The 288358-nt window shown below is 41.5% G+C and overlaps 3 long non-coding RNA genes across 3 annotated transcripts; all 3 read left to right on the top strand.

Moving 5' to 3' along the window:
• The first annotated feature begins 30232 nt into the window (after positions 1-30232).
• On the top strand, positions 30233-38552 carry LOC123375311. The gene is made up of 3 exons (XR_006581396.1): positions 30233-30304; positions 36593-36668; positions 38222-38552. It is a non-coding gene; the product is annotated as an uncharacterized LOC123375311 (long non-coding RNA).
• A 34505-nt stretch (positions 38553-73057) lies between these two features.
• On the top strand, positions 73058-232442 carry LOC123376436. The gene is made up of 4 exons (XR_006581788.1): positions 73058-73367; positions 83165-83299; positions 229894-229962; positions 231949-232442. It is a non-coding gene; the product is annotated as an uncharacterized LOC123376436 (long non-coding RNA).
• LOC123376437 lies at positions 128841-156618 on the top strand. Its single transcript, XR_006581789.1, has 3 exons — positions 128841-128973; positions 130122-130149; positions 156409-156618. It is a non-coding gene; the product is annotated as an uncharacterized LOC123376437 (long non-coding RNA).
• Positions 232443-288358: the final 55916 nt, after the last annotated feature.

Raw genomic sequence — 288358 nt, 5'->3', positions numbered from 1 at the left:
GGGTGTAGGAGGTAAAAGGGTGGTAGTCTTCCTTACTTCCTTGTGTGACCATATATTCCAAGTCACCATCTAGCCCAGGGGTGGGCAAACTACGGCTCGCGGGCCACATCTGGTCCGTGGGACCATCCTGCCCAGCCCCCGAGCTCCTGGCCCAGGAGGCTACTCCCGGCCCCTCCCCCACTGCCTCAGCTCGCTTGCTCCACCGTAAGCATAATGCTCTGGGCGGTGGGGCTGTGAGCTCCTGGGGCAGCGCAGCTGCAGAACCCGGACTGACCCATCGCTCTGTGCTGCATGGTGGTGGCAGTGGTGGTGTGGGCCCGGCTCCAGCTGGGCGGCACAGCTGTAGCGCTGCCAGCCACCAGTGCTCCAGGCAGCCCAGTAAGGGGGCAGGGAGCAGGGATGGTTGGATAGAGGGCAGGGGAGTTCGGGGTGGTGGTCAGGGGGCAGAGATGTGGATAAGGGTCAGGGCAGTCATGGGGGAAACATGGGGTTGAATGGGGGCAGGGGTCCCTGGGGGACAATCAGGTTGGATAGGGCAGCAGGGGGCAGTCGGGGACAGGGGTTCCAGGGGCAGTCAGGGGATAGGGAGAAGGGGTGGTTGGATGGGATCAGGGGTCCCGGGGGGGCCCTCAGGGAACAGGGGGGGTTGGATGGGGCAGGAGTCTGGAGGGGGCAGATAAGAGGTGGAGGGTGGGCCACGACCCCCTCCCCTAATCAGCCCTCCATACAATTTACAAAACCCGATACGGCCCTAAGGCCAAAAAAGTTTGCCCGCCCCTGATCTAGCCCTTCATTCATATATAGTGTTCTCCAACCGAGGAGCATAAAAGTCTTTTACAAGTGCTGCTAGCCCCACAACATCTCTGTTTTATAGCTGAGGAAAAGGAGGCACAGTGAGGCTAGGTGATTTGCCCAAGGTCACACAAGAAGTATGGCAGTGATGAAAATGGAAATCCAGGTCTCCTGAATCACACACTTGCACCGTAACCACAAGAGCAGCCTTTTTGCCATCTCAGTAGCTTTTGCATTGCAATCTAAGTTGTGGAATACTCTGCAAGGTGCTGAACACTGTCGTATTAATCTCAAAGAAATAAATGGGACCAAAGCCGGTGTTAGGCACAAGCACACTAAGCAATTGCTTAGGGCTCCAAGCCGCTCAAGGGGCCTGTTTATTCATTATTAGTATGTGTTGGGGTGCAAAATATTCCCACTTAGGGGCCCCAATGGGCTAGCACTAGCACTGCTGTTGACACAATGACACTCTTGACTCCCGCTGACAATGATAATCGCTGAGGGGCTTGAACACCTTGCACAAGGTTCAGATGCTTATGTGGATTTTCTGGACTTCAAGAAGCTGCAAAACACAGCTGAAACTGCCACAACACCAGGGTTTTTCATGAGTTTTCCAGCACTCCTGCTTTCTGTTTAGGCCAGAAATACCAAAAGAACAACATTTCTTGCAGTGTTTTATGTCTTCTGGTTCTGATCTTAGCTGGAAACTGGGAGTAAAAGGGGTGGGGGGATGTATCTGAACATATCAGAACTTTAAAGGTTGAGTTTGAATTCAGTTGTAGATATGAGCAAAAGAAGGCTCAGTTCTTAGGTTTTTTGGGATAGACCGGATATTGTGAACACCAGCCATTTGATAGCAGTAGTATTCATTTTCATATTGGAGGCAGCATGGCCTGGTGGATAGAGCACTGAATTGGATTTCACGAGGTCTGCATTCCATTCCCAGCTCTGCCATTGGACTGCTAGGTGACCTTGGGTAGATCACTTCACCACTCTGTGCCTCAGTATCCCCATCTGTAAAACAGGGATAATGATATTGATGGTCTCTGTTAAAGTACTTTGAGGTCTACTGATCAAGAGCACTGTGTAAGTGCCAGGTACTGTTGTTGTTTTGCCTCCATGCATAGGCATAGTCAGGTTGACATTAATTTGGGAACGTTAGAAAGTCATTCCAAATGCCACATTCATTCTTACCAGCAGCATGGCTGCTATTTATTAGGAGTTGCCACTGGCCACTTTTATGTCACAGACAGAGCATCTCTCCGAATATTTCAATAAAGATTTACGGGTTGTAAATTTTTTTATTCAAACCTAACTTTATTGATCTATTCCCCAGAGGACGAGCACCCATGCAGGTACTCCAAGTTTAAATGATTTGTACTATCCTTAAGAAAAAAGTCACCAAGACTGGTAACTTCTCTGAGATCTGAATCTATCAATGTATTAAACACCAGCTAGTGCATTACCCTATAATGGAAAGCATTGCACAACTTTATAGCAATATTAGGCAGCACGTTATAATTGGGTGATGCCTCCATTTAATGTGCAATTTATTTTATTCAATATTGATAAGATTTAATGGGTGAAGTATTTGATTTAGGACTCTGATATAAATGTAGTGTCTTAATTAACAAGTGATCTATCTGACTCAGTGAATAATGCATCTGATTTAATAGAGGATGCACTATATCTACAGCTGAAGGTGATTGGTCTTTTTAGTGAGAGATTAATTCATTTCAGAAGGTGATGTATCACTCTCAATATGAACTAAATCAAATGTATAATGCAATGTTTTTTTCAGTCTGTGAAGTAGCACAAAGAACAAGTTTGCCCTCAAGTGGACTTCAAAGGCAGATCATGCCTCCAAGGCAGAAGCCAGGTTGACTCAGTGCAGCATAGGTTATGCAGTCAACGCACAGTAGGGGTGGAGCTAAACAATAATAAGCTACTTCCTTTCTAATGTTTTCTTTACTTCTCAGTAAGCAAAAGAACACTAAAATAATGATTGGATTACAAGTAAAAGAATAAAGTAATAATGTGTATAATAATAGCTCTTAGTAATGGATGAAGGATTCAAGATGTGAGAACAGTACATGAAATGGAGATGTTAAGCTAGGGCGTGGAAGGGGCTCGGGCAACTTCAGAAACTGTATTTTGCTCAGGTCACAAATGAAATTAATTTGGAAGTCTCAATGTAGTTTCCTGGGAAGAGTTTTCCATATTGCTGTTTTGGACAATGTGTGCTTTTAGTTAATCTTCATACCACCACTGTGTTATCTCCAATGTAATGATGGGAAACTGAGATTGGCTTGACGAGACAACAGAAGGTGTCAGTGTCAGAGCTGAAATTAGAACATGGAAGTTCTTGGTTCCCAGTCCTGCACACAGACTGATAGAATGTTTTATCATGTTAAAAATACATGGGACCTACATGGAATTCAAGCACAAGAAGTCCACATTCCATTTCCACCTCCCCTAATGTAAAACTTCTGATTTCACACGCTGTTCTATCAAATCTTTATTTTCCTTTTCACAGCTCCATAGATTCCATACTCATCTGCTTTTAATCCACAGTTATTTGATAAGTAAAAAGGACCTAGGTTCAGGACAGTGCCAGAAGGTCTTTCAAATACATATTAAATCTAAAATATATTAAAGGTTAATTTCTAACACAATGTGAACATGATAGCTAATGCTAATGTAGAATGCCCTGGTTAATTTAATATTATGTCTAAATGTTTGGTATTCAATCAGCAAAAATGGCTGGATATGCACCAAAAATGTGTGTATATAAAGAATAACAAAAACTCTCCATTCAAAATACAACACACAGAAATACAACATGGTCACTAGCAATGAGGCACATATATGAAGTAAACGTGGTGTCTTCACTTGAAAGCATACAAAGACTCTTGTTAATTTTCAATTGCTATATTTTCAAATTGGTAGATAGCAAAAATTATGCCCAGTTTATAAACAGGCACTGTAAAACTAGCAACAAAAAGAAATCTATTTTCCTTAACATTCTTTGCAAGGTTTTTGTACACCTTCACCTCAAGAAGAAACTAACATCAAGAACAGAAGTGGTCAACATGTTGCAAATGTCAAAATTGTTATCAAATTCCAAAATTAAAAAAAACAGAATTTTTTTAAACATTTATTTATTCAGTCGTCTCCCCTACCCACCTCTTACCCCATATTTCAGCTAACTGTAAAGCTGGTAAATGTTTTCAATTTTTGAAATTTTCAGCATTTTAAAATTTGAAATATAAAAGGGGAGAAATCAACTTGTTCAGTTTTCATCCCTAGTTTTTGACCATATCTGTTAAAAAATCAGTTGATAATTCAGCTTTCTACTATATTAACTTACCTTTAGCGCATTAGTGAAGATGTCTTGACATAATAAAGATTAATAGCTACAGAATTAATAAGATATTTTCTCTTATAAAATTTGCTGTACATAATCACAGCTTTTTAATAGTATAAGCTGTGCAGCAATGATCAGCAAGCCTACAAAATTAAAAGTTTTAGAGAGCACCTTATTTTCTTAAATGACACTAAGAAACAAAAGGAATAGAGTAGAAAATCAGGGGTTATTTACAAATCATGGTTCTGGCAGTTTGACACCACATCTAAGAATAGCAAGGAATCAAAGATCTACTTTATGAGACAGAAAGATAGGAAGACAATCCAGAAGCAAATATATAATTCTAACCATCTCACCTCTATTTGCTCTATTGTCCTATCTTTTTCTAACAGATCATTTCAGATCATAAAAAATAGTGTGATTAGAACACTTACTACTTTGTTGCTATGGATTCAGTACATTCTGCTCCCTTGGTCGGTGATGTCAATATTATTGACAAAGGCGATCAGAAGATCAGAATTATGCGTAATGGCAGATATACACATTTCAAGAGTAAATAAGCCAAGCTGATCGAGATACTAGTGTCCGTTCTTACCTTTCCCCACCTCATGCTAGTAAGCACAGTGTCATAGAGTTTAAGGCCAGGAGCAGAATTAGTAAGGAGATGAGGTAGCATACGATGGGATACCTTCTGCTTAAGATGGCATAGGGAAGGAGCAAAGTAAACAGAGTTAGGAATGTGTCCCGATGTAGTAATTTTCTGCTTCAGTCTTACAGAAGGGGCTGTTTCTGATCTTTGACATGAAATATGAAAGCAAGGATCTGCGTCCACGAAGGATAGTATTGATAAGTAACAGTTTTATTTGTACAGTTGTGCCAAGTCCAGGAACTCTAAAATATCAGAATAAAGACTGAACTATTTTATTTTGGCCATATATTGAAAAAAATTGGTTTTTACCCAAGAGAGTAGAATAAAGTAGAGTTTGGGAGAAATTATAATTTGCACCCTCTTCTAATATTGTAGCACCTTTTTGTTGCTTGCAATTGTCCTACCATGGACCAATCAGTCAATAGGAGCAGCAAGTGTTTATCATCTCAGGCTACTGTTTTAGTTGACAAAACATGGATTTACATTCCTAACATTAAGAACCCATGGTTGCAAATGTTAGCCCTAGTGTCTTGATTTTCAAAGATGCCGAATAGCAGCTTCAATTGACTTCAATATGATTTCTATGTGCTCAGCATATTTGTAAACTAGACCAGAAATGTCTATACCAATGTCAGTTACATCAAGATTATGTTGCTGGAATTTTATAAAATAACTTCAAGCAATGAAAAGATGCCTTAAAGTGTAAATGGTGATTTTGCCTTCTCCTCCCCACTTTTATAGTAGCAAATGATAATTTTTTCCAAATTATCACAGGAAAAAATAGATGTGTGGCCATATGTAAAAGCTTATGAAAACTACATTAATCTTACTTTGCAACAGGTTAGATCTAATAATATAGTATTAGAATGTTTACCATTTACTTTCCTGTAAATTACTAATTTTTTTAGAATATAAAAATGAGTTTCTAGCAAGTATCTCTTCTTCCTGTAGTCTGCCTTAATAAAGCTGGTTTTCTAAAGAACTTGCTCATTGAACATTATGTTTGTAGGTACACACAGTACTTGAGTCTCTAGAAGTGTTTTTTTGTGTTGAGATGTTGATTATGGTTGATCAAAACTGGTGATACATTGTGCTGGTAAGCACTGTATAAACACAGTGAGAGACAAATCTAAATGGGTAAGACAGACGTAGAGCAGAATGAGAAATAGTGAGGTGACGTGTTTTATTCAGGATCATGTGGGAAGACAGTTGTAGAGCCAGAAACTGAACCCAGATCTCTTGATCCCTTGGCTAGTGCCCTAGTCACTAGACTACTGATTATTTCTTAAGAGCCTTTCCAAAGCCAAATGGATGTGTAGCTGATGGGTCTGTCTACTAAAGTCCTCTGTGTGGCTTGACATAGACAACAGCTTGAATGGCTACGCAGCTACTCTGCACCCTATTGTTGAAGTTCTCTCCAACCTATGTGTAGGTTTCCAGAGATAAGTCTCATCTATTTGGGCTTTGTATAAGGGATGAAAAATTGATCCCGAATATGACTTTCAGGATTTGGCATGTAGTTTTTATTGCTAATAATGCTGGCATCATAAGTCCTATAGTTTCAAAATAAGTCTAGGAAAAATGGCAATATTGTAATTGCATAATATCTCTAGTAAAAGCTAATTGTTTCTACACATGTGAGGATTTTTATGTCAATAATAGCACATTTTTTGTAAGTAAGACCTGCCTTCTCTGGCGGCATTTCCCCATCATCTTAGCAGAGCTGAATCAAGAATGATGGGCGCGTTCTGATTTTATGCTTTGAACTTGAAAATGTAATGGAAAAAACCCTCCTGGCCATGGAGAAAAGCCACAGTGTGCCATATACATACCAGTGAAAATCAGATAGTACCAGTAAAATAGAGAGCTGGAAAATGAAGTGAAAAGTGTATATAGTGCCAGTTTTATTTGTCTTTGATGTAGCATGATTTTAAAGCAGTGGGGAACAAAAGCTAATAATTGGAGATATACCAATCTCCTAGAACTGGAAGGGACCCTGAAAGGTCATTGAGTCCAGCCCCCTGCCTTCACTAGCAGGACCAATTTTTGCTCCAGATCCCTAAGTGGCCTCCTCAAGGATTGAACTCACACAACCCTGGGTTTAGCAGGCCAATGCTCAAACCACTGAGCTATCCCTCCCCCCACTGTATAATGAGTGGAAATATTTAAGACTGTATACAAAAAAATAAAATAAAATGTATTAAAACAAGGTTACTAAGGAACACAGAAGATTCTAAGCAACTAGAAATTAGGAAAAAAATAATTGATAAACCTATTAAAGAGAAATAATGGTGAGGCGAATTAGAGTAGAAAGGCTGGCAGAGTGACCTGAAATTAAACTGAGAAAAAGGGATAAGTTTCCCTTTAATTAATGTTCCGCTTTCTTTAAGATAAAGGTTGCACTATGGCATTAGAAATGGTAATTTCTAATTGCTGAATAGACATTATGAAAAGTGTTTGTTTTGATGCAGTTCAGTAGTTATATTTAGTTCTGATCTCAGGTATCCATACCTCCCTACAAAGGGAAATTAAAAATCTTGAGCTATTCCCCTGGGCTGACTCCATCTCCCCTAGCTGATTTCTCTCCAGCATTTAAAAAAAAGAAAAGATGTCAAATTTGCTTTTCCTGTTAAGTAGGGCAAGTAACATATCCCTTTCTCCAGTCAAATTACAACAGTGGTAGGGCTCTTGAATTTACTCACTGCAGTCTTTGCAACCTGCCTAGACCTGAGCCATCTCTCTAGCCTGACTTTTTTACACTTGCTGTCTCCTCATTGTTTACACCACCCAACACTTGTCACCAACTAAAGTATTGAGATAACTGAAGCAGGCTTGAGGGCCTAAGAAATCTTGACAGAAGTGAGGTTAGTAGGCACAGCGGTGTGCTATCAGCAGGGCTACTAAGACATGTAGGGTTCACTGCAACTGAAAAAAAAATACCACAGTGATTTTAACAAACTTACCATAAAATGGAAAAAAAAATCCTCACATTAGAAGCAGACAAGAATGATCCTCTCTGGATATGTCTCATTAACCAAAGTCTTAGAAGGCTTGCTCTATATGTCATACATGATGTGTGGCCAGTCTTAACAGAGATAGGATGAATGGGAGTTTTTTCATTTACTTTAACGGGGCCAGGATTTCAGTCCTGGCATTTGGATTCAGATTTGAACTTGAGTCATGAAAGGGCGCTGGAACATTTGTAGAAGTGGCGGGGGTGGGGGCGGAGGGCAAGGCCAAAGTGGTGGAGGAATTAAAATACTACTTAAATATCTCGCATAGAGCACATATGTTTCTTTTGTTAAGAAGTGGGGGGGACATGGCCCCTGGTTCTGGCACCAGTTCATTATATACTACAGTGTTGGGGACCTAAGTCATTTGTGTAATGATAACTTCTCCAAAGGCAGGGTTTGTTGGCAGTAAGGGTTTTTATTCTCCACATTGTAGAGACCTGTGAAGTTTTGATCTTATTCTAACCTTCTGAAAAATACTTTATTATTTTTATTTAGAAAATAAAATGAATAATAATCAATGGTCAGCCTATGGAACTGAAGGAACAGACTGAGGAACTTTTATTAATGTAAATAGTCCCTTTGAATCCAGTGAGTCTACCCAGTGTAAAGTTCCAGAACTGGGCCCATAATTGTGCAAGTTGAACTGTTCAATCAAGGAAATCAGCTCTTGACAACTGTGTCATCTAGGATGCAAGGTTCTACTGCAAAGTTTTTTTCCTCGTAACAAAGTACAGTGATTAACAATATCTGTGTAGTAGCAACTGCCTGTGTAGTCATTAAGTAGCCCTTGCTTATGTTCCACGACAGAACAAGAGTGCTCAGCACTTTACAGCCCTTACTGAAACTAAGAAGATCTTGGGAAAACATAATATAGAATAACTAGAGAAATCTCCTGAGTCGGAAAATATGAAGATAAAGAATGCTGTCACCTTCTTGGGTGACCTGGCAAAATTTGTTACAAGTACAATACATTTATTATTGTCTCATGACAAAAAACTGGCTATTTTCCCATGGGCTCTAAAAAATCCAGTCTAATTCCATTTATCTATCAGAGACTTCAAGGCAGGAATATTTGGAATATTAATCAAAAGTAAAAATGTGGGAATAATTTTTGTTAGGGTTTTTTTCCTGGATACCATCTTGGATATTACAGCCTAGTCAGAAAAGGATCACTGGTTGTATCCTTACATACTGTCATGCTAAACAAAGAAGGTTGATGCACTTGACTGCAAATCCTCTTTATGTTTTGGTTTCCTGCACGATATGAAAATATTCTGTGTTAAAAATAAGAAAAATAAAATATGCCAATTTAATCCTGCGAAATAAAATCCTTCATCCTTTTTATATTGTAGGATTTTTTGCTCTGTTTCATATAACTGCATATTTCAGTTCATTATTGAAGTTTATTACATGAAAAGTGGTACAATGAGTGATGTTTTATCACTGTTTAATTATCCTATGGTAGCCCTAAAATGCCTCATTCTCTTATATACTAAGTCTGAGATATGATGTGCACAACAGTAAAAGTTAATCACACGAGCATTCATTTAACTATATATATTATTTAGCAGTCTTGGCCTTATTTAAAATTCTAATGTTTATAACTCTTCTGTCTATACTTATTTTTAATAAAAACAGGAAATTAAATTTTGCATCTTAAACCATGCTAACATTTTCCTTAGGAAAGAAATGAGAGATTTTATAAGGAAGGACACTTCATTGTTAATGATTTCATAGGCAGAAAGGATAAAGCTATACTCTTCTTCTATTAGCTTTTCTTATTCAATTTCCCCAAACCTCATGTCTATACCAGTGACCTGAACTATGAGAGGTTATTTACAATAGAATTACCAATACTCTTGAAAATTCAAAAATTCAAAACTGAGCAAATGGCAAAAGCTTATGTTCTCAGGATATATTTTATACAGTGTTCTTAATGGATGGTGTAGAATTCCCAGACACAAAACTTGCTAAGCTGAAGATAAGGCTGTGATTAATATCAGTCACTAATGGGGGGGAGTGGAGAGAGATTTTGAAGAAGATTGTAGTTTAAAGACAGAATGATTGGCTTTTGGTAAAGTATTAGCCTGGGAGTCAATGATTCTATTCCCATCTCTTTCACAGGTGTCCTGTGCGTCCTTCAGTAAGTCACATCTTTTCTTTGTGATTTAGTTTTCCTCTCTGTAAAATGGGGTGATGTGAGACTAAGACACTTGAATTATTATAGGAGCTGTAGCTGTAAATTTTGGGCAAAAAACAGCTGTGAATGGTGATTGGGATCTGTGATTTCTCCTAAGAAAATGTTAGAGGAAAAATAATTGTGACATACAATCTGTACTGTCAGTTTTCATCTTGAAGGCTATTTTCACAAATAAAAGGGCTAGAGATTTTTTTGTTTTTCAGAGGTGCTTGGCATAAGCCCCCCATTGTACTGCATGTGCTCAGCATATCTGAAAATGAGGCTATTCATGCTTCCTTTTAAAGTCTAGTTCTACCAGATCTTTGGCAAAGTTTAAAACTCTACAGGGACTGAAGAAACATTTGAGCTTTTGAAAATTGATACTGCAGCAACGTTTGCACCTAACCGTATCCAAATTTAGTCATGTACACTAATCTTATTAAAAGTCCTTAAATAAAACAAATTTCAAATGTGGAGAAAGTAGTTTGAGATGTGACTTGAACAAAAATGCTAGAAGAAATTTCAAAGAGTGAAAAATTACAGCTATGTTTTCCAAATGAAATTTAACTTTGAAGTTAATGGAGAAAGGAGACAACATCAAGGAAAAAATGCCTTCCTTTTGGCTCTATTTAAAATATACAAAAATGCCAAATTTATTTTAATATAATAAACTACCTTTCAATCCATGCTAAATCTTGACATCTCTGGATGGATTGCTGAAAGGGAAGAACGCCTATAAATTTCAACTGTACTCCCCTACAAAGGAAACACAACATATTCCATCTTTTACCAAGAAATAGAAATATTGCATTGACTTATATAGCCCAGAGCTTCTTAGCTAACTTCAGTAGCATAAGAGAAAAGAGAAGGAAGAATTTCTGTGGAAATCAGGTGAAAAGCTTTTTTCTGAGTGAGGAGAAATGTAAAGTATAAATATAAAGGCCTCAATGTCATAAAAATGAAGGAACTACTAGTGATATCTATTAAGACAGAAACCCAAATTAGTCCTTGTATCCCTTGTATCACCCAGTGAATTCAACTGGGATTACTGGAGACAAGTGTGCATCTGAAGAGAGAATCTGCCCCCTTAATAAATTATTTTGGGCCTGAGTGTCAGATGACATACACTCAAAACTCAAGCTGAAGCCAAAGCTGCTGAAACCCAGCACCTCTTTAAATTAGGCTCAAGGTCATGAGATACTGCATCAAATTTATGATGATGATATTGTGATAATTTTGCAGATAATGGTAATATCTGTTTTCTAGAAAGGAGGTTATTAGTGCCACATGCCAAAGAAAGTTATCCAGTCTCACTTCTTTTTCTCTTTTACAATCAGTTTTCATAAACAAATCATGTGTTTCTCTCCTCTTCGAGAGACCTTCCATTGATTGACCGGCACACAGACAAGGAGATGGCAGAAGACTCCATTGTTAATTTGAATAAGAGAATTTTGTTTCCAAGTGATCCACAGACAGCTCCTGTGGTGGTTTCATGTTACCAGTATGGAGACCAATATACCTTTCTTCATTTTAGTTATTCTGTATTCTGCAGAGAAATAGGAGAGAGAGGGAGAAATATCCATTCAAAGAGCTCATACCATTTTATGAAGATGGCAGTAGACTTAATATGTTTTATGGCCTAGTTTATCATCTATGACTGGAACTATTACCTTGTCTGAATTCTAGGTGAACAGTGTGAGCCTGTTCAGTTGTAATGAATTATTCACTTCAAGCATGCGTGGATGAGTGCAAAAGCTGAATATCCATTACTGAAAAAAATCCAGCTAGGGATGAGTGAATTATCCTTTCATCCACTTCTGGTTCAGGGGCTCAGTATTTGTTTCCAGTTTGGCAGCTGGATTTTCTGAAATGATCTCTCATTTTCAAATACAACTTTATTACAAATACCTGGAAGAGATGGTGACTGAACGCCAAGGTCAGGATGTCTCACTCTTCCCCTCCTGCCGCCACCACCACTGTGTGACAGGTGTATGCAACTGCTGTGCTGGACCATAAAAGGGTAATCCTAGCATACAGTCCCCTCCCAAGATCTGTCAGGTTGTCATAAATCATATTTCTTCTGTAACTCACCCAAGGTTGGTAGTGTTCTAGTAGGTTTTACTGACTTGAGATAAAACTATTTTCATGCTGATTACACAAAACATTTAACATAGTGAAATATTGATATAGCAATGATTGTCTTTTGTCTGTATGTATATGCATGCCCATGTACACTGTCACACCCATCATACAGCATAAACCCAAACTTGCTTTCTCGATAAATGTTACTAAACTTTTGCTTTGCTCCACTCTAGACTTTAAGGATGACGATTTCCCTCTCTTGGCCATTCAACTGTAGCTGCATCTAGCCATTCCATTCCACAATGTACAGAATACTCCTAAATAAATTATTGTAGAGATCCCTTATACTTTAAGACCCAGAAGCTTGCTGCTCTGCAGAGAGGAGGATTCCGACTTGACTGGCAGCACCGGGTATTATTTCCCACTCCCTGAATTTTAACGTCGAACTGTGTCCATGTGGAATGAGAAATTTGGGGCATTGCAAAGTATGATAATTTACAATTGTGGATAGCATTTGCTTGATCTGATAAATGAAAAGATAAGTTTGTTTATTTTTTTTAAGAAAAACAAATAGGTTTAAGTATAACCATAATCAGGACTTAATTATACCTTTCCCTTGGAAGTACCCAATACATATTCCATTTATATAGGATTATACAGGAAAATATTTAAAATATATTTGACTGTAACTTTAGAGGAAAATAGATTTCAAAACAATTCATGTGTGTTCTTCTCTGGCAATGCTACTGACTTTGAAGGATTTACAATATATTTTTAATGTACATAGCTGATAAAATAATAATTACTGATATAAAACTCACCTGTCTGTAGTAATGTAAATGTTTTTAACATCTGTAGTTGTTCTTTATTGGTGATAATGTTAACTCAAACTGATAATGGATTGGGTTGCCATAAAAGGTAAGACAGTCTGTGAAATAACAAATCACACCTTCACGCCTGCATCTGGAATGGAGGTGAAACATTTAGGTTTTTATTTCACTGGGACTTGTCTTGCAACTCTAGATTATGTGAATTACATGAATTACATTCTGTGCATTTAAGAATGCTGAGGTCAGGTGAAGGGTTCAGCTGAATGACAAGAGGGAAAACTTTATTCCAAACTTCAAAGCAGAGTTGTACAAAGTTGTCTAGTGATCAAGCTAGCTATACATATACATATAGTACTGTCATACCAGTACCTCAGAGAAATGAAAACAGAGTTGGGAATCAGGAACTTCTGCATTTTAATGAATGCTCTGATGGAGAACTACTGAGTGGCCTTGCTCAAGTAAGTTTACTGCCTCAGTTTTCCCACCTGTAAAATGGAGACAATATGGGTTTTATGCTGAGACCTTACACATGTGAGCAGCCCAGTTACCCATGTGTGCAAGTGCTTCCAGGACCAGGTCCTATATGATTAGTTTTCTCACTAAAAGCTTGAATACCTAACTCCCTTTGAAAATTCCAGCATTAAGCATTTTGGGTACAATTCCCAAAAATAACCTAAATCCCATTTTCACAAGTAACATAGGCTATTAAGCCACTTAGCTGCTTTTGAATATTTTTCACTGAGTTTTTGGCCAAAAGTTTTCCAGTGTATTAGGTTCTGTTCCCTTGCAATATCAGTGTATTTTTTCTTGAATATGGATTGGGGAAGAAAAAAATACAGTAGAACCTCAGAGTTATGAGCACCTAAGGAATGGCGATTGTTCATTACTTTGAAATGTTCATACCTCTGAACAAAACATTATGGTTGTTCTTTCAAAAGTTTACAACTGAACATTAAAAGCTGTATTAAGCCAATCTTTACTAAGCAAAAGAAAAATGCTGCTTTTAGCCATCTTAATTTAAATGAAACAAGCACAAAAATAATAATACTGTACCATATTACAGTAGACTATGACTGCTTGCATCCGAAGAAGTGGGTATTCACCCACGAAAGCTCATGCTGCAAAACTTCTGTTAGTCTATAAGGTGCCACAGGATTCTTTGCTGCAAGCAGAAAAACAGATTCCTTACCTTGTCAAAACTTTTTTTTAAAAAACTTTCCCTTTATTTTTTAGTAGTTTACATTTAACACAATACTGTACTGTATTTGTTTTGTGTCAGTGTCTGTGTCTGTCTGTGTCTGACTGATTGCGTAATTCCAGTTCCAAATGAGATGTGCGGTAGACCGGTCAGTTTGTAACTCTGGAGTTTATAACTCTACTGTACTTTCTTCTGGTGCTTTAGTTCCCATAAAATCTCTCACACTATTTTATTTTATTTTATTTTTATGACTTTCCTTAGCAGCTTATCTCTGCAATAGAATTCAGGAAATCACCATTTCAACAAATGAACTGTCAGAATAATTGGATATCAACTTGTACCATGCTATGAATGCTAGGCCCAGTGGCCATATTACAGTAGACTATGAACTGAATTATGACCTGAAATACATCACACTATGCCTAGATTGGCATTTGGGAACAGGTGACCTCAAGGCTTCTCTGGTCTGGTGCAGTTGGGTCCTTTGACTTATACTGGACCACAACCTACAAAATTGTGATCACTTGGATGAGTTAACTAGGGACAGAGAGTCAGGTAAAGAGGATTCTCACTCAGATTACTTAATATCTCCTGTAACAGCAGCCACTCGGCCATTATGGATTAGTCAATAGATCAGCATTTTCATTGCACACCCAGTGAGGACTCAGTTGATACCAAGGAAACTGATCCAATCAGTGGGTTTCATTCGAAGCTGAATCTCGGTCACTTTCCAGCTGACATTCCTGATGCAATTCTACCTCCCAACATTCGAGCCATTGAGCTAGTCCAGAGAATTCCGCAGCTCGACACTGAGGGACTGTCAGCAGACAAACAGCATTATCAGTGATTTACGTGGTCATCATGGATTGATATCATCTGCCTGCAAGAGATGCACATCACTATCGCAGAAGCAAACTACTTCAAGGTAGCCAGTTTCAACTACTGTGCTACATCCAACAAGCCAAACAAGGCTGTGCTACCTACATCTAGTCAAACATTTTCAATGTAACTGTGCTTACATTGACTAGTGTCTAATATGATTCATGTGGGAGCTTTCCAGATGGCAAACAAATGTTAGCTGGGACCAGCAAGTTCTGCCAACACTAGCTCCCCCAACTGTCTACACAGGTGACTTCAACAGCCATCATCCTGAGACAAACTGGTGTGGTGGGTATCTAACCATGATCTTGCCCACATCCATGATGCAAAGCAGAGAGGCACCTTTCACTCAGACAGATGTTCTTGTGGATGTCATCCATGGATAGTCACTTGCAACCAGGGGCAGCTCTAAATATTTTGCCGCCCCAAGCGTGGCAGGCAGGCTGCCTTTGGTGGCTTGCCTGCGGGAGGTCCCCGGGAGGTGGCTTGACTGCGGGAGGTCCCCGGGAGGTTCGGCGGCACACCTGCGGGAGGTCCGCCGAAGCCACGGGACCAGCAGACCCTCCGCAGGCATGCCGCAACCTGCCTGCCGCCCTCGCGGTGACCGGCAGAGCACCCCCCATGGCTTGCTGCCCCAAGTATGCGCTTGGCGTGCTGGTGCCTGGAGCCGCCCCTGCTTGCAACATGCATCATGCCCGGTCTTGGAAGACTTCCCACATAGCCAACACAGACCTTCTATTATCCTACAACTCCCAGTCTTTAGAACCTTTAATAAGCCAAGATGGGACTTCAGGAAGGCATCGCACAGGTGATCTAGAAAAAAGTATTGTCTGCATACCATTACACATAATGGCAGTCAATAACGTTTCAGTTGATTCTGAGGAGCCATCTTCCAAACTCCCAGTGCATCCATACCGCATGGCCACCTTCCATTCTACACACTGTGCCTTGATGCTGAATGTACTAAACTACTCAATCAGTATGAATCCTTTGGTGTTCCAGATATTGCCGATAACTTAATTGAGTCTCTGGATGCTGCTAGATGGGCATGACAGGAAGATATATCTTAGAATCTAGACGTCACTCAAGCTGGAAATACTGGAATTTTATTCATCATCTGGGTACAGCTCAGCAACCTTCAGCATAAGCCAACCACCTGTCACACCACACCAAGCTGCCAGCTGTCTGCTGAATGTGTCAAAGGCCCCAATAAGAAGCATGTCAGATGACAAGTTTATGACAAATGGTGTCAATTCCATCAGAGAAACGTGACTTAGCAATACATGGCCACCAAGTTAGACAAAAGTCTGAGTGATATTAGGAGCTGCACTGTTGCTGGCTATGACAACACATTGTCAAAGTTCTTGAAGCTCCTCAGGACTTCTACTCACCAATAGCTGGAGCAGTTCTTCGCATGAGTGGTCAACAAAGGGTGACTTCCAAAGACATGGTGAATATCAAAATTATTGCTCTCCTGAAATAGGAAAAGACCCACATAATGTTGCAGCCTATTGACCAATATCTCTGTTGCCTGTGCCATTCAAGGTGCTGGAGCATCTCATTCTTCAGCACATCTCCACAGAAGTGGAGTCAATAGTCAGCATCAAGCAAGCAGGCGTTCAGAGAGGTTTGAGCACCTGCGATCAAATGCTAGCTTTGACAACATTCATCAAAAATGGTTTTCAGAAAAACCTGAAGACAGCATATGACACAGTCTGGCACAATGCTTTCAGAGTTCTCTTTGAGCTACTACTCTCTGAGCGCAGAGATTTTGCACAGAAAGTAATTTCCCTTGGGGAAAGTGACTTCATTTCTTATGAAAAGTGAGCCCTACCCTATCTAAACCCACTTTTGTTTGCTACAACAAGGCAATGCTTTAAGGGACATAGAATCCATCTTAAATAAGCCTCTCGTGTTGTTTGCATTGTCCTATTCCACTATACTGTCCTGGGGAGACTACATTTCATATCCTTACATGAAAGCACTATTCACATTTCTTTTATCTAGGGTGGACTGGAGTCTACACAACTGCTCTATTTTATCTGATATGAAAATTGATTCTATTGCTATATAAAGAAACTATGTTTTTCATAGCTACCAGATTGCATTTCCTCATGCCCTTAGCTGGTGTATAGTTAGACAATCTGGTTAATGCTCATACTATGCAGCCATTTTTGGTCATCACTGTCAGCCTTGTTAAAATCCAATGCACTTGTAAGAGTGTATGTGTTCCACTCTGCATTACAAGGCATAATAGCTGGAGTTGAGCTTCTAGAAAGAGTCCATTATTGGATTCTCAATATAGTAATAATTGTTGCTTATTCAAGAGGACACAAGCTCTCCAACCACCTGCAGTTTAATATCTTTTAGATTCTGTTTGACCTGAGTGGCATAGTGTTGAGAGCTGTATATTTTAAAAGAGCACATTTCTGTGAAGTGGGTTCAGTTTCTATTTGTGTTTCTGCCTACACTACTACTTCTCTCTCTTATTGAGGCATCTATCAAGTTACTTACTCTTCACTGGAGTGTAGGGAGGAGTATGTTTCTAGATTTGCAATAGACTGGTCTACAAAAAGAGTTTGCCTACTCTTGACTCATATCTGCAATGCCACTGATTAGTTTGAATGCCAATTGATGGTAGTATCTAAGATACCACAGCAGTAACTCTTGCAAAATGCTGACATTTACTGACAACCGCTATAGGAAAGGTGAGTTTATTTGGGCTTTGTACCAAGGTAACAGAATTTGGCCTTCAATCCAAGACTGGGTCCAGCAGGGGATGAATCGAGAGGAGTTGCTGGGAAAGGAAGGCTTCTATGGAGAGCATAGAGCAACGAAACAGATTGCAGGTGGTACTTAATTTTTCAGCTGTTCCCTGTGTTTCCTATTTTAATTTATTTTAGTTATTGAATTTGTAAGTTAGTTTGAGTCTTAGTCAGGGGTGGCTCTAGGAATTTTGCCACCCCAAGCACAGCAGGCAGGCTGCCTTCGGCAGCTTGCCTGCGGAGGGACCAGCGGACCCTCCACAGGCATGCTGCCGAAGGCAACCTGCCTGCCACCCTGGTGGCAACCGGCAGAGCGCCCCCAGTGGCTTGCTGCCCCAACCACGTGCTTGGCGTGCTGGGGCCGGAGCCGCCCCTGGTCTTAGTCGTGCCTTGAGTAAAGGGCAGAATGTAACTGTGGGACTCCAGGCACAGTCCAGGCTTCCCTGTCTTCTCTCTTGCTCTAGAGGGGAAATAGTCAGAGCTGGCCCTTTATTAGGCATTGATTACTGCTCCCCAGTGCTGTGTTTGCTGGGCTTTCCTGTGTTCTGTTGGTTGGGGAACCAAGTCTCTGCCTATTCTTCATCTAGCAGACTGGAGGGCTGCAATCCAGATAAGCCAGCTAACAATAGCAGTAAAGACATAGCAGAACAGGCTTCAGCACAGGCTAATCACCTGAGTGGATGCCCTCCGGGCACCCTGATTAGGTACTCGGGTCTTTGCCCTCATGTCTTCACTGCTTTTGTTACCTGTGCTGGCTAGATTAAAGCTAGTGCAGGTATGCCTACTTGTGCTACAGTCACATGTTACACTTCAGTCTAGTTGTACCCTATGAGCCATTTTTTCCAATTCATTAATCATTCTTGTGGGTCTTCTCTGAATCCTCTTCAGTTTATCAACATCATTCTTGAACTGTGGACACCAGAACGGGGCACAATATACCAGTAGTGGTCATCATAGTGCCAAATAGAGAGTTAAAATAACCTCTGTTCTGCTCCTTGAGATTCCCCTATTTATGCATCTAAGGATAACATTAGCCCTTTTGGCTACAGCATCAACCCTGGAAGCTCATATTCAGCTGCTTATATGCTATAACCCCCAAATCTTTTTCAGTCACTGATTTCCAGCATAGAGTCCCACATCTGTATGCATAGCCTACTTTCTTTGTTCCTAGATGTATAACTACATTTGAAAAGCATATTGTTTGCTTGCACCCGGCTTACCAAGAGATCCAGATTGCTCTGTACCAGTGACCTGGCATCTTTATTGCTCCCCCCAATGTGCAATGAAATCATTTGTGTCATTTGAAAATGTTAAGAGTAATGATTTTTTATTTTCTTCTAGATCATTGATAAAATGTTAAATAGCTGAGGGCCAAGAACCAATCCCTACAGGACCCCGCTAAGTACACATTGTCTTCATGACGATTACCCATTTACAGTTACATTTTGAGCCTCACATTTAGCTAGTTTTTAATCCATGTAAGCATGCATGCTGATTTTGTATTGTTCTATTTTCTTAATCAAAAAGTCCTGTAATACCAAGTCAAATGCCTTACAGAAGTTTGAGAATATTACTTCACCACTTTTACCAAATTTGTAATGTTAGTTTGACAGGGTCTATTGCCCATAAACCCATATTGATTGTCATCAATTATATTACTCTCCTTTAACTCTTCATTTGTAGAGTCCTGATTTATTATCCTGACTTTTATTATAGAGTTTCATATTTATCCCCCATGAGATCCAACTAGTAGAACTTGCTTCGGGAAAGAGCAGCCGAGGATACAGTTTCTGCTGAAATTATTATGAAGCAAACTTGCCATCTACTGTGAAGACAGCTGCTTATCAGACTTCTGAGTCAGAAGCAGGGTGTCCTCTGTGTGGAATACAAGCTGTAGTCACACATGATGTGGCAAAAGTCATGCTAGTTTCACATCCCAGCTGTGGCTCCCAGGCTAGCCAACATTAAGACTCAATGTGCAATGAAATCATTCCAGAACTGAAGTTGATATACATTACAGTAAACAGTAACACTTTAAAATAATTGCCTAATCAATATTAATTCCTTTGGTATCTTTTAAATAGCATTAATCACCATGAACTCATTTGGTATTAATGTGAATGTCGCAAGTACCGGTACTTCAATTGGATTTCCAGTGTAACTCAGGATTAATTACTTCAGTTAGACCATTGTGCTAAAGTGTTACCCAGTAAATATGCATGAAGAAACCATAAAAATAATGAAGTAAGGAATGGAGCAATACTTTACTTGTATATGTAAAAGTGAATTCTTGCCTTAGCAGTTGACACTTATTAGTAAAGATATATGTATTTTCCCCGTGAGCCTATAGGGGCTTGTTCATCCCAGTGTGAATCAATGGCAAACACTAACCTCATCTCTCATTGCTATGGTGCATTTTACTCCTTGCCAAGATATTTGTTCTTTATATGCTACAGAGAATGAATTGCCAGAAAATTATATATTTTGGTTCTATGTGCTCATTTACCTTTCATGTGCCTCGATGTTGAAAATAAAATGTTTCTTTAAAACATTATTTCCTGAGGTCAGACAAAGCAACTAAGCTAATTTGAAGCTAGCCCATGTAAGACGAACTCCAAAGGTCCAATATTTACCAATATTCTCAAAAATGGAACAGTACAGCATTTGGATAATTCTAGTAAGCTCACTGAGGATCAGCTGTATAATTTTGTACTTCTTTGAGACTGTCACTCCATAATAGACTCCTAATCAGCCAGTTACAAAATAAGGATTCATATACATCGAGAGATGCTGGGCAAACTAGACACACATGACTACCCAAAATTCAGACCAAATGTGCTTCACCTCCCAAATACTTAAGGACTTCTCTGTATAGATGTTAATCATTCTAGCAATTGCTACATGCATCCTTAGCATCTGTGATTTCAAAGAATGTCCTTCTAACCTGGTTGCTAACTGCATTTCCAATTACCACCCAACTTCAAACTCTAGCTTATTGTTTATGATAATGGAAAGGTCACCATCACCCCGCTACAAGAAAAAATGTAACTTGTATGAAAAATGTCAGTTGGGCTTTAAATCCCATTGTATTACAGAAATTACACTTAGTTTCAGGTTTCCAAAAAATCTGCTCCAGCTCAATACTACTTCTGGTGCAACTGGATCTTTCAGAGACAATTGACACTATCAGTCACATAATCCTCCTTGATCATCTGTGGACAATTCTGATCCTTTGTCACACAACCTTAAGCTTGGTTTGATGCTTACCTATCATCTCTCCCAGATGGTTTCTACATGCACATTAATATCTTCCCATGTAGTCGATTTTTCACTATGCCACTTGACTTTTTTCTGCGTCACTTGCTTTTCACTGTCTATATGTTACTTCCTAGTGCTCACTTTCCAGTGCATTTCACTTCTGGTCATTTGCTCCATACCATTTGTAGAGGATGTTTTACAATTTTTTTCTCTATTTTTCTATTTTAAATGAATTTACAGTCAGATTTTCAAAAGTACCTAAGTGAGTTAGGAGCATAAGCCCTCTTGTCTTTTAGTGGGACTTGTGCTTCTAAACCAAGTAGGTGCTTTTGAAAATTTAAACTTAAGAGCTGTAGAAAGATTCCAAATTGAGGCTGTCCCAGGCAATAAAAGAGAAAGTGAGGTGGGGGATTGCATGGGGATATGGAGAAAGATCTGGGAAGGACACAAATTTGCAGAGGTTGGGGCTTCTGTGTGGAGATGGCAATAGATAAACCAAGAAGAAAAAATTTGAAGGAATGGTGGGAAAACTAGAATTTAAGTAAGAAAGAAGGAGTAGATAGTATTAGGGGTGGGATTTTCAAAAATGCCTAAGAGATTTAAACCCCGTTGATTTTTTAATATGACTCGTGTTCCTCAATCACGTAGAAAAATCACTTGGAAAATTCCCCTGCTATAACTTGGTGGTATCTTTGCATATGGCATTGCAAATGTATTAGAACTAGATGAATACTGAAACAGGATTTGTGTGGCTCTATTCATGTGCCTTTTGTGTTTTCTTCTTGTTAATATTCTCATGAACAAATTTACTGGCAGGAATAGTCTTGAAAACTGCCAATTTTAAAAGAATACTAAAGAATATTAATGGAAAGTTAATTCTGTACATGTAAATGTATGTATTTTCACTGCAAACCTGATTTTAAAAGTTACACTTATCCAACCAGGGAGCAAACATTCCATGTAATTTGTGTCCAGTCAAAACTGGCCAACACAGCTTGAATCTCAAATATCAAATGCTTGCAATAGTGAATATCTACAAACCAAGAGTTATATATACATTCAAGGAAATTATTAGTGGCTCTCACACAATTAAATTACATTATTTTAGCTGCTTGGTTTTTTTTAGTCAATATGGGTTGTTGCAGAGTCATGGCAAATGGCCTCAAATATCTCCTCAGCTGATCAACAATATGTAATCAGCTTTTCTTAAAGGAAAGTGGCCTAATGAAAACACAAAGTACCAGAAATCATGTCAGAAAGTCTGTTCTTGTAAGATTTCCAGACTACTAGATTTGGATCATTTACTGATCCAAACTTCCAAACCTTTTGTGGTTTGTTCTTAAACAGGTTGGAAGGGGATTTTGATATCGAATGGCCCAGAAATATTGATTTCTTTGCTCTGTCTTAATTGTTATATTTTGTCTGCCTGGCTCCCACAGTGCTTTCTGTCCATTGGCTCTTGCTAATTTAGAGTACAGTCTAATCCATAATCTATTATGTCTCCTTAAATCTCTTGTTAAAATACCCCATTGATTTAAAGATCTTGTTACTTACTGTAGTAAGTTCTGATTTTCTGACCTCTTCACACTACCGGCGGTGACCTGAATTAACTGCATGATTATCGGAAGGTAATGCAGTCACATTAAAATGAATTAGCATGCAATTATCAAGGGAGTTACAGTGCTTATAATTAAATGTTATTTCATGGAAAGTATGAAGAAATATGTTTTCAACTGTACATTCAGATCAGTAGCAGCTGCTGCTGCTTTATATAAGATGTCTATGGTACCAACTCCTGGAAGAGATTTGGAAATGCTGAATCAACATCTGTTTTTAAATCCTAAGTGATTAAAAAGATTAACATTGCTTCTAAACATCTTTATTTTTTTCAAAGCTTTCTGACCAAAGTTGAGTGAATAGTACTGCTGAAAATCTTTCCCAAATATTCATTTAACCTTTTTAATGAATTCACTTGGGTCATCATCAAACCAAGCCCCTTTTGCATTTATTTTCTGTAAACATTTGCATGATTAAATTTCACTGGCACGATGCTCATCGAAAGTGAATTTCAAAGTTGCATGTACATTGTTTATGCAAATCAATTTTTAAATTATCTCATGTGAGTATTCATGCCATGTTCTTGCAAATTCATTCAATCAAAAAACACCAATAAAAACCATGTGATTTTTAGCTGACCAAGCAAAACTAACCAAAAGAATTCACATAACAAACAGCAGATATCAAAAGTTCACAGAGAACTGCTTGAGTTAAGTACATTTACAGAAGAATTAATCAAATTTTGAATAAAGGTAAAGAATTTGTGAGCAGAAAAAGGCTAAGTTTGTGGGATAAATGGTGAATTGCATGTCATCTTTAGTATGTCCTGTGTAGCCCACCCACTAAGGAAATATGAGGGTGCTCCACTGGGGTTTTGATATGTCACAGTTCAGGGCAACTGCACCTGTATTCCCCCTCCATGGTCCAGCAAGGGCACCCATTCTCAGGCTTCCACCTCCCAGCCACCACCATTCTTGAACAGGGGCACACATCTCTCTCCATCCTGACCAAAGTCTTTCCAGTGAATTCCCCAGCAAAGTCAGACTGCCTAAGCAGCCCTACTTTGCCTTTCAGAGATTGTCAACAGTTTTCTAAACAAGCATATTTATTCTTAAGTTAAAAGCATTACAGAGAAAACATATTAAAACACCAAAAAAACCTAGATGCATTCTAATAACCTTACCAGAGATCACCCCAACTCCTACCATGGCTCTGGCCAGTGAGCAGTCTTTCAAATGCCTTTAAATGGTTTTTCTGTGGTCACAAGTTCATAACAGTTGGTAGCTCAGAACAAGCACACAGATTGGTCTAAGTCCTTCCAACCCTTCCCAGGAAGGGTTTGCCTCCCCTCCAACCCAACCCAACCCCTTGGACAGAACAGCCTGTCTGTTTGATCAGAAAGAAGACTCTGAGTCCCTTTTAACTCAGGCTATTTAACCATAAGTCCTTTATTTGTCTGTTGGTCCCAGGACAATCCAGTTTGAATCAGTATATGCAAGCCTCTTTCCAGTGGTGGTAGCTCTCTGGAGGTGTTACAAAAGGGCAATATTAAGGTTCCTCAGGTAACATTAACTATGCCATTTCCTGTGTTTTGAGTGCTTGAATTTGACCTTAATATTCATTTAATGTTTGGGTTTTTGCATGGAGAATTATTAAACTCTAGCTTTTGCTCGTGGCAACATTCAACTTTAAGATTGCAAAAAATGTTGTTATAAATAACCATGTTCATTTTGCTCATTATTTTATCAGAAGTTCTCCTGGTATGTGGTTGATGGAAGGGAATGGGTATATAGAATATAAATTATGAGGAAGTTCCACTGTTCATTGAAGTTTTCCATACTCTAATAACAGTCTCCTACTGCTATTGAAAATGTAATCCATAAGATTGCAGTGTGGTTTTGGTCCTAAAACTATAACCAAAAACCTCAAAATAAATCTGAGTTTTAATATTAGAGTTTTACTGCACACTTTCTTATGTGATACCTGATTCAGGAAAGCGCATGCTCAATTTTAAGCATATGCGTGAGTCCCATTGACTTCAATTAGATATAAGCACATGTTAAGTGCTTTCCTCATGCAGGGCCTAATTCAGCCCATTTTAAAGCCCAGGCCTGCAGGTATCACCTATGAGATACTGACTGCTCCCCCGCAGTGTTGACTGAAGGGGTGGGTTCTCAATAACCCATACAAAATGCTCAGCATCCCGAAGAATCAAGTTCTTAGTACAAATCACTTTGTGTATAAGTATTCTAGGGAAATGTGATCCACCAACCTTAAATTATAAACGTGCAGTAGTGTGTGCTGTTACAAGTGGTGTCAACAAAATGCAGAGAGCTAAATTGTTAGTGATAATGGAACCATCTTCAGTTTGATTTTTTTCTGCCTCAGTTACAAGTACAGTAGTTTCATGATGTCAAAGCATTTTTAAAATCTGTGCTAAAGTGCCCAAATGGAAGTATTTATTTCTCTGGTGTATATACTTAAACCAACATGGCTGAGGAGATGGAATAATAAAAATAGCAGAATGCATTCAACCATTTCATGAAACAAAATCCACTGGAAATGCTTACATGCTTGAAAGAGAAACTAAACGTAATCAGAAGTTCACTTCTGATGAAAGAAAATCATATCTTTGTTTACAAGAGAAAGAGATGAAAAACTGACTCATTTTACTCTATGCACACTGCTCATCTCTGTAACTAAATTGGATACCATTGGCCAGATTGTTAGCTGGGGAAAGTTGGCGTAGCTCCATTATCTTCAATGGTGTGATGCCAATTCACCCCAGTTCACAATGTGGCCCCATTGTTCCACACCTTACTTGAAAAATACACAAATAATGTCTTAGAAAAATTAAATAGTTTGCTGATATTCTCTTTAATCCTCAGTTTTACACATTTTGTTTTCAGACAAATGTGATACGATCAGAAGACTTTTGGAAATTGGACAATACTCCTGTTGTCTAGCCAGCTTCCATTATGATGGTTGAATTCTTCTTGGCAATAAGAGGTATGAGTAGTGGGTGTTTAAATAACTGTCTTTAGCTAAATTCTGGCTACATTTCTGTATCTTTGAGGTTTTTCTCCTAGATCTATTTCCATGTACCCAAAAACTTTTTTCAGAGACCCTTTTAATGTTTTTATTTTACAGTTGAAGCTCATTAACCTTTCTTTATATTACAACTTCTTATTACCTTTCCTTTAAGGAGCTATACATATTCGAGCTGCTTCAATCTGTTTCCTGTTTCTCACACTATTATATGTCATTACATACACTACTGTGAAGTGTTATAGATTTTTCTTTCCTCTGACTATATTACTGTTGACTATCTTAATTCTCCCCAACATAATGGTATGAAGCTTTACTCTAATAACAAAAAGCAGACAAATCACACAGTTTTACTGCTAAAATTTATAGGAAATGTGAGAGGAATGTCCATGTTTGTTATACAATTGAAGACAGGCTAACACTTTGTATGAAAAGATCCCCTTAAATATGGAAAGTTCTCCATTTGGGAGGAATTGGAACTATTAAGCCTGTTCAGTTTAGAGATGGAGGTGAATAAGACTGAACATAGAGAGAAATAACATAATGATTGGTATAGAGGAGATAAATTGGGCACTACAATTTACCCTCTCTCAGAACAAGGGGACATTCAATGAAACTGCTAAGCAACAAATTCAAAACTCATTAAAGGACATTCTTTTTTATATAACACATAATTAACCGGAGGATCTTATGGCTACAGGATATTTATATGGATAAAAACATTCACTGTTACTTTAGACAAGATAAAATGTATACAAGGCGAATTAAACTCTCATGCTTCAACTAATAAATTGACACTAATAAATTGACTCCATCTCACTGATGGAGATTATGAAAAAAACTTCCTCTATCAGTAGATAATTGTCCATTAGGTGGATTCAGACACTTCCTCTGAAGCATCTGATATTGATAGTTGGAGACAGGGTCCTGAACTAGATGGACTATGGATTTGATCCAGTATCGCAATTCTTATGTAACGTTCAATTTCTGGAAGTGAAACTGAGCTGCTCAGCTGTCCCCAAATGAAAATGCTGCTTCTTAAACCTCCTGAACTTTAGAAAAGTTTGGCTTCACGTTAGAATTTCACAGCTCCAGCCCTTCTCTAGAAAATACCTCTCCTGAGTCAGTTGAATTTTGTTATCTTAATGTAAGTTTGCACTAAGTAAATTCTCAAAGCAATGTTTTCCTCACGGGATTCTCACAAAGGTCTCAGATAGCAGATTTTAGGTGCTTCTGGGAAAGCATTCTTGCATGTCATATAGTTTGAATTTTGGAAACTAAGAAAAAGATACAAAAGGAAAAAAATGGCATAAGAAGTTTGTGCTGGCAAATATATCAGAGACTGCCTACCAGCAGATAAGATGGTAAATAAAATTGCTAGCACACTGACTTCCAGTTCTTAAGCCAGCTTCTCAGTGTTGATTAGGTGGAGCTATGCCAGTTTATACTAGCTAAGGAGCTGGCCCCACATGAGCAGTTCAAGTCTGAATTTGCTATAAAACAAAACAAAAGCACCCTACTGAAATGAAGGCAGCTTTCACGGGAGAGAATGAATCTTGCCTATTTTAAAAGACTCTCAGTGTGAAGTTAAGCTGCATAAAATATAAATAGGTGGGATTCTTTTACCAAAGGGATCCACGGATGGAATTGTAATATTTGCTGTAACGAAAGTCTGTTTACATTCTCTTATAAAACTACCCAAAGAAATTAACAGAACAGATAGTGGATGCATTGTAAGTAATCAATCACTGTCAGGTAATCATTGATGATTGTGAATATTCCCCAAAGGTGCCTTTTCTTGTACAAACTTATGTTACCAACAGACACAAAGAAGTACCTCTGTTCCTCTCAAGGCAGTCCATGCAGCGTGGCTTGGCAGCAGCTAGGTAAAAAACATAAAGGCTCTGGTTTTTACCACTGGTTTGGACCTCAGATGGTCTTCCAGGGTCCAATCTAACTCCCATTAAAGTCAATGGGAGCTGTGCTATTGATTTTAATGGGAGCTGGATCAGGCTCCTAGTGCATTGTTCTTTCTCTCTCTCTCTCTCGCTCAGTCATGATTCACCTCCCTTTCAGCTGATCAGTTCACAGCAGTCTGATAGATAGATATGCTGCCTTTGAGCCTACCAGAACACTTAAGCTATTTGGAGAAGGCTACCAGAGAATTGCTAGTCCCATAGGTCCTGAAAATGAGGTTTACAGTGGATAGGAAAATTGGGGATTAAAGTGTGATACAGAATACATAAGGAAAGGGTGTAACATGAACAGCCAATTAGACAGTTGAAATAATTATTTCAGTCCAAAACACTGTACTTTGGAAGGTTGAGAGTCCAAACTGTAATTTCAGAGGATGTACATGTATATTCCAAAACACCTAATTTCAGCCAGAACAGGTTCTATAATGCTTCCAAACCTTCAGCCACCTGAGATCTTTGTGTCATGGGCTTCAAACACAGTAAGGGTGGAATGAAGCGCTGATATTCCAACCCTGATATTCTATGATTCTATGTTTACTGCTCATGTGTTGGTGGGTGTAAAGTTCTGCTCTGTGCTGACTGGAAGTTCTGACACCATATTAATGTTAGCTCCTTGGAAAATCAGGTTATTTCCCTCCTGATCATGGCCCTGTGCAGTTCACATCAAGTTCCTACCTTCTGCTGGTTGGCAGAACTTCCATCCAGTATTTCTTTAACTCCCTCTACAAACACAAACCCCATTTCTGGACATGCTCCCTTTTCTCCCCTGAATCTCATGACACTGCACTCTCCTACTCCAGCTGGCACCACATAAGTGGAGGTAGGATTTAGTGTACAGAATCTTGGGCAAGGGAGGCTAATCTAATCAGTGAACATGCCTCATTGTCCTTATACGGTTATCCCTCGAGGTCCACATTTGGAGGGTCATGGGGAAATCTTTTCTTCATCCTAATTCTGCCTCTCTTCCTCACCCTTCCATTTTAATTGGCTATTCTGTTTGTTTATTTTGCATATGAGAGCTCTTGCTAACTGGTTCAAGACATAGGTTTGTATTTTTTAAATAACAAGCATTCAAAAAGTTTTTTTTTAAATTAAAAAGGTATAGCACAACTCTTATGAGCCTTTGGCCTGCTTTTTGCCCCATACTACTATGCATCTCTATACACTATAAATTCTTGGCAGTATGTTTCTCTGCAGGTTTCAGAAGCCCAGTTCATAGGAAGTGTGTGTCAGGCAATTTTCATAATTATTAGACTTCTACAACTTGGAAAAGTTTTATGACAAGTATAAGTGCAAACTCTTTTGATTTTTATCACACAATGAGCAGATGCTGGTATGTTGTATGCATACTTAAGTGATGTATTATTTTATCTGCCTACGCATAAGGAAGAAGGTTGAGAGATATTTTGGGAGCAGTGCAGATGGCAATTAGCAAACAAGTGTTTAGAGAGCTGTCATAATATTCTGCAGATATAGGTTCCTCTATCCTGTCTGTGTCATTGGTCCAGTTTTGTGACTTGGTAGCACAGTGATCATATCAGTCAAGGAGGCACCAAAAGAGCTTTTAAAGTAGAAAGGAACAGGATGGTATGTTCAAAAGTACTGCTTTTCTAGCCTCCAGATCTGTCACTGAACTCACCTGGGATGAACTGGATATAAAACAGTGAAAGCTTTGCTAACTACACAGAGCTCAATAGTTGTGCCAATACCTTAAGGAAGCTTGGAATCAACTATCAAAGGCCCACCTTGAGCAGTGAATCAATAGAATGCCTCCTGTCTGTCAAGTGTTTATTCTTGGCAAACAGGATTGCTTTGATGAGGGGGGTGTTTATGTTCTCACTCATTAAATAACTATATATGTCATTTTGCTTTTATATCTGAATTGAACATTTCTATGTTAAAATCTGGGGACTAAAATATCTCACCAGCATTCTGAAAACATTTGGGTCTAGCAGTAAGTAACTTTACTAGTTTATCCTATACAACCACTAATGAAGGCAGTGAGGAAAAATGATAGATATTAATACCAAATATCTATATTGTCCTACCCTAGTGGCCTCTAGTCTTTTGTTACCATTTCCTCCATGCATTGTCATTAAGGGGAACCCTTCACACCTCACAGTGTAACGTGAGCCTCATTTTTCAAAAATAGTTATGCAAGCAATTGTGTGTATATAATTTACATATACAATTATCACAGCCCTTGTGTAAAAGTCCTATAGAATTTATAGAAAATGATAATTTTCTGTAGGTTTTCAGACCATCATATAGAATTTAACAAAATGTTATCATTATAGAATATTGCTATAGAATAATTTTAAAATCTAGCAAAACACTTAGGTATGTGAGTAGGCTCATGAACTTCATTGGGACTACTCATGTGGCCAAGTATTTTGCTGAACTGATGCCTAAATTCTACAGAACTTTTCCATTTGAGAATTAAGTGCATATATTGAGTTAATAGGCACAGAGAAGGTCAATCAAGTGCCTAGCTGGACAATTGCACATGCTGTTACCTAGTTTGCGTGCACAATTTCAGTGACTGGGTGCACAAATTGGCGATCACTTTGTATATGCAGTTATGGTTTTTTTGTTTGTTTGTTTGTTTAAATCAGGTTGCATATCTCTACAAGTAAATCACAGCTGTACAACTGGGGTGACAATATGATAGATTCATTATGTTCTGCAATAAAAGGCCTATGAAGACAATGTAAGGTGTTCTTCCTTCATTGAAGGAATGTTTTAAATGCATTCTGGTATAGTTCAAAATGCCAAGTATTATACATGCAAATCAGATTGCAGCGCGGTGTGTGGCAAAGGGAAAAAATGGTGACAATGACAACCATATCAAGATGAAAATTCAATGCTGATCAAAGATACACAAAAAAAAATCAACCAAATACCCAGTAGATGTAACAATAACATGGAGTTCAAAAATCTGAGGTTAATACACCTCCAGGCAATAGCCCACTTAAGGATTTTGAAGACTGTCAGGCCCAAAACATTGCAGATCATCACAGTAACTACCAGAGATAAAGCCAGAGTTCTGTAATGGGCATTGGATGGAAAAAGTAGGACAGGCAGAAGAAATTGTAGATTGCTTCACAATTTGAAAAGTTACATTCAACTGTGCAGAGATGAAATAATTTCTTATACAGCTACCAGTAATGTGCTGCTGCAGGAGAAAATTTCAGTATTGACAGCATGGTTAGAAGAAGATATCAATACAGGGCAGAGTAATGTACCGGTTCTTCCATTACATTCATTCTCTTAACTTTTTCAATACTTTCTTTTTTTTCCCCAATCATTATCAGAGTCTGTATTCAGCTTAAGCTACAGAGTGTAGCCCAAATTGGTATAATTGGTACACCGCTATCATGATATAACGCGACCCGATATAACACGGATTTGAATATAACACGGTAAAGCAGTGCTCCGGGGAGGGGGGAGGTAGGTAGGGCTGCACACTCCGACGGATCAAAGCAAGTTCGATATAATGCGGTAAGATTTTTTGGTTCCCGAGGACAGCGTTATATAGGGGTAGAGGTGTATTTGGTAATTGGTTAGACCACGGTGGTCTCAGAGGGTTCTGCCTCTAAATCAACTACAGTATCCTGATTATCGTTAGAATGAAGTAATCAAGTTTGCCTGTATTAATACCTTTATTATCCAAAAATCACTGTCAAAAACACTATAACATAACAGACAATAGAGAGATGTACAAAATATCCAGCATTAGTACTTTGATCACTTATATTTTTTGGTGGAGAATCCCAGAACATGTAGGGTGATCATCAGGTGTTCGTCAGTCTGGCTTGTCCTGTTGTGTCCCACAGCTCATAAGCCGAATAACGCCTTTTATAACAGGTTACACTGATGCCCACTGGAGAGTATGCATATGTATGCAGAGATCATCCTCTTTTCCTTATCTGAGTTTCCATATCCTACTAATATTAGGGTTCTCATTAACTAGTTGCATTTTACTCATCAGCATTTACATCAGTTAGTTGCTATGGCATTTCTGCAGTTGAACATCTGCAAATTCTGCTTATACTTATTTCTTAAGAATCGCTCAAAATATCGAAAACTCATGCTTTGCAGTTGCTGACTGAGCACATATCAGCATTTTAGCTTATTTGTTTACTGCAGCATTTTATCTTGTGACATGGAGTCACTATTGGTTAATCCCTTATTTCAAGCTAAATTCAGGTCTTGACATTGATCAGTTTGGCTAAGCTAAATATTGTATAGGCCTGAAGCCTGAATGTCTTTGCATTCTTGCTTTAATCAACATGAACATTTCTTATCTTTTACTTTTATAATATGGCTAACTAATATGGCTGGCTACACAAGAACAGAAAACAAGCTTTCAGAGAAAGAGCATCCCCAAAATGATCTTGTGCTCAACTTTATTCAGTTGTCTGGTTAGGGAATCCCATGGCACCATCTCTTAACAGCAACCTCACTGTTGGCAGTATTTCTGATTTTCTGTTCAAAGCAAGCCTGACAAGGATCTTGTTAGTTCTTTGGCTTCTAGAGGATGACCAAGAAGCAGAAGGAGCCAAGCGTACATTGTTAATTTGTGCTTGGCCAGAACAGAGCACTCCTTTCTTTTGGATGGACACATAATAGCAGTTATAGTTTTTTCACCTTAATATATTACTCTATAGTAATGCATTCTACCTACACTTTAAGATCACTTGGAAGCTTAAGCTAGTGGAGGATTTGATTGCTTCTCCATTTAAAGGTATTTCATAGGTAACCCACACCTGCTCAGTGTGGTACTCTGTCCCCCTGTAGTGGTGGCTGGGCAACATACACAGATAGATACGTTTGTTACAGCTTTGGTTAACAGACCCGGCTTGTTTAGCTCAGACAGTAGTGTCTTATGGTTTTTGAACCAGATGTGCAAGGTCTGATCCCTGCTGACAATTATCTTTCCAGGGGCATGGCATTCCATGTACAGTTAGCACATTTGTCAATACTCTGTAATCAGCTCTAACTTCAAATGAGCTTTTGGAGGGTGTTTAAATTGCTGTGTGTTTTAGACCAATAAACTCTGAATGGGTTGGGACAATGAGAGTCTTAATGGACTACAATAGGTGGTAGATCAGGCTGTTAGGACCTACCTAACTCAAAGACCATCCCTCTTCCCATGTGATACTGCCCCAGTTGAGATTAGTGAAGGAGCTCAAGATAACAGCCCTCTGGTTTCAAAGGGAGGAGACTCAGAGCAGGGCATTTTTCAGAAGGTTCCTTGACTCAAACTCATTCCCCCTCTTGGTGTATCAAAGCCCAGGCTTGTTTAACTTTAAGGCATGGCTCATCTATTGTCTCACCTTTCTGGATACGGGTTGGGTTGTGGAATGTGGATGTTATTATTTTGTACAAGTCTTTATTTCATTACAGAATGGTTTTCTATGGTCAACTTGTTGTAGCCTTCAAAGCATTTTTAGTATTTTAAGTGTTGTAAAAGTGCCTAGAGCCATTTGTGATAAGTAATTTGACCTTCAAAGACAGAAAAAAACAGATTATACTATCTTCTTTTCTCATCACCTGCTTGCTACTCTTTCTTTCATGTTTATGGAAGTGCAAAAGTACAATTTGTTAAGGTCCACATGAAATGCTGTATCTTACACAGGAACTTGTAACCAATAGAAAAAAGTGGAAAGAACAAAAAATTCGTTTAAACTGCTAAGATCCATATAAGGTGTTTTCATTTTTTTAGTACATCAGATCTTGTGTGGAAATCATAAACTCCCCACACTGATATGAAAATAGTGCCAACAATCCCATTGTCTGTATGCTAAAGGAGGAGTAGCTCATAATTCCTGAAGCCCTTGAAGCAAAGTCAGGAGTGAGAAAATATAGCTCATATTCCAATTCCCAGCTTAAGTTTCCTCCATTCTCTTTTTTAATCTCAGGGCCAGATTCATCCTTCTAGGGCCACAAAATGGAATTTGAATTCACCAAACTCATGGAGATAAATATGCTGGCTGAAGTATTCACCTCCAGGGAAATGCAGGCAATATTAGCACTGCAACCCTCCTTCTCAGTTTTTTCCTTGAGACGGCAGCTTTATTTTATGGCTGGAAGTAAAAGAGAGTCTTTTACTGAGGCTTCGTAGGACGTGTGTTAATTATGAATTTCTCAGCCAGCCTAGACCCGCCTGGTTCTAAGTTAGTCATGCTCAGTTCTGGCTACACAAGTGAGCTCCAGGTTCCGTGAGGGAGTAAAAATCTTGTGCCTTTATTGGTAGGCTTACTACTACTGAACATCAGGGTTGCACCAGCAAGAATTGGACTTCGGAGCATGAATCAGGCCATTGGTCTTTCAATTTCTTAATTGTGCTGGTCCTCTGAGCACCTAAACCTGCTTACCAACTAATGGGGTATTTTGTTGATAATCTGTCTAGCTGCTAAACTGTCCTCTTTTCATGCTGCTTCTTTCACCCTCAAATTGCACAAAATATATGTAGTTCAGCTTCGCTTAAATTACATGAACTTTTAAAAGGCGAGAGAAAAGTCTACAGTGCATTCACTTTTTTACTGACATTTACCACAGTAACCTATAATGCCCCACACATTGTTGTGGGGATTTTTATCAGACCTACAGTAAAAATCATTTTGGGTTAACAACCATGTAAAACTGGTGTCAGCAATGTACCTCTGCAGAAGGTTACTTTTTCACAAACCCAAAGCAGAACTATTTCCTATTTCATGATATTGACAGGTGCACTTTAGAACCAAGCTACCAGACCTTTCATGGTAACTTTCCGATTAAAATCATATAGCGAAACACCATTGTTTTAGCAATAAGGACTTTTATTTTTCTGCCAGAATTATAATCTCTGACAAAGAGCTCTGAAAAGAGGTAAATGCTGTTACAAAACTACAAGCTGCCTCCTCTAAAATAATCGTGTTTGTGTAAACATCATCAAACAGGCTTCTACTTGTTCTGCAGTTTTCTTTCTCTTATCAGTGAGTCCTGAGACCTGGAAAATAGAGTGCAAGTCGGAAATACAGGAGAAGGACTGTGATTTTTATTGGTAAAAGTTGATGCTGAATAAAAATAAGTTAAGCAAACAGTTCTCTCTAAACGTTTAATCTAGTTAATTGAAATCCTGGCAGATAAAAATTCTAGCAGCACTGGAAATGTTACCCGTTTTTTCTTTTGTTCTTTAGGTTGCAGAGAAATAGTTGAATGAGTAGGCTACTGGCGAATTTGTTATCCTAAACTGTTTTGTCAGTGTGTCCTTCTCTTGAATCCTGGTACATGTTTCCTCTTATTAAGCCGCAATGGAAATTTCCAGAAGATCCTAATGGTGCTGCGTGCATAGCACCTGTCAGTAGGAATTCTGTAATGTAAACCTTAAAGGCTTTGATGGAAATCTAAAAGGAATACAAATTTGCCAATGCAGCAGTCCTGTTTGTAATATCTAGGGGTCTGTAAGATTTCTATGATGCTGGAATTTTCTTTCCCCCAGACTTTGTGGGTCAGGGGAAATTAGCTTTAAGAAGTTAAGAGCAACTGTTAGTTGAGACATTTCTTTGGCACACAGTTATCAATTAAAAAATACATTTTGCATTCAGCTATGAAACATTCTTGATTCCCCATCATTCCTTATTCTGAGATACTGTAAAACCCCAGCTCTGTTTTCATTTGGTCAGTGTGAGTCAAATTTAATTTAGTCTGACTGTTCCACAAAACCAAAATAATTGATTGTGTTCCCTAAAAGATGAACACAGAAATACTTGCCATTTAATGAACTCTGTGCTTGTGTAATGCACTGCAATTCATTGAATATGTGTTAGTTTAGAACACTTAGTCAAACCCATTCTAATTGAATTTACCACTTGAAACCTTGACTTGCTGCTAATGGTTCAAAAATAGCAAGTCTTTTTTGGAGTATTTTTGCCTACAGAATGCCATCTATTAATGTTTTCTTGAAGCAAATGCTTGTCTTTGTCTATCAGTAGACTTTAGATGTCAGTAAGAAACCGTCCATTTAGAAAAATATATGATTGACCCCTGTAAATTAACTGTCAACATCTAAATTCTAAAATTGTGCACAATCAGCCTTAATAGGATATATGCAAATGCTCAGAACGCTGGTATGAAACTGTCAGGTTGGTGATGTTATTTTAAGCCATGCATGATCTTCCCTCTTCCCCTTCCCCCATTTATTATTTTTTTATTTATTTATACTCCAAATAAACATCTTTTTTGCCAAGGCTTCCTGTCTTGAGGGGAAAGTGGGGTATACTGCTGGCATTTGCAGGGCGCCAGTGTGAGGCGTCTTTTCTTGCTCCAGTGTATTACATAATCATCTTCTTGAGAACTAACATAGAAGAGAGAAAGTGATATTAAAAGAGGGAAAGGAAACGTGTCTCCTGTAGGCTTATGAAATCAAGGCAGTATTGTGGAAATTAGAAACAAAAAGAGAATAGCAACTGATTATGCTCTAATTTTTTAACCAAATAGGAGACCAATTTAGCAAAGCATTGTAATGCAGCAAGAACTCACTATAATTCATAAGGTAAAATACATGTGTAGCACTGAAGCTCTGCATGATGATAATGCATTTGGAAGGCTTTTATTGCACATGAGCTTTCCCATCATTCAGGCTGATGGAGAAAAATTTTGATCACTTGTTCTTGGGCAGCTGGGATTTTACAGTTGGCGGTCTGGAAATAAAGAGCCAGATCCTCAATTGGTATAAATCAGCAGAGCTCAATAACTTCAAAGGAGCCATGACAGTTTCTACCAGCTGAGAGTCTGGCTCCAAATGTGGTTGTCCCAATTCTAAGGATGTTGTCTCATTCTCTGAAGTAAATTAAAATGAAATATTGTTGCTTCTGAGATTGTCTAACAGCATTTTGCTGCAATCGGCTTTTGTATGATTGTACTTTTTAGGGTCTTATTTTTTTCTCTTTTGTGTTTTTGGATATTTGAGTATCACTTGATCTTATGCTTAGCTTTCTCTTTGTTTTAATAGAAACTGCAGAGCCACCAACAGTCTGAGATGGTCTGTGAGTCAAGACTGAAACTGCAATCACTTGTTTTAAATGCAAGTAAGAATTTGACTAGCAAAATAATATTCTGGATAATATCCGTCTGGTATGGAATTTAGATCTGAACATGCAGAATGTCACTCGTCCACTGGTTTCTACTGTTGCAGTTGTGCCCATGAATTTGTTTTGTTCCTGATCCTCCTTCAAGCCAGTGGAGAGTGACCCAAGAATGCTGGAGAACCTCTGCCCCTTGGCCAGTTCATTCAAATTTGCATCAAGTCCTGCAGAATGCCACGGCCATGAAGACTTCTCCTTATCCTCTTCACCCAATATTTGCATAAAGTGGCCTAACGCATTATCAGTTTCTACATTGCCATAATAGGTCAATTGCTTTCTTTTAATCATTAGGGCACTCTATGAAGTTAAAACACTGTAACCGCAAAAATAGTTGCTGCTCTTGTTTCATGACTCTGGCTCTATGTTCAATAGCAGCTTCAAATGCATTATGCATAAATCTATTTTTTTGCACATATTTGTCCTCTGAAGTCACAATAATAGAATATTAAGAGACATCTTTATTACAGTCTATAAGTATCAACGTGGGAAACAAATATTTAATAATGGGCTCATCAGTCTACTAGAGAAAGCTGCAACCTGATCCAATGGCTGGAAGTTAAAGCATATATTTTTAATGGTGAAAGCAATTAACCATTGGAGCAATTTTCCAAGGGTTGTAGTGACAATTTTTAAAACAAGATTGGATATGTTTATGAAAGATTTGCTCTAGGAATTATTTTGAAGAAGTTCTATGACCTGAGTTATACAGGAGGTCTGACTGGGTGATCACAACGGTCCCTTATGGCTTTGGAATATGAATATTTATCTATGAATCTATGAATATTTACTCCTTCTCAGCTGACATTTCTAAGGACAATTTTTTGTACACGGGGGCCTAGATTTCGCTGCTACGATTTCTAGCATAGCAATTAAACCTTAGACAACAAGAGATGCTCTTTCCTTGAAAGATAAAAGACATTTCAGCCACTGGTGGTTATGTCTATCATAAAATACCCACAAACGTCTCCATTTCTAGTAATCTAAACTTGGATGCCACTTGGATTGTGACACCATCTATATTCAAGCCAGGCAGTTTTGATTTGAGCTCTTGTGCCTCAGTCCCCACAACTATCAATGGTGGAACTCATGCTGGTTTCAGTAGGTCTGCATTTATTTGCATGAGCTTGCAGGTTTGCCAGAACAGGAAATGGGACAAGTGGACGGCAACAGGTGACATGGCATTTTAAGGGCCAAGGGCCAGCCAGCCTAGTTTACTAATCAGATTTAGCTGGGAAAGAAGCAGGTGCTGTTTATAAAGAGCCAAAGGAAGCTTCAGGAATGGGGTGTCTACAGAGAGAAGGTGCAGGAAGGGACATTTTCTTGCAGTAGTCCCTGGATCAGGGAAAAGACTCCAGGAAGGAAGGCCTAGGGCTGCAGCCATATGGCCCTGTCCCATACAAGTGGCAGGAAGCTGAGAAAGAACCCAGGAGGGATATAAGATTGTTATTAAATCCAGGGTGGTCAGACACTGTTTATATTATTGCTTTGTTTTGAAGGAAGACCGGGAACTGATGAAGAGTCTGGACTCACGGAATGTGGCAGAGCCCAAACCTTTTAATTTACAGTACTAAACTCTATTTTGTGATTTGAGGGGCCTCTATTAATAAATGACCGTGTGATATGGATGTTGTTATCCTAAGAGAGTGTTGGAGAAGTATTCCTGAGGACCCTAGAAGAGAAGGTAAAAACAGAGTGTGGGATGCATGTAGGCCCACCCCAGGCCAGGAGGGGGTACTCGAAGATGGCAACTGTACGTCATGGACCTATTAGAAAATATGTGACTTGCCCCGTACAACATATACCAGCTCATCTGGTTTGAACATAAAATGCACCACTATCAACTTCTCAAACAATCTGTGGCTATCCAAACAGAGAAGAAAAAAATACACACACTAAAGGTCTATTTCTGGTTTGAAATACAAGTCAGGTTCAAACCAGTAGTGTTTTGAAGTGTGTTTGAAGTTGAGTCAAATCTTGTGACTAGCTCTAGTTAAAAGGGAGTTTGGAGGCAAAGAGTGGTGGTTAATATTACATAGCAATCCATAAAAAAACCAAAAAACCTTTTGAATGTTAGCAATTTCCTTTATCATTTTAGAAGCTATTGTTTGTTTGAATCAGTGTTCAATAGACTGCTTACCAAGCATGTAATTGTATATACAAATATCTCTTTTTCCATGGATGCTTAAATTGCCTGTAGGTAAATATTTCCATGTATTTTGTGTGTAGTTGCACCTTACTGAGTCCTCTTGAAAATATGTTATAAGAGTGCCCATTAGAGGGTGATTTCATTTTTATAAGTTACAAGACTTTGCTCTTCTGAGAGCTTAATTAAAAAAATACTGCACTTAAAAATCTTGCTGATATTTCCTTTTAATAATATTATAGTATCTCTTTGTAGATTACTCCCTTGAAAACCAGTGGGAGTTAGACACCTAGGGACTTTTAAAAATCCCACTAAGCACCTATCTGCGTCTTTAGGGGACTAAATACATTTTAAAATCTTACCGGTAAAGACTAGTGACTGTATTGACAAAAACTGATTGGGATTTTTCATGCATAGTAGCAAGAAAAAAAGAATACTGGGATCTGGTTATCTTGAAACTTGTGTCAAGTGGGAAAGTTGGAACATTTCAATATGAAACATGAATTTAAAAATCTTTAGAAGCAGCAAAGAATCCTGTGGCACCTTATAGACTAACAGACGTTTTGCAGCATGAGCTTTCGTGGGTGAATACCCACTTCTTCGGATTTCCACTGCTTGCATCCGAAGAAGTGGGTATTCACCCACGAAAGCTCATGCTGCAAAACGTCTGTTAGTCTATAAGGTGCCACAGGATTCTTTGCTGCTTCTACAGAACCAGACTAACACGGCTACCCCTCTGATACTTAAAAATCTTTAAATCTCTAGTTCAAAAGGTTTCTCTTCACCTGACCTCTGGATGAAATTACCTGCTTAATTAACAAATTTTAAATCAGTAATAAAGTAGGACTTTTAGACATCAAATAGCTATCAGTATGCAGTGGTTGAACATTCCTGTTGTAGGACATTCTGAATTAGGAATGATATAACAAAACTGGGTCTTGGTCTTCATTATTATCTTGGGTATAAAGAGTTATATAGAATTTGTAATTATTTTTGCCTGATTTCAAATCTGAGGAGAAATTTGGTTCGCAGTCATTGTAGGCTCTGTTTGGAGTCATGCAGTAGACCTGACTCCCCAGTTACAATTAGAGATGAATAAACTTTTCCTTTCAGTTCCCAACCTATCACCTTCAAAATTTGTCCTCAAAGCATGTTTGCACATGTCCATGTTCTTGCTGGTTCTTTCGAAAGCTTTTGCATGTTTGTACCAAAGTGAGGGAAGGAAACTTTAGTTTGAAGCTATCCTTCCTCCTGGGCTTGACTGCAGCAATCCTTGCCAGGTCATAGCACTAAGGAAAGCAACCAGAGTGTTAATTAGACTTGTAGTGAAATCCTGGTTCTGTTGAAGTCAATGGAAGTTTTCTCACCACGATTACTGCTACTGTCTAGCACATGCTGGGATAGGGAGTAGGCAGAGCTCTTATCTCCATGTCCCAAAGTATTAGTAAGCCTCTAAGACTATAGGTGAATTTACTAGTAAACCTCTGCAATCCATGCAACTATTATCCTTCAAGTATAAGAAAATCCCTCCCACCCCTATTGTCACCTTTGATTAATTCTTCTCCAGTATCACATATGGTACTTGACACATGATAAAACTTCTCCTTTACATCAAAGTTAAATTATAAATAGTCACTCTCTCTGTCTTCTGCATACCAGAATACGGTCCCCAGCTGAATACATAGGATGTCATACAATCTCCATGTCCTGCTGTTGTCACAAAGTACTGTGCTCTTGGGGCTCACGCTGTCAGCATGAAACTTCAGTTGAATTACATTATTGAATTCAATTAGGAACTATATTTTCTTTTCCCAGAAACTGACACATGTTGAATAGGGGCAGTTTACATGCATAGAAACACTAGTAATGTATATTTCTTACTGTTGCTGCCAATGTAAATTTAGACACCTGAAAGAAATGTCTACAAAGAAAACGGGTTAATACAGAAAAAGTTTCACACAGTGCCTACTTGTACAAATTTATGTTAGAGATATGTTTTCTTTCAAATTCAAACTTTTAGTGTTACAAGACTTCCCAATACTTAGCATTAATGCAAAATATAGTATCTACTTGCTATCTATATTTGATCTTGGGTACTTGTTTCTGGGAAAGTGCCCAATCTGACACCAATATGAGACCATAAAAACAAAAGAAACACTTCCACAATGTGCAGGTAGTTCAGCTATTTGATTACTTCACCTTCGTAACTTGCCAAATAATTATTAGCAGAGGCAGGAGTAAAACCTAGAATTCCTGATTCCAGATTCCCTACTCCAGGCACTAAACAGCACAGCCTCTCTTAAAATTAGTATGAAATGAAATCAGTTTGAAAGGTGGTTTCTTTTGAATGTTTATAAAATAGATTGTTCTGCCACTAGTGAAAACATTTGTCAGGTGTTTGCTTTGCATCTTTTCACAGATAATTAACATGCTGATTGGGAAAATCCTGTTTTCATTTCTTCTCATCTCTCCCCTGCTCCAGCTCTCCATCTTGGTTGCATTTCAGTGTCTGGTTAACTTCTTGGGACATCTCTAGAGAGATCATGCAGAATGTTGCCTTTTTCATGTTCCTGGAAAATTAATGAAAACATTCTTCAGACTATGAAATGGTGGATGTATTCTGTACTGTTTTTATATCATGCTTTTCTTTTGAATACTCACAGCTTTGATTTTGGCACTGATGGGAAGAAATACACTTTATAGGTCTCCAGATCCCATGTCTCTAAATTGAACTTTCTGAAAACTGGCAATTTTTGTGCAGAACATAGAGATTGAATGCAAGGCTATAATTCAGTTTTGGTTTTCTGCTGATGACATAAACCACAAGAGCCTGTTGGTTTATGAACACCAGCAGCAACTGTACATACAGACTGAATTATTGCCTCTGTATTTGATCGGAGATAACGTGGTGTTGTCCACAATCCAAAGATATTTAATTCCATTTTCCCATTTAACTGTAAACAACTAAATAAAGGCTATTAAGATCAATTATCTTTAACAAAATCATAATTGCTATTTGTTTTTTTTTAAGTGAAGTTGGTGAAATACCTAAATCCAAATTGCAGCTATTTCAGACTTAGAGATATTAAGAAGGTTAATTTTTGTTCTGTGGTCCATGACTAGGCTAATACAAATAAAAAGAAATAATAACAACTTAAAATACCTGATTTGGGTGAGTGCCACAGTGTCACATATAGTATTATCCCACTAAATGAACTCTCCCCCTTTTGAAAGTGACTTTTCTAAAACTAAGTGACTCACCACTGACTAACACTGCTTGGTTAGTGCTGTGATATCCCTCCTCTAAATATCATTAAGCTGGATGATGGCGTCACTGCATAGCTGGCTGAAATTGTACCCATTCTCTAACTGCCTTAAGTTACATAATATAACAGCTCCCAGGAAACAAGAGTCCTAGAATGTATGTTCTTTACCAGCTCTCCTGGGGTTTAGTTCATTGGTGGGTCTCGCTAAACCAACTACTCCGGAGAGAAGTGCCACCTACAAATCACACCCAACCTCTTCACCCCTAAAGGTCCTGGATACTTACGTACAGAGATAGTGTTTTTTTATTATTTCCTGTGACTTTCAGCTCAAATGGGTTCTCTCTCTCAATACACAAAGACGTAGGCAGTAGTCCTAGCAGAGAGGGATTTTTGGCAGAATTTAAGTGGGAAGATCAAACTGATATGATAAACGCAATGTATCCCATACTTTCTCAGTTTATCACACGACTATAGTCATCATGTGTGATAAGCAATTGCGTATTTGTATAATATGTCTGAATATAAAATTTCATAGAATATTGTTCATATCTTGTTACTTGTTTAGAGTTTAATAGGTTCTTTTCCATGACAGAACAAGCCTAAAAACTAATAAATAGTACAATAGATTGCTGAAACAGTAATTATCAGCACAACTCAATGCAGTCTCAAATTCCAAATCCTAACTAGACTTGGAGATAATTTCTACAGAAAATGCTATTCATTTCATTTCACCTCTTAGCTTTTTTATTTTTATTTTTTTTAATCTCTCAATGTTCATGAAGTGTAAAGAAGAAAATACAGAGAGGTGAACAAAAATCATTTAAAATCATTTTGGGCTGTGTAGCTAATAAGTTACTGGTGTTCTCCAAGGGTTACCACCAGATGTGTAAACACGCGTTAAGCCTGGTCCTGCAAAAATCCAACAAATTCACAAATGTGATAAACAGATCATAAATTTCAGGTTGTAGTGACTGCAGTAGATGGAGTTCAGACTAATATAATTGAAGAGGAAAGCTGTGATTTCAGACAGCTGACAATCAAAAAGTCAAAATGAATTCCATTTTGGGGACAATCTGTTACTTTTTGAATGACAAAATGTTTAAACAGTAGAAAGTTGACATGGAAGCCAAATTCAAACAGCCAGACTTTCCTTTCTTATATAAGAACTGTGAATTCTCCAGTATTATTTTAGATCAATGTTAATGAAGGAGTATGTCTCTGGACTGAGTTTGAGGCTGCTAGACTGTACAGTATAACCCAAGCAAGCAAACTTAATCCCACAAGTTTGTTGGTGTCCTCAATTCCACTGAAGTCAGGGAAAGGTAAGGATGCTCAGCATTTTGTCTTGATATTGAAGATAAAAAGATCAGAATTAGAAATATGGTGGTTTGTAGGAAAGATGCTTCTCTAAGGAAGAAAAGTATAGAAGATGGTTCATTATTTGTGTGAACAGCCTGGACCTCCCCTTGGATTTTTTTTCCTTGGGACTCCTTCTCATTGTTCCCAACAACTCCTCTCCTATTAGTATTTATTTGTATTACCACAGGGCCTAGGAGCCACAGTCATGGAAAGGTCCCCATTGTACTAGGTACTGTAAAACACAGAACAAAAAGCCAGTCCCTGCCTCAAAGAGCTTACTATCAAAGTGACTTTATGGATGTTTACAAGGAGTTCCTCCAAAGCATGAGGGGCAGCATGGGAGAAAACATGAAAGTGCTTGTTTGAAAATTTTACCAGTGGTCAATGGAGCATGGCATCATGGGATGACTGGAGGTGGGAGTTAATCTCTTGATACCCAATGACAGCTGATAGGTAAGGCTATGATTTAGTCATGGGTATTTTTAGTAAAAGTCACGGACAGGTCCTGGACAATAACCAAAAAGTCACGGCAAGACACCTGTCCATGACTTTTACTAAAAATACCCCTAATTAAATCTTAGGTGCTGATGGGGAGTGTGCTCCAGCGGATGCTGCTGCTCCTGGTGGGGGAGGGGTGGCCCAGAGCCCTGCTGCCCGAGGCCCCACCACCACTGCTGCTCCTCCGGGCGGGAACAGGCTGTGGTGCTGCTGCTCCCAGACCACAGCTTCGGGGCAGCACCTGGGACCAATTGCCTGGGGCTGACTCCAGGGCTGCCCCAGCTGCTCGGGCAGCCCTGGTGTCAGCCGCTGCAGCTGCGGAAAACATGGAGGTCCCAGAAAGTCACAGAATCTGTGACCTCTGTGACCTTCGTGAAAGATTCGTAGCCTTAATGCTAGGTAGTGTGGGGGTAGGCCACAAAGAGCCTTGAAAGTGAAGACAAGTAGTTGGTAAAAAGGTAAACGGCTTCACATTATCCTGCCAATGTGTCTCAGTCAAGACCTGCTACACTTCTCATATTCTATTCCTCTGTCTCAATGACTTAGTCATGGTGGCTCTTGGCCGATAGTATGATGTGGAGAAAGAACCAAGCAGAGTCCTGATTCAAAGCCCATTGATGTCAGTGGGAGTGGATGACCAATTGTACTCATTTTCAGTGTGGAAGTTAGAAACTTTGAACTCGTATGAAATAACTTCCTTCATTCTATTTCCAAAAACATTTGATTTGAACACTCATTTCTCACTTCTTATTAGAGAAAAATTGATTCATAAGGGCTGACAATAAATCATTCTGAAAATGCCACAACACATTTGAAAAAGGTAGGTCCTCTGGTTTATGATAAAATTGATGAGGAAAGCACTCAGATTTAACTTTTCATTGAGAAAATTGTTCAAACCATTTACATTTCCAAGGTAGTGTCCACAAATCTTAAAAAATCTAAAGTGAATCATAGATTTGTAAGGTTTGCAAATTCTCAGCTTGCCTAAACGGCTTTGTAAAGGCATGACTGTTAAATTGCTGAAAATCATTCAAGAGGGAATGGCTCAACCTGTTCTTCCATCAAGTGCCAGTCACAGAACATTGTTTCGACAGAAATACAGATAATGGAAAGAATTAGGATATTAGGAAACTATAATTCCTTCCAGGGTGCCTGTAATGTCAAAAATTGTCCGAGCAGTGTAGCCATAGGAATCCTGGGATGAAATTATGAAATTACAGTCTTTAAAATGCCCTGGAAAGATATACTTTTTGTATAATAAGAACTCTAATATTTTAGCCATTCTCTTGCTGCTGCCCGCTCCCCTCCCCCGAAAAGTACAATGCTCATTAGGAAACTGAAAAACATTAGGCAGGTGTTTGGAAAATGACTCAAAGTGATGGCAGTGAAAAATATAACATTATATTGGATCCATTACACCATCAGCTAAGTAAATTGCCTTTATAATCTCAACCACAAGATAGCTTTTGACAGGTGTGAATATAAAACTATTAAAATATAGATTAGCAGAACCTAGTCATCATCACCTTAAGTATGTTGTAGACCTTTCTAACTAGATGTAAAAGACATACTCCTTGTATTAAATGTCAAAGTAGCTAAACAAGCTAATGCACTGAATAACAAAGAATAAAAGTAAATGTCAAGGATACTGTAAAGCTGCCATTCCCCTCCACCCCCCAGGGCTTTCATAGAGTCATAATTGTGGAAGTAAACTCAAGAAAGTTAGTTGATAGGAACCCTAAGGACAAGTAAGAGTTCTTACAATATTCTTAGTTGACAAGAATTATATAGAATAGTCTATTTTCCTTTAGCCTCCTTTCCCCATCCCAAAATGAACTAGTGGCCATTAGGAAATTGAGAACCACTACAATTTTTTTCCTCGCACTTTGATAGTAATAGGAATGCTGATATTGATGATATGATGATGACACTGCTTTGAGGGGCAGACTGGAGCCAACCTCAGTTAGGAAACCTCTTGGGTAGACTTTTCTAATGATATGTAAACAAAATATTCATTAAGGTAGCCAAATAGGCCACTAAAACACCTGTAATTCTAAAGGTTGCAGTAATTAGCATTTGAAATAGTGACTTTCATCTTCCAACCACTTTATAAACATTAACTTATTAATATTTGTCAAGGACACAGATTTATAATGAGTGATGTTAAGGTGAGTTGACTGTGCACATTGCTTCATTATACTACATAATTTTCTTATCACTAAATAGCATATTGTATGTTACTGGCTGCCTGAAGAAGGATATGCATGTTTCTCTAGAGATGATGCTTTGGAATCTCAAGATGCATGATATAAGTCTGGGGAGAACAAGATCTTCAGAAATTTTGTACGAAGACAAACTATCTGGGCCTAATAGCATATTTATACTGCTGTACTTGACTGTTTGAGGGTTTAGTCTCTCTTATCAACCAACCGTTAATAAGAACTGTAAACTTCACCCACCTTACATTTTGATTAAATCCAACATTATGTTCAGAGTTGCCTCTAATTAACTAACTGTTGACCTAATGCCCACTAGAGTGATATCTAAAAACCATCAGCCTCAATTCTTTTCAGCTTGCCCTGTCACCATGACAGTAACAAATAATGTTCATTTCCCCTTGGCTGACATACAGTAATTTTAAACAATCCTGTCCCATTATGTTATGCTACTTGAAAATGATAATTTCATTTACGAAATGAACAGTCTTCATTTCTAGCACTTTGAAATTCCAGTAATTATGTTTAAATTATTTCTGCCTTAAACTGTGAGTTTAGGGTTGGCTGCAGTGTCACTATATCACTAATGCTATATGAAGTACTTTTTTGCTGTATAAAGATGGAAAGATATTTTTTCTGTTAAAGATTTTAACATAGAGAAAGTAGTAATTAACTGACATAATGATAGACGCTAATGCAATGCCATTTTAGTTGCCCTTTCTGATATAAATCTATTGTAAAGTTCATATTGAACTGATGAACCTATTAGACTTCATGGACACTGCTCATTGTATTGGCATTAGCAAATATGTTGCAAATCTGTCACTCACTGTCTGCTTCCATATGAGAATAGTGAGAAATTACTATTGCTCTGCAGGTCACCTATGAGTTAATTTTTACCCATAAAGTGTCAGGTAGAAAATTCCCTCCTATTCAGAAAATACCAGTGACATAGAAAAAGTAAAAAGAGGATCTATTCCAACCCAAGTTTAACATACTGGTTGCTCTGAGATGGAAAATATAGGCTAAGGATATGAGATATGCCAAGCTTTAGTGGTCACTTGAATTATTATCATCACTGTTGTGGGATAGTGTTTGAATTGACAGTGAGATGTGTTAACCAGGAATCAGTGTTTCCATTGCAGTTTTAAAACGGATTAAGCAAATTGCCCAGTTGGTTTGCTCACTTGTCACACCAGTGCAATGATTCCATTAGCACAGATCCAAGCTGGTTAGACCAGAAACATAATATATCACTTTGCCAATTTCAAAATCACTTGGGAGGTATGAACTGTTCACTAGAGGAATAGAATAAGAGGAGGTGTGAGTAACTTTTTTTACATGCTTTATTGATCTGAACTTTAAAGTTAGGCCTGTAACAGGGTGGTTTGCTTTTGGGGCTAGAGTGCCAACCTGCTTACAGAATAATCCCCAGCTGAGGGGAATCAGGCACTTCCCCATGAAGAGCAGAAGGTGGCTGCAGTAAAGAAGAGAGCTGGGCAGGAAGCTCGGAGCTGGAAGGGAAGCTATGGGGAAAGCTCTCCAGGCAGGGAGGCTTCTGAGAGACCCTGAATAAGCAGAGACGTGACTGGGTTCCCCTACTGGCTCTGCAGAAGGGGGCATACAAGCCAATTCTAAGAGTTGTTGAGCCGAGCAAGGGGGGCCGGGGGCTGCAAGCTGAGCTGAATTCAGGCAAAGGAAGAGCCTTAGAGAAGGCGGAAGGATTTTTGTTTCTGTTAAAGACATTTTTGACTTTTAGTTTGGGACAACTGGAAACCCAGAATGGGCGAATAAAAACAGTGTCCCAGCTGAAGGGCTGAATTACCAGGCAGAGAAACCAGAAAAACCTTCAACAGGAAATCATGCCCCAGTATGAAAGATGTGAAACCACATCTAACCCAAGGGGCTCTTAACAATGATTGAACTCCATTACAAGGCTCCAGTCCCTCAAGTCACTTGAGCATGTGAGTAACTTTAAGCATGTATGTGGTCCCATTGGCTTGACATGCTGAAATGCTTTGTGGGTTTGAGGCCTTCGTTACCTAGAAAGATTTTAGAATCAAAATTTCAAAGGGAGCGGACATAATTGGTGTACCTGCAAAAATATGTGCTTCCCAGTTGCACCCACAGAAATCCACATTTGTTAGTGTCTGGTAGATCAGTGAACTGCACACTTAACTGATGGTTTGTATATTTGTGCATTGGTTGTGTGTGAATGCATTTTTTATATTGTTTCACCCGTCTCTCCCAGTTTAGTGCCCCACTATCTGTTTAGGAAGGTTTCATGATTAGGAGAAGGAATAGTTGTTTGTATGGGAAAAGAGGAAAAGTAGGTGGGAAAATGTGGGTCACACATTATATTAAGATTTCATTTAATAATAGCTTATAAAGGGTCAATAAATGTATAGATGTGATGAGCAAGTATAGAAGCAAGTGGTATGTGCTATAAATTGTTATAAACACATCAGATTATAAACAATGGTTATAAGACACTAACTAACCCATTGGCCTCCTGTAACAATCTAGAACAGTTAATAGATTCCAAGGCCAGAGAGATTGTTGTGATCATGTAGTCTGACCTCCTGTATAGCACAGGACATAGAATTCCCCCAAATCATTCCTAGAGCAGATCTTTTGGAAAAACATCCAGTCTTGAATTAAAAATTGTCAGTGACAGAGAATCCACAATGACACTTGGTAAATTGTTCCACTAGTTAATTACTCTCACATTAAACATTTACACCTTATTTCTAGTCTGAATTTGTCTAGCCTCAACTTTCAGCCATTGGATCATGTTATACCTTTCTCTGCTAGATTGCCCATTGTTAAATATTTGTTACAGGAGGTATTTATAGACTGTAATCAAGTCACACCTTAACTTTCTATTTGTTAAACTAAATAGAGTGAGCTCCTCAAGGCATGTTTTCTAATCCTTTAATCATTTTTGTGACTCTTCTCTGAACCCTCTCCAATATATCAATATCCTTCTTGAATTGTGGGCACCAGAACTGGACATAGAATTCCAGTAGCAGTTGCACCAGTGCCAAGTACAGAGGTAAAATAACCTCTCTACTCCTACTCAAGATTTCCCTATTTATGCATCTTTGGATCACATTAGTCTTTTTCACCACCACATTACACTGGGAGCTCATGTTCAGCTGATGATCCACAACAGCCCCCAAATCTTTTTCAGAGTCACTGCTTCCCAGGATAGTTTCCCCCATTACTGTAAATATGACCTATGTTCTTTGTTGTCAGATGTATATAGACATTGTCATATTAAAATGCATATTGCGCTTGCGCTCAATTTTCCAAATGATCTAGATCCCTCTGAATCAGTGACCTGTCCTCTTCATTATTTACCACTCCCCCAATTTTTGTGTCATCTGCAAACTTTCTCAGTGAGGATTTTATGTTTTCTTTCAGGTCATTGATAAGCCAGTGTTAAGCTGGTTATTAAAACATGTACCAATAATTTATTAACCCTTTATAAATCATTTATAAATGGGACCTTAATATAATCTATGCCCAAAATGGGCTAATCTTATTTTTTCATCATATTTAAACAATATTTAATCTTTTGTGATTTCTGTTTGGGAGTCCTCTAAGTGTAAAGTATTTAGTCCATTCCATGCCTGCTTAGTGCCAGACTATGGTTTAGAATTAACCCTGCATGTGAATCGGCCTAGGAGAACTGCAGGGTCTCAAGACCTCTATACACAGCGATTTAATGTGTGGCAAGCCAGGGTGTGAATCTACAGTTCACTAGTTTGCTGCACACTAAGTCTCTGTGCCATCCCTGCTATCGCACACTAGAAGTTCCATAGTGTGCTTTGATGTACTGCTGTTTGAAATGGAAGTATGTCAAAGCACACTACAGAACTTTTAGTGTATAGTAACAGGGTCCACATAGCAAATTAGTGTGCAGGAAGCTAGCATACTGCAGATTCTCACCCATGCTTGTCATGTACTAACTCGCCCTGTAGACAAGCTCTTGGTCTGTGTCCAGCAGCCTTAAGAAAATCACTTTTGCATTCATTATGCTGGAGCCCCATCTCTTGACCATGACAATACTTTATTGGCCATACAATAAAGATGGACTTCATAGGGAGCAGCTTCTAACTTCCCCAACTGCTAGTAGGGTAAGTATGAGATGGGGAATTTGAGGGTTGAAGAGATAAAAGGAAGCAAATCTCAGGATCCAACATACATGTGCACACACAGAAGTGGCATGTTTTTCATTAGAGAGTGCTCATCATAACATATGAAAAATGACATCACTGGGGAATCAATAGATGACTCGAATTGCCACAAATATCTATGCATAGTTTTGCAGAGAATGTTTTTGATTCAAGTATCTAACATGCTTTAAATTGCCTGCCAAAAAAGTTACAGAAAGAATTAATGTGAAACTCTTCTTGCTCCTGTTTTACACTAGTGTCCCTCCCTTGACTTCAGTGGAGTTAGTCCAGATTAACATTGATTAAATCAAGGCTCATATCAATTTCTGAATTAAAGTGAAGGAAGGGACATTGTGCTTATCAGAAAGGTTTTTGCTATTGCATATAATCAGTTGAAATGATAAATGAGTACATTGTCTAAATTAATACAATAGTTGCGTGCAACCAATGTTCTCTCTCTTCAAGGTAACCTTAATTTATTAATCCATTTTAAAGGGAAAATCTATTTTTTCCCCTGCTGAATAAGTCTGTTTTAGGTGCATTCAGACTGGGAACACCACTTTCTTCATTCCATGTATGCATTTTGTCCTTGTGTACCCTTCAGGTGCCAGATATATTATTGCTCACATCAGAACAGGAATTTGATTAATCACTAGATCATATGTTTTATTCAAAAACAGTGCCCTCCATACTTCACCCAGAGTAAATTAATGAAAAATTCACATAAATTGTGGAGCATATTTTATTAACCTGATTTTGAGTTTTGTTTGTAGCTTCAGAATACTCACTACAAATCAGGAAACAGGAGACTACATTTAGAGTCTTGATTTCAGATAAGTAGGTCAAATGAATACAAATGTCACTAAAGTCTCATAGCAAATTAAAGGGCCACATGAATCAGCCTCAACACATAAAACATGAATTTGGCTGAAATTCTTGTACTAATCATGATTTTCAGATTTGCTTCACAGCTTGGAGTTTGTCATCTGCAGAGCAGTCTGCCCTCTGGGTACAAGGCTTAGACAGGTACATTCTATGCTAGGAGCATGACATTAATGGCAAAGCAAAATTATGAAAACTCCATATTTTATAAGCCTAAAAGGCATGAGTCTGGAGCCTTCAGCAGAGTTTATCCTGTATAAAATGAGTTTATCCAGAATAAAAGCAAAAACTGCCAAACACATTCATGTGTTAACACCCAGTTTATATAATCTTCTCTCCCTTTGGTATGTTGATTTTAGTGGAAGTTCCATGCCATATAGGGAAAACAGAATGTTGAGACTGAGTATTAGCATCTGGATCTGAGAAGAAATTTTCACCATTATATAGTAGGAATGTCTTTCTATTAGGGTTTTCAAGCAATTCAAAAAATTAATTGCAATTAATCGTGCTGTTAAACAATAATAGAATACCATTTATTTAAATATTTTTGGATGTTATCTACATTTTCTACAATGTGAAATTTACAGCCTACAAGTCCAATCAGTCCTACTTCTTGTTCAGCCAATCGCTCAGAGAAACATGATTGTTTACATTTGCAGAAGATAATGCTGCCTGCTTCTTGTTTACAATGAGGGATCTGCTCGATAACGATCCAAAGCAGTGCAGACCAACACATGTTCATTTTCATAATCTGAATCAGATTCCACCTACAGAAGGTTGATTTTCTTTTTTGGTGGTTCAGGTTCTATAGTTTCCGCATCAGAGTGTTGCTCTTTTATGACTTCTGAAAGCATGGTCCACACCTCAACCCTCTCAGATTTTGGAAGGCACTTCAGATTCTTAAATCTTGGATCGAGTGCTGTAGCTATCTTTAGAAATTTCACATTGGTATCTTCTATGCATTTTGTCAAATTTGTAGTGAACATGTTCTTAAAACGAACATATGCTCAGTCATCATCTATAACATGAAATATATGGCAGAATGTGGGTAAAACAGCAGGAGACATGCAGTTCTTCCCCAAGGAGTTCAGTCATAAATTTAATTAATGCATTATTTTTTTAACAAGTGTCACCAGCATGGAAGCATGTCCTCTGGAACAATGGCCAAAGCATGAAGAGGCAGATGAATCTTTAGTGCATCTGGCACGTAAATATCTTGCAACACCAGCTACAACAGTGTCATGTGAATGCCTGTTCTTGCTTTCAGGTGACATTCTAAATAAGAAGCGGGCAGCATTACCTCCCGTAAATGTAAACAAATTGTTTCTCTTAGCGATTGGCTGAACAAGAAGTAGGACTGAGTGGTCTTGTAGGCTCTAAAGTTTTATATTGTTTTCTTTTTGACTGTAGTTATGTAACAAAAAATCTACATTTGTAAGTTGCACTTTCATGATAAAGAGATTGTACGACAGTACTTGTATGAGGTGAATTGAAAAATACAATTTTTTGTTTATCATTTTTACAGTTCAAATATCTGTAATAAAAATAATAAAAAGTGAGCACTGTACCGTTTCTATTCTGTGATGTAACTGAACTCGATATAATTGAAAATGTAGAAAAACATCCATATTCAATAAATTTCAATTGGTAATCTATTGTTTAACAGTGTGAATAACCAGGGTATGGAAATTGTTTGGCAGGCCATGAATGCTTGTTACCAAGCTTGGGGGGAGAGGGACTCATGGGGTGTATCATGGGGGCCGGGGGGTTCTACAGGGGCAGTACTAGGGACTCCTAGGGACCCTGCCGGCAGTGACACCAAAGCACCTGTACTAGGCACCACGACGGGCAGAGGCACCCTAGTTGGGACGGGTGCAGCCCCTGGGAGGTTTTGAGAGTCTCGAGGATGGGGCTATAGGAGACCAGGAGGGTCCAGGCTACTGTGATTGGTAGATGAGGAATGAGGTGTCTCTTGCAGTGGTCGATGAAGGAGCTTGCGGTTCCTAATTGGACTTGATTAGGGGTGGTATCCTGCGATGAAGCTGGCCTTGATCATTGGCTAGTTTGGGCGGAGGTTGGCGCGAGGAGGATGGCGCTTCAGGGATTGGGTGTGCTGCCACGTAGGGGCGGGGTTCTGATTCCAGAAACAATGTGGTGAAGTCTGGATAAGTGGTGCTGGTCACGCCTGTGCAGTTGGATCTGCGTCTGGAAATATGGTGCTCATCAAGGATTTGTGAGTCAGAGGCTGGGGAGTGCTGGGCAGGTGGAGTGGGGCAAGCCCCTGACCCTGCTCCCCAGCGGGAGTTTGAGGGCCGGATTAAAAGGTCTGACAGGCCATAGTTTGCACTCCCCTGGACTAGAGAAAACATTCCCCAACTATAGAAGTCCATATCCCCCTAAAACAAAAAAACCTAAAACTAAAACCACCTTCTTCCATATGACACAGAGTTAAATCAAGAAATGCATATATAGAGCCTGATGTCCCTCGATGTAATGCATGCCAGGATCCTTGAAGTTAGTGCCACAATGTGGCCTAGTGTTGTAGGCCCAGAAGTTGCAGCTAGGAAATGCCTGTGCACTTGGTCTAATGAGCCAATAACTCAGTGTTTCCATTGGCCAAGTCACATAGGTCCAAATTGTCAAAAGTTTACATAAATGCTATGTGCCTAACTTGAGACACCTTGGCTCTAATTTTCAGAAGTTCTGAAAAAGCAGCAAAGAGTCCTGTGGCACCTTATAGACTAACAGAAGTTCTGAGCATCCAAAACTCAATGGGACATGTGTGCTCAGCATTGTGAAAATCAGGCCCATAAGTTGAGGCACCCTATATTTGTGGATATTTTTAAATTGTATTGCTAAAATCCAGATGTGTTTGGATTTGAGTGACACAACTTATTACTACCGAACCACTTGGATGACCTTGCTGCTATATGAACCGTATGATTGTAAATTAATATTGCTTGAAGTGTAGAGAGATTGTTTATTGCTCATCATGAAGCAAAGTCTTGCTCTATTGTTATTCAGCATATAGAGAAGTTTATGGAAGTCAGACCTGCCAAAGGAATGTCAGCATTCATTTATGCAACAGATTATTTTAGGCATTTACATAGGCTTCTTTCCATTCACCACTAGACTTTAGACCACCAAATTCATCCACATCTGGCATCCTTAGGTGTCCTACATATGATCTAAAGCTCACTCTCCAGTTACCAATTCATTTTAGGCAACCTAGGTCAGTAGACAGAATACTATACTAGGAATCAAGCGGAGTGCCCCAGGGGTCGGTGCTGGAGCCGGTTTTGTTCAACATCTTTATTAATGATCTGGACGATGGGATAGATTGCACCCTCAGGAAATTCGCAGATGACACTAAGCTTGGGGGAGAGGTAGATACGCTGGAGTGAAGGGATAGGGTCCAGAATGACCTAGACAAATTGGAGGATTGGGCCAAAAGAAATCTGATGAGGTTCAACAAGGACAAGTGCAGAGTCCTGCATTTAGGATGGAAGAATCCCATGCACTGCTACAGGCTGGGGACCGACTGGCTAAGCAGCAGTTCTGCAGAAAAGAATCTGGGGATTACAGTGGATGAGAAGCTGGATATGAGTCAGCAGTATGCCCTTGTTGCCAAGAAGGCTAATGGTATATTGAGCTGTATTAGTAAGAGCATTACCAGCAGATCGAGGGAATTACTCCCCTCTATTCAGCACTGGTCAGGCCACATCTGGAGTATTACGTCCAGTTTTGGTCCCCCCACTACAGAAGGGATGTGGACAAATTGGGCAGAGTCCAGCAGAGGGCAACAAAAATAATCAAGGGGCACATGACTTACGAGGAGAGGCTGAGGGAACTGAGCTTGTTTAGACTGCAGAAGAGAAGAGTGAGGGGGATGTGATAGCAGCCTTCAGCTATCTGAAGTGGGGGTTCCAAAGAGGATGGAGCTTGACTGTTCTCAATAGTGGCAGATGACAGAACAAGGAGCAATGGTCTCAAGTTGCAGGGCGGGAGGTCTAGGCTGGATATTAGGAAACACTATTTCACTAGGAGGGTGGTGAAGCACTGGAATGGGTTACCTAGGGAGGTGGTGGAATCTCCATCCTTAGAGGTTTTTAAGGCCTTGCTTGACAAAGCCCTGGCTGGGATGATTTAGTTGGTGTTGGTCCTGCTTTGAGCAGGGGGTTGGAGTAGATGACCTCCTGAGGTCTCTTCCAACTCTAATCTTCTATGATTCTTCTACGAATCTATGAATCAGGAGACTTGTGTTCTATTCCTTGTTCTGCTGTGTGACTTTGGACAAATCCCTTAAACTCTCTGTGCCCCAGTCTTCCCATCTGTACCTGGGATAGTTAGGATGAACACAGCCTTAACTTCAGACTATTGACTATTAGCATTATTGTATTTAGCATAATTCTAGCTGTATGCCTAAGTCAGCCCTTGAAAGCAAAAAACTGCAAATCCTAAAATGGCACAAATGATGAGCCCATAGAATATTTTAAGTCTTCTGTATCAATAAGTATGTATTTGTGTGTTCATGGCTCACAGAAGGGTCCCTGTGAAATCTGAAATCACTAGGGGTGATTAATGCAATATCCCAAGCTAGTTATGCAGATACCCTGCCTTTAGAGACTTGCCCTCTTGGGAAAGGTGCAATGACTTTTGGTATAGAGCCTGCATTTATCCTGACAGAGAGGCCTTCCTTTTGGAGGGTGCCAATTCTGCTGAAAGGTTGGAAGGACTTCAGTGTGCCAGGGTCCATAGGACTGATGGGTGACTTCTGTTACAGTTAGTGCACATTTAGACCCTTGTATTGTTTTATATGTTTTTTTTCTGTATGCTCTTTTCCTTAAATAAATGTACTCTGCTTTGGTTGGTCACTGATAAACCATTGTCATTGTCGCTGGAGCTAAAAAGGTCAAAATGAAGGGCTGAGTTAGTCAGACTTGCTGAGTTAATCACAGTGAATTGCAAGGATGTTGCAAGCCTAAACCCCTGGTCTGGAGAGAAAGATGAATTCCTGCCTAGAGTTGATGGATAGAGGCCTGAGACATGAAAGGGCATTCCTAGATCACACCATGGACAGGGTCAAAAGTGCAGTTACCCAAAACCTGTGACAACACCTACCTTCCTTTGTAAAGCACTTTGAAATCAGTGATGAAAAAGGACTGTGTGAAAGCTAGGTACTGTTTTTCTAATTTCCAAAGACGTGTCTAAGAAATCGATACTCTCATTGACTTTATTAATAATAATAAATAATAATAGCTAGTTCTTGTGTAGTGCCTTTCATTGCCAGATCTCAACGCTCTTTACAAAGGAGGTCAGTATCATTTAAAAGGAACGCGTCATCTGTCTTGGAACTTATCAGGCCTCCTTCAGTGTAACATATGAGCACCTCAAAGACAAAGTAATTTATGCACATAATTATCTGTGTGGTAGGACAGTGTTAGTATCCCTATTTTACTGATGGGAAACTAAGGGGGTGAGAGTAAGTGGCTTGCCCAAGGTCACACAGGAAGTCTGTAGCTGAGGCATGAATTGTCCTCACATCTACTGAGTATCAATTCAGTGCCTTAAGCAAAAGACCAAGGTTTGGCCCTGTGCCTAAATTCCATACAACTATGTTTTGAAAGTGTAGTGGTGACTGCAAACCTACTGAATTTGACAGAGAAGCTAGTTTCAGTCAATGGTGACATCTACACCGCTACCTTGATATAATGCCAATATAACACAAATTTGGATATAATGCGGTAAAGCAGTGCTCCGAGCGGGAGAGGCTGCGCACTCCGGTGGATCAAAGCAAGTTCAGTATAACACGGTTTCACCTATAACACGGTAAGATTTTTTGGCTCCCAAGGACAGGGTTATATCGAGGTAGAGGTGTAATATGGAGTAAAGTTATATATGATGTATGGAAGACTATACGTTACTTTTCTTCACTGTGACAGGTTCTCTATCTCGCCCCTGTTCCAGAGCCCACTGGCTGTCCCAATAAAGTGCAGAGAGGCTTTCAGTTATGCAGCACTCGTGGCTTTATTTATACATTCACAGTTCTCCCACCACCAGTGTTGAGCTGTATACAAGGCTTACAGGGTTAGTTCTCTCTTTTCCTGCAGTCAGCCCATAGGAGTCTGACCTTTCCCTGGCTGGCTTTTCTTCTGGCTCCCAGCCCTTAGAACTGCTGGCTTGTCAGACCCAGAGGTAGAGCCAATCCCCAGGCCAGGCATCAGGTTTGTTTCACCAGCCCCAATCTATTTCCCTTGATTGGAGCTGGCTGAGCAGGGGTAATTAGGTGCTTTTGCACCAGCACCCTGCTACATTCACCCAGACAAAAAGACATATAATGGAGGTCAGCGAGCAGACAAGACGCTACCTGCTGGATCAAGATGCTAAACATTGTAAGGGGGTTAATTAGCATCCTTAACAACCTTTTTCCACAGACAGCTTGGGAGGATGAATATTGCCACTGACACCAAATGAAGGTCCCCCTCCCACCAAGGACTATAGAAGAGGGGATTGTTTGATATAATAAACCAGAACAACTGGAAGGATACATTTGTAGGGGAGTCTGGTAAGCCAGGCATATCAAAAGAATTGACTCCTGGACCAGGATTTGAAAGACTTAAAGGAAGGAGAGAGAGATTGCAGAGAGACAGAAGGGAGAAACTATTTCAGGCTGTGCTGACAAAAGGGGGTCAGGAAATTGACAGATTTCAAGAGACATACGTTTTTCTTTTCATTTTACTGTAACTCGGCTGAGAAAAGAAACTTTTTCTAGTGTAGCTTATGAGAAGTTTAACTTTAGATCTCTTACGCAGCTTCTTTTGTTTTACTTCTATTTTTAATAACTCTTGTTTTTTAAGAAAACTACTCAGAATGGCTCTTTCATGCGGTCTGCCCCCAAAAAGGGGCCAGGCTTAGGGGTGGGACAACCAGGCAACTGCCCAGGGGCGCCATGGTCAAGGGAGCACTGTGCAGCAGCGCAGAGGCGTGCAGTCTCAGCATAGAGTCAGAAACTGCTCCCGGCTGGCAGGGGAGCGCTGCATGCGGGGGTGCCCAGATTTCTCTGCACTTCCTTCCAGCGGAGGAACACTGGGGTGGGGGGAGGTGAGCAGTGATGCACAGATACTGCTCCCCCCAAACATTCCTTTGTGCCCCCCTAGGTGGCTATTGGGGGGGGGGGTGAGCAGCAACATTAAGTGCTTTGTGCTTCCAGGTCACCTTTCCCACCTGGGCTGCTGCTTTCCTATCGCCCCATTATGCAGCCCAGGTGGGGAAAGAGTCTGGATGCTAGGAGCCCTGACGTTGCCCCTTGCTCCCTCTCACACAACCCCCTAGGGGTGCACAGAGGAGCAGTGTTTGAGGCGGCAGTGAGCAGCAATGCCAACTGCTCTGTGCATCCAGGTCACGTTTCCCACCTGGGTGCTGGTGGGGGGGTGCAGGGGCTAGGGGAACAGCAGGGAGGTGCAGGGGTTATGGGCAAAAGGGGCACAGTGCAGGGGTTAAGGGTGCAGGAGAGGGACAGGGGTTGGGGCACAGGAGAAAGGTGCAGGGCTTATGGGTGCAGGAGAGAGGTGTAGGAATTAGAGGTGGAGGGGTCGGGGTGCAGGAGGGTGGTGCAGGGGGCACAGTGCAGGTGGAAGGAGCCTTGGGAGCTCATGGGTGCCTGGGGCAATGGGGGGTATCCCTGGGGGCCAGGGGCAATAGGGGGGATGCCAAAATACAAGTTTGCCCAAGGTGGCATTTTCCCTAAGGCCGACCCTAACTCTAAGGGGAGATAGAACAGATTTGGAACCATTAATCCATTCAACATCTCAGTCAGAGGGGTGTCCTCTCCCCAAAGACAAGAAAAGACTAAGAACCAAGGAGGAGACCCAAGTTGGTGAAGATTTCAGGGGACAGTAGTGTCTAAATCCCAAACAACTAGTTTTTGAACGTATCTGGGTAAATGCAAACTTATTGGACTAAAGTTTAATTCAGGTACCTAGTATACCTTGTTTAAGATGCATTTAAAAATATAACTAACACTGTAATGTAAAACTGCTATGTTCACTAGCAGAGCCATGAACTGACAAAAGATTTCAAGATTTCAAAATTTTGACTTCAATCCAAATTGGAAGGAATACCAAACATTTGAAAATTTTCTGTGAAGGAAAAATCTGGAAAAAAAATGTTTCAGGTTGATCAAAATGTTTCATTAGATTTTAACTTTTAATTATGCATTATGTATCATACAACAATTTAAAAATTTCAAAACAAAGTCATCTCAAAACAAAAAAATATATAATTGATTTGTTCAAAAACATCAGAATGGGTTTTTCAACTGTGTTGGAATTCCTCCGCCTCTTCCCTGTTTCTTCTGAAATGAAATTCTACTGAAATCGATCCCATTTTGCAAAGCATTTTTACTCCAACAGATCTGTGTATTCTGCCAAAATATGGCTCCATTGAAGTTTCCCTGACCAGCTCTGTTCATAGTGCTGTTTTGCCTCAAGTTTTCTTAGAATTACAGTAAAATAGACCAAAAGGAATATCCATGACAGTTTTGCCCTATGTATGCAGCAAAAAGAACTGCAGGCATCAGTGAACTGCCACCAGAAGATAAGATGGAGATTTATAGCTAAATTGGCTGTAGTTATGCAAGGCAGTGTCTGTGAGCATAGAAGCAAATCCTTCAATATTCCTATACAAATAGCTTGCTAATGTCAGCAGCAGTCATGGTCTCCACTCCAGTACTGGCCTTTCGACCCCTGGGGGGAAATTCGTCTTCTCTTCTGTCAGCACATATTAGTAAGTCAGAGACAAAAGGCAGTAATAGAAATGAGCATAGCACTGACCAATTAATAACTCAAGGGTAAAAACTGTAATGTGACGTAAATTCACTCCATCAGCTCTGCCAAATCATTTCTGTTCTGATTGCTACAAATAATATGACTGTAAGCTTCATTATTACTAAGAGGGAGAAATATGAGCAGCCAGAGGCATAATCTGTCTGTACTACATACCAGAAAAAATATCTCTCGCTGTTTAAAACTTTTTATAATTAGTACCCCAATGACCAAGGCCATTGAAATCAGTTAATACAGATTTCCTGCAGAATCTACAAAATATACTTTTATCCAAGGATTGTACCACATTCCCTTGAAAATAAACCAAAAAAAAATCCCTTTAAAATGAAATATTTAATATTTCTGTTCATAAATGATATGACAAAGTAACCTCTTATTTTTTTCATTCCTGCAGTATTATTCAGATACTGAAATAGGGGTGAAATCCTGCCTTCTGAGACATACACCCTCCTTTTTTCCCTATACTTCAAATCTGTAGTATGCATCACAAACTTTCGTTAATGTTTTCTTTTTAGGGTAGAGTCTTTACAGTACCCAAAATAATAATTTATTTTGTGCTTGGATAAAAAATATTTTTAAATGAATAGATAATAAATTATCCTTGAACACTATTTGCTTTTCAGTAGATTTACCCATCTTTGTCCTCCATACTGAAAGGTCATTTGTCTACCAACAAGCACCATTTCAGCAATTGAGGCTTGATCTTGCTCTGATTGAAGTCACTGGCAGTATCAGGCCAATGGTTACTTGATCAGACATCAACATAATAGCACATACATGGGTATTGAGAGGCCAGGTGGAAAACGACCACTACCCCCCCCCCTCACTCCTTGGTAAAACGCAGAATGGCTTTGCAATAGCAGACCCTCCCACTATCTATATATGCTCTTGTGAGATCCCAATCCCATGTGTGTCCTCTCCACTTGTAGTATTTCTGTCTAACTGCCCCCCCTACAAATGCCTAAATGCATCTTGTCCTTTCACTTTGAGTTGACTCTTCCCTCCTCAAGGAGAGAAAGGGGGTGGTTTGATGTCCACATCCTCCCTACCAATAAGGAGGAAGAAAATGGGCTTCCTACAGTCCAATCCTTACACTTCTTTTAATGACAAGAAATTGGAAGGTCATGTCTGATATCCATTGCCCAAAAGAAGAGAGAAAACAAGTGGAGGGGGGCTTTTCATGGCTTACTGTTTGTCCTCCAATGAAGAAGAAATTACGTCAGCACTTTTCAGGCCATGTTTCCTCCACTGCAAGACATGGGCCTTTTCTCACTAGCAGTGTGAGTCTCATTCTGAACTGAGCCTAAGCAAACATAGGGGGGGAATTATCTGAATCAGAATGAGATCAGGAAAACATAGGTGCAGAAATATTCTAATTTAATTCTAATCTTTGATTTTAGACAAATACTGTTTAAATGGGTGAAAGAAGCACCAATACAGTAAGGAGCGCTTACTGCCATAGTTCAAAAACAGCACTGAAGGCCTCACCGTTCTTCTCCTACCATTATCCCAGAGTCAAAGTCTATCAGTCACAGACTTTAAAAAGAATGTATCATGCTTTAAGCATCCCACCAGAATGTCAACGTCTCATGGAGTTTGAACTTAAGGAAAAAAATATAAAATCTACATGCTGTATATTTATTTACATTTGTGAAATACTAGGCTAAATCCCCTTGAAGCAGAACCAGTTTAAAAGACAGGGCTCTGGTGCAATTTATCTATTTTATACAGGAAGGGCAAAAGCAAGCCTCTAACAACTGTGCATTATTTTGGTACAAAATGCTTTTGAAGAATACTGTCTATCAATGTACAATCAGAATGGATTTCAAATAAGCCAGCTTGTTATTCTGTTTCTGTAGAGCACATCAGGCTCGTTATTCTGTGTCCGAGAGAATCATTTGGAGGCAGGCATTTCCCTGGCTGATATTTTGATTTACAGACTGTTGCACAAAAGTTCAAGGGGGACAAAAAAGATGATGTGGTGAAGATGAAGCCCATGTATATGCTCTGTGTTTTCTGTATGGGGGTTTGAATTATGACGGCATCATAGCATGGACATGCATGGATTGTGTCAATGCTGAATACTTAATTCTGTACCCTTGCCAGCTGTGAATCATCATGGCTGTGATTGCTTTAAGGAGCTGCCTGATGCTGAGGAAGTAGAAACATAAACTTCCCCACCCAACTCTGCACTGGTGAGCAATAACAAATCCAGTCTGAACCACTGCCTAGCAACCACTCTATGCATGGAAGACTGGCCTCTCTTTAGGCAGCCCTGCTGGATATGCTTCTTCTGCTGTAGCATAGAGGCGCTGAGCAATGTGAAGATGCACGTGCATGCACACACAGACTATGGTGAATAGCAGTGAGGCAGGGCTGTCTAAGCACTGTTAGGAATCCTGAGAACAGAAGATTATGTCCTCTGATTTAGACCACCGTGCCACTGCTGGTAGATACTGCATGGACCTAGAGATGTCTGGAAAGAGAATACTGAGAGGAGATATGATAACTGTTTCCAAGTTCATAGAAGATTGTTACAAGGAGGAAGGAGAAAAATTGTTCTCAGCCTCTGAGGATAGAACAAGAAGCAATGGTCTTAAATTGCAGCAAGGGAGGTATAGGTTGACATTAGGAAAAAATTCCCATTAGGGTAGTTAAGCACCGGAAAAAATGTCCTAGGGAGGTTGTGAAATCTCCATCATTGGAGATTTTTAAGAGCAGCTTACACAAATACCTGTCAGGCATGGTCTAGACCAGGGATCGGCAACCTTTGGCACATGGTCCACCAGGATAATCCAGGCCACGAGACATTTTGTTTACATTGACTGTCGGCAGGCACGGTCCCCCGCAGCTCCCAGTGGCTGCAGTTCGCCATTCCTGGCCAATGGGAGCTGCAGGAAGCGGTGGCCAGCCTGCAGATGGTCAATGTAAACAAAATGTCTTGTGGCCCGCCAGCAGATTACCCTGATGGGCCATGTGCCAGAGGTTGCCAGCCCCTGGTCTAGATAATACTTAGTCCTGCCATGATTGCATGGGACTGGACTAGGTGATCTCTTGAGTTCCCTTCTAGTCCTATGAGTCTATGATAATAAGGATAGTTATTCATAATCACTTCTGCTTACCTTGTTACACTGCCATAAGACCATAATGTAACCATCAAACATTGCTATACTATATATCAGTCAATGATGGTTTACCTACATGCACCTAAAGTTTGGGTAGTAGTTGGATTAATTGTCTATTTTTGAAAATTATTTGAAATACAGGGGATGGAAACTCTGGCAATTTACCCCTATGTGGCAACTCTGATATTATAAGGACCCTACTTGTAATCATAAGGCACAGAGGATCCCTGATCCAAAACCCTGCTGAGCCCATGTAAACTACACAATCTCAGAGTCTGAGACAACCATCTGTGGGATGCTTGTTGCATTATGGAGTATAGACTTCAAACTTTCCACACCATCTTCGTTGGGGATTTGTCCTATGTAGGAGCAGCAAAGAGTCCTGTGGCACCTTATAGACTAACAGACGTATTGGAGCATGAGCTTTCATGGGTGAATACTCACTTCGTCGGATGCATATCCTATATAGGGTTATTAGTTTTCATACCCAGTTAAGTATTTGGAACTTGGGGGGGATGGTCGAGAGAGTAGGGATAGGCTGCCTATGCATATCCGCCTGGGAGAATAAGACAGTTTTACCTATGTTTAGTTAAAAGTGTTCTTTCAAGCCTGATAGCGGATGACATTGGTCCCAGACATTGCCAACTACACATATGTTCATATGTTGCTATAACTTGTATTGTTTTTTCTTTTTGTTATTGGGGCTTCTGTGGACCTCAGGCTACACTTGACACGACAAAAGATTTTATTCCAAATATTTTTGACACTACAGAGGTTGTACAAGAAAAAGGCCTGATGCTTGTTGGTGCTGTAAAAAGCAAAAAGGAACCCTGATGCACATACTATGGGACTATACAACAGTCAAGCTATGGAAAGCAGTGAACACCAGAATTAATATAGCAGCCAAATCTCAGCAAAAATGTATGTCTTAGGCTATTTACCTGCTAAGCTGGGTTTAACTCTGCTACAAAGACTTTAATTCTTGACAGGTTTCAGAGTAGTAGCCATGTTAGTTTGTATCCGCAAAAAGAACAGGAGTACTTGTGGCACCTTAGAGACTAACAAATTTATTTGAGCATAAGCTTTCATGGGCTACAGCCCACTTCATCAGATGCATAAACTGGAACATACAGCAAGAAGATATTTATACATACAGAGAACATGAAAAGGTGGAAGTAGCCATACCAACTGTAAGAGGCCAATCAATTGAGATGAGCTATCATCAGTAGGAGAAAAAAAACTTTTGAAGTGATAATCGAGATGACCCATAGAAGGTGTGAGGATATTTAACATGGGGAAATAGATTCAATTAGTGTAATGGCCCAACCATTCCCAGTCTCTGTTCAAACCTAAGTTAATTGTATCTAATTTGCATATTAATTCAAGTTCAGCAGTCTCTCTTCGAAGTCTGGTTTTGAAGTGTTTTTGTTGTAAAATTGCCACCTTCAAATCTGTCACTGAGTGGTTAGAGAGGTTGAAGTGAAGTGTTCTCCCACTTGTTTTTGAATGTTATGATTCCTGATGTCAGATTTGTGTCCATTTATTCTTTTGGATGGAGACTGTCCGGTTTGGCCAATATATATGGTAGAGGGGCATTGCTGGCACATGATGGCATATATCACGTTAGTATATGTGCAGGTGAACAAGCCCCTGATGGTGTGGCTGATGTGATTAGGTCCTATGATGGTGTCACTTGAATAGATATGTGAACAGAGTTGGCATTGGGCTTTGTTGCAAGGATAGGTTCCTGGGTCAGTGTTTATGTTGTATGATGTGCGGTTGCTGGTGAGTATTTGCTTCAGGTTGGTGGGCTGTCTGTAAGCGAGGACTGGTCTGTCTCCCAAGATCTGTGAGAGTGAGGGATCATCTTTCAGGATAGGTTGTAGATCTTTGATGATGCACTGGAGAGGTTTTAGCTGGGGGCTGAAGGTGACGGCTAGTGTCATTCTGTTATTTTCTTTGTTGGGCCTGTCCTGTAGTAGGTGGCTTCTGGGTACTCTTCTCGCTCTGTCAATCTGTTTTTTTCACTTCAGAAGGCGGGTACTGTAGTTTTAAGAATGCTTGATAGAGATCTTGTAGGTGTTTGTCTCCGTCTGAGGGATTGGAGCAAATGCGGTTGTATCTTAGAGCTTGGCTGTAGACAATGGATCGTGTGATGTGGTCTGGATGAAAGCTGGAGGCATGTAGATAAATATAGCGGTCAGTAGGTTTCTGATATAGGGTGGAGTTTATGTGACCATCACTTATTAGCACAGTAGTGTCTAGGAAATGGACCCCTTGTGTGGATTGGTCTAGGCTGAGGTTGATGGTGGGATGGAAATTGTTAAAATCATGGTGAAATTCTTCGAGAGCTTCTTTTCCATGGGTCCAGATGATGAAGATGTCATCAATGTAGTGCAAGTAGAGTAGGAGTATTAGGGGACGAGAGCTAAGGAAACGTTGTTCTAAGTCAGCCATAAAAATGTTGGCATACTGTGGGGCCATGAGGGTACCCATAGCAGTGCCGTTGACTGGAAGGTATATATTGTCCCCAAATGTGAAATAGTTGTGGGTGAGGACAAAGTCACAAAGTTCAGCCACCACGTTTGCCATGATATTATCAGGGATACTATTCCTGACGGCTTGTAGTCCATCTTTGTATGGAATGTTGGTGTACAGGGCTTCTACATCCATAGTGGCCATGGGGATGTTTTATGGAAGATCACCGAAGGATTATAGTTTCTTCAGGAAGTCCGTGGTGTCTCGAAGATAGTTGGGAGTGCTGGTAGCGTAGGGCCTGAGGAGGGAGTCCACATAGCTAGACAATCCTGCTGTTAGGGGGCCAATGTTTGAGATGATGAGGCGTCCAGGATTTCCAGGTTTATGGATCTTGGATAGCAAATAGAATACCCCTGGTCATGCTTCTAGGCGTGTGTCTGTACAGATATGTTCCTGTGCTTTTTCAGGGAGTTTCTGAGGAAGTTTGTGTGGAAGGTTGGTTTTTCATGAGAGTATCCAGTTTTGAGAGCTCAATCTTAATCTTTCCCTGTTTGCTGTATAGGATGTTGATCAGGTGGTTTTGCAGTTTCTTTGAGAGTATGTGGCACAATCTCTCAGCATAGTCTGTGTGATATGTAGATTGTAATGGATAGACTTTACAAAAACTAGACAAGCCATTTACAACACAAATTTTGCTTCTCTACAAAAGAAAAAAGACACTAAACTGCTACATGTCACAAGGAGCCACAACAGTAGCTCCCTTAATCCACCCAACAATCCCCACCTTAAATGTGGTACATCTATGTTGTATTTTCTGGGTTTTACATTGTCTGGTCTTGCAGCTTTGACAAGTTGTAAAATTGCATCATTGCATAATTCTATTGGAGATCCCGTGAAGCATGCAGTATTTGACCAAAAAAAAACCCCAAACCCGTAAGTCATTCACCTTTTTGTGCTGTTCATTGTCTCTTTATGAAAATCATTACAAAATTAATCCCTCTCTCCCCTCCCCCAGAGAAAAAATCCCCCTTTTTTTCCTTTGAGTTCCCACATGAGCTATATATTCTTTTAGCTGCTGTTTTTTTCTGGCCTACTTAGGTCTAACTGATTTTTGTGTTTTCTGAAATCTCTAACCATTTAACTTCCCCCAGCTCTTGTTTCCCTGGTGTATTCTTGTTTTACTCCTATTTTTCTCTGAAGTCTCCTGCTGCTTAGCTTCCTCTAGCTGTTGCTTTTCTGGCTTATTTTTGTCTCACTGCTATTTGCAGTATCTGTGAAAAGTCCCATACTGTTTAACTTTCTAATAGTGGTCGTTCCTTGACTTATTATTTCCACTTCTTGAATTTGCTGTAAAAAGTCTCCTGCTGTTTAGTTTCCTCTAACTGTTGCTTCTATAGACCACTTTCATCTCCGTTGTGGTAGATACTAAGTCTCTGGACCAAATTCTGAGGTGAGAAGTCTAAGATGATGCAATTTACATCTTGTTCCAGCCTCTTAATATATGTATGACACCAGTTTTAGACTCTTTTAGATTCCTGTCTTTCTGACTTAGATTCATGCCCATTAGTTATACACCCCAGTATGTGTCATGTCTGAATCTGGCCCACAGAGTTTAAATTGGTGTAACTAGACACCAAAAGAGGGACCAAAAGAGAAATGTAGAAAGAAAAAAAATCTAAAAGAGAGTAAGACGGTGTGACTTAAATTAGTTTCCATGCATTGTTTCACCCACTACTTTCATTTATACCTTTGAACACCTTGTCCTGGTGTGTAAACTATACCTAGCACTTGGCAGGTTGGATGCAAGAAGGTCTAAATGAATCTGGCTGTAAGAGAGAATAGATTACAATATGCTATGAATAGCAAATGCAGTTCATGGGGTTTTTTTCTGTCCACACAGGCAAGAAAGAAACATTGTCATGACATAGTTTAGCTTAAGGCGTGACTTGATTACAGTCTATAAATATCCACAGGGGGGATAAATATTTTAAAATGGGCTCTTCAGTCTAGCAGAGAAAGATATAACATGATCAAATGGCTGGAAGTTGAAGCAAGACAAATTCAGACTGGAAATAAGGTGTAAATTTTTGTCAGTAAGAGTAATTAACCATTGGAACTATTTACCAAGACTCATGGTGGATTCTCCATCACTGACAATTTGTAAATCAAGATCTGATGTTTTTCTAGAATATCTGCTCTAGGACTTTGGAGAAGTCCTATGGCCTGTGCTGTACAGGAGGTCAGCCTGCATGATCACAATGGGCCTTTTTGGCCTTGGAATCTATGAATAGTTGCACTATACCTGTGATTCACAATTGTGTTTGAACATGATTCTTTGCATAGCAGAGAGAGGGGTGTATGTGTGAGTAAGAACCGATCTTGTTGGCTTCATTTAGAACTAGCTGAAGAATAGTAAGAAGGCTCATAAAAAATTACGATTTAGATTTGTTTTCAAAAATTTCCACAGTGTGCTTTTTAAGGTGTTTATTTTCACGTTTCTGTGCAAACATTACAATACAAATGATGAAAAATTATAAATTTTACATTACCATCTGCATCATATAGTATAGCATTAACATACATATGCAAAATCATTTTTAAAAATCAATATCACACTATAAAATCAAATAAATTAATACTTTGCAGTTAACGGGGGTACAACATGGGCAAGGCAGGGAAGGGAAGTGTGAAAGAACGGGTAAGAGTCAAGGGGGAAGAGGTCTAGACCGTCACTGGGCCCTGGGGTGTTCCTTAGTCAAATGTTTCCAAAAATGGAGCCCAGATTTCTTTAAACTCATATAGTCGTGGGAGAAGGTGTTTCCTCTTTTAGCTGCTAAGTCAGGGAGGTCAGAATACCCTTTTTCGGTGCATGGATTTACTTTTCCACATCTAAAATCATTCACTGTGTGATCATGGCTTCTCTCAGAAACTATGAATGCTGTACTGATGCGAAGCTGAAATTTGTGGGTAAATATCCTAATATGTAGCTCTCAACCAACGTTTGGTGCTAAAGCCCAAAATCATTTTAATTCTAGTGTCAACTTGTTTCCACAGATGTACAGAAGGGTGCCATTATCTTTACACAGTGCCTCTGGGACTGTGTACTTGAAGGAAGAGCTTCAATCTTACATAGGCTTTGCAGTATCCAATACATTCTAAATACTTTGTTAAATTAAACAGAAATGTCAATCTATGGAACCATGTCTTGAATTGTGTAATTCAACTGACCACTGAAGATGCTCCAGCTCTTTTTCCAAGGCTTTAGTAATAATCTTCAAGAATCAAAGTCCTTTTGCATGAAAAATGATGTATGACATGGGTCTAGGGTATTTGTGGAGCGTGTCTACTACACCCTGTACTTCAGTGGCATAAGGCAGTCCCAGGGTGTCCAGCCCAAAGTGATAGGTCAATAAATATTTCAGCAGTATGTGTTGCCATTTTGCTGCGGCTGTGAGGTTATACTAATGTTGTAGGACTGGGAATGGAACTATCCTCCCATTGTCAACCAACTGAGACTCTAATAAAGTCTACACATGTATTTGCCAACACCTAGGACCAATGCTGCCCCATTATTAGGCATTGAATAGAACACTTTTAACTAAACACAGCTAAACCTGTCTTACATTCTGGTGGGACAGGCCTAGGCTGCTCTGGGTCCCCCCAGAATCCAAAACCTGAAATGGGTATGAAAAATGTTCCAGATAACAACTCCATGTGCGATACATCCCCAACGTGCATTGTTCAGATGGGTATGTCAGTCTATGAAATCGTGTAGCATGCATGGGCTCAGCTAGGTTCTGGTCAGGGTAATCTCTGCCTTGTGATTACAAATAGGTCCTTGTAATCTCAGAGTTCCCATCCCCATTTTTAAATCATTTTCAAACAATAATTAATCCAAAAATTATTACCCCGACGTTAAGTACATGCTGGAATACCATCATCCCCAGTCACACAGGGTGCATACTAATCATGTTTGACGGATGCATTATGGTCTTGCAGCAAGATAAGTAAAAGCTATTGTGAGTAGCTGTCTCTAGGTCCATGCCACAAGTTCCCACCAATGTGGCATGGTTTAAGCCAGAGGGCATCCTCTTCTGGATTGAAAATCATGGGTGGGGGGGAAAGGGGGTTGCCCTAATGAAGCTCTCGTTTTCCCTTGCCTGGGATAGAATGGTTTCTTTGGTTCTGAACCTGAGGAACTGGATTACCAGGGATTTGGGTTTATCCCCAGGGTAGGCCTTGGAGCCAGGGAGAGTGCCTGCAGCCATGTTTTTGAGCAGAGTCAGCCCACTCTCATTGTCCTCGGTGGTGGACATCTTGGCTGGGGGAGGTCTCTCCTTTTCTGAATTTGCATGTCCAAGAGGAGCTTGCTAATGCTATTGAGCCTCCTCCTGGCATCAACATAGTTTAGGTGATCACTGTGCCATGTTCTGAGGCCTCCTCTCCACAAAACATACTCTCCATTTTAAAGTGTTCTGTTTTTTCAGTGAAAAAAAGGTTAAACCAGTTATTCCACTTTCTGTGCCACCTGCCCCCCACTCTTTCAATGGCAATATGAAAATTAGGGAGAAAAGGTGCTGAAAGGGGAGGAGTGGGGGGAAAGTGGAAATCCAAAAACAAAACAAAATGTTTTGGTTGAGAAATCAGAAAAAGTTTCCAAAAAATGTTTTAAAAGGACTGAATAAAAAAAGAACAATGAAAAATTCCAACCAGTTTGACTGGTGATAGACTGGGTTACTGTGCCTGTTGTCAGCAGTGCAGAAAAATACCAAAGATATCTTGGAGAAGTGAATGAAAGTATAGGTTGGAAACAAGGCTTCAGCTGTTAATGATGATGTTGGCTCCTGGGAGCTTGTAGGAAGAGGTACAGGGAGCTGATTTTTTTCATTGCCTATAATTTACTAATGTAAGAACAATTCATTGGCTCCACAATTCGGGCCTACCTTTTGTGATGCTAAAATTGGAAGGTAAGTAATGTATGCCTGAAGCAATCACAAAGATTATTTGCATAATCAATGTGGCACTGAATCCAGCCTATGAAAGAGAGGCCTTTACTCCTTGCAACTAACAGCAGAAATGAATCTACACTTCCAAAGATGAATTATTTAGCTGTCAAGATTTTTGACAGCATCACAAGTAAAATGTGTATATATTTTCTTGATAAAGGGACAACCACATGTACAGATGCAGTTACGGCTTGAAAGCATATTCTTAACTATTGAAAAGGTCTTTGAGTGAGAAAATTGTGTGGCTTTCAGTTTTAATAATGCCCCAGCAAAGCATGAAGCAAGAAACTCAAATCACTCAGAAAACCTCAAATTTCTTATAGCCTTAAGTGTCAAGGGCATTTACCGTGCCCTTGATAAACACAAGCAACTCTCATTGACATCAATGCGTATTCCATGCACAGATCAACAAAAGTATTTTTCCTTGCCCTGCCAATTCCTCTGTTTGTGAGCAAAAGCAGTGGGAAAAGGTCACATAAAGTAAGCCGCAGCAGATGTTGAATATTTTTGCTGGTTTCAAGAACCTTATTTTTTTCTGACGCAGTTTTGGTGTTTTTCCATCAAGAAAATACTTCTTAGCTAAAAGCAAATTTGAGCAGCCCAAAGGAAGTGAAACTGAAGGCTGGGTATGAGGGAAGAGTTCAGAGCACTAATGAGGTAAGTGCCCAACTCCCATGGACCCTTGTGCCTTTGAAAATCTACCCCTGCAAAGTTATTTCACTTGCTCTGATGTTTCAGCCAGGTGATCAGCAGAGTTAAAGGAAGAAGGGGGAGTACTGTAAGCATCAGAAATAGGAATAGGTGAACGTGGTACGGTAGCCATGTAAGAGACAAAGGAAATGAAAGAGCAGCTGGGTCCAGGACTCTTGGTTGGGCCTATTTAGGGTGGAAATTGTAGAAGGGCTTAGATCACCTGCAGGTTATTTGTGCTCTACTTGCAATTATAAAAGCCTCACAGGGGCAGTCAGGGAGAAAGTGCCAGCAGAGGCTCTAACTAGAGAGGCAGGCCTCAGGAGCATTCTATCAAAAACATTTCCCTAGGCATTTCACTTAGCAAGGGCTTTAGCTACAGACGAATTCCCCAGAAGCATTTTGGCTTGCAGGAATTTTACTAGGGAGGTGCTCCTCCAAGGGTTTTTTGTTATTATTTCCCCCAGTAGAAGGACTTATTCATGGCATAACATATTTTTGGTGAACATTAAAGGTTATTTTGTGTTTTCAATAAAACCCTCAGAGAATGATCTTAATCTTGGGACTAACCATCTGTGACAGTGGAACAGTTCAGGCAAAATAAAGGCCATCTTTTAAAAAGATGAACATCTATATCACCTAAGCCTCTGCACAGCTGTAAACCCATATTTGAAGTGCATCTTTCTGAAGGGTTTGAAATGCCTGGTAATTTTGAGTGCCTTCTTTTATGTCGACCTTGGTGCTAGAAATAGCAGTTCCAAGGTTAAATCAGAGAGAGTTATCCAAGTCAAATTATTACACAATTGTTCTAGGTGGCTACAAGCATCTCTGTTATGTTGCACTTAGCTGAATCAAACCAAACAGTGCAGAATCACAACATTAGAAAAAAGTTGGCTTAAAGAGGAGTTGCACCCACTGATGCTAGGACTGAATTTGGCCCCCTGTTCAAACCATGCATCCTCTATGTAACACAACAACACATAACTACATAAAATGCTTGACATTTGTCTCTGCTCAGAAAATTGACTAAGTAACCCATCACTTTATTTGACAAATGTCTTCCTTATGTGTATTCCAAGCCAGATTCACTGATTTTAATGACAAAAAATAGTTTATGCTGCTTTTAACTCCTCCTATCCTTCCAGAGCCAACACAGCTGGATTCTACTTTTTTTTTTTTAGGCATCATCAACAAAGTTGTTTACTAAATCCCAATTACTTACACCTGTGTAAAATCAATGGATTTGATTTCGAAGCCACTGAACGTTGTGAAGCCTGGTATGCTTGCAGTGTCCTCCTTACAGTCAATTTTCAAAGTGGAATCACACTTTTTTAAAAAAGCAGAGGATACAAAAAAAAAGAGACAAAAGAAAAGAAAATGTAAAAGCCACATCAGTTGCTTAAAAGACAAATGAACTCCTGTAATTAATAGCTATGGAATAATACTATTTCCTTTATCTTTACATTTACAGAGATTATGTCACTATACAGCATTACAACAAAGGTGGCTACAGCTGGAAACAAATTGCTGTCACTTGTAAGTGTTTGGTCAAATAATAAAATGTCTATGATGTGAGGTATGTGCTCTGCTATAGCAGCATAGCCCTGTCTATACTGCAGCTTGGAGCAAGCCTTCCAGCCTGGGTAATAGACTTGCACTAGTGGGGCCCAATCTATCATGATAAAAATAGTTGTGTGGATATTGTGGCTCAGGCTGTCAAGTCTAGGGGTTTGAGTGGGCTTGAGTACCCAAGCCACAACGTCTACAGTACTACTTGTAGTGCATTCGCTTGAGCCCTGCTGGCACCAGTCTGTGGCACAGCTGTGGCACTTTAGGCATTTGAAAGGCAAAGCTGACAGCTGTGTTTAGTGAAAAGGGAAGCCATAAACAATTAAGGCCTGCTGTGGTTTGAAGCTGTGTTTTTGAGGAGAAGGAGATCTTCCTAAATAGAAAAGGTAAGGGCTGTGTATGGGTTTGGCTTTGGTAGTATGGTGCTCCTTTAGCAGGAGGATTTAGTTGGTCTGATTAAGTCATACTGCTAAAAAGCCAGATATGTGCTAATAAGTATCTCCTAGAAGGAAAACTATTTGAGGGGTGGCCTTGTTTTTCCGCCTTGGGTTTTGCTTGGCTTTTCCACCCTGGCTTAAAAGGATTGATGAGTCTGTCCTTTATATTGTCCTGTTTGAAAGATTGCCCTTGTGATATTGGCATTTGCATATGCTAAAGAAGGTCAATGATGGGTGAACCTGAAAAGTGTTTGTGTTCAGGTCTTCTATTCTTACTTGGGCAAATAACCCACTGAGTTAATGGGAGCTTTCCTTACTCACAAAGGGGATCTAGGTCCATGGGCAAGTGTCAAATCTGGCCTGACAGCTTTGGCACATTAAAAACAAACCTTGAAAGTCTCCACTTTAACAGTAGGCCTGTTTCTGAATTCTGCCTGTTTAATAATGTCAGATATTGACCAATGGTGTTCCCTGTTGCAACATAATCATTTTGTCTTCTGCAAAACAAGCATTAGATAAAGCAGTAAAGAAAGTAATGTGGGAAGGGGAAACTGTTTGTTTAAAAATTATTAAAACCAGTCTCCTAATGAACAGGATAGGTTTTTCCTTAGGGAACCCTTATGTTAAATGTTAAATTTTTTGAGTTACCCCCTCCCAGGTAATCACTAGGAAAGAGAACTGTTCTTAAAGGCTTTTTAGAAGATTTTTGTCAATAACTGCAGTATTTAACATCCACTTAAAAACAACTCCCTTTGCACATGCTACTTACAATCACGGTGGGGAGCCTGTATTACAAAATCTGTTTTAGTAATGCATGGTATTGGTGAACACAGACTTTAAGGTTCAGTTTATCTAGGTTTGTGTGAGCCTGTAAGCTAACAAAAGCCTGAAAATGCCAGGCAAATCATGAATGAACACCAGTAAAATGTACTGGGTGCGTTCCAGGGGTAGGCAGAAAGGGCAAGTACACTGCAACTCTCTCTCTCTGCTCACTGGAAGTCCTTGGGGGAGGTGGGTGGCCAGATGACACCTTCCCCTTTATTTCTCATTGTAAGAATGGAACTCAAAATAATTGCTCTCTGAAGTGTTTGGATATTTTATTTCTTTATCTTGGTAAAGATGTGGTATCATGAGATTTCTATTCTCATTTTGCAGACAAAGGGTCTGGATTGTTCAGATAAAGCCTGCATAACCATTTGAAAGTTTGGATTATTATCTGAACCAAACCTAATCTACAAATCTCTTGAGGTTTACCCATCACCAATACTCAGGGGGTTAGTTAGCAGAATAGGTGTTGATGTTGTCCGAGCAAGCAAAAGATGAGTCCCCTTTCCTCTTCTGAGTTGCTCTTAAGATTTTAATCACCACTTTTTTCAGTGGAAAATTACTGTTCATAACAGTCCTTTCCAGCAATCTTTTAACCCAACCAATCATAACTCTTCAAACAAGGCAACCATGAACAGTCTTCTATCTTACCAATAAGGGTCTAACTCTCTCAAATATATTTCTAGCATACACCAGATTCTCCTTCGCATGATGCTGGTCAAGTGGTGTGGGAGTTCTTTTTTGTTTGGCTTTTTGTGTGTTTTAAAGCCTTGTCCAGAATAGTGGTTCATTAATCCATAGACCATTAACCCATTACAGCCTCTCTTTTATGTAAGGCAGATCCACTGGTTGCATTGCCACCCTCACAACAGTGGTTACCCTGACTCTGTACAAATCTTTTGCATTATCTACCATGATGAGACAACTGAAAACTAGTGCTGGGTGAAATGCAAAATGTTTAGTCTTTGTGTTTAGTTGAATTCATGCCTCTTGGAATGTGCTAAATTTGGCTGGAATTCTCACTACAAGTTTCCTTCTGAATATTGTCTCATACTTCTCATCTTGGCTGAAATACCCTGGGAACAACTTTTGTCATAGTGTAATTTTTAAGAATATCTGGTCACAATCTTTGCTTAAATCTGGACATAGAAAAGCATGTGTTTGTATAATATGTAAAATATATAATATATCACTGCAGGACCAAAAAATTAATTTGTTTGGTTCTAAATATGGGTATAATTTCAGCATAACTCTAACCTGATCTCATGCTGACTGAAAATTCAGGCAAGATCACCACATCCAATCTCTATTGCTTCCTTTAACTCTTCTATTTAGAAAACTATTGATTTGTGTGTGTGCAGAGGTGCCTAATCTGATTAATGAACATCTTATCTAAATTACTGTAGATTGATTAGCCATGAAAAATGGGTTGTGTAATATCCATGAATGCAAATAGCTAGTATCTATTTTACAATACATCTCAAGTTGGTGTATTTTGCTGTAGCACAAAATATAGCGAAAACAAGTATATTGATTCACATTAAAGTTGATTAATCTACTTTAGTGTAATTTAATTGTCTGTAAAATTGGTTGCTAAATAGAAAGGAAAAAAAAGTCATTTATTATAATTTGTCTCTGAGTATAGGAATGATTTTAGTGAGTGTTAAACAAATCCCAATTTTCCAAATACATATTAGAACAAAAATAATGTCCTTTACAATAAAAAGAAATACTATAAAATTGTAACAAATGGCTGTTCATGTTATCAGTTTAGTTAATTATCAGCCTTCACTTACTGTACTCAGCTGGCCAGATTATAGCGCAGTTTAAAATGAAAGAATTCATTATCAATAGGAGAAAAGAGTGCCTAATTGAGAATTGTCAACCTGCATCTTCATCCTCAATAGAAGAAAAAAGGACCTGATCAGAAAATGCCAACTGTGGCTATCTTTCCTAACTTTCATTTTGATGCAGTAAGCAGTAGACCTACTTAGAAAGCAACTGCCAAAGCTATTATCTGCCTTTCACTTGCAATAAAAATGCATTGTATCCAAATGAAAAATGCTAGGTTTCATCTCTCTCTTCGCAGGGAAAATACTTTGGTCCAATTAAAAAAGCTGGCCTACAGATCCATTCAGTCATGCACTTTCTATGGAGGGACAATATAACACTAGGAAATAAGCACCAACAAAGAGAGAGTGAAAGAAGGCTCATGTGAGCTGCAAATAGGCAGTAGGGGGCAAAATTAGCAAAAAGGCCATTAGAAAAGCTCTGATTTATACACACTGACTTGGTTTGCTGTTCAATGTGCGTGTAAGGTATAGGGTGACCATATGTCCTGATTTTATAGGGACAGTCCCGATTTTTGGGTCTTTTTCTTATATAGGCTCCTATTACTCCCCACCCCCTGTCCTGATTTTTCACATTTGCTATCTGGTCACCCTAAGGTACTACTTTTTCTTCTCGAACACCATGCTGTGGACCTGGTTTCCTCCCTTCCCTCCTCATTTGCTTTCAAACAGAGGAGCAGGGAAGGACTTAAAAAAACAAAACAATTGTCTCACCCCCGGCCCACTTTGACTTACAAAGGAAAAGCCACCACATGGCACAAGAATGACTTGGCCTAGGAACTGCACATTGGTGACACTTATGAGGTCTCAGGGAGAGTGAGCACACAGGATTATTTTCGTTGTTTGTTCTAGTTTGCGGAAAACCTTTACAAAGTACGTCCAGGGCTCCAGCAGATTTGCCAAATGAAGTAACATCCCACCAGAGAAACTCTCTTGATCAGCTCTCAGTGCCTCCTTCCTTCCCCACAAGGTTGGGGAAAGAGGCACATCTTGCACCATGGCCTGAAGGTGAGGAGATTGGGCTATGTGGGGCCTGGTTTTGAAAAAAAGGAAGGCTGGGAGGAAACCTCGCATTTCTTTGCCTATAAAGGAAAATCCCATCAGTTCTCTTTAATCTTAAACTGACAGTACTTCAACTTGAGCTCTTCCATGGCAATTTGGTACAGGGAAAGTGAAGCAATGCCTGACACAGGCAGGTTCCAAGCCATTTTTATGGCCATAGGGCCAATCCAACAGCCAGAAATCCAGAGTGGGCATCCTGTTTGCTGCTGGGAGCACTTTGCTTAACCAGGTGCATGCTGCACAAGTTTCCCTCTCTGGTTTTACTTAGATCTGTATTGCACATGATGCATTGCAGTAGCCTGATCTTGAGGTGACAAGTTGTGGATCATAGTAGCTGAGTTTATTTCTGAGAGACAAGGTACAATCTGTTGACCAGATAGAGACAAATAAAAGCCATCCTGGTCACTGCTGCTAGAGCAGCAGGGAAATTACAGGCTCCTCAGGTTGAAAAGGTGATGGCATGAGTAGCTAAAAAGCTATTCAGCTGAGGCTATGTTTAAAAATCCTTTATTCATACAGATAACAGGTGAAATGACTGCAGCAGTCTGCCAGTCCTTCTTTGAAAGAAAACAAAATCTAGCCCAAATATGCCAGCCATTCTGCAAGAGAACAGTGACATGGAAGGGATGACAGAATCACTTCACATAATGACCTGGATCTCAAAGCTCTTGATGGTAAACACACAGCAGCAGGAGAGTACTCCTACAGTAAGGTGCAGCAACCACCAGGCACATGGTGTGTGGCATGCAGCTGTCACTTGAACGGGAATGGCAACAAAAACATGGGTGCTAACGTATCATATCTACTCAATAGATGCCCTTCTTTTTTTTAAAGTCTCAGTATAGCAAGCCTCCGAGTTTAAAAATACCATGTCCATTTATGTCACATGTAATTGCAGTATATTTGTGGCCTTGGCTTCAGCATATCAAATAGCAATGCAACCTCTCGTTAATGGTGCATGGCCAGTGGCTCTCACTAGCATCAGACATGCACTAACTTCAGCAGTCTCTTTGTGAACACTAGTGGTTCTGCGAAATCTTAAAATTAAACAAAACCCACCTTCTTGGCAGTAATTAAACAGTAACATTCAGTTTGTTTTCTGTGCAGCTGTGATAATGTGTTTGTGATAGAAGGATTCTTTTGTTTGTGCTAATTGTTTAGTTGGTGTTGTTTGTATGTACATCAACTAATGCAAATCCCCTTCAGTCTGTTGCTAAGCAATTATCATCACTGTGGATATTGTAAAATGGTAGCTATATTAAGTCAAAAAGCAGGGGAGAGATACCTTTCCTGCAATGCATATAAATATTTCTTGTATCTAGCAGTTTCTCTTCTTAACAAGCTTTCCTTTAAAAACAGAAAATAATGTTTGCATCCTAGATAGAAAAACTGCAAAATGTAAAGGACTAATATCTACCAAGTAATCATCTCATTGGTTTCAGTGGGTGGGTATTTGTGGGTGAGAGAGAGCTCGTGTTGGTTTATTCAAAATAATACTTGTTCCCAGATCTTTCTTCTTCAATCCATCTATACAATAAATACAGCAGAAAGAAAATTTTTTAAATTGATTTCTCTAGGCCCTGACAGTTTAATAAGAAATCCCAGGTCTCAGGTAACTCCCTATTATAAATTATACAATACAAGTCTCTGAAAAGCACAGACAGGCTTCATACTAAGAGGTTATCATCCTCACATAATCAATACTGCAAAGTAAAAAGATTACAAAAATTACATCCTGGAAATGGCCCAATTAAATTATTCAATATAGTGTCAGAATAAGACAACTTATGTCAGTTTTATGAATGGTGAGTATTTCACTGCCTAATCAGAAAACTGATAAGAGAAGGGAGGGAAATCTCTCCCTTTCACAACACCCACTTTTGTCCATGATTTTGCCTACCTACAAGTTGATTGACCATGTACTAGACTTCTCTCCTGCACTTGACTTTCCAGCAAATTAAATAACTCTCTCTTCCTAAGTAGTAGTTCAGTCTACTTCTGACTTACCATAGTCCAAGGTGAGTTAAAGTAGTAGCATTTTTATAAGGCTTGACAATAAGAATCATAAATAGCTGATAGTTTAGTCTTATTACAATATTTAATCTCTGATTAAATATATTTTTCATAGTTAAATATGGTTTTAATAGTTGGTATCTATTACATAGATTTTAATCTTCAATAAATAAGTTTATAAAAAGCCACTGGTGCATATATATTTAGCATTCAATAGCTTTGTTTTTTTCCTGAACCAAAAGTATTAGAATAAATTTCTCTGACAGTCTTAGTGCCGTGTAGGTTAAAGACCAATTGAATATTCAAAACATATTAAGTGGGATTTAGAAACCATAATTTTGATATGTATCTATTACACAGCCACTCATCTTCAATAAACAGGTTATTTAAATAGATTACTAATAAGCAGTTGGTATTTATTCAACATACAGGGACTGTCTCAATGAATAAATTGCATATTTGGTAACTTTTTATACTGTGCTCCATTTTCTTGCAATGTTAGAAATGCTTATGTTAGCAACATTGGCACCTCTGCAGCGTTAACACCCAATTATCTTTGTAAATTATTTCACATTATCACATTAAGCAATAAAGCATGACCAACATAACACTGTTAGGAGTTACAGCAAAAGGGATCAATCCAGGAATTTTTGAAAGGATGTGGTTCACCCAAAACATGCCAGTTTTTAAAAATGGCCTTTCAAACAGCTGCTTACTGAAATCAATTTGTAAAGGGCTTAATTTCTTTCAGATTGTGTGTGCTGTTAAGCAGCAAAAATGCTGATAAACACTTCATTCACAGACATTGTCGATAAGAAGCAGGATGAATGTTCTCCTACCCATGTTAAATGTGTGTAAAGAGCTTTACAGGCACCATAGATGGATTTGTGTAGTCTGGTAGACTGTGGAGTAGTTATGATGGGCCTGACCTAAGCCCAGTGGAGTCAATGGGAGTTTCCATTGACTTAAATGTGTGTTTGACCAAGCCCTAAGCAACATTCTTATTTAGCCCAGTTTCAACTCAAAACCAGGCAAACCCCATCAATTTTAGATGAGTTTGGTGTTTTTTTTTCCCCAGAACTTAAAGTAAATATAAGGTTTATATGAACCTTTGCAGATCACAAGTGCTGCATTTCATGTTAGATTAAAAACATAGAATTCTCCTTCTGAAAGGTTGAAAGGTAACAGAACTTTATTCCTTAGAATCCAGAATCTTAACATACACGAACCAAAAAAAACAGACATAGCAAGCTTCTCTAGGCAGAGAGACACAACTCAACCCACTTTACACTAGGCTCACTCTTTGCAGACTGACTGAAGATCCAGACTGTATGCTTTCCTACACAGTCCATTAGTCTGAAAAAGAACCAAGAAACCCCTTTAGGTTTAAAGTGATGGCTTGTAATACTAACATAGTTTTCAAAGCACCAGAATACATCTGATACCCACTGTGCTTGTATATATTGGGCACTACTCACAATCTTGGAAAGTAAATTAATGTCTCATGGATCATTCAGTATGTCTTTTGACATGTTGATTTTTAAAATTTGCTTTTAAAATGGGAAAATGCCTTGTCCTTCATATATTATTCCATCTTTCAAATGTACGTGCCAGAGCCACTGAAACTCAGTGACTGGGCAGAGTCTAAAGGACTACACCAGATGTATTCCTTGTTGCCCTTTTAATATACTGAAAAAACACTGAGCATGTTTCCTCCCTAACCACACTATGTAAGTTCCCTTGGCAAAAGGGGTAGAGCTCCCTGTTGCCAGGAAAAATTGCCCCAAACACTAGAACAGCTGATAAAGTTGTCTTGAGTACTGTCATTCCAGACTGAATGAGACTGTAGAAAGATACTGGAGGGAAGCAGAGAGCATGGAGTCTTTTATTAACCCAAAGCCAAGAAGCAGAAGAAGAAATAGACAGTTATATTAGAGCTGAGAACTCCAGCATCTACATGTAACTTTGGAGACACTAAAGATTCCCTAATTTATAGACCGGCTCAACTTGTGGGACACATGATTCCAGCTTATAGGAGAGATTGAGAGAAACAGATCCAACAGGAGAGAAATTACTCCAAATACCAAGTGCAGCTGAACTGTCCAGGGCAAGGATCGAAATAATGATGGCCACTGTTGCAGAATAATTACATAAGGCCAAGATAAAGGAATCCAGGAAGCAGGACAGAGAGAGACCAACTGAGAATGGTCCAGTGCATATACTATGGAAAGTAATGCAGAAAGAAAAATGCCCAGCCTATGGGCAATATATGGGACAAAGGAAGCAGAACCACTTTGTCTGAATGCCACAGCCACTCTGGAAAGAAAAAAGCAGCAGGGTTTGAGACAGAGATTTCCAGTGACGAGGATATCTGCAGGCTGAATTTAACAGAATCAGACTCGGAATTGGAACAGTCACCTTGGGGCCCTGTCCAAAATTCAACCAAAATTTAAGGACCTGTTTTAAGGAGATGGACGCCTATAGGGCAAGCTGAAAAAATAGGTCCTCATGTGTAGTGTGTGACCTGCACATAATTTGGGGATAAAAGCCTAGGTTACAGGAGGGAAGAGTTGGGAAGTCAGTCTGTGTACCTAGGGCTTGGATTATAGCGGCAGGCAGGGGCGGCTCCAGGCACCAGCACGCCAAGCATGTGCCTGGGGCGGCAAGCCACTGGGGGTGCTCTGCCGGTCGCCGTGAGGGTGTCAGGCAGGTTGCCTTGGCGGCATGCCTGCGGAGGGTCCGCTGGTCCCGTGGCTTTGGTGGACCTTCCGGCAGGCGTGCCGCCGAATCTGCGGGACCAGGGACCTCCCGCAGGCAAGCCGCAGAAGTAAATCTCAGTAAATTATTCTCTTAGTAAAGAGATGGTTCAGTTCTACAAGCATGGAGTCCTCATGTTATCACCCAGTGTTCAATATACAAAACAGCCATTTGAGAGCTGAAAAACTGGTGAGGGAGGAAAAGAGAGAGCCCCATTCTCTTTCCTGATACCTCTGTTTTATAGTTGCTCTCTCCTCCACCTAGTTTAGACTAGCTCCTCACTCCTCTGTTTCTACACCTTTAGAGGTGCTCTAGAGGTTCCATTCTAGGCAGCCATAAATTTTAGTTTAGAAACCTCAAGAAATCAAGCTCTCACAAATAAACTACTATCTATGGTATTAATTGACATCCTAGCTGAATTAAGGATGGGATGTGTAGATAGAATTAGGGTACCTTCTAACTCCTTGAAAGAGGTATTCCCTCAAGGTTAGAACTTGGGACTTATTTGTGGGGAAGCTTGCACTAGTAGGCCCAACGCTATATCTGTACTGTTAATACATGGAGGAGTTCATCTTCCAGGGCTATCATTTTGGAATCTCTTTAAAGCACTGAATTCACTTAATCCTATTTATTTATTAAGACAAAACTGTATGTTCTGCTCAAGTCCTAAGTGAATCTTGTGGTCATTTCTTATCCCAGACAGCTGAGCCAAATCTAGTTATCTCTCAAAACACAAAACCTTTCTATTATTTTGGAAAAGTCCTGCAGAATTCAGACTAGACTGCATAGGTGTTACTTAAAAAAGAGCCTGTAGAACTTAATGGAGAATATCCTTGCTGTATTATTTAATAGCCAATTACATCTTGATACAGAATTCTGTAAGTTAATTTAAAAAGACATATGAAGGTTCCCATTCTCTATTAAATTCTGTAGAACTTTTCAATAAGGTTTAAGTTTCAGGCTAGGAAAGAACCTGCTGACAATGCTGTTTTTCCAACATCATTTATAGCAGTTCTGAGGATGAAAGTGGGCGGAGAGAGACCATAGTTGGCTTGTGTAGCACCAGAGACATTGTTAGCAGGCAAGCTAATGAATCAAAATAACTGGGAAATGAACAAAGAAGTTTAAGGTGCTAAATTTCACCTATTCTTACAGACTTGGTCAATGTATACCTTGATAGAATTGAATGGATGTGTGTAGTGAAATTACCGGTAATATTCCCTTTTCATCACAAATAAGGTAACAAACAGCTGAAATAGATCATAACATGAAGGACTCAGGAAAAGAAGGAAATTTGTACTCGGAATGGAATATTCCCTAAACACAAACAACTCTTGTCAACAAAAGCTCCTTTGGAACAGAAGACACCACCTGGTAAAGGCTGTTTCTCGTTAGCTCCTTTCATAATTACTCAGTCTTTCATTTGCTATTTCTTTTGATTTCATTGCATCAGGTGGCTGTTACAATGTGTTAATGGGCATCAAGCAGAGCTGTTCTTTATGATTAAGGGTTTGGCTTCTTTTGGGACGGGGGTGGCTTTTTTAATTGTTATGGTAAAGTTTTGTATAACTCCATGCAAAGTCTGTGTCAGTCACAGGCCTGTACCCCAAATTTGGTTGACTCAGTGACATCAGCAAGATTTAGTTTGGTGAAAAGAGTAGAATAAAAATAATCCCTCCTACTCAAACTGCTTCTGACTTCTCCCAGAGTATTGCCCCTAAACCTTAACTACTGATTACCTGAAACTAGAAGGCCCAGATCTTCTTTACCCTGGAACCTCCCTGTCCTTCTTCAAATCCTGTGATTTTCCCCTCCTCACCCGTCCCCATTTTTATTTAGTCCAGTTGAGACCCATATTCTATCCCCCATCTTTCTAGCCAAGAAGAACTCAGCACGGTTCTTTTCTAGTTCTTTTAGCATTGCTCCACAGATTGTTACAGAGTAACTAATGACTTTCTTCCTGAACAAGCACACCCCCTTGTGAAGAGGAGGATATGAGCATGTTCAGGGCTGGCTCCAGGCTTGGGGTGGCAAAAATGGTAGAGCCGGCCCTGAGCATGTTTATGCTGCCACTCCCAGTCGGTGATGGTTCAGGGCTGAGGAAACAAGATTGGGAATAAAACCTAGGTCTTGCATGGTAGCACACAGCCCTAGCAATTAGTTCCCTGATTCTTCAAGAGACTTGCACTTTGCAGAACTGGAGGCTAGGAAATTAATCTGTCTTGAATGAGGCCTATCTTACAATTTAAACCAACATTTTAAAGGGATACTTCATATCACACAGTCATCGTGCTATACCAGTTTCAATTATGTGCCCCGCTTCCTCTACCCAAGTGTGCTAGTGGCCTCAGAATGACAGCACCACCTCTGACTACCTAATCTATCCATGACTCTGGCCTCTACTATAATACAAGGAGAACAGCATAGGGTAATATGACTTTACAAATGCCTAAATATGGGTTTAAGTCTCAAAGCATTATCTAAAGTACTTTCTCCAGTAACTAATATGCATTCTGTAATGAAGAGCTGAGAAAACAAACATCATCCCTCCTCTGCCAGGCAAACTGTACTAGTGATAATTGCAGCAACACTAACCAGAGTGACACTTATAGACATGATAGATACACAGTTGGTTCATTGAACTTTAGTTTTGCATTCCTTAGAGGCTTTTCTGTTCTGATAATAGTTAATGTTACTCATGGGTCTTTCCCTCCCTCCCGCCCCCCCAGAACACACACACACACACACGACTTGCAGTTCAGCTAGCTTTTCTAACTGCTTAACCCTTTGCTGATGATTGTCACGTGTTGGCTAACCTTAATGTTTATTTTTAGTATTTTATTTTCCTAGCATATTCACCACCACAGGTGGTATTTTATAAGGCTTGGCTATTTTTTGTGTATGTGTGGGTGTTTAACATTGCTGCAGGCTTGCGGAGGATGTCATAAGGGCTTTGTCCTCTAATGTAAGCTGTTTTGTTGCCACTTTAATGTTAATTGCATGTTTCATTGTCCCTGTCTAAATGGATGTTAGGAATGTGTCTGCAGTACTCCTTTCTATTTCTCTGTAATGGTTAGGGTCAGAATGAATTTCTAAAGATTCAACGTAGAATCTGTTTTGAAATCTTTGTGCAAGGGAAATGTACAGACAAGCTGCTGAGACTGAGTTGAAACACCCTGGAAGAAATTCTAAATAAGACTGAAATGAAGCCAAGCCTGAAACATTTCCAAAACGTATTCATATGCATATACAAGGCCCCATGTATACTCTGCACAAAGGTGGACATAAAGTCTGCTGCGTTTGTCTTCCTCCTTTTGAATGCCATGTGTTTACTTGGAGCCATGCCTCCTGGCACAGAGAGCTCATTTGATCTAATAAGTTAAGCAATATCTGTTTGAGTCTGCACTTGGATGGGAGGTATCCAAGGAAAATTTAAGTGCCTGTTGGAAATGGTATTGAATGATGATTCAGTAGGTGGCACTGTACTCCAAATTGGACCTGGCCTTGGTCAGTTCATAAAACTGGTCTAAGTTTTGAGTTAGGCCCATATTTTGTTGCCAAGTGAGTTTCAGGGACTGGCTAACTTGGTGGTTCTTTGAGAGATGTCCCTGTGGGTGATCCACTCCAGGTGCTGGTGCATCCTGTGTCTTGGCTCAGAGATTTGTACAGCAGTATCCGCACAGGCCACATGCGCATGGTGCCTGCCTCATGAGCCGTTGGTGCCTTAACAGCACATGCATGGCCCTGACTCCTCAGTTTCTTCTCTACCGTCCTCGACCTCAGACAGATATCAGTGGTCCCGCTCAAAAATGTTTCGCTTTTGGATAGTTAGTTTTGTTAGGATAGTATTTTAGTCAGATGAGTTTTATTTCCTTCTACCCTTCCTTACTTTTTTTCTTCCCATTTTTCCCTCATGGTTAGTTAGGGACTTTACATTGTGCCTGGCTCCCCAGGCTTTAAGAGATTCATTAGGTGCAGAGAGGCCATCCCCATCTCTGATGGCCATTCTCAGTGCATCAGCCATTTGGGGGAATCCCATGGCCCCAAAAATGTGCCTATTGTAGCAAGCTCAAAGCCATGGCATGAAGGACAGAGACCTGAGGCTCAAGTTAATTCTGATGGGGAAAAGTCCCTCAGGCCTGTCTTTGATCCAGATCAGGAGGGCTCCGTCCCAAGGAGGGCTCATAAGTCCACCAAGGACAAAAAATCAGCCAAAAAACAGGCAGCTTCATCACCTCACAGGGACCAGACTGCCTCCAAATGGTCCCTGAGTAGGTCTGTCTTGTCCTTGCCAACCACACCACGACTTAGCACATACAATGCTCCGAGCACCTCAGGCGCTGTCCGTACTCCAGCTGCTGCTGCTGCTATGCACCACTCCGGTGCTGAGGCTAATGGCTTGAAGTTGCCTGCCTCTTTTGCCACGGCACCACCTGGCACTGCAAAGGACTCTGCACCACCTCAGGCACACTTGTCTGTGCCGCACACAACCGCTATTACAGCCTCAGCACCGACTCCTCAACCACCTCTGATGACGCACACACAGTGCCATGCCAATTGGGTAGCAACTGACCCTGCTGTCCCGCCGCTGGAATCAGCACAGTACCCATTGGCACTGTCTATATTCGCACCATATTTTCTTCTCCAAAGGGATTTGCTTGTTTCACCAATCCTTGAATCTCCTTTACTGGGTACCAACATCTCACTGGGACTCTACTAAAAATTATCCCCTCTCACTTTTCTAGTGATGTGGATGGCGAAGTGGAAGGAGGGCTTGGGTGCTCCACACCTACTAATGTTGGAGCAATAAAATCAAGGTCCTCATATGCCAGAGACTTACTACCCTTACCACCCATGCCCTTCCCCAGACAATGGCATTATTGGAGCCCATGGGGGTCGTACAGGAGACATCACACCAGTCAACATAGCCCACATAGAGGTGACACTAAATCTCCTCCTCAACCCTCGCACACCTCTGTGATGGATGTACAGGAGGAACCTGCAGTGGTGCACACAGAAGAGGTGGCCCCCGATACCTCTCCAAATAACACTAACTCATCTTCCTCACCTGATGAGGCTATTATGCTGCTGCCAACAACAATAGCAGATGATTTCACCCCACATTCAGGTCCTATTTAAAAGGGTGGCTAGCAAGCTCAAGATCACTATAGAAAAGGTGTCAGAGACTCAACGTGAGCTGACAGACATCTTGGAACCTGTGGCCTCCTCCAAGATTGCGCTCTTGATCAATGAAGCGATCATGGACCTGACCAAGAATATCTGGAAAACCCCAGCCACTATACCCCTGACCTGCAAGAGGGCAGGTCAAAAATACTATGTTCCCTCCAAGGGCTCAGAGTTTTTTTTCACACATCCAACACCAAACTCGCTGGTAGTGGAAATGGTGAACCAAAGACACAAGCAGCAACATTTCTGGCCTGCTCCCTTGGACAGGGACAGTTTAAAAAAAATTGACTTATTTAGCCACAAGGTTCATGCATCCTCCACACTGCAATTCAGGGTGACAAACTATGTGGCCCTCTTAGCCAAATAACCATAGAAACTACAGGAAATTCATGGAATTTATTAATGGCACTCCAGAAGAAAAGAGACTGCAATTTAAGACAGTGGTATCTGAAGGGCAAATAATTTCCCACATGGCACTTCAGGCTGCCCTTGATGCTGTGGACACCGCAGCCAGGTCCAATGCGATGGCTGTTGTGTGTCAGGCTTCATGGTTCAACTCTTCCTCTTTCCCATGTGAGATATAGAAGAGTGTGGAGGATCTCCCCTTTGATGGTGAGAAATTATTTGCAGCAAAGGCCAATGAGGTTCTGCACACCATGAAGGATTCCAGGATTACTCTGAGATCTCTAGGCATCCATACACCAGCCTCTAGAAGGAGCCAACATAGGGATTGGCTTTACCAACACCTGCGATACCCGGCGTACACACAACAAAAGCCATATGATCAGCATCACCGCCAGAGACCTAGGCCTCAGCGACGATGCCCCTTACCATTAGCAGTGTCCCAACCTCCTCCACCTAACAAGCAGATTTTTAAGCCTTGGTCGAGGGCATAGAAAACCTCCCACACACTCCAGTGCTCACACTAATTACTCAACCCTTTGCTCTTATTTTATGAGCACTGATGAAACATCACTACAGACAGATGGGCCCTAGAGGATATCCAATTGGGCTATACCATCCCCTTCTTGTCCATACTCTGCCCCCTCCCGCACCGCCCTCCCTGCTCTGTTCCTCTTCAGGGACTCCTCTCAGGACCACTTGCTCCACCAAGAAGTACAAAATCTTCTGTGACTAGGAGCAGTGGAGAGGGTACCCGATCAGCACAAGGGAAAAGGGTTTTTACTCCCAGTATTTTTTTGACAGAAAAGAAAAGTGAGGGATGGAGACCCATTCTTGACCTCAGGTGACTCAACAAGTTTGTCAAAAAGCAAAAATTCAAAATGGTTACCCTAATGACCCCATTCTTCTGGCGCTGGAGCAGGGAGATTGGTTTTCAGCCCTCGACCTGCAGGATGCTTATTTTCACGTAACTGACATTTTCTCAGATTTGTTCTGGGAACAAGCCACTACCAATACAGGGTTCTACCCTTTGGTGTCTCAAGAGCACCCCACGTCTTCTCCAAGATCCTTGCAGTGGTTACTGTACACATTCAGAAAAAAGGAATAATAATCTTCCTTTACCTAGATGATTGACTCCTCAAATTTCAAACTCGTGAGGAAGCCATTCAATCCACACAGATGACCATAGACTGCTTCCAGGGCCTTGGCCTGCAAATAAACACAAACAAATCCACATTAATCGCTACTCAATGTCTGGAGTTCATAGGTGCACACCTCGACTCCACAACTGGCATCACGTCTCTTCCAACCAATAGATTCATCAACATAAAAAATCTGTTCGCTAAACTGCAGAACAGCCCACAGGTCATGGCTCATGATTGCCTACAACTTCTAGGCCACATGGCTGCATGCACTTTTGTGGTCAAGAACGCATGCCTGTACTTGCGATGCCTACAAGGTTGGCTAGCCACTGTCTACGAACCAAATGTGCACAGACTAAACAAACTTCTTACTGTACCTACCAAGGACTCACTCATATGGTGGTCTCAGCCACACAGCCTCCCAAGTCCCGTATTTACAGGAAACCGCTTTGATTATAATTACTACAGATGCATTCCTCGCTGACTGGGGGGCACACATGGGACACGATACCACTCAAAGCCAATGGACCCCTACAGAGACCTCACTACATATAAATCTTCTTCTAGAGCACTGAGAAGTACACAACACTTGTCTTTACTTTCTCCCACTCATCAAGAACCAAAAGATCAGGATCATGACCAACAATGTTGCTTGTACGTTTTATATAAACAGGCAAGGAGGAGCTCGATCCCATTTACTCTGCACCGAGGCTATGAAACTTTGGAATTGGTGCCTCCAACACAATATCGATATCTCTGCTTTGTACCTGCCCAGTGCACAAAACACCACAGCAAACGAGCTCAGCCGATCCTTCCTGCTCCACCATGAATGGGAAATAAACAACATATTCAAAATCTGGTGTTATCCACAACTGGACCTGTTTGTGACCATGACCAACAAGAAATGCCCCAGATTCTGCTCCAGAGAGGGTTTGGGAAAACAGTCCATGGGAGATGCATTTGCAATCAGATGGAGCAACAACCTACTATACGCATTCCCACCGATACCACTCCTACACAAAGTAGTATTAAAGATATGGAAAGAGAGGGCCAGGATCATACTGATAGTCCCTACATGGCTCAGATAGCCATGGTACCCACTTCTAACACGATGTCCACTTGTCCATCAATCTCCCTCCCCACCACTCCCAAACCTATTGTCCCAATGCAGAAGCCATCTATACCACCCAAACATAGAAATGCTCCACCTCAAGACATGGCTCCTCAATGGTTCTCCAGTGAAGAACTAGGCTTCTCTGAGCAGGTGCAAACTGTACTATTGCACATCAGGACACAATCTAAACGTACCACCTATCTCCATAAATGGTCTGGGTTCATGGCGTGGTATTGTGCTAGGCAAACTGCTCCTACTTCCACACCTCTTCTAATCACAGTGGACTACCTTCTGGAGCTTAAACAATCTGGGCTTTCCGTCAGCTCCATAAAGGTACATCTGGCAGCAATCACAGCATTTCACTGGAAGATCAGTGATACCACTGTCTTCACCAACCCTATCGCAAAAAGATTCCTCAAAGGCATGCATACCCTGTACCCAGACATCAGACCACCCACTCAACCATGGGACCTCCACTTGGTCCTCACATGTTTGACGCAAAAGCCATTCGAACTGCTAGCATCCTGCTCTCTATTACACCTATCTATAAAAGCTGCATTCTTAGTGGCAATTTCACTCACCAGACACATAGGAGAACTTGAACCCACTGTACACTGTTTTTTAAGGATAAAGTCATGCTCCGAAGGCATCCCAAATTTCTCCTGAAGGTGTATTCATCCTTCCACCTCAATGAACCTATCTATCTACCAACCTTCTTTACTAAACCTCATGCAAATACTTTCGAAGCAGCGATGTGCACAGAGCATTGTATCCTTATTTGGAAAGGACTAGGCCGTTCAGGCACCAATGATGCGTGAGGGAGGAACCACGCGTGTGCAGCCCATGTGGGTACTGCTGTACAAATCTCTGAGCGACAGCGCAGGGACACACCAGCACCTGGAGTAGAACACCCACAGGGACACTCATCTCGAAGAACGTCAGTTACTGCACGGGTGAGTAACCTCCTCTTATTTTGAGTATCTCTGCATGCTACAAGGGCATAGACTGCACTGGCCATGCGGGCTGAGTGTTCTGTCTTTGCATCGCCCCGGCCACAGCAGGCTCAGGGAGCAACAGGCAAAGTCAGATCACACTCTGATCACTGCTGACATTAGATAAAAGCTGGAATAGAAGACAAACCCCCTTTCTCTATCCCTCACAGCGGACTTGAAAGGAAGTACAGGGCATTTGAAGTGGTGTTAGAGGGTCATCACAGCGACTGTAGGGTAGTATTATTATAATATGGATCCCAGACAACACAACATTGGGTCCTTATGGAATGGCTCCACCATTCCTTGAGGTGGCAGTGGTAGAGGCTGCTTGGATGAGCAGTCTGGTGAGGGACCATTACCACTCTTCTTTGAACAGGCTGAACCACAGTTCCCTCTCTTCATGAGGGCCGGGACTCTTCCTGGAGAAGGGAGGACTGAGCCCCATCTATCTGATCAGATGACCCTTTTTGTAGTGGTTTCTACCAATAGCAGCCCTGCAAAACTGTTTTGGTCTGACTGCAAAAATCTCTGTTTAGGTCGTGCCCAGAGCAGTGGCTTTCAGAGTTAATCCATTAGGACAAAAAGGGGGTAGTTTATACTTTTTAATGCTATTGTTTCGAGCTGTATGCAGACTTCAGCAGATATCACTGACCCTGTTACATGTGACTGAAGTGTATGAGCTTTTCTTTATGCTAGTTAGAATGTTTTTTGGTTTGGGTTTTTTTTTTTCAAAATGAAAGCTGAGATTATGTTGTTGTCATGTGTTTCCAAGAGTTGGAGCTCTCTGTGCATAGTATCCAGCCTTAAGGGCTGTTGGGTCCAGGGCACTGCAAATAGAACTAGTTTTCAAATGACAACAAAAAAGAGAGGTGGTTTTGGTATAAGTCTGGGAGATGAGAATGCCTGAGTGCTTTGCAGCTTTGGACAAGTCTGTTTTTCCCCACCTGTAAAATGGGGGAGATACTTACCTCACATGGGTGTTAGTAGAACAAGTCAGAATATTTGTAGATGAAATGATATTTCAGTAAAATATGCTGTTTTGTTTCATGGAGAGGGTTCCCTCCCCTCACAAGAGAGTGAGATGGTAACTGGTGCTCTAGCCTGGTGGTTAGAACCCTAATCCAAGAGGCAGGAGACGTAAGCACAAATCCCTGCATTACCTCTCGCCAAACAGAATAATTCCAGATCACACTGAGGTAGGCAGAACAGGCCATATTCTAAGCACTAAACACCAGGTTAGATAGACCAGAGAGAGTGTTTGTCCTGTGCGTAAAAAGCCTCCCTGAACTGGAAAGCTAGGGCTTCAATTCAAAAACAGATGTCAACACAACTATTTGGCAAAACAATCTAAAGGTTTGTTTTTGTTCCTTATAGAAACATGCCTCAATACCAGAGCTAACTATTTAAAGTGTTACAACCTCATGGAAGATTAAAGGTGCTATTAGAAGGAGTTCCATCTGAATAATGGTGGCACAAAGCATACCTAGCATAGGCACGCATTTCAGGGTATCATGATTGTTCAGCATTATGGTAGGTGTCTAGGTATTAGGGAGAGAGAAGAAAGAAATAATCTTTTGGGCTTGGTGGTTGAAAGCAAGAATGAAAAAGACATTTTTAGCATTTATGACTTGTAAATCATGTACACAGTTTGTAGGTGGCCAATTTGTATGCCAACCTCAGACCTCACACTTCGAAAAATTGGTGACTGGCAGATGGTTCAGCTCAAATTGTACCCTTCTGCCTCTCCAATGGCTTAAGCCAAGTTTGTGCGTTCTTGGTTCCAGATTTGTGTCTTGGGAAGAAAGAATCCCTTATGTGGCTTGGCTCTGTACCCAACTCCTAGCATGGAATTTGAACTCCACAATCTTCTGGCACACGGAAGGGGGTGCTACCAACTGGGTTTAACTACCAATGACTGAACTAGGCTTGTGTAAGGCAAATACATAATGCTTCCTAGCGGTACCCAGAGTTGTGAGGCACGTATCTACCACCTGCTCTTAGTGTGAGAGGGCTTGTTGCCCATACCTGTCATGGGTCAGCTCCCTGACAACCCCGGCCACAGGCAGCGCAAGTATTCCTATCTGAGCCCCATTGGGATCTGCTGTCCATCCGCAGGCAAGTGATAGGCACACACCAACCCCTGAGCCTTCCAAGTGTCCCTCTGAAATGCCCAGCCCCTGTTCCACCGAACACTCACAGAACTCAGACTCTTCACTCCCAAAGGAAAAGTACACCCCAACTTATTAGTTTTACCTGCAGATCATCTCTGCGCTTAACACACAGCACTGACATATTTATAATAAACACAAGAATGTTTATTATCAAAGAACAGAGATTCAAATGATAGTAAGTAAATATTAGAAAGAAATGGTTACATATCAAGCACAAGCATAATATGCTTGCTAGAGCCTAAACTTTTACTCCCATGACTGTCTACTGCAGGATCGCATACTCCAAGTCCTTTTTGCTGAGTATTTTCCAACCAGGATGGCTGAGACATTCCCCTCCCCGCCTTCATAAAATTAAGCCTGCTGTTAGCTTATCTTCACAGATGTACCTCCATACCCCCAGCTATGCCTCCAAAAGTTCATTGCCTTTAACCATAACTATGATAATCCCTGCTGCTCTTTGGTGGGTTATTTTTTTTTCCTGCAGCCCTTGCCATCTATTGATTAGCAGTTGACTAAATATGCAAATAGACTTCCATTGTAAGATACACAATGATCAATTAGGGAGATAAGTCTCTCACCATCTGTCTCCATTCATACTACCTCTGAGTGACTTGCCTTTAAAGCCAAGGCCTTAAAATCATAATGTTTGGTGTATATATCCATAAATCCTTACACATGATCTGCACATACACTGGTCATCATAATCATTGCAAAAATGTAACATGTTTTCATGACCACTTTTGTTGAACCCAGGTGATCCCTATAACCTTACATACCCTGTGCCCTCTGCCTGTGGACATCAAGAAGTCCTTGGCTCACACTCAAATACTGCCTCTCACCTTGTTTTTTAATCAGCAAAGTACAGAATGTCCATTTCTAAGTGGCCACAAGAATTAATTTTTCTAGCTTTGTGGTTCTATCTCTAAAATGTAGATATGTTTCCAAAACACACTTGGCCCATTGAAATAAGAGCACCATGAGACTTTTTAAAAATGTATAAGAGCACCTTCTTCACACAGTCTCTACATAATATTGGGTTTAATGCAAGTAATGGTGAGGTCTTTATTCCAATGTTAATTAATAAACTCATTGGTATTCCATCTTCAAAACCTCTATTCCCTTCATTACCTAACCATGATGGGAATATACAGCAATGACTTGCATTGTACAAACCCGATTCCCATCTTAAGGATTACAACATGGAAATGAGCTATCCATAAATATTAAAAATTATCTACTTCTCACAGATGTTCACTCTGCTTATTATCTGCAAAAATTCTGGATCAAATGTTCAATATGAATATGTTAGTATCCACTAAAGATTGCTTTTGGCAGACTGTGTGTTGATATCAGCAGGAAATAAATAAGAAAACCATTAAAAGGTATAAAACTTTAAAACAATAGCTTAAAGGTGTTTTATAAACTACAGATGGCTTATACTGTTCAAGTGGATGTCTGCTGTAGAATGTTGAAGCAGTGAAAACTTGGGGGCGGGGGAGAAATGACTTGGAAATAATGGTCCGGTAAAATATGTTGTATTTAAAGTACAAATAAGCAAAATGGAAATTGCCACTCTCTCCTGGTACAAATACTGAGACTATACTAGCATTTGTTGTTAGAATAATATGAAAAGTGTCTATAGTGTATGTTACATGAAACCTTTGATTCTTTACATTTGCAAAAAAGGTTAACCCATGTACACCACACACACACACCGCATTTGCCAGTAGCTGCTCATGAGCTTTCATCACTGACTTTGCATGGATATAATTTGTAGGTCAAAATGGAGAGGGAAGTTGAAGGTCAAAATAAAAAAGGACTGGGTGCAGCAAATTTTCACAAACGGAATTATTACTATCAGTTGCGCAAACCTTCCTGTATCTGAGCAAACCATGTAGATAAAACCACACTGCAGCAATACCAGCTTCAATGATTTCATTAGATCTCTCATGCTAAATAAGGTTGGACATGAACACTATTGAGAGATACTGTACCTCTACACATTTCTCACCACTATTAATTCATCTGTACAGTAGTAATGGCAGGAGTGGTGGTGTTGAGCAGGACAGAGCCACACTGAGTAAGTTACACAGAAAAGGCAACAGTACCCATTGTTTTAACCACTATACCATCTAGTCCTGCTTTGAGCAGAAACAGTGGCTAAAATGTTGGTAGATGACAAATCCTTTGAGTACACTTGTGCTCCTACTCACAGTCCTGCATTGGTAGTAGCAACAGTAGACAATTTTAAGGAAAAGAAGCTATTGTAGATACAGCATGTGCCTCCCCCCAAATGCTACCAGGTGTTAGAATATAGATAGGAACTTAGGTGTATTTTTATTACTTAGCTAGTTACAGGGATATAAAAACCAAGAATCAAAATCACAGTCCGCCTGTGTATGTGCCTCTTCTCACTATGATAGTCTGAGGCTTTGTTCTTTGACTAAGGCCTTTGGCTAAGCAGCAAGGGCAGCCATAACCTGGGAAGCGCATGGTCACATCCTGACCTCCCAAACTAGTCACATTGAAATAAGGTGGTATTGGGCTGTTAGGAAGACGATCCTGTCTTGATAGTGCCCATCACCACCAGATAAAGAATCAGCTCTTAAGATGGATAAAGAAAACTTGGTTTGATAGCATCCTGTCTGGCAAGAAATCACTTAACCGTGGTTGTGAAACCTTCATTTCTGTATTTTTATCTTTATGGCCCCCCACTCTTCTATTGTTAATCTGTCTGGTTCTCTAATTGTTTCTGTCTGCTGTATAATAATTTTTTCTAGGAGTAAGTTAATGAGAGTAGTGGGATATAATTGGTTAGAGAATTATGTTACAATATGTTAGGATTGGTTAGTTAAATTTCAGTAAAATGATTGGTTAAGGTATACCCGACAGTATTACTATATAAACTGGGATCAAGCAGGAGGTGGAAGGGAAACTGAAATTATGCTTTCTAAGGGGTGGAACGGGAATAGGGAATGGACACAGGCAAGGCTCTGCAGCATCAGAGCAGGGAAGGGAGACACGGGGTAAACGGTGTGCGGCATCAGAGCTGGAAACGGAACACTGATGAACCAACTCTATCGGCCTACAGTGATAACCCTGACTGGTGTGAAGGGCTTCAGAATATTCCTGCTTGGAAACCAGCCCAATAAACATCGCATTGTCTGCACTTCAGACTTCTGGTCTTTTGCTGCTTGCTGTCTGCGTGACAAGAACCAGGGAAGTGGGAGGGTGAAGAGAAAGTCCTCAACACCAGGTGTTGAGGAAAGTACTATTGATATTCAATAGGTGACACGTTTCCCTCTAAAGAAGAACTTAACCAATGCCACAATATAAAATTAGGGTACTAGGCCTTTTCTTGGATGATGTGTAAAACCATTTTGACTACTTTTGTAGTCCAATGCCACACTTCTCAGGAGTATGGTGAATCTGCCACTTTTCCTAATCAAATTCCAATATTGGTAATTAGTCACCCTTACCATTATTTTTTTTGCTTCATTTCCTTTAAACTGTTTTTGTCTTCATCTGTTGGTGAGTGAGATGAACTCTGTTATATAGAGTTTACAATTCTGTAGACGTGAGGCTTCCAAAAAGCGTACGGCATATCTGGTAAATCTATCAATAATAACTTGATATTAACTTGAACCAGAAGACAAGATCTGAGCATCTCTGAATTTTGGGGAAGTTTGGATTGGGATTCAGATGTGAACTCAGCTGCTAAATCCTATCTTTCTTTATTTTAGAAGGACAAACACTAGTCCCTATGGAAAGCCGGAGTAAATCATCCTTGTACAGAGTATCTGCGCAGTAGGTCATAAGGTCCTTCTACAGCTCTTTAATAGCTACTGAAGTTTGTGCTGTAGTACCATGGTAGAGGTGGGGGAGAAGCAACATTCTGGGGAGAGACACAGGGAAGGGGAAGTGTAGAAAAGCAGTCTTAATTTTTATCCTCCTTCCCAGAAATTACTTTACCTCTAACATGTAAGTTTCTATTTAATCACTGGACATATCAGCCTTTGTAAACAAAGAGTTTACCAAAGGCTGCTATTATTAAAATTCTACATGCAAACTTAATTTGCCCCCACATCTCTCTGCCTTTGACCTGCTGTCTGTATAATGAGGCCAACACTTCCATACCTCATGGGATGTAGTAATTCAGCGTGAATCACTCAAATACTATGGAGATGGAGACCACACAAGGAGGTAGGCAGAATTCCTAATATCATGGTCTCAGCAGTACTGGTCAGTGTAGAATTTTGCGACATGGAGAGCTTCTGTAGTATTGTAACAGAGTGGCACAAGCAAGCCCTACAAAGGTATTTATACTTTCTGTACATAAGCAACCTCTAATCTTCTATAAACTGTAAAATTCACTTAATATCTGCTTAATAATGATGTGCAATAGGCTTATTAGGTCATAGAGCTATACTAAGAAGAGAGAATTTTCCATAGGTAATTGAGCTGTAAGTTTGCACACATAATATATCGCAAATGTTCTATTCCCTATCAAAAGCATGTTATACAGCAGTCATGTTAACAATACTAACCTGTCATTTTTGTAGTAATTTTTTAGCTTTTAACATTTTCAAAATGCTGTACAAAATAGCCAGTAATCCAAAATCACCCCTAAAGTCACCTAGCATTACTTGAATCTTCTAGTAGTTCCATGTTTACAGCTAATTCATGGCACCATGCTACAGTCCCTGAAATGCTTTCTCCTGCAATATGATATAAACTTACATCTAGGTTGTTTTAAGGGCAGTTAATGTTTCATTATACAGGGATTTCTCCTTCCATCAGCTGGGTTCCAATTTTGTAACTGTGGCTTATATAAACACAACTGGGACTCTCTTTAAACTTTGCAAATCATAAAAATGTACAAGGGTTTTGTTAAAAGGAGTGAAAAGTTATAAGGGTCTATTTCTGAAGCGAAAACAAGTGGAAGCAGGGATATAGACAAAGTAGCATGATTTGGCTTTCCCTAAATCTCTACTGGAGCAAAGAAATGCCAGATAGATGCAAGACCGCTAGTGTCTTGTGGTTGTACATCTTATTAATCCAGACATTTAGATTCTCAGACCTAGGTGCCTAATTTTAGACACCTAAAGAAATACTTGGACACCTAAATAAAGTGCCATCATTCTGCGGTGTTGAGAATCTGCAGCCAGCGCTGACTTCAATATCTTAAAGTGAAGGAAAGTACTATCCTTTTAAGAACAGGCTGGAGTTTACAACCAGGGCAGCATGGATATAATCTAGGATAGGCTATTGGAGCAGGAAGCTGAGCAGAAGAGAGGTGATTTAAACCATGCAGACTGTGTGTGCGCGTGCATCTCTCTCTCAGGCTCCAGGAGACTAGCCTGACCAGACTCGGAGACTTTGCAATCTCTAAGTGTGGGAGTTCTGAAGTAGGGTCCTGAGGTAAGAGCCTTACGAACTGTGTCACAACTGCTCTTTCCCTGAGACCTTATTAAAGGGGCCATACTTACTTTGTTAGTTTGGGGGGTTTGCCCTCCCCCTACCCTTGTTTGGATCCTTTATGCTTACCTGACACAAGTGTCTTTCTTTCAATCTAGCTTTTCTCTCTCTCTCATCAGGGCACAAAACAATCCTCTTATTAATAGATATTGAGATGCCGGGCCAGATTCTCAGCCCCAACTCTGCTTGCAACAGTACCTTGGCAGCACATGGAAAGCTACTGAGGGTAGAATATATGTCAGGGGCATGGGAGGGGGTGGAAACATCTTTTATTGTTATGATAATTTTTAAGACTATTTTCCTTTTTCAGGAATTCTCAATAACTGATAAAATATGCTAAATCAAAACATCCTATAGTTGCAAAATGAATTTCTGTGGAGCTACTACATAAATGTTGACTTTCATTTATTCTACCATTGTATTTATTTTTGTCTTACAATTTATGTTGAAATTTCTTCAATACATTCACTTTTTTTTAAATAAATCTGGACAGTTTTTTAAAAGTATGTGTACAGTGTATTGTGACAGAATTCAGAATTGATTAGGTCTTCCAAAATGAGTGAACAAGACTAGGATATTTCACTGTGTAACCAGAAGAAATGGAAGAATGAGGCATACCACTTTAAATTAAAAAATAACAAACAAACAAAAAAAACCTCAGGGAAACACCACTGATCAGATTTGACATTTCAGCAGTGATTAAGACCCATTGGCTTCAATGAAATTCAAGCAGGTGCTTGTATCTTAAGTATGTGCATAAGTGTTTGGGGTTTTTTTTTTTTTCTGAATAGGAATGGGCCTGACGCGTGGTGGTGGTGGGGCGGGGGTTGTTTGTTTTGTTTTTTAACATCTTTCAGAGCAGGGGCAAAGAACCAAAAGGTTAACATAATTGCATCAATTGATTCAGCAGATTGTATGTGGAGTTGGTACTAAACTAGTATCCAGGATGGTGTTTCAGGCCCTGTGCTGCACTGCTGGAGGTATAATCTTCCCCCATAAAAATCTAAAACTGAGGCCATTGTGATTTGAGGTTGTTAAAGATCCCAATATTCATAATCTGATGTCTCTGCCAAATTCCAACATATTAAGTGAAAATCATGCTGGGTGTAATTCCACTGGAGTCTCACTAAAGTTGAATTTGTGTGCAGTGTAGTTGTAGCTGTGTCAGTCCCAGAATATTAGAGGGATAAGATGGGTGAGGTAATGTCTTTATTGGACCAACTTCGGTTGGTGAGAGAGACAAGCTTTCCAGCCACTCAGACCTTAGTCCAGTAAAAGACACCACTTTACCCACCTTGTCTCTCGAAAGATGAATTTGGCTTTGGCTCTTGTTTTAGAGCTGGATGAGAAACAGTTTTCCTGTTCTGTGAGAATTTGAACATTCAAAAAAAAAATTCCCATCCCAAATTGGGGATAAAAAGGCAATCTCAAAAATTGTCACTAAACAAAACTCAGAAAAATCCAATCAGGTTAAATCAAAACCTCTTGCTTTAATTCAACCTTTATTTTAACTACAAATCAACTTAAATTTCAAAATGACTTCATTTCAACCTCAAAAGTGGAACTTGTTCATTTTGACAATTTCAAAACTGATTTTTCAAAAAAAAAATTGAAATAGAAAATTAATTGAAACCAATCTTGTCCCATGAAGTTTTAATTTCTACAAATCAGCATTTTAATGAAAAAACATTTTGTCAAAATTTCCAACCAGTTCTAATAATTAATTGTCTAGTACTGTAGTAAAGGAAGTGTTTTATTGCATTGCAATAAAAAAGTGATATTAGAGATGGCTGCGTTTCACTGTAATGACAGAAATGCTGATTCCTTTATGTAAAATATGAAGAATAGTTAATAAACTTTTACACACTTTGGAAGGAAACCTCCCCCTCTACTCCATGGATGGATTTAATGCAATGTGCTTAATTTGTGCCTCTAAAAATATAAGCTTTACATATCATGAGGCAAAAAGTTTTGGAGGTAATAGAATCAGTAAAAATCTATTGCCTCTTCTTGCTGCCTTTTGTCATCAATATCCAAAACGAGGCAGTATCAAATATAGCTGCTGTCTCAACTTCATCCTCTTAATGGATCTCTATTGACTTAGGCCTAATGTTCCATGAAGCAGTACACTCTGTGTGTGTGTGTGTGTGTGTGTGTGTGTGTGTGTGTGTGTGGATGACATTTGTATGTATACTAGACAATGGAAATATCTGCATTATTAGTGCCTGATATATAGTAACCTAAATCAATTTGCCATTATGCAGACTGAGACTAGCTGATGAATGATGCAAGATTGCTTATTGAAGGATTGCACCCCTCTGAGAGCCCCGAAACAGGGCAGCTCAACACCAAAATATGGCACTTGGTTCTGTTACTTCAGACTGAAACTTGGCATCACCTCTCGTTGTGATGAGATAATGTTTTCTAAAATAGCATAAATAGATTCTTGGCCTAAATATGCTTCTCCCTGAATTAATGAGTTTTGTCATTGAAGTCAACAAAAGACAAATTAGACCCATTGACTTTAATTGTAAAATTCAGCATGGGAGAATATCCTGGAGGACCACAGAAACTTGTAAGTCTTCAGTAGAGCAAAAATATTTGTGTACATTTCTTAAAAGAAGCTTTTTGGGATCTTAGCCCATGATTTGAACATCTGGATTTCGCACGTGTGTGGAGAGAATGTCCTGAACATAGTTGGGCATGATAGCCATGTGAGCAATTGCAAAGTTGTGTTATAAATAAAATGCTGCATGTGATTCTGCAATTTGTCATACTATTTTGACCACCTGCCCTGCTCTCCCCCCATTAATTCTATTTCCTTGGGGCTAAATCTAACATTCTAAACTTCTTAACTTTAAACATCTGCTATGTTTTAAAGCAACTTAGCAGATAAATGTTTCCTCCTTTTCTACAAATGTGGAACTTCCTCCTAAAATGCACATATATGTGCAAGGTCCAGAATAAGCAAGATAGATCCTATACTGGTGTTGGGTTCAAAGTCTCATCTCTCTCAAACCTCCAGGGCTGGAAATGGGAGCTTTGCATCATTGGGAAAGTGACAGTCACAGCTTTTCATTGGAGTAATGCACTGTATCCTAATAGCCCTGGAAAATTCTGCAATATTGGATCTTAAGGCTGCTGGGATTTTTTATATATAATATTATATAAAAGGCTATTTTAGGTCACTTGTAGAGTGAGCCATAAAAACCCTCTGGCCCTTGTACAAAGTTGAGGTAACTACTGCTTTTATAGGCTGAGATAAAAAACAAAATAGCTTTACTCAAATTTAAAATAACTCTGTATATGCCATTTCAGAAACCTCCTACAGACTAAATGACAACATAGTATAGATGTTGTTGCACTCATGATGGATGACTTGAAATATTAACCTGTATGATTGCTGCAGTCACTCAGAATTTCCTCTGATAAAACAGATCATTGTCAGGAATAATTAGAACATAGACATTATGTCTTGGTGTTGTCCATGTGATCAATTGTAGGGCCAGAGCCATGTGATAAATTCAACTTATCCTGCACTTTTGTTACCTTACTGGTACTCTGCCCACTGTTGTCTGATCTGCAGCTCAGGCAGGTATGGGGGAAGTTTTTTCAGTTCCTAAATTCAGTTATTTGACTAGATAATTCCCCAGCCATTCAATGTGGTGGGGAAGAAAGGTTGGGGGAGGGAGCATGAAACTGGAAAAAGATATTAGGCAAGCAATGTAAGACCACATGGAGATAGATATCTTTTTCTAACCTCCCCCCCCCTTTTTTTTTTTAATTGGGGAGTGAGACTGTTGCACCATGACTTGAGTCTGAGAGGTACGAGTCTTGTCATTAGCTATGACAATGTCTAGCCATTTGAGGGAGTTGATTATTGCTTAGAATAATAAGATGTGATATTTAGAAATCTAAGGACCACAGAGATCAAATACCACACCAGCATCCCTACATGAATCCATACTTGTTTATACCCTCATTCTGCAGTGTGATTCAAGATATGTACCCTGAACATTGCATTTGGGCATTTTTATATATAAAAATACATGCTGAATTATATATATATATATATTTTTAACATGAGTAGCTCAATGGTGCAAAGACAAAAACAAAAATCTTTCATTGGGATCTTTCCATGTGATGCCATCAACTCACTGGGAAAGGCTGGAAGGGAAAGTATAGTAAAAGAAAGCTGCACACTTCTCCACAAGCCTAATGAGGAGAAAGAAAGGCAAACGTAGAAAATTAACCCAGTGAATTCCCTCTCTACCTGGATATGAGAGGGGTCTGGCCTTGTCCTTCTGTATTTCCGAAGAGTTCAAACGTTCAATCTGGTTTGGTTAACCAAAAAGCCTAAGTGGAGTAGTTACTAAGGCCTGGTCTACACTAGGACTTTAAGTCAAATTTAGCAGCGTTAATTCGAACTATCCGCTCAACCGTCCACACCAGGAAGCCATTTAATTCGAACTACAGGGCTCTTTAGTTCGAATTTGGTACTCCACCCCGACAGGTGGAGTAGCGCTAAATTCGACATGGCTAGCTCGAATTAGGCTAGGTGTGGATGCTAATCGAACTTAGTAGCTCCGGGAGCTATCCCACACTGCACCACTCTGTTGACGCTCTGGACAGCAGTCCGAGCTTGGATGCTCTGACCAGCCACACAGGAAACGACCCGGGAAAATTTGAATTCCTTTTCCTGTCTGGGCACTTTGAATCTGACGTCCTGGTTGGACATCGGGGCGAGCTCCGCAGCACCTGCAACGATGCAGAGCTCTCCAGCAGAGGAGTCCGTCCAATCCAAGAATAGAAAGAGGTCCCCAGCATGGACTGACCGGGAAGTCATGGATCTGATTGCTGTGTGGGGCGAGGAGTCTGTGCTCTCGGAGCTGCGCTCCAACAAGCGGAATGCAAAGACCTTCGAGAAGGTCTCCAAAGCCATGATAGACAAAGGATACAGCCGGGATGCGATGCAGTGCCGCGTGAAAGTCAAGGACCTGAGACAAGGTTACCAAAAAGTCAGAGTGGCAAACGGACGCTCCGGAGCACAGCCCCAGACATGCCGCTTCTACGAGGCACTGCATGCCATTCTCGGTGGGTCTGCCACCACTGCCCCACCAGTGACCGTGGACTCTGAGGATGGCATAGTGTACCTGGACAGTTCCTCGGCGATGTTCGCCGATGGGGAAGATGAGGAAGGGTTTGTGGAGGACGGCGCAGGCGACAGCGAACACAATACCGCTTGCCCTGACAGCCAGGATCTCTTCATCACCCTCACAGAGATCCCCTACCAACCGTCCCCGCCCGTTAACCCGGACTCAGAATCAGGGGAAGGATCAGGCGGTAAGTGCTATAAACATGGAAACATTTATTTTTTAAAAAACAGGTATAGAAAAAATAGAAATACTATATACAAAATTTTAAATGTCAAACTATATAAATAGTAGGTCCACACATATAGGGATTGAACAATAATCCTCTTGGGACAGTTCAACAAAGCTCTCAGAGAGCTGCTCGAAAAGCCTCCGCAGGAGGTTCCTGGGGAGAGGTGCCTTATTGGGTGCTCCGTGGAAGCACACTCTTCTGCGCCAGGACAGCCTAATGTAGAGAGGAATCATCGCCTCCACCAGCATTGCTGCATATGGTCCTGGTCTGTGCAGGGCTTACCTTAGCATCCGCTCTCTCTGACTCCGAGTGACCCGCCTCAGGGTGATGTCATGCTGGACAGGCTGCATCTAAGTAGGGCAATTAGTGTATTGTTACTATTGTTAATGGTTTAAAATTAGGTTGCATAACAATGACCCTCGCTTAACAGCCACGTGCTGGAGGCCACAGAGAACAAGCATACATTGATCTTTCCCGTGCACTGGCGGGAGGGGCTGGAAAAGGCTCAGCCTTTCTGCTTTCCAGATTGCCTTTAGCAGGAGAGCACAGCTATCCACTAACTGATAAGCATTATCTACTTTAAGGCTTACCAGGACTGTCTGCAAGACGGATTCAGCTGTCTCTCCCTGCTTGTCCGCTCTCCTGTGCAATGGCGCCGCCAATGAGAGCGTATTCCGAAATCTCGAACTTGTCCTGAGATCTCGTGGAACTTGGTGCCCTGTATGGTCTTGTTCAGAGAAACTGACTAGACTGTGTTCACTGTTCGCAAACATGTATCTGTTCAAGGAAATCACTTACTGTTTCCCATCACACAGCTTCTGCTCTTTCCCGGACTGCCCCGGCATCCCCCTCGCAGAGGCTGGCTCAGATTAGGCGGCGAAAGAAAAAGACTCGGGACGAGATGTTCGCGGAACTGATGGCCTGCTCCAGAGCCGAGGCGGCCCAGCAGAGCCAGTGGAGGGAGACCCTCTCTCAGCAGCAGCGCTCACACAGCGAACGGGAGGACAGGTGGCGGCAGGAAGACCAGCAGGCGACTCAAACGCTGCTTGGGCTAATGAGGGAGCAAACGGACATGCTCCGGCGCCTTGTTGATCTCCTGCCTGCGGTCCTGCAGAATGAGAGAGCCCCCCTGCACTGTATCTGCAACCACCCTCCAACGCCAAGAAGTCCTGTCCCCCCCTCACCGAAAATTACAAGACGGAGGGGCGGTAGGGGCCGTGAGAACTGTCACTGCACCACAGCTGAGCGCTAATGTACCACACACCTCTGACGCTATAACTGTGTAGAAGCGCTTCCCTTACAGGATCACCCAGTCCCAAATCCAAGTTTCATCACCCCACTATGTAGTAGATTAATAAAAGCTGTTTGCTGTTGTTCACTCTTTCCATCACGTCTTTCGTGTCAGAAGACTGTGTATGTGGGGGGGGGGCAGGGAATTTATAATTGCACGGGATAGCCTACATTAGCAGGGTACAGACTATCGGGGGCAGGATCAACTGCAGGGCACACACAGACTGCAGTCAGTAGTCACCAGGGTCACTCTGTGTGGTATATGCTGCCCCAGGTCATTCTGTGATGTGTACGCTTGTCCACGGTCCTAGCGCCTGCCACCCCCTAATGTTAAGGCATGCTGCCCTTACCATGCACTTCCACCGTAGGCACGATCTTCTCCGCTGCCCTGAGCCCCAACAAGAGCCCTCATCCACGGACAGATACTCACCCTTCCCCCACACCCCTCACCCCTTCCTACGCCCAAACCCACAGCCCAGAGCCTGCATCCAAATCCCTATCCAAAGACGGCACCACTTGCCCCTTCCTGCAAACCCACCCCTACATGCACAACCACTTGAAACCGTCCCCCACTCCAGAGACCTATGTAGGAGCAGGAGGCTGTCCGTCCTGTATTGTACAAGCGGTCTGTACATCAGTGCACACCGTACCCAGCACAGTATGCGTCCATGTTTCAAACCCTGAACAGAAATGCAAAGTAAAAGAAAGATTTATTAACAATAATTGTTCCATTTAATTTGTTTTAAAACGTGTTTTGGAAGTGGGGGAAACTTGGAGAACGGGGTATGTAACCGCAGATCTCACTCAACACATAGAGACACGGGCCCAGGATCAGCTTCTCTTAAAATCAAGTGGAGAGTCATAGGTTACCCTGCTCTCCGAGGAAACTTGCTTTCAAAGCCTCCCGGATACACAGCGCTTCCCGCTGGGATATTCTTTCGGCACGGGTGTCTGGCTGAGCGTAAACAGCAGCCAGGCGATTTGCCTCAACCTCCCATCCGGCCAAAAAGGTCTCGCCCTTGCTCTCACAGACATTGTGGAGCACACAGCAAGCAGCAATAACTATGGGGATATTCTTTTTGCTGATGTCCGAGCGAGTCAGTAAGCTCCGCCACCTCCCCTTAAGACGTCCGAAAGCACACTCCACCACCATTCTGCACTTGCTCAGACGGTAGTTGAAGAGTTCCTTCTCACTGTCCAAGGCGCCTGTATAGGGCTTCATGAGCCAGGGCATTAGCGGGTAGGCTGGGTCCCCGAGGATCACTGTAGGCATCTGCACATCCCCAACCGTTATTTTGTGTTCCGGGAAGAAAGTTCCTGCCTGGAGGCGTCTAAACAGACCAGAGTTCCTGAACATACGCGCGTCATGAACCTTGCCTGCCCACCCGATGAAGATGTTGGTAAAACGTCCCCTATGGTCCACCAGTGCTTGCAGCACCATTGAAAAGTAGCCCTTTCGGTTAATGTACTCGCTGGCCTGGTGGGCTGGTGCCAGGATAGGGATGTGAGTCCCATCTATAGCCCCACCGCAGTTTGGGAATCCCATCGCGGCGAAGCCATCTATGACGACCTGGACGTTTCCCAGAGTCACTACCTTTGAGAGCAGTTGCTCAATGATTGCGTGGGCTACTTGAATCACAGCAACCCCCACGGTAGATTTGCCCATGCCAAAGTGGTTCGCTACTGACCGGTAGCTGTCTGGCGTTGCAAGTTTCCAGAGGGCTATGGCCACTCGCTTCTGCACACTCAGGGCTGCTCGCATCCGTGTGTCCTGGCGCTTCAGGGCAGGGGCCAGCAAGTCACAGAGTTCAAGGAAAGTGCCCTTACGCATCCTGAAGTTTCGCAGCCACTTTGATTCATCCCAAACCTGCAGCACTATGCGGTCCCACCAGTCCGTGCTTGTTTCCTGGGCCCAGAATCGCCGTTCCACACCATGAACTTGACCCATTGCCACCATGATCTCCACTGCGCGGCGTACCCTGCTTTCTGAGAGGTCTGCGCCACTCTCCTCACCACGCTGCCGGAGCCTCCTCGCCCGATTTCTCAGCAGCTGACTGTGGAAGAGGTGGACGATAAGGTGCGAGGAGTTGACAACGGCCATAAGTGCAGCGATGATCGCAGCGGGCTCCATGCTCGCAGTGCTGTGGCGTCCGCGCTGTAACCGACCAGAAAAGTGCGTGAACAGATTTCCCGCCGGCGCTTTCATGGAGGGAGGGCGTGATTGACGGTTCGATGACGACAGTTACCCAAAACCACCCTCGACACATTTTTTCCCCCAGCAGGCATTGGGAGCTCTACCCAGCATTCCAATGGGCAGCGGGGACTGCAGGAACTGTGGGATAGCTTCCCACAGTGCACCGCTTCGAAAGTCGATGCCGGCCCTGTTAATGTGGACTCGGAAATTCGAATTAGTGTATTTACTGTGGATACACAAATTCGACTTCATAAGGTCGAATCCACAAATTCGACTTAAGTAGATTCGAAATAGTCTTGTAGTGTAGACAAGGCCTAAGTGGCCTGAAAGTCACTATTCACCCAGAATTTTTTTTTCTTAATTTTCAAACATTCCTAAAATGTGCTCTTAATATGAATAACTGTTAACAGTTGCAATTTAGCACTTTCCAATGGCTTTACATAAAATAAGAACATAACTAGAATCTAAACCTAAAATCCATACTAAATCATTTTAATAATTACTTCAATGTATGAGGTTCAAAATAACTCAGAGGTACAGGCTGTCTTCTGTTTTCATGCTCCTCTTCATTTCCTGACTTTTGGCCAGGATAAAAAGTGCAAGTAACAATCATGGAATCAAAGCTATTTGGGGTTGGAGAGTGACTTAGGCACCCAACTCCTATTGATTTTTCCTTCTCGCTTGACCAGAAAGAAGACTCTGCAAAAATAATTCAAGACGTCTGTTTAATTTCTACAACTAACACATTTTGATCCAAACTGTTGAATTGTCATCAGTCTTCGGAATTTCTTGAGGTTTCTCCCACCTTAATGTGAATTATTGTTAATTTGTGTAACACTGATTATGAAAATCTTTCCTCTAAAGTTCTTTTTGAATTGTGCTGAGACACCACTGGATTTAGCCAGTTGAGTATCTCTGGATTTTAGTGTACTTGGAGTTGGGGCACTAAACTTTCTTTACTAAGCCATCTTGCTTGGCTATATCCCCACTTGTATTATGCTGAAAGATACCAGCATCAGGCATCATCAGATATTGATGCGCTGGACAAATTTCTGGAAGTGCAGTCTTCTGGAGTGCTAATAAAAGATGGGCATCTCAACCTCAACAAGATCAGATCTGTGGCTACTACCAGATGCCACTGAGGAAGGTGAGAGTAAACTCATAATGGACTACTATAAAATAACCTACCCTAAAAGGAAGTTCCTTCCCAATCTTAAAACGTTATTTTGGGGAGACTGTGAATACTGGAAAAGGTGAGTGTTTAATGATCATACTGATGGCTGTTTGTAATCTTAAACTCTCTATTTATAGATGGTTTGCTGTTTGTGGCAATTCATATACATGATATCTCTTAGGATGTGCATCTTAAGTTATAACAATCCAGTGTGCCATGTTAGCCACAAAGATGACTCCCATATCTAAATCAGCAAATCTTCTAAAACTCCACCAGTCCTGGAAAAAAAACAGGAACTCCGTGTTGTTCAATAGCATTCATCCTGCAAGGCCAGAGGAATTTAATATATTGTTCCATGATTATGGTATGGAATTTTGAGACTCAAGAGAAGACAGATACTGTGTCAGTCTGCTTGCCGGGAATATGGAATATTTGTCATCTTTTTCAAAACAGCCAGAAAGAGATGGAGGACAGTCTGAGAAAGATCCTACAGTATCGATTTATTGTTTCAGCCCTCTCCCACTATTACCAAGTGTGCCAAGCAATTTTGGGGATCATTCCTTCACCACCACTCTCGTTAAATTGTCTGAGACTTGGGCTCCACAAGTGGTGGAAGTGGTGCATGCAGTGATCCAAATTGTCTCATTGGCTTTAGAATCCCAGTTGTTTGAAGGTTAACCTACTGCATTTATTTTAGCCAAAGTATTATTCCTCTGAGCCTTTTACATCTTTCATTTATTAGTGTTGGGAACAGCCTGATTCTAACTGCTACTACTCCCTTTCCAGAACTTGTCTATTTTCTATACTTGCCTGTTTGGGATTCTTACCTTCATTTACTCCAATAGATAGATATCTGTATCGTGGCCACCCATGATGATACCCTTAGTCTCGACCCCTGGATTGAATTAGGCCAATTTTTTCACTCTGGTCTATTGACTTCATGGGGATTTGTCTTTACTTCTCTTAGGGTAAAACTAAGAGCATTTGATATTGAACAGTAATGCATAATTCTCTTAACTCCTTTGCTTTCATCTCTTCAACCTCTCAAGTTTTGTCACTGGAAAAATAGAATTTTCAACCAATTCTGAAAACAGTAGGCTCCTCCTATCGCCGCAGCCATTGCTATCATTCAGCTAACCAATATTTGTGTGTGTTGGGGGGAGAGAGGTGGAATGTCAGTATTACATTTTATGGGTTTCAATTGCTTATTTCTTCAACACTGGGAAAGATGGGGTTTGGTGTGACTGCATATATTACTCAAAAGATTCATCCTTCCATGTCCAGTCAGTCTAATGTTGAAGCTCCCAGTTTAGAATATATAACTGTTTTGTACTTTAAATTATGATAACCCACTGAGCATCAGGGATAGGTAGTGCCAGCATAGATTTCTATGACTACCTTTATAGACTTCTCCAACTTGAAACACTGTATAGACCAAGGATATTTTCACCCAAATCTTTACTGTTCCTAAGTAAGAAGTCTTAAAAAAATAATCAGTACAGCTATTCACAGTATTTAAAATGGTTTAAAGACCTTTTTTCTTAAGTGTGTGTTTTATTTTATTTTTTTGGTCTGGGGTGTCTAGTCATGACATGCATAATTGATCTGATCTCATTAATGACAATGGGATTGAGCTTAACTACAGGCAGATGATTTAAACTATTGTTCTTCTCTTTTTTTGGCGGGGGGCGGGGTTAGTATTTGAGGCTTTCTAGTCCTGTAGTGACTGAAGATTATTGTAGCTAACTATATAGTAATGGAAGAACACTTTTAATCGATGTTGCTCTTTGTACTCAGGATAATGGAAATGTGAACTCCTTTCGAGCATATTGGGACATTGACTTGAAACTCTGGCTGATGGCCATTGTTTGCAGACACTGTGAATTTAGAATACCAATAGGATGGGATTTTTTTAATTTTATTTTAATGATGACAACTCCTTAGTGTTTGAATCCCCATGGTTATTTTTCAGGTATGTACTTGCCTACCCCAAAAAAACCAGGGGTAGTGGATACACTTGAGACCATCTCTAAAGAAAACAACGTGTGAGATCCATTAGATGTTATGTGACAATTATCTTTCAAGAATTAAAAACTGAACAGCTAACCTAAATGGACAGCCATTGTGGTCAAGTCCAATGGCATTTTAGTCTCCTGGGAATATCATTCCTGAAACTGAGCCATGTAACTTGTAAAGTTGTGCAAAATGTTTGAAAAATAATCTAAAACCAGATGCAAAGTGCTTGGTTTAGGGTTGTACTAGAAAGCCCATACTTAGAGCATGTACCTGAATGGCACTACTGAGCTTTAGAGTTTGTTTCTTTTGGACTGGCAGGCTGAGATTTTCAAAGCTATCTAACAGATTTGGATGCCAATTCCCATGAAAATTAATAGGAATTGCATATCTAAATCCCCCCAGGAAGCTTTAAAAATGTAAGTCTTAGTGTGCATTTCTACAAATGTACAATTACCTCTACAAAATATGACTAATATTTCAAATTGCAATAGCACTTAGGGGCTATCTAAAACACAACAGGGTCCTTTAATGCTAAGAGCAGTACATTCATATGGGGATAAAAATCCCATTTTAGAGCATTTGAGAAAAGAAACTGACTTTAATTTTGATGCTGTCCCGAATTGGGGCAAGTATCCAGACAGGTTGCTCTGCATTACCATTTTGCTCCTTACTTCAGCCTAAATTATTACTTGAGAAGTGGATAAAAAAGGATCCAGCCAAAGCTATTCCAATGATATTGAAGAAATATAGACTGTTTTCAAACTTCTGATTTCCGCCTCTCACTTCTTTCTCATTCGATTTCTCTCAAATCAGTGTGTCACCTGCCACATGCTGTAAGCTTTTGAAGTAGGTTTTATAGACTGGAAATCCAGTCAGATGTATGTCTTGGGCTTGAATTTGGTCTCCTGTTATTGCATCTTTGTATTAGTGGCTAACAAAAGTGCAGTGATGCATTTTCATTCAGTGGGAAGATTCCACTGACTTCTGTAGCATGTATACTAGACAGCTGGTGTCTTCTCTCTTCCTGCAATGTTACCTACAGCCAGGGCTGGCTCTGGCTTTTTTGCTGCTCCAAGCGCAAAAAAAAAAAAGGGAGGGGGGGGCAGACTGGCAAAGCAGAGGGGAAACAGCACAGCCGGAGTGGCAAAGCAGGGAAGCGGGGGAAAGGCAAGACCAGAGCAGCAAAGCAGGAGGGGGGAAAAAAACAAAAAAACCTGCAGGGCGGCAGGAGCCAGGGTGCAGGGGGACTCTCTGCACTGCAGATGTGCAGCGGAGTGTGTGCCCGGTCTAGCGGGGGAAGGGGAGGAAGCGGGGGGGAGGGGCAGAAGGGGGCAGCCAGGGCTTCAGCGGGGCGTTCGCCACACAGCCCTGACCGCCACCCTGCCTGCTGGGAGGGCTCTGCGCCACTCCGGTCAGCTGGGAGGGAAGGACGTGGGCTGCCCTGACGAGTTTGCTGCTGGTCGCTCTCCTCCTCCATGCCACCGCCCCCTACAGGGTGGCTGGATCGGCGAACCATAAGAAAAAGAGAGGCCGTGCTGCCCTAGGATTGGGTGGAATGCCGCCCCATAGAATCTGCCGCCCCAAGCAGGAGCTTGCTCGGCTGGTGCCTGTAGTGGCCCTGCCTACAGCCTCCAGCTGCTAGGAAGCAATGAACATTTCCTTCTCTTTGCCTTTGTTTTCTTCAGCCTTATGGCACCAGAGGAAGAAGAGAGGTAAGGGAATGATTTCTTCCTTCCACAGGAGAATGTACAGCTCTTGCCTCTCTAAGTGTTAATTCATCCTGGAGTATGAACCAAAGCAAAGAGAAGTGGAGGAGAAGATGACCTAGAGTGAAAGAGAGGAAAGGGTGTGAGATGGGAAATTGAAGAAAAGTGTATTTGGAGAGATGAAGGCAAAGATTGAAGGCTGGAGTGGAACATGAAGGGAAGATAGGGAGAAAATGGAGGTCAGGGAATGTATGGTGAGAGTGAAAGGGGACAAGGAGGAAAAACAGAACATGGAGTACGGAGAAAGAGACTTTAGAACAAAACTCCTGTATAGACCCCTTGCACTCCTTGTTTGGAAAAAAGTGGTGATTATGGACAGTCCATCCATGTGCATTCACACCTCCTGGCTCTTCTCTAGTGGGGATTCTAACTTTGGAAATGCAGATGAGGGCTTAAAAGCGAGGAGGGTATGGCCAATCCTTGAATAAGGAAGGGCCCTATTTCAGCTCACAGACTTTTCTGATGCTCCAGAATTTAGGGGCAGCAGACAGTGGGGAAAGTATCCCAGCCACACTATCTGCTGCAGAATTCCTCTGGGCAGAGTTTGATTTGAGCTTTCCACAGGGGAGAAGATTGGGTCACAGCGGAAGAATATGATGCAGATTATTAAAATAAAGAGGTGGCAAAATAGCTTGAAGAGAGAAGAGTCAAAATAACATCATCTTCAGAAGGCCATGAAAGAATAGACTGAGAAAAATGTGGAAATTTTAAAAACAATTATTCAACATTACTGGAAACTTAGAAAAACCATTGAAAAGCAATGACCCTCTCATTAACGAACTAGGGAAATATAAGGTGGGTGCATAACTGGTTGAAAAACCATTCCCAGAGAGTAATCATTAGGGGCTCACAGTCAAGCTGGAAGGGCTTATCGAATGGGATCCTGTTCTGGGTCCAGTTCTGTTCAATAACTTCAATTATTTAGATAATGGAATAGAGAATACACTTATAAAGTTTGCAGATGATACCAAGAGGGGAGGGATTGCAAGTGCTTTGGAGGATAGAATTAAAATTCAAAATGATCTGGAGAAATGATCTGAAGTAAATAGGATGAAATTCAATAAGGACAAATGCAAAGTACTCCATTTAGGAGGAAGGAAGGAACAATCAGTTGCACACATACAACACTGGAAATGATTGCCTAAAAAAGGAGTACTGCAGAAAGGGATTTGGGGGTCATAGTGGATCACAACCTAAATATGAGTCAACAGTGTAACACTGTTTGGGAATGGCGGGAGAGGAAGCAAACATTATACTGGGATGCATTAGCAGAAGTGTTATAAGCAAGACATGAGAAATAATTCTTCCACTCTACTCCATGCTGATTAGGCCTCAACTGGAATATTTTGTCCAGTTCTGGGCACTACATTTCAGGAAAGATGTTGACAAATTGGAGAAAATCCAGAGAAGAGCAACAAAAATGAGCTAAAGATCTAGAAAACATGACTGATGAGAAAAGATTGAAAAAAATTAGGTTTGTTTCATCTGGAAAAGAGAAGACTGAGAGGGGAACACACAAAATGTCAAGTACATTAAAAAGTTGTTATAAGGAGGAGGGAGAAATTTTTTGTCCTTAACCTCTGAGAATAGGACAAGAAGTAATGGGCTTAAATTACAGCAAGGGCCGTTTAGGTTGGACATTAGGAAAAACTTCTAAATTGCCTAGGGAGGTTGTAGAATCTCCATCATTGGAGATTTTTAAGAGCAAGTTAGACACACCTGTCAGGGATGGTCTAGATAATACTTAGTCCTGCCATGAGTGCAGAGGACTGGACTAGATGACCTCTGAAGGTCCCTTCTAGTCCTACGATTCTCAGAGCTATGCTAAAGCTACCAGTAGAAGGAAGAGAAAAACAAGATCAGAAATGAGGAAACGGAGTAAGCTGACTTTCATTGTGTTGAATATAAGGTTTGACACCAAATAGTTCCAATAAAAATCCAGAATCCAGTATATAAACTCGAAAGGAACTGGGTATGTGAGGATATATTTGGCCATCTTTTTTTGGTGTATAATACTGAGAAAATATTTGGCCATCCTTTTTATCAGTGCTGTGGTCTTGGCAGAACTCATGCAGTGACTTCTAAAAGTAACTTTTGTTGTACACACTATTGAATTTAATTTCTGAAGTGAAATCAGTTGCACTTATACTTGCTGATTTAAAAACACAAAGACTACTTGTACTATTATATTCAGTGGTGGTGTGGCTGTATTAGTCCAAGGATATTAGTGAGACAAGGTGTGTGAGGTAATAAAGCATGAAAGCCACCAACAGAAGTTTGTCCAATAAAAGATTATCTCACCCACCTTGTCTCTGTAGTTATACTATTAGAAATTTGTTTTAAAGAAATCTTTGCCAACTCATACCCATGTTGTCATCCCACTTAGTGATCTATTTCCCTGTCTTCATGAATGTGCATTTTGTGTTTAGATGGAAGTGCCTCAACCAATGAGTCACCTGATAGCTCCCTTAAACCTAAACTGGGGCTTGGTTGCGAGCCCTGTCTACTGGGCTGTCCAGGAAACTGCTTGTGGCACAGTGCTATATTTCTCTGTCCCCCTGCCTTGCTTCTGCACCCTGCACATGTCTTATACCTGGCATTGGGAGGGTCAGGTGGAAGTCAAGGTTCCATCTTTCCCAATACCACCCAGTGTGGAAGGGGGACTCATGGTTCTGTGGAAGCAGCTTCCCTCCACATTCCTACCAGTTATGCAGGTAGCTGGCATGGAGGTGCACAGGGGGTCCCAATACACCACAATTACGCCTTTGTGTGAGTGCACAGAATGGTCTATGCTGTAGCTTTAATTTGAAGGGGAGAGGAAACAATCTTGGAATTGAAACTGGGTGAAAGTCATTTATCTGTGTCTTTAAACAAAATGGGTAAGGCATAATGTAAAATTCACTCATGAGCTGTTTGGGATTTTTAAAAGTGCTAATCTATGTCTGTGTTTGCAGAGCTGTCTATTCAGTTTGGAAACTTAGTGACACTCAGATAAGACAAATCGGCTACAGCTCAGCAACAAACATTCTCTTATTGTCGTTGCTCAGCAGAAAACATAGTATTAAAATTCCTGCAGCCATCTCTTAATTTTTAAGGTAGGCTGATTAAAGTGGACTCTCCACGTTCCAAAGCCAAATGGAAACCAACACATAATGCATGGAGCTTGATTCTGTAACCAACATCAGTAAAAATACTAAAGGCAATGGAAGGTTGTGGATCTGGACTGGGGGGTAGGCTGAGGGGAGAGAGAGAGAGAGAGAGAGAGAGAGACGGGAAGAGGACTGAACTATTCAGTAAGAAAGGTTACCTGCTTTGAATGTCCATTACAAGGTAAAAGCTACCAGCAAGTGCAGTGCTGATGCAAAAGTGAACAGTATATACCATACTAACTAGCTCTCCTCCTCCACAGCCTCATATAACATCCAGTTACAGTGGGAAGAGTCACCAGCGTATGAAATTCTATAAGCGGGGAACAGAGTAGCTTTGCCAGGAAGGGGTTGTCATGGAGTGAGAGAGGGAGGCATTATCTCCCCCTGTCAGCCTATAATGAACCAAAATGACTATCGCCATTTATATCTACTTTTATACATATTAAAATAGAAACAGAGCCAGATCCTCAGCTGGTTTAAATGGGTGTAGGTCTATTGACTTCAATAGTGCTATGATTATTTAGGATTTGGCCCTCGATTTTTATATGAGTAAATGTTTAGAGTATGTCTACATGACAGCTGGGAGCGAGCGTCCCAGCTCAGGTAGCCAGACTTACTCTAGTGGGGCTCAAGGTAGCTTGCTAAAAGTAGTAGTGTAGATGTTGTGGCTTGGGTAGCTGCGTGGGCTCTCAAGCCCCGCAACCCCAACTCCCTTGGTCTGAGCTCAGCTGGCTGGAATGAGTCTCCACCAGAGCTGTAACATCGACACTGCTATTTTTAGCATGCTCGCTTGAGCCAAGCTAGCACAAGTCTGACTTCCTGGACTTGAATGCTTACTCCCAGCTGCAGTGGAGCTATACCTTTCATGCTTTGTCTTTCACACACATTCTGAGATTTGCACATGGCATCATGGAAGCTCCATCTTGAATGAGCCCTAAAGGATGTTGTTCGGGCTCCAGAGGAGGGTAGGAGGTAGGGAGACTGGAGAGGACTGGGGATTCAGGATTTCAAAGCTTTCACCATGAACTACTATAGTAACTTTTGCTGCCTGCTGGCTTTAGCTGCTCTGGCCAATTATCTTATTGTGTTGTTTGTTTGTCTGGGCTCTGGCTCCCTTGGCTCAAGAGCTGCTCTGGATTTCGTCCCTGGCTCCTATGCCTAGACATCTTCTCCTGGACACCTGCTTCTTGGCTCAGCAGCTACCCCAGCCCCTTCCCTGGATCCCCTATCACATGTTTCTCATGCTCCCATTTGGATGAATTTTCCCCTCCATTCACTGTGTAATCCTCCTATACATACAAATCATTGTTCATAATCATTGCATATCAAAACACTTTGAAATGAAATGACCCTCACGGAGCCCCTCTACTGGACAAAGCAGATACCAGCTGCTGGCACCTCCTACTACTACCACCTGCCCAGCTACACTGGCCTGGTACCTGTCCCCTTCCTAAACTCCTGCCAGGTCAGAAGAGGATGTTCACTGCCTAATAGTGTGGAGATTCCCTGCCCAAAATTGCAAGCCCCATGACTGCAGACAAGTCAGACCATGTGAGCAAGATCAGAGTTTACCCTGTTATGTCACTTTCCAAAACTGCCGTAATTGGTTCAAAAGAAGGTTACCTTCAAGCTGATGTAGTGTAAAATAAACGCACATAAATACAATGAATTAAAGTAAAATAGCCCAACACAATTTCATAAAAACTAGGAAGTTTTCAGGTAAGGTTTGAACCCCTATCAACCAGCTACAGAGCTACCTTAACTCTATTCTCCTGGTCCTCATTGCAACAGGGTATTAAAGGTTTAATCCTCAGCTGCGACTTCCATTACTTTGAGGGTTTGTCTCAGGCTATTAACATCATTTTAGCCAAGTGCTTCTTATGTAAATTATAGGAAAAAGTGGAACATGCAATTACTATATAATTATTCATCCATACTCATACCAAATGCACAATTGAACATATGGCAGACATGTTAAGCTGTACGTTATGCTAATCTCTGCATTCTGTTTAGCTCACCTAATTCACTATACGGTGTTTACTATACACCACTTTCCTGCAGAAATCCAGGAAGGAATTATCTGTATAAAGCTTCAAATGACTAACAGAAGGGGAAAACCAATAGACATGTTTTTTTACTGTTACTTTTTCCTCCATCTCTTCTCCAGCCCTCAGTCTGTTTGTTTGTTTAATCCACCAGTTGTTGTTTCTGCAATGACCTAGCCTAGAATGTAAGATCTTTGGGGCAGGGACTGACCTTTCAGTACTGCCAACTTGCCTGATTTATTTTTTAATGCTAATGTTACAGAATATTTAGGGAAAACAAATTTTGAGCTCTTAAACATTATTCTTGCCAGAAATTGATTCTCATATAGTTGTGGAATCCAAGCCAGCTCCAAGTGACCTAAAAGTCTAATCAAAACAGCATGAAATTCGAATATTCATAAAGAACTGTTGTAAACAAGCAAGCCTGTACAGAGCCAATTATTAATATAAAATAATTTAATTTAAAATGTATTCATTTGTGAAATGTAAGTTGCTCATAGGTAATTTTCAACTGGAAAAAGCTATCTACATTGTTTGTTATTTGCCTAGCTCTAGTAGACATTAATAAGTCAACATTTGCCAACCAGTACCACATAGCATTTAATATAAATCCCAATAAATAAGTAAGCTAAGATACCTGTCTGTGTGTTCTAGATCATTTTGATGTACTCAAAAATACAACAGAATTAATACCCAAACACAGCCAACCTACTGCCACACAATGCGTTATAAGCACCACAGCAAATCAAATCGCTCAGAAGCTTAAACACTCCTCCAGCATTTCCACACCCTTACAATCTCCATTTTTAAATGTCTTTGGGGAAAAGATAAGCTTTACAATATGAAGGTCCAGTTATAACAGACCAAAATGGGAAGCAAATTGCAAAAACTGGCTCTGACAGAGCATGCCCAGCTAGCAGCCCTTTCTCGTGTTAAACCAATACGGTTTCAGTTCAAGCAGCTCTTCTGATCTCAACTCTGACAGTACAGCATGGGGAAAGAAGTGTTCTCTCAGGTCATTTAGGATTTTATAGGTCAAAACTAAGACCTTAAATGTCCCTTGGAAGCCCACAGCAGCCAGTGGTGATTGTAGAGTACAGGTTGAATGTGCTTGGGGTGAGAGACTCTGCTTACCAAGCGGGCTGTTGTATTCTGTGTTAGCTTCAGTTTCTGGATGCCTTTAAATTGCAGCTTCAGAGATCATTGCTGGCTCAACAGTAGATTACAGCAAAGACATGGCTCACTGTTACAAGGTTGTCAACCGAAAGGAACAGCCACAGCCTCCGGGCCATACAAAAAAAAATATTTTAACGCTGGCTGTTGCTGCTATGTAACCTTCTTCTAGTACATCAGTTGGGCCCCTACGTTGCAAACCAGACCAACAAATGGTGCAGACACATGCTCAATTAGAGAGACCAGTGTTTGTCACCATTTCCTCTGGCTTTCCCAAGCCAACCACAATCAATTTAGTCCTGTCTGGATTACAACTGGCCTATCTAGCTTAATGCCCTGATCTCAGCCAGGCAGTGGTTACCAAAGTTATTTCCTGTAGCAGGCGTAGGGAAAATCAGAGGTATCTTACACACCTTTATTTTATTTTTTTAATGACAATCCCTATAGGTCAGGCAAACTTGATTTCTGTCAGTCATCTACCTTGTCATAGGATTCCAGAACAATCTCTGTTCAAAACACAAGGGGACAAGGACTTATTCAAAATATATACCTCTTGTGGCCTTGTTTATGTAACAGAAATAACCCCAGAGCAATACCCTAGAACTGAGCCATACAGTTATTTTGATTTAACAAACAACTTCTTTGCTTGCAATGTTTGAGTTCTGGATACATTTGCTTCTTCATGTACTCGATGCTGTTACTGTCTAGGGTATGGCTTATTTAAATACATCTTTCTTAAGGTTTTTATTTCAGAGCCACAAAAAAGGCTGTCAACTGTTAGTTTCTGATCCTTTTTTATTCCTCTCATTTATAGTCTGAGAAAGAATGAACATACTGGGATACCTCCTAGTGTGTGGCTGACAACTAAAGATGAGCAAAAAGTAATACTTTGTTATTAGCTGGCCTAGAGAGAAGTTTGGGGGTAACCAGTTATTGACCTATTGAAGTAAACATATTTAAGAATTCAGTGGTTGTGGGGAGCTCAGACAAGCCACAGCATGAACCCTTCAGAAAGTTTCAAAATGCTTGTACTTGAAGATTAAATGCATCACCAAAACCAATTTTTTTCCAATTTGTCTCTTATTTCACACACAGTCTGGTTGAGGCTCTGCTCTACTGTGTGTGGGTAAAAGCCAGGTATATAGTTTAAGTAGTTCTCAGATGTCACAAGTGCACAGCCAAATTAGTACCCTGTGCTCCCTCAAACTCAGGATGAAGATGCTGCTGTGTTATCTTAAAGACCTATAGCAGTGAGTAAATTAAGGCTTGTTTTAAAATGTAATAGCAGCAGACCTCATCCTACCTTACCTTTTTCTCTCTCTCTCTCGCTCCTACAAAAAACACACAAGCACAAAAGAAAAAAAGAGAGAGTGCTTCAGATTAACTAATTTTAATTAGGATTTAGTTAAAGTATGGACAGGATTAAAGCAAAGGATCTTTGCAAAAAGAAAAAATATTGTCAATTGCGGACTATTCGTCATGGGCACTTCTATTCTGCATGTTGATAGAGAGAAGAGGATTGTTTTCCAACATGACTAATGGGAACAGATGTGCTTTTCAAGGTTGCTGCTCCCCTAAACTCTTGGAAGAAAAAAGTTGAAAAATTATTTGAATCTCATTAACTGTAAACATGCATGCTTGAAATAAGCTTTCACTGTTAGGTTTAGTAAAACTGAAAGATTTCTATTCAGCATCTTAATATAGACCTAATTTGGAGGTGCTAACATTTTTCTTTATAATATTTTTTCTCTCATTTGCATTGCTGTGTTATCTTCCTTAGGAAATCAACATGTCATCGGATGTGTTAAGTCTGATTTTATTGTTTTCTGAGGGTCTTCCTCCCCTCCCCCTCCCACAATGTTTTAATCACCTGTTTATTCTAGCTACACGGTGATGTATCATTCTTATTAATGTTTGCAAGCTGAATCACATGTCACAAATCCTGACAGTAAATAATTAAAGTATTTAAATAAACGTGTATATGTATGGTAGTTCTATGGTTGTACAAATTTGTAGAGCAAGATTTTATACTGATCTATAATTATAACTGCCACTGACTAGCATGATCCTTACTGAGTCAGATTAATTTACACATTAAGCAGCCATCTGTAGAAATTTTCATAGTACCTTGTTTGCAGTGCCAGAGCTCACATGGGGATTGGGGGGAAGGGGGAACTATATTGGCCTCTGGGGATTTTTTTTTAACGCTGCAGTCAGATCCATTTGCTGTGAACAAATTATTTCAGACACTGACATTTTCCCCACCTCCTTCACTCCATCATAGTTTTGGCTAATGATCTGCAGAGGCATTACAATATTTTGCATATATAATGATATAGCAATTGATAAACCTAAGAATACATTTTTTTAAAGTCCTTGGCTCTGTGTTAAATAACTTAGCAATGCTTATGAACCAGAACAGATTTGGTATCATCTGTATTCATAAAAGATAAAAGTTCTACACAGTCTGGCTATAGTAAGAAACATATTGTAAGACTGTTGATGCAAATTCTCTCCAAAAGAGAGTTACAATTTCAGTATACTATATGAGGCTCTTCTTATTTACCAGTGACTTGTGGGTGAGAACCACTTGTCTACTAATAGGGGAAGCTAATAAAGACTTCACCTGATTTGCAGGTGATTCATAAGAATTATGTTTAAATATAGATTGCACTCATACTACATTAAATTAGCAATATATTAACCCTGCATTAGGTCCTCTTAAATAGAATGGAGGGGTGTGTGGAGTGGCGGGGGGGAGAGAACAGAAAGCCATGGGGAGTCAAGTCACCAGCCTTCTATTCCTGGCTCTGACCTGTCATGTGATCTTGTCCAAGTCACACCATCTTTGTGCCTTTCTTTTCCCTGCAACCCTTTATTGTCAATTGACTGTCGTTTCTTCAGGAGAAGGACTCTTGTCATCTGTTCATATAATGTCTTGCACAATAAGGTCTTCATCCTTATTGGGAAGCTCTTGGAGGTAATGTCATGCAAGTAATAAAAATGACCTGTTTAATGCAACAGCAAAAGCATGGTTGCCTGCCAAACTAACACTCAAAAGTAGGTTCTCTTTTTGGTGGATGGTGTCTGAGTATACAACAGAATATTCATGAGGTTGTTGGTCAAGGAGAAAATCTTGAATGTTCATAGATTGGATGTAAGAACAATATAGATTCTAAGGCCAGAAGGGACCATTGTGATTGCTTAGTCTGACCTCCTATATAGCACAGCCATAGAACTTCCCCCAAAATAATTCCTAAAACATATCTTCTAGAAAAACATCCAACCTCAATTTAAAAATTGCCAGTAATGGAGAATCCACCACAGCTCTTGGTGAATTGTTTGAATGGTTAATTACATTCAGTCTGAATATATTAATCCACTTTCCATTTTTAAAATCCTTTTAAAACAGTGCTATGTTGACTTAGAACCTCTTAAACACAATTGGTTTGTTGGCGAAATCTAGAATTGCAGCCAATTTGCTCACCTTCTGGCATATAGTTATTTAAAAAATTATGGCATGTGTCTATTCAGACTATTTGAAGGAGAGACAATCTGGCAGCAGAGCAAAAGAGAACAGCAGCTGATAGGAAGAGAACCTAATAAATGAAAGCACAACCAGGAGGCCTGAAGGAGGAAAAAAAATAGACACTATGAAATAGAAATGGCAATGCCTATATTAAATGAAAGCATCTGAGATAAAATAGGTGAGGAACAGAAGAGGCCTCTTCAATGTGATATTAACTGAAAAATTCATCTGAAGTCTTCATAGTATATTCAGTGGAGGAATCTATAAAACTACTTGATACTGTGTGGTGCTATGCAGGACTTTCCTTGATGTTTGGAAGTAGACACCACTCCTTAGATTCAGCATGGTTTGGGAGTCTCCCAATCAGACCGAAGGTGATATTTTATGAGATTGTCCTTTTCTGTGAACACAGGATTTCATATCTATCCCTTATAGGGACTTCCTATCTTGTTTGGTGTTTGGGAAATCTGGCCATCTGATACTTTTCCTTAGGTATATCCTGCATGTTCCAAGGGGCTTCTGATCTCGATTGCTTGCAGTCCATTATCTCCTGTTTCAGTACTTAACAAGTATATTCACAAAAGAGAAGTGTGCATATTAAATGATGCTGTGACCATGGTCACTAGGAGGTCTATACTGAGACTGCTCAATCAGGGCAAACTGCAAAGTGGTGGTTTATTCTATAATTAGATTTACCAAGCCAGTAACAAAACAGCTCTGTAACACTGGTTACCAAGAAGTTCCCTTTAAGCAATCCAGCCTGTGGTTCCCACCCAGGCAGCCAAGTCTATATAGTGAGGGTTATTTAAAACACTATTCACCATATTTAAAGTTCTACCAATCCCAAGAGATCAGACACATTATCCACCAGGTCAATAAATACTTCAGATCTTATCCAAATACACACTTACAGCCAATTCTTATTAACTAAATCTAAGATTTATTAAAAAAAAAGAAAGTTGCTGTGGTTAAAAAATCATTATACACATAGATATGAATAAAGCTCTTAGGTCAGTTTCATGGCAAAGATGGTGAGGTTGTAAAAGTTCTTCTAGAATCTGTGTAATAGGTTATAGTCCAATAGGCAATCCATGTACAGAGTTTGGTCAAATTCTTCCATGAGAATTTTCAGGGTGGATTCAGAATAACCTGGAGGTCTCAGTCCTGTGGGCTTAGACTTTCCCCTTCAAAGTTTAAGCAGATCTGAGATTAAAACAGGATCAAGCCTGACTTCCTTTATAGCTGAAGCAAGCTGTGGCCACAGCAGGGCTTCTTTGGCAGAAGAACAGGTAATGTATATTGTTGCTTTCAAGTTAATCCCTATTTCCCAGGCATCCACTGGTAACTAGTTGCATTCATTAACATAAGGCAATTAACCATTCAAACAACAGTACATAGGTAGTTTACTACAAACTTCAAAGAGAAATAAAGACAACAATATCATTACACCACAAGTTCCATCTGTTAATATCCCCTTTTGACCTCTGAATCAATAGACTATAGTAACGAAATATTATAAACAAGAACAGAAGATTAGCATGTGCAAGCTTATTAGATCACATTGTTAAACATCTAACAAGATATAGGTAAACACAGACAAATACAATTAGTATCTACTTCTGATTCTCTAGCAATACAAGCCCGCATTTTAAGAACTCTAGTCCATTTTAACATGGCTTTGCTAACTATCTACAAGGAATGGCCCTGTTTACCATATTTCAATATTTTTTCTAATATGTCCTTAGAGGTTGGGGGTTTTTGGATCACTCAGCCTACTAGTTGCTTAATCCTTGCTGGCTCAGTGTCACAGATGCTAACTTGGGGGGTGGAGGGGAGGGAGAAGACTAAACACAGCAACTAAAGGTCACACAATTCCTGAGAAGCAGGATATCATGGCAGATATCAGCTGAACACTAGCCCCCTGTGCAATGCTGTGGCCAAAATGGCTGTGAGATCCTTGGATGCATATATAGGGGAATCTCAAATAGGACTAGAAAAGTTATTTTTGACTCTGAATTTGGCACCGGTGTGACCACTGCTGGAATGCTATATCCACTTCTTGAATTGTTGACACCAGAAGGACATTGATTAAATTGGAGAGGGTTTGGAGAAGAGCCACAAGGATGACTAAAAGATTAGAAAACATGTCTTATAGTGATAGATTCAAGGAGCTCAATATAATTCAACAAAGAGAAGGTGAAGGGAAGACTTGACCACAGTTTGAATACCTACATGGCGAACAAATAATTGATAATGGGCTGTTCAATCTAGCCGAGAAAGGTATAACATGATCCAAGGGTTGGAAGTTGAAGCTAGACAAATTCAGGCTGGAAATAAAGCATACATTTTACCAGTGAGAGTAATGAACAATTTACCAAGCGTCATGATGGATTCTCCACCACTGACTTTTTTTTTTCATGAATCAACATTGGATTTTTATTTGAAAGGATATGCTCTGGTTCAAAGGGAATTATTTTGGAGAAGTTCTATGGCCTATGTTTTCATATGGGTGGTCAGACTAGAAGATCAGTGGTCCTTTCTGGCCTTGGAATCTATTAATTGACATATATGGTTTAGCAAGGAAAAAACAGAGTAGATGTACTATGTACATCTAATGATATCTTTGAAGACTTCTTTGAAGATTCTCAGTGAATGTCTCCCTGTGAAATGATTTTTCAGAAGGATTTTTGATTAAATATCACATGACCATCTCTCTTTTTTTCTAAAAAGATTAAGGGGAGAACATAGGAACTGGTATGTTTAAGTAGAAAATTCTGCCACAGTTATGGGAGCACTTGTCTCACAAGTCATGGCTATGATCCTGCATCACTGAGGCTGGATCAGTGAATGCAGGCTCCTATTTAAATATTAGTCTTCAATCCCCGAGGTGCTGAGTACTGTAACTTTCAGCAATTTCCATTGAAATCAGCTGGAGCAGTGAGTGCTCAACCTCTTTCATCAGGCCCACTGTAAGTTCGCAGAGAATTACTGTAAGAATGGATTTTAAGAAGGTCTTAAACCATTGATAGAATAGCATCAACTGTGTGAGCATTTTTCTACTTTTCTCATCTCATAAGATTAGGATATATAGCTATATGAGTGGAAAAGAGATCCCTTAATGCTATGTGGGTCAAACTAACTAGGGACCTCAATTCACCCTCTTCTTCTGGTGTGGCGTGCAATTCTGTACACCCTATCATTTACACTTTTGCTGAATGAATTTGTACACAAAAGCAGCATTGGCAAATAACTTGCATGTGCAAATTCTATTATCTGCATGCACAAAATTAGGGACTATTTGAAAAGTTGGTCCTTAGACTCAGGCAGAGCAGAAGTCCATGAGTTTAGAGATCACCTTTTAAAGAGAGATTACATAGCTCTTCATTTTAATCCACATGTTTTATGAAAAAGTGGAGAGGTGGAAGGAAGGACTAAAAATGGCTCTTTTAACCTTGCATGGGGATCATAACAAGCTTACCCCTTAGAGGCTGAAGAGAGATTTTTTGTTAAGAGTAAGCTTAGTGCCTGGGGTTTATTCAATTCTAAATAATATGTGTGTGGGAGGCTAAGCATTGTTTTGTGATGGCTGTGGATTATGTGTTACACGGAGCTACTTTGGTTGCCATTATACACTTGACAATTACCATTATATTTGTAGCACTGTTACCAAGATGGTAATCCACATTCTAAGTATAGGAAAAAATGTAAATAGTGAATGCTCTTCTTAATTGCAGTGGGTGTCAGTTACTTGGTGGTAACCTCTGTAAAGATCTTGCACTGGCATATATATAGTGCCTTCAAAATATGCATGTGCATGCTCAAATCACACTCTTTTTATGTATAAGGAGCAGGGAAATGAAAGTAAAATGGACAGTTACGAAGGAGGAACTAAAAAATGAACAATTGCTTTTCCTATTTAAGGGATAGAGCGTACCTTTCTGAGACAAACCCCCAAATAGGGTGGTGTATAGGCTCACCCCGACAATGCCTCATGGCTGTATTGGGTGGAGGGAATAGTAATCTATGCACACTCAATAACGGGATTTTTGCTTTCCAGCCAGTGCTAGTGGGTGGAGCTGAACTATTACCTCATCTACTCTCTGCCTACATGCCTCTGAGATGAAGCATGTTTGGTTGTAGCCCCTGCGCTCTTAAGTGCCAGGACCCACAATCCAGAAAGCTCAAAGTCAGGCTGTGTGAGGTGGGAAGACCATTTTTATTCCATCCTTATTTCCCTCCCACCCACCCCCCCACAAAACACACACACACACACACCTTGAGCAAAGTTTCACCAGAGTTCAAGGAATTTCCTATTGTGAGTGTAAGAAAGTACAATGAACTGCAGATATTGAGGTTATCTTATCTATCTCGGGAGAAACTAGCAAGATTTTGAAGACTACTTATGTGGTTCTTTGCCTGTGCACATATCTTGCATACACTGATATTTGAAAATATAACCCTGAGATTATTAACCAGCTCTCACAGAAGTAATCATTACTGTTGCTGGAGGTTAAAAATATAGGTAAGTCTAAAAAAGAGAATTTAAAAAAAAAACTGGTCCTAGTCTGGGTAAATTAGAAGGACAAGCTGAAAATTTAAACCTGTATAACCTATAAATCAGATGGCTCAGAGGGGGATTTAATTGCTAGTCATAAAATGTAACATGCTACAGATAGGTAGACAATAGCCACACCAGGTCCCTAACACAGAATGTTTACAGTATGCCCTCTTGCTGCAATGTCTAAGATGCCGGGAAGCATTTTTTCCCTTACCTAAAAATACTTGCAAAACAAATGGCAGGCGGTCACTGCAGTCTTCCAGAACCAATAAAATAGCATCCTACAAGAAAGCAGAATTAGAAAAATGCACATTAATTTGTCAAATGTGTGTGTCTCTTTTATTAAATCTAAACTTTCTCAGCTCTTATTTTGTTTCATACTCTACTTACGTATACACAGAGAAATTCATTTGGGTGACAGTTTAGAGACTTGCTAAAGAATTGCAATAAAACTAGAAAATGTAAAAGTCAGATTGTGTGGAAGAGATTTATTAATCTAACTTTTTTAATTTAGTTTTCTTGGAAAAAATTAAGTGAAATACTAAAACTTGACTCTTTTTGAACACTCCCTGAGGTGACTTCCGACATCCAGTATCATAAGGCACTTTGGCAAGGTAGCACTAAGTAGTTTTTCTAAGAGTTGAGCTGATTGCCCTAGGTTCATTCTACTCTCCTAAGGCTCCAGTTCAGGAAAGAATTTAAGCATGTGTTTAAATTTAAAGCTCATGCTTAAGAACTCTCCCAAACAGGGATGTTTTTTCTCAATCAGGCCCCTGATTTGTAGTGTCCAGTGTTTGGTATAGCAGTGAAAGACCTAACTGGATTGCAAGCATGGTTGTCAGAGTGTAAACACAGTGGCAGCCCTATTTCCTTTCCACCTGCAAGTGAATTTAGTGATCATGAACATATATCAAATAGCACTGAGGTGAGGCAGGCACAGGACAGGCAAAAGACCTGCTGGCTTTCCCATACAGCTGTTGCCAATATGCATTTTTTTTTAACCTGTGGTAGCCTGTTACTCCATTCCTGCACTTCACTTGAGAAGGGACTCAATTCTACTGAATTTATATATAATTGTGTGGTGATATTTTACAGACTTCTTTATTGTAGGTGAAGCAACTAGCTTCATCTACAATGTATGGTTACCCAACACTTCCCATCATAAGACACTTTTATAATTTATATACTTATAATTTTGCCAAACTCTAACCATTCGGGCTGAAATTTCCCATGCCAGGTATCTGCCTTGGGCTGATTTTTTGTTTTTGTTCTTTTTTCAAGTTTCAGCAAAATGTGGTTCAGTCGTTTCCAAGAATGAGATTAAGAGAAAATGTTTTGTCCATGTAAAATAAATAAAATTCATACAACCATTTTGTTGAGTAGCTCTGGCTCCACTGTTTGGCATACTTCCCTACATTTCAAGTGGCTGACGTGGGACACAGCGCCACATATAGATGGAGGTGTAGACATGCCAAACGATTGGCATTGTAACCTGATGTGCAGGGTCACAACCCCACTCAAATTTTGGGTTAGGGTTCTCACCTGGCCGGTATTTGACCAGCCTGACTGGTGGGTTTGTTTGGGGTTGTTTGTTATTTTTATGGGTTTGCCAGTTGCCAGAAAAATAATTTAATCTGCTAACTGGTTTTGTTTCACGTGGGTCTAAAGATTTGCATTATCGTCATAATACATTGGGATATCTAATGTTAAAAGTTTCTGTGTCCAGCTAAAGTGGCTGCAGTGTTCCCACTACAATTTAAGCAATAACAGACCAAAACTGTTGAAAATGCAGCAGTTGTCAGCCCACCAACATGTAAGTGCACGTGTGAGAAAGTGGTTTGAGTCATGCAAGAGTCAGGCGATGTGTGATGTTCTCAATCTTATCTATATGTGTTATCTCTATATACTATAAGTGGCTGTTGGGCAGGGGGCTTGTGTAGTTGCCTTGTAGTTGGAGCTGGGGTTGTAGTGGACTTGCCTTGTGGTGGGTAGAGAGGTGTCATGTTTTTTTGCATTTCAAAGTGATAACTCTGTTTGGGGCATCCAGGCTAAACTTGAATGACACTTCAACCTTGTGAGCCAGGTCACAATGCCATTTGTTTTACGTGCCCTCTCAAACTAAATGCCTGGAGCAAACTGCTCTTCAACCAGGACAGGTGGCTTTGAGGGATCAAAGCAGGGCAGCCTCATTAAATCCAGGACTGTGGGGAGGTCTTGTTTGGAGCAAGGACTTGAAATTTGGCAGGAGGGTCACCGTGGTATCTGCTGTTCTGTGACAAAAAGGTACACATTTTGAGTTCTGGCCCAAGTATAAGTCTTTGAAAAATCTCAGTTTGCACATTCTCAGTAGAGACATTTTAGAATTTGGCAGCTAAATTCTCCAGGAGCACTGGAGTCCCATTCTGGGACTGTAGAGGCTGAGGACTTCTGCCACAGTGGCCTCTGGCTGCTGGGAATAGCATCAGGCACAGGAAATGAAAATAGGGGGACTCTTTTTGTTCTGTGTTCTCAATGCTTCCCCTGCTTGTGCCTGAATAGAACAGAGAAGGAAGTGACCTGGCTTGGAAGCAGAGGGGGTAAAATTTGGACCAGAGGGAGTAGATTGGGACAAGGTTCCTGAGGGGGCTGGGCAGCAAAGAGACTGAAACTGAGAGAGGCAGGTTACTGGGGTCAGGCTCAGGGAGAACAGGGGCATAAGAGGCTGTGACCACTAGAGTATGCCTATCTCACTCACACTCACACACACACCTGGAATGGAACCCAAGTTTCCTGAGTCTCACTGTTCTTCAGCTGCCAAAAAATATCTGTGAAACCCAGTGACAAACTGTGCATGTGTCTTTTCCCCTTCCCTCTAGTGCTTATCCACATAGCAGCAGAAGATTGTCTTACTCTAGGGTTGGAACCTTTAGACCCACTGCATAGACGTCCACCACTTCAGCTAACTGAATAGCAGAAGTCTGTGCAGTGGGTTTAAAGGTTCCAGCCCTGTTGGTGACTCGGTGTGCAGGGCCAGCTCCAGGCACCAGAGCAGCAAGCAGGTGCTTGGGATGGCCAATGGAAAGGGGTGGCACGTCCGGCTCTTCAGCAGCAATTCAGCAGCGGGTCCCTCAGTCCCTCTCGATCGCAGCTTTTTTTTGGTTTGTTTTTTTCCGCCACTTGGAGCGGCAAAAACGCTGGCGCCGGCCCTGTCAGTGTGATTCTACATGATGGAATTTCAGTTCTTTTTAGTTTGCTGTCATAAAACCTTAAGAAATTGCACATATGAACAGGGGTCCCATGGGGAAAAAATAGTATGTGATCATGTAATTAAAGACTGTACCATAATGTACATGCACATGGAGCTGAAATAAGATTATACAGACAATCTTAATGCTGGCTTGACTGTAACATTAACATTATTTTAACATTGCTTTTTGTGTGTAATTATTTAGATGCAGTGCCACAGGTGTGCATGACAAAGTAAGGACAACGATAAAACCACTATACTCACTTTCATTTATAACCTGATCTAAAATTTTGAAATCCAGTCCCCAAAAATATTTTTTAAATGGAGCAAATTTACTTTAATGGGGAGGATAGGAGTGGTCTTAGCAAAATTCTGGAAGCTTGAAAACAGTTCTGATTATGCCCATGATCACAGAAAGGATTCAGAGAGAAGTCTCTTATCCCTCATTTAAGAGGTATCAAGTACCCACAGCCCTCTGAATTAATGTGAGTCATGGCTCCTAGGCACTTTAGAAAATCAGGTGAATAACCTTTATGCCTTAGTTTGTTAGTCTGTGTAACGGAGATGATAATACTTAACTACCCTATAGTCCTGATGTGATGATTCATTGTTATGTATTTGTATTACCATAGCACCTAGGAGCCCCTGTCATGAACCAGGACCCCATTGGCTCGCACTGTACGAACACCTAACAAATAGACAGTCCTTGCCCCAGAGAGCTTACAATCATTAGTGTGTGTTAAGCAACATGATAATGTAAAAGGTGCTATCAATCTGTTACATATTATAAAGCAGTGACTCCATTGAAGTCTACTGAATTGGTTCATATTTACAGAGGAGTAGCTGAGATAAGAATATGGTCTGCTGCAAAATTGCACCCAACAAGGAAACAGCGTTCTTTGTATCATTGGTTTCATCAGATTGTTCCTGATTATTCACTTTTTTTTCCTTAAAGGGAAGTACTGAGAGGGATGATACTGACTGCACTATATTTAAGTATTTCTTACTGTTTTAGAGCTCAAGGAATGGCTCAGAGTAATGAGATCCTTTCTACTGTACCTTACTAGACCCCTCAAACTCTCTTTATTTGTTATTGAGCTGAGAAAAAAAGAGCAAGAGGCTGAGATGAAGAACAGTAGCTTCCATTCCCAGATTCCCCACCCACCTGCTGCAATTATCCTAATTCTCCATTTACTGCTTCAGGAGGCATAGGTATTTGATATATGCTTTCATCTTCACAGTCAGCCTACTTGACTGCATCATAGAAGTGGCATCTATGGTAACTTCCCATTTACCACACCTCTTCATAATCAGTTTGTTTAATGATTTTAAGGGACTTTTCACCACAAATAGAAATTGATCAATTAAAAATAGATAAGTACAAGTAATATAAACCCATTAGTTATTCCCACTCCTGTTGTCATGATGAGTAACACTTCTGCACTATATTTAGTGGCAGAAGTAGATGCAGAAAAGAACGTACAACAAATGGAATGTTATGTCATTAACTGTAGTGAAGTAAATAACAAAATACTCATGGATGTGTGGATAACCCCATGCAGGTTCTTATTCATGGCTTCTCTGAGTTATATACCCATACACTGGGTGTTTTGAAATTCAAACAATCCTGTTGCACTTTTCAAGAAGGTGAATCCTTTTTTTTTTCCCCTGTCCTTCTCTGAATACTAATGATTCCTTAACCATCTAGGAATTTCACATTTGTCTTTGTGTTGCATGTCATGGCAATTCAGAATATCCTGGTAGAAGTGGGGATAGAACCTGGATCCTCATGATCCAAAAGTACACTTTAAAGGAGAATTGCTATTGTCTGGTAGCAGGTAAAGGTCTATGACACACAGCTGAGCAGTTCTGATTCTACACAGTAGAAGGCTTTGAGAACACATACATGCTCACATAAATACCTGGCTGTATTTTCCTAGAAGTGCTGTCTGGAGAATTAATTTCTTTATTTTTCTTTATAATTTTTGTTGCTCTGGTTCACTCCGAAAATAGAAGTTTGCTAAAAAAAAAATATATTTAAAATGGTGGTGTAAGGTAAGCTGCAATGGGGTAAGCTGCAGTGATGTAGTGCATTTCAAAATGTCTGCTAAGTTTAAAAAAAAACACACACTTGTATCAAGTGCTATGAAGTTGCTGTGGTGAATATGATTACAAGTGTTTCTATAGCCAATGTAAACATGCCTTTTCCTGCAAGGCTGCTCAAAGTAGTTAGTAGTGAACTGGAAGCAGATATTAAATATGTTGAAAAGGAAGAAGAGGTGAATGGGTAGTGCTGTTATGCTAAAAGATATTTTTCCAGTGCCAGCCAGCAATATTTTAACAATGGGAAGTTTTTTGCTAGTGATTATTCTTAAGATAAGGATGCAAGGAATGAAAGGCAAAGCAGAAATAATAGTGAGCATCAGCTACAAACCATCTGAACAAGGACAACAGGAATGGAAAATTCTTGGCTACATTCTTCCTGGGGGATTTTAGCTGCCCATAAATCTGTTGGGTTACAGATATTCACAAGAATGCATTGTCAGGGAGAAATTCATGCTTTTTTTTTTTTAAAAAAAGGAGAAACCACTATGGATCTATTTCATACTGAGGGGTTGGAACTTACTGTGAATGTGAGTATAATAGAGAAGTCTAGAACCAGGGACCTTGACTTCGGTATAGTATGGGATAGACCTATTTCACAGCATGGAGCTGTCCAATAATATTAGATTTAAGGGGAGCAAACTTTCATGACATAAGACATGTAGGGAGGAATCCTAGCCCCATTGAAATCAATGGCAGAATTGCTTCCTTACTGAGTTAGTTGCCTGGAAGAAGACTAGGGTGGCACAATTAAAGTCCTGGTGTCTTTTTTAGCTTTCTCTGAAGAAAAAAATATGTAACAAGGGAAGATGAAATGGGCAATGTGGCTTCACAAGGGAATGGCTCAAACTTCAAGAAAATAATAATAATTAATAATAATAATAAAAAATACTGTATTGGAAAAGAAGTGAGACAACCAAACAAGAATACAGCCAAGTATTGTAGGAATGAGAGCAGCAAAAAGAGAAGAATGAGATGATGCTAAGTGTAGAGGTTAAGGAGACTACAAAAGGTTTTAACAGAAATTAAAGTCCTAATGGGTGGGGGAGGAGTTTTCATAAATAAAAAGGAAGATTAAATGAATGACTCAAAATTGCAAAGATGAACTTTTTTTAAAAAGTTCGCCGTTAACCCAAAAATGGAAAGAAAGTAAAAAATAAGCTTGAGCGTTTAGCAAGGAAAAGTTTGTAAAATTAGACTGTTTCTAAAAAGCAAGTAAGGGAATACTCTGAATGTATGAACACATCTGGATCGCCAGCCTTGATGTGTTTCCTTTGATACTAAGAGAATCCACAAGTAAATGCATTGAACCACTGACAAATATTTTCTAAAAGCCATGGAGAACCGAGAACTGCTGGAAGAATGCAGAAAAAAACAGATGAAGCCCTGATTTGTATACAAGAAAATCAGAGCGAACCTAGCAGTTACCATCCATGAAATTTACTTTATAAGACTCCAATCCTGCAAGTCATTGGAATTACTAATGTGCTTAACATTAAACACGTGTGTAAGTCTTTGTGGGAACTGAGACTTAGCCCAGTGAAATAATGGAACAAATAATGAGAGAAATCACTAACTGAGCTGGTTTTTAAAGAAAAATTGTCAGATTAAACTTGGGTTGTTGGGTTTTTTTGTTTGTTTTGTTTTCCCCCACTTTTGGTTGAAGAGAATGCAATAGATATTCGGGATTGATATGGTCATGAAATCCTACTTGAAAAATTAATTCAACGTGGCTTGGAGAAAAACATTGACTGTGGACTGAACTTTCTGAAGGACCATAAACGAAGAGCAAAGATAAACTATATCATTCCTAATTTTTCCAGATTATTTCTTTGCACCCAGAGCCTGAATGATGAACTTTTCTCTTTTTCTTTCTGGCTTGTCCCTAGGTGTATGTGAATTCAATTACTGTATTTTAACAAGAGGAATTGCTGTTTCCATCCTTCCCCACAGTGTCTCTCTTCCCACCAACTTAGGCCCTACTTATGCTTAGGAATCTGTTAGATCTGTAGAGCATGACCCCATTTGATTAACATTAACAGTGTATCTCTTCTTTTCTGCTGGTTCGCTTGTTGAGTGGGGAATTTAATGACCTGTTCAATTTGCATTGCTACCTGTTCCTTCTCTCTTTGGGCCTGAAATGTAATGTAAAAGTTTTGCAGAATGTTGCACTGCCTTCATGAATCCTTGCTATAGTTCATTGCAAATAGAGAAATGGGAAAGGAAAACTTCTTGATTCAGGTCTGACCTGCATTCACAAACCCAGGAGTGGTTGATTAGATTCTCCCCACACGGTTTTGTGTGTGTGTGTGTGTGTGCTCGTGCATGCGCACACACTGACAGACAGTGATATATGCTATTTTTCCTCTGTTTGAATCTCTGAGAACATTTTAGACACCTGTTTGCTCTTCGTTTTGGATTTAATACAGGTTTCTGGCCTATGTCATGTGATGTTTTCTAAAATGACTCATTCTGAGCCACTGATGGCATGTCCAGTTCTAAAAATGCTGTATGTGCACTAACATGAGCTAGGACATAGTTAAAGGTTCACGGTGAGAATCTGCCTTGAGAAAAACTATGGACCAGCTTCTCAGCTAGCATAAACTGACATAGTTTCATTGACATTAGTATCTTCAATCCTGAAACTTTTTGAACATCAAGGTCCGCAAACACTTGGCGGCAGGACCTGATGCAAAAACAAAATTGTGGCCCTGTTCAGGCAGAGTTTATGCGACTCAGATTATAATTACAAGTAGCCTTGTAATTCGCACTGTACCAGCATTAACTTTCAGTAACTTGTACTTGGCATCTAATACAGTTCTTCCCAGCAATGCAAATGCTCAGAGTGTTTGGTTTATATTCAGATGTGCAGAGGCATTGTTGATAAATAACACTGAGCCTCAAGTAAACCTTCTCCAAAATAATCTACAATATGACAAAATGAAGGCTACAAAGTCATTGAGATATTAAATATGAAAGACCTTTCCCATTTACTTACAGCATTCCATATAACAGATTTATTAGCAGTTCCTATCTGTGTGGTAAATGATGCATAAATGATGGTAAAGGTGTGTAAGAGAACCATATGAAGACTCTCGCATAGTGAATAAATTAGTTGAGAGCCAGCTTTTCTAAGGGTGAATGGTTCCGCTGACTTGTTTAGGGCATACCATGCAATGATGGATGCAAAATTGCAGCATTTTAGAATACCAGCAGTTCAAGGGAAGAGTCCAAATTTATGAAGAAATATATTCTTATGCTAATCAGCCAAACACGTGGCTTCACCCTCGCCCTGCAGGAGAGAGTAATTTTTTTCTATTGCAAAGCCAGAAGAGATGGAACAAGGCACCTTGTGTGCACAACAGGAGTGTGCTTTTTCTCTGTGATGCTGTCCAGACAGATTTTTTTTTTTGCAGTCTGTGTGTGTGGGAGAGGGGCAGGCTTCAATTTCCACGTGAAATAATGACATTGTAACCAAGCCAACATTCCACTGAGCCTTCTGCAGAATTCCCAGCTTACTCTGCACTTCAGCCCACTGCAGTTTCCATAGAGCTTTTATAATGTACATAGGGAAAATGTCAATTCAGATTTGCAGGCAGCAAACACTTTTTTGATGAAGCATCCTGTGTACTATGTACTAGCTGGAGGTATTCTCTTCTCCTGCTTGACAGGGAACAATGACATGACAAGCAGGGAAAGAAGGAGCTTTTAACTAGCTTAACGTGCACAGCATTGGCACTCACTGAAAAGTCATTTGCCTGTTTCCGTATTTTTTTTAATGTCTCTTTCCTTTGACCTGTCATTACTCCTGTAATATACAATTTTGTCTTCTGTTAGTAATTTTCGGCTGCACTGGTTTCAAAGGTTCCATATGATCTCTTCCTATCTTACCAGGAAGAAGATAAGGGGACTTATATCTAAATAGCTTACTTATTCTAAAACTTAAATGAGGTACCATTTAATATACCACCAAAGTTTCTGCTCTTGTTGCTAGGTAAGAATCCATTATGTGTGTCTTACACAGCGTGCCCTCCTCCATTTCATACCCTTCCTTGGAGTGAGTTGGGCTTAGAGGCATTTTTCATAAGAGAAAATTATCAAGAATTGCTTTAAATTGCATTCTGTCAGGCATTGTGCAGGATGTGGGGGTGGGGGGAATAAACAAGTCATTGTCCTTGTCATTTGGGGGAGAGAATTGTTTTTAGTTTATTAAATGCGTGGCAACATGGAGTTCCACTTTCAACCAAATAACACAACCTGCGCTAGTATCAAACACATTCTGTGACAGTAAAGATAAGACTTAAGCATCTGTAGAATTTCTACCATTCTTGCATGCAGTTTATTTTTCAAGTTAAGCTTTCAAATATTGAAAGTTCACATTCAATGCTTTGATCAAAAATGATAAATGAACTATTGAATTAGAAGAAGATGCTGCTATTATTTTAACCAGTAAACTAACTCAGGGTTAATCTGGGTGTTATTTAGCCTATTGAAAGTGTTTTGAGTGAACATATGGTTTCTATTGTGAAATCAAGGCACAGTTTTAACTATGAATATAGATAATTACCCTTTGGACTTTAAACATTTATATGTGTCAGGTTATGTTGGAGCATTTTTCATGGTCAATAGGTTGAAAGGTTATAAAGTTGAAAACATACTTTGTGTTTGCGTAAAACTATCTCCTGAAAAGATAACACAATTCACTACTGCTCTCTCTTGGAAAGAACTGGTAATAACAGTCAGAGAGCATTCACTATAACAATATAACAGACTATTTATTTAAACAAGACGTCTTATGGTAAAAGGTTTTAATATGAGAATTACAGGAATTCAACCATAGTGTTTGTATATAGCTTTTATAGCTGGTTACTGCAGTTTAATTAGATTTATACCCACAGTATGTTTTTTTAAGTCTAATAATACTAACAATAAAATGCATTTGATACAAGTACTTTTTAAATATATTTTTGTTTAATGCTGTTATCATTGTGGGTATTGCTATATCCTCACCAATATAGCCTAGTCTTGATTTAGGCTTGAATTATGGCTATTACTCCTAGAATGTAGCCCTTGGCAACAGCCTTTTCCATCGAGCCAGACATTACATCTGCACTGATGATGTCTGTGGGACTCAACTGAATATGCTCCGAGAGAGTGCTGATGTTCACATCTAGTGGAAACTGACTCACAGCACATAGTGCAGCAGATCAACCTGAAAGTAAACCTTCAGGGGTCTAGATTGTCCCCTAATGGGGGCTGCTAACAGACTCCTAGTAATGATCATCACATTTTCTTCTGTCCAGGGGCTTACTTTCATTAGGAAAGAAGTGAACTTCTACCCACTACTTTACTTCTCTTATATTTCACTATATACTGTGGCTATTTCTCTGGCAGAACAAATACTATGGAGTATACAATCTTGCTCTTTTTTTTTTTGTCCATCATAAAGGCCAGTTCTCTCTCTCTCTCTCAATTCTGTTGTAAACAAACAGGTATTCATGCCCTTTTTGACAGGTTTTCCATTTTGAGGTCAAGGGGACATAGGTGTAGTTTGTGAATATTCAGTATAGAAAATGAAGTGAATCAAAAATGTCCCTTCTGATGTTATGCTCCTATGCTGAGAGAAGGGTGAAGTTAATAACGTATCTCTAGTTCATGGCCGCAGGAAGCACATTTTTAAAGGGAGAAGAGAGGTGGGGAGCAGTTCTCTGGAATCCCCTATTTTTCTTTAATTCCCATCACAGAAAAGACTTCTAGGCTTTCATAGAAAATAATGTTTCTGTAGGTTTTGTAACACAGTCTATAGAATCTGAGATATCCTCTCTCTGCTATACAATTCTATAGGCAAGGTCAAAAACCTATAGAAATAATCACCTCTCTGTTGAATTATATGGGGGTTTAGAGAAATTTGTATATCCCTCTTCTGTTTTCATCCCTATTCTATAGGGCTTTGAGTGTCCTCTCTCAAAAGTCTTGTTAGAATTACCCGTCCTGCCTGGTATGGTATCTGGAGCTTAGATGCTAGTCACTGATGTGAACTACACCTTTTCAGTTGGTGACTGAGTGTGCTACCTCTTCAGAACTCCCAGACATTGCCAGCCTTGCAAGTGATTGATCCAAAACAGTTTTTGGTTTTTTTTTTAAATCAACATTCCTTTTTAGGCATTTCATGTGCATTAACAATCAGAGTAAGATAGACTGTGAAATATATTCCACAAGAACACTCAACACCTGAACAAACAAATAAAATGTTCGTTTCTGTGATTTAATGCTCATTTTCTTTCTGCCATATAATATAAATTTCTATGCATTGCCTCATACTTTGCATTAGGAGCCCACTCCCTCCCACACACCAGAGAAGAACAATAAAATGCCCCCCATCCACCACCACCACTATGTAATAGCAGCCATTTTAACTATGGTACTACTCGCCTCCCATCACCTCCTATGCCCAAAGACTTAATACAGATTTTTAGCAGTTTTATAGAACTGCACTTGTTCAAAAGACCCTCTGCTGGCTCTTTGCACTTAACTCCTTTCTTGGCCCCAGAAACTGCTTCCCTCATCTGCTTCCTTCTACTACAGCCTGATTTCCTCCCCATCCCCCGCAGTTTGCTTCCTTACCCAGCCCTTTCCGCTGTAGTCTCTCACCCTCCTGGGATCTGAGAATATACATAGAATACATTGATAAAAGCCAATACCTAATACCCAATCAAAGGGTTGAGCAAAAATTGGAATTTCCATCCCATAGGAAATTCTGATATTTCAACATTAATTTTTGTCCTGGGTCGGAATAAAAAGGTGAAATATCGAAACTATTAATGGAACAAAAAGTTCTGAAAAATTTCTACTTGGAAATAGTGAAACATTTCATTTTTTGAGTCAGTTCAGTGCTAAACTGCATTGCCTCATGGCGGTTATAGTTCATTGACCAATGTCTTCATGAGCTACCCAGCTGGACTATATCTCCCATGAAGCACTGCAGTCATGTGACCACACCATTTCAGTCACCAGGGATACTGTGTTACATCATGGAAGATTTCAGAGTAGCAGCCGTGTTAGCCTGTATCCACAAAAAGAACAGGAGTACTTGTGGCACCTTAGAGACTAACAAATTTATTTCAGCATAAGCTTTTGTGGGCTACAGCCCACTTCATGCAGTGCATGCATCCAATGAAGTGGACTGTAGGCCACAAAAGCTTATGCTCAAATAAATTTGTTAGTCTCTAGGGTGCCACAAGTACTCCTGTTCTTCTCAGAGAAGATGTAGTCCAGCTAGGGAAACCAGCCCATAGGAAAGAAGAGGGGTATCAGGAATCCAAACTACAACTCTATAAGCAGTGCACTCAATAAGAATATTCAGTTTACAAAACTTTTTGAAACCATTCAGTGAACCAATGTTTCCTGGAACAAAATAAATATTTAATTTTGATTTTTCGGGTGGAAAATTTTAATTTTTTTATGATTATGAAATTTTCCTATGGAAAAATTTGGTTTTGCGGAAACTTCATTTTCAGTTTTTTAAATTTATTGAGATGGAAAATTCCTGACCAGCTGTCCCCAAAATCTATTTGAGTTAGCTGGGGCATCTTGGTGCTTCTGTGAGAGCCGAGCCCGATACTGCTAGGCACTATACAAATGCATAATATGAGACTGTCCCTTTCCTGAAAAGCTTACAATACATAGACAAGACAAACAAAAGGTGGGAGAGGGAAACTGAGGCACAGAGCGGTGAAGAGCACAGAGCAGGTTGTTGGAGAGCCAGGAATAGACCTCAGGTTTTAAAAATATGTATTTTACTGCTCTTTACAAATTTCTGTTCACTTTTTCCCAAAGATCAGTCTTTTCTCCTCTTTCCTCATTCAAGACGCCCATCTTCAGGAGTACAAATTTATTTTCACTTTTTACATTTTCTCTACATTCTAGCCTCTTTCTTTTTTTGCCCCCATCAGAGTCCATATACCACCCCCTTTTTCTCAGAACATCTCACTCAATCCCTAAATCTCATCTCTATTCTGTGTAGAGTTTTATACCATGCCTATCACCATAGTCTGTGAACATGTCTCTTCCCTAATGAAACTGGAAGTCTGTCTGTGCTACCCGAGTCCCCAAATTGCCCCTTTTTAAAAAAAAATATTAAAGTTACTCTTTGTATTGTGGTAGTGCCTACAAGCACTAATCAGGGACCAGGCCCCTATGATGCTAAGTATTGTATAATCATATAACAAAAAGATGGTCCCTAAAGCTCTTAGAATCTATGTAGTGCAGTGTACAAACCAGGGATGTGGGGGAGAGAAAGTAACCCAGCATTCCTCTGCCCTAGTTTGTTCCCACCGGTTAGTGTTGGAGGTGAATCTGGAAAGAGGTAATAGTGATGATACTGCAGTGTCTGCATGTATTCTGTGACCCAGCTGATCACAGGGGTGTCATTCACACGATATTTCAATGGATGGGTTTATCCCAGCAGTGTCCATTTCCTCTCCAAGACCCCCATTTTACAGATGGGGGAACTGAAGCATGGAGAGGCTGAGTGATTTGCCCAAGGAAGTCTGTGGCGGAGCAGCAAATTGAACCTGGATTTCTCATATCCCAGGCCAGTGCCCCCAACCATTGGACCATCTTTGTCTATAGAAGACAGTGTTGAAAATCAAAATCATGAGAGTACCCTCCATATGATCCAGGGAGCTTCCCCCATACACCAGAGCTATGCTTATGCTTTCTGGTAAATACCCCATTTACAAGGTGACTATCTCTCCACTGAAATATACCTTCAACTCTAATTTTTTAAGAAAGATTTTTGTTATTGAATTTCCCAGTCTTTTAAAAAAGTACCAGAAATTTAAATCAGATTGGCGTATAGAGCCCACTGGAGGGGAGCTTCTGTGCACACTTCGGTGCCCACTCACTATAACTTGTAAAGTAGGTACTCCTTAATCCCATTCCTTGCTCTTGACAAGGAGGTATACATTGTTAAACTACTGAAAGAGAGTACTGCAAATTTATATTCATTCCCATTTCTCTGCTAATAAGCTCATATTTCTGATAGTTTGACTGAGCTCGCATTGTATTCCAAATCCAAAGCTTCCTAATTAAAGTCCAATTCCAATATTCTTCATCAGTCACTTCTTGAGATGTACTTCTGCACACTGCAACAAAAGATATTTTTAGAAAATATGGGCCACTTAATTCCCGTTAAGTTTGCTATAACAGATGGTATAGTTATTTGATTTATGCATTCACCTTCACGTGGCCCTGCTGACTGCCAGATTTTTTTTTTTAAACTCAAACTCTTTTTTTTTTGTTATGCATTGAAACTTCACCCTTTCCATTGCATGAAATATTGGTTTTAGTTAGAAAATCAAACTGCGTGCAATTTTTGTGTTATTGAAATTGTGCATGGGCTGGTGATTAATTGTATTGATCACATTCTCAGCCTGATGTTCAGGGCTCATTACAGTAGCAGGAATTCAGTGAAACACGAATCTTAACCAGGTGTGGGTCTTTAAAGTGGCAGTGTCCAATTTAAAGACTTTAAAGGGTTTGTATAAAAATTGAAGCTTTTATCTACTTTCCCTTCCCAGGATTGCAGAGATGTGATACAAACAGGACATTGTAGCTTGCTCATGACAATCACTCACATCCATCATGTGAAAAAGCAGTTCAGAATTGTTCCTCCCTGGAATGGTATTAGCTACAAAATTTCCAAGTACCTGTGCCCATAGTACAGTACTTCCATATCCAGCATCTTCAAAACTTTCTGTGGACTAACACCAGAATGCAGTTCATAAAGCACAATTTACATTACTTACTGAGGAGTATGCTGTGTTGGTCACATGATAGTAGACACACTAGGTGGGTGAGGTAATATCTTTTAGACCAGTGGTTCTCAAACCTGAGCCGCTGCTTGTTCAGGGAAAGCCTCTGGGGGGCCAGGCCGGTTTGTTTACCAGCCGCGTCCGCAGGTTCGGCCGATCACGGCTCCCACTGGCCGCGGTTCACTGCTCCAGGCCAATGGGGGCTGCAGGAAGCGGCGCAGGCCGAGGGACATGCTGGACGCCCTTCCTGCAGCTCCAATTGGCCTGGAGTGGCGAACCGCAGCCAGTGGGAGCTGCGATTGGCCAAACCTGTAGATGCAGCAGGTAAACAAACCAGCCCAGCCCGCCAGGGGCTTTCCCTGAACAAGCGGCGGCCCAAGTTTGAGAACCACTGTTTTAGACCAATTTCAACTGAAGAGAGAGATGAGCTTGAACAGAACTCCTCTTCAGATCTAGGAAATGTACTTAGCGTTTCACAGCTAAATGCAAGATGGAACAGATTATTTAGCATAAGGAGATAAATACTTATTTCAAGGGACCATTTAAGGTGAAGTGGTCCATTTAGCATCTCTCCAGTCATAGAAGAAAAGAACCTGAGGAATGGGAGGAAGGGAAGGAGGTTAAGTGGGTTTTAGATTGTTGCAACAAAGTCATAAATCCAGTGTGTCTGTTGAGTTCATGATTTTTAGTATCTAGAAAAGTTATGAATTTAAGCTCCCAGGTTCATCTTTTGAAGGTGTTGTGCAAGTTTCCTTTGAGGATGAGGACTGAGCGGTCATATATAGAGTGATCGCTTTGTGGAGAGTGTTCACCCACAGGCGATATAGTGATAATGAACTCGCACAGAAAAATGATAAAAGACAAAAAATACCATATCACCTGTGGGTGAACACTTTCCACAAAGCGATCACCCTATATCTGACCTCTCAGTCCTCATCCTCAAAGGAAACTTACACAACACCTTCAAAAGATGAGCCTGTCTGGAATTTAATTTGATATACCAGACATTCTTGCAACTGTATTTCATATTATACCTCAACATTTGACATACTGAAATTTACAAATACGAGAAAGAAGATGACATATGGCACAAATTATATAGCATATAGGTGTATAGACCTTAAAAGGTAGATAAATGAAGGCATTCCATCATCAGGTGAATAAGAAGGGGAGAGAAATTAAGAAACCTAAGCAAGGTAAGAGATGATTTTCTTGAAAATATGGCTCTAATCTGAAAAGCAACTGTGTAAAAGGGTACCACCTTGAAGTGATCTGCTACCATGTATATTCAGTTATATCTGCTTATTTTACTGACAAATTAGTTTTTACTGATGTGAACACTGCAGAGTCAACAAAACAGCTATAAGAGAGGGAGGATTCTATTCTGGCTCAGGAATAATCAGAAAAATAGTTTAACTGAATTCCAGTTACAGGACCAAATTCTGCTTTCATTGGAAATGTAAGAACATAAGAACGGCCATATTGGGTCAGACCAATGGTCCATCTAGCTCAGTATCCCATCTTCTGACACTGGCCAGTGCTGGATGTTTCAGAGGGATTTAACAGAAGAGTGCAATTTCAAGTGATCCTCCCCTCTTGTCCAGTCCTAGTTTCTGCCAACTGTGTTTGACTACAATGAGATTGCACAGGTTGTAATACATATATATATACAGTATATATTTATTTTATCATAAGGCCTAGAAGCCCTAGTCATGGCGGATCCCATTATGCTGAACAAACAGAACAAAAAAGACAATTTCTGCCCCAAAGAGCCTACAATGTAAGCGTAAATTGAGAAACAATAGATAGATACACACAGGAGAGTATAAGAAAACAATGAGACACAACATTGGTGAGCTGCTAGGCAATGGGATCAGTGCACCAGTAGCCTAAACATGCCTATTAATAGCCTTGAAAGTGGAAGGTTTCAAAATTCGACTGTCAGATCAATTGCTTGTCTCTCTTGGAGCCTGCAAGGTGCAGGTCCCAAGTGTCAAAGTTCCCAGCTCTGATGGTTTCAGGCTCCCAGCACCTTGACAGCCTGCCAGGCAGTCTGATGGGAAACCAGGAGTCTGAAAGCTGAAATGCCAAATCCTCCATTGCTGGTGGGACTCACAGGATGCCAGCTCCTCCACCACTCACCAGCTGGGATCCTGTAGCCTGCCAGGCAGGATTAAGGGGGAACCAGGAACCTGGGAGTGTGGTTTCTCTGCAACCCAATCTCCCAAGGTGTGCAGGGACTCTGGCTCCAGGTAGTCTGCCATGCATCAAACATAATTTGCTTGTCTTCACTAGAGACAGAGAACTGTAATGCTGTGTCTTGGAGAATTTCATTTTTTTTCCAAATCAGAATTAAACCAATTTTTGAAATATTAACATCTTGTGCAAAATGGGGTTAACTTCCCCCCACAGCTCTAGTTAAGACAAGCTGCTTATGTTGCATCAATGGAGGAGAGGGAACCTGTGGATGGATGCAAAGAAGAGTGTGGCATGGTCAAAGCAATGGGCAAGGGAAATATTCTTTGCAGCAGCATTTGTGAATGGACATGAGCTGGGCAAGACTGCATTTGTCAAGATGAGAGAAAAGGATGCGGTAATCAAGAGTCTGAAGAAAGTGTTATCTGTGTGTATCAATTGGAAAGGCTATATTTTAGAGATGTTGTGCAGAAAGAACAGACAAAATATAAACATGACCTGGGTGTGAAGACCTAGAGAAAGGTCCAAGTCAAAGAGGATGTCCAGGTTACAGGACTGAGTGACAGGCACGATGGTGGTGTTGTCAACAGTGGTCAAGAGGAGGTAGAAGGGAGAATTTTTGGGTGGTTGTGGAAAAAGTTCTGTTTAGGCTATCACGATCTTAAGCTGATGTCTAGACACCCACTACAAAACGCTAGAGGGGCAAGTTAACATTTTAGTTTGTGACAGAAGGAGACAGAAGTAGAGATCAGTGAGTCCTCAGCATTGAGATGGTAGCTGAATTTGAGTTTGTGGAAGAGATTGTTCAGATATAAGGTATTGAGGGAGAAGAGAATGGACCAAGGAAACCTGGAACATCCTGCAGAAGTTGGAGGGGGATGAGGTGCATCCTCCAAAGGACACACTGAAAGAGTGATTAGAGGGGTGGAGAATAACCAGGAGAAGACAGTCGCTGAAGCTAAGGTTGAGGAGGGGGACCAGGTTTCAAGGAGAAGAGCTGTCAAAGGATAGAGTACCGGTTCTGTGCTTTAGCTACGAAAAAGTCATTACAGACTTAGATGAGAATAGTTTCAGTGGAGTACAAAGGCCAGAAGCCAGTATGGAGAGGATATAGAATCATAGAATGTAAGGGTTGGAAGGGACCTCAGGAGGTCATCTAGTCCAACCCCCTGCTCAAAGCAGGACCAATTCCCAACTAAATCATCCAGGGCCAGGACTTTGTAAAGCCTGACCTTAAAAACCTCTAAGGAAGGAGATTCCACCACATCCCTAGGTAACCCATTCCAGTGCTTCACCACCCTCCTAGTGAAAAAGTTTTTCCTTATATCCAACCTTAACCTCTCTCACTGCAACTTGGGACCATTACTCCTTCTGTCATCTGGTACCACTGAGAACAGTCTAGATCCATCCTCTTTGGAACCCCCTTTCAGGTAGTTGAAAGCAGCATCAAATTTCCCCTCATTCTTCTTTTCTGCAGACTAAACAATCCCAGTTCCCTCAGCCTCTCCACGTAAGTCATGTGTTCCAGCCCCCTAATCATTTTTGTTGTCCTCCGCTGGACTCTTTCCAATTTTTCCACATCCTTCTTGTAGTGTGGGCCCCAAAACTGGACACAGCATTCCAGATGAGGCCTCACCAATGTCGAATGGAGGGGAATGATCATGTCTCTCGATCTGCTGGCAATGCCCCAACTTATACAGCCCAAAATGCCGTTAGCCTTCATGGCAACAAGGACACACTGTTGACTCATATCCAGCTTCTTGTCCACTGTAACCCCATGGTCCTTTTCTGCAGAACTGCTGCCTAGCCATTCGGTCCCTAGTCTGTAGCAGTGCATGGGATTCTTCTGTCTTAAGTGCAGGACTCTGCACTTGTCCTCGTTGAACCTCATCAGATTTCTTTTGGCCCAATCCTCTAATTTGTCTAGGTCCCTCTGTATCCTATCCCTACCCTCCAGTGTATCTACCAGTCCCTGCTCCATGATTTTTCTAGGGACTGATATGAGGCTGACTGGCCTGTAGTTCCCCGGATCCTCCTTCTTTCCTTTTTTAAAGATGGGCACTACATTAGCCTTTTTCCAGTCATCGGGGACCTCCCCCAATCACCATGAGTTTCCAAAGATAATGGCTAATGGGTCTGCAATCACATCCACCAACTCCTTTATCAACCTCGGATGAAGCACATCCAGCCCCGTGGACTTATGCTCATCCAGCTTTTCTAAATAGTCCTGAACCACTTCTTTCTCCACAGAGAGCTGGTCACCTCTTCCCCATGCTGTGCTGCCCAGCGCAGTAGTCTGGGAATTGCTTGTTCGTGAAGACAGAGGCAAAAAAAGCATTGAGTACTTTAGCTTTTTCCACATCCTCTGTCACTAGGTTGCCTCCCTCATTCCGAATGGAATTCATATAGAATGGAATTCATATATAATGGAATTGGAGGAGAGGAACTCCAGGCAGTGATTGTAGACAGCACCATTTAATGAGCTCTAAAATGGAAGGAAGAAGGGGGAGAGGGAATGGTAGCTGGAGAAGCAAGTGGGGTCAAGGGTGGAAGGTTTCAAATGCGAGAGACTTGAACTTGCTTGTATTGTGAGGGAAAAGAGCCAGAAGAGAGTGAGTTGTTAAGATGAAGTGAAAGGAAGGGTGTTGTGTATTTGGTTGCCATGGGTTTTGTTACTATGGCAACTGAGTTAGACTATTAAGGGATAGCTCAGCCGGTTTCAACCGGCTGAGTGAGCTCTGTTTCTGTAAATAAAATGGAGGTTTTGGTTAGCTGTCTGCTCTCTGGCCTCAAGTGATTGCTTCCTACACCGGCTGCCCCTAGGACATAACACTGGCGACAAGGGTGGGATCCTGGTGCTGCTCCAGTAACAGAAGGAAGTAGAAGTCAAGGTAAAGACCAAACAAAGAAAAAAAGCTGCTTGTTTGCACTGACTGTGAAAGTGAAACTAAAAATCATGGCTACTCTGACCAGGCCCCTGGAGCCTTTTGATGAGAATACAGAGCAGTGGCATGTGTATACTGAGCGTTTTGAGCTTTTTGGTATTGCAAATGACATTACAGAAGCGAAGAAGGTGCCAATATTCTTAACTGTTGTAGGGGCTAAAACCTACTCTCTGCTACGCAGCTTACTACACCCTGTTAAGCCTGAGACTAAATCTTACAGTGACATTGTGGAAATCCTGGGGTCTCATTTCTCCCCAAAACCACTGGTAATTGTTGAAAGATATTGGTTCCACAAAAGAGACCAAAAGGAAGATGAAACAGTTGTACAATTTGTAGCCATTTTAAAAAAGCTAGCAGAACACTGTGAATTTAAAGAGATGTTAAATGATGCCCTGCGTGACAGGTTAGTGTGTGGCCTCTGCAGTGAAGCTATATGGAAGCGCCTACTGACAGAGGCTCAGCTTACATTACAGAAGGCTGTTGATATTGCTGTCTCCATGGAACTGGCTACAAGGGAGGCACAATACATCGGTGCATCCCCTAGGGTGCAAAAAGTGTCACAAGAACTGACCCACAAAACGGTGCAGAGTCAAGAATGTTACCGCTGTGGTAAGCCGGGTCACCAGGCATCAGAATGCTGGTGTAAGGACCTGGTGTGTCGACACTGTGGCAAAAAGGGACACATTGAGTGTGCCTGTAAACAAAAGAAAAAGAGGCCTGTGGTCTGGCCGACAAAAAGAGGAACCTTGCATACCCTAGAGCAGACCCAGGATGATCAAGGTGACACCTCCTCCCAAGAGGAAGTGCCACTGCATGTTTTGTCTTTGGCAGCGGGCTCACATGAATACTGGGTAACCCCCTTATTGGAGGGCAAACCTATATGCATGGAACTAGACACCGGTGCAGCTGTCTCGCTGGTTCCTGAGACTGTGTATAAGGAAAAGCTACAGCATCTTCCGCTTAAGGCAACAAAAACTGTTCTGAAGACGTATACAGGTGAAGCTGTGCCCATGTTGGGCACTATTGATGTTAAGGTGGAGCTCAATGGACAGGCGGCTAAATTGCCACTGTTTGTGGTGAGAGGTGACTACCCAGCCTTAATGGGTAGGTCTTGGCTTGGGAAGATTCAGCTGAACTGGGCAGAAGTGCACCGGATGACTAAAGAAGAAACCAGTCTAACCCCTATACTAAGGAAACATGCTGCTGTTTTTGGAGATGATTTGGGAAGTATGAAGGGAATCACTGTGACATTGAACATTAAACCTGGCAGTCCACCAAAATATCTGAAAGCCCGAACTGTGCCATATGCCATCAGGCCAAAAGTTGAAGCAGACCTGGAGCGCCTGGTCACCAATGGAGTCCTAATACCAGTTACCCATAGCTCATGGGCCACTCCTATCGTTCCAATAGTGAAGAAAGATGGCTCTCTCCGGATTTGCGGTGATTTTAAAGTCACTGTCAACCCAGTGTTGTGTGCAGAGCAATACCCACTTCCCCGCATCGATGACCTCTTCGCAGGCCTGGCTGGGGGACAAAAGTTCAGTAAGATTGATCTGAGTCAAGCATATTTACAGATGCACGTCGATGAAAAGTCCCAAGAGCTGTTGACTATTGTGACTCATAAGGGGCTTTATCGATACTGTCGCCTACCCTTCGGAATCACATCGGCTCCCGCCCTGTTCCAGAGGGCTATGGACCAGATCTTGTGTGGCTTGTCAGGAGTTCAGTGCTATCTGGATGATATCCTGGTCACTGGAAGAAATGAAGAGGATCACTTAAAGAATTTAGAAGCTACCCTACAAAGACTGGAAGAGTATGGCCTACGAGTTCGCAAAGACAAGTGTGAATTCTTCAAGCCCTCTGTTGAATATTTGGGACACATCATCGATTCTGCAGGTCTTCATAAGGCCCCTGCAAAAGTTAAAGCTATTGTGGAGGCTCCCCCACCTCGAAATGTAAGCCAGCTACGCTCATTTCTAGGACTACTGAACTATTATGGAAAGTTCATCTCACAGTTAGCCACACTGCTAAAACCACTTCATGAGCTCCTTGGGCAGAACTAGGCCTGGAAGTGGACTGAAGCCTGTGATGTTGCATTTAACAAAGCTAAGGATGCATTGTTAAATTCTGAAGTTCTAACGCACTTTGATCCATCCTTACCCCTGCAATTGGCCTGCGATGCTTCCCCTTATGGAGTGGGAGCGGTCGTGTCACACATTATGCCTTCGGGAGAAGAAAGACCTATTGCTTTTGCTTCACGCACTCTAAGCAAAGCAGAAACTAACTACGCCCAAATCGAACGTGAGGCATTAGGAATTGTTTTTTGAATTAGGAAGTTTCATCAGTACCTGTTTGGGCGAAAGTTTACTCTTCTTACAGACCATCGACCTCTGACATCAATTTTTGGACCCTACACAGGCATTCCCCCATTAGCTGCTAGTCGTATGCAACGTTGGGCATTGATACTTTCTGCACACACATATGAAATCAAATATCGGAAATCCACTCTGCACGGCAATGCAGATGGCCTCTCAAGGTTGCCTTTACCGGTCAAACATCAAGATAGTGCCCAAAAGGAAATCTTCTACTTTGAACAGGTAGAGAATACACCCATTACTGCTACTCAGATAAAGAAGGCAACCCGCGTTGACCCAGTATTATCCCAAGTTATGGACCTGGTGATGCATGGAAAATCTCGACAAACCTCTCCGGTCTCACCCGACCTTGTTCCCTACATGTCCAGGCGGATGGAGTTATCGGTCCAATCTGGTTGTTTGTTGTGGGGGAGGCGTGTCATTATTCCACCACCCCTGAGATCACAGATGTTAGAACAGCTACATTCCGGTCACTGTGGAATAGTGCGCATGAAGGAAATTGCACGAAGCTATTTTTGGTGGCCTGGACTGGACAGCGCTATTGAAGAGAAGGCAAAAGCTTGTATGTCATGTCAGAGTGTAAGAAATGCACCCCAGTGGGCACCCCTACACCCATGGGACTGGCCTGAAAACCTGTGGCAACGTATTCATGTTGACTTTGCTGGCCCCCTTGAAGGAAGCATGTTCTTGGTGGCAGTAGATGCCCATTCTAAATGGCCAGAAGTCTCTATAATGCAGTCCACTTCTGCAGAGAGTACTATCCAAAAACTACGAGGACTCTTTAGTCGTTTTGGTCTGCCAGAACAACTTGTGAGTGACAACGGACCGCAGTTCGTCTCTCAGGAGTTTCAAAATTTTATGAAGGCAAATGGGATACACCACATCACGTCAGCACCATATCATCCGTCCACCAACGGATTAGCTGAAAGATTTGTGCAGACAATGAAAAACGCTTTGAAATCAGCAAAGGGACAACACTCCATTCAAAAGCGTCTGGATACCTTCTTACTTTCCTATAGAAACACACCTCATGCTACGACCCAGGCTTCTCCAGCCTTTCTAATGATGGGACGACAGCTGCGCACTTGCTTTGATCTGCTGAAACCTTCTGAACCCAGACAAACTGTGCAACATCAGCAGCAATATCAAGTAATCAGACGGGCACCCAGAGCAAAAGACCGAACCTTTAGCCCAGGGCAGCCAGTTTTGGCTCGGAATTATACTTCCAGAGCTAAATGGGTCCCGGCCACAGTCATCACTCAAACAGGACCTGTTTCCTATACAGTCCGGACTGCAGAGAATCTTACCTGGCGGCGACATGTAGATCAGTTGTTGCCAGGTCATGCCAGTCTTCAGGACCCATCTGCAGTTGAGGGGTCTGACTTCACCCCTCCTGGTGAGACACCGAATCATGAGTCACCTGTTCCTGACTGTTCTCCTCCATTACTGCCGGCAGCTGAGATACCCCTTTGCCCAGCACGAGCTGATACCACCTCCTCACCTATTCGTGCTGCGGACCCTGAGCCCCTAGTACTTTCGGGTGCAACAACACCAGAAGTTCGCCGTAATCCACCTAGAGACAGAAGGCCTCCTCATCGGCTGGATCTTTAGTTAGGGCGAACCCACGGTTATGGGGCAAAATAATCCCCAGGGTTTAGCCGGGAATGGAGGCAGTCTACCCTCCTTCTCTAGTTTAGTGTGTGTTTTATTTAGGGGATGTTCTTATTAGGGGGGGAGGAATATGTTGTGTATTTGGTTGTCATGGGTTTTGTTGCTATGGCAACTGAGTTAGACTATTAAGGGATAGCTCAGCCGGTTTCAACCGGCTGAGTGAGCTCTCTGTTTCTGTAAATAAAATGGAGGTTTTGGTTAGCTGTCTGCTCTCTGGCCTCAAGTGATTGCTTCCTACACCGGCTGCCCCTAGGACATAACAAAGGGGATGAGATTGAGGGTGAGGAAGGCCTGGAGAGGAGATCAAATGAGCTTGTAGGGGCAAGTGGAGAGCTTGGAGGAGGAGAGCTCTGTGACGTGAGAACAAGAGGTAAATGAGCTTAGAATTTGGCCCTAAAATGTGCTACAGGCTTCATGAGGCAGGAAACTCAAAGCACACCTTGCAGATCACAAGCTGATATCCCCAGCAAGCCAGTCTGCCTAAAGGCCCGCATCTGTGCTTTGCTTTCTCTCTGTGAATGATAAGTGACTGCCCAGCTCTTTCTGAGCAGAATATATTTACTCGGAAATAAAAAACATTCAGAGAAACAATATCAAAACAAATAAACGGACCTACACGTATCAAAAATTGGTCAAAAATCTGTCCTATGGGGCTCTAGCAGGCCAAAATCCTTTGAACCCTTCAGCAAGGATTGAGTCATCCCTCACCTTCCACCCATACACACCCCTTTGGACCAGATATTTGTCTTTTTGCTGGGATCAGAAAGAAGACGACTCTATCAGGTTGAACTCAGCCTTTTATACCCAAAGTTCTGCTTTGTCTCCCAGCCTCTTGCAAACCAGTAAAACCAGTCCATCTCGCTATCCCCTGGGTTGGTTGGGCTTCAAAGGCTGGCTATCTGCACAGCCAGCCTTGGGTTTTTTGTATTAATCACTCCCTACTGATTCCAGGAACACATACATACTAGTCTGTACTGCTAGAGAGGGCTTATGAATATTCTGTGGGCTCATATGTCTGTGCCATTTCAATATAATGGTCTTTGAAGATAAGCCTCTGTTTGTCATGTGTGTCTCAAGTAGTTTCAGAGGAAATAGTGTATTAGCAAATTGACCTAGATCACTTATAGTGTGACATCTCTATAAGAATAAATACTAGGGCATAATTTCTAAGTGAGACGTCCTTTAACATGGCAGCTGCCATGATTTGGAAGTAGGTTAACTAGTCAAAATACAAAATCTTTCTAACCTACCATGCCACACTGAATTCCTCTGGCTTTGGAAGTACCTACAAGTTTGGTTTATTTTTCATAGTAACTGTTCTACACAACTAAGGCCTGGCACTGCACTCATTGGGTATGTCTACACAGCAATTAAACACCCATAGCTGGCCCGTGTCAGCTAACTTGGACTTATGGGGCTCAGGTTGTGTAAATCTTACTCATTTTCTAAAGAAAAACAAGAAAGGACGTCCAATAGATTTGAAACAGAGGGGGGAATTATTTAACATTGCTATCTTGAATCCATTCATATATGACTCTTTTAAAAAGTAGACATTTTTCTTTTACAAGACTCTACAGTGGCTTAGTGTAATGTATATGATTTATCCTGGTATGTTCCTGTGTGGAAGTAGGTCTGTATTTCAGAATTAGAATTATACTATAAAAAGAATTAATTATAAAACAGGGCACTTCATCTGTGTGCTTTACTACCTTTCCTTTTAGTGACTGTTAACACCTAGAGATCATGGCTGGTGGTGTTTGCATATGTTTTAAGAGGGTGCTTTTATAGAAATATCTCAGAATTAGCATGTGTATCATGAGACGCAGGAGTTGCCATGGTAAGTGCACATTTTTTAATTGAATAGCAGACTAATAGGCACATAAAATCCACATAACTTGTTGGCACAAAAATTGCCTCTCCTGAGGCTGCAGTCAATTAAATATACTCCTTTTCTGAAATATTTTCTGAGGGTTTTTTTCCTCTGGTTTTGTTTAGATTAGCGATCTTTTTCTTTTTCTTTTCTTTTCTTTTCTTCTTTTTAAATAATACATCTTGGAGGTTTTCATCTCTTTCCTATTCTTTGCAAAGTCACATATTTCACAGAACAGCATAACCAAGAAGTGCCCATTACAAAAGAGTATTTTCTTTAATTGCAAAAAAAGACCAGATAATTTTGGCTTAGTTATGTGAGTTTGTGTTCAAGTGAAAAATAGCATGAAACTCATATAACACTGCTTCCTGTTCAGACAAATAAATAGAAATTGCCATTTAATTCCAAAAATTGCATTGTAAATCAAATACACTAATTTAATCCCAGTAATTACCTGAAACCAACTAGCCCAAAACATTTTCAGCTGTACAAAGCTTATGCTTTTTACTTTATTTTATATTTTTCTTTAGCTGCCTGAATCATGGACTTAGCTGGGGTGAATTGGCATAGCTTCTTTATTTCCAGTGGAGCTATGCTGATTTACACTAGCACCAGATCAAGTCTTATGTTTTTATTCTTTTTTCTTTACAATATCTCCAAATCATTGGGGTTTTTGTTTTTGGTTTAGCATGTTCCTTTTGTTGCTCCATTGATGTTGCAAACACATCAGTGTCTATACACATTACACTTCAAAAGTGGATGTTCTCTGTGATTACAATCTGAGGATCTTGCTTCTCATTCCAGATTTTGAAGATTTTCTTCTGGTTACATGTTTTTCAAACAGAAGCATGTAGATAGGTGGTTATTTGCTATTTTTTAGAGCCCAAACCGACAGATTTTCATGTAAACGTATTTTGTGAAGAATGCTGACCTGAGAGCACTGTGCTTGGACCAATAACAAAATTCAAGACCACAGGAGGCGAGCACAACAGGATATCTATCCATAAGTAACCAGACCTACTTATCAACAAGGGGAGAGCTTGCAGGTTGTTTTTTCCTGGCAGTGACAAAGAGTGAGTAGAATTTTAGAGATCCTGAGAGCAGAAAATAAACACAAAAGATAACTCTGAAGAAAGATTAAGGTGCTGTGCACTGGGTCTGTTCCCCTGCACAAATCAAGAGCAATTTAAAACCATAATGACTGGCAGTTTTCCACAGCCATCCAGACTCTTATCCTGTTGTAGTGCAGAGTCCACCCACCTTTGGTATTTTGCTTTGATTTCTGTGTTCATTTTTTATGATGAAAGTGGCTCTGTCTTGACGGAACACGAATAGTTCCTTCTGAGTAGTTCAAAGACACCTTTAACAGCTTGGAACAAAAGGAAATTACTGTACAGATCAAGGGATTACAAGGAAATGTTTTTACAGATTTAAAATAAAATAAACAACTATTGATAGATGCATGGTACAGTAACAGTTGTTGCCAGTCCATATATAATCTCAGCACAAATCCACCCCTGTTTATTATATTTAAGCCACATTTGTTAAGAGGAACAATAAACAATACACTTTTAAAAGTGTAAGATATGGAATGTATAGCAAATGGGACTGAAGCATGGAGGATAGAAATGGTAGACAAAGTATTTACTTATGAAATCAATATTTTCTAAAAGTGTAATGAGAGGTGCTAATATTGCTAAGTTGTTTGTTATTGCCCCTTCGGCCTGAGCAGATAACCAATGTTTGGGGCACTGCAGTTTTTTCCATTAGGAAAGGGCATTGATATTATGAGTCAAGTATGTGAAATCCTGTTCATTTACAAAAAACATATGGAGAGTCCTGTTTCCTGAACACTGTAGAAACAAACAGCAGGCAGTTACCTTACTTAGAAATTCCCAAGCCCAGAAAGCTCTGTGTCTGTTCCCTCTCAGGGACACATTCACTTCACACCCTGCAGTTTACAAATAATCTCTCATCCCTGTATTTGTAATCAAGGAACGCTTTCAGCCAATGCAATTTTGGTTCGGAATAGTGACCATTCCCTTGGGTGGTGGCTTCTATTGTTTCCAGCTATCTCACTACATAAAGGCACTTAACTGTTCCTTCCATTAGCCTGAAAGAACCAGGCTTTAACCAGGTCTGTGATTATCTATAAAGAGGTGCTTGATGGCAGCCATTAACACCTTCCATCATAATATTTTTATGATGTAGCCCACCCAGCACAGTGGAAATTCCTTTGTGTAATTTCAGGGTAACTATGGAGGGTGCTAATAAATAGGCCCTTTGAGCACACATGCAGAGAGGGTAAAAGAGACAAATGATGGAGTTGCTTTCTACTTCCCTATAAAGGAAAGCGAAAGTTATACACATTCACAGCTAAAGAGCTATCCCAGAGAGTTCTGGAGGTGGCCCCAACATTTTGGGGTGAAAGGGTAGCCTATATTAGGCCCTAATCCTTCAACTGATAGCATGTATGTACAGGCTATTCATTGCAGTTGGCTTTGTGTGGGCATCGCCTGCGGGGTATAAATTACAGAATTTGAAGCCTTAGATTGTAAATTCTTCAGGGCAAGTATCATGTCTGTCTATCTGTACTGTAAGGTGTCTGGCAGAAATAATAATTGCCTACATTCTGGGAATGACAGATACAGCAGAAAATAAACCACTTTGCAAAGAGTCTTCTCTCTATCCTTGGGAAAAACCTCTATAAAATTGAATAGCAAATGACAGCCTTTCTATAGAACTTTTGTGAAACCCACCTATAGAATTTAATAGAGAATTGTATCCCCTGCTTTAGGGGTGTGATTTCTTTTCCAAAAGCATTCAATATTGACCTAAGTCTTCTCTGATTGAAGTCAATGGGAGTAGGTTAGGTGGATACTGGTCACCCTGGATTTCTATGTGATGATTTTAAAAATTCTCTAGAAAGGTTACCATTTTCCATTCAGATCTCCAGGTTATTAGAGCAATTTCTATATGGTCTTTTTTGTTTCATCCCCATTACATTCTTACGTGTCTTCTATAAGAATATGGATGGGACTTCAAAAGCACCTAAGTCACTCAGGAGCATAAATCCTATCGACTTTTCATGAAACTTCTGTTCCTAAATCACTCAGGCACTTTCAAGAATTCCACCCTATACTTCCAGGGCTTGTAGAATATACAATTTTACTTTTTACTGAGCATAATTCAGTGCAAAAGATACAATATGGATCTATTCTCCACTTACACTTGTCTGATAGAGACTGGAAGAGAAAGTTTTTATAATAATAGTGTGCTGTGTGTAAGCCCTAGAACTATATCCTCATATATCTTATTTCCTATTGATTTACTGTTCTGTACCTAAGTTGTTACCAAACTTTAATTGTTGGGTCCAGGTATGGCTGCTATAAGGGGTATATGCACTAGATGGAAGCAAGGAGGAGGTACCGGGTGTACCCACAAAAGAAGCAACAATGACTTGGCACCATATACCCTCAGAATACAAGGAATTCTCTCTTCTTTTTTGTTTCCTTAGGAAGAAGGTACTGAAAGTCCCACATCTGGACAGGAGAGTGCAGTGTTCCCAACTTCTGGAATTTTAATGGGAGTCTCACATTATTGGTCTTTTTCTTAAAGCCCCAGATGCCAGAGTCTCTGCTTTGTTTCTTTTAAACATGGTTATGGGCGAAACCCTGGCCTCAATGGCAAACTTCCATTAGAAGCAGAGAAATACTTGAAAACAACCATAAAGTCACAAAAATCAGAATACAAATAAACAGCCTCAAATGTACAATCTTGTGATGTTTGGGGACCTGCCTCATGATTTTGAATGCTTGGGGTTGACAATACTCAGTGTGTGGTCATATCTTCCCCAGTACCAGCTAGCACAAGGAGACAGCATAAACCACTCTGTTACACAGGTGTGGAAACTGCTGAAGATTAAAAGCTCTCCCCAAGACACCACTGAGGCATTATGCTGGCTTCTGCACCGCACCAGCTTAGTGGCTTCAGCTACCACCACCACTTGCATGGTGTCCCTTATTCCTTCCTCTCAGTCCTCCAGCATGGCTAAGGCTCCTTAACACATCAAACCCTTATTGTAGTTATGCAGGATGCAGTGCAGCTGCAGAATCTGCCACGCTTTGGAAGAGTTGTTAAACTAAACTTCTGCATCTACTTGTGTTTGTTAGCTTGCATATGGGAGATAACATTTTAGTAGCACAAAAAGATATTGTATCCTAGCCAAAATATCCAATTGACTCATTCTCTCTCTCTCTCTCTCACTTTCAAATTAACACTCTTTTTATGCTGGAATATATTGAGTTAAACTTATTTATGTGCTTAGAACTGGCAAAACTGGCAAAAACTGCAGGGGGCAAGGCGTAAGGAATTATCTTCCATATCTGACAGATTACCAGCAGGAAAGCACTGGTGCCAGTGCTAAACTTCCCAAATGTTTATAAGAATGAACATTCACTGTATAAACACGTGAACAACAATCTCTCTGTACAAAGCAATTAGGCCTTGCCTATGCTACCGGAGTAAATTGACCTAAATTACGTTACTCCAGCTACCTGAATAACATAACCGGAGTCGACGTAGTTTAGGTTGACTTACCATGATGTCTTCACTGCTCTGTGTCAATGGGAGTCGCTCTCACGTTGACTTACCTTACTCTTCTCGGCGAGCTAGAGTACCAGAGTGGACCAGAGAGCGCTCTATTGTCGATTTAGGGGGTCTTCACTAGACCCCCTAAATTGACACCGCTGCATCAATTGCAGCAGCGTTGATCTCTCCAGTAGTGAAGACAAGCCCTTAATAGACATATGCATCCTGACTCTCCAGACAACGAAAGAAAAAGTTTTCAGATCAGAATGAGATCAAAGAGACATGAAACGTGGAAAGAGAGTGTTAATACATATCAGGCTAGATATGATTTCTATGTATACAATCGTTTAGCATATCTTCAGCATTAATAATGAAAGCTTACTCAGAAAACCCTCTTAGCCCCCCTGCTGGAGGCTTCCTGGCCCTGCCACACTCCACCCTACAAAAGGGCAGTGCAGAGTGTCCTCCAAACTGCCTAGAGAGGCTGTCAAGTATCAGAGGGGTAGCCGTGTTAGTCTGGATCTGTAAAAGCAACAAAGAATCCTGTGGCACCTTATAGACTAACAGACGTTTTGCAGCATGAGCTTTCGTGGGTGAATACCCACTTCTTCAGATGCAAGTGGTGGAAATTTCCAGGGGCAGGTTTATATATGCAAGCAAGAAGCAAGCTAGAGATAACGAGGTTAGATCAATCAGGGAGGATGGGGCCCTGTTCTAGCAGTTGAGGTGTGAAAACCAAGGGAGGAGAAACTGGTTCTGTAATTGGCAAGCCATTCACAGTCTTTGTTTAATCCTGAGCTGATGGTGTCAAATTTGCAGATGAACTGGAGCTCAGCAGTTTCTCTTTGAAGTCTGGTCCTGAAGTTTTTTTGCTGCAGGATGGCCACCTTAAGATCTGCTATTGTGTGGCCAGGGAGGTTGAAGTGTTCTCCTACAGGTTTTTGTATATTGCCATTCCTAATATCTGATTTGTGTCCATTTATCCTTTTCCTTAGAGACTGTCCAGTTTGGCCGATGTACATAGCAGAGGGGCACTGCTGGCATATGATGGCATATATTACATTGGTGGACGTGCAGGTGAATGAACCAGTGATGGTGTGGCTGATCTGGTTAGGTCCTGTGATGGTGTTGCTGGTGTAGATATGTGGGCAGAGTTGGCATCGAGGTTTGTTGCATGGGTTGGTTCCTGAGCTAGAGTTACTATGGTGCGGTGTGCAGTTACTGGTGAGAATATGCTTCAGGTTGGCAGGTTGTCTGTGGGCGAGGACTGGCCTGCCACCCAAGGCCTGTGAAAGTGTGGGATCATTCTCCAGGATGGGTTGTAGATCCCTGATGATGCGCTGGAGGGGTTTGAGCTGGGGACTGTATGTGATGGCCAGTGGAGTCCTGTTGGTTTCTTTCTTGGGTTTGTCTTGCAGTAGGAGGCTTCTGGGTACACGTCTGGCTCTGTTGATCTGTCTCCTTATTTCCTCGTGCGGGTACTGTAGTTTTGAGAATGCTTGGTGGAGATTTTGTAGGTGTTGGTCTCTGTCTGTGGGGTTAGAGCAGATGCGGTTGTACCTCAGTGCTTGTACCCCATGCAACAAACCTCGATGCCAACTCTGCCCACATATCTACACCAGCAACACCATCACAGGACCTAACCAGATCAGCCACACCATCACTGGTTCATTCACCTGCACGTCCACCAATGTAATATATGCCATCATATGCCAGCAGTGCCCCTCTGCTATGTACATCGGCCAAACTGGACAGTCTCTAAGGAAAAGGATAAATGGACACAAATCAGATATTAGGAATGGCAATATACAAAAACCTGTAGGAGAACACTTCAACCTCCCTGGCCACACAATAGCAGATCTTAAGGTGACCATCCTGCAGCAAAAAAACTTCAGGACCAGACTTCAAAGAGAAACTGCTGAGCTCCAGTTCATCTGCAAATTTGACACCATCAGCTCAGGATTAAACAAAGACTGTGAATGGCTTGCCAATTACAGAACCAGTTTCTCCTCCCTTGGTTTTCACACCTCAACTGCTAGAACAGGGCCCCATCCTCCCTGATTGATCTAACCTCGTTATCTCTAGCTTGCTTCTTGCTTGCATATATAAACCTGCCCCTGGAAATTTCCACCACTTGCATCTGAAGAAGTGGGTATTCACCCACGAAAGCTCATGCTGCAAAACGTCTGTTAGTCTATAAGGTGCCACAGGATTCTTTGTTGCTTTTAGAGAGGCTGTGTCCACACAGCTAGTCAAGGCCCAGCAGCCTAGTATAGGAAGAGATGCAGGGCCAGAGAGAGTTCAGTTCCTTGCTGAAGCTGTAGGAATGTGAATGGTGTGTGGCTGGCTGACGTAGCTACAGAACCCAGGACAAGGCAGCACTGCCAGAAGCAGTGAGAAGGAGCCCTGATTTGGTTGCTGGGACTCCGTTAGGACAAGGTCCTGAGGTAAGGGGGAAGATGACGTGGAGGCATGGGGAAGTGGCCCAGGGAATTAGAGAAGCTGTGCAACATAGTGAGAGGGACACAGCAGACAGCCGCAATCTACAGGGTCCCTGGGCTGAGACCCAGAGTAGTGGGTGAGCCTGGGTTTTCCCCCACCCTCCATTAGCCACTGGGGGGAAGTGGCCTGGACATTGAGGCATGCCAGAGAGAGAACTGAACTATAGTAGCCCAGCTGGAGAGTTGTAGCCAGGAAGCCCCAAGAGGGCAAAGACATAGTCCCTACTCTGGGACAGAGCAGTGACCCAGGGCTCCCTGCTGGGAGACAGAGTGAGTGTGCAGGTGCATATACTCAGCCAAGGGGATGTTCACAAGAGATGAGTGCATGCCATTACAGTGCCGTTCACAGTTAATGCATGACTCTGGGGTGAAATCCTGGCTCAGTTGAAGTCCATAGCAAAATTTCATTGACTTCAATAGCACTAAAATTTCAGCCTGGTTTCTTGGATGCCTAAACCCAAATCCAGTTGTTAGATAAATTGATACATACTAACAAGTTATTCCAAATGTGTTCTAGCACATGTGCACCTGGTAATGATGACCCACATTTGCAAAAGTGATAAGTTAGTTTGGATCTTCCAGTTTTGGGGTGCACATCTGATTTTCAGAAAGTGCTGAGTATCCATCTTCTGAAAATTAACCCCTTTCAGGTGTTTCAAGTTGGATTCCCAAAAACAGACTCACACAACACCAGATGCTACTCCTGAAAATTAGTGCTGGCAAGTTTACCAAGACAGTCTTACCGCAAGGAGTCCTATAGCAAAAAGCTTTTGATCAGGTAGCCTTTTGGCTGTGCTAAGAGTGAATGTTGGTACCACACTTCTTCCCTCACCTGATGACAAAAACAACAGACAATTCTTACAATGAGTACCAGAAATGTAAGCAATGAATAGAGGAAAAAATGTCTAGAGGCATTTCTTGCTATTTATCATCAGCATAGGATGCCCCAATGAATGGATGGCCATTCATTTTAAGTCACCAGGCCAATAGTTTGTATAGAGTAAAATGTAGCTCTATCTCAGCCTATCCTCATAAGTCATGTGTTCCAGCCCCCTAATCATTTTTGTTGCCCTCTGCTGGACTCTTTCCAATTTTTCCACATCCTTCTTGTAGTGTGGGGCCCAAAACTGTACACAGCACTCCAGATGAGGCCTCACCAATGTCGAATAGAGGGGAATAATCACGTCCCTCGATCTGCTGGCAATGCCCCTACTTATACAGCCCAAAATGCCGTTAGCCTTCTTGGCAACAAGGGCACACTGTTGACTCATATCCAGCTTCTCATCCACTGTAACCCCTAGGTCCTGTTCTGCAGAACTGCTGCCTAGCCATTCAGTCTCTAGTATGTAGCAGTGCATGAAATTCTTCCGTCTTAAGTGCAGGACTCTGCACTTGTCCTTGCTGAACCTCATCAGGTTTCTTTTGGCCCAATCCTCTAATTTGTCTAGGTCTCTCCATATCCTATCCCAACCCTCCAGCGTATTTACCACTCCTTCCAGTTTAGTGTCATCTGCAAACTTGCTGAAAGTGCAGCCCATGCCATCTTTCAGGTCATTAATGAAGATATTGAACAAAACCGGCCCCAGGACATACCCTTGGGGCACTCCACTTGATACCAGCTGCCAACTAGACATGGAACCATTGATCACTACCCGCTGAGCCCGATGATCTAGCCAGCTTTCTATCCACCCTATAGTCCGTTCATCCAGCCCATATTTTAACTTGCCAGCAAGAATACTGTGGGAGACCATATCAAAAGCTTTGCTAAAGTCAAGGAATAACACATCCACTGCTTTCCCCTCATCCACAGACCCAGTTATCTCCTCACAGAAGGCAATTAGGTTAGTCAGGCATGACTTGCCCTTGGTGAATCCACACTGACTGTTCCTGATCACTTTCCTCTCCACAAAGTGCTTCATAATTGATTCCTTGAGGACCTGCTCCATGATTTTTCCAGGGACTGAGGTGAGGCTGACTGGCCTGTAGTTCCCCGGATCCTCCTCCTTCCTTTCGTTCATTGTGAAGTGTCTGAGTGAGAGAGTAACTTGCTGCTCATAAAATAAGGGATTTAATACTGGGTTAAGCCAGGCTTAGTGCAAGCATATGGTGATAATGTTTCCACATACAATCCTAGCATACTATGTGACTCCTCTATAGTCCTACATAGACATCCTATTGTGCCAAAGGGTCTGCAACACAAATCAAATAAATTTCTGGTAAAAAGGGACCAGTTTGTGCTCTATCACAGGAAGGTGTCACAGTACAGAGGAATCCTTGAGTAGCTTAGAACCTTATATCTTGCTGATCCTCAAAAACTAGAACAGCAGGGCCTTCTGCATCCAGAATACACTTGAATGGATATCAGGCAGCTCTAAACTATGCCAGAATCCAGACCAGTACCTGAGGTGTCCTAGAATCAGGGGGAGCACCAGATGGCTTACAGTAGAGCTAGCTGGGAACCTGAATTTCCATTCAGTGGGAGACTGACTTTTTTTTCAAACAAAAAGCCAAAATTTTATGCAAAATGAAAAATATATTGAACTAATTGTTTCATTTTATTCATTTTGTTTTGTTATAAAATATTAATTGTAATAGATTATAAATGTCAAAACAAAATCAAAACTATTGAAACAAAACATCATGACTTCTTCCTGCTGAAAAACTTTATCAGAACTGACACATTCCTGAGAAATATTTTGATTTTGACAAAACTGATTTTTTTGGACAAACTGTTCCAACTATATATTTTTTTTGACTGGCTCTAACTTAAAGCCATCCTTACATCCCACCTCCTGAGCTGTGGTCATAGTTCCGAATCCAGGCCCATACGGCCATTAGATATTAAAAAGATGGTTCCACAAAACTCATTTGTACTAGTGAATCAACTAGAATTTCAATGGGAATCTGTGGAGATAAAAGGACCATTGTCCCCTTACACACTGTCTCATCACTTCAACCAGGGTTTTTTGGGCGTTTTATATTCAACTTATATACTTACCAATGAATGGCCCATGGTGGATGAAGAAAGTCTCTGCTTCTTCTTAAGCATCTGGAGCATCTAAAATCTTCCCCACTTTTCCTCTTGAGCACAATATTGTACTATAATTACAGCAAATGGTGTCTTTATGTAATATGACACCTTGCCTGTCAATTTGTCATGAAGTGACAAATGACAAATATTTGCACTAAATATTTTTAACATAAGTAACTTAAGCATGGTAAGATAAATGAGATTTGTTACAAAATCACATTATTGGATACTGAACAAAATTTTATATCACTTGATGTAAAATGACCAAGCTTGTCAGATAGCCAATGAGGAATATTTGTCAACAGCCTGATGATGTTCAAAATGTTCACCACTCAAACAGAATGCATGATTTTTCAACATTGATAGTTTGGCCATTTTAAAGTCCCTTTTCTTCCAGTATATCAAGCAAATTATTTGCCCAATTTTATACTTTGATAGAATTCGGCCCTGATCCCACAATGAGTTATATGCAGCAGGGCCGCCCAGAGGTGGGGGGGCAAGTGGGACAATTTGCCCCAGGCCCGGGGCCCTGCGAGCTGCTCTGGGTTTTCGGCGGTGGACCCTTCACTCACTCCGGGTCTTCGGTGGAGGGTCCTTCAGTGCAGCGGAAGACTCGGAGCGAGTGAAGGACCCTTCGCTGAAGTGCTGCTGAAGCCTCGAAGCGCCAAGCGAGAAAAAAGAAAAAGAAAAAAGCCGCAATCGGCGGCAGCTCTACCGCCGCCGCTTCATTCTTCAACAGCAATTTGGTGGCAGTCCTTCCCTCCGAGAAGGACCCGCTGCTGAATTGCCACCGAAGGCCCAGCCCTGCCCCAGGCCCCCTGAATCCTCTGGGTGGCCCTGCTATGCAGACACATCCTCGAGCTATGCAGAGCCCAAGTGACATGAGTGGGTTAGCTGCAGGGATCTGCCTGCATCAGGGGCAGTGAGTTGTATGGGCCCGTGGTGCCCATGCTCCAGAAATTCAGGGCCCTGGGAGTCTGGCTCTGCTAATGTTCGAGCCGGGGCTCTCCCCCACATACCTTCCCTGGAGCATCTCCCACCCCCGCCTGTCACCCCCCTGTGCCTCCCCTGAGCATCCCTGCCTCACCTGTGCCCTGGGCAGCGCATGGCTGCCCCCTGCAGCTCCACAGCTGCACTCCCCCGCTGGCTGCTGCTGACTAAGGGAGCAGGCTGACTACTGCGCCTGCGGAGGGAGGAGGGGTGGAGGCGCAGCGGCATGGCAGCCCTGCTCCCCCAGCAGGTGACTCGGAGCAGCAGCCTGGGGCTTGAGTGAGTGTCATGCTGTGGGGGAAGGGGAGGAGAGGGGGGCTTCTCCCCCGGAGCTCACTGCTGCTGCCACAAATGGGAAGAGGGCTGGAGGGAGTCCTCCTCTCTGGTCCCAGCCCAGCCTGCCTGCTGCACCCCAAAGTTAGAACTCTTCATCCTGGCCTTGCCTGACCCCAGAATCTGCACTCCTAGCCAGAGCCCTCATCCTCCACACTCCAACCCTCTGACCCAGCCCTGAGCCTCCTCCCACACTCCAAACCCCTCGGCCCCACCCCATTAATTTTGTGTAATAATAATCAACAATGGATAAATTCTTAATAAAGTTACCCAGAGAAAAAGAACAAAAGGGTAATTCATCAAGTGATGGCCTTGCAAACTGAAGTGATACAAAAGAAAGATGCAGCAACTCTTTTTCTTATCTTTTAGATTTTTCATCTATGGTGATTAAGATTTACATGGTTAGAGTAAAATAGTGAATTAGACAGAGCTTTTTGCTTTTGAGGGGTTCCAAGAGTGTTTGGTGGTTTCCGTATTCAAAAGAGTATTAATGAAGTTGATATTCTTAGTTAAATACTTTTTTTAAGATAGTGATATTGTGCAATATAGGGAAACTGTTAAACGCTTACTGTTTCCAGTCCATTTTTACATTCTTTAAATATATATATATATATCAGCTTACAAGGCAGGTGGAGAGGGAGGCGGGATTTGGACCCGTTCTGGGCACCACCAAAAATTATACAAACCTGCCGCCACTGGCCTGCATAGAGATGATTGCAGAATTGGACTTTAGATTGCTAGCATCCCAGGGCAGACACTCTGCTTTTTGCTGTGTGTGCACAGTGCCTAGCACAATTGTAAACACAACCAGAATGCAAATAATAACTGGATTGCAAAAACTTAATCTAATCAATGAGCCCCCAGGCATTAGTGTCTAGAGAGACACGTGGGTGGCAGGCAGCTGGTATTGTGATGATCCCTGTGGTAATGTAGGCTGCAGGTCATCAGAATTCAATTGAATCGCCTACCAAAAAAAGTACAGAAACCCCACCTGCGTCCTCCTTCGGGAGCATGGAACTCGAGTAATACATTGCAGCAGAATGTAGCTAAGTCCCAATACCTCTGAGTGCTACTTTCTTGAAAATGTTTTACAAGCCTGAGCACTTTTGACTTTATATCATCTAAATGATGTCAAGAGCCACTATGTAACCCAGGCATATACCATGTCCAGTACTATGCTCCTAAGAATAAAAGGCTGGTTATGTTTTATGACTTGTATAAGGCAAACAACTTAAAACATCTGAAATTAGTCAACAGCTGCTTTTAAGGAATGTTGACTTTACATCTGAATATTTTCACTTAACTATAAGGATAATGCTGAATGTAAGAATCACATCCTGAGATCACTGAACTTTAGTGGTGCATTTCCACACATCATCTTTAGCTTTAACACACACACATTCTTGTTCTGTCTCTCTCCATCAATCTCCAATCTATCTCAAATACTGAAGAATCCTGCTTCCTTATGACAGGTTTCTCACTTTAGGTATTTGCAGCATAATGACCTAGAATTTCTCCCTTGCCATCTTTAGAATCAATAACCTTAAAATAATATTGCTGCTCCCTTCTGAATGCAGGTCTGAACATGCAATCCAACGAGAGGTGAATATCCAGGAAAAAAAGGTGAAAGAATACTTCTATCCACAATCAAACTGTCTCACTGGAATTGCAACCCAGGTTTTCTTTTTATAATTTACAGGTGTCAGAATGCAGGCAAACACAGGGTTCTACATTTTCCCATTATTAGAAGTATCTTAAATTTGCACAGACATTTTCTGTTAGACTTACAACAGAATGTATTTCCTTTACTTGCTGCCCAGCCTTTCCCTCCAAGTTTAACCCTCATTTTGGAGCACTTTGTGCTAACACATTTTAAAAAACTTCAACTTCACCACCTTAACCTACCCTTCTGGCTGGAGATGCTGTGCTCTTAAAATGACAAATGACTGTCACCACACTTAGAAGCAGTTTCAGGGGTGAGGATCTCCTTCCAAAGGTCACCTGCTATTGTGTGAGATGGGTTAGCGCAGTATTTTTGTGAGATTGGAGCTGCAGAGTGCACCAACAAAGATCTTTGGAACAAATCAAGGTACATTAACTTCTCAGCAAAGCAAGTGGGAAAATTGGGCTCCCCACTCCCAGTATTGCCAGTAAGAGTAACTGTACATCAATAACTCTTTGTACAAAGAATAGAACGCTTACCCCCACCTAAATCATACAGCTTACAATGGGAAAGCACTTCAGCAATGGCACAACATTCTATTAGAGATGCTATCATTGTGCTGGCCAGACAGGACAAACATGGGGGTATCAGTCCCTAACCCTGGTATATTTCCAAAGCAGTACCCAGGGATTTAGCCCTGTAGTCCCCATTGATGTTACTGGGAATTGGGTAGCTAATCTCCCAAGACATTTTCTTTAAATATTGGTATAAAGTTGTAAGCGTATGATGCTGTATCTCATTCCCTGGTGTCTGATTATGGAGTCTTCTATTGTCTGTACCTTTCCAATTGTTCTCTGTACCTTATCATCTTGCCATTTATGGTGAGGTATAAGATGTATTAGGGAGATGAGGATATGTAATATGAAAGGTTGAGAAGAAATATCAATGAGCCTTTTATCAAGAGCCAGTTGCTCCCACATCCTCTGATTTAAGATTATGGAAGATGCTATATGGTGAAAATACTTGATCCTGAAAGATACAAAACTAAATTCTCCACTTTTTAAAATTATTTTTCTCTGTGGTTAATCTCTGTCTATACTCTGAAAAGGGGCTGGGTTCCCTGTTTGTTTCTCAGTGATTTCATATCAGATTTCTTCCAGTGTGTTTATCTGCCACTCATACAAACTGTACCTGGCATGCAAAAGTCAAACTGGGTTCTTTCATTCTCCCATATCATTACCAGTTAACTCTGACCCCTCTGAGGTGAACTATATGTGTAATTGAGGTACAAATGAGACCATTTCAAAAGAGATGAAGTTAGTTTTGATGATGCATGAAAAGAAAAGATTTTTTTGTATCCAAATTTGATTTTGCTGTTCTGGGAATTAGAGTGGGGAAAAAAACATGTAAATTGAGAACATTTCTACCTAAGACAATAAAATAGAATATCATGATTCTATCTGTAGTCATTCTTCAGAGTACAACTACACTAACCCAGTCTTGGTGCCAGGGAAAACTGTAAAAGAAAATGAAATTACATGGTCTGAATGGCTGCTGTGCCAAGTTTAATCTTCTTAAGGGCCAACTCTGCAAAAGAGAAGTTTAATATATTTTTGCCTTGCATTTGTGCATGGAAGTTCAGTAATTGCACATGCAGGTGAACAATTAGGCAGGAATGTAACTTCTGCCTATGAGTGCCCACATCAGACGGAAAGTTTTTAAAACATAAACCTGGTCTAGATCTTCTGTTCATTACATCTGTATGGTTCCAGTGAAGATACTGAGCCAGATTCTCAGCAGGTGTAAATCTGTGAAGCTCCACTGGGATTAGCAGAGCTATGCTCATTTAAAACAGCTGAGCAACTCGCCGTCATTCTGCAATATGAAGATTAGCATATGATATTTTTAGGAGTGTTGTCTCTCTTTTATAGACACTGTGGTAAAAATCACTTCATTGTATGGGCTGTCTTTATTGGGATACTTATGAGAGCGCTGTCCAATGATGAAGGATGGAGTAACCACCACAATGAATCAGAATGCTCTGAATCATCATGTCTAGCCTTTATTTCTGCAGTATCTGTTCTGCACTGTCCTGTCTGACAGCTCCATACTCAGATTGTTAGGATTTCAGGTAAAGTCACAGCTCCAGAATCTGAGTAGTGCTGTAGGTGACAAGAAATCAGCCTGAAGTTCAATGAGCTTGACTGTCAGTCCAACCTGTTTATTGTAGAAAACGTGCCCAGATCTGGATATGATACAAAAAATGAATTATAGACATTTTAACGCAGATGTCTCATCCCTTGTGAAAGAGTTTTATGCTTGTATACTACTATAGGTATGGTGGGGGCAGCTCTTGGGTCTGGCTGATTTATACTCTGACCCAGAGGGCAAGGAGGGGCTGTAAACTACCACCTTTGGGTGGGGGGTGGGAAGGAAATTCAACTACTAGTGCAAAGTAGAGTGGCTGTAAATTGCACCCACTGGTAACAATCCTCTGGGGTCCATTTCCCAAGCAAATGATTGCCAAAGAATAGCAGCACTGTACCCACATCCTCTACCCAGTAGAGTCCCTTGATGCCCACTGCCCAAGAGCCTTTATCAGGGAAGGGTGACATAGAACTAGCTAAATCAGTATCACATCTCCATGGATTCCTCCATACCTGGATAATCCCCTTCTGCTCAGTTAGGACAGCTTTATAGCTCCTTTGCACCACTGCACTGGCACAAAAGGGCTTATCAAAATGTACCTTCAAAGCCTTAGAAAATGCAAATGAGTTACTGCATGAAGATCTTGCTTTAATTAAAAGAATCTGATCGTTCTCTCCTGAACTATAGCATTCATTTTAGCTTATTTCAGACTAAGTGGTTTAGTTTTATATTTTACAGGCCATTAGAGGACAGCAGCAATTTACAGCAATAGAGTGTAACCAAAGATCATTCTCGGAATTGTCGTCTTATTACACACAGTTGGGCTACAAACTAGTGGAGAGATAGATGAGTTCACAATTGGCAAAATATATGGAAATCATAGAGCCCCTTGTGTGTATCTCCCCTCCACTCCCCCCCCCAACAAAAGAAAGAAAGAAAATAAAATGTGCAGCACATGGTTTTAATTAGAAATCTTCAGATAGTAAATTACAATAAGCTGTGACATGTAGGAAAAAAGAGCTCACTGCTACTATAGCCGAAATACAGGCCATTCCACTGCAACTGCATCATGTTACGGTTATATTGAATTATGTCCCGTGTATCCCAGAGTCCTGTAATTGATTATATTTGGTTATGTTAGTTGGGTTTTTTTAAGGAAAGGGCCAAGATTAGTGATCGGTGAGCCTCCAATGGTTTAGAGGTTTGGATCAGCTCGGATTAATCCTAAAATGTCTGGCCGCCTACCCAAACTTTGATATATTTCTCCTCCATCCTCGGTTCTTCCCATGCTCTCTGTTCCTCTGCTGACCACTGCACTCTGATGCATCCACCCACTCTTCAGCACACCCCATAAATTTTTGCCCCGCCTTTTTGTTCTCCCAGCCAAGTCCTTCTCTCTCCCACTGATTTCATATTTCCATCTCCCCAACATTAGAAATCACTTCCTCACTCTGCTTCCCAAACATGCTTGCTTCCCCAACAGTGACTCCCATTCACTGTTCCCTCCTAGGCTGCTTTTCTTTCTCTTTACCCTCTTCCATCAAAACCTGGGTCAGATCCTCAGTTCACTAAATCTGTATAGTTCCACTAAAGATACTGGGCCAGCTCCTCAGCTAGTATAAATCCGTGAAGCTCCACTAGCATTAGCAGAGCTATGCTCATTTAAGTCAGCTGAGCAATTCGCCCTCATTCTGTAATGTGATGCTGTATTTTCAGGGCTGTATTCAACAATTCTTTCAGACCATCTTTGTCTTCAGATTGATCACTCTTGGAAGCTTCCCCTGATGCAGAAACATAAGGTGGTCAGTGGAGGAACAGGAAGCATGGGAAAGAATGAGGAGTGTCAAAGACTCTAGCTGTGGGAAGATGCCAGAACAATACATCTAGGATAGTCAGGGCATTTGAGGGAAAGAGGCTAGAGGAGGAAGGTTCTAGCTAGGGTCAAGCGAATGATGGAGAGGATGGAGACACTTAAGGGAAAGAAGGAAGTTCACTATTGGTCTGATACAATGTTCGTAGAAGTCAATGGGAGTCCTTACACTGACTTCAGTAGACATTGGATCAGGCCCCATATTTGCTGAAAGCGGATTAACGATTTGTGATGTTCTGCTGTACGACATGCTTTCTGCAGAGGACAGGTACATCTTGTCTTTTCGATTTGGAAATTATTTTGAGTTATATTAATAGATCAGAAACATTCAGTAACATCCCAGGTACGGAGAATGACTTTCTTTGGAACCAGCCTAGCTCAAGTCCTAACAATTCATGTGGGGGGAGGCTATCTTGTCACTTGCTTGATAGACCCCAGTTTGCATGTTGGCTAAGGTAATCAAGATGCACATAAGGTGCAGTTCTGCCCCTCCTACTTATGTTGAGTTGAGGTTTTCATAGTCAGTGTGTGCTGACTAAAGAAGATTAAGTTGAAGCACTGACATCCTAGCAGTAGGGTGACTACAGCTATCATGTAGTTCAGGAAGAATCTCTTCCTTGGCTTGTTCTTTTGCCAGAGAAGCTGAAAATCATATCTGTGCTATATTAACTTTCTGAACATTCTTTTACCCATCACACTTCCCCTAAATATCTAGACATTTGGGCACCTTTCCATTAGAGGGTACACTGCAACCATGTTGCTATACTGGATATGTGAAGAGAAACTTCCCTTTCTAACTGGATTCCAGTCAGAAATATTGCCATCCCATTATGTGGCTACTAGCCCCACACAAGCTTCTCTACTGTACCATTTAATAACTGGTGGTTTGGACCATTGTTATTAAAACCAAAACCAACCGCAAGTGCCACTTTATCAAATCTAAGAGTTTTGAGATGCAGGTTCCTCTGTTTTCCTTCCATTCTTGTTTGTCTCCTTCACAAATGATTGCTGCAAGACAGATAGTCTCTCTATGAGAAACACAATAAGAAATATCAAACAAAAGTTTGAGTGTCTGTCAGTGTGTCCCCTTAGGACAAGCTGCCACATAATAGCTGACGTTGGCCCTGGCTCCACGCACTCCTATGCTATTTGATTTCATATGAGGCTCAGTCAGTTACAACTGGCAGATGATATTGCAATATTGGAGCCCTGTTCAAAGTAATGGTAGATACTGACAGTATGAAATAGTCCTGCAGTATTTGGTTTTTGTGTACTTTCAGTTCAGCAGTACAATAAACTATATACATTGACGCGTTCCCTGCATTTAATTGACAAAACATCTGGAAAGTGGTACAGCACAACCACTCTCAGGGTAAATTCACACACACAACTCCAATAAAAAGTCACAAGTACAAATTAGGGATGGGCCACTTCAAAACCCTTAGTGGTCTGGGTACAGATCTAAAAGCATGGAACCTGGGTGTGAAATTTCACGTGAATATGCATCTTGCAAAATATTCTGAGCACAGGTAATTTCATGGTATTTTTCAACATCCAGTCTTGGTAGAAAATTGTGCCATTATGAAAATGAACAATGAAGTTTAACAAAGCTTTTAGTAATTCAAACTAAAGTTCTTGTTAAATCTTAACCAGGTTGGTTCCTACTATAAATGTATAATTTCTTGTAGATGCACCTAAACATTTTTGTCAGCCCTGTAGTTAAGTGTATTCCAAACACTGATTGGTACTAAGATTCCCCATGGTGATGACCAAAAACTGTAAATCTCTGTCCTTATTTAAAATGGTTTGTGGTACAAAGTTTGGTTTAAAATTATGAGCCAGATCCTCAGCTGCTAGCTTCATTGATTTCAACCTCCAATATGGGTCCAGATTCTGAAACCCTTTGAAGTAAATGGGATTACTTGATCAGTATGTTACTACATGACATAACTAAGCATGGCATAACTGAGTTAAGACAGTGTTTTCCATTTTTAATTTAATTAGATTAAATTATTGAATTATATGATCATTTTCCCTTGGAAAAATCAACAAAATTGATTCATACTCGCAAAATGTTTCTATTTCATTGAACTGGAATTGTCTGTTCTTCAAAAAATTTTCAAACCAGCTGTAGGGGACAAAAGTTCCTTGGCAATTCTCGCTAAGCTATTGGAGTTCATGAGATACATGCTTTATCCTGGGATTGCATATTCTTTTTGTGAAAGCTGCAACCTCCCATGGCTTTCATGATTTATTCTCCCACTTTTGGATAGTGCTTTAGATCCATGGATGAAATGTACTCTACATAGCCAAGAGAATATGCTAAAGAACAAATGTGTGGACATTTATTTGAATTTTGTATGAATTCTCTTTGTTTGTCCCTACACATCATTTCTGTTATCACATTCAAGTGAAAGCAGCAAAGAGTCTTGTGGCACCTTATAGACTAACAGACGTTTTAGAGCATGAGCTTTCGTGGGTGAATACCCACTTCGTCGGATGCAGCCACGAAAGCTCATGCTCCAAAACGTCTGTTAGTCTATAAGGTGCCACAAGACTCTTTGCTGCTTTTACAGATCCAGAGTAACACGGCTACCCCTCTGATACTTGACATTCAAGTGAGTTTTAAAAGCACAAAGTTTCAAAGTCATGTAAGGAAGTGTTTGCTGGAACCTGAAACTAGCTGTGATGGAGATGTTTGTTCACATACCCAACCATAGGACAGAACAGCCATATGACCAATCATAGCTAAATAACGCAGGTTGAAGGTCAAGTATAAAGTATCAGTCTCAGAGTGAACTGTTTCCTATCAGTCCATAGGATGAAAAAAAATTTGAATAAATGAAGGGAAATTTTGATTTGCTGTCATACTGTCTGTAAGCAGAAAAGAGAATCTAAGTTTGTCTGGCAAATTATTCACTATGAATAATTTGTTCATCTCTGGAGTTTCTGTATAGGTGCAAAGCATTATTATTTATTGTTAAGGGTGCTCTTGCCTCCTCTAGAGAGTCTCATTAGTGCTGATCCCACGTGTAAGTAAATGGGTTTAATCCAGCTATTTTATTTATGTATAGGCATTTCTATGTTTGTTTGCCAGGTGCCCTTAAATGCATTATGCCACCTTCTTCAGAAAAGTAATGTTTTCATTGCAGATGGAAGGATTCCACATCCACTTTCTCAGGAAACAGAGTTCAGCTAATGTTGTTCAGTGATTCAATGACTGTCTCTGTGTGCACAGCAAGGGAGTAACCTAAAGCCGTTCTTTCAGCATTAGCATTGTTAGCTGAATATTTCATCTTCAAATAGTTTAATGAAAACATATCAATTAATCTGATTATTCAACTCAATTGAATTTTCAATTGAATATGAAAATAGAAAGTTCCCTGAACCTTAGGTGATGCTATGTTATTTCAGATCTTCTCAAGGGGAATCTAATCAACATTTTAGATGTTTGTACACAAATGCAAGGAGTATGGGAATAAACAGGAAGAACTGGAAGTATTAGTACGTAAGCTAAATTATTATTCAGTTGGCAGCACAGTCTTGATGGGGCAAGTATAATGACTGGAATATTGGTATAGAAGGGTATAGCTTATTTAGAAAGGATAGGCAGGGAAAAAGGGAGGAGGGGTTATATTATACATAAAGGATATATACTCTTGTACTGAGGTCCAAAAGGAGATGAGAGACAGACCAGCTGAGAGTCTCTGGGTAAAGATAAAAGGATTAAAAAATAGGAATGATGTCTTGATTGGGGTCTTCTATGGACCACCAGATGAGGAAGAGGAGATGGATTTCTAAAACAAATAACTGAAATATCCAAAACACAGGACCTGATTGCAGTGGAGTTCTTTAATTACCCAGACATCTGTTGGGAAAGCAAGATGGCAAAACACAAAATTTCCAATAAGTCCTTGGAATGTATTGGGAACAGCTTTTTGTTCCAGACAATGGAGTAAGTAACCAGGGAGACAACCATTTTAGACTTGATTCTAACCAACTGGGAGGAATTGGTAGCAATTCTGAAAATGAAAGGCAAGCTGTGTGACAGTGATCATGAAATGATAGGAAGGAGTGAGAGCAGCAGAAGAAGGATAATGCATTTCAAAAAAGCAGACTTTAACAAACTCAGAGAACTAGTAGGTAAGGTCCCATGGGAAGAAAATCTAAGGAAAGGGAGTTCCGGAGAGCTGGCAGTTCCTCAAGAAGACAATATTAAAGGTACCACTGTAAACTATTCCAATGCAATGGAGATTAGGAAGAATAGTCAGATACCAGTATGGCTCCATCAGGTGCTCTTTAATGACCTGAAAATCAAAGAAGAATCCTACAAAAAGTGGAGAGCTAGTCAAATTGATATGGACAAGTACAAAAGAACACCACAAGTATGACAAAATGAGAAAGGCTACAACACAAAATGAGTTACACTAGGCATGGGTCATAATAGGCAATAAGAAGAGGTTCTTTAAATACATTAGGAGCAAGAGAAAGACAAAGACAAGTGTAGATCCTCTGCTTAGTGGGGATTGAGAACTAATATACCTATCTCATAGAGCTGGAAGGGACCCTGAAAGGTCATTGAGTTCAGCCTCCTGCCTTCACTAGCAGGACCAAGTACTGATTTTGCCCTAGATGGCCCCTCAAGGAGTGAGCTCACAACTTTGGGTTTAGCAGGCCAATGCTCAAACCACTGAGCTATCCCTCCCCACATCAAGAATGCTGAAGTCCTTAATGCCAAATTTGCCTCAGTCTTCTCTACAAAGGGTTAATGATGACCACATACTCAACATAATTAATATTAACCAGGGGGAAGGAATGCAAGTCAAAATAGGAAAAAAAACAAGTTAAATAATAGTTGTATTTAGGTTGTCGGGCCTGATGAAATTCATCCTAGAGTACTTCAGAAACTAGCTGAAGCAATCTTAGAACCGTTAGCAGTTATCTTTCAGAACTCCTGGAAGACAGGAGAGGTGTTAAAAGGCTGGAGAAGGGCAAACATAATACCTATCTTTAAAAAGGGGAACAAGGAAGACCTGAATAATTATTGACCAGTTAGCCAAATTTCAATATCTGGAAACATAATGGAGCAAATTATTAAACAATCAGTTTATAAGCATATGTAGGATAATAGGGCTATAAGGAATAGTCAGCATGAATTTGTCAAGAATAAATGTCACACCAACTTAATTTCCTTTTTTGTTGGGGTTACCTAGTAGGTAGGGAGGAAGCAGTAGACGTGATATACTGTGATTTTTGTAAGGCTTTTGACATTGTTCTGCATAACATTCTCCTAAGCAAACTAGGGGAATGTGGTCTAGATGAAATTACTATAAAGTGGATGCAAACCTAGTTGAATAGTTATCAATGGTTTGCTGTCAAATTGGAGGGTGTATCTAGTGGCGTCTCACGGGGTCCCAGTACTGTTCAGTATTTTCATTAATTACTTAGATAATGGAATAGAGAGCATGCTTATAAAATTTGCATATGACATCATGCTGTGAGGGGTTGCAAGTACTTTGGAGGACAGGTTTAATATTCAAAATGACCTTGACAAATTGGAGAGTTGGTCTGAATCGAACAAGACAAAATTGAATAATGGCAAGAGCAAAGTACTTCACTTAGAAAGGAAATGTAAAAGGCACAACTACAAAATGGGGAATAACTGGCTAGGTGGTAGTACTGCTGAAAAGGATCTGAAGATTCTAGTAGACCACAAACTGAAGATGAGTTATCAATGTGATGCAGCTACAAAAAAGGCTGGGGTGATTCTGGGGTGTATTAATAGGGGTGTTGTATGTAAAATACAGGAGGCAATTATATCTTTGTACTGGCCTTGTTGAGGTCCCAGCTAAAGTACTATATCCAATTCTGGGCACCCCAATTTGGGAAAGATGTGGACTAATTGGAAAGAGTCCAGATGAGGGCAACACAAAGGATGAAAGATTTAGAAAACCTGACCTTGAGGAAAGGTTAAAAAAACCTGGGCATGTGTAGTCTTGAAAAAAGAAGACTGAGGGGAGACCTGATAAGTCTTCCAATATGGTAAGAACTGCTATAGAGAGGATGGTGATCAATTGTTCTCTATGTCCACTGAAGGTGACACAAGAAGTAATGGTCTTAATCTGCAGCAAGGGAGATTTAGGTTAGCTAATAGGAAAAACTTTCTAACTATAAGGGTAGTTAAACTCTGGGATAGGCTTCCAGGGGAGGTCATGGAGTCCCCATTACTAGAAGCAGGGATGATCTAGGTTTATTTGGTCCTGCTATAGAGTACGGGGTGGGACTTGATGAATTCTTGAGGTCCCTTCCATCCCTACATTTCTATTCTTATATGATAATTCTAAGATTTCACTATGTTCACTAATTCACCGTTTAAACCTCTTGGCTTTATATTATTCAGACATAGGGCTTTTTCTGCCCTGACAGGAACAAAAGAAACTAGTATGGTCAAGAGGTTCACAGTGACTTGACCTGGTTTATTCAGACAATTATGAATGCAACAATTATTACTCTCATTTATATTGCAGTAGTACCTAGAAGCCAGCCAAGTCATGACCCCATTGTGATAGGCATTGTGCAAACATATATGAAATGACAATATCTGATCGAAAGAGCATACAGACTAAAACAGGGCTAGAACAAACAAGCCAGTTAGTGTGGAGGATGGGGAAGAGACAAATACAGAACGTGTATAAAAGTTTCTTTCTCTCTCCGTGGCTTGTTTGATACCCTTAGTGATAAAGTTCATAAGATATGTCTACACTGCAATTAGAAGTGTGATCTGCAGCTCTTGTAGGCACACCCACTCTAGCTTTAATCTACCTAGTATAGCTATGCCTACACAAGCTGTGATTCACACCCCCAATTGCAGTGTAAACATACCCTAATATGCAAAGTTTCAGCACTGTAGCCAAATTCCCAAGATGTTTCCTGAGTCTACCTTCTTGGCTAACTAGACAACACTGTTCCAAAATATAATATAAGATTTAGTAATAATACTTAAACTTTCAATATGCATCAATTTAAATTTTCAAAGATGTAAACATTTCACTATTAGCCAACTGATAGTTATAGCCTCATGCCAACTCATAGACAAAATAAGTATTCCTAAATAAGAAAGTTATCAGACATACTGTCTGGATGTTTACTGCCATCCTATTTTCTAATCACATTTCAACTTGAACTTAAAATGTATTTGCTTTGCTGGTATTCATACCCCTTTTGTGTTCATTTTCTGTAGACATTAAAGTGATCAATACAAATGCTCACAGTAAGCAAATTTAAAGCCTGCGTGCATGAGCACTAGCAGATACCAAAGTGCCAAGTTGTGATGATAACGTTATTCTGGGGATATTAGGACTTGGCTATTTGGAAAATAATTTTCTCTGTCCTCTACTGCTGTCATTGTGTGCTTGTGATGGCTGTACTCATTGGCTGAGAGTCACCTTGTTATCACTCTGCCACAGGGCCACCCAGAGGAGAGGGCAAGTGGGGCAATTTGCCCCAGGCTCCACAGGGGCCCCCAAGAGAACGGCTGAGGCTCCCGCCCCAGCTCCGCTCCTCGCCTGGAGCCTTAGCACATCCAGGAGCATCCCTGAACAGCGCTGCAGTGTGGCTCTGGCGGGGCCCCTGAGCTCCACCCCGCTCAGAGCCGCATGGTCAGGGGGCGGGGCTGCGAGCTCCAGGCTGAGCTCAGCTCCCTCCCTCGGTCCGGAGCTCACAGCCCCGCCCCCTCACCACGCGGCTCTGAGCGGGGCGGAGCTCAGGGGCCCCGCCAGAGCCACGCTGCAGCTGTCGAGGGAAGCTGCTGGATGCGCTGAGGCTCCGGGTGAGGTGGGAGCTGGGGCTGGGGCTGGGGCTGGGGCCGGGGGGGGGGGATTGACTAAGGGGCAGGGAGTCCCAGGGATGGTCAGGGCAGAGGTTGAGGGGGGCGGTCAGGGGACAGGGAATGGGGGGTTGGAGTGTGGGCATTCTGGGGGTCTGTCAGGACTCAGCAGGGGGGGGTCGGGGCAGTCAGGGGACAGGGAGCAGGAGTGGGGTGGTGGTTGGGGGTGGGGTCTCTGAGGGATGATGAGGGGGCAAGGAGCAGGCTGGGTCGGGGATTCTGAGGGGGGCGGGTAGTTGGGGGGCAGGAAGTGGGTGGGGGTCAGATAGGGGGCAGGGCCAGGCTGTTTGGGAGGCATAGCCTTCCCTACCCTAAAGCTCATTCAGTAGTTTGAGGCTTGCAGGAGAGCCAAGCTGTGAGCTTTTCCATTAGGGCTACCATCCCTTTCACTTCTCAAATGCCAAATTATAGTCTATATGTAATTTCAGTGCCATAGGGAGATTCATGTCAGGGGAGGGTAGCTTCATTTAAAATTAGCCACTGGGGGCGGGATCACATGAGAAGAGCAATAGCCTTCCCAACCCTACCAACGGAGACCCCCCTCCCCTGCATTCCCTGAGGCTCCAGAGGGGTTAATTCAGTGGTTCTCAACCTTTTATACTGGTGACTCTTTTCACATAGCAAACCTCTGAGTGCGACCTCTCCCCCTCTTATAAATTGAAAACACTTTTTTATATATTTAACACTATTATAAATGCTGGAGGCAAAGCGGGGTTTGAGGTGGAGGCTGACAGCTCGCGACCCCCAGTAATAACCTCGTGACCCCCTGAGGGGTCTCGACCCCCAAAGTTTGAGAACCCCTGGGTTTATTTAATTTTAGCACCCTGTGTCCATTCACATGCATGTGTTATTTTGAGCATTTCAGTTTTCACAATATAGGCTCATCCCAGATTCTGGAACAAGCTCAAATGCTCAGTTCGTGGAGTATGTACATAGTCTATACTAAAGACAAACCCACAGTAACCGTCTCCAGTTTGTGAGGGACCCCATGGAACCAGTCTCTAGGAAACAGATAATTGCATGGAGGTTAAGTCCATTAATGGCTGTTAGCCAGGATGGGTAAGGAATGGTGTCCCTAGCCTGTTTGTCAGAGGGTGGAGATGGATGGCAGGAGAGAGATCACTTGATCATTACATGTTAGGTTCACTCCCTCTGGGGCACTTGGCTTGGCCATTCTCGGTAGACAGGATACTGGGCTAGATGGACCTTTGGTTTGACTCAGTATGGCTGTTCTTATGTTCTAACCTAAATAAACACAAAGTTATGGAGACAGACACGACTCAAGGAAGCCAGCAGAGTATCAGAAACCTGGAAAAATCTCTGACTGGATGGGCTCAGGCATTTGGTCACAAGCTGAGGTGGTTCAAAAGTTTTGGATTTTTTTTAAGCAGAATTTTTTTATTGTTTCTTTAAACAATCAAACACAGCAAGCAGAAAATATTTGGCCACACACTTCTGAATCTCCAAACCATACTCAGATTTTGACAGACTAATTTCAGCTTTTTAATTAAAAAAACCACAACAAATTTTGAAGGAAAGCAGACATTGTCCATGATTTTTTTCTGCTTTTTAAAACCCCCTAGTTTTCGATCCAAAAAAAGTTTTGACGGAAAATATTTGTCCAACCCTTTTAATGAGCTTTAGTGCCTTTTAGCACTAGCTGATGCTGAGACCTTGTAAAGAAGTTCTCTCAAAACTGGGTATGTGCCGAGATGCGGAAGGTTTATTTTTCCCAGGGCCACCTGTGGGGGAGAGGGAGGGAAAGTGGGGTAATTTGCGCCGGGCCCCACAGGGGCCCCCACGATAATATAGTATTGCAATTTTTTTTATAGAAGGGGCCCCTGAAATTGCTTTGCCCCAGGACCCCTGAATCCTCTGGGCGGCCCTGCTCTGCCATCCAGCAACAGAGAGAGACTTGCTGGTGTTTAACTGGGAATCAGCTCCCTGACACCTCCAGTCTGTTAGCACCTAAACAATCTCCTCTTGGCTATGCCATCCCTCACTTTGGCTTGCAGGTTAACAATAGATTCACCGCAGTCCCTGTTACAGAACAGTGAACCCTTTGCCAACTGATACCAATAGGCCTCTGTGTCTCAGTGCTGGTGACCAGCAAAGGTAATTAGTATATTTTATATAGGGCAATGTGTAACATAGCAGTTGACAGGTTCCCTAAATCCCTCAGCAGAAGCTCTTACATGGGCAGTTAAATGAGCCGGACAAGAATCTCCCAAAGCCTTTGCGCGTGCACATGCACACACATGCACACACACGCACACACCCACACACACACACTTGCTTTGGGGTAATGATACAATGTTGCAGCGTAGTACATACAACACATTTGCTGGAGGAAATAAGACATTGCCTAAGACAGCCAAGACCCAGCAGAGAAGTCCAGCCAGTACCAAGACTGCAGCAGCAGATGCCAACAGAAGCAGAGGCTTGAACTCGGGAACCCAAGCTTCCATCACACAGAGATTGGGGCTGGGATGGTTTGGACTCTGAGTTGGTTGGTCTGCTGATCAAGGTGACTGTTGTTGATAAAACTGAGTGTTTGTACTGATCATAGCAGTGGAGTGATTGCTGGGTGAATTCCTGCTTTTGCAAAGGCTATTGGAGGGGTCTCCATTGCCAGGCAAGGGGAGGGAGTCTGGTACCCACTACTAGCAATGGAAGCTCCCATGTGACCACTATTTCTGTGCATATGTGATGAAAGATTGAAATTTTAATTTATCTAGTTTAAATGATCTGTACTCATCTAGTAAATGTTATAGCAGCCTAATGTTTATAGGAATCATACATTTTTGCAAGAGCTGTGAGGCCTAGAAAAGAAAAAATGTTAATATTTTCCCTAATCCTGTTTATCTGGTACCTCTTCCTAAACCATTGCCTCTTGTTGAGACATTCAAAGCCCCCCTTGAATTCTTTATGCCTTCCTCCTCCTTATCTGGGTCATACTCATCCAATTAGGGGTCAGAACTACACCAGGTGACTTTTTTTAAAACCGACCAACAAAGCATCTTTTTGCATCTTGCCTGTCAAATACCTTGTCACACAACAGAGTTCTTAAAAAGAGTCTGTGTAAATTCGAGCAATGAATGGATACATTTTGAGGAAATTGTACTTTACCTGGAGATACCATCATCAAATGGAGACAAAATGTTCTCAAATGAATTATTCACTCTGAAATATTGATTTGGCTGTAATTTTTAGAAGTCCTTTGACTGAAAGTATAGGTAACATCTGTCTCTTTTTAAAGCTTTGTGTGAAAATGATATCATCTTTGCCTGATGAGCTTCCTGAGATTTAGATCTTCTACTCATAATGGCAAGTAAAACCTTGAATACATGTGGAGGAAACTTAAACTTTTGCTTGCGTCTGCACACAAGCATGTAAGTTCCCTTCCTCAGCTCCCACATATATAAAACATTGTGTTACACACACATCCCATGATTTGTTGTTTGGTCTGACCATATGCACAGTGTACATTTTTCTACAGATGCTGATGTACTGCTAACAATCATAAAATTATGGGGAATATATCAGCTCATATTTTTCACTTGAATAGAAAAAGTATAATCATAATACAGTATGTACTAGTATAGCTATTCAGTACAGAATGAGTATAACAGAGTTTGCCCTTTCATAGTCTGAGCCAAGACAATTACAGGCACATGCATTGCTGCTGCCATAAATACCGGCCTGGCTTGCACTTTAGTGCTATGAACTGTAAAACAGACACCACTTTAAACTTTCATTGACAATGATCAGGACTGAGTACAAGACATTTTTTGGAGAATGAGTTAAAGGCCATTTGGCCCATCACAGCTCATTCCCATGCACTCACTTCATTTCCATCTCTCCCTGCCCGGACACCACCTAATTGTTTTTTGAATTACAGTGTTTTACCTCAACAACCTGCCATTGTTATTTCCACAAGTTCACCATTCCACTCAGGTCAGCTGTAGAGCTTATGGCAGGAAAGAAAAAACACTTCTTGACATCTAAGTCATACAAATTTGTCTCTCATTTCTATGCATGCTCCTTGATGTGTCATGGGAGGAAGAAATAATAACTGGTATCCTTCTCTACCTCTCTCTGCTTGTCTGCTTTAGTCTCTTATCATAGCTACTCCCTTATCTTCTCCTCTGTCAGTTATGCGGGTCTCATCCATGCATTTGTCAGCTTCTTCCAAACCATGTCCTTTACGCATGGAATGCAATCCCTGAACTAATCTACAGGGTAACTGCTCTCTCCTCCTTCAACTCACTCCTCAGGACTACCCTGTCATGCCTATGAGAAATCAGTCCTTCAATAACTGTATTGTTGTGTGACGCTCAGGGTTATCTACTCTTATTTCTTTAAAATGGAAACCACTAGAACCTTCATCTTGTACAATAGCTAAATGATGAAGCCACATGATCTTATGTTTGTTATTCATTTCTTCCCTTCCTCTCTTTGTTTCTTCTTGTCTCAGATTAGACTGTAAAAGCTGTTTCTTACTATGGGCTTGGCCTAGCACAGTGGGACCTCAGTTCTGATTAGAACCTCTAATCGCTACTGCGGTGCAAATAAATAGTCATCATAAGCTTGAATCTCCAATCTGCCAAAGTTATTTTGCACCAGGAAGTTAATCTAAAACACTGGAGAATTCCTCCTCTGTCGGGGAATCTCCACCAGGATAATGATGGGATGGCGGAGGCACTGCAGCCTCCTGTGCTTTTCTCCCCCTAGTGAAAGAAGGGAGGGGCTCTGTTGAGGGCAGGAAGAGGCATGGCAGGAGATTGGGCATGACACGGTGAGGGTCTTTCTGCAGAGTCTCCACAGGGGTAAAGTCCCTAAGGGAACTCATGTCAGTGGCATGTTAAAGCCTCCAGCCTGGAGCTGTGCTGAAAATCAGAGAGCTGTGAGGGGTTCCATCTCTCCTCTACACCAATGTAGAGCTCCGACATAGCGGAGAATCAGATTCCATATTTATCACTTTTATTACTGACAAATTCCCTAGACATGATTTGGGCCCCCTTTTTTACTAGGCACTTTACAAACACACCAGAAGAGACAGTCTTTACCCTATGGCAAGCTATTAAATAAAAGGAATTTGGGGCCATCTTAACAGGTCTTATTTTTCAAAAGTTCAGATGGAAGAATAATAGATGTAAAGCAAACAGAATGCTTTCGGGAGAGAGAATGCTGGGACTCAGCACTAATGAGTCTCTCGTTCAACATGTCACCTGCAGTCTTATGCCGGTGACTCTTCCCGATAAGGCAGTATTTCCATTTAAGTACAGTAGTTGGAGCTGAATTTGAAGCCCTGGCAATGTTCCTGTTCAGTACGCTGTTCTGCATGTTAGTTGTGTTGCTGGAACTCCCAAAATGATCTGTGAGGCAAGCAATTCTGTCAGTTTACCTCACACATCCAGTGCAAATGAACCTAGAAGAGGAAAGTTAAAGTAACACTGACTCCTGATTTCTTCATTTTCACACCAGATTGTGGCCAAAGTCTGTTCCTGTACTCTCCTTACTGTCTCTGTGCTAGTCTATCACATGTACTGGGAGGAGGGGGAACTGCTATTTTAGATACAGAGAAGGAGACATGAATATGTTTAATAGGATATTATGCTTAGCAAAAATTAACAATAAATCTGCAATCCTACCAGCTTTCTCCTCTCTGTGGGAAACTCTGCCCCCTACAAATGTCACCATACTAATGCTTACCATGTCCTCCCCATGCCTCCTAGGACCATTATCCCATTCAAGCATGCCCTTATGCCCACATAGAGCCCCCACTCACACTCACAGAGCACTTTAGGGCCTGTGTCTGTGCTCATTTTACTAACTCTTTGGCCTAACTTCAGCATGAAAGCCCCTTGGTTTAGGGACCTTGTGTCTATTTTCCCCAGTAAAGCACAGTCTATTTGCAGAGCTGAACTGTAACCACTAGGGGCAGATATGTCTCAGACCATTCATAGCATTGCCAATGAAACACTTGACCTGGATGTTTTTTGACGTTATTTGTGGCTCATAATGTAGACACAGCTGATAGATTTACAGTCCCTGCAGACAATATTCCAAACTCTGCTCTGGCTCCTCAGACTTATCTACTCTGGTTTCTCTTCCAGCTATTTCCTTTTCAAATGTTTTGCTTTCAGAGGCCCCGTGGTGTTGCACTGTCAAAAAGAGAGGAGGAAAAAGCAAGTTGGAGAAAGGAGGAGGGGAAGTATGTGAAGGAAAACGAAGAGGAATGATTTTGGTGCAAAAAGGGGGAGAAGGGATTGGGAACAGATAGAGACCAAAAAGCTTCAGAGCAGAGAAGCATCAATTTGGAAGCAAATAAAAATGAGGTTTATAGGTCCCTGGATGCTGAAAGAAGAAAGAGCCTGGAAGAGGAAAGAGAAACTGGACTCTGAGATTAGTGGAAGAAATGAAACCCTTAGAGCAAAGGGAGAAGCACTGATAGCAATAATTTAATATCTTTCTCCTGTATTTACAATGCCTGTGTGGGGCTGCAAAATACAATTTCTTTCTTACCCATTTGTCCTTCATTCAGCAAATATTTTGTTTGGCTGCCTTGTGTTTGCTGATGCTGGCTCAGAAAGAGAAGCAATGCTGTCAGACCTGGAAACAATATTAAACAGATTAACTGATGCATTGGGGTGAACTCAGATTTTGCTTTTGGGGTAATCACACTCAACAGACGGTTATTGTCATTGTGAGATGGCAGATTTTCATAAGAAATGCTTAGAAAATGGGACAAGTGTAATCAGCATGTCTAGTTTTCATGTTAAGATGTATACGCTTGTATTCACTGTAAGAATGGTGCTAATCATTGCACAAAAGCTGTCCAGTGGACATGTGACTAATCAGGTTGAAATTTCCATTTGCTTGTTTATTAAGCGCTGCATTGGGAGGTGTTACAGGGACTCCTTGAACAATATACAGAGAAAAAATAATTATGCAAGGTATTGTGATTACTGGTAGTGGATGCACATATCCTAACTAATCATGTCACTGCCCAAATCAAGGTCAAAATCCCATTTGAAAATATATCTATCAGTGTGAAATAGGAAGCAAATTATCAAAAAGAATGTGTTCTAATAAGTCAATATGTGCCATAAACCAGAACTCATTCTTTTGGATGCCAGTGCAGATCCTTGGTGGTTAAAGAGTTGAGAGATTTCTCCCACAGTGAATAAGAGGAAGTCTGTCTTTGGGTTAGAGATACAGTCATTTCTGTAAGCACCATGTGGGAACTCTAAGAGCAAAGGAGCAAAGAATCCTGTGGCACCTTATAGACTAACAGACGTTTTGCACCATGAGCTTTCGTGGGTGAATACCCACTTCTTCGGATGCAAGCAGTCCTGCTTGCATCCGAAGAAGTGGGTATTCACCCACGAAAGCTCATGCTGCAAAACGTCTGTTAGTCTATAAGGTGCCACAGGATTCTTTGCTGCTTCTACAGAACCAGACTAACACGGCTACGCCTCTGATACTAAGAGCAAAGTTAACTTAAAGTGCTAGGCCACATCATCAAATCCAAAAGCTTTATTTATAACCTTAAAATGAACTGCAAAGGTTTGGTTGCAAGTTAAAAAATATGGCTGGGGAATTCAAGTGAAAGATAAAAACTAGATGTTTGGTGTTTACAAATAGAATTAGTACAGTTAGTATTTTAACAAACTTGCTTCTGTAGTATGCTCAGAAATGTGGGCTGCAGACTTCAGTTTCCATGTCAGAGTAATGTCACAAGTATCTAAAACAAAGGAGAAAAAACAGGGATCGTATCACACTGGCTAAGTGTGTCATGATTAAGGTTGGTCAAGAATTTTCTGTTGAAATTATATTAGATGGAAAATGCAGTGCCTGCAGAATCAAAATTTTCTGTGACAAAATTTGGATTTTGCTGATTTTTTTTGATATTCTGTTAAAAAAAATAATATACAATATTCCATTTTGGGAGCAAATTGATCACAATCAAGATGTTTTGGTTTGTTGAACTGAAGCCAAGCATTTTGTTTTGAGTCAGTCTGACATTAATCTGTGTCTGCTTAAGCTGCCACAGTGCACCAGGTGAGTTGTAGTTCAAGTGCCTCCTCCCCCATCTCCTCCATTGGGCAAGTTCCCAGCTGGACTACATCTTGCGTAATGCATTGTGGTCTGCTGCTGGTTGAATTGATGTAGTGCATCATGAGAGATGTAGTCAATATTGGGGGCTGACCCATACAGGAAAATGGAAGAGTGAAGTGCCATGGCAGTTAGGGGACATAGATTGATGTTTAACTGATCCAAAACCAAATGTTGTTATTCAATTCTATTAACAGAATCAGAACATTTCAATTCAGGCATTTCAAAACATTTTGTTTCAATACCAAAGGTAGCAATTAAATTAATTTTTTCTGAAGGTTCCAGTCTGTGGGAAAAAAATTGATATTTCAACTTTTTGTTCTGATTCAGGATGAAAACAACTTTCAAAAGTGTGCCATGGGACAGAAATTTTGATTGTTTGACCAGCTCTAGTCATGATCCACTCCCCTCCAGACCACCAGATCCTACTATTGTTATTAGCTAGTGGATTTACACCAAAAAATATAAGTGGTAAAAGTCTTTGCTTTGATGTTCTATTTCTAAAAAGTCTCTTGTACTACACTCATCACCCTAGTCTCTAGGGTACATTGCCTACTGGTGAACTATGGGATGGAATTGTTTCCGAATGATTTCTTCAAATCTCTGTCATGACTATCACTCTTACAGGCAGAAAAAACAGGAAGTCTATAGCTCAGGAGCTGTAATCCTCTTCTCAGATCTTGTTAAAATACAGCACTCAATAATAATATTTTAAACAACAACCATATATATTAGGGGGTATGAACAATCAAACCCATCATCTTAAAGTTCTGTAAGTCACATTAATTCTCAGCAGGACTGGTAATGTCACTTCAAGGATAAGAAACCATCTGAAAGCTTCCTCAATACTTCTCTTATTCTTCATTAAAGGAGCTGCTGTGTTTTTGTTTTTGAGAAACAGAACTAAATACATGTCATGTAGAAAACTAACTTCAAGAGTACCTGGTTTCTCACCATCAATTATTAGAAGCCTCCAGGTGTTTAATCCACCACCTTCTTATAGGAGAAAATTTGCTCAGGTTGTTTTACAGATTCAGGAAGACATATAGCCAGTAAATCCAGTTTCAACCTCAAAAGACTTATTTGCTAGCAGTAGGGTGATGATCTTTTCCCTCCTACAGGCCTCTAATCGCCGCTAATAATTGGGGGTTTATATCAGACACCATTTAAAACCTCTACAATTTTGCCTGGGCCACTAATAAACATTACTGAGTTATTTCCTGAAACAATGGAGCAATGCAAAGTTCTTGTAAACAGCAAGTGGAAAGAATGTAATGGAGATCACTGTACAAATATGCAAATAGAAGGAGGGCAGAAACATGCAACATTCTCTTTATGACCACCTGATCAAAATTATGTTGCTACCCAACCATCCCCATAAACACGCCATTCACCCACAACTGGGCTGGAAAAATATTAGGGGACAAATTTGGTTGGATTCTCTGTGGTACTGAGTCTCATATCTCCCAATGAAGACAAGAGAAGCTGCAAATACTTGGCCCCTCTGAAAATCAATTCAGAATTATACGCCTTCTCCATTTTCTTTTTTCTCCAAGTTTTATTTAAGTTGAATGAATGCCAGTGCACTCTTTACTACTGTAGCTTAGAGCCTACAACCACTTTTAGCCTACCAGCCCTGTCTAGCTCTGCCTTCAGTATTTCTGAAGTAGTTTTGGCTCAAGGAGGAACTAGTGATTACAGAAAAAGCTTCTTTCTTTCCATGTCAGAGCAAAGCTTTAACAAATGTTTCTTAGATTCCCTGCCCCTACCCTGTGAAGATCAGATTATTCCTGAGATACAGCAACTGCTCAACATGAGCCAGCAGAGTCTGCAAAGCCCTGGCAGAAGCATGCTAATGTCTTGAGGGTAGTTCCTCTGTATTCATTTATAATGCAATTAAATAGAACAAATACTAAGGGGGAAAATGTTAAATGTTAAGTAAAATGGACAATATGTTACATATGCATACAAAAATAAGGGGGGATATTTCCTCATACAAAATGTTTTATATAAAAAGTAAGTGGAATAATATATGGTTAAAATATAAAATATTATGAATTTACTGGAATTGAGGTTAGAGTTCAAAACTATTTGCCCAATAGGTGAAAAATGTCATCATTTTGGGGTTTTATTTATCATCTAAAGAATTACTTAGCCCTTTTGGGTTAGCCACCACAAATCACTGTATTTGGAACCCTATAAATCTCAGATCTAATCTCTAGCGAGACTAGTGCTTTTCATGTAAAGATGTGTAAAAAGAATAGTAAATATAGCAGGCTACCAGCTTGGCTTAACAGTGAAATCCTTGCTGATATTAAACACAAAAAAGAAGCTTACAAGAAGTGGAAGATTGGACAAATGACCAGGGAGGAGAATAAAAATATTGCTCAGGCATGCAGGAATGAAATCAGGAAGGCCAAATCTCACTTGGAGTTGCAGCTAGCAAGGGATGTTAAGAGTAAAAAGAAGGGTTTCTACAGGTACGTTAGCAACAAGAAGGTGGTCAAGGAAAGTGTGGGCCCCTTACCAAATGGGGGAGGCAACCTAGTGACAGAGGATGTGGAAAAAGCTAATGTACTCAATGATTTTTTTGCCTCTGTCTTCACGAACAAGATCAGCTCCCAGACTACTGCACTGGGCAGCACAGTATGGGGAGGAGGTGACCAGCCCTCTATGGAGAAAGAAGTGGTTCAGGACTATTTAGAAAAGCTAGACGACCACAAGTCCATGAGGCTGGATGCACGGCATCTGAGGGTGCTAAAGGAGTTGGCAGATGTCATTGCAGAGCCATTGGCCATTATCTTTGAAAACTCATGGCGATCGGGGGAGGTCCACGATGACTGAAAAAAGGCTAATGTAGTGCCCATCTTTAAAAAAGGGAAGGAGGAGGATCCAGGGAACTACAGGCCAGTCAGCCTCACCTCAGTCTCTGGAAAAATCATGGAGCAGGTCCTCAAGGAATCAATTTTGAAGCACTTTGAAGAGAAGAAAGTGATCAGGAACAGTCAGCATGGATTCACCAAGATCAAGTCATGCCTGACTAACCTAATTGCTTTCTATGAGGAGATAACTGGCTCTGTGGATGAGGGGAAAGCAGTGGACGTGTTATTCCTTGCCTTAAGCAAAGCTTTTGATAAGGTCTTTCACAGTATTCTTGCCAGCAAGTTAAAGAAGTATGGGCTGGATGAATGGACTATATGGTGGAGAAAAAGCTGTCTAGATCATCAGGCTCAACCGGTAGTGATCAATGGCTCCATGTCTAGTTGGCAGCCGGTATCAAAGTGTCGTGGGGCCGGTTTTGTTCAATATCTTCAATGATCTGGAGGATGGCGTGGATTGCACCCTCAGCAAATTTGCAGATGACACTAAACTGGGGGAGTGCCAGAGGGGGAGGTATAGCTCAGTGGTTTGAGCATTGGCCTGCTAACCCAGGGTGGTGAGCTCAGTCCTTGAGGGGGCCACTTCGGGATATGGGACAAAAATCTGTCTGGGGATTGGTCCTGCTTTGAGGAGGGGGTTGGACTATATGACCTCCAGAGGTCCTTTCCAACCCTATTATTCTGTGATACACTGGCAGGTAGGGATACAGAGGGACCTAGACAAATTAGAGAATTGAGCCAAAAGAAATCTGATGAGGTTCAACAAGAACAAGTGCAGAGTCCTGCACTTAAGACAGAAGAATCCCATGCACTGCTACCGACTAGGGACCAAGTAGCTATGCTGCAGTTCTGCAGAAAAGGACCATGGGGTTACAGTGGACAAGAAGCTGGATATGAGTCAACAGTGTGCCCTTGTTTCCAAGACGGCTAACAGTATTTTGGGCTACATAAGCAGGAGCATTACCAGCAGATCGAGGGATGTGATCATTCCCCTCTATTCGATATTGGTGAGGCCTCATCTGGAGTACTGTGTCCGTTTTTGGCCCCACACTACAAGAAAGATGTGGGAAAATTGGAAGGAATCCAGCAGAGGGGAACAAAAATGATTAGGGAGCTGGAGCACATGACTTATGAGGAGAGGCTGAGGGAACTGGGATTATTTAATCTGCAGAAGAGAAGAATGAGGGGGAATTTGATGCTGCTTTCAACTACCTGAAAGGGGGAGTCCAAAGAGGATGGATCTAGACTGTTCTCAGTGGTACCAGATGACAGAACAAGGAGTAGTGGTCTCAAGTTGCAGTGGGAGAGGCTTAGGTTGGATATAAGGAAAAACTTTTTCACTAGGAGGGTGGTGAAGCACTGGAATGGGTTACTTCGGGAGATGATGGAATCTTCTTCCTTAGAGGTTTTTAAGGTCAGGCTTGACAAAGTCCTGGCTGGGATGATTTAGTTGGGGATTGATCCTGCTTTGAACAGGGGTTTGGACTAGATGACCTTCTGAGGTTCCTTCCAACCCAGATATTCTATGATACCTTTGAAAACCTATCATAGGGCTAAACATTTGATATGGTGATTCTCTTTCAGGGATGGTTCCTTCTACTTTCCCCCAGAGTTCCCCTTTTAGTGCCATGAAATCCGTGGACATAGTTACCTAATTCTGATGGCAGAGCCCAGACCAATTAACAGCTCTGTTTTGGGGGGCAGGAGGAGCAGGATTTACTGCCAGGGTGCTGTAACAATTTGTGTAGTGGGGGAGCTGAGAACCATTGAACCAAACTGTAAACCCTGGATGTGATGGAAACCACTTCAAGCCAGGGGTGCTGCCACATCCCCAGCACCTATGTCTACAGCTCAGGTTGTTTCCAATGACCTGGGGGCTGCAGATTCCTTTGCTGCAACATCCCTCTCTGAAGCTGAGGTGGCTCCAGGGCTGAGCGGCCAGAGTGTCCTGTAGCAAACAGAGGCCTCATTTGCATGAGATACAAGTCAATGCACTAGACCATTCTGTAAGAGATGGGCCCCATCTGTACATTACAGTCCATGTGCAGGACAAGGGAAATATGGTAGTCTCCACTGTGGTGGTGGGTACTGGTATGAGGAGCAAAATGACCTATTGTATTCCCAGACCTCTTTATGTTTAAGGATACCTGAACAATTCTTAGTATGTTTTAACTGTATAATGCTATGTACCTGGCTAGCAGGCTCTCTGTCTGTCACACATCTCTCTGTAAAGCTCTCGCACTTTGAAACTGATGCCCTCTCTGGGTCTAATCCAGAGACCATTGGAGTCATTGGAAATGTTCCCATTGGGGAAGCTTTGAATCGGGCTCTCTGGGCATAATGGCACATGAGCCAAAAGAATGTTGCTCCCTTCTGTTACTCAATAGTATTTCCTAGGAGCATCTTCCAAGCCAGGATTCTTTATATTGCTCTTTAAGTAAGCCAAGAGTTTAATTCTAATCCAGAGTATAGAGATGAATTCCCACTTCAATGAACTGTACTGGGATGAATGTGAATGCAAAGGCTTAGCATTTGGCAGGCTATCTCCCACATTTTTTAGCCTAACACTAATGAGTTTGATATTAGCATAATGTAACCACTACATTTCATTTCTAACCTGAATAATTAAACAAAAAAACAAAAAAACAAAAAACAATGTGAAATAGCTTGAAATGCAATCTGCTTGGACTTGAGCTGCTAGGAACTAATCTTTCTTGGCAAATTGAATTAAATACTGCAGTGCTAAATACTTTGGACCTGACTGTGCTGTCAGATGTGCAGGGTGCAGTAGTAGGGAAGTGAGGAAAAAGCAGAGACTCCAAACTCAAGGGCACTTGAACTGCAAACAAAACAGGCTGCCCCTAGATCTATCTCTCTCTCTCGCACATGCACATGCTGGACTGTGTTGCTGTGCACTGCAGCTGCACACAGAAGGGGCACTAGTAAAAACGGGCCAGGTGTCCAGAAGAAAAATGAGTGGGAAAAGGGCATGGCCACAACATCCAACCCATCATGGCATGCTCCCTCTACTAAGGTGCACATATCATTGGTTCAACGAGGGGATAAGGTAAAGAAATGCTAAACTGCTTAATCCTCCATATTGACTGTGTACGGTTTTGCCTGGACCCATTGGAAGGCCATTTGCTGGTATATCACACACCGGAGATGTACAACTGAGAGAGAGAGAGAGTAATTCATAGTAGGTCAATGATGTGCTCGTGAGACTAGTGAGTGTGTCTGTGTCTGGTACAACAAGACCATTATTCCTGAGGCCCTTAGGCAACACCATCATAGTAATAAATAAAAATAATACCACAGTGTGCTATTAGAATTCTGTTCCTGCCCAGCAGGCAGTGTCTGAGGTACAGTTATGGGGTCATTATAACAAAATCAATCCATTATATTGGGTGGTGTAACAGTGCAAAGGCCTGTCTGCACATTGACGGTTTTAATCGTCAAGGTCAGTGTCACTGTTTCGTAACATTAGAGCTGCTCTAAAGTTTCCCGTTTGCTGAAAGTGCACATCATGGTGTCACAGACCTTCACACTTCCATGAATTCTCTTAGGAAGTGATATTTTTCTGTGCAATTTGAATTAACATGATTTAGCCTGTTGTTGTTTATGGTATTTGGGAGAAGTACATATGGATGCATTGTTGCAAGTTGTAGACTCACATTCTGTTTTCATGTAGAAAAATACAAATGAGAGATTTTCCTAATCTGCTCCTGTGCCCCGCAAATAGCTTGCTGAAAAGTTATTTAGAATAAAAAGTTGTGAAACCATTTGGATGAAATAATGTAAAAACTGACCTGCACCCCTTGTAGAAACTGATCGATGCCATACACACATACCTCTCTCAGTGAGGCCTTTTGCCTCTCTCAGCCACAAACACCAACACTTAAAGATTACACAAGGAGTTCTCAATCCATTTTCCTGACCTCAGCCAATACTGCATCTCTCAGACTCCAACAGCCCTAGCCTCTTCCTCCTCCTTCCTGAATCACCAGTAATCTGCACAATAGGTGATCCTGATCCTCAAAAGATGACTTGTGCTCCATTCTTCTCTATGAATCCTAACTGATGCCTCCACGCCCTGCCTCTCTGAAATGCTCTCCCGAGCTCCTTCGACTCTTTCCTTCTGCACAAACTCCTAGTCAGACTTCTTAAAAACCTTGATGATCTCTGCAGCGTCAAGCAGATGCACCTCCAGACTGCTGCCACTTTCAACCCCAGTGTGCCATGGCTTTTTGCCATGGCTCTCGTGTTTGAATTTCATGTCTGTTCTTTAGTGTAGACTTCACCAGATTACAGAGGGGATTTTCCAAGGCATAAATAGAAATCCAACTTCCAGTGATTTTCAATGGGAGTTGGATGCCAACCTGCTCTTTGTGCTCTTGAAAATCTTCCCCTATTTCTAAAACAAAGCAGGCACAAGTGGACGGTTCTTTCATTTTAAAAGTATTTCTAGAGATCATAAATTAAGCCTTATATAGACAGTTGAAATCTGATGCATTCTGTAGTAGAAATATTCCCTAGAGTGCCTTATGCACTAAGACCCAGTACTTGCTTAATGCAACAGCAGTCAAGGGCCTTTGCTGATTTACTGCCAGATGCATTGGACCCCTGAGGATTTTCAAATGCAGGGATGTCTAAAAGGAGAGATTTCCGAGGAAGAGTAGAGAAGACTGATGAGGAACCCAGACATGGCATTGTCTAGTAAGCCTGTAGGGAAACAAAGAAGTGGAATTCTTATTGAGGATTCCAGAAAAAAAGACTCCCTCAAGATACTGGAATTCCTCTACATTTCTGAATGACAGTAAATTCTGCAAAATTACAGTGACTAATCTGTGATGAAATTGTGCACAATATTAAATGCCAGCATTCTTTAAAAACATAAAATCTTATTTTCGAATCTGTTTTCTATAGCTTCCATCACCATAGGATCTAAATTCTTAATTGCACACTATTCTTTCAGCAAAATTCAGTTGTTCAAAACAGTTCAGCAGGTAAAGAGATTTATTTACATTAATCCAGTTAATTTGTGTTGGCTGCACAGCACAAAGAAATGGTGACTAAACTCTGGCTAATAGGCATTTAAAAATCCATTTGAGTTACATCTCTTTGCTGCTTACTGCGTTCTGGGAAGTATGAGTCCTGGGCAACAGTGTCACATCTTGCAAAGTAACATGACTGATGCAGTTCAGTTTGCTACATGGGGATTAGGACATTTGAAAGTATAAAATGTATCTGTTGCAAAGTGTTCGACAATTTAAAATGTTTCCATGAATTTCTCAGTCTGGCTGGAGGAGTATTTGTAAGGATTCTCCCCATTCCTATCTCTTAACCTCAAACAGAAAAATCTCAAGAGTCCCTTCTGAATTCCTTGACATTGCTGAGCTTGGTATGGTTGAATCGTCCACTGAAATCGATGTGAAAGTGGCACATTTTGACCTGCAAGAAGATAAAAATGTGGCTATTTTAAGAAAGAAAACCCACTTAGCCCCTTTGGTAAACTGAAGGAGCTGAGGCTGTCAATGCCTGGCAGTCTCTAAATTCTGCTGAACCCTTTGGCACTGCCTTATAGAAAAGAGGTGGTGGTTTTCTCATTTGATAATCAAAGAGAAGGTGGTTGTTTTGTCTTGCATGGCCAGAAAGCACTGCACAGAAGTAAGAAAATGTTTGAATGTATGTGACAGACTGTAAGGGTCCGGTGTAGGGGGCTCAGCCCTCTCAGGAGCGGCCGGGAGCCAAGCCGCGTCACTACACGGCCTAAATCCGCAAGTCAGTCTCCGAAGGTCCACGGGCTCAGACCCTCAGGCAGGGGCTGAGCAAAAAAAACCAAACAGAGTCAGTAGTTTAAGCCCCAAGCCCTCAGTCAGGGCGGGGCAACCAATAGCAGTTCTAGGCTCAGACCCTCAGGCAGGGGCTGAACAACCAGAGTCAGTAACTTAAGCCCCCAGCCCTCAGTCAGGGCGGGGCAACAAGCAGCAGTTCTAGCTCATACCCTCAGGCAGGGGCTGAGCAACCAGAGTCAGTAATTTAAGCCCCAGCCCTCAGTCAGGGCGGGGCAACAAGCAGCAGTTCTAGCTCATACCCTCAGGCAGGGGCTGAGCAAACAGCAATAGTCAGGGCTCAGGTCCTGGGAGCGGGAGCTGAGCAAACAGCAATAGTCAGGGCTCAGGTCCTGGGAGCAGGAGCTGAGCAAACGGCAATAGTCAGGGCTCAGGTCCTGGGAGCAGGAGCTGAGCAAACAATAGGTGAGTCCAGACTTCTGGGTCCGAGCTCTGGTATGAGGGGGAGACTGCCACCTGTGCGGGGGGGTGGCAGGGGGGGACACAGGCCCACCCACTCCACTGTGTCCCAGCCCGGGGCCCTAACAGCAGCAGTTAGTCTGCTGCTGTGTCGGTGGGGTCCTGACCGCAACACACCGACATCGGCTCGCAATCTGCAGTAGCCAGACTGGGGTCAGCTATCCCCGGGCTATTTCCCATCTCCCCCTCCATGGGTACCTGCTCATCGCTGGTGTCCGCAGCGGGGTCCCACACCATGGGCTCCTCGTCATGCTGAGAGTCGGCTAGCTCGGGCTGCTCCTCAGGACGCGGGTCGGGGTTATGCTCGGGTAGCTCCTCGGGGTACCGGGCCCGGGGAAGGCTCGGCCAGTCCTCTTCGGGGTACCGAGCTCGGGGAAGGCTCGGCCAGTCTTCCTCTGGGTACCGAGCTTGGGGAAGGCTCGGCCAGTCCACCTCAGGGTACCGGGCTCGCTGAAGGCTCGGTCCAGCAGGAGCTCGGTCAGGAGCGTCTGTCCTCTCCAGCCACCGGGCTGCAACTGAGCGCTGGGGCTGGGCCTTTATACTTCCTGTCCCGCCCCTTGACTTCCGGGGGGCGGGGACAGGCGGCGGTGGCTCCGCCCACTGGGGCGGCTGTTCTGGCTCCTCCCTCTCAGGAGTGGCCGGGAGCCAAGCCGCCTCACTACACAGACACTTTCCAGTTTTACTGCCCAGGTAATCACAGCAGTTGCTTTGGTGTTTTGGCTAACAAGAGATGCATAGTAAGATAAAGAGACATTGTACAGACCCTGATCATGGTGGCAGGGGGTGGGGGAGGGAAATCTTGCATGACATTTTCTGGAACAATAGAAAGGCTGCTGATTTCCTTGCCTTCTTTTTTCCTACAGTAGATACTGCTGTATGGGTGGGGTCCCCGAGATTGCCGTAATTACTACTGGCTGGCAAGTAGCAACGTATTGTATAAATAACCAGCTAGAACAGACTGTACGTTCCAAGGAGAGATGTTTAATTGTTTGGAGTCTACCAGGAAGTCAACTCTGCCCTAATTTCCGATGTGATTCAATAGGCCATTTTCCAGAGATGTTTGGAGCCAGAATACAACCATTCTGATATGACCGTTGAAAAAATATTCCCATGATTATAAAACCACAGAGAGACAATTTGTTTGGGGAGGTGCACTGACAACTCACAACAAAACAGTGAATATTATCAAGCTGATATTGTGTTCCTGAAAAAAGAAATGATAACTTCTTGTGCGCATTGAGCTGCATTTGGCTCTCAGCTACATGGGGGCTACTCCCATTCACTTCGATGCTCTTGTGTAACTGAGAGCAGAATCTGGCCAACTTTCTCTGAAGTGTGCAGTGTTTATTAATGTGCCTCTATTTTAAAATCTCTGTACTGTCCAATTTAACTTCTTTGAGCAGGAATGTAACCTTACCACCCTGTCTGAGGAAAGAGCATGGCATAGAGTCACAACCTTGTGCTTTCCCCTGCTCTGGGGGAAGTAAAGCCCTTTTGCTAGTACAAAGTACTCACCCCTCCCCATCCACTCACACCTACTCTCCTGTAACAGGGGAGAGAAGAAATCCCCCAGTGACTGCTGTCTCTACCCTGTAGGCTCCAGTGACATAGGTAGCCTGGGCAGGAGTGCAAGGAGGTTCCTTTTGCACACTTACACTGGCACAGGATGTGCATGAGGGCTCTCAGCTGATTCCTTGATGTTCCTTTGTAATCTTATAATTCCCAACACTTAGCATGGACAGAGCATTTTAGACAAAGGACTTGACATCATCAGTACTTAGCTTGGATTTGACCTGTAACTGCAGTAATCATAACTCAATTTGGATTTGTATCGGTCAGTCAGACATCTGTAAAACACAATGTGCTGTGCCCTTTCTTATATTGGTGAGCATCTGTTCATGTAAGTAGCCCTACTGAAGCCCATGGAACCACTTGTGCAGTAAGGTTCTCCTCCCTGTGAGTGATATCAGAATGTGGCCCAATATGTGCTATAGTTGCCATATACAGACACAATATAGAATGAAGTCCCATTCTTTCCCTCTGTGAGCACAGAAGGACTTAAATGTTCCCAACTACTATGATTCCACTGCACAGCATGCTATAAAGAGGCCATGAACCCCCCCGCCCAGAACCCTGCGCCATGGTGGCTGTCTCTGCAACAATGCAGAAGAGAACTGGAGAAAGGACTGGAATGTAGGATTGGACCTAAGAGTATGTTAAAGAAAACCGTTTGCAGAGAGGGGTTGCACAGGGTTTCCTGGGTCTGAAATAATAGCCACACATTGGCCCTACTAGTGCTATGACGCTGTGAGCAAATTATTGTGTCCATGGCCCCAGACCTCATCAGGGACCCCGTTGCAACCCTCAGTTATTCAGAGCTTGAGCTGCAGTTGAAGGATTAATCCACTGCTCTTATCCATTGCTCCTGTTCCTGCACACTGGGAGAAATGTTGCCCCTATTAAAGTCAGTGGCAAAACTCCCATTGTCTTCTAGGGGTCAGGATTTCACCCACTGTTTAACCTTTATTCTCGCCTCCCCTCACCTGCCAGCAAATGACTGCAATGACATGTTAGAGTAGTCCCCACTGTTACATTTTAATCTGGAGAATTTGATCAGCATTAGCTCCAAGGATGCTTGGTAGGAGTTTAAAAATTTGTATTTGCCAAGTGTTTTACTGAGGAGAGGGGAGGGAGAGAACCTGATTTTGCTCTCTCTTAAATCAGTGTAAATCAGAAGTAACTCCCCTACCACTAACTTATAGCACTAGGCTGATATAAGTGAGATCGGAATCGGACCCAGAGAGACTCTGGAAAAGACTGCTGCACCTAGGCAACAAAAGGAAAATGGCATATTGTAACACTCCTACGTGAAAAAGGGGAGAAAAAATCTAGTGGCTGAGAGCCAGACCTACTAGGTAGGAAACACAAGCAAACAACGTATGTTTTCATGTTATTTTGTCATTCTTGGAGGGAGGAGGAAAGATTCCACATGTCTGAAGGAAAGAGATGCTGAGATAATTAAGCATTTTATCCAACTTCAATTATGTTCTATGGAAGCTTTACTTAAAAAAACAAAAAAAAAACACCCACCTTTGCGGATGTGTGTGTGGTTTAGCAAAGGCATTTCAAATGTAGATCCCCTGTCAGCATAATCACTGCACTGCAGCTTGACTGACTTCATATCCTGTGTATATTTGGGGGTGAGGAGGGAAGGAAGAGGAAGAGTTTCTTACGGTTGTAAATACTAATAAGTATGGTGTAAACCTCCCAGCTAAACTAAGCAAGTGTCAAGTCTTGGTGCTAACATTATGACTGTTATGATCCTCCATGCATTCTTATGACATTACAGATGAAAAAAATGGAAACAATTAGGTCAGAACAGAGATTATCAGTGGAATTTAATAACGTTTTCAGTTCGCTCACTAAGTAACTGTTTCAACACTCCACCAAAACAGTCCTTCACTGTGTACATTAGTCAGAACGTGTAATCTTATTTCTAAGTACATTCAGAAAATTTCTGAAGTGTAATGTTCTAATGAACAGTAATATACACACTGTAATATGTCAATATTGCTATCTTTTTTTGAAGCAGTTGCAGAGTAATCAATACATTCTAACATCTCATCAAAGCTTATTGTTTGTCCACCAGTCTGAAGTGAGAGAGAGAGAGAGAGAGCTGTCATGTCTTCTAAAATTAAATTGCTTCACTTTTAAATTACTGGATGTCACTTCAGCAAAGTCTTCCAGCGTCTCTCCATTTTCCTTCAGAAGACTAGTAACACTTCAGAAGCATCAAAAGCAAACAAGTTGGCATTTATGATTTTCTATTTAACATAAGGAAACTATTTGTTAAAGTTGCAACATTTCATCTTTTTACATGAAAAATACAAAGTTTGTAAAAGGAAAGAATTCTTTTAAAGGTTCCCTTAAGCCATCCCTCAGTGTGTAACAACATCTCTTAGGAAACCTGTATTTAAGAGGTTGTTTTTTTAATGAAACAAAGAACAAAGGCAACATTAAATCAGAGTAAAGCACAGTAAAAGTAGTGCTAGAAAGACAGCTCAAAATACTAAAACAAAATGTGTGAAGGATTTGTCAAGACACCACAGAGACACATATAAAGGGGATGCTATCAAGCAGTTTAAATTCAATTTAACCTACCTTAAATGTTAAATTTAAGGGTTCAAAACTTGCTCCCACTTGAATCAGTGAAGATACTTCTCCAGACTTCTATGAGGGCACAACTAGGCCCATAAACTACTGTGCAACACCAATTATTTGAACACCTCAGATTCATGTTCCAATCTGGTGTTTAGACCTGAACTGCTCTCTGAGATCTTGGATTCAACCCTGATCACAACCTTGAATGACAGTGGCAATTTTCAGATCTGACTGGGGCTATGGAAGAAATGCTAACAAAGAGGCAGGAGCCTATGGGTATGTCTACACCACAGCCCAAGGTGTGACTGCATTTTGGGTACACATACTCATGCTAGCTTTACCTGTGCTAACCTGGCTAAAAATAATAGAGGTGGTCACATAGGCTTCAGTGCGGGCTGTATAAGTGTACTGGAGACCCCGTGTACGTATTCATGTTGCTAGCTCATGTTGAAGCATGTGCTGCCCTGTCTCCTCTGCTATTTTTAGGTGTGCTAGTGCCAATAAAGCTAGCACAGGTCTGGCTACCCATGCTGAAATCATAGCTCTGTAGCACAGACATGCCTAAAGTGGGTCTGAGAGTCCACAAAAAGGCAACAGTGTTGAGGGATATCTGAAAGAAATTCAAGTTCTAAAGACGGTCTCATGAGGAAGGTTGGGCCTCACAGGAAGGGTCAAGGAACTGGAGATGACTGTGGAAGATGAGATGAACTGAACCCGAGGAAGATGAGAGCTAAAATCTTAAAATATCTTCAGAGTTTTACAGAACTTAAAATTATTTGTTCATGTGGAGCTCTCCTAACAGATTAGTATTCATGTGATGAATGTACAAATCAATTATGTTTTGACAAGCACACATGATTGTAATGCAAATATGCTCGTCAGAGACATGATTAGGCCAACTCCTCCAGAGGTGTAAAATGGTGAAGCTCCACTGAGCTCAGTGGAACTATGTCAATATACACCTGCTGACAATCTGGCCTTTTATCTTTTAACATACCTTTGTGATAGCTTACTGAATGTGAATATCACTGTGTTTAAGACCCAGAGCCATATGAAAGGGGCAGAGAAAAAAGTATGCGATGGTTCCAATACCCAGACCATGTTGAAACTATATGTCAATGAATGCTGTCAAAATTCCCACTGATTTTCATGGGAATCAGAATAGTGCCCCATATTAGTTTAGGTTGCTTACGCCCATTTAGCTAGTAATTCTGTCTGGCTGAAGAATGCTTTCACTAAGGATTATATTACACACCCACACACCACCACCACCCATACAAAACACATGAACATTACATTATATTAAAGTTTAGTTTGTGTTCTTACACAGCAGATGATGAGGGGTATAATCCTTCCATGTCCACTATCTGTTAATTGGGATCCATAACTGCTTAGCCCAGGATGTTGGTTGACCACGTCATGGCACCTGTGATTTGATTGGCCCAAAGGGGTGGTCTTGCCATAAAGGAGCAATATTTCCATTGGAGAGTACTTTTTCCCAATTGCCCCAGCTGTGATGGCATGATGGCAGTGCCTCCAAAGATGGTGTTAGGAAGAACAGCAGGACTTACTCTGCAAGGGTTAGCTATATGTTAGCAGGTATCTCTGTCCCTCATTGCTGCATATCCTTAGCAAGGAGACTTTATGTAACCCATACTGTTTTAAACATCTAGGGACAAGCCCCTCAGCTAGTATCAATCAGGGTAGCACCACTGAAGTCAATTGACATCAGCTGAGGATCTGGCCGCTAGATGTTTTGCTATCCGAAATTAGAAATCCAATTCTTCTGCAATTATTCAGCAATCTTAAAACATTACAGTAATGCTTCACGTCTCTGCAAAGGTACAGAGACATGCTAAACTGGCTACCACTTTAGACAGTTACCCTCTGGACTGTGCTGTAAATGAAGAGGGTTTATTAAAACTTGCTCCGCTTTATCGCAGAGCTACTAGAGCTGCCGGAGTAGCATTTCTTGCTTATGGGACACCCATGAGGAGAAAATGAACTGGGAACAACTGTATGGTGTAGCCCAATTCTTCCTATGCTTGCAAAAATCAGAAAGAAAGGAAAAAGTGATCAGGGGAAGAAATATTACAAAGTGTGGCTGTGGCTTCAAGTTGCTCTGTGAGTTTCTATACTGTTACTTTGCTTTCAGGCACAATAAAACGCCAGTTATTAATACTGCAATTACCAAGCCTTATCGCTGCTATCCACACATACTGACTATGACTAGAGTTCTAGATGATATTGTTTTCATTAGTGTGACCAAAGGGAAATTTAATTAGAGATGCATCTCTCAAATGGACAAGGGAAAATACAAGGATTAAGGAATTAATCCTAATGCTTAATTACATTAAGATATTTTGTAGTTCTAGATGGGGTATTATTGACACTCTCGGTAACCCTATTCTATTGATTCTTTTGTGACTGCACAAAATGTTGTTATATAGAAAATATGTTATTCATTACATTACATTAAAAAGTAGCATAGCCCTCCTATCAGCTTTGTGTATGAAGCAGGAAGATTTAATCACCAGGGTTTGTTCTGGATCATAGCCGTTCCTGACTGCATACCATAAATTCAGATTATTGGAACAAAACAAAATGATCTACAGGTAATAGAAACAGAAAAATGCACTGATAGAGAGATCAGGGAACTGTGACTAAATGGAACCAGGTAAGCTAAAAAGCACTATTTTTAAATACAGGAAGAGTTTTGTTAGGTTTTTTTTTTTCCAGCAACAACTCGTGTGTATATGAACATTTTATCCAAGAGACCTACTAAATCTTAATAAAATTAATGCACTTTATTACCTAATGTATATACTTTCACTGTGGATTTTTCAACTGTATAAAAATAAGAACCATCTGTGGAAAAACAAACCTCAACTTGTTTGTGCAATTGCTTCTCTGTTGTTGTTTAGATTTCTAGAAAACAGATGCGTGTGTTTCATTTGGGGAAAGTATACATCTGTTCTGCAGAATTAGCTCCAGAAATCCTACATTTTCCAATAGGGCTTTATTAAATTACATGCAAAGCTAACCAACTTTCACCACACCATCTACACATGTGTGCATGCATACATGCACACACAAACACAACAACAACCAATGGTAATGCTTACAAGTTGAGGAGTCCATTTACTCTGGAAATCCATAAGTTTTAAAAATAGTCTATAATAATTTAGTTTAGAGAAAGGAAGGAGAAAGTAGGGACATATTTACTTCTGTGTGTGTGAGGGAATATCTGTGCAGTTGGAAATGTTACAGTCCCATATGATATACACTTTAAAAGGGATGAAACCAATACGGTTCTAAAGAAATTCCTGTATAGGGTTTAATAAAGAATGAGGTCCTTGCTATAGCTTGCTTAAACCATACAATAGAATTTTATAATAGGGGTATTATTCTCTGTTATAGTCTATGGGATGGTTTAAATATTTTATAGAGAGGTTATTATTCTCTATTAAATTTTACAAAAATTTTCCATCTGGGGAAAAGGGGAACTCATTCTATATGTGTTTAGAATGTTAACAGAGCTCGGGATGTACTTTAAACCATGATACGGTACATTTTCCCCTGGTTCTTATTAGAAAACACAAGAGCTATAATGTTTAATTGTGATGAAATGTGTGTGGTTTGCATGTTTATGTGCATTTCAGGAATCAAATTAACATATTTCCTCTGGGCTGGGGGACTTTATCATAAGGTCAGAAACACAAATCATAAAATTGGATTGACACTGCAGAATCTCAGTGCAGAAGGGATCTAAGAGTCCATTAAGAATTTGTAAACATATTCACTTGCTTCTTTCCAGGAGCAAAACAGTGCAGTTGAGATGAATTTTGGAAGTAAATTCTAAACAGGTGGACAGAGCAGCAGGCATCCGGCAGGAGGACATTGCTATCCAGTCAGAGAAAAAGAACTGCAGGGGAAAGGGGATGATGTAAATCACAGTTGCCAGGCTGAATATGTTCATTGCACATTCCAAATAGAGCAGACATGCATGGGATCTAGAAATATGAGCTGGTAACTAATAGCGATTCTGGCTCCCTGCATGGCACTAATGGCAGTGGAAATGAAAGCTGCCCATATGTGTTTCATTGCATGGCTCTGAAAGTTCTCATGGGGTGAAATTTATCTTTGTGCAAACTATGCCTCTCTCAAGTCCCACTTAAGCCCGTAGGAACAGCGCAAGGCTTATGCACCACTGACACCCCACCTAAGTAGTGCAATGGCCTTGTGCTGGGCTTCTGTGTGGGAGTGAATTTTACTACTAGGGCTCTAAAATAGAACCTGAGTGATGCTTAGGCCTTGTGCTCTCTGGCCTCTGCACAGCAGTGAACTCCAACCGTGGCGAACCGAAGTCCCTCCCATGTAGGAACATGTTCTCTTGAATGTCATTTTTTTTAATTAAAATTGGCATTTTGGAGTCTCCTGCTGGTGAAGTCTGCAGGTAACAAGGGCAGGTTGGAAGGTCCAGGTTGACAGCTCATTTACCTGTTTCTACGCAGCTTTAAATACCTACGGAACCATCAGAGAAAGGGGAATGTTACTGGTGAAAATGGCGACTAGGTGAAGGTTCTTCCTTTTGCTGTTTATCCTGCTATCAAAGAAGATGAATCTTCCAGCAGTAAAAGGGCTAAAACAGCCCTATTTAATTAAAGATGAGAGTTGGGCTGGTAAAATCTACAGGACTGGGCTCATTGGTAGTGTTAGTGCCATGCCCAAACATGACTCCTGAGGTCTTCAACAGCCCATAGAGGAAGCAGGCAGGTGTGTGCAGGTTCTTCTCTAGATGAAGGCTGTTACAACTGATGCAACGTGGCTTTGATGTCCACACAGATCAATACATTCGCTGAACAAAGCATCTGGGCTAGGACATAATTTAATTTTAAATTAAACTTGGGGCATTTAAGGAAATGTGTGTGAACTGAATTCTGTTAATCCGCACTACCTGTTTGTATACACACAATGGACCTGAGCATACTCCCCCTGACTTCAGTGGGGAGAAAGAACAGGCCACTTATTTCCACTGCATTGTCTTACCATCCCAATATGCAGCAAAACCATAGCTCCTGACTCCTCAGCATTTTCACACTACCAGTGCCCACTGTGCTGTCACCTGCAGTTCTAATGCACAGTTGTTCACTTCCTGATGCTTTCACTGCTCCACTGTTTGGATGTCTGGGAGTTTGGTTAATGTCCTTGGCTAGCCAGCCGCTGACAATAACTCTGCCTGAATGCTGCTCACCTGCTTGTCTGTCTACAACTCTCGGATACCCTGCCTGTTGTCACCTTGGCTTTGTCTTTTCTCTCTCCTGTGCCAGCTGGCCTGGCTGGGGGCTGATTAATTGCCTGTGGTGCTTTTCCTCCTCTGACTCTATGCCTGAGGCTACTTCTTACATCCAGCAAAGTCCAATGTGCAAAGCCCATTGAAGTCAGCAGAAATTGTCCCATTGCTTTCAGTGGGACTGGATCATGCCCAAAATCCCCATGGCTTTCTTTGATGCTACAAGGATCATTATAGTGTTTAGTTCCATGTTCAAAATATTGTGCTTCTGTCCATAGTTCCATCTTCCAAGAGAGGTCTTAGTTCCTGGGAGAGCATCAATGTTGGCCATATCATCCTTGAGGAATCATCCCTCTAGCTGAATCCTTCCACCTACACAATATCCCACCAATTGATCTTTTTATTTACTTTTGCAGTGCCACTCCTGAGAAGGTGTCCATAAAGGCCATTTCTTCTTTAAGATCAGTTTTCCTTGCAAGGTTTCTATGCTTGCTGAACCTACTTCTGTTGGGTGCTTTCCCCTTGCCAAACATTTCTGTCTGATGCAGAATACTTCCCTTAAAGAAAACCATCTCCCGCTTAGGCACCTGGAAAAAAAATCGGCTACATTTTCAAAAGAGCAAAATGCACATTTACGTATCTCAGTGAAGGTGCAAGATTCTCCACCAAGTTCTCCACACCCAGCAGCTCCCATTGAGCAAGATGTGTAAATGGGAACCTGAGGTGTTTTGAAAACTGACCACAAATTGAGGCTGGTGAGCTCTTTTTGGAAAAACTGGCCACTTATTTATGTATTGTATCTCCAGAGTACAATAGGATCTTATTAAGAAATCCTTTTTGCCTAGCCAAATATTTACTATGTTCCTTTTTGAGGGGAATCATGATGTAATTTTTCCTACTTTAGTTAAGAGGCTGTCAGAGTTTCCATTATGACCCTCCCTTTTAGAGGGGTTTGTAACTGAGCTGTAAGACATGCAACATACTCTGAAAATTGATGGGCATTTTAGTCCAGAAGAGTGTTTCTAAAGCATTAATTTAATCAGTTGGGCTGTAATTAAGTTAGAGGAGGGCAAGGATACAAATGTTTTGTAGGTTTAGATGTTTGCCTTCTATTTAAATGTTGTTTTTTTTAAATGACAGGCAGTTAATCCATTGCAACACCTGCTCTGGAGCTGTTAGGATGTATCCTGGCATAGATCTTTGTGTTAACCGCTTCATAGAATGCATTACTACAATTCAGCATACAATGAAACTTGAACGAACGTAAGGAAGCAATTTTTCCACTCAGTTACATTGGTGTATTTCACTCTGTGCCCCGGCTTACGGAAGCAGAGTGGTAGCATTCTTCCTGGCCACGTGGAAGTAGGCTGTACTGTCTCAGAAACACTTTTCTCTTCCCCCGAGTTTCCTTGTGGGTGCTCCTCTGGATCTTCTTGGGGGGGGAGGGGCAGGGGAGGGTTGTGATTTCCTTCTGTAGCACTGTCCCCTGCTCAAACCCCTGACTTCTGTGTGGAGATCCAGGCAGAAATAAATGCTGTTTGAAACAGAATTAGTACTTGCTGAATCTCCATACAGTGGATACTGAGCAGGCACAGGGAGATGCCACCAATTCTGCCAAAGGTCTGCAGAGGCCATCCTGCCAAAGAGTAGAGGCAGGACAACTCCTGCTTCAGCAGATCCCCAGACCCCACAGCACTAGCAGGCCAATCCTCCTGCCCGCTCCGCAGCCCCTCCCGCCCCCCCCCAGCACCTTCTACTAGAAGTGACGCCTTTTAAAATCCAAGTTATTACGTTAAAGTTGTGAATGTTCAGAAGTGGTTTCTTATTCCCAGACCAACTAAGCAATAAACAATTTGCCTAAATGGAGAGAGGCAAATCCAACTAGTAAATAATCACAATGAAGTTTGCATCTTTTGAGTAGTTATTGGAAAGAAAATACATCGCAGTGCTTTTTACCAAATAGCATCTAAGCTAAGTCAGGTTTGTTTGATTGAAAACTATCTATGGACATGAGGCATTTTAAGGTGACATACAGTGATAACCTCCTGTCTCTCTTCCAGTCTGGCTAGCTTCTTTTGTTGGCACTCCATTCTCTGAGCCATCTCTTCGTAGAATACAAAGCCAAACTCAAGCTCTTGGTCTTCTTGGGATTGGAGCTAGCTCCCTAACACTCTTTTTCACTAGGCATGTTGGCAAAAAGATTTCCAACCTTGTTATCGTGTATGCAGTAGTGTTGGTGCTAGTGTAGACAAGGCTGCTGCAGGTGCTATTACTATCATGTTGTCTAATCTGGGGAAGAGCAGGTCTAGAAACACAATGGCAGACAGTAGTGCCTAGCATTACGTCCCATGGAGCTGAGACAATGTTGTTATCTACACCGGAACACTTTTAAAGTTATGAAGGGCTTAAAAAATCAAGAGGGGGTATCAGGGTTCCTTCCCGACTCTGAACTCTGGGGTACAGATGTGGGGACCTGCATGAAAGACCCCCGAAGCTTATTTTTACCAGCTTAGGTTAAAACTTTCCCAAGGCACAAGTTCCACCTTGTTTTTGAACAGTATGCTGCCACCACCAACTGATTTAGACAAAGAATCAGGGAAAGGACCACTTGGAGTCCTATCCCCCAAAATATTCCCCCAAGCCCTGCACCGCCTTTCCTGGGGAAGGCTTGAGGATAATATCCTCACCAATTGGTACAGGTGAACACAGACCCAAACCCCTGGATCTTAAGAACAATGAAAATTCAATTGGGTTCTTAGAAGAAGAATTTTAATTAAAGAAAAGGTAAAAGAATCACCTCTGTAAAATCAGGATGGTAAGTACTTTAGAGAATAACAAAAGATTTAAAAACACAGAGGATTTCCCCTCTAGGCAAAACTTTAAAGTTACAAAAGCAGGGATAAACCTCCCCCTTAGCATAGGAAAAATTCACAAGCTAAAACAAAAAGTAATCAATAATTTCTTTGCTATTACTTACTATTTCTGCAATACTAGAAGCTTGGTCCAGATATGCTTAAGGAGATGTATTTTTCCTGCCCTGGTTCCTTACTGACTGGAAGAGAACAGAACAAAAACACAAACAAAAACCTTCTCCCACAGATTTGAAAGTATCTTCTCCCCTTATTGGTCCTTTTGGTCAGGTGCCCACCAGGTTTTCTGAACTTCTTAACCCTTTACAGGTAAAAGAGGAATTAACCCTTTACAGAGTAAAGAGGGATTTTATGCTACCCTTAGCTGTATGTTTATGACATGCCCCACAAATCACAGACTGTGCTGGACAGTCTGCTCCACACTGGCTGTGATTTCTTTCTGGAGCTGGAGAAGAAAACAGAATTAATAAGACACAGCATAAAATCCCAGATGGGGTCTGCATTTTGTACCAGATGGAGGTTTTCAGAGCATTTGGCTTCATTGCTATATCTCAGGGATCGGCAACCTTTGGCGGGCCGGGACGGTTTGTTTACCTGCCACGTCCGCAGGTTCGGATGATCACGGCTCCCACTGGCCGCGGTTCACCGCTCCAGGCCAATGGGGGCTGTGGGAAGCTGCATGGGCCGAGGGATGTGCTGGCCGCCACTTCCCGCAGCTCTCATTGGCCTGGAGCAGCGAACCGTGGCCAGTGGGAGCCGTGATCAGCCGAACCTGTGGACACGGCAGGTAAACAAACCAGCCCAGCCCACCAGTGTGCTTACCCTGGAGTGCTGCATGCCAAAGGTTGCCAATCCCTGCTATATCTAATGGGCTACAGTAGCCACTAATATTGTTCTTGCAAAACTAAGGCCTGGTCTACACTAAAAGGTTAGGTCGATCCAGTTTCATCGCTCAAGGGTGTGACAAATCCACACCCCTGATTGAAATAGTTAAGCTGACCTAACCCCCAGTGCAGACAGCTCTAGGTTGATGGAAAAATTCTTCTGCCAATTTAGCTACCACCTCCTGGGGAAGGTGCATTACCTGCACTGATGGGACACTCCCTCCTCTCATCATAGGCAGTGTCTACATATGAAACACCATACGGTGCAGCATTTTGGCGTAGCAAGCCCTAAGATACATCATCTTGAGTAAATTCTGTTACATCAGAATATTAATGGAGGTCTGTGAGGATCTGCCAACTCAATTAGTATACACGTTCATGTATAGTACCAAAGGGATGGGTGTGGCATGAGTTTTCCCAGCCTTCAAAAAAAAAAGAAAAAAAAAAACTGCTGTGCACCAGGAGACCAAAGGTCATTTAGTCTAGTTTCTGTCACAAGAAATAGTTGGTAGATGCTCACAAAGGCTAAATTGAGGAAGATAAAAGGGAGTTTTAAAAAATACCAAAAAACCAAACTAAAGGAATGCATATGAACTCATATTATCATACATTGGAACAAATTTAAAAAAAATAATGCTTCACTCTCCAGCTGACCATCTTGAGTATGGAACACAATACACCTGGGAGGAGTCCGTTCCAAAAAATACAAAATTCTGCCCCCAAAATGCAAAATTCTGCATATTTTATTTGTCAAAATAATGCAATATAATCTCAACAGTTTCACTTATTTTGGTAATTTATTTAAACTACCATACAGAAAAAAAATCACAATATCTGTTCAACATTTCCTAAACACATGAAATTTTAAGTTACAGATATTTGACAACCAATACCTTGCATTCCAGTTTTAATCCTGGATTTTCATTTAAATTATGTTACTTTTATTTTGGTGCTTGGTGTTCTGTAAAGTAGAATGTTGCTTTAAATTGCTCAGACTTTCACACATGAAAGTCATACAGTTTTGCTAATCATTGTCCTGCATCTTTTTTTAAATGGCTAAGTAAAATAGATCCTCAGCTGTAATCTCACCCCCTTGTGCTTCTCTGGCACTGGAAAAAAAGTGAGAAAGCACACAGACTTTCCTAACTGAGGATTCCATTACTGTCATTCACAATAAGGCTCCTTTACACCACTCTGGCAAGGTAAAGGCGTCTTCATTGACTAAGAATGGGAACAATTAACTAACAATGGAAACATTAGCAGCCTGCCTGCTTAGTTGTTACATTTCTGCTTTGCCTCTGGAACAGAGGCTGCTTCACACAGCCCTATGCCTCCCAGCCCGGGATGCAGCAACAGAGAGGGACAGAGTATGAGTATCTCTCACTCATTCATAAGCATGAACGCTAGCCTCCCTCCTTCCCCCTACCTCTGTGATCTTCTCCCTGCTTATGCACCCATATGTTCCCCACAGATTTCTTTGCTCCCCCATTTTCCTGTGGGGAGAAATCTGCAGAAGATATCAATTCTGCGCCCCCACGGGGGTGCAGAATTCCCCCAGGAGTAAACACAAATATATTCAGTGTAAATCTACTAGTAAATTTATTAAATGGGTATAAGCAAAAGATAAACGACAGTGGGTCAAGATAAAGAATGGAACCTATAACATATCTCAGGAGGCAGTACTTCGATACTAACCAAGATTTTGGAGTGTCTTGTCATAACCAGGTGAAAATATAGCTTTATTTTTCATGTTGTTCTCTTCAGAATCTCTAAGAACCCTTGGTATTATATTTTGCCTCTCTTAGGAGAGATTCTACTGTCTTCTGTCTCCAAATCATCCAGTTTGTGTTATCCAGCAATGACAACGTAACCCCAAAGGTATGTGGGGTAAAACATCTGACATTTTTATAATGGTTTATGGTTTCTTTTTTTTGGTTCCCAGAAAAAATAGTTATAATAATGTGCTGCACTTTTCTGTAGCAGTTTTCACCAGAGGATGTCACAGCCCTTTACAAACATGTGTACCCCAGCAAGGCAAGTTAGTGTTATCACAGCGATCTTTACAGACAGGGGAACTGAGGCCCTGAGATGACAATTGACAGGCCAATGGTGGCAAAGCAAATTCAGTAGACCAACTGGGATCAGAACCCAGAAGTCCATTTCCTTAACCAATCCACTCCACACATTTTCTGATTCTCCTACTGTTATCATTACAAACCTATTATGAAAAGTTAGAAACAATTAGGGCTAGACTAGAAAGGAATCTACAAAAAGAATTATTTGAATCCATCTGTTTGAATAAAGGTGAGTGTAGTCATTCAGTACTCTTAAAAAACCCGGGCAGCGATTGACCCAGCAGGGGTTGATTTATCACGTCTAGTCTAGATGCTATAAATGGATCCCCGAGTGCTCTCCCATCGACTCTTGTACTCCACCACCACGAGAGGTGCAGGCGGAGTCGATGGGAGAGCGGCAGTAGTTGACTCTCAGCAGTGAAGACACCACAGTAAGTTGATCTAAGTACGTCGACTTTAGCTACAATATTCATGTAGCTGAAGTTGCATAACTTAGATAGATTCCTGCCTCCCCCCCCCCCCCCCCAGTCTAGAACAGGCCCAAGGAATAAAAACTGGAAGGACTATTTATAAACAGCAAGGTTAGAGTTTGTTTTCTTGATATCTCAAAAATGATATAAAAGAAATATCAAGGCTCAGTTAGGTTGCTGATGAATGAAAAAGAAAATCAAAAGTAGGGCAACAAGACTTATACAAAATTGATGAAAACTTTACCTGCTTCACCTGGCACTTTTCTATTGACTTTATATAATGTGGAAAACAATCATAACAGAAATAGTAATGTACTGTATCAATAACTGAAAGCAGCACAAATTGAGTGCAAACAACATGAAAAGAGAAAGTCACCAGTCCACTTAGTCAATAAAGATCACAGTTTTCAGGAACATGCTTGAATCGCTGTTATTAATCAGACTCCCAATTTACAACAGATGATATTGTGCAGTTGATGATTGATAATCCTTTCGGGCGTAATGTCAGTTCTTCCTTGAACCATGAAGACATGGTTTGTGTGTGTCTGAGAACTCGTAGATTGGTGAACTCCACAGTTCACCAGCTGCCCAAATTACTTTTCTATTGAGAAAAAGTGCATTTATTGGGAAAAAAATATGAAAACCAATTCATAAGATTTCTCTGTTCATTTTTTGTGTGTATGGAGGTGGATTTACAACATATTGAACATAAACATAAAAGCTATTAGAAGCAATTGTTCTATAATAAAAATTGAATGCACATAATGTTGCTAGAGCACAAACATCTGTCACTCATGCAGACATCATCCTGTAAACCCATCTAACTAACTCCATTTTCTTTTCTGATTGTATCAGGGTAGCTTGAGGCATGACAGTGATTTGAGTGACAGACGTCCAACCCGGAGCACTGCTATGCATACTTATGCTTTGTTTATGGGGCATCATCCCTCTTGAAAGACGTAAATTTTTAAATTTGCTTTTATTAAGAAAAGGAAATATAAAGAGAGGTCATTACCTTGGAATGCAAAGTCAGAGTTATTGTGAGTCTCTGACTTTCATAAAAATTTTACTAAGTTTTTAAATTGACTTTTTGGTTTTTTAATGAAAAAGACCATGAATAATTTAAAAGTGGAAAGTGTTGGGTTTTTTTTTTATTAGAATGCATTGTACCAATACAGCAGAGGAGACAACACTAAAGACGGAGCTTAACTTAATCCTTCTCCCTCAGACTTTGATTACAATAATGAAAATAGTAATAGAACCTCTATATTAAAGGCAGATTTTTTCCCTATCAAATTAATGTTAGATTTCTGGAATGTAACCTTAATAAATTTAATCAATTAGATTTAATATCTGGATGTGTATTTTGAACTATAATGAAAATTGGCTAATTACTTAACTCCCCTAAAGACAGAGCACATGAGGTTTTTGCACTTAATATTAAAATCCTTTTTAAAAAATTGTGCAAAACATTTTGCGTTACTCCTGTTACACGTCTGTTATAACAAATCAATTCCAAACTCTGACATGCCTATGAAGAAATCAGCCACTGTTGCTTGTGGTATATGTATGAGATTCTAAATACTTACACTTCCATTTTGGTCCCATTTGACCATATCTTAGCTTTTTTGCAGTATAGCAGATGGATTGGGTCATGTATCCTCTATAAACAAAGTTTCTATCACACAATCTGAAATGTAGGCGAAATATGGTCCCTTGCCAGTATAACCATGCTCTCTCTTTAATGATACCAATCTGTAAGTTGGCATTCTGCATTATGTACTTATTTGTCAAGCAGCAAATTGATTTGTTCAAGTGAAAAAGAGAGAATAATGCACACTCTAATCAGCTTGAACTACTGTAGTGTAGTGCAAAAAGGGTTAGGTGCTTATTTTCTAAAGGGCACACTCTCATTTCAAATCCCTACCCCTTTGACAAATAAGGTAATTTCTACCTGATCATTGTTTTCCATGTTCTGGTTCCACTAACCTAACATCTCCGCTTATTCCATCACACAGACTGGGCCAGCCAAATGACTTTTTTCAAAACAGCATCCATTTTGTGTTTCCCAGTCATGAACTTCATTAACAATATCCTCAAAAGGAAAGAGAATCCTGCAATGATTCCCTAGTGAAAAACCAGGGAATTGTCTCAACCTAAAATAAAAAAACAGGGGAAGCTGTCTTAAACTAACCAGAAGAGAACTCCATATAATAACAACAGGATCAACAAAGCAAAAAACTGGGCAGGTTAAAATTAGAATTGCAGTTTACTGGTGTCTGTTAATCCTGAATATTTGTTTTATTTTAAAGCTCTTTAAAGTACTTTAGGTACAGTAGTGATGGGCTGTAGAGAAGAGAGATAAATAACATCAATGAAAAAAGAGGACCGTGAATGCTACTAGAAAGTCCTCTAAGATGATGATTACAGCATAACAAAACCTGTTTAAATGTGGACTTTATAAACCCTCTAATATTGGCATGCTCAGTTGGATTCCTTTGAAATTTGGCCTGCCTCAGGAGGGTGCTGGGTAGGGATCATTTGAGCTTGGGGTTGCTAGACATATAACCTCTAAAAAGAATAGCCATTTTCTAAAAAAGAATTCTAGGCAAGCTATTTTTGTGCAGAGCTAGAGACCAACCTACTGATGTGATGCAGGTCAAAATAGTCTCCATCTGTCAAGCTTTACCCAAGTTAATGCATGGCATCCACTAAATCTTTGGAGGACCCCAACTGAGAACAGTAGTTGAGAAAATGTTTTTTTTTGTTGTTTTTTTACAGTAAACATGCAACCATACTGAAAAACTGACATTTTATATGTTTTAAAGCTTGTCTCTTTGTAAGTGCTCTGAAATCCACAGATTACTTAGTAATTTGGAGTGCCTCATGGAGGCATGGGGTAGTGTTAGTGAGCTAAATTTGGGCTCACGTGATCAACAGACTTCTGAGTTACAGCCTGCCCTGCATAAATGGTTTCTTTCTATGGTCTTGTACTGTTAAATTGAGAGGTTGAGATTGATGGCTGTGAACTCACCCTTCAATTAACCTAAGTAATGATAAGTTAATCACAAGCCTAAAACAAAAAGACTTTTGGACTGAGTGGCTGGAGATTGCTACAATTTGTGAGTCCTGGGTGGCAATTTTATTGGCCGGAGGGGTCAAAGTATTTGGGGGAGGGGGCAGGAATTACGAATGCTTCCTGGAAGGGGAGGGGTATTAAATGGTAGAGGAGTGGAGGAATAGGAGGGGTGAGGTCTGGAGTTTCAGCGAGGGAGGTTCTGGGCATGGGGATAAATGAGGATGGCAGGGGAAAGAGAGATTGGGGGGTCAGTTGAGAGAGGTATGGGAGTTAGGTGGAGTGGAAGGGCAGGACACTGGGTAGGGAGATGTGGGAATGAGTGGCAGGGGAGCTAGAGAATAATAGGAACAGGGGAACTGTCAGTTCCACGTATGTGTGCTTGTCCTGTGTGTGTGCACAGATCTGGGGCATTCTTGTTCCTCTAGGAGGTCTGAATCCACCTCCCTGTCCATATGAGCCCCTCTTGCTGTCACTGTGTGCTTGCCAGGATCGGGGGGGGGGGCGTGTCTTTCCCTTCTGCAGGTGTTGGATCCCTCCTCTGTCCCCCCTCATGTAAGGCAGGTTCTGAGGCAACTTTCCCTTTTAGGAGGGTCTGATGTCCCTTTCATGACCCCGCCCCCCCCCGCCATATGAGCCAGTATGAGAACAGACATACAGCATACATATCCCAGGCTTTAAAGCACTTAGGAGGGGGATGGGAGCATCCATGGAGAGGAATGGAGAAGTTTGTGTGTCTCAGAGCTATTGTTTCGGGTTCTATTCATCTCCCTGGAGTGTTTTCATTCAACTGGGAACATCATATTGAGATGGATGGGACGTTTCATGCCTTTCAGAGCCTCCTATGCTGCAGATGGATGTGTAGAGGAGCCCGTTCCCTCTCGCCTTCCTGTTTTGAAGGACAATATTCTAAGTGCTCTAAAATCTGCTTGCTTGCACGGATTGTCTTGAAATCTGCCATGCCTTGTGGAAGGCTTAGGAACTTAAATTCAGGGTAATTTTAGCCAAGGATTCTGGAGATATAAGCCCTGAGGAAAACCTGCCATTTTTCAAGTTTCTAGCTATATGGGTGTTGTGTGTGTTGTTTGTTTGCTTGCTTGCTTGCTTTTAGGCGCTTTTTTTATGCAAGGCTAGAGATCAAGCTGTTGCTGTGATGTGGGTCGAAATAGTCTGTCGGTCAATTTTTACCCAAGGTAGTGAATGACAGCCACTAGTCTTTGTGAGACCCAAATTGTGAATGGTATGTAAGGACACGTTCACTTGTTTGTGTAGATGTGCAGTCTGGAAGGATTACAGTGCACATGCACCAGTAAAGAAAAAAATAGGAGAGGGTTTCTATTCAACCACTTGATTCTTGTCTGGGTAGTTGGAGGGAATATGCTGATACTGTTTTCCCTGGGGCACCCCGCCTGTGATGTGTCTATTTCAAACCTTTATACACCTTTGCAAGAAAGATTTAATAACTCATGTTGCTTGCTACAAATTGTCTCTGTTATAATATAGCCTATGTTTATTTTAGGGGGATGTCTACTGTGAACACAGAGGAATAATCAGTAGTCTGTGTAACCAAAATATTGTGTTATATTGGATGAGGAGGAGGTGGAGACAGAGGACTTTCTACGTGTGTGTGGTGGAGGGTTATGGATGGGCGACAGAGACAGGAGAAGTTGTTAAGGCTGGGATCAGAGAAGAATGAGGACTGATGGTAGGCAAGCCTGGGGTTGATTTTGTTTGAGAAAATCTGTATTTCACTATGCCTTGGGTAGAGATGGGGGAGAGTGACTACTTCCAGATCCCAGGGCAGATTAATGTGATGTTTTGAAAGACACCTACCACAGAAGTCTGTAACTCACAGCGCAGGTGCCTTGACCAATGGGGGAAAGAAATATGTGTGCTGCAAGGGCTAGCAACATGTGGATTATTGGGTGATTCTTGGATCACAAGATCACAGAAGTTGCGGGAGAGCAAGGAGTACACTATGACTTGGGGATTTCTAATTTGGATGAAGAGATGTGGCCTGCAATGGCATCATGTTTTGTCCACTCTGTAGCATCTCACTGGTGACTTAAGAGGTTATGATCTACTGGCCACTGTGGCAATTCACTCATGTAAAACTGATCCAGGCCTTATTGCTGGTGTACACCTCATAAAATGTATGAGAGCAGATTTGAACGGCATCAGAGATTTGTGTCCAGGAGCTGTGATTATTTTCTCTAATTTGCCTGAGCATCTGAATAATTGCTACAGCAACAGTATGAAAGCTAGTAATAAGTGTAGGAAGAACATTAATCAGGAAATTGAAGGGGTCATCATGGCTGACCAGAAAGTGTGTACTGTTTGGCATAGAAACATTGCAAGCTTTGATGCCTCACTGTTACACTGAGATGGAGTACATCTATTCAACAGGGATTCAAGGATCTTTTTTCTCAGACATAAAACTGTCAGTATTGAGGAACAGAAACCTTTTCTGTGATTCTTCTTACCAGCCCTGCCACAAATTCCACTCTCCAACCATCCTGAACCCTGAGCAGTAACACCATTTCACTGACTCATACTTTGCTCCAGGCACTGCATATGAGTCAGTTATAGGAATCATAGAATCATAAAAGATTAGGGTTGGAAAAGACTTCAGGAGGTCATCTAGTCCAACCCCCTGCTCAAAGCAGGACCAACACCAACTAAATCATCCCAGAGAGGGCTTTGTCAAGCCAAGCCTTAAAAACCTCTAAGGATGGAGATTCCACCACCTCCCTAGGTAACCCATTCCAGTGCTTCACCACCCTCCTAGTGAAATAGTGTTTCCTAATATCCAACCTAGACCTCCCCCACTGCAACTTGAGACCATTGCTCCTTGTTCTGTCATCTGCCACCACTGAGAACAGCCTAGCTCCATCCTCTTTGGAACCCCCCTGCAGGCAGTTGAAGGCTGCTATCAAATCCCCTCTCACTCTTCTCTTCTGCAGACTAAATAAGCCCAGTTTCTTCAGCATCTCCTCATAAGTCATGTGCCCCAGCCCCCAATCATTTTTGTTGCCCTCCGCTAGACTCTGTCCAATTTGTCCACATCCTTTCTGTAGTGGGGGCTGCAAAACTAGACACAATACTCCAGATGTGGCCTCACCAGTGCCGAATAGAGGGGAATAATCATTTCCCTCAATCTGCTGGCAATGCTCCTACTAATGCAGCCTAATATGCCGTTAGCCTTCTTGGCAACAAGGGCACACTGTTAACTCATATCCAGCTTCTCGTCCACTGTAATCCCCAGGTCCTTTTCTGCAGAACTGCTGCTTAGCCAGTCGGTCCTCAGCCTGTAGCGGTGCATGGATTCTTCCATCCAAAGGGCAGGACTCTGCACTTGTCTAATCCTCCAATTTGTCTAGGTCACTCTGGACCCTATCCCTACCCTCCAGCATATCTACTTCTCCCTTGAGTTTAGTGCCATCTGTGAATTTGCTGAGAGTGCAATCCATCCCATTATCCAGATCATTAATTAAGATGCTGAACAAAATCAGCCCCAGGACCGACCCATGGGGCACTCTGCTTGATACTGGCTGCCAACTAGACATCGAGCCGTTGATCACTACCCATTGAGCCCAATGATCTAGACAGCTTTCTATCCACTTTATAGTCCATTCATCCAATCCAAACTTCTTTAACTTGCTGGCAAGAATACTGTGGAAGACCGTATCATAAGCTTTGCTAAAGTCAAGGTATATCACGTCCATCACTTTCCCCATAGCCACAAAGCCAATTATCTCATCATAGAAGGCAATCAGGTGGTCAGGCATGATTTGCTCTTGGGGAGGGATGAAGGGAGGAAGTTTACAGAACTAGAAGTGTTTGTAGACCAGGGAGTGAGGACTTCTGCTTGCAATGGGGGATGGAGGAAGGGGCCTGGGCACAGTATTGGGGAGAGGACCCGTTTGGAGGGGGGAATGCCATGAGTGGGTCAAGGGCCTGGCTGGGGAGGTGTGCTAAAGCAGGGCTGGTGCAGTCTAGCTGATTGCGGGGGCTGGCTCAGTATGCAAATTGTGGGACATGATATGTACAACTGCCAAAAAGTCTGCTAACTCCTATCAACAGCAGATCTTTCCCAGATTAAAATAAACCCTAGAAAATTCAATAGAAGAAACCCACATTAATGCAGAGTTAAGGATGCTTGGTGGTATGTCCTCCGCTTGCAGAATTTTGAATTGAGCAAGACTCACATTTCTGAAAACTGGGCAATGCATAATTAAGGTTGCCAATGCCTGGAATCCTGTGGGTGAGAGTGAATGAGTTGTAAAAGGAGGTAAAGAGCCTGTACATTTCAGCAACTGTGGAGTTGGCAGAGTAAAGGTGTATATGTTAACAGGCATACTATGGCATTGCTAAAAGAAGGCAGAGTTGAGGTTGCTTGGGCAACCTTAACCATTTATTTCCTGGTTTTCAGATGCCTGAGCTTTGCTCAACTCAGCATTCTGCAAGGGGATGACATACCACCAATCAACCTTAACTTTGAGTTAACAGGTTTTTTTTTCTTTTGAACAAGACAAGCATTCTGGGACCATTTCTCCATTATACTCTGGTCCCCTTGCAATATTAAGATGGTACAAAGGACCTGGATTCTTGCTGTAACTCACCTGAACTACAGTTCTCCTCAGTTCAGACGTGGTGAGCCTGCTCAGGGAGGGAAGGGGTAAGATAGACCATAAGCCAGAGGTGCAAGTTAAACTCTAGGCTGCTCCAATTCACACCGGGGAAGATTGGTACAGAATCAGGGGTCATAACAGACTTTTTCATCCTGCTCTCCTTCCACCCACTCCATAACAGTGCTGTTCAGAGGGGAGAATCAAGCCTTCTAAATAGTTTCCCCATGAAAGGAATCACCTTACCTGCTGTAGGTTGGTATTTATTTTAGAGGACTTGACATCCTGTATTGGAGTCATTACACTCTTCTTTGCATTGGCCTCTGGACCAAAGTGGGTTTCCTTTTCTGAGATGCTTGAAGAAATAATCATGGCTTCTGTCTTGAAATATTTCTTCATTTTGAAGACCTGATCACTTTAAATTCAGTACTGAAAGGGCTTGTGCCCAAGTGTCTCAGCACAACAAAGTGGCAGAACCTCCCTAAAACCTGAAGTTGAGTTGACTCTCTTGAAATGCATTGATTTTCAGATGATGCATAAGTGTAGACTGTTACTTCCTTCTTGTCTTGGATCAACCATTATTGCCATTATTTATTGTTTTTACTGTGATATTGCAGACAGTGTCCAGCTGTTGTGGGACCATACACACATAGTAAAAAGACAAACTTAGCACAGGATGATAGAAAGCAGGTAAGGAAAATGAAGCAAATTCAGTAAAACAGCTAGTCCAAAATTGTGAATCTGTCCTCAATTTTTTTTGTTTGGGGTCATGTTTTGAAAAATCACAATCATATCTAAAGGTGTCACATAAACTCACCGATTCAGCAAAAGGCCAATGGAATGTAGAAAGGTAAATCTCACTCCTTTTGAATCTCTTATTTCTGATTTGAAGGCAGACTGAAGGCAGCGTGTCTACAGAGCAAATTAAAACCTGCAACTGGCCCGTGCCAGCTGACTCGAGTTCACAGGGCATGGGCTGCGGGGCTGTTTCATTGCTGGATAGACTTTTGGGCTCATGCTCACCCTGCAAAGTGGGAAGGTCCCAGAGCTCAGTGTAGTGAGTCGGTGTGGCTCCCCTCTTGCCCAGCAGAGGGAGCACTGGTGCAGACACCCAGGTGGGCGGAGCTGCCGCCACCTGTTCCCGCCCCGTGGAAGTCAAGGGGCGGGACAGGAAGTATAAAAGCCGGCCGCCAAAGCTCAGTCAGAGCCCAGCCACCGCCGGGAGCAGACGTGCCGGCGGGAGCTCCTGACTGGGAACCCTCCAGGGCCCAAGGCAGCTGTCCTGACTGGCCGGAGCTTTCTCGCGCCCAGTACGATGAGGAGCCACCGGAGCTTCCCCGTGACCGGTACCCGGAGGAACCGCTGGAACTCCCCCGTGCCCACGACGAAGAGGAGCCTCTGGGGCTTCCCCCTCCCTGCTGTTACCCGGAGGAGCCGCCTGAGCACGCCTGGCCGGACTTCCCAGCAGAGCTACCGGACCTGCCACCAAGCCCTGGTCCCGAGGAGCCTATGCAGCTTGACTGGCCTGGATCCGGTGCAACCGACGAGGTAGGCCCTGAGGGGGAAATGGACGTAGCCCGGGGGTAGCCGACCCCTGTCAGGCTACAGATGCAGAGGTCCCGATGTCAGTGTGTTGCGGTCAGGACCCCACTGACCAGCGGCAGTGAAAGCCGCTGTTAGGGCTCCGGGCTGGGACACAGTGGAGTGGGCGGGCCTATGTCCCCCCTGCCACCCCACTCACGGGTGGCAGTTTTCCCCCTCACCCAGGTAAGGACCTGGGCCTATACGCCTACTGTTTACTGCTCAGCCCCTGCAACCAAGGGCCTGAGCCCATTGTACTGTTTGCTGCTCAGCCCCTGCAACCAAGGGCCTGAGCCACCTTGTACTGCTTGCTGCTCAGCCCCTGACCCAAAGGGCCTGAGCCGCCTTGTACTGTTTACTGCTCAGCCCCTGCAGCAAAAGGGCCTGAGCCCATTGTACTGCTTGCTGCTCAGCCCCTGCAACCAAGGGCCTGAGCCCATTGTACTGCTTGCTGCTCAGCCCCTGCAACCAAGGGCCTGAGCCCATTGTACTGCTTGCTGCTCAGCCCCTGCAACCAAGGGCCTGAGCCGCCTTGTACTGCTTGCTGCTTAGCCCCTGCAACCAAGGGCCTGAGCCACGTTGTACTGCTTGCTGCTCAGCCCCTGACCCAAAGGGCCTGAGCTGCCTTGTACTGTTTGCTGCTCAGTCCCACCCCAGAGGGCCTGAGTTCCTGGTACTGACTGTTGCTCAGCCCCTGCAGCAGGGGACTGAGCCTTCTGACTGTGTCTTTGTCGCCAGGAACCCAGAAGGGGATCAGCCCCTGCGAGACAGAGGACCTGTAGTGGGTCGGTGTGGCTCCCTTCCGCCCTTGGGAGGGTTGAGCCCCGACCCGCCTGGTCACACTCAGGCTCCAGCATGAAATCTATACAGCAATGAACCCACCCCGCAGTCTGAGCCTTGTGAGCCCAAGTCAGCTGGCACAGGCCAGCTGCGGGTTTTTCGTTGCTGTGTAGACATATCCTATGAGAGTACAATTATGAGATTGTAATGAAGTTAGGAAATGGCACCGTTTAAATCAATCTTTGTCAGATGAATGACTAAATGTCTGCTTAATTGTCCTCCTCTCAATCTTCATCTCTCAGGAGGCTTTTATCATAATGAGAGTGTTAATTCTATTACATTAAATGTTTAAGAAGTTGTTATTTTCATCTTTTGTGAGGTGTAAGTTTTTGATTGACTGGTCAATGACCAGTCTTTCCTTATTCTCCACTATAATAGCACTGTGAAAAGGAAAAGAAGTGGAATAGCCAGCCAATTAAATTACACAGTAATGACAAGTTTAGGCCAAAGAAGAGTACATTTTGGAAGTTTACAAATTTCTTAAACATATGGATTTTCCATGTTTGTGACAGATTGGATTGAAAACAAAAAATGGCACATGAATCCATTAACATGATAGCCCAATAAAAAGGCAGAGAGAAAAAAATTAAGCATATAAGAATACATCAAAGTAATTTGAAGTGATCAGAGCCAAATCCACAAAGGAATTCTTCCCCTCACAAATAAGATAAAATACCCTAAAAAAAATATTGCACATTTATTTCTATTTTCAACTCTCTGCTGGTTACATCTTCTAGTATTTCACAAAGATTTTCACTGCTGTATCTTCTAAATGTCAGCTGTCTCCAAGGTAGAGGTGTGGGTCATACAAACAAGATTCAATTCATGACAATGGGTTGCAGTTAACATAACTGATCTCGTGACCTTGTTCCTCCTCCTGCTGTAATGCTCCAGTCTTGCTTTGCTAATGAAAGAGCAGCTTTTACCATCTAAAATGTGCCAGTGAAAAGTGATATGTTTATCAATAAGGAACAATATAGTCATACGTAACCTTTCTTGTTAAGGGTCCTGCATTAGATCACACTTCCAATTGCATTGCTTGATCCAGTAACCCACAGGAGGGCTAATTTGTTGAGAATATAATGAAAAGGGGACAGGAGGGCTCTCTTTTCAGGGTAGAGTAGAATACCAAAGGTTTGAGGAGCTGTTTTTTGTCATTCGCTGTTTATAATGTCTCTTGTGGACAATGTGCTATCCATATGCTATACTTAACTAAGACTCTAAAGGGATCATTATTTTTTACCTGTTGTAAGTAAAATAAAATGTCACCTCATCTGAAAGCGTCTTAAAAGCTTGGATATATTTATATGATGTCTGCAGATACTATGTAAACTACAGTACCAAGAAACTTAGAATTGCCTTGTTAGCTAATTTATTCAGCAATTTATATAGAAAAAAATATTGGTCCTGTGGAAGCAGGGAAATAATTAACAAAGATTTGAAGGGATCTTAATGCATGTCAGTTAGTTAGCAAGAGTTAGGCTAGCTGTGACCCTAATGACGTGAGATTTGTAGAAGCGAAGATAGTGTGAGGCAGAGAATAAACTGTGTGAAAAGTTATTATGACCTTGCAATAGATAACCAAATATGCAGGCTTGCTTTTTCTAGTAGTGAGACAAATAAGATAGCAGAAAGGCTTATGTATAAACAAATGCAATTGTTTCTCTTTACTGTCTGTATTATTGCTAGCTATTGTCTGTAACAAAGGTATAAATGCTTGCTGTAATTGTTTACCAATTGAGAGAGACCTGTCCAGGACTGGGGCGACCCTGTTTCCTAGGACACTCCCTCCCTCTATTGTAATTACTAGAGAAAGAATAAAGTATTTGATTTTGCTGCACCCAAACAGAAAGCGAGAACTGAGTTTTTCTCCGACAGTCCAGTCCCTAGATCTCACCAAACTGTGCCAAGTGAGATGAAGACAAAGGGGCTATAAACTGAGTTTTCTGCTCTCTGATTGTTGGTCCAAATGGGAGTTGAAATGGCCCCGACCTACTAGAGCAGGCTAAGGGCAGCTCTAAGTTATGATGCCCAGAGAGATCCTTAGGAGCTGCTGGCTGGTGATCATACTGGCTCTTCCCCACCCCCCCAGCTATTCCTGTGGCTCACCCTGGAATGTCCCCAGTGCCAGCCACCTCTATGCCACCCACCCTTCTGCTATCTCAAGGCATTCACCAGCTGCCTGTTAGAACAGCTCTCCACCCCTTTAGCACTGCCAGAACAACATAAAGGAGACAGAGCTGGGGCCAAAAGATGATGCATCGTATTGCAGAATATTTTCAAACTAATAAATGCTTTGAACAAATAGAGCACCTTTTATTGGAGGATCTGAGAGGACTTTGCAAAGATAAGCAAAGTATTTTTCTTCCAAGGTAGGAAATACCTAAGCTCATGGTTCTAAGCCACGGAGTCCATCAAGGGGTCGCTCACATCAGCCCCTGCGGGGGAATATATGTGATTGTCCACCCAGCACCACCTCTGCTCCAACAGCAGGTTCCTTTCTGACTGTAGTCCACGAAGAAGCACTCTTGGACGGTGCAACCAGTTCCCCAGCTGTGCAGCAATTTGTCTCTTTTGATGACTAATTTGCTTCTCTCACCACGGATTAATTCTCCTTCACCATAGCATTACTTTCATTGTAATTATTTGAAATAACAGGTAAAACTTTTTGTGAGCTAGCTTTGTTAGCAACAGCATAGCCTGCAGCAGGTGACACTGTAGGGCCTCAAGCCTCACAGTTCCTATTGCATCTGCGAGAGTCCGTTGACTCTTGTTCTTAGTGTTTGTGAATTTTGTGTGTTTTTGTCATATTATCTATTTATCTCACTGTTACTGTCCACTTTGGTCTGAGAGGAATGAAGAAGAAACCCTGTATCCTGTGTCTTGGAACAGATCACAAAGGGCCCCCTTGTAAGTTCTGCTAACAAAGACCCCAAGTCCTCCTAGCGTCTTGGAAAGATTCTGCCAAAGGACATGCAAATTCAAATTTGAAATATTTTGTGAGATAGTACAAAAGGGCCAAATGAGGATCCTTTTATGTATTCCCCCCAAAAAACTGCTTGGATACCCTCTTCACCTGGGCTATAAACATCTCACAGAGCTCATTTGGCATCTATAAGTATTTATTCAAAACACTCTGCTTAGAAGATTCTGTAGTCTCCAATAGAAGCATGTCAATCTGCTGTCTGATGGCATCTCTCATTATTAGTCTGGTGGCTCATGACTCCAGCGACATATCAAGGACATTCAGCATAAGGAAAGTTTGCAACGGCAACAGACTCAGTCTTTTCATGTAGGAGGTTTGCATGGAGTCCTCTGCATATATTCCCTAAGGGTATGTCTGCATTAGGACTGTAGCTGCATAGCTATGTCACCATAGCTAGGATTATATAACGTTAATGGACCTTCCTCCGTTGACCTACCGGTGACTACACTGGGCCTGGGGATTAGGTCAGCATAGCTACATCAACTGAGGTGTGGATTTTTCACACCCCTGACCAACGTAGCTATGTCAACCTAAATGTTAAGTGTAGACCAGGTCTAAGTAATATAGACTATATTTGACCTGAAGACAACAATCAAAATATAGTCTGTCAGTATTACCAGGCTAGGGAAGATTAAAATCCTCTACCCACAGGAAAATTTCATTGGTTGGTTGGTTCAGTTTAATTTTTTTTGGAGAGTGGGGTGTTTCACTTTTTCCTGCCTCTCTCACTTTCTTGCCATTGTATTATAGAGAGATTCCTGAGTCTCCTAGTTTTCAATAGTGTGTAATCTCCTAAATATTAATCTTTGGAGAAGAAAAAATGATTTACTGATAATTGCTGTTCTCAGGGGTGGCTCCAGGCCCCAGCACGCCAAGCACGTGCTTGGGGCGGCAAGCCGCAGGGGGCGCTCTACCGGCGCCTCGAGGATGGCAGGCAGGCTGCCTTCGGCAGCCAGCCTGCGGAGGGTCCGCTGGTTCCATGGCTTCCATGGTTCCGAAACCGCGGGACCAGCAGACCCTCCGCAAGCAAGCCGCCAAAGGCAGCCTGCCTGCCATGCTTGGGGCAGCAAAATGCCTAGAGCTGCCCCTGGCTGTTCTTGAAAACCATGGTCTATGCCAGTGGTTCTCAAACTAGGGCTGCCGCTTGTTCAGGGAAAGCCCCTGGCGGGCCGGGCCGGTTTGTTTACCTGATGCATCTGCAGGTTCGGCCGATCACAGCTGCCAGTGGCTGCAGTTAGCCGTTCCAGGCCAATGGGAACTGCAGGAAGTGGTGTGGGCTGAGGGACATACTGGCCGCCGCTTCCCGCCGCCCCCAGTGGCATGGAGCAGCAAACCGTGGCCAGTGGGAGCCGCGATCGGCTGAATCTGTGGATGCAGCAGGTAAACAAACCGGTCTGGACCACCAGGGGTTTTCCCTGAACAAGCGGCGGCCCTAGTTTGAGAACCACTGGTCTATGCTACAGTAGATGAACACCCACCCATCTTTCTCCCCAAAGAAAGGAGAGCTCTGTAATCTTTTTTACCAATACATTATTACATTTCATTTTTGGAGTTAAGAGGAAGGATTTCCATTTCCTATCTGAAAAGAATGGGTAGCTGAAGCACCAGTAAATTGCCTTTGTTATGCTGTAGTGGCTAGTTGTTTGGCCAAATAGCTCACAGGAGGTGTCCCATCTTAGTTGCGGGCAGAAGCATATAATAATGATGACCTGTTACAACATACATCTTCAGATCACTTTCTGCCTATGCCCATCTAAAAAACCAGGAACCTGACACAGAGGGAAAATAAGTGATTTGCCCAGAACAGTCAGTGGCAGAGTCACTTATACAATCTGAGCTTTCTAACCCCCAGTCCCTTTTCTGAACACTGCACCACACTATCCTCATGTAGATATTCCTTGAATTCTTTATTCATAAATAATGTTAGTTAGATGCTTACTGAATAGTCAATTGTGTTTTTCATGGACTAAAGTGAGGAATATTCTTTCTCCAAGGCAAAACTGATAAAGAATGCAAAAAGGCAGTGCATCTCAATTCTCTGTCACTGCTGGCTTCTTGAACATGAGCTGACATGCACCATGGACTTTGAAGATGCAATGATTGAATCTGTATATAGTTTACAGGGGAAAAAACCCTTGGAATTCTATCATCAAACATTGTCCGCAGTAGTGATTAATACAGGACATTAGAACTCACCCTGGGTAACATCTCATGGTTAAATGTGTTAAAATAGTTATTGCTGTAAAATGCATTTTACAGGGATTTTGTTTATAAATATTACTAGAACATAGAAAACAATGTCAAAGGACAGTGTAATTGTACAGTGTATAATATAATGGATGCAGAGTGACTGGGAAGGCAAAAGTTTGCCTTAGGATAAAATTTTCCCACTAAACTGAATAAATAATAGAAGATCCAAAAACAGAAATGAAAATTGGAACATTGCTTACGATACATATTTTATTTATATTCAAATACTCTCAATAAGGCTAATACACACAATATTTTCAGAAACATCTGTTTCTCCCACCCATTCTCCATTGCTATTTTGTTATCCATATAATCAGTAATTGTAATTATTTCCATTATCGTGTGCTCAGCTAAGAGTTTAGTTTCAGTAGATTAGATTGAATCCAGTTTGCTTTCATTATTTTCTATTTGTTCCACTTATTGCAAATTGTTCTTTTTCTTGTAATTATTTTCCATTAAGCCCTTTGAATTCCATGAATCCATTCTGAAAATACTCAGCAATGCACATTTAGAAACTAAATCCACTTTCATCAATATCCACATTCTTGTATTTTCACTATTAGATACATAGTCTTACACAGGTTTGACTCCTTTGTCTTGTAAGCTGGTAACTGAAAACAGCTTTCCTCTGCCAGCATTCTGTGGCTATGGGCTCATCTGCCCTTGAGATGCAGCTGCTCCAGTGAATGAAAAGAGGCTCTTTGTAATCATACCTTGTGGTCTGCTGTTTTCTGATCCACTGTGGTTGGGCTGCCACTGATCTCTGAGATGACACCTCGTTTCTTAACCTCAGTGTAAGAAAGGACAAGGTCAGACTGCTCAAGAGAGACATTTGAAATAGTTTGTCTGCCCTGGCATTGGTAATTCAATTTGACCTGCCATCATGGGTGATGTTATTGCAAACTCAGCAAAAGACAATAGTCTTCCTCAAGATGGGAGGGTATCTCATTTACACTTTCCTTACTAAAGCTCTAAGCCATCCAGCAACCTTAAAAAGCAGCCTCGTTGGGTCTGCCCTCTTGCACTAGGCTGCGTGCAATATATGGGCCTGTTTTGCCCATGTGGAGTCCGTTAGGTATTCACTTTCTATCCAGTAGTAACTGAGTGTCTTCATTGTAGGATGCCTCGAGGCAACAAGCATATGGTGGGCCCACTGCTAGCCACAGTTTTTTTCCCATGGTGCTTCAGCACTGGGCTATTGAAAGTAGCAAGCAGAAGAGGTTATGTGACTGCTATCTGCCTCAGCTTACCCATCTATAAAATAGGTATATAGATAAATATTGATTATACAGCCATAGGCACGACTCTGTGGGGCACCCACAGAGAAAAATTAGTGGGTGCTTTGCACCCACCAGCAGCCAAGCTCCCTGCTCCTTGCCTCCTTCTCCCCCCCTCCTGAGCATGCCACATTCCTGCTCCTCCTTCTCCCTCCCAGCACTTCCTGCCCCACCTGCCAGCTAACAGCTGTTTCGCTGCACTTAGGACTTTCCAGGAGCGAGGAGGAAGACTAGGGACGCAGCACGCTCAGCGGAGGAGGTGGAGAAGAGGCAGGACAGGGGTGAGGACTTGGGGGAAGGGAGTGGAATGGGATGGGAAGGGGGCAGGGCTGGGGTGGGAAAAGGCGGGGTGGGGCAGGGACTTTGGGGAAGGGGTGGAATGGGTGGGGTGGAGCAGGGGTGGGAAGAGGCAGGGCAGGAGTGGGGCTGGGGGGGTCGAGCACCCACGGGTAGAGGGGAAGTCGGCGCCTATGTATATAGCTGTCTTAAGGGACCTCAAAAATATTCAGGTAGCTGGAGTTTTGGGAACCCTACTTCAGTTTCTCTATGAATTTTGGACTTGGGAATAAAATAAAATTTTGGATAATCAGAAACACAAATAATTAGGGTTTGAATAACTGTTGTTTTGCCTGTAAAATAATTACCTTCATCATGGAGTGAGTATCCAACTTAATTAGGCCCCAATACTGCAAACACTTGTGCATGTGCAGCACTTTGTTTCCTTGAAGGGTATCGGACTTTTCACAGTGTTAACTATGTGTGTAGGTCTTTGCAGGATTGAGGCCATAGTAGATGTCTGAAAAGTATTTTGAGATTCTCAGATTAAGCCACTGAATTGCTTTATAATATCATCATCATCAATTTTTATTAAAATATATGAATGGTGGATACATAGTTTTCTTCTACCAATTTGAGATGTATTATTGGTTGTACTGGGATTCCCCACATTAAACATAGGGAATATCTCTGAAACCAGAAACTTTCAGAGCAGAAGAAACTTTTTAACATATAACCCCTCTGACTGTTTAAAAAAAGAATATTACTATGGTTTTCACCTATCCTTCTCTCATTGCTTCCTTGAAGAGTAACTTTTTTTTTTAATACTATTTTAAGTGACTGTAGCTGTTGGTCTAAAAATTGAATTTGCCCAGCATTGGACTTCACATTTGTATAGCACCTAGCACACTGTGGATGCTCACAGAAATAATCAATAAATAATAGTAATAATATATCAAGGAACTAGCAAGCATGTGCTAATAAGATCAAGTCACTACTATGTTGATCTAGGAACAGTGTCCCTTATTCCCACATCATTTAACAATAATTATTTATTTGTTGGAAGCAACTTCAACAAGGAAAGGTGATTGTTTTAATTTTTTTATTATTATTATTTATTTGCAAAGCGTGAAATCAGATTGCAATAAAACTGTGGTAGAAGAGAAAAGTGTTTGGCCAATGTTGTTTCTGGGGACCAGACACAAAACTGCATGAGGTGGGCTAATTTACAACTGTGAATTTATAAAGAAGGATTTTCAATTTCTGTCCCATAAACTGTGCCACTTGGCAAAAAATCAGAATAGATTAGAAAGGGTGGCAGGGAATGTGTAAATTTCCATATATCTTTAAAGGGGAGGAAAGGGCAATTTAACTTTGAGAGTGCTCTAAGAGGGTTAATTCAGGAGAAACTCTGCAATTTATTCTTGCTCTCAGTAATGTTGGACCTTAGGGCTTGATGTAATGGAATGTGATTTAGAGTTCTGAATGTGCTAATTTTGTAATTCAGGTGTCCTGTGGAGAGGCTGTGTTCATGCCAGCTGTCTGGGGAATTAAATGCAGCTGATTTGTGTTGGGGAAAATGTGTAGTTTTCTTCAGGCCTAAACTGTTGTAAAATTTAAACCAATCTGTTTTTCTCCCTATTTAATTCAAAGTAGGGGATACAGGTAGGCCGGAGGGGAATCACTGAGTGCTTCCACCATACTTGTTGGTATTTTACATAGAAAATTCTGAAGTTGTGCTTTAGCTAACATATAATACGATCTCCATGGAAGCTGCTTATTCTTTTTGTTATTACATTAATCTTGTTTTCTGCTTTGTTTTTCCCCTGATTTCTAAGTACTGTATTAACTTGGACCCTCCACACAAGCTCACCTTTTTTCCCCCAAATAAAAACTTGTTACATTTTTAACACTGGCTTTGGGGCATATTGTGAGCATGAAGCATTGCAGAGGCTAAAGATTAATTTTTCATAACAAACCCTTGTGTTAAATATTAATTTAATTTGTTTCCAGGAGAGATTCCTGAGGTGGGAAATTGGCTCCTAATGATGATTTGTACTGAAGAGCGGTTGTTATAGAAAGGTGAGCTATATGTGGCTGGCTACCGAAGATGATGTGCTCAAACATTAGCTTCACAAACAAAGTTCAGTTTGCTGATGAATTGTGTAACATTGTGTGAGGGTAGTTTTATTTTATTTATTTTGAAATATTGCAAAATGTAGTTCTTAGAAATATTGAACCAATGGGGCTCCAGTGAAGCTGAACTGATTTCCACCAGCTGAAGAACTGGCCTTCCATACCTGTAAAGGGAAATGACACCCCTTCACTGGTTGTTTTACAAATTACTATGAAAATAGATAGACAAGGAGATAAGGCAATATCTTTTATTGGTCCAATTTCTGTTGGTGAGAGACAAGCTTTTGAACTACACAGAGCTCTTCTTCCAGACTGGCAAAGGTACTCAGGGCTGGTCTACACTACAGAGTTAGGTCAATGTAAGGCAGCTTATGTCGACCTAACTCTGTCTACACTAAAATGCAGCTCCCACCGAAGTAACTCACCTACTACACGGACTTAATAACTCCACCTCCATGAGAGGTGAAGCGCTTAGGTCAATGTAGTAAGGTTGACTCGGTGTCAGAGTAGACACTGCACTGCTTACATTGAGTGTTGCTGCCTTTCAGCAGCCATCCCACAATGCCCCACACTGACAGCTAAATCGGTGCAAGCACTCCTGGTGAGGACGTGCGCTGCCAACACAAGGAGCATAGTATGGACATGTAAAACCGATTCAATTACTGCAGTGCATCTACATAATTTAGGATGACTTAATTTTGTAATGTAGTCCTGCTCTCAGAGTATCACAGCTAAATACAAGATGGAACAGATAGTTTAGCATAAGTAGTTAGCATATATTCTAAGTGATCATTCAACATGAAGTGGCTCATTTAACACCCCAATAGCGTAGGACAAAAAGGGGGGTTAGAGGGTTACAAATTGTTGTAATAAATCTAGTGTCTCTGTTCAGTCCGTGATTTTTAGTGTTGGATTTAAGCTCCCAGACTCATCTTTTGAAAGTGTTATGCAGGTTTCCTTTGAGGATGAGGATTACTTAGAGAAAAAGTGTTCACCCACAGGTGATATGGTGTTTTTGTCTTCAATCATTTTCCTCTGTCAGTTCATTCAACAGCATAGTGATTGTCTGGTTTCATCCACATAGCTGTTATTGAGATATTTAATGCAGTGGATGAGGTACACCACATGCTGTGATAGGCATGTGTACAACCTATGGATCTTGAAAGCTGTGTTGTGAGGGATGTTGATCATTAGAGCAGTGGAGATGTGTCTGCAGGTTTTGCATCTCTTGTTCTGGCAGGATCTGGTGCTGCTTTGAGTTGGTGTGTCCTGGTCTGTGGGAAGCTTGATTGCATTATCCTACCATAACACCTTGCCTGATAGGTGAAACTAGTTAACTTTCTCCAAACCAAAACAATGACATTACCTTGACTGGTTTCCTTTCTAAAACAGCTGCATGGGAAAACATTTTTGAAGAGGATGGTGCCGTGCAAGAAGGGAGGTAAAGTCACCTTTTTATTTAAAAGAATGGTTTAACCCAGGGGTCAGCAACCTCTGGCGCGCGGCTCGCCAGGGTAAGCACCCTGGCGGGCCAGGACAGTTTGTTTACCTGCCGCATCGGCAGGTTCAGCCAATTGTGGCTCCCACTGGCCGTGGTTCACTGTCCCAGGCCAATGGGGGTGGCGGGAAGCGGCACGGGCGAGTGGGAGCCGCGATTAGCCGAACCTGCTGATGCGGCAGGTAAACAAACTGGCCTGGCCCACCAGAGTGCTTACCCTGGCGAGCTGCGTGCCAGAGGTTGCCAACTCCTGGTTTAACATATTCCATCAAACGTGCTGCATTTTGAAATACAATGAAGGCCCCTTAAATACAAAATGTTGATGTATGGTGAAAAAAATCTCTCATGCTTTTATTCCCTTATTGATATCCATAGTGATTTTACCATATGTTGCCTTTATGGAGATAAGTATAGGTAATATATTATTTTTACAGGTCCGTTCATGTGAACAAAATGAGAGAGGCAGAAACCTCACAGAAGTTAATTACACCAAAGCTTCACCAGAATAGCAGGGTCTTCCTACTATGGGTATAGAAGTTTGTCTGTTCAGCTCACCACAGCCTGAGTACATCAGATCCAACATTCTACATATCCACATACTTTCACACAGGAACAGTCTATACTCATTGACTTTGCTAGTGGTGGGAAGTTATTTTTGCAATATGAAGGAACTATGAAGGCTGAACCATATGGAAGAATTGGATTGCCTTATGTTTCTCGAGGTAATGTTAAAATGAGTGTTTAGGTTTATTCATATAGCAGATCTGACACTGATTATATTTCACTAATTTCTGCACTTTCTATCATGTTTTTCATCATGGCATTGTTTCCCCTATACAATAATTGAGAGGACATCAGGCTACATGTGATTTGAATAAGTAGGTATTCTCTGCTAAGACTCATCAGACAAAATAGTTTGTTACTGACTAGGCAATGCCTGACACAGTATAATACAGGCAGCTAGTTTCATAATGGATCAAACAAAACACAAACGTTGCCCTTAATGGAAGTCAAAATTGTTTAAAATTGCAAATGCGTTTTTTTAATCAGGCTAAGCATGAATTCAATCAATGATTGTTGTCTGACATGACTCGGCTTCGGAACTGTATTTATTGATACACTTAGTTCCTGCCTTTATTCCTGTTCAAAACACAACAACTTTGCAGCAACTAACCCATTTCCTTTCATACCTCCTGTTATTGCGAAGCTGAATTTTAATTAAAATCAATCTCAATTTAATTCCAAACTGCTGCTTCCATCTTTGTTAAAGTGTCCAGTGGAAGAGATGGGGAAGGGTCATCCTTGACTGTCCATTTGTACGTTTCTCCCACATATGCCTCCAAAATTTCTTCCACATAGCTCTTTAGGAATTAAGGCTCCTGAATTAAGATGTAAAGTCACTCAGTGCCATCTTCTCAAGATTCTATTTTAGCAGCCCTTGAGTTGCCTATAAGAAATAAGTCAACAAATAATAGCTAAGTTTGAAGGGCAGTCAGAAATTGCTGACAGTATAATATATGGAGATATATTACAGAACTGAAAGGAACCTTGAAAGGTCATTGAGTCCAGCCCCCTGCCTTCACTAGCAGGACACCAAGCACTGATTTTGCCCTAGATCCCTAAGTGGCCCCCTCAAGAATTGAACTCACAACCCTGGGTTTAGCAGGCCAATGCTCAAACCACCGAGCTATTCCTCCCCCTGGTTTAGTTTCATTTTGTTTTAAAAAAACCAAAAACATGAATTATTTGGACCTTTCAAGTTGTGCATCTAGGACCTGATTGAAAATCCATTGAAGTCACTGGAAAGATTCCCATTAACTTCAATCGGCTTTAGGTATTATCACTGTTTTGATTAGACTCTATATGCATTTTTTTTAAGATTGCAGTTGTGTCACTTTGTGCTGTGGTCCTATCAGATATCACAAACTAATGGAATCGTAGATATATAGAATTGGAAGGGACCTCAGTAGGTCATCTAATGAAGTTTTTTGCACTCAAGATGGGACTAAGTAATAACTAGACCATTCCTGATCGGTGTTTATCTAACCTGTTCTTAAATATCTCCAATGACAGAGATTACGCAGTTTCACTAGGCAATTTATTCTAGTGCTTAACCACCCTGACAGAAAGTTTTTCCTAATGTCCACCCTAAACCTCCCTTGCTGCAATTTAAGCCCATTGCTTCTTGTCCTATCCTCAGAGGTTAATGGAGTCAAACTAATGGTTCACCAGGAGTCCTCAAAGGAATACGTTACAGATAGTAACAAGGAGTCTGGTGGCACCTTGAAGACTAACAGATTTATTTGGGCATAAATCCAAATAAATCTGTTAGGCCTGGTCTACACTAGGACTTTAAATCGAATTTAGCAGCGTTAATTCGAATTAACCGCTCAACCGTCCACACTAGGAAGCCATTTAATTCGACCTAGAGGGCTCTTTAGTTCGAATTCGGTACTCCACCCCGACGAGGGGAGTAGCGCTAAATTCGACATGGCTATCTCGAATTAGGCTAGGTGTGGATGCAAATCGAACTTACTAGCTCCGGGAGCTATCCCACAGTGCACCACTCTGTTGATGCTCTGGACAGCAGTCCAAGCTTGGATTCTCTGACCAGCCACACAGGAAACGACCCGGGAAAATTTGAATTCCTTTTCCTGTCTGGGCACTTTGAATCTCATGTCCTGGTTGGACATCGGGGCGAGCTCAGCAGCACCTGCAACGATGCAGAGCTCTCCAGCAGAGGAGTCCATGCAATCCCAGAATAGAAAGAGGTCCCCAGCATGGACAGACCGTGAAGTCCTGGATCTGATCGCTGTGTGGGGCGATGAGTCTGTGCTTTCGGAGCTGTGCTCCAACAAACGGAATGCAAAGACCTATGAGAAGGTCTCCAAAGCCATGAGAGACAGAGGATACAGCCGGGATACAACACAGTGCCGCGTGAAAATCAAGAACCTGAGACAAGGCTACCAAAAAGTCAGAGCGGCAAACGGACGCTCCGGAGCACAGCCCCAGACATGCCGCTTCTACGAGGCACTGCATGCCATTCTAGGTGGGTCTGCCACCACTGCCCCACCAGTGACCGTGGACTCTGAGTATGGGATAGTGTCGAGGGGCAGTTCCTCGGCGATGTTCGCCGATGGGGAAGATGAGGAAGGGTTTGTGGAGGACAACGCAGGCGACAGCGCTTACAATACCGCTTTCCCCGACAGCCAGGATCTCTTCATCACCCTCACAGAGATCCCCTACCAACCCTCCCCGGCCGTTAACCCGGACTCAGAATCAGGGGAAGGATCAGTCGGTAAGTGCAATAAACATGGAAACATTTATTTATTTTTTAAAAAACAGGAATAAAAAATATGTAAAAACTATATAAAAACTTTTCCTTAACAAACTATATAAAGAGAAGGTCCACACAGATAGGGATGGAACAGAAATCCTCCTGGGACAGTTCCACGAAGCTCTCGGAGAGCAGCTCAAAAAGTCTCCGCAGGAGGTTCCTGGGGAGAGGTGCCTTATTTGGTGCTCCGTGGAAGCACACTCTTCCGCGCCAGGCCATCCTAATGTACAGCGGAATCATTGCCTCCACCAGCATTGCAGCGTACGGTCCTGGTCTGTGCAGGGATTCGAGCAGCATCCTCTCTCTCTCTCTCCGAGTGACCCGCCTCAGGCTAATATCGTTCGGCGACTGCTGCATCTAATTAGGGCAATTAGTGTACTGTTACTATTGTGAATGCTTGACTTTTACTTTGCATAGCAATGACCTTCGTTTAACAGCCACGTGTTGGAGGCCACAGAGGAAAAGCATACAGTAATCTTTCCCGTGCACAGCCGCGACGGGCTGGAACAGGGTCAGACTTTATGCTTTACAGATTGCCTTCAGCGGGAAGGCACAGCTATCCATTAACTGTTAAGCAGCCTATAGTGTAGTGCTTACCAGGCCTGGCTGCTACACGGATTCAGCTGTACCGCCCCGCTTGTCCGATCCCCTGTGAAAGACCGCAGCCAATGAAAGCGTATTCCGAAATCTCGAACTTGTCCTGAGAGCTCGTGAGACTAGGTGCCCTGTATGGTCTTGTTCACAGAAACTGACTAGACTGTGTTCAGTGTTCGCAAACATGTATCTTTTCAAGGAAATCACTTCCTTTTTCCCACACAGCTGCGGGTCTTTCACGAACTGCCCCGGCATCCCCCTCACAGAGGCTGGCGCAGATTAGGCGGCGAAAGAAAAAGACTAGGGACGACATGTTCTCGGAACTGATGGCTTGCTCCAGAGCTGAGGCGGCCGAGCAGAGACAGTGGAGGGAGACCCTATGTCAGCACCAGCGCTCACACAGCGAACGGGAGGACAGGTGGCGGCAGGAAGACCAGCAGGCGGCTCAAACGCTGCTTGGGCTAATGAGGGAGCAAACGGACACGCTCCGGCGCCTTGTAGATGTTCTGCAGGACCGCAGGCAGGAGCAGAGAGCCCCCCTGAACTGTATCTGCAACCGCCTTCCCCCGCCACAAAGTCCTGTCCCCCCCCTCACCAAAAATCACAAGAAGGAGGGGCGCTAGGGGCCGTGAAAACTGTCACTCCACCCCAGCAGAGCGCTCATGTACCAAACAGCTCTCATTCCCTAAAGTATGAGAAGTGCTTCCCTTCCTGGATCACCCAGTCCCAAATCCAAGTTTCATCCCCCCACTGTGTAGTTGAGTATTAAAAGTAGTTTGTTGTTATTCACTGTTTCCGTCACGTTTTCCTTGTCAGAAGACTTTGTGTGAAGGGGGGAGGGGTTTTTTAATTGCATAGGACAGCCTCCATTACCAGGGTACAGACTTGGGGGCAGGATCAACAGCAGGACACACACAGACTGCAGTCACTAGGCACCAGGGTCATTCTGGGAGGTGAATGCTGCCCCGGGTCAGTCTGTGAAGTGTATGCTGCCCCAGGGTCCTAGCGCCTGCCATCCACAAATGGCAAGGCAGGCTGCCCTTACCATGCTCTTCCCCCCTAGCCACGAGCCTCTCCGATGCCCTGAGCCCCAGCAAGAGCCCTCATCCACGGACACATACTCACCCTTCCCACACACCCCTCACCCCTTCCTACGGCCCAACCCCCAGTCCAGAGCCTGCATCCAAACTCTGTCCCAAAGACGGCACCCCTCACCCCTTCCTGCAAACCCACCCCTTCCTGCACACCCACCTGCAACCGTCCTCCCCCCAGAGACCGCTGTAGGAGCAGGAGCCTGTCATTCCTCTACTGTAGAAGCGGTCTGGACATCAGTGCACACCGTACCCACCACAGTCCGCGTCCATGTTTCAACCCTTGAACAGGAATTCATAATTAAAGAAAACTTTATTAATAATCAGTGTTCCATTAAAGTTATTTTAAAACGTGTGTTGGAAGGGGGGAAACCTGGAGAACGGGGTATGTAACCGCAGATCGAAGTCAACAGTCACTGAACAGGTTCAGGTTCACCTTCTCTGTAAATCAACTGGAGAGTCATAGGTTACTCTGCTCTCCGAGGAACCTATCTTTCAAAGCCTCCCGGATGCACAGCGCTTCCCGCTGGGATCTTCTATCGGCACGGCTGTCTGGCTGAGCGTAATCAGCAGCCAGGCGATTGGCCTCAACCTCCCATCCAGCCATAAAGGTCTCCCCCTTGCTCTCACAGAGATTGTGGAGCATACAGCAAGCAGCAATAACAACGGGGATATTTTTTTCGCTGAGGTCCGAGCGAGTCAGTAAGCTCCGCCATCTCCCCTTGAGACGTCCGAAAGCACACTCCACCACCATTCTGCACTTGCTCAGCCGGTAGTTGAAGAGCTCCTTCTCACTGTCCAAGGCACCTGTATAGGGCTTCATGAGCCAGGGCATTAGCGGGTAGGCTGGGTCCCCGAGGATCACTGTAGGCATCTGCACATCCCCAACCGTTACTTTGTGGTCTGGGAAGAAAGTTCCTGCCTGGAGGCGTTTAAACAGACCAGAGTTCCTGAACACACGCGCGTCATGAACCTTGCCCGGCCACCTGACGTAGATGTTGGTAAAACGTCCCCTATGGTCCACCAGTGCTTGCAGCACCATAGAAAAGTAGCCCTTTCGGTTAATGTACTCGCTGGCCTGGTGGGCCGGTCCCAGGATAGGGATGTGAGTCCCATCTATAGCCCCACCGCAGTTTGGGAATCCCATCGCGCCGAAGCCATCTATGACGACCTGGACGTTTCCCAGGGTCACTACCTTTGAGAACAGTTGCTCAACGATTGCGTGGGCTACTTGAATCACAGCAAGCCCTACGGTAGATTTGCCCACGCCAAAGTGGTTCGCTACTGACCGGTAGCTGTCTGCCGTTGCAAGTTTCCAGAGGGCTATGGCCACTCGCTTCTGCACAGTCAGGGCTGCTCGCATCCGGGTGTCCTGGCGCTTCAGGGCAGGGGACAGCAAGTCACAGAGTTCAAGGAAAGTGCCCTTACGCATCCTGAAGTTCCGCAGCCACTGTGATTCATCCCAGACCTGCAGCACTATGCGGTCCCACCAGTCCGTGCTTGTTTCCCGGGCCCAGAATCGCCGTTCCACACCATGAACTTGACCCATTGCCACCATGATCTCCACTGCGCGGCGTACCCTGCTTTGTGAGAGGTCTGCGCCACTCTGTGACTTCCTGTCCTCACCGCGCTGCCGGAGCCTCCTCGCCCGATTTCTCAGCAGCTGACTGTGGAAGAGGTGGACGATAAGGTGCGAGGAGTTGACAACGGCCATAAGTGCAGCGATGATCGCAGCGGGCTCCATGCTCGCAGTGCTGTGGCGTCCGAGCTGTAACCGACCAGAGAAGGGCGCGAACACATTTCCCGCCGGCGCTTTCAAGGAGAGAGGGCGGGAGTGACGGTTGAATGATGACAGTTACCCAAAACCACCCTCGACACATTTTTTCCCCCAGCAGGCATTGGGGGCTCTACCCAGCATTCCAATGGGCAGCGGGGACTGTGGGAACTGTGGGATAGCTTCCCACAGTGCAACGCTTCCAAAGTCGATGCTGGCCCCGTTACTGTGGACTCAGACAGTCGAATTAGTGTATTTAGTGTGGATACACAACTTCGACTTCATAAGGTCGATTCCACAAATTCGAATTAAGTAGATTCGAAATAGTCTTGTAGTGTAGACGTACCCTTAGTCTTTAAAGTGCCACTGGACTTCTCATTGTTTCTGTGGATACAGACTAACACGGCTATTCCTCTGATCATAGGCGCCGGCTCCGTGGGTGCTCCGGGGCTGGAGCACCCAAGGGGAAAAATTGGTGGGTGCCCCACCTCCCCACCCCAGCTCACCTCCACCTCCACTCCACCTCTGCCTCCTCCCCTGAGTGTGCCACCGCATCCTGCTTCTCCCCCCTCCCTCCCAGTGCTTGCGCCGTGAAACAGCTGTTTCATGCAGCAAGAGCTGGGAGGGGGGAGGAGGAGGAACACGGCGGGCTTGGGGAAAAGGTGGGGCTGGGGCGGGGATTTGGGGAGGGGTCCAGTGGGGCAGGGAGGGGGCGGAGTTGGGGTGGGAGGCGGTGAGCACCCACCGGCACCAAGGAAAGTTGGCGCCTGTGCCTCTGATATGTTACAGATAGTGGTATTGGTTATTCAATAGGTGACACTCTGCACACCTGATTATCAATGAAGTCATGCCACAACAAGATGTTCAGGATGCTGTGCTACTGTAGAATGTGAACCTCAGCACTGACTGTTTGTCACTAGAGATCTCTGGGCACTTTGTACAACAGTTGTGGAATGTATTCTAGTGTCCTGGCCAAATACAAATTGGCTATTACATTCTGCCTACCTAAAATTTCCCCTGCTGCTTCAGCTGAAGAGTATTCTTCATACCTCACTAAATGTTTGTATAGTGTTACTGTGCTCCTGCATTTCACTCCAGAGGTAGCTTCATTTCAGTTGTAATTAAGCATTCCTCAACTGTTGTGGGGATTAATTAGAGATTGTATGTAAAGCAAGGCTGACATCCTAGATGAAAGTTGCTTCAGAAGTGCAAGCTGATGTTTATCTTATTTTAAGAACGATGTTGGCTGGGATGTCATGACAAAACAATCTGGTAACTGAAAGGGGTGAGTTCATCAGGACATAATTAGGTTAGTTTCCTCAGCTGCTGATCAGTTTGCAGGTTTAATCCAAGCCATTTCATAAGAGCTAACGTGTTTTGCCTTGAGCAAGAATCTTACTGTCCCTACTAATGATCACACCCAGAGGTTATTAATATTTGGCAACAAGTCTAGTTTTATTCAGTGACAGTAGCAGAGCTTAACCTTATTTGAGCCCTTTCTTTTTCTTTTTTTGGGAAATTAATTTTAAATGATGTAGCCGGACTGAAGAATGGCGAATTTAATTTTCTCCTCACTGTAGGATGGGAGAGAATGCATATTTATAACATGAATGGCAGACTTTTCATTCTCTTGCTCGCATACTTTGCTTACTTACTATCTGTTGCAAAACTCCATACTCTATGTAACAAATTTTCTAGAATTCCTTTAATTGTGGCATTCTGCAATTAATGCTCTATTCATATGTGGTAGAGGTTTAACACAGGAATATTCTAATAGTTTAGACTACATTTCTCCATTTTCTCGCACTGTGGTACAACCAGGTGAAATGCTAGTGGACATTTTATTTCATATTCATCCTGTCCTCATTCTGACTAAGTTGAAAAGTGTTCTGCAGGCTTTTCTACAGTGGTTCATATATTGATTTTTGTTATGTGTATATGTGACCCTGAGAGCCCATAATGCCAACTGGCAAAGGCCCCACCGCTCTGTACTGTAATTCATATCAGGCCTGATACACTCATTTCCTCAACATACTGTTGTCAAAATATATATCTCAAAGATGTCATCATACAAGGTACCATATGTAAACTGGGGATACGTTCGTCCTGCAAATCATTGCATGATATATATTCAGGTTCTATGCAAAGAGTTATAGATATGGCAGGAAATACGTTCTTAAAATGTGTTTAGGAGGCACAGCATGAACCCAGCCTGCCCTAGAAAAAGGCAACATGTATTTACCTGTCTGCCTAGCTTGGTTACAGGCAGTGGACATTGGAAGTACATTTGCATGTAATGTAAACAAAACCATCAAGCTTAATGAGCAAGGGAGAAGACTGTTTAGCAATCATACTAGGGGACAGAATCTGCACCCCAGGAAAACCTCCTGGCTCTTGAAACAGAGACAATAGACTTTTGGTAATATAAGTGGGGGCAAAAAGACATTTGAGTTATCCAGCACTGAGGGGATGATAAGGTACAGTACCCTTTCAGCCTAGGAAAGCTGGATCCTACTGGCCTGAAAGCAAAGAACTGAGGGAAACTTGATGAGAGAAACCTGCTTAGACAAAGATTGTAACTTGCTGAAACTAAGTGTTAGTCACTAGAAAGCGTGTTTTGTTTTGCTTGTAACCAGACCTGACTTTTATTCTTGCTTAGTATCACTTAAATCTGTATTCTGTGTTAATAAATAGATTCTTGTTTTATTACAAAACCATCCCAGTGCTATGTATTAGAGAGGAATGAGAGTCCTCAGCTAAACCAACAGGCTTGTGTATGTTCCATCTGTTTGGAGACAGCCAAATGGATCATTTCTGTAAGTACTACAGTGAGAGGGACTGGACACTGCAGCGAGATGTCTCCGGGGAACTCAGGAATTGGGGTTCACTGTTTGTTACCAGTAAGGCAAGATTTGGACTGACAGAATCCTGAAGAATTTGTTGGCAAGGTGTGTCAGGGAGCTGACATGCAGCTTAGCAACAGCAAAACTCTCACTTGTTAAGACAGAGGGGTAACACAGTGGCTCACAATTCTGGGTGTCCTGAGCATAGTGTCACAGTACATAACACAGATAATGATCCTGACCTCCTTGTTGACATGCTTTGAGATCTGCTGATGAAAAGTGCTATATAAGACAAAAGTATTGTTAATGTTATTAGCAGCTCACTGTGAATCTTTGTCTCCTTCTAGTGGCTGAACCACATATACAGGTTCATGAGGTTGTTACTGCATAAGAGCTAATGGCCCTAGTCCTTTGGTTCAGGCAATAATGGTTGATGGGTTTAGATCCAGAGGTCCCAGGTTTAATTCCTACAGACAACCCAACCAACAGTGTCATTACATGTATGTAATTATATGATTAATTGTATGATTATACTGATTTATAATTGTTTTGTTAAGTAGTACTGTTGGAGCAATGCTATCCACATGTATGTATCTGTCCCTTAGATGGAATCTGCATGTGATTTTAATATACAGCACGTGTACTGTCTCTGTGCTGTTATGTTTGTGTTTTCCACAAATGTATAGTAGAAAGAACATTCCCTAATAGAAATGAGAACAAAAAAAATCACACCTATTTATGGCTGTTACAATCCGTCAGACAATCCAAAATGTACCTGTTTTAAATTATCTGCTTCACTTGTTGGTGAGATGACCAAAATCCTCTCTGACGATCCTTAATACCTCCCACTCATCAAATTTAAACTTCTCCTCACCTTCAAGGTCTTGCACGCACCTGCCCCACCCTCCAACTCAGATCTTATTCCTTGATTTTTGTTCACGCCCACCTTATTCCCCTTCCCTCTGGCCTCTGTTTTCTTCTCCCCACTCCGGTCTTTGTGCCTTTTTCTCTGATGTCTCTTTCAATCAGTGCCTTCTTCGGTCCCAGTTCTGTTGAACCAGGCCATCACCCTGGCTCAGCAGTTAAATGGGCTAGGAATGCAGAAGTTGTACTTTTCCAACGTGCGGAGGCAGGGAGACAGGACCAAAAGGGGCAAGGCTGGGGACACAAGAATATAGGAATTGCCATGCTGATCAGATTAGTGGCCTGTATAGGCCAACAGTGGCCAGCACCAGATGCTCCGCTCTCCAGACATGTAGGGGGACTGTGCTGCAGTATCTACTCCTAAACGGGTATACTAGTAGGTGCAGTTCCTCTGTATACCAGGAAGCTCCCGGCACTCCTCCCGGGACAAAGGAGATCTGCACCGCCCTGGACTGAGTGCAGTATACCCACAGTCAAACCCTTCATGCCTTAGTTTAGCTAACAATTTTGCGATATGACTGCTTTAAGAAGGCCTAGCTCAAAGCAGGAAATGAGCTGTCATCCCTGCTGGCAGGTGTGTGCGTGTGTGTTAGAATGCAGTGAGTGTATGGTGTTTACCAGCTCTCTCTGGCTCAGCCTCTTCTCTTAGGTAATACATTGAGCCAGTGTTACATTCCATTCTATCCTGCCATGACACAATTTACTGTGTCAACAATCAATACAAAATAATGATTTGAGGAACAAGTTGTTGCTATTGATTAGAACACTTTCTGCTGTATGCCACCTTCTAATTCATGGTAATGTAGTGGGGAGAAATGCTTTGTTATTTACTGATCTTTCTGCCTGCTCTTACAATATGTGTCCACAAAACATGCAGGGATTCTGAACAACTGACCCCAATTGTTTTCTCTACGAGTACAGGATTTTGATCAGAACTAAAAATGTCTTTAAAAGTCTATAAAATATGGATAGGGGCATTAAAATGACAAGTTTCCAGGATGTAATTTTATTACTATGGTAAGTCAATCCAGGACATGCCTGTTACATTATATAACTGTTGAGCTGATCCTAGTTGATGATGGTGATGTTTTGTTCAAAAGCATTTTGGATTTAGAATAATAACCACAATCTGCTGCAGAACAAATCTTGATGAGAAGACAATGCCAGCAAAAGAAAATGTGGCATATCTGTAACAGCAAAGCTGTGTGCAGCAGTGTTATTCACACTTAGAAAGGCAATCTTCCTGAAAGTACTGCATACCGATCTGGAGAAGAAGAGCACCATAGGCCTGATCCAAAAGCTATTAAAGTCAATGGAAAGGGTCCCATTGATTTGAATTGGCTTTGGATCAGGCCCTAATTGCACGGACGTTCCTTTTACTAGAATGCCTATTTATAATGGAGCTCAGCAGTGCTTTTGTTCGGTCTCTCCCCTCTCTTCCAGGTATTATTTTCTCTCCCTCTGTATTTCTGTGAAACGCAGATTGTCAGGGAGGAAGAGGGGAAAACACAACCCTTCAAACTGCAGTGATCTGCTGTAGACATCTCTCTAATGTTCTTGGCTGAGCCACAGTGAACAAGATGATGATGATCATCATGTAAAAGTAGTTAATAAAAGCAAAAGTGAAGTGGCATTTCAAGCTTGATTTGGCAATAAACGTCCTCATGCATGAATGTCCCACTCTGGTGAAAGAGAAAACCAAAAATACCCATGAAATAAGAAACTATGGAATATCAGATGGAACAAGAGTTCAGAGGAAAAAGGCTTCAGATAATCAATGAGGTAGGCACATTTAGCCATAAAAATTTAAAGAAACCAAAATAAATTTCATAGGCACAATGGGTTTATTGATGTTTTCTAGAACGTTTTTCTCTAAAAAGTGTAAAAAATTAAATGGTAAGAGAAAACAACCCAGGTTTTTCTGCTTAAGGATGGCTGGAGATGTTAGCCACTTCCCTTCCTGCCCAGCAGATCCCATGTTGTATTTGTCCACCTGCCATGGACAGGAGTGGGGCATGAGTTGTGTGAAATGCAAATGTTCCAGGTCTGTTCCCCATGATAGGAACTGGGATTTTCGTCAAAATCCCAGTGTTTGCAATGCCATGTTCTTGCCCTGACCGGAAAGCTAGCATCCACCAGTACCTGGCTTCTTTGGTGGTCTCCCAGCTTCCATATTGGGATGGAATTGTCCCATGGCAGCTACTGGCTATTTGACCATACAGAGGGAAAGCTGGCTATATGTTAACTAAACATTTAAGCCAAACATACAGCTAGAAAATGGTAAGCAAAGCTGGAGGGGGAGGTGTTTAAGGATGGCAGCTTTCTTCCCTCCCCCCACCCTCCAGTGAAATTTTAAATTGATTTTGCATGACATACTATTCTTCACTCACTTGATAACCAATGTGGCCCAGATCTTCATCTGGGGAGAGGAGGGCAGATCCTCAGTAGGCTGAGCTCTATTGAAATGAATGGATCTGTGTCAGTGAATGCCAGATGAGGATCTGGCCCCATGTGTGTAATTCCTACTCTGGAAAAAAAAAGTATTTACTTAAAACACTGGAATCAATCCATCCAAGTCACTGGTTGTCACAAGCAGTACAGTTTGATCCTGAAAAGAGAGAACAACAGAGCTAGCATAGAAAAGTGATTTATTGAAGTCTTGACAAAGACCTCTGCACACACTCTGTCCACCAGTTACCCATTTGTCCGGTTTCAATCCACATCTTGCAATAACTGATATTTAACTATGCTAAAATGATTATTCCAAAGTGTTTGTACCCACCAGGTTACATGTGATGCTGAAACTAACTGTGTACAAAAGAAAAGCAGGAGGTCCAAAAAGTGGGATATACATGCTGTCAACTTACACTTAGTGGCATGACCTTTTGGGCTGCCAGGGTCTCCATGGAAATCCAGCATTCTCATCTGTAGGAAAGTTGGAGAAGGCAGGCAGGCAAATAACCCCAGAGATTACAGAAGCTCAGTGCTATGCCAGGAAAAGGAGTTGTACTCTCCCTGTAATAACTGAGGAAAAGTCCTCCCCCCCCACAGTGGTGCTGTTGCTCTCAATGAGGAAGGAGACAGTAGCTGGTGGTCTTCAATGTTTTGAGAGTCCTATGAGTGTTGTGATCTGTTTTTAATGATGTAAAACAAGAAACAGTCGAGGGACTTACTATTAAATTGGCATGATACAATTTTCCCAATTCAGTCCGATTAGTGTATAATACTATACAGTGAGGTCAGGTTAAAAATCATGTATCTTCAAAAGCAACTTGTTCACATGACTAATAACACTACAGCAGATATTAAAGGGAAAGCAAAACAGATTTACTTTGCATTGTTTCTCCTGTTTGTTTACTTTTTCATTTCTCTCTGCTTTAATGGAATAATCAAGTTCACATTTATTTATAGTCAGTTTCCTGTGCACTTGATATAGTATCTTTTTTAGAAAACATTTCTATGCATGTGCATGTTCTGATGAAAAATCACTGGCTTTTTAGGTTCAGTATCTCTTCTGTTGACACTTGAAACTGGAAAATCCTACTTGATTTCAAAATGCATAGCAATACAATATTTAGATTAATTTAGTTAACATTTCAGTGATTTATTCCCAGTAACACAAAGGCAAGTAAAGGGGCCATGGTGAAACCTATATAGTTAATGTGTTTTTTATTTGATCTTGGTCCTGGATATATTAGTTTCTTCTGATGTTTGAGTGGCATTTATTTGTTAGGTTGAAGGGTCAGAGAGAAAGTTGTGCATTGACCTGAAGAAATGTGCAGTGCTATCATGATGATGAAGAAGATAAAAGAGACTCCTGACTTGGGAAGTATCAGAGTTGATAGGGTGTGTTTGAAGGAGAATATGTCATAGAGACTAGCAGCAGGCTGAACAAAAGGAGGATGAGAAATGGAAGACAAGTTTATTCTTGGCTGAGTTGATTCTCTATGGGTTTTCACATTTGGGGTTTTTAACAAAGAAAGGATCATTATCTGGGCCTCACAACTACGTGCATCTAACTTTTATCTCTTCTTCTCTTTTTCATGAAATGGAGGGGGGGGGGAGTTCTTTGAAGCAGTAGAGTGTTGAATAATCCAGAGAACAGATGGGAAACACACAGGAGTATCCTCTCAGTATACAGCCTCAAACAATGGTCTTTTTCAGCAAGCAGGCAGAGGTAGTTCATGCCCTCCCACACATACATGGCTTCAGTACTCCCTGTGGGGTGGCTCCATGCCCTTCCCACATTAGCACCCTTGGGAGCTGCCAGTGTTTGTGAATGATTTACTATCCCATTTTGAATGTTACTCTCTGGAGTTTCTCTAGTTGCTATGCTCCAAATTACAGCCTGGGAGACTCCATTTCAAGTGTGATTTTGGTTTTTCAAAGAGTTCTCTGTCCAATGGAGTTTCGCTACTGCCAAAGCCTTAGAAAGCAATATGGGTGGTGGGTATTGTAGGCAAGGGTAGGCTGTGCCTTCCCAAACAGCCTAGTGTGGCCCCAGGCACACTCCGACCACAGGCCAAGCCTCCTCCTATGGTTCCCTTCCCAGAGTGCTCTGCCGTGGCTGGCCCAGGCTGGCTGGCCTGCCTTCCGCATAGAGATAGGGTGGCTGTTGATGGGGCTGTGCTGCCCAGAGTACCGGGGCCGGGAGTGCTGCCGCCTGGTGCATGGGGCTGGCCGCACCACCTAGAGCACCATGACTGGGGCTTTGTCTCATGGCTGCCCGGCCAGGGACTGTGGTGGGTGTGCTCTTGGCTCCTGTGTGGGAAGGGAAGAAGAAGGGGTGGCAGATGGGAGGGAGTGGGGCCTTGGGCACAATGGGAGGGGCCGGAGACTAGCTTCCCCCAAGTCTGAGTTACCGGCCGTCCATGGAAAGCAGGAAAGGGCGACTTCTTGCCTTCAGTAGGTGGGCAGTGTCTCAGGAGCTGGGCAAAGCTTTGAACTGAGTTTTAACTGAAGTACAGTGAACCACATCACTCACTCTTTTTCAATCTATTCTTCCTTTGCTAGTCTGCCTCTCTTGACTCAGTGAGTAGTTTCATCCATTACCCATAATTCAATTATTGCATAATATACAGAATTGTGTATACAGTGGTGACCATCAGATATGTGTTCCACTCCCAAAATATTTAATTTAGACTTGGGGCTACTAGATTGCATGTCCTACCAACGCAAGCCACGAAAAACAGGTAAATAATTCAACATGGTATCTACACTCTACTTAGCAATTTCTCCTCTCAGTCTCACCTTCCTCCCTTGCTCCACCCAAAGCTTATTATTTCCTTCCTCATCCTGATCCATTTTGAACTCTACTCCCCACCTCTCCCTGCCCCTTGTAGCAATAGGGCCTACAACACGGTGGGAAGGGGACAGACATAGTAAGGGGGAGACTCACAGCTAAAGGTGTCTCCGGCATAGGGCTGGCAGCAGGTCTAGGGAGGAAAGTTGCAGAGCAGGGTTCAGAAGTGGATCACCCACATGAGTCCTTGGCTCTTAGTGGTGCCTCGTCCCTTTGCAGTGTTCAGTACTCCAGCCTCAAAGGGTAGCAAGCTCCCTAATCCCATGGTTTCACCTCCACATCCCCACACTCCCCTAGCGCCTCTACCAAATGGAACACAATTTTCCTTATATTCCCCTTAACTGTTGTGATCATTCCACTTCCCAGGATCAAAATAGTGAATTTTAGGACTGTTTATCTTGAACATCAAAAATTACAATTTAACAAAAATGGAAAATAATGTTAAGTTTGCACTGGGGCTCAGAGGAGTGGGATGGACGATTGCCCATGGGGCTTAGGGAGCTGGGCTCCACAGCAAGGCTGAGGACTCATGAGTCACATGGAACAGAGAATCAGTTTTATCAGAAAAGGGAAGTAGCTCTCTGATCTGAGCATAGTCTTTTCCTGGCATAGCTCTGCTACCATGATTTAGGAAAATAGCTTTTTGCATCTAAAGTAATATTTCCAAAGTGGCCCATGTCCAAGGTGTTACCAGAATATGTGAGTGCACATTTGTGGATTTTGGAGTTTCTGGAGACTGGAGAAACCAGGACACGTGCAAAAGTCAGGGCAAAATTTCAAAAAAGAAGTTATGTTTAGCATATTTCCTCTGCAAAATTTAATAAATATTTACTATGGAAAATTCAGTTGTCCTCTGAAGAATTATTGTGCCAAATTTAGAGACTATTCAACAATTAAAGTTTGAAACGGGATTTTAGTCCTGCTTTAAATTGTAGTGTCAGAGCAACTTTATCTATGGAGTCATTACCAACAGCTCCATTATAAAAGTATCCATTTACCGTGCTGAGGATGTTCACTTTTAATGACATCCCATTTCATTGAATGCATGTTGAGCTAATGATCCAATCCAGGGAGGCTGACGTAGCCTTCTAGTTCATGCAAAGACAGAGGAGCTGCACAATGCACTTTTTAAAAAAATGGATAGCGTAAAAGAAACTTACCATTAGGCATGTTGTATATTTTTAATTCCTTCATGTCTTCATTTCCTTTGTTACTATTCTACCTCACTGTGAGCTGCCTATTGTATGTGTCCAATATCATGACTTGTAATGGCACATTTGTGGCATTGATATGTATTCAATTACTGTAAAATTGTTAATATTCGTGGAAAAAAGATTTTGCTTTTTTCAGCAGTATGAAAATTGCTTTTGCCACAACAGGTATATTTTCTGCAAATCCTCATAAAAATAGTAATATTTAAACTTCACCTTCCACCTTAGAATCTGAGGTTTTGCCATTGACTTAAGTGGGACCAGGATTTAACCCTCAATGTTCTGTTAAATATTTAACCGGCCTCCACAGCATAAAGAACTCTGAAGTTTTAGGGTCTAGCATGAATGTCCCCCAAATAAACAAAATATGGAGTCATTTCCATGCTTTTAGATGTTTTTTCTTCTGTTCAATGCACTGAAGAACAATTTCCCATGATCACAAGTTTCCTTCTGTATGATGGCCAATGTGCAATTTCTTAGGCTTATCCACAGCAGCAATAAATTCCCTAAGAGCACATGACATCTGCCTGTGAGGGTAAGATTGTGCCCTATCCTATTCATAGTGATGTCAAGTGGACTTTCACTGTAGATTTTCATCAGAGCAGGACCCAGGCCCATTTTGTCTCTTTCTAAAGTTATCCATATTCCTATCAGAAATTTTTGTATATGTGTGTGTGTGAGAGAGAGAGAGAGATCTCTGAAATTTAACTTTTCCTTATAGGCAGATTCCACACTCTAGTTGTGATCTGGGGTGACTGAGAGTATGTGGAAGTCTCCCATTAAAGCACTGTCTAGGCGCAACACTGCTTATCTGACAAGAGCAGAGCTGAAGGTGATGTAGCTTTCAGGTAAAGCTCTTCTGTTCCTCAGACTATGCCTGTGGTCTTGGAATATGATTGTTAAAGAACTTGACTTCAAAAGAAGTTATTTATTCATCCTTATCAGAATTTTTCATTTGAAAATTGTTTTGTACTTTTTCTTCCATGCCAACTCTCTATTCTTTATTTAAAAATGAATGATGGCAGTGAGTGGATGATTATTACAAAATGATGGTCTTCCCACCTGTTTAAAAACAAAGATTATCACTTTTAAAAATAAAAATAAAAATTGGTGATCAAAGGGGAGAATGACTGTATTCCTTGCAAACAGCAAATCATCTTTATTTTGATGTATTTGAGTAGAGTAGATGGCCCCAGCATATCAGGTTATGATTACAGTGCCATGTGACCACAAAAACCAGTGATAGAGCAATGGTAATTGATAGTTGCTGCTACAATTTTCTGGGTTTTTTTTAAGCTAATGGTTTCTTTCAGATATAGACCTTGCTTCCGCGATGCACAACATCGCAACCTCAAGCATCAATTGTTGTGTTGCGCTACACACCTTAACTTAATCCAGACATTTAAACTGCAGGCTGCCTATTTAGTGGTGCTTCCTGGTGGCAGTTATATGATCTGTACTGGCTGTTTATTGGTTCCTGGATTGATTTAAGGCATTAATTTTGACCTATAAAGCTCAAAATGGCTTGGGAGCTTTCTACTTGAGAGACCATCTGTCTCCTCCTACCATATGGCTACTGTTGTGATCAGCAGGGGTGCTCAACATGGATCCCCACAATTTAAAAGACAGAGGACTCCAAGTAAAGCATTCATTGTAAGAAGCCCTCAAAACTAAAACAAGCTGTACCTCCTGGTCTAAAATAGAGTGGGTCTGTTAATCTTCAGGGCATGGTGTGAGCTGCATCTATTTGCACAGACTGTAGAGGGAGGGGCATGATGAGGATTAGATCTGTATGTGGGGTGGAGATAGTTCTGCTATGGGCTGAGGTAAACTGCTGTTTAAATTTTTGTTGTTGTAAAGTGAACAACAAAAATTTAAACAGCAGTTTGTTTACCCCAGCCCCTGGACAGGTAGCAGAACGTGCAGCTCTAATCCTCATCTCTTGTACCTAGAGCTAAAGCAGGGGGAATTTTTCATCTGAAACCTTGTTTGGCAAAATAAATACTGATCCTGGTTAACTAAAACATTTAGTGAATCCATGTCAATTTTGCTGAATTATTTCAGTAGAAATAAAATCCAAAATAACAAATTCAGAAAAAATTCAGCTATGTTTCAACATTTTTTAAACAAAATGTTTATCTTTTTCAATTCAGAAAGACTGTTCTTTTTCAAAATTTCCTTCAATTTTATGTTTAAAAAATTAAAAACATTAATAAAGCACAAACATATTTTTATTTTCTGTTTTCTTTTTACTTTTTGAGTCCCTGAAATTAAAAAAAAAAAAATTTGGGGGTCAACCCAATATGAATTTTTTGCCTAATTTCTCAGAACTTCCAGCAAACCAAAAGTAGCTCTACCCGGAACTTTGACTAGGCAGTAGATCCAAATAACTGATAGTGGGTTTTTTTTCTTCCATATACTGCAATATGTGTAATTTCTGCAAGTTGTAATGGAAATATTAAAACTGTGCACTTTTTCTGTACATATAAAATCAACCACACTTGCAAATCAAAAAGATACACAACCAAAAGAATACTTGGATTATAAATTCAAAGAAAGAAAATAATTAGTAGGATTGCAGTTGATAAAATAAGTGAAAGCCAGAAAATCTAACCTGGCTGAATGCCAAAAATATTTTGGATTGAATCTGGTTTCTAATTGAAGATGAGAATAAAACAGATTTTGGGATGTCAGGTGAACATGTTTTTCGATAATCCCTAGTTTTGATAATCCCTAGTTTTATCGACTACCACTTTTGTTTTTAAAACAAAAAGAATTTTGTTTAGTCTATGATGGCCAAACTGCAATTCTATACAATATTATGTGGAAAAAGTCTTGGAGATAATCTTTCTTCAGAAGGAAATATCAAAACACCTGTAAATTGTGATCATCAGATCAGAATGACAAGAAGACAGTAGTGTACTGACAGCCCAGGACATAAAACATAACTGTTAGTCCTAACCTTGTTAGCCCATAAAGAAAGTTGACTAGGACAGCATAGTAGATCAGTCTGGTATAGGTGAGTGTTGAATAATTCTGTCTTTCTGCAAGTGCTGTCCCATAACTCTGATTTTCAGAAGTACTTCTGTTATGCTGATCAGTTAAACAGTTTGCTCTATATTTTTGTAAAGATTTTTATAATGCACAGTATAAATTAAATCTATGTGATTCTTAACTTTTCTTTGCTGTAAGGGTTTTGTTGGACATGTGTCACCAATTCTATATTTTTCAGTATTTGGCAGAAGTGTTTTCTAAACAGAATATGATACATAAGTAACATGGCAGATTAAAATTTGTATTTAAAAAAAACACATAAAAACATATATGAATGGGTTGTAAGTTTTGTGAAAATTTACTTTTACAACCAAAATTTTGAGCTAATTTTGCCCTGGTCTTTAAGTTAACTGAAAGAGAGATTTCCCTGTACATTTTCATGATCTATTGTTGTCCGTAGATTCCAATAACTAAGCTATGTTCTATTTGTAAGTGCTGAGGTAAAGGTATTACAGTGTAAGTGCTGTATATTATCTAGTCCTGTGTGTTGCAGCACTGGAGGCAATTGGCATAGACCCTCAGACCATTATTTGTGACTTGACTTTTCACAGCTGGAATGGCTATGGATTTGTTATTTGTAAAACATCCATGAATTTCACCACAGGCTTTTCAAGAAACGTTGAAGCATCTGTGAATCAAACTGTTACCCAGCTGTTCATTCACAACCTGCAGGTTCTTCTAGCATGGAGTCCCTATTAATACTGATGGTTACACTGCACCCCTGATGAGCACTTACAACATTGTTCTTCTCATACTAAAGTTAAAGGCATTTATTCCAAACAAGAAAAACAGTGTTGATTCTTCCAGTAAAAAGTTCTTGCCAATGTTTGGTGTTACTGCCAGTGTTTTGATGGCAACTATCCATGTTTAAATCTAAACCTTTTTGGCTTCATATTTTTTGCACTGGGCCCTCCCTTCCAGGCAGAAACACCCATGGTGATTTCCCACAGAAAGAATAGGGAACATTTCCAATAGGGAGGAAAAAAGATTTAGAAGCTGTAAAGAATAAAAATAAATGCCAGACTAAAGTTGTTTTAGAGCTTATCTTCAAAAGCACAATTGCTTCAGGAACCCTTAACAAGTAGCCTTTTAATAAAACCTTAGAAATTTTAATTTATTTTTATAGTGACATACATATTTTTAGGCTTTAATTAAAAGCTCTTAGTGATAGTAATTTGAAGCATTGTAGTCACTCACATTTTTTTCTCAGAAACAAATTGCATTTATAAATCATTTGGTAAAGATTATTTCAGAGATTTTGCTTGGGGAGATGGAAAAAAGGAAAAGGCTTTTATGACCTTGAAAAAGAATGAGTGCTAAATCCATTTTTGATCACTGTCTGCACACACTCAGAGAACTGCTTCATCTTTAAGAATGTATCTTTGGTTATTTAAAATTAATAACAGGTGATATTAAAGTTTTGGAAGTTCAGAGAACCATCCAGAGGTTCAGATGCTTACCCATATCTTATCTCAATGTGTCTGGCATTGAGCTGGGAATCTCATGAGACCAAACTTTCTTCTAAGATTTCCAATACTTCAGCTAGGCCAGAAATAGTACAAGAACAAACAATCTCATGGTAATTCAGTACTTCTGCTCCCAGGAAATATGGGGCATAATGTATAGGAAATAAAGTTTTCCAATTAACTGAAATGGGCTTTGGATGAGAGAGAGAAGTTAACATATATATGCTATAAGCAACAGAAAATAGGGTCTTATAATGGGAAACATTAAGCAGAGGTGGTAGCCCTATCTTGAGTTAAGGGTTGCCTAACACTTTCCATTACAAGACATTATTTTCAGTTGCTTGTAACTTTGTCAAATTTTAACTTTTCATACTCAGATTTTCCATGTTGGAAAGTTTCAGCCAAACGGTTGAGCCATTTCTGAGAACGTGATTAGGAAAGGATATGTTGTTTTGCACATGTTAACAAAAAGTCTTTTGGCTCTTTTGTTGAGAACTTTTAGGGCCTCCATCCTTCGGAACAGGTGCTTGAAATTTGCCAGCACCTTTGAGACAGGGATGCGACCCAAATCTCTGAGGGTTTGCAAAGTCATTTTATATATTCTCTGGGCAGAATCCTGACCCTACTGACTCTCAGAGGAGTTTTGTCACTGACTTCAGTGGAACCAGCATTTCACTTTCTTTGTTTACAGATGGAAAGAAGATCATGCCTCTTTATGTTCAGTCCAAAATTATCCTGGTTACCTCACATTCTTCAGGTGATGAAGGAAGTATAAAAGCAGCAGTAGTGATAGACATTTAAAATATTTCCTTACCCCTTGTTTCTGTATCATGTGACACTCTAATTCTAATAATGGATAGAAAGGACTTCTTTAGTATAAAAAAAGATAAGATTGGATTAAAATCTTCTGTGATATGCCCATTGAAACTGTTAGTGACCAGCCTCGTCAACCCTATACATGCCAATTCCCAGAGAAGGTTATTTGGAATTATAATCAGAAATAATAATAATGTTTCACATTCTACGGTCTTACAGTGCTTTAGACAGATAAAACTTCATTAACTGTCAGCATGCAAGGCACTTCATTAACTCTGTTTTACTAGTAGAAATACTCTCTAGTGATGTGAAGAATTAGTAACATTTATTAAAAGATTGAGATTTGTTCTTTTTGTACTTGCCTAAATGTTTTGTATTTTCTCTGACTGGTTGCTGATGCCCAACTTGTTACAAAAATATGTTTCTTGTTGTATTATAAGCTCTTTGTTGCTTCATGTTTCCCGTCAGTGTTTGAAGCCATTCAGTATGGTCTTCACTGCATGTTTTGGCAGATTATAATACAGATTGGTAAAAGTTGTTTGTTTTTACTCCTTGAATATATATGGATCAGAGATTCTCCCTCCTCCTACCACCCCACCACTCCCGTTTATTTGTGAAGCATTTTGGCTCATACAATTTCTGTAGGTCCCACATCTTTATTAAACTCACCTGTCATGCCTTCTGAGGATTCAGTTTTTGATGATAGAATAAGGCCAGAGAGGAGATTTCAGGCCAGTCCTTGATATTCTGAAAAAAGATTTGTCTAAGCTTCTAAAATCTGCCACAGTTTTAATATAATTAACCTGACTATTTCTGAAAATTTATGCTTTTCTGATGGGATTTTATTTTAATTGTGGGATGTCATGTTCCTGGCATTAGGATTACCTATTCATTAGCAGGATTCAGGTGATTTAATGGCAATCCAGGATTATCTGGATTATGAAGTAATAAGAAGTATGAGTTTCTCTTTTATTCTGCAGGGTTGAAGACCTGATCCTGTGTCTAAATTCTGTGAGGGAACTTTATTAATAATAAATACCAGGTTCATCTTTAGATCTGAAAGCACTTTACAAAGGAAGTCATTATCAATATCCCCATTTCACAGATGGAGAAACTGAGGGAGGGGGAGAGAAGTGACTTGTTCAAGTTCACCCAGCAGACCAGTGGCAGACCCAAGAACTCAACATAGGTCTCCTGAGTCTCAGTCCAGAGCTCTATCGATTAGACTAGCCTACCTCCCAAGTCAAAAGATTTCACTTTAGTTTGAAACCAAACTTTGATTTGAAGTGACAACGTTTCAGAGAGAATATGAACCAGGATATTGTTGGTTTTTTGTGTGTTTGTTTGTTTCAATAAAGAGGTGACTTAAAGGGAAAAGGTAATCATTTAGTTTTCTTCTGTATTTTGTTGTCTTTCAGTGCATTATCACCTCTTCCTGTGCTGTAGCAAAACCTTCAGTCAAGGTTCAACAAATAATCATTAATGATGGTGCTGAGCTGAGTTTGTGCAGTTCTTTTGTCTTCCAAAGTATCATTGTATAGATTTCCATATTACTCAGTGAATCAAAGCCAGAGAGCAGTTCTGTTTACTCCTTTTAGAAGCTTGGGATACTTATAGAGACAGAAGCATCATTTTGCAGGTATTGTTTGACAAAAAACCTGCATATTAAGCCATTATTTGTACATTAGGAAGTTTTCCCCAGGTAAGCTTTATCATTTCAAGACATTTTGTTTTATGTGTTACTCCTTTTTTGTCTAATCACCTCTAAAATTATGAACATTCCAAGAACAATACATCCTGAATAGCAAAACAGCTTGAAATATTCATAACTAAGAATGCAACTGGTAACAAGCATAAACAAAGTTGTTTGGAGACCCCTTTATTAATTTTTAATTTATTTTCAGTCAATTCTTTATTACTTCCAAATTCCTGTAGGGGATTCTGTTAATTAGTCATGTGTAAAATATTCATTAAAACAGCTTCCTATTTTCTTCTTTTATTGCAAATTTACATTTCTAATCTTATAACCAAAATAAATGCCATTGGGTAGAGGGACTACATTAATTTTGATCAACCCTATTGAAATAGAAACCCACATAACAAAAATTATGGTAATGAAAAGCATAACAACATTGGGATACCATGTAAGCAGAAACAAGTATACAAATGTCAAAATAATGTCTAACTGGTACAATTAAAAATAAACTAAGAGCAACAGTATGAAAATATGATAAAGAACCCAGTTCTGCCACCATTACTCATCTTAAACAATATCGTACTTTGAAAGTAACTCCACTGAAATATATGAGATTATTTCCATATTAAGATACTACTCAGCAAGAGTAAAGGTCCAAAGAATCAGGCAGAATCCGGTTCAAAGAAGGTGGGTAATGTTGCTGGAAATAAATTTCACTTTCAGCGAAATAATGTTTTTTCCTTTTAAGCTGTTAATTCAGCCTCACTTCAGTTTACCTAAAAATCAAGTGGGCAAAGGCCAGTCTTGTGACTTAGACTTTGTCTACACTGAGCACCTTTTAGTGACATGGCTGTGCCGCTACAACTCTGTCGCTAAATGGCATGCAGTGTAGCCACTGTTTGTCAGCAAAAGAGAGCTCTCCTGCTGACAAAAAACTTCTACCCCCAAGGAGCAGCGGTAGTTTTGTTGGCAGAAAAAAACGCCTGCTGACAAAGCACTGTTCACACCAGCACTTTTTGTTGACAAAACTTTGGGGTTTTTTTGACACCTCTGAAGGACAAAAGTGTTGTCGTTCAGTTTCCAGTGTAAACAAAGCCTTAGTTACTGGACTGGCTCTCAAGGCATCTGGGGTCAATTCTTGGCTCTTCCACTTGCTCCCTGTCTTACCCTGGGCTACTCAGTCCCTCTCAGCTTCAGTTCCACATCTGTAAAATTGGGATATTAATATTCCTTTCTCCCATTCTTTGTCAGCCTTGTAGATTTAGGCCCTAATTCTGCAAACAGTCACTCATGCATTTAACTTTAAGCATATGATTAAAACAACTGAAATCAGTGGCATTACTCTATACTTAAAGTTAACTTACTGGCCATCCTTATTCTGTTGCCTTTTTACACTGGAGTTTATTATTGTTCCTTCCTAGACAGATGAACATGCAAAGCAGTTAGTTTTTCTAAGCATATTTGGCCAAAAAAAAATTACAAAAAAATTGTAAAGCCCTAGGAAGTTCTGTGCTGCAAATCAGAAGCCAAATCTATAACCTGGCAAAGATCTACAAAAAATAGGCACTATTCTCTCCTCTCAACAGGGCATGTCTCCCACTGATGTCAGACATATGGCTAATTTTCTAAAATACAGCCCGTCTGGTTTCTTTTCTCTTTTGTTGTCAGGATGGCAGGCACTCAAACAGAAATTGTTGTTATTCTTGTTCACCATACGCCTTACTGGAGAAGAGATATTAAAAAAGCAGGGAGAAATTCACTAGCAATAGCACCTACCGTAGAGCAACGACTTCTGAGAGCATGAGTCATGGCAGCAAACAGGCCAAACCTGGAGTGTTCACCCTTTAATTTCTTTTTATACAAAAGAAAGAAGTGATTAACATAACCTCTGCCAGGCAGAACAGACAGAAAAAAAGTCAGTCATAGAAGGGATTGGAATTAAAATAAATACAGCAAATGTAAAGGAAAAAAACAAGGTGTTGCACAAAAACAAAGAAAACTACCACACCAATTGCCAACAGATCCAAACTAGAACCAAAATGAGTGATGCAGGTTCTGCAATGCAGAAACCAGATACATTTTTTTAAAATGGCTTATTAGGTCCAACACTGCCATCTGTGTCTTTAGAGGGTTGTGGACATAATGATACAGTCTGATTCTTGAACATAAAAGGCAGGATTTAAAGCGCTCACACAGGATTGGTGCCTTCTGTATACCACAGCACAGAGCTCCAGCAGGGCACCCTGCATGTTACAAAATATGGGTGGTTTGGGAAGTGGAGAGGCAGGTGGGTTTGTGGCTCTATAGGCCATGTGATTATTCCCACCACATGGAGGAAGAGCAAGCATACCAGTGGCTATTGCAGCCCTGAGGCAGGACTAACAGCCACGTAGTATTGTGAGGGGACCCTTCCTTCCCCCCACAGAAGCCTAGGAACACAGGCCGGTTATTCACTTTTGCATTGTCATTCCCCCCCCCCATCCAAGCCAGTGCAAATTAATGCTGACTGAAGTGTTTTGGGGAGCAGTGGCAGACAGAGCTGTGCTACCAGAGAGCTGATACAAGGAGAAGCCAGTAAGTTCCATCCAGCCTCTGGAAAGTTGTATTCTGATGTCCCTTAGGAAGTCTGGTTGCCTCTCCTTGAAACATTTCTCTTTTCATGGTGTCACCAGAACCAAGCACAGTATTCTAGATGAAGCCTCACAAATGCAGTGTACTGTAGCTTTGAGGACTCTTGTTTTCCAGAAACATTCTATTGGCCTAAGTCTCCACCTCGCTCCATTTTATGTCATTACTTCCACCCATGCAAAGTGGTACTAAAATTGAACCATTCTCATGTGCTAGCATTTTACACCCACAACGTTTTATACAGGTTTGACTACAGAAGATGCAAAACAGTGGAAAATTAATTCCCATTTATCCATCTGTGATGGGGTGAGAAGACCCCATCCAGTGCAGGGTGAGTTCACCCCATCCTTCAATCTGCCCTCTGTCTCCAGGCCATGAGACCTAAGGGCAGGAGTTCACAGAGATGCCTTATGTCAGCAGGGATCCATCTGCAACACACTGACCGGCCTCAGGACAATGGCTAGTTCCCCCCCAGGCTCCTTCCTACCTTGTCACTCCAGTCAGCGATCTGTGCATCTTCAGGGTCTCTGGGTTCTTTGGCTGGTGCAACTCCCTGTAGCTCTGACCTCCCTGGAGTGTCCACAGGTAGCTGGGCATCTGTGTGGGTCTCAGCACCCCTGGCTTCTGCAGTCCGGGGTGCCAGTGGTTCCTGGGCAGGAGCCAGCAAGAATCCACAAGGCTTTAAGGCTCAATGGCCAGAGTCTATGGAATCCCTTGCTCTACAGGGCAATAGGGTAACTGTAACTGATATCCAGGGTAGCCCTTCTCTGCTGGGCAGTAAGGCCTAGCGGCCAGAGTCCATAGGGGCACCCCAGGGTTTGCGTCCAGTAAGGCCTGAAGGCCAAAGTCGATAGATAAACTCTGGGTCTACATGGCAGTAAGGCCTAGCAGCCAAAGTCATTAATGATACTCTGGGTTCGCCGGCAGCCAGATCTAGAGTCGATGGAGATACCCCTCCAGGCATGGCTGTATGGCCTAGCAGGTGGAGCCAACACGGTCACCTTCTGGGTGGGGCTGTACAGTCTAGCAACCTGAGTCAATAAAGTTGCCCTCTGAGCAGGGCTGTATGGTTAAGCGGCTTCTTGGAGCGGGGGCACCATTGGGGAGGAGGTGGCAGCCAGGTAGTGGGATCCGGGCTCTCCCTGCTCCACCAGATCCCCGCCCAGGGCCCTTGCAGTGGCAAGTGTGTCCACCACTGTGTCAGCAGGGATCCGTCCGTAACACACTGACCGGCCTCAGGACAATGGCTTGTCCCCCTGGGCTACTTCCTACCTTGTCACTCCAGTCAGCAATCTGAGCATCTTCAGGGTCTCTGGGTTCTTTGGCTGGTGCAACTCCCTGTAGCTCTGACCTCCCTGGGGTGTCCACAGGAAGCTGGGCATCTGTGTGGGTCTTGGTGCCAATGGCTTGAGTGGTTTTTGGGCAGGAGCCAGCAAGGAGCATCCTTCCTCTCCAGCAGTCCACCTAAACTGAGCCTGGCTGTTCCCTCTTATATTGCTGCTACACCTGGAGCATGCCCAGTAGGGATGTGAGACAGGGCTTCCCCTGCCCACAGAGAGAAGTTAACCCTTCCCCATCCAGTGCAGGGTGATTTCACAACATCCCAGCACAGAACTGGCTTTTTTTCTTAATGGCATTAGAACATGAGGCCTATTTTAGCCACTATTTTCCCCATTTCACTGTCCTGATGATGATTTTCTAAATAAAACTCACAAAATGTATTTATAAGCTAGGATTTACTCTTCTGCCAGTGTGGAAATTTCATTTCTTGACTTAAAAGTTTATCTAACTGTGGTCCAACCAACGTCCAGAGTCCAGTCCAGAGCCCTCTTAATGTATTTAGCATCAGTGCTTAACAAACAATAGAATTATTTATTGTAGCTCCCAATTCTAACTGCAGATTTGATCAATGGTAAATTAATCAACTCCTTAGAGTCACTAGAGATTATATTGAGCAATGCTGGCTGAACTGAACATGACTCGTCCTTGATAAAACACTGTCCGAAAACAACTCACTTTTATCACTTATCTACGATATCATCATTTTAACCCAGCAATCCATCTCCATTACCTCAGTGACTTGTGTTCTTATAACTCTTCTGCATGCCACAAGTGCTAAACTCCAGATTAATTTTGTTTACCATCTTTTCTTTATCTGCCTAGTCTGTTATGGGGAAAAAGCTGGTGAGTCAGTGCTCTGCAAACCTAGGTTAACTCTCTTACTAAATGCTTTCCACTCTATCCGTTGTCCATAAATTAACTCTTTTGGTCTGCTTTCAAGTTCTTCACCTGAACAAGCGATCAGGTTAAAAGTTTGATAAGTGTCCATCATTCCTTTTTTTAAGATTGGAGCCACACTACATTTTCTCCCGCTCTTGGGAGCTTCAGCATGACTTCCAAGATTTGAGAAGTATTATTGCTAATGGTTCTGCTAGTTCTTCGACCCATTCCTTCATGCCCCAATGATGCATGCATTCTGATCCTGTAGCCTCTTTTTGTTAACTTTCGCTAAATATGTGTTTGCCCTCTCCTTTCTGCAGATTAGCTTTACATTTTCCCTTTGGTTTCTTGAATTTTGCTCCCAGTACATGCTTGGTCCTTATTCCTTCCTATTAAAAGCTGAGAACTATTTACTTAGGAGTCTAAGTTATTGAGGATTGTTCTTCCTACTCTATTATTCAGAGGTCTTGCTTTATCCTTTGATTTTCTTTTCCTCTAAATATATTTTCCTTCTGTCTTCTTATTTCCCGTCACAACTACAGCTAGTAGGAGTTGATTATATTTTTAAGCTTCTTGGTTTTTTTTCCTACAGTTCTCAACTGCTATCATGTATTGCAGTTTTTTTAATCTTTCCCTTTTAAAAGCTTTATGTAAATCTTTTCTGTACTTATTAAACTTCCTTTTTGAAGAAGGAGGGTTTAATGTTTTATTTGAAATTCTACAGATACAAAATCCACATAAAGTAAAATGATAAATAACAAACAGTGCTAGCTGCTCTTTACATCAGAGCGTGGATTTTGACAGGGGACTCCATAGGTCTCAAAGAAACAATTAAGAAAGTAAATGTGAAATAAGATGAATTATTCTTTTGGTAAGTTTACAGAGAATTTCTACCATGAGGCTGTGTGTGTGTGTGTGTGTGTGTGTGTGTGTGTGTGTACACATGCATGCATGCGCTTTCTCTCCTACAGAGAGGGAGAGACTAATGTGGAGTGAGTGGATTTCTACAGTCTGATTCTCCTCTCATGTTAGTGTAAATCAGGAGCAATTTCACTGAATGCAGTTACTCTGGTATGAATAAGGGTAGAATGTAGCCACTAGACCCCAGATGACGCCTAACAGTGTTTTGTGGTGTTTCACTAGGTTGTCCCATTTGAATGTTGTCCAAGAAAATGTTATGTGCTTTATTTAGAAGACTATTATCTATTATTGGCATTATGATAGTGCATCATCAGGATATTTGAGCTAGGCTCTCTACAACACAGTACCAATATGTGGTAACTTTTTAAGCTGTTGTCATCATGCTACAGTTATGACTCTTTTGTAAATTTGCACTGAAGTGGAAAACAGTAAATATTTAGTTACAAAATGAGAGGAAATTATGGTCTTGTGGTTAAGGCAGAGGACTGGGGCTAAAGAAATCTGCATTCAAATCCTGTCTTTGCCGATTTCCTGTGTGACCTTGGGCATGTCCTTTAATCTCTTTGTGCCTCAGCTCCCTGTCTGCCAAATGGAAATGATGATACTTCCTTTCATTTGCTCTTTGTCTGTTTAGGCCCTGATTTACTCCTGTGCTTATTTTGACTCACTGTGAGGGTATGTCTACACTACGGGATTATTCCGATTTTACAGAAACCGGTTTTTTAAAACAGATTGTATAAAGTTGAGTGCATGCGGCCACACTAAGCACATTAATTCGGTGGTGTGCATCCATGTACCGAGGCTAGCGTCGATTTCCAGAGCATTGCACTGTGGGTAGCTATCCCGTAGTTATCCCATAGTTCCCGCAGTCTCCCCCACCCATTGGAATTCTGGGTTCAGATCCCAATGCATGATGGGGCAAAAACAATGTCACGAGTGATTCTGGGGAAATGTTGTCACTCAATCCTTCCTCCGTGAAAGCAACGGCAGACAATCATTTCGCGCCCTTTTTCACCTGGATTGCCCTGGCAGACGCAATAGCATGGCAACCATGGAGCCTGTTTTGCCTTTTGTCACTGTCACCATATGTGTACTGGATGCTGCTGACAGAGGCAGTACTGCAGTGCTACACAGCAGCATTCATTTGCCTTTGCAAGGTAGCAGAGACAATTACCATCCCTATTGCACTGTCTGCCATTGTAAATTGGTGATGAGATGATGGTTATCAGTCATTTTGCACCGTTTGCATTTGGAAATGGGTGATGATGGTTATCAATCCTTTTGTACCATCTGCTGCTGTCATGGGTGCTCCTGGCTGGCCTCGCTGAGGTCGGCCGGGGGCGCAGGGACAAAAATGGGAATGGGTCCCTGGGTCATTCCCTTCTTTATGTTTTGTCTAAAAATAGAGTCAGTCCTGCCTAGAATATGGGGCAAGTGTACTAGAGAACCAGAGAGCACAGCCGCTCCGTGTCAGAGCCCCAGAGATCCTGCAGAAATGATGAGCTGCATGCCATTCTAGGGGGTGCCCCTGCAACAACCCCACCCGTTGCGTCCCTCCTCCCCCAACCCTCCTGGGCTACCGTGGCAGTGTCCCCCCGTTTGTGTGATGAAGTAATAAAGAATGCAGGAATAAGAAACACTGACTTTTAGTGAGATAAAATGAGGGGGAGGCAGCCTCCAGCTGCTATGATAATCCAGGCAGTACAGAATCTTTTCTTTAGACATGAAAGGGGGGGCTGATGGAGCTCAGTCTCCAGCTGCTATGATGAGGACGGTTACCAAGCCTTTTGTATCATCTGCCGGGAATGACCGGGAGTCATTCCCATTTTTACCCAGGCGCCCCCGGCCGACCTCACTGAGGCCAGCCCGGAACACTCACAGGCTGATGATGATGATGATGGATACCAGTCATTTTGCAGCGTCTGCCACCAGGAAGGGGATGCTGGTATTCAGCGCTGCAGCACCCCGTCTACCAGCAGCATGCAGTAGACATAGGGTGACATTGAAAAAAGTCGAGAAATGATTTTTTTCCCTTTTCTTTCGGGGGGTCGGGGGAAGGGTGTAAATTGACGACATACACCCTGAAACACCTGGGAAAATGTTTTTGACCCTTCAGGCATTTGGAGCTCAGCTAAGAATGCAAATGCTTTTCGGAGACTGCAGGGACTGTGGGATAGCTGGAGTCCTCAGTACCCTCTTCCTCTCTCCATGAGCATCCATTTGATTCTTTGGCTTTCCATTACGCTTGTCACACAGCACTGTGCTGTGGCCTCTGTCTATCATAGCCTGGAGATTTTTTTCAAATGTTTTGTCATTTTGTCTTCTTTAATGGAGCTCTGATAGAACAGATTGGTCTCCCCATACAGTGATCAGATCCAGTATCTCCCATACGGTCCATGCTGGAGCTCTTTTTGGATTTGGGACTGCATCGCCACCCATGCTGATCAGAGCTCCACACTGGGCAAACAGGAAATTAAATTCAAAAGTTCGCGGGGCTTTTCCTGTCTACCTGGCCAGTGCATCCGAGTTCAGATTGCTTTCCAGAGCGGTCACAATGGTGCACTGTGGGATACCGCCCGGAGGCCAATACCGTCGATTTGCGGCCACACTAACCCTAATCCGACATGGCAATACCGATTTCAGCACTACTTCTCTCGTTGGGGAGGAGTACAGAAATTCGTTTAAAGAGCCCTTTATATCGATATAAAGGGCTTCGTTGTGTGGACGGGTGCAGGGTTAAATCGGTTTAACGCTGCTAAATTCGGTTTAAACGCGTAGTGTAGACCAGGCCTCAGTAGTCCCATTGGGTAACTTCAGTGGGACTACTCACAGTGTAAAAAGCATGTACAGTATAAATCTTTCCTGAGTTGGAGCCTTAGATTGTAAACTCATCATCTGTACATGTGGGCTTTTTTGTTTTTTGGGGGATTTTCTTCTGTTGCATCTTTAACCCAAATTAATAAATTTAATAATATATAAAGTGAACTCTGATTTGCAAGATTTTTGGCATGGTCCTGTTTAATTTTAAATGGTACATCACAGTTACAAAGTTAGAGCTAAATAACTTTATTAGCTGACATTTAAAAATATCTTGTCAGTTTCATTGTATTGTGCAATAAATGCATAAAATTCTAACTTTCTCCTTGGTAAATTTAATTTCCTTAATTGATCCCATAATACCACCAGACAATTGTTTTCTTTCAAAAAGCAGATTGAATTTATTTCCCTTTTATGAGAGAGCATTTTTTATGGAGTCCTTAATATACCATATCACAAAATGCTTCCCAGAGAGTCAATCATCAATCTTCAAATTATTTCATGTTACTGTATAATACACCATGATCTGTGCTGTGTTTGATATAACTTGAATTGTGGTTGGGAAGATTATTTATGGTTTGTATAGTATGGATTTTTAATGTTTCACACATTAGCCCTTTAAAAATTGCCTTTCGTTTATACTCTATAGATTTCAGCAAGTACAAACATATGGTTCTGAGTGGCCTGCCCAGGAGTTTCTGATGAAAAGATGAGGCAGGAATTCTGAACAAGGGCAGAGATCCTGTTTGCCATTTTTCTTTAACACCCATTATAAAGACTTTTTGTGTTTGTTGGGCTTTTGGGGGCGTGGGGAGAAATGGGGGTTGTTGGTTGCTGTTTTGGTGTGTGGTCAGGGATTTTTTTTGCTTGGCTGTTTTTAGTTCTCCACTCCCCACACCCTGCCTTTTTTGATGATGACAGGCACTGTAGAACTAACTTAGGGCATGCTTATTATAGACTGTATTTTAAAACTGATTAAAAATAAATTCTCCATGCCTGTCTGAAACTTATTCCACAGAGAATCTTGTTTCATATCAGAGTGAGTAAAAGGATCTGTTGCCTAGTTAACTAGGTTCACCTTTTACCTCAGCACACAGTTAAAACCCCATATCAAGTTTCCAGTACACTTCATCTATTATCCAGTCACACAGCTTTCACCAGTATAAGTCTTATAATGACTGTGGCTTTGGAGATTTTTACAACTTTTTTTTATTATTTATTTATATTTTAGCCTATCAAGTCAATCGGAAAGATCTTGGTACCATAATAAACAGACTTGTCTTTTCAATCACTCTGTAACATACAGCACTTGGCAGACTGTCAGATGCAAGAATGAAGAGGTAAGTTGCAGAATCTGCAGATTCCAGCCATACATGAGGGAATAGATTCTGGGCTTTCCAAGAACTTGCAGAGAAAATGAAACTTGGCAGGACCCATGTGGAAATTTATTTCATCTGTTTTCATTTTACACTGTCTGTCATGGAGTTTTTGATCATTAAATGAAAAAGAAAAATGAAATTTTGCCATATGCATTCTATAAATTTCAATTTAGCTATCAGGTGTCACACCTGCCATAACTCTATATACTGCACTTCAGGCAACAGACATAAATGTTTGTTTCTGTTACCTACCTTGGGTTGTGCAGGTTTATTTATGGTAGTATTTGCAGTAAATCCACTCGTTTCAAACTGTTGCCATATAAACCTATCACTTGAAATAGAGAGAGTTGTGGTAGCTTGTATAAGAAACCTATTGTATAATGTTAATTAAATGGCAATATTTATTCTCTCTGCTCTTTTATTGAAATGTTCTGAGCCTTGAAATGAACTATTATGACATTTTGAGCAAATTCCTGTAATACAATTTGTGGAGCAGATTCACCTAAACTGACACAGAGAGGTGTAGTTTACACGTCCTATGGCTAACTAATCTACCAGTGCCTAAGGGAGATTCATCTCTGAGGCGCGGGGGTGGAAGTGGGAAAGGAGGTAGGTTTGCTGCCACCTTCCATCCCTCAGAGTTTCTATAGGGGTGATGGGGCAGTTTTAATTGCTACTGGGGCCTCAATAGGAGGATTTCATCAGTAAAAACTGATTACTGGTTGTGCTGAATGAGTGCATTCCCCATGGATGCCCTGGCTACAAAGTCTCCCTTGCCAGCAATGACCACTTGCTGCCCCCCAAGAAAGGATAGTTTCTGGCTGCTTTCTGCCACTCCTTCATTAAATGGACTTTGTCCCTAGTCTTCACCCAGTTGAGGTCATTGGAAACCTGGAATAGTCTGCTAATGCACCACTTACATTCCATTTAATCCCTGATCTGAGTGCATGTGTGTCATTTCTTAACAATATTCATGTTATTGGCCCTGAGTTGGTAATGGTCTTGCAGGCTTTCCATCAGGTACAGTAATTTTGAAAAAGTGATTTGTATTCTAACCTTTGGGCTGAGTTTAGAAATCCAGATGATTCACCTGATTGAGAGAGAGATAGAGAGATCCTCTGGTGAAAGTGAGCAGCTGTGGAGTAACTCATTAGGCACTGTAAGTGAAAGTTGTCTACTTTCTGATAAAATGAGAAACAGCTGTGAGGGACAGTCATCATGTGACTAATGTTATACCAGTAAGTTGGATACATATTCTGCAGTACTGTCTCCTACACACAGAGATAAACACTCCAAAGGCCAGTAAATGATTTAGGCTTCATTACTTTAGCTTAAAACTAGATTGGGAACATATATAACAATAATGCCAAAAGTGCCCCATTAAGTTGGGGGTAAGGTTGTAATGTAAATTAACTTAAAGTTCAGGTTTTTCTTCATGTTTCTGTTTGGCTCTCTCCATCCACAGGATGTCGGACTGCACCGTCCTCTTCCATGCAGTAATATTGAACTTCTGTGCTGCAGTGATGTTCAGTTGTTGCCAGAGCAGCCAACCTTCTGTTGCTACGTGTCCTTGCCCTCCCTGAGCCATTAGGTGATAGCTGCCATGCCATCACATTATTAGTCACATACACATACCAACTCACTTTATGGATCAATAGCTTTCCCATGTGCCCTTCCTATGAAATCCATTTCTGTACAGAAACAAATATGGCATATTACGACTGCATCAGTAAAGAAAGCCAAAGCCCCATATATCTATTAATAAAGCTGTCAGGCAGTCAACTATTTCATGGAGTGTATCAACTACTTTGTTAGAAACCAAAAGATTTCATCAATTAAACCGCAATGCTCCATTCAAAGACCAGTGTTTGTGGCACAATGACTGGATTCCAGTTATAAACTAATAAAGAAGATTTCCATTAGCACTTAGAGAGGATGCTTTCATGTTAGCTTGATTAATAGTACATTCTTCTTTTCCCCTGAGTGTCTTTCTTATTCTATTGAGACTGCTGTGATGTGTCAGTATGAGCATCTTCGTTACCTTCTGATTGAACAAAGCTCACTTAGACTGTCTTTGAAATCTTGAGGGCTTTTCATTTGAGACATTATTTTCTTAGCATGAACAAATCTTTTGTCATCCTAAACTGAGAAATAAACAGTATTTTATCAGAATTTTGGGACCAACCTTTTTCAATATTTACTCAAGTAAAATTTCCATTGAAACTAATGGGTGTTCTACATATGCAAGAACTACAAAATTTGGCCCTCTTTAATAATACCATCTACTAGTAGCAAAGGTCCATTTCTATTATAAAATTCCTAGGGACAGAGTTTAGTAACTATCTCTTTCCACCTCAGGTGTTCCTAAGGCATCTATCAATGTGTTACAAAAAGTGCCTATCATCTTGGTACTTCTATGAAGGGCTTGCCTACATAGGAATGTTACATCAGGGTAACTTTAGTTTTTTCACCGTAGAGTAGGGTCACCAGATGTCCCAATTTGGGGCTTTTTCTTATATAGGCGCCTATTACCCTCTACCCCCGTCCCGATTTTTTCACACTAGCTATCTGGTCACCCTACCATAGAGTGCCTTGAATCTGCACACAACCTGTTTTTAAAGCAAATTATTTGCCATCTTATGTTGCAGTAAATATTCCTGCTTGGAACAGAAGAAAATCCATTTCACAGAGAGTGGTTTTTTTTTCACTTTAAGGTTTGTATGGACATATTCCTAACTAATCTGCTTCTGGCAGTCCTCCAGCTACTGGCTTCAGACCTGCATTGGCCTGACTTTGTATCTATGTGCCTTCCACTGCTCCAGAGTCATCATGACCAGATGTCACCTCTCCATTTAGGAGTGCCCTTTTCAATACCAGGTAGTGGTGAGTTCAGGTACCGTATGGAAAGCTCTTGACTCACGGGGTCCGACCCAGAGGATGTGACCTAGCAGATTCAGAGATTACACAAAACGCCCATGTGAGCAACCATACTGAAATTGCCTTGGAGGACAGCTCTACCAGCAGCCAGCCTGAAAATGCTGCAATGGGGAGCTGTATCAGTAAGCATTATGTGCTGTATTACAAAACAACTTTTTTTCTGGGTACTGGCTGTTCCCACCATAGGGGTGGAGCTAGGAGCATCTCTCCGCATGCTTAATTTTTAACCACCGCCCTTCCCTGTGTGCTCATAATGGCATCTATGCCAGAGACTTAAAGCTTAAAAACATCATTTCCCAGCATCAAATCCCATAACCATCAGCCATATTTGCTACTTCCAACCCCATCTTCCTGAGTAGCTCCCTGCTTGTTCTTCCTCTCTACTCCTGCCATCCACTGTGACCTTCCTAACTTTCCACCCTACTCTGCTCAAGATGTCTGCACCATGGAGGTTAAAAAAATCAAATCCATGGCAGGCATGTTTATTGTAGCAGATACAGAAAGAGAAAAATCAATTGAAAAAATTCTTTGTCTCACAATTTCATTACTCTCCTGTTTTTAGCTAACTTGAGATTTATCTGAGGGTAAATAGCCCAAATCATGCTTCACAGACATTTCAAGATATATGGAGATTTTAAGCAATCATAAGACAGTCATGGGCATTGGAACCCTCTGAGTTCAAAACAATTCCAGCAGAATTCTACTTATTTGTCATTTTACTTTATGCTGATCTGTAGATATCATCAAAGAGAACTTAAGGCAAAGATGATACTTTATTTTGGCTTGGACATTACAACTTTCTCGAGACTGCCCATATAGCAAGTGTTTCCTTCCACTTCTGCACCAGCTGAGGACACTATCCTGGTAAACAGCAGTGCTGCATATCCCTGGTTTGCACACTGCATTTCTGAATAAGACCCTGCTCACATCCCACAATGTAAAGACAGCCTGCAGAGATGCACATGCCTCCTGACAAAATACAGATGAATTATGAGATGCCAAGAGAGAATCATGGGAGTTTGCAAATTTGACTTAAAGTCCCAGAATTCCTATAGGTTCCAGTGAGCATTTCTACAGTGCACTGAATAGAGCTGAGCAGTGGTATACTACACCATGAGCTATCTGCCCAGAATGTTGCACAGTTAATTCAATCGAGCACAATCCTATGTAGATGCAATGATTAGCAAGGAAAGTACCTTAAACTGACGAAACAAAGTAGTGCACACACTTCAGTTCAACATAGTTAATTTACTCCCCTTAGAGCAAACAAACTAATCCAATGTAACATCCCCATGTAGACAAACCTTAATACACTAATAAAAAGTCAAGCTAGTTTAGAATTTAATATGCAAGCCCTTAGCACAGAGGAATTTTTAAAGCAAATCTGGTTTAAATCATGTTACTTAGGCCCTTTATATATTGTATAGGAGTGCAAGGAACATTAAAAATTGTGGTTTCACTGAATCTCTTACATACATAACATAAACATATTTTAAAAGCAATATTTGAAGTGCATTTTCCCATAGTGTAGAATAGTGAGTCTCAACACTTAAAGGAATTAAATTACATGACATACAACATCACACTCTGATTTCAAACCTATGTAATAACTAGGCACAAAGAGGAGAGTTAAGGGATTAAATGGGGAAGCTGTAATCCTGAAAATTTTGTTTTTCTAGGTTTAAGTCCAGCCATTACCATTATTTTTAATATTACTTTTATGTGCTGAAGACTAATATCCTGTCTGAATAATGGCTTTCATTGGAGAAATTGTTGTATGCTAGAAATATTCAGGACTATAGTTATAGTCACTTGATTAAACCATCTGGAAGTTTAATTAAAGTGACATGTTAAAGTTGAATTTTCCAGTCAGTTATTTTGCCATATTCTTCCTCGGTATTATTCAGTAAATACAGCATTCAAGGAAGACCATGAAATTATAGTTTAAAGATCCTGATAACAATGGATTTGTTTTGTGCCATTTTTAGCTCTCATTACAATTTCTGTTGCAGGACTGACACTACAGACTTAGTCTAAAGAATATTGCGCTTCAAATTCAATGATAACTCTCTGTTAGGACACAGAATTTTGTGGTAACACAGGCACAAGATTAATCCACACTGATGACAGCCTTACAAGGCTATCAGAAACAGAAAATAGCACAAGATGTATCCATCGTATTGACAAGGACAGTAAGGAGAATGGGAAATGGAACAAAATTAGTCCATTTGCATGATAACCTAAGACTATAATCATATGGTTCCACTTAAATCCTATAGTAATGGACCAGAAGGAAACAGCATAAAAAAGATACGTCATTTAAAACTATATTGTACCCATCAACCTTTCCAGTCTCAGTGTGGAAAGCATAAGCAGTGAATAAAAATTAATTTCAGCCTTCTAAACTAAGAGGGGATATACAGCACTACAACGTTATCTGACCTCTTTTTCATAAGTTTGAATAAACCCATTGTACTGAATATTCACAAAGATGAGACTTTGAAGTTATATATTCAGCTGGTATAAACCGTTGACTTCAGTGACCTCAGGATCTGTCCTTAAATCTCTAAGAAAACCATCTACATGATAAGGAGGCTTTGAAAATACTAAAACAAAGATGACATAAGATAGTTAGGGAAGGATTTTGAAGAATGAGATTTGGCAAACAATGTGAAATATAGAAATCAAATATAGGCCCCGCTCCTATAAGCCTGAGTGGTTTCCCTGAACTAAGTGGAATTTCTCACATCCATACATTTACTCTTGTGCATAAGTGTGGGATCGGGGCCATAGTACTCTTGGGGGGGGATTATAGTTTGAAGTCCCACAGACTAGAATAACATCATTGAAATTCAAGCAACTGCATCGGGGTGAAACAAAGGTTGTCCAGATTATCATAAATATGGCTACAAATGTACTGTAAATCTGTAATTGTTTTACTTATTAAATAATTAAAACAATGCAAACTAAGAAATAAGTACGAAATAAAGGTGATGTCTTTACTGGAAAGTTCTTAAGTACATTATCTGTGGGTCAAAATTAGTGTTATTTTAATTTAGTCCTGAACCTTTGCACTTTCACATCCAAACGATGCAATTCCAATTTAATTTCCTTTTCATTTTGACTACAGAAGTTTCTACAAAGGAAGTTGCATATGAATATCTGCACATCTGCAAATCGCTTCCTTACCACCCCACAGACAAGCCCCTGAGAGCTAAAAATTCAACTGCAATATTTATTGGAAATAGTTATTTTAAAATAGTTCAGCTGAGAGCTTTTGCATTAATCAATGAACATTTCAGTGGAGGCAGCTCAACCAGAACTTGAACAGTTTCATTATAGTGCAGTTCTTCTGAAGGACCAAACCTGTAGCTCCACACAAGCAAAACTTCCATTGTCTTTGGCTTGTGTAAGGATTACTCAGTGATTTATTAGGTGGCTTGGCTCTCCAGGAACCTCACGCACAGCAGTACTGTGAGGCTGTCATAAATATGTATTTCTTGTTGCTTTTCATCATGATACTACAAAGCACCAGACGATATTTTTCATCCTGACTTTGGTAATCATACTTCTACTGATTTCTACAGCTGACTTGAAAATCACATAGACTCATGACCCAAAAGTTCAGGCAATTTATCTGAAGCTTCTGAAGGAGTCAAAGAATTAAGTAGCTGAGCTACTATTAAAAGATATGGTGTGCTGTAAGAACAGTAATTATATCAGGGGACTGGTGGATGCTGAACACAGAGCACTTTAAAAAGAAGCACAGGGTAATCCTGGGCATTAAAGATTGCTGTGGCTCACCTTTGTGCTGGGAAAACCATTTCACAGTATTTTTTTTAAAGAGTAATACATAACATGGCTAATGAATAATTGCACTGCACAGGCCAGCGAGTCAGGAGACCGGGGTTCTAATCCCAGCTATGTGACCCGCTGTGTGATTGTGGGCAAGTCACTTCAAGCCCTCCCACTCTTTGTCTGCCTTGTCTATTGGAGATTATAAACTCTTCAGGACAGAGAGTGCCTCTTACTGTGTTTGTACAGCACCTAGCACAATCTCCGTTGTGGCCTGTTATGATAATTGGGCCTACAAATTTACCTTCTGTGTGAGTTCAACTGTGAAAAGTGAGTGAAAGTTCATAAAAATGACACAATAATCTATAACAACAAATGTTAACAAGAAGAGATTTAAGGAGACAAGACTGAATTAATTTAAATAGAGAGGGTCTACTCATACCACTCAATGACTGTGTTAAATCATAATTGGAATACAAAAGGAGTAGGGAACTGGAAATCACTGGACCAAAACTGGTGCTTCAGAAATTAGGCCTAAATGGTGGGCAGAATAATGAGAGGATGGACTGTTCCAGCGATCACACCTTTTTCAGTCCCCAAAATAGAGGCTGGAGGGGAAGGGAAAAAGAACTTCTACCACCCCTGCAGCTGCAGCAGAGGGAATTTTATTGTAATACTCCAGTGAAGACTCAGTGAAGACCATCATCACTACCCCAGCCAGGACCCAACCTGGTGCTACATGAGAAATTCCCTCCTGTGTCTCTTTCTGTCCCCCACCTATTTCCCCAATCCTCTCTCTCTCTCCTTTTCACCTGATCTGAAATCAACTGCAATGTGTGGCATCAGTGCAGCAAGATGAGATAGTCCATCCATTTCTGCTTGGCAGGGGAAGAACCTGACCAGACCAAATGTCCCTGACCAGGGCAGCAAGCCAGTATCCAGAACAACTGCTGTTATGGCTGACCTGCCAGACGAAAGCAATCACTCATGACTGACCAACCACCCTGCATCCTGAAAAATCAGCAAAATCTGCATTTCCCCCATCTTTCCTATTCTATCGTTTCTCTCCCTTCAGCGGCTGTCTGGACAGGAAAGTGATTATCATTATTACCAACAGAAAATTGAACAACAGAACTAAATCTTTCTTTCCCAATAAGAGGGACTGTTTGACAGAATAAAAGATTTACCCAATATTCATCTTCTTTAGAAAGAGATTTTAATAAGTTTTGATTGTTCTGCATAAATACTCAATTTGAGCATCAATGCTTTTTATCTTCTTTTTTTTCCTTTTGTGTGTTTCAATCAATAAATTTCTAACCTTTAGTATGAAATTCCTAATGTGTTTGCCATGGTGCTAAGTAGGCACAGGTCTCTGTATATAAAACACCAAATGTCATTTAACGGTATTTAATGTTGGATAGTGACAGGTTCATGTTTGGGCCCATATATTCCATTCAAATTAATACGACAGGTCTTTAGACCCTCCTGTAATGCAAATTATTACTCTTCAGAGTTGTCTGGAGAGAGCACCTTGTTGGTACTGCACAAATAATAAATAATAATTATCGGGATAAAAATCAGTGTGGCAGGCGAACTTCTCTTAACTGCACCAATGCAAGCCCATTTGATTACATACCTGTACAACAGCCAACTTCCTCTCTTAGCGGCATCCCATAGAGTTGGACCATAAGGATGCCTTGGTGTAACTGAGAGGAACACATGGCCTGACTTTTGTAAAGGTCCAAAGCTTGCAGTTTTTACTGCCTTCTTACTCCCAATTCTCCACTCATTTACCATACTCACTTCAATGTGGCTTTAAGGGTGCAAAGCAATACAATCCAGCGGTAAGATTTCTATTGGAGTTTTACAGGAGTTGAGAGGGAGAGTTTGCTCCAGCTTGTGTTTCCCTAACTTGATACAGAAGGATCTTTGAGACTGATAGCAAAATAGTGGATAAAGCAGAGTAGGTGAATGTAATTTATCTGGCCTATCTAGAAATATTCAATAAAGACCCTTTGTGAAGTTGTCTAATTAAAATATGACCATGCAAATCATTGTTGCTTCCACTGTTATATAATTGCAACAAATCTTATACAAAATGTGACTCATGGTCGGAAAGGGTTAAGCATCCTGAAGGATAATTGACCCAAAGTCAACCATTAGAGAGATGTTAGAAAGGTATGTAAATGGTAATTAGGGCCATTCCATGGTCGATAGGCTAGAACTTTGAAATGCAAACCTATATTGTTAGAAATTGAGGTGATACTAATTGTATGTGTGTACTCAAATCTTGTTAAATTTCAGCCATGTAAACAGAGAGTTCCTTTCTGTCACTATAGCTATTGATTCAGAGATCAAAAGGGAATATTAACATTTAGATGAACCTTGGATGCAATAATGTCAATGTTTGTATGTTTCGTTAAAGTCTGTGATAGACTGCCTAATGGATAAATTGCCATATGTTAATTTGTGAAGCTAATTACTGGTGATGCTTAGGAAATAGGTCTACTTCAAAAGTTGCCATGATTGCCTATCAAAGAAGACTTGGAACTGTATATAAACCCGTTTAGTCCTGATCCTTTTATCTCAGATCGGCTGGATGCTTCATGCAGGGGAATCTTAAACCCAAGATTGAGATCTCCAGACTTGATTGGATCTCCCTGAATATAAACATTGGACTATAACTTATGAACTAATTCTGAAAGAACCCTTTGCAACTGCAAAGCTCTCCATCTCTGCTATGAATCTGAATCTCAAGAATTGTGCTCATACCTGTATGTATACTGATCTTTTAACCAATACTCTCTCTCTTTTCTTTTTAACAGATTTTAGTTTAGTTAATAAGAATTGTCTGTAAGCATGTATTTGGGTAATGTAGCGGGACAGATACCCTGCCCTGGCCCGGGTGGGATTAAAAAAGCCCTGGGAAAGGGCTGCCCCTGGGAGCCAATAAGTTAGGCTGATTGGGGAAGCAGCCACAGCTGGGGCCACACCCCAATCAGGCCAGAACTGACCGTAAAAAAGGCCAGTGAGCCAGGAGCTGACAGAGTTTCTCTTGCTGGGGAGAAAAGGGCCTGGCTGCCTGAGAGCTGAGCAGGGTACCTAGAGTGGAGCAGGGCTGGGGGAAGGCCAATGGAGCTGGGGAGCTCAAGCCTGAAAAACCCCCAGAGGTGCAGCCAAGGGCAGCAGGTCCAAACCCCCCTTGCCGATGATGAGTGGCTTATAGACTTCAGTCTGCCCCAGGGAGTGGGGGATAGATGGTGACTGGCAGTAGCCATTGAGGTGAGGTGGGGGTAGAGGGTTGGGGGTTCCCCTGGGTGTGGAGACCCAGAGATGGGGGTACTGCCAGGAGGAAGCACCCAAGGTAAAGGGGTACCAGGGTCCAGGAGGGACACAGGGGCCAGCGGCAGGTGAGACACTGGCTTGCGGAGGGTGCTCCGGGCTGGAAGAGCTAATTCCCCCGATGACCAGCAGGAGGCGCCGCACCAGTGAGTTGCTGCATCACTACAGGTAAGATCTGAACTATTCATTAATCTGGGAGATAATGTGTCTGATCCTTTGGGATTCGTAGAACTTTTTTATATGATGAATAAGATTTTCAGTAGTCCTCATCATATTTGACTTGGGTGTTGGGTGGAGGCCTAAGGCGGGGTTACTTTAAGGAAATTGTATTGTTGGCTTCTGGGTAACCAGTGAGATATTACAGAAGCTGTTTTGTGATGGCTTGGTAAATCTAAGTATTGGAATATCCACCAGCTTTGGGGATTGTCTGCCCCACTCTTTGCAGTTCACCCTAATTGAGAGACCTCAGTGGGCTCCCCAAGTATCCAGGTCACACCCTTACAAGAGGTTTTAAAGAGAATTTGTGATCATCTAGTCACTGATCATAAAATAGGTCAGAGACAGAGAAATTAGGACTAATCAGCCAGCTCTCAGGAGTATAAGATGGTAATGGGCTCAAAGGGACCAGTGTTAAGCTCAGTATTTCTCAATGTATTCAGTGATGATTTGTAACTAATGAAGTTCACCTATTCTTTCTGTTTATAAGCAACTTTTTGAATTGCTGAATGTATTCATGGTTTGTGAATTTCTTCAGTGAATTACTCTGAGGCCTCCGTTCTCTTGACTGCTAAGGCCACTTTGCACACTGTAAGGGCAATCTTTAAAGCATCCGGAGAATGACAGTGGAGAATTCCCCTCATGTAGGGGAACTCTCTGCTGGCACAAATCTGGTGATGATGGCTCCACCACCTCCTGTGTCAGCTGCCCTTCCAACCGGGCGCCAGGGGAAGGTGGGAACATGTTAGGAATGCTCCAAGGCTTGATGTGAGCAGGACAGGGAAGTGGGGCATAGCAGAGCTCCTCTGTGCCCAACCCTCCACTGACATGGAATAAATTAGGTTTGCCCCTGTGCAGCCCAAACTTGTGCCAAGGCTGGGCCCCTATGAATCAGGGCGTCACAACCAGCTCCCTGCATCCCTCACCTCCCCACTCCATCCAAGCTCGGCTGAAGCGAGTAGCGAATAAGCCCTTAGTGTGCATAGCATTGATTAATTGTAAACATTTACAATGTATGCTGTATTAATTGTACACCTAAGTCCCAGAGCAAGGCACTCAGACACCTGTGTGGCAAGTGGGCGATAAATGCCTGGGGAAACTGGAGGCAGCGTGGCCTAGTGGATAGGCCGTTGGACTAGGAGTTAGGAGCCTGAATTCTATTCCCTGTTCTGCCACTGACCTTGGACAGTTCACTTCACTTCTCTGTTTTCCCTCCCACCCTTTGTCTGTCATGTCCATTTAGACTGAGGAGTTTGTGTAATGAAGCCCTAAACTTGGGGCCTCTGGACTGATTTGCACTTCTTTGGTGGCACACAACAGCTGTAATGTAAAGTTGGTGTCAAATTCCTCCTGTATGTGGGGCTCTCCGTGTGGCACATAGCTCCTGGAAGTGGCCCCCCACTGCATAGGGGTATTGTGAGAGAGGAGAAAGGAGAAGTGGTGTAACTGGAACACTCCTACCCTGTACAGCATGGCTTTTACATGTGTAAGTACAATTAGAATTTTGCTCTAGGTGACTATTTGTGAGCTTAACTTGAATTTTTGGCATGTGTTTGCACTAGTAAATCACTTAAGTATTTGTAGGAAATGAAGAAGGAATGGTCACATATACCATCAAATGAAATTTGCTTTTGACTTCAAATGAATATTCATGAATAATTTCCTCCACTATTTGCTCACCTCTCATATATAATGATCTGGGAGATGGGATGAAGAGCAAAGAGCTGAAATTTGCTGACAATGCAAAATTATTTCAGTTCATATAAACCAAGGGGCAAAGCAAGGAATTGCAGAAGAGGCCAATAAAACATAGGGGACTGAGTAACAAGATATCAGATGAAGTTCAGTGCAGACACAAGCAAGGTAATGAACACTGGAAAAAATCATTGGAACTACTTGCACATATTGATGGGACCTGATTTAGCTGTAATCTCTCTGGAACAGATCTAGGAGTTAGGGTGGGTATAGAGCATAGCAGCAGTCAGAAAGCAAAAAGGCTGAAATTCACCTCTGTGCAGACGGCCAACACAAGTCCTATGCACCGCTTAGATCCCACTTAAGCCCTATTGAAAAAGGACTTAGCTGGTGCATAGGCCTTTGCACAGAGATCAATTTTAACACAGAGAATAAATGGGAAAAAAATATCACTGACATCTGGCTAGATTCTACACTGATTTACACCTTGTAGTAAGTTGCATTCTTATTTTGATGATTGCTTTCAAAATTTGGGCAAGTCAACTCAAAAAGTATATAGTTAGATTAGAAAAGGTTAAGGGAAGAGCAATGGACATGCTTAGCGACTTAAGGCATGCAGGAGAGATTTAAAAGTGTTCTTAGTTAGTTTGAAAATCAGAAGAGTAATAAGGGCCTATGTGATAATGTATAGTACAACAGAAGCCAATCAGACGCTCCTATTTACTATCTCTTATCATAAAAGATTCTTCAGGCCATAACAGGATCCAGTAGCTGGGGCAGAGAAGATACTTTTTAACCCATAAGTTATAGTAACACATAATTGCCTTTTCACTGAGCTCTGAAGGTCTGTTTGACATTTCCTATGTTCCAGTGCTGGAAACTATGGCAACACACTAAAGAATAAAATCTAAAATCACTATGACTTTTTTTTTAACACATCTAAATGGAACTAAAAACAGATCTTGTCTGTCAAGCTTTAGACCAGGACATTTTTATAGCGGAGTTATAAATCCCCTGAAAATTGGGGTTTATTCTGGAAAGAATGGCAGATTTTAAGCTGTCATAGAGCATGGTTAATTATCCCACTGTTTGAAGGGTCAGAGTTAAACAATAATAGGGCCAGAGATAAATATTAGTTTCAGGTATTGCTCTAAACTACCAAAGAAAGGAGGAGGTAAATGATGATTTAAAACCAAAAAACAAAGAAAAGCAATAATTTTTCAGGGAAGCCTTTTATATGGGACAGTGGCAATAAAGCAGGGAGGAACCAAACAACTACATGTGTTGAGCCCTGTGGAAGGGCTTATTACTAATAAATCACCACACTGGTTCTATACATTAATCATCATTTTAGATGGCAAACATACATTTACAAAGTCCCCACACACACGCACACTCCACCAAAGCTTTCAGGGCACTTCCCGAACAATAATACAAGCAGAAGAATAATTAACAAAGAGCTAGATTCTGCCACACTTACACTGAATACTACCTTACTTCTCATGTGTTCTCCGGGCTAGTGTCACTGTAATGTTAGCTTGAGGTATAACACAAGTGTTGCCCCTAACCCAACTCATGTGAGCATACACAGAAGTCTCTAACTTGAGTTAGGTGGTACTTTAAACTCAAGCTAGCTGGCCACTCAGAGGTGTGGTTTGAAGTTCAAGAGGTGCTGAAGTTTGTACTGGTAATACAGTGCAAATGGAGGTGGGGCTGGAGGATTCACCCCTGCACAGATCCTCTGGTTCTCTTCCTTATGAAGTGGTTGCTAATGCCATAGAGTAACTTCCGTGGAGTGACTCATACTCTATGGACTGAGGCCGAAATTCCTCCCAACTTCCCCTGTAGACATTCCCAATGCACAGCTATGTCCTGAAGCACTGAAAGAGAGGATGTCATACAGAAACAGCTTGCTTACATGAGCAGATAGATAATTTGTACAGAACTATCTGTTCCTGCATCCACACATCAGAGAATATTCTGCAGCATAATGGTCATAGTTTATTTAAAAAAATCAATCCCCTTATAACCTTATCATTTTAACTTTTAGCATTCCTAACAGTTCATTCTATCATATACCTCAGAGATGGAAAAGAACTATTTGGGTCTCTAGTCCATCTCTTTCTGAGTGCGTGATTGTATCCTACCGTCTATAAGACTTGCATATCATCATGTGAAAAAATAGGACTAAATCCTGAGATCCTTGTTCAGTGTTTATTCATTCCTCAAGCCAATTGGAATTTTACTGAGTAAGGACTTCAAGATATGCTGCCTAGCTTGACCTTGCTGGAGAGCCCAGGTTCTAAATAAAGAAAATGATAGTAAAAAGCCAATATGGAATAACTGTGTGGCAATTTGGGCTGGGATGTTGTGAGGGAATGGTCTAGATGGGCTAAGGCAGAGATTCTCACCTTTTTCCATACAGTGACCACATATCCCAACAGAAGAAATCGTCAAGACTCCTCTTCCATAGTTTAGGGATTTTCCTTTCAACTAGCCATAAAGAAAGAGGAAGCGATCATGACCTCCCTGGAACTGTTCATGATACCATAATAAATGAGCCTTTCACCTCTCATTCTGCAGTTCAAAATGAGTTCACTTCAGCAGTGACTAAAAGTCATTACCGTCTGAAGTCAGTTCAGTGTTCGGTGTAAAATGAGTTTGTGGTCTCAGTCCTGATCCTTCTGGAGAGCTGTCTGTATCACAAAAACCACCACCACTGAACCTAAGTTTGGCACCTTTGTTGCCAGTCCCAGTAGAAGGTAAATGGTCATGGGAACTAAATTATCCCTGGAAGAGTTTGCTTGTGAGGATCCTTGTATTAATGCTTCCCATCCTGCACCTGGTCTGTGAATGAAAGAAAATAGAGGACTGCAGTTGCAGGGCTATTAATCTGGTTTTCACAAGCATTAAATTCACATGTAAAGCCTCATATTGTCATGTATTTCAGTGGAGCAAAGCAAGAATGAGTAGAAAGAAATTGGCTTCATCCATTCAAATTTGCAGTCTCCTATATGGAATCAGCCATATAGGTTTAGGTAGGATGTGTGTGTTTATTGCTGGAGGATTGGCTAGGTACATCATCCCAATGGGTATATTCCGTCCTATTTGTCCCAATGGAATATGATGTTTGCACATAAAATGAAAAGGATTCATAAGGCATTAAGATAAGGAGTGGGGGAAGCAGGAGAATCTGCAAAGACTGCTTCTGTGATAGACCTGTGAGTTCTGGGAAATTTTCTTCTGAATATTTTTCATGAAAATAACTTCTGGAAACCCAGGAAACTCTTTATTTTGATGTGACACTGGCTACATTTTCAATTGTATTCAGATTTGTGTTGCCTGGGGGAAAAAATGGCATAACTACCCTTTTCAGTGGCCTATTTCCTAAGTGGCAGAGAGACTATCTGAATTCCTGTAGTATGGAAAGGATTTGGTTTAGAATTAGTTGAATTAGTTTGATATTTACAAAAACAGAATCAGAAGAATGAAGGCTTTTCCCAAAACATCGCTTCCTCAGTCTGTTGTGTTTGAATCCATTTCTTTTTGGCAAAAATCTTGATGGTTTGAGCAAGTTTCCATTTGTCAGGGGGGAAAAAGGAGGGAAAATTAAAAAAAAAAAACTACGAGGATAACTCTTAACTGTTGACATCAAATATTCACCAGCTCTTTTTAGTTATTTCAGTAATGGAAACAGAGTGTGTGGTTGGTTGGATGCTGAGCTCTTTGCATATATAGATGAAAGTTTCTGACAGTGCTAGCATTGCATGTGCTGGAGCAGAGCTCTGTGTGTGTGAGAATGTGAGAAGAGGGGGATGTGTAATAAGTATACTGGAGTTGAGCAGCATGGCCGGCTGGGGATGCAAGGACCTTAATTGGATTTGGTAGGACCTCTGTGTCCCTGACACACATATGCATGCTTAAAACCCAAGGTGATACACCTGGCCTCAAAATGTACAATACACTAATATATTCTGTGGGGCATGGAACACCCCTTGGAAAATGTCCAACTTCCAATTTTAATGTCTGATCTATAAATGGGCTCATTCAAAGGGGTGTGTCTGTCTAAATTTTTATATGATCTGCAAAACCACAGCTAGACTGCCTGTAGTCATTGACCTGTTGGCATCCTAGGTCTGTTGCAAGGTTCTTTTTGAAGGGTATTAGACACCTTAATCATCTTCATTCACTTGATTTCTAATTTTTTCTGATGTTGTAGGTGGTCTTTGGAATGAAACAATTGCTCTGTTTTTATCTGTTATGCAAGCTGAGTAAAACAAAGTCCTAGGAAGTGAGAACTACCCCCATTCATCATCAACGTTAGCTTTATAACATTGTCTGCATAATAAGCATCTTAATTACCTTTCAAAAACATTGTAGGTAAATAAACTTCATAATGCAAAGGCTGGAACGTATCCAGTGATTTCTAAGAGCAGACTGGTGTCTTCCCATCAAACACAAAGCTATTTATTTGAGAACTTTACAGTTTGACACAGGATAACTTTAATCTCTGTGATTACAGTGATCAAAAATCAGAATTTAAAATTTAGGAACCGTCGTCTGTACGTATACATATGCTTATGCCTAACTAAGACCCTGATCCTGAATACACAAATGGGACTATTCCCCATGTGTAAAGTTAATCATATGCATGAATCTTTGTAGGACTAGGGCCTTATTTTTTAAAATATTCAGTTAAAACCTGCTAATCAGTATATGCAAATATACATCTCTATTAAAAAAAAGACTATCAAGCTATTTGCCTATAGCTAGTTTAGTGGACAATGAGTTAACTATTAAGTCTGTGCTTTACTAGAGGCTCCTTTATTTACAGGTATTGTGAGTGCTGCATGTGAAGGTAAGTTTGTTAACATTTGCAAGAAGAGATCATACATGCTATATCAGCATCAGCATCAGCCAGAGCTGCGGCTGGTCCTGTTGGCGTATGCTGATGACATACTCCTCGTGGTCCCAGGGTGACTTGGTGCGGGTGGAGGCTTGCCAGGCCATCTACTTGGCGGCTTCCTTTGCCCAGGTTGATAGGGTTAAGAGCTCTGGCCTGGTGCTCAGGGACGGGTGGCAGGCGAGCTCCTTCCCACCGCTTCAAGCCATTTGGTGGAGCGGGGGTCCGCTGCTCTATCTCAGCGTTTACCTTTCTGCCATGCATCCGTCTCCGCCAGAGAACTGGCACGGTTTAGAGGGCAGGGTGGTAGAGCAGCTCTGGAAATGGACAGGACTATTCCAGTGCCTCTCCCTCCGAGGGAGGGCACTGGTGCTCAATCAGTTAGTCCTGTCCATGCTCTGGCACTGGCTCAACACCCTGGTCCCAGCCCCAGGCTTCCTGGCAGAGGCGTAGTGAGCGCCCTTCGACCGGAGGGGGCCCCGCAAGGAAGGGGGCCCCTAAAAGTGGCAAAAAAAATGTAAGGTATAACTAGGTAAGTGACATTTATTGACGCTATTGCACAATCCATGTCGGTTTTACTGACAAAACCGTGAAGTCATTATGATACATCATAATGCTATTGGCTACATCAGTTGTCTGTCGGTCAGTTTCGAATTTTAGTTGGACCCATTCAAAGAATGTGTATTTGCGTTCATAATGGCGGTCGGCGGATAAATGTTATTAATTTAGTTTAATTTTTTATCGTTTCCAACGCAGAAGCGTGCTTTGTGATGTCTAAGAGAACGTATAAGAGCAGAGCTAGTAAACAAAAGGCAGCAAAAGATGCCGAGAAGGAACTTGAGAAAATTCCAAAGTTCTCAACGTATTCTGCGCTACAATCCAACGTACAGGTACAGGCACATGAAACAGACAGCGCTAGCAGCGATGAATCGTATCCAGAAGTATCCAGAAGTGCTTCAAGTGAGGTCGAAGGTGAAGCCAGTTGTTCTACCAAACAAACTGTGACAGATATTCCAGCTGCTGCCGGGAAAGAAGTATCTGAATCTGAACCACTGACTGATGATCCAGGAGATTGGCCGTCTATAATATCGGACAGGCAAGTGTGTGACATTGTTGCACGTGGCCCACCGCAGCAGAATGAAAGTTACGAATTTCCATTTAACGAGGAAAGACAGAGGTTCACAAGTACTCATTTCTATCGAACCATGGCAAATGGCGAGAAAATAAGACGTTCATGGTTAATGTACTCAGTTCAGAAAGATGCCATTTTTTGTTTTTGTTGTAAATTATTTGGCACTGGCGACATACCGCTACGTCGTGGAACATCTGCTTGGAAAGCACTGTCAAAAAGACTTCAGCAGCATGAAACAGGCAAAGGTCATCAAGACTGTATGGTGAAATGGTTTGACCTTCGGTCAGGCATAGTAAACCGTACATCTATTGACCAACTCGAATTGCAGGCTTTTCTGAAAGAAAGAGATTTCTGGAGAAAAGTTGTCAAACTGCATGGTTGATGTCGTTATTTTCTTGTCCGAAAGAAACTTGGCATTTCGAGGAAGTAATGAAAAGCTCGGCGATCCTTCGAATGGCAACTTTTTGGGACTGTTTGAATTGCTTGCAAAGTATGATACTGTCCTCAGCGAACTTTTACAGAGGATTAAGAAGGCAGAGACACATGTTCAGTACCTCAGTCCACAGATCCAAAATGAGCTGATTCAACTTGTTGCCAGTAACATTCAAGAGGCCAACATAGCGCAGCTTAAAAAAGCAAAATATTATTCAGTTATTTTGGACTGTACTCCCGACGTGTCACATGAAGAACAGATGTCTGTGGTGTTACGCTTTGTTGAATGCAACGGTGAAGATGGTGTCAATATTCGTGAAGCGTTTGTTGGTTTTCTTAATGTTCATGATACAACTGGCGAGGGCTTATTGGAAGCATTTCTTGAAAAGGCAAACAACTTAGGAATAGACATTGCTGACATGAGAGGCCAAGCTTATGATAACGGCGCAAATATGAGAGGAAAGAATAAAGGAGTTCAAGCCCGCATGCTAGAAATAAATGACCGTGCCTTGTATGTACCATGTGGAGCTCACACTTGGAATCTTGTGATCTCAGACGCGGCAAAGTCATCAAAATATGCCGTTGACTTTTTTGGTCTGATTAACAGAATATACGTTATCTTTTCTTCATCACCTTCACGTTGGGATATACTTCAAGAACATATGCCAATATCTGTTAAAGGGTTATCGGACACTCGTTGGGAGTCAAGAATTGATGCTGTGAAGCCATTGCGTTATCACCTTGAAGAATTGTGCAATGCTTTGTCATCTTTGCGAGAATATGCGCTCGAAAAGAAAGATGGCAATACAGCAACAGAAGCCAGTGCGCTTTTAGACCATGTTACTACGTGGCCTTTTGTTCTGACTGTGTACATGTGGTACGATATACTTTCTCACTGATCAGGCCATATCTTCTGTTTCGTCGCGATTTGACCAACTCGTGGAGTGGTATAAGTTGTTTGGATTTCTGTACAACGCTAACAGCCTGAAGCAGTGTCACAGAGAAAATGAACTGGAGAATCACAGCAAAAATTTTGAAAGAAAAATGGGAGACATTTTGATGCCAACGAACTCATAATGGAATTGAATCATTTTATTTATGTCATTGAGAAAGGGAGAGGACTTGTCACGGCAAACAATTTTTTAACGTACATATACAAGAACAGCCTTCAGGAGATATATCCGAATCTTTGCATTTGCATCAGAATTCTTCTGACCACACCAGTTACTGTCACCGGTGCTGAAAGGAGCTTCAGCAGAATGAAACTGATCAAGAATATCCTGCGCTCAACCATGACAGATGACAGGCTTTCTGCGCTTGCAGTTATCTCAATCGAAAACAAGATTGCCAGATCTCTGGACTATGACGCATTGATTAACCAATTTGCGGAGAACAAGGCTCGAAAGAAGCGCTTTGCGTAAATACGGAATACATGCACACTGTAGGCCTATGTATATATAATACGAACCCTGTATATTGTATAAAATAAATACCGCATTCCAGTTTCTGCATTGTAAGGGGTCCCGGACATATGTTCGGAGGGGGCCACGTTCTTTGTTGCTACGGCCCTGTGGCCAATCTCCGGATGTCAATTCTAGAGTTCTTCTGGCCAGGACTGCACTGGGTCTCTGCAGGGGTCCTCCACCTGCCCCTGGAGGAGGGAGGACAGGACCTGAGGTGCCTGCGCACTCAGGTCCACGTCTTCCACCTCCAGGCCCTGCAGAGGCTCCTGTATGGTGCAGGTAGTCAGGCGTGGAGCGTATTGGCGCACACCTTCCTGCGCCACTCCCAAGGGCTCCGATACAACCGGCAGCTCCTTTATCTCCATCCAAGAGGTCTTCCAGGAGACCTCTCTGAGCTGCTGGCCTACCAGGGCCTCCTCCGGACCTGGAAACTGCTCTCGGTGACCAAGTCCATGGCAGCCACTGAGGGGGTGGCTCTCCTTGCGGAGCCCCTGCTACACAACCCCCAGCTCCCTGTGCAGGTGGCAGAGTCCCCTCGGTGTGCCAGAGGTTGGTCCTGGTGAAAGTCACCAGAGTCAGAGACCTCCTGGACTACGACTGGGGAGACTGCCTGGATCCCCTGACGCTCACTCAGTGTATGGGGCTCTCCAGGTCTCATACTCCCTGGGTTTTCCTCAACCGGGTCCTGTGAAGGGCACGCCCTGCCCACTCTCCATCCCAGGCCCTCCGGACCATTTCATCGGGCCCCTGCCCTGTGGATCTTCCCAGCCTTCCCACCCCTTTACCGTGAGCCAGCTGCACGAGTTGCAGCCCGTTCGGTTCTGGACCACACCACAAAAAATTTGTACACGCTCATGCTCCACACCCTTCACGTCCTCACCCTCGTGTCCCGCCCCAACACAAAGTGGCAGGACCTCCTGCCACCTCTGGAGGGTGACGAGCCCTGGTGGGCCAGTCTATATTCCACCCTGGTCCTGAGGCCCGCTAGGGATGTCAGCTGGTGGCTCCTTCACGTAGCCGTGAGCATGGGCATGTACTTGGCATGGTTCCCTCCACTCCTAGACACCTGCTCCTTTGGCAGCATGAGGGAGACCCTGGTGCATGTATACCTGGAGTGCACAAGGTTGCAGCCCCTATTTCGGCTCCTCTTGGATATACTATTGCATTTTTGGTTGCACTTTTCCCGTCACCTGTCATCTACACACTCCCCATCCATGGCCTCACAGGACCTTTTTATCAACCTCCTCCTAGCTCTGGCCAAAATGGCCATCTACAAAACTAGGGAGAAGAGGTTGGTTGATGGGATTTCCTGCAACTGTGGGGCCTATTTCCGCTCCTCAGTCCATTCATGCATCCCTGGCAGAGTTCCTCTGGGTGGCATCCGCTGGCTCCCTTGACACCTTCAAGGAGCAGTGGGCGCTTTCCGGGGTTCTCTGCTTGGTGTCCCCGTCAGGTTGTCCCCCGCAATTATTTGGAATCCCGGACATGTGGATCCTCCCCTTAGGCTGGGGGGGGAGGTCCTTAAGCAGTGGGTGGGTTCTGCCCACCCACTTCCTGGATACCAACAGGATCAGCATGGGCAATCCAGCCTGAGTAAACTACACTGTCCCAGGAGCAGGGGAAGAACCAGAGCTGCACTGAGCCTCATGTGGATTATAAAAATGAAGGTATATGTTTTCTTTACCATGTTGTCATGAATCATTTATGTTTGTTTCTTTATTTGTTGGGAAACGGAAGAGATTTTTCAGCACTGACACTCCATGTCACCTTCTCATGTCATTTATTTGAATGTCCTTTTCAAATGCACAGGGATGTATATGGATGTGTACATATGCCCCTGCCCCTCTCTATCTATAGACATGATCATGCATATATCAATTTAATATTTTTATTATAGCTCACCAATTTTTTCCTCAACAGATTTTGAAAACTATGACAGTGAAGATTTTGCAAGTGTCTATATTCTCATGTGTTTCACCTACTTTTCTCTTCTTATGTGACAATCTACTCCTTATCCCCACATACTGGTAGACACTATCAGTAAATCCAGCCGGTTTAATCTCCAAAATGTCTCTGAGATCTTTTCTTTCCTTTTCATTCTCACTACAGAAATCCTTCCATCATCCTTGATTATTGCACTCTTATTCCCTTCAGAATCCAATTGACACATCATGCAATTTTTCCAGTACTCTGTTGCAAAAATAATCCACATCTCCCAGTATTAAGATCACATTCAGACATTCCTAAATCCCTGGCTCCCTATTGCCTACTCAATCTGATCTGAATTCCTCATGTCATTTTCAGTTCCCTCACAACCTACACCTTCTGTTCTGCTTTTAGCATCTATCTCCTTTATGCTCTCTGCACATCCAATGCCATTCATCAGAAGTTACCATTTCAACCTATGGTCCAACCTTCTTTGATTCTAATCTCTATGCCTGGGTCCAAGGTAGGGTGATCAGATAGAAAGTGTGCAAAATTGGGACAGGAGTGAGGGGTATTAGGCGCCTATACAAGAAAAAGCCCCGAATATCAGGACTGTCCCTATAAAATTGGGACATCTGGTCACCCTAGTCCAAGGTAGCTCAGCAATACTGTCTGAACTGGGATGATGGCAGTATTCTAGCCTGCCTGGTACATTTCCTGGGTTGGCCTGCCTTTTTTAACTAGAGGCTGGAGACAAGAGACCAGTGACCAATTCAAGATATCATGAATTTCCAGGGAGAAAAAGGATGTCTGTTGTATAATGATCTTCCTAATCTGAATAATCCATCCTTCCTTGTGTGCTTAGGCCTTGATTCAGCAAAGGATTTAAGCACATGTTTAATTTTAAGCACATGCTTAAATCCTGTTGAT

This window comes from Mauremys mutica, chromosome 8, assembly GCF_020497125.1.
Source record: "Mauremys mutica isolate MM-2020 ecotype Southern chromosome 8, ASM2049712v1, whole genome shotgun sequence".
Lineage (NCBI taxonomy): Eukaryota > Metazoa > Chordata > Testudines > Geoemydidae > Mauremys > Mauremys mutica.
Note: the sequence above shows the minus strand (reverse complement) of the source record. Positions and strands in the feature narration are given on the sequence as shown.